Source organism: Tenrec ecaudatus, chromosome 9 (assembly GCF_050624435.1).
Source record: "Tenrec ecaudatus isolate mTenEca1 chromosome 9, mTenEca1.hap1, whole genome shotgun sequence".
NCBI classification, from domain to species: Eukaryota; Metazoa; Chordata; class Mammalia; order Afrosoricida; family Tenrecidae; genus Tenrec; species Tenrec ecaudatus.
Window position 1 is genome coordinate 100563799 of NC_134538.1, and position 288358 is coordinate 100852156.

The 288358-nt window shown below is 39.7% G+C and overlaps 3 protein-coding genes and 1 pseudogene across 6 annotated transcripts; 2 read left to right on the forward strand and 2 right to left on the reverse strand.

Annotated features, from left to right (window-relative positions):
• Nucleotides 1-7328: 7328 nt before the first annotated feature.
• UMAD1 (UBAP1-MVB12-associated (UMA) domain containing 1) lies at nucleotides 7329-216766 on the reverse strand. 3 transcript variants are annotated; one of them, XM_075558366.1, is made up of 6 exons: nucleotides 216624-216755; nucleotides 197266-197335; nucleotides 193781-193895; nucleotides 66088-66161; nucleotides 30627-30843; nucleotides 9084-9220 (listed from the first exon to the last, which is right to left on the reverse strand). In XM_075558366.1, exons 3-5 carry the CDS (start codon nucleotides 193860-193862, stop codon nucleotides 30667-30669), a joined length of 333 nt encoding a protein of 110 aa, XP_075414481.1. In that variant the 5' UTR covers nucleotides 193863-193895; nucleotides 197266-197335; nucleotides 216624-216755; the 3' UTR covers nucleotides 9084-9220; nucleotides 30627-30666. The 3 variants fall into 3 exon arrangements, with proteins under 3 accessions (XP_075414479.1, XP_075414480.1, XP_075414481.1); XM_075558364.1 differs by lacking the exon at nucleotides 30627-30843 and having other exon boundaries at nucleotides 7329-9220; nucleotides 216624-216749; XM_075558365.1 differs by lacking the exons at nucleotides 30627-30843; nucleotides 197266-197335 and having other exon boundaries at nucleotides 7329-9220; nucleotides 216624-216766.
• LOC142456063 (large ribosomal subunit protein uL3 pseudogene) lies at nucleotides 194319-196293 on the forward strand (annotated as a pseudogene).
• Nucleotides 216767-216845: 79 nt separating the features above from the next.
• On the forward strand, nucleotides 216846-220973 carry RPA3 (replication protein A3). Its single transcript, XM_075558368.1, has 4 exons — nucleotides 216846-217122; nucleotides 219152-219226; nucleotides 219952-220060; nucleotides 220567-220973. Exons 1-4 carry the CDS (start codon nucleotides 217024-217026, stop codon nucleotides 220647-220649), a joined length of 366 nt encoding a protein of 121 aa, XP_075414483.1. The 5' UTR covers nucleotides 216846-217023; the 3' UTR covers nucleotides 220650-220973.
• An 18026-nt stretch (nucleotides 220974-238999) lies between these two features.
• On the reverse strand, nucleotides 239000-265043 carry MIOS (meiosis regulator for oocyte development). 2 transcript variants are annotated; one of them, XM_075558370.1, is made up of 11 exons: nucleotides 264876-265043; nucleotides 259865-261206; nucleotides 259462-259560; nucleotides 255848-256102; nucleotides 253197-253366; nucleotides 249939-250004; nucleotides 248469-248627; nucleotides 246725-246877; nucleotides 243931-244135; nucleotides 240006-240182; nucleotides 239000-239225 (listed from the first exon to the last, which is right to left on the reverse strand). In XM_075558370.1, exons 2-10 carry the CDS (start codon nucleotides 261156-261158, stop codon nucleotides 240049-240051), a joined length of 2535 nt encoding a protein of 844 aa, XP_075414485.1. In that variant the 5' UTR covers nucleotides 261159-261206; nucleotides 264876-265043; the 3' UTR covers nucleotides 239000-239225; nucleotides 240006-240048. The 2 variants fall into 2 exon arrangements, with proteins under 2 accessions (XP_075414485.1, XP_075414484.1); XM_075558369.1 differs by having other exon boundaries at nucleotides 240053-240182; nucleotides 264876-265042.
• Between the last annotated feature and the right edge of the window lie 23315 nt (nucleotides 265044-288358).

Sequence of the window (288358 nt, forward strand, 5' to 3'; positions counted from 1 at the left end):
AACCTCAAATGAGTTAATCCACAGCGCCAAAATACACTGTATTGTCTAGAATCAGGGCTTACTCATCATGAAGATCTACATAGTCATTATGGGCAGAAAAAGACATAACCCAAAAAACATGGAGTAGTCCCAAAATGGACAAAAGGGACATTTTGTAGAGTCTCGGTCAACGAAGCATTATTTTCAGCTATGAAAACACAGCAGGGTAATTTGGGGACTCTTACTGGGGGTCAGAGAGGCCACAGAAGTTTTGGAATTCTACTTCTTTTCTTTTGGGAAATCCTATTTATACACAATTTAACGGTTTCTTTCACTGATTCCCTGATGGAGTACGAATTCAGTAGAGCACCAAGGAGAGAGCAGAGATGCTTAAAGGAAAAGGGTGGAGGTTGTAGTTTCTTAAAGTATTTTCAAGTGATCCGCTGTCTTTCCACTGGAAACACAAAGAATACAGTAACTCTAAATTTTTCTTTGATGCTCAACTATAGGAAATACAGCGAGAAAGCACCGTAGGGCTTACTGGTTGAAAAAAAGTTTATGAGATACTGGCCTAAAGGTTGAAGCATTTCTCCTTCAGAGAAATTCAATAAGAAGATATAATTCGAAGGTTCCTTTCTCCTCCATTAGATTCAACTTCTAATTTCAGGACACGGAGTAGACAAAACAAGAAGATGTGTACTTAGTAAGACATGCATAAGTATATATTTTTTATAAGTGCCATTCTCTTAATCATATTTAAAAAACTTTTTATCTTTAGGGTCAGGAAATTCAATTACCTACCTGAAAGTAGAAAACGTAAGACTTTTCTCATAACGAAAGAGTGGATTTTCCTGCAAGGGGAAGAGGAGGGCTTGGAGTTCCTGTTTTAAGCGCGTTCATTGTTGGCTACAGCTGGTGTAGTGTAAGGGAGAGGGCTACATGCAGTCTGTTCCAGGCTAAAATATATCCATTGTGTTGGTCTGGATACTTTAGAGAAACAAATCCACAGAAACTCATTTATGAGAGAGTTTTATATAAAGGGTAAGTGCGCAGCAAGAAAACATCCCAACCCAGTGCTGTCCAAGCCCACAAGTCCAACATTAACCCGTTAACCCATATGTCCAACACCAATCCACAGTCTTCCTCAATCTCACAAAACAGACGCAATGATGCCGACTGCAGGAGGAAAGTCAAGTCAGTGAAATGTGTAAGCATATCAGTGCTAGCAGGGGTCTGCATATGGGTGCTCCAGCACCCAGGGCTGCATCAGGGTAGGTCCATGTGGCTTCTCCTCAGGGATGTCTTGCAGGAAGTGGGTCTTGCCAGCTGAAGCAGGGAACTGGCTAAGGCAGCTGCACCCTGGTCCGACCATCACAAAGCAAGAGATCAGAGAACTAGAAAGGCGAGGCTCACTGAGCCATTTATCCCTCCATCCTTCAATTAACACCATGTGTTTATTGGCACAATAAACTAACTCCCTCATCCATAAACCCAATTCTTGTGAAAATCTGAAAGAAGGATGAGGGAGGAGGCAATAGGGAAGGGAACATTAGCTTTATCAAGGACCAACTGCCTGCTTTCTTTTTTTGGTATTCATTCATTCCCTTTTTGGCTTGAGAAGGCCTCTGAAAATGACTAAGTAACCACTAACACCACAGACAGCATGCTAGTGCACAGTGTACCCTGTAGGTGTAAGAACTCTGCTTTGTTGTGCCCTTTTTTTTTTTTTTTTCTATTAAAAGATCATTTTATTGGGGCTCTTACAACTCTTATCACAATCCAAACTTCAATTTTATCAAGCATATTTGTATATGTTGCCATAATTAACTTCTAGACATTTACTTTCTATTGAGCCCTTGGTATCAGCTCCTCTTTTCCCCACTCCCTCTCCCCAACCTGTTGACCCCTTGATAAATTATAAATTATTGTTGTTTTCATATCTCACACTGACCACTATCTCCCTCCCCCCATGGTTTCTGTCGTTCACCCCCCTGGAGCGGTGTGTGTGGTTAGGGGCCCATCATTGGGATCGGTTTCCAACTTCCTCTCCTCCTCTCCCCACCTTTCCCCTAACCCTCCTGATATTGCTACCCTCATTCCTGTTTCTGGATTCCGTGTGTCGTGAGCTCTTCTTATCTCTTTTTTCCCTTTATGAATTAAAAAAAATAATTTTATTAGGGGCTCATACAACTCTTATCACAATCCATACATACATCAATTGTGTAAAGCACATCTGTACATTCGTTACCCTCATCATTCTCCAAATACCCGCTTCTCCACATTGTTCTTGAATAAAGGCTTCTTGTTAGCTTCCCAAATGTTCCTAGACATTATGTAGAAATACATCAATTTTAAAACAAAATAAAGTATGCACCTTTTGAGGAGCAAAATTAAAATAAAAACCACACAAGCACACAGACACATACAATGAACTTGGCATTATCCTATTTCTTCTCCCATCCACCTCAGAATTATAGTCGACACCTGTGGCCACACGGGGCTGACTTGGCCGCTGCAAAACCCAGATGTCAGACACTGAATTGTACGTCTCTGGCAGCAGTCGTAAGTCGCAGGCCCTCTCCTCAGCTGACCTCTGAAATGGCCTATTTATTGTCTGACTCCCTTTCCAATTGTGAAGCAACTACGAAGCTACCTTTGGGGGGCTGGCTCAGGGCTAATCTACCAATTGGTGTTCTGGATGCAATTATCCTTTGCCTTACCTTTGATTGTAAGGAACTGATATACTTTGTAGGGGCGAAATTTGGATGGGGCAGAGACTTGACAAAGAACTATATTCCGGGTTTTTTCCAGGATAAAATAGGTTGGGGTTTTTTTCCACTTTGACTCCTACTCCCTGCCCTTGGATGAAGTGAACCTTATATATCTTAGCATACAGTCAATGAGCTTAATCTAAAATCAAATTGAGTTCCTTCATTCACCCTCCCCTCAACAAAACAAGACAAAACTCTGAATTTCCTTATAATGCTCCATGAAACAAATTCTTAAACTCTGAAAACGAAACCTTTCTTTCTCAAGGAGCTACGACTTCGTTTTGCCATTGTTAAAAAACATGAGTTCTTTTGATTTATTAGAGTGAGGAAAGATTATACTACATCTGCATTTCCACATCACTTGTTGCAGAATGAAATGACATTTCAGAGACAGTCATTTGCAGGAGGCAGTACGAAAGGGCCAACTGTCAACGCACAATCCGCCGAGCAGCCCTCCAGTAAGGATCCATTGTGTCAGCAGGCTGAGGAGAAGCATGCTTGAAGCAACTATGGAATACATCAGTACCACCGCCAGCAGGAAAGTGGTAGTCATTTGCAACATGTAATATGTTCCAATTTTTCTTTCATACTAATTAAAGAAATACAAATGTTTATTGATCCCCACAGATGTAGCTTTCCAAAAGAGAGATGATTAAATATCTGAGTCCATACTGACATAAATAAAATAATTGAACAAGGTGGGGAGAAATGACAAATCTTCCATACAGAACATTTACAAATAGTTTACATGGCTACTCCTCCCCCAAACAAATGGAGTTTAATTCCCAACCACTTGCATATAGGCTTTGATTAGCAGCTTGATTCTGAAGAGCACACTACGGAAAGGGGAAAAGGCTAGAGAGCTGTACAGGGTCGAGAGCTACTAGCAAAAACCATCCTGGCCAGTTGATGAAAGTTAAGCATCCTCCGTGCATCCATGTTGAGGGAGTGATTTAAGAAGAAGGGCACTCTCTTTTGTAGTCTTCTAAAAGTTCAAGATACCCACTGTAACCAGCTGAGGGACATACAAAATAGATGACCTCGAGGCCTCAAGAAGCTGTCCAGGCCATAAAAAGACATGACAATTAAATGTAATTTAGAATGCAGGATAGGAGTCTGGACCAGAAAAAAAGAAGACATCAGGGTAAAAATATGGTGAAATCCAAATAAAGTGTGAGGCTTAATTAGCAGTAAAGTACCAAGGTAGAGGTTTTAGTTATGACGAAGAGACCATGGAGCACCGGGGCAGCAGTGGCTAACGTGTTCAGCTTGCTAACGGAAAACCGGTGGTTCCAGCCCACTAGCTCCTCTGCAGGAAGATAGCGTGGTCCTCGGCTTCCATAAAGATCACATCCTTGAAAGCCCACGGGCCAGTCCTCTTCTCCCTGCAGGATTGCTGTCAGTTACAATGAACCAAATGACAGCAGCATAAACAAATGGGGGAGGGGCATGGGAATTCTCTGCAACTTTTGTGCAAATCTAAAAATAATTGTAAAATTCAACATGTATTTGATGTCAAAAATGGTTAACATACCACTGTATTTACTAACAAAATTCCTATGTGTCAATCAATATATTTCTTTCTTTCTCACTCGCACACCCAACTATAAACCAAACCATATGGCATAGAGAGTCCTTTTTCTAATAGGTAAGAATACTTCACCTTTCAAGCCAATAAAGTATGAATGGAGGCAGGACTATCCAGAGAGTTTTATGTTGCCAATAATTTTAGGTAATGCCCTTGGCAATATGGCATGGGTACTCACAAGATAATGTCCATAGGCCCTCACGTTTCTCAATAGCTTTCGAAGATTTAATGCCTCTAAGCCACCTATCAAATCTACTGACATTTCATGTGAATGCTATTCATGACACAGAAGATAAGACGGCATTAATCTATGAAAGTAACATATTCTTTGTTAGATCACGAGGACAATGTTTATTTATCAACTAGTTGTTATCAGGGGAGGTCAGATCTGCTGCATTACTGGATTAAAACATGAGGAGACTAGCTCCTTGCTACTCCACACCAGTACATTAGTCATAGAAAAACTCATGAAAGCTGGTCTTTGAGGATCTCAAAAGTTTTCTGCCTTTGACCAGGTGCAGTTTGACTACTTTTCTATCATTCTCTATTAGTAGAAAATATTGGAATTTCCTGGTAAATCCTGACAGATTTCCAACTTAACGTGCTACTGGCTGTAAGAGGAGCCCTGGTGGTGTAGTGGTTCTGTGTTGGGCTGAAATCCACGTGGTTGGCAGTTCAAAACCAGTGTCAGCAGCAGCTCCGTGGGAGAAAGACTGGGCTTTCTACTCCTATGAACACAGTCTTGGAGACCCACAGGGGGTCGCTATGGATCAGCACGGACCTGATGGCAGCGACTTTTGGTTCTTGGTTATAAGAACTTAGGTCTCTGGGAATTTTAGAGGAGATTTCTCTCATGACATTTTCAGCTTACCATTTTACTTTGAAAAAAAAATGTTGGTGCTAATAATAAATGTTTACTTAAAATAGTGTGGTTTTCTAGAATCGTTAACAAGAATTGTGCCATGGTCAACATTTTTAGCGGTGCAACTTTTAAAACTTTAATAAAAATGTGATTAAGAAAAATAATACACTGATCAGGATTTTCTCTCTAATTCTATTTTTAGGAAAGGATGAACATCTTAAGACAGTTAAAAATAAAAGAAAAAATACATGCAACATCCTTGATATATTTCATGCTTAAAGGTAAAATTCAGTAAAATCACTTGCATATTATATGTCTTCAGTCCTTATGATAAATAATTATGTTCACAATAAGGAAACAGACTATGAGCCTCCGTTAACAAAAGTGTTCCTCATTTAAGTAAGGTAGGAAAGTCAGCTCATAGATTTTGTAAATGTTTTCCACGGTGAGCTACAATTATATGAAGACATATACTCAGGGGGATCAATAATAAATGTGGGTCACTATTTTTATAACATTGTACCTTTTTAGCAATTCTGTTAGTATGCACTTCGTATTTTGTTAGACTTTATGGTGTATGGTTATTTATTAAGGAGAATGAAAGTAGCAGTCCCTTTCTGAACACCTTTGGTGTATCAGCTCAGTGTAGTCAGGCATTTAACATATGCTACCGATAACTTGAACACAGCCCTGCAAAGTACATGCAATTACCACTTCACAAGCCAGGAAACAGAGAACACCGGGAGCTAGGGTACCGACTCAAAGCCGGCAAGGGAGCCTTTACAAGCTGTCTAGCTGCCTCCAGTCCCTTCAGTCTTTCTCACCAAATCACTTAGTTTTGTCATCTTCCTCTTTGAATTACAAATGCTATCGAAATAAAAGTGTACGTACCCTTAACTAGATAGTGATCCGAAATATCTAACCTTTTTAGACCTCAACTGTTACCTCACGGAAAATTATGGAGTTGGCTGATTGATTTCTAATGTCTCTTTCAGTTTTAAAATAGGAAGAATGACTAATCTCACTGCCATTTAGCCCATTCCGACTCCTAGCAACCCCATAGAGCAGAGTAGAATTGGCTGTGGGTTTCTGAGGCTGTAACTAGACGGGGGTAGAAAGCCTCATCTTTCACCCAGGCAGCAGCTGGTGGTCTCAAAGTGCTGACTTTAACAGCCCAAAGAATAACCACTGCGCCACCAGGGCTCCTGCGCTGACTCAGACACAAAGAAAAGTTTTACTGGCATTTCCACAGTGCTTTTGTTACAAGTTGGTTTAGTAACGTTGGCTCTTAAGTTTTGTGAGGCTGGGGCGCTGTCTGGAGATGCTGGGGGAAGTCCCTCAGTTCTCGCCAGTTCCACAAAGGCAGGGCCAGTGACCTTATCATTTTTTTATTAATAAATCTTTTTATTGGGGCTCATACAACTCTTATCACAATCCATACATACATCAATTGAGCAAAGCACCCTTATACATTCGTTGCACTCGTCATTCTCAAAATTCACCTTCCACTTGGGTTCCTGGAATCAGCTCGGTTTCCCTTTTTGTTCCCCTCCCTCTCCCTCCCCGCTCACCCCTTCCCCCTGGTCCCTTAATAGTTTATAAATAATTATTATATCTTATCTTACACTGCCCGGCGTCTCCCCTCACCCACCTTCCCATCGCCCATCTCCCAGAGAGGAGGTTACACATAGATCTCCAAGATCGGTTCTCCCTTTCTACACCCCCTTCCCTCCTGGTGTCGCCACTCCCACCGCGGGTGTTGAGGGGTTCATCCGTCCTAGATTCCCTGTGTTTCCAGATCCCTCCTGCACCGCTGTACATCCTCTGGTATAACCAGGTCCGCAAGTTAGAATTGGGGTCATGATAATTGGAAGGGGAGGAAGCATTCAGGAACTAGAGGAAGGTTTTGAGTTTCACTGTTGCTACACTGAACCCTGAGTGACTCGAGACCTTATCATTTTCAATGTCATTCCTTAAAAATGTATATATAATGGAAATGTTATACTCTTCTTCTGTGCTATTTAAAAAGTACACATTTAACTCTTGTCCAAAGATTCAGTATCTTTCACTGAGATAGGAATGGGAAAAAAAGAACCACATTTTTATGAATCTATAAATAATCAAAATATTTATTTATGTTCATTTCCATTTATTTAAACATAACAATTTTTTAGACAAATGAAGAAATAAAAATATTTATAACATGGTAGACATAAATACAAATGAAATGCGTAAGTATTTTAGACAAAAGTTAACACATATATTAGACAAATTGACCACATTCTTGCATTGAACTTCATAGGCACATTAACATAGATATTTTAAAAGGATGTACTTTTACAACATCTTCTTTAAAATGTTCACATATGCATCAGTAATAAGACATATTTCCCAGACTGCTGTTTTATAAAAGCTGTAAGAATCTAACCATTAAGCTCAGAGAGTAACGTTTCTTAATAAATGAAGCATATTTTTGTAAACAGCAATTTTCCTTTAACTTCTAACAAATAAAGCATTTTTCAAGCATTTTCACCAAGATCACACCACATTTATTTCTTAAATAAGCATGCATGACAGATTAAAACTTGGATAATTCATGTACCTTTATGCAGTGTTTAATTTTGTTATGGCACTCTTATTTTTTGTGAAAAACATCCTTACAATTTGGCACAGAATTTACATATAGTAGTGCTATTAATCAAGCCAAATGTTACTTAAATTTCCCATAGCGTAGAAAACTCTATCAGAATCTACCTTTTCCCTTTGCAGTTGTGACCCACTCGCAGTTTCCTTTTGTACTGGTTGGAAGAAGTACTAGACACTCAAGCATTAAGGTACTTCCCATCTAGGTGTCCTGCTGCAGTCCAATAGGAAATGAGTTGATGGCAGTGTTTCTAACAGGAAAACATTTCCATCTGTATTGTGGCCAACACATTTCTAAGTAGGGGTGGTGTCTGCAGTCATAAGTATCACCATGAGATGTTTCTCTCTGGGAGGCAGAGAGGTTGAAAGGAAACGTGGGTCTCATCGTAAACTGGGAACACATGTGCCATGGAGGGAAAGTGCCAAGTGAGAGAGAGGTAGCAGAGAGGTCCCTGGGGAAGCTAGTGAGAGAGGGCTCGCTGAAGTAGCAAAGGGCAGAGAACAAAACAGGCAGGGACAGAGGCTCAGTTAAGGGGGAGCGGCAGGCCGGCCACCAGTTTAAGACAAGGAAATTTCTCACTCGAATCGGACAGCAGTCTCCTATTCTCAAACTACAGCTGCTTTTTCAGTAGCATTCTCTATTTCTTCATCCATCTGTCCATATCAGACTGAAGAAATCAAGGCAACTCTTTCTCAATTCAATCTTAACATCTCAGAAGGAGGATGGACAGAACATTAATTCAAGGCTTCTCCAAATCAGCAAAGAGAATTCCCGCTCCTTTAACTGCGGGAAACACCAGTCCCTCACCGTGCTTCCCAGATAAATTGAGGTGTTAGGTTTGGGGCGGATCGCTGAGGTCATCCTCTTCATCAAAGCTGGGTAGCCACATTGCCATTCTCTCTTACTTGAGGGGAAAGGATCATTTAATTTTCACACAAATGAATTTTATTGAAAATAATAATAATAATAAGACACAACAGTGGATGTACAGTTACTTTTTGTTGTTGTTTTGAGATACTAGGGGGCTTTTGTACAGTGAAATGGCAAAGAACATCCACAGGTTAACCAGGAAAGGCAAATCTTCTTTAAAGCTCGTAGGGTGCGGATAGACACAGAGATTATGAATCACAGAGCACCGAATTCTCCAGGGTAAAATCATACCAAAAGCGTGACAGCTTCTCGCCGACATCGGAGGAGAGTATGTGGTCTGGGAGGTCACTGAAGGTAGGCTGCACTAGCAGCACATGCGGTGCCAGCGTGAAGGGGATGTCGTTCAGGAGCTCGGCCAGTACGCAGCTGCTTTCCAGTGACTGGCCTGCTTTAGTTCCTGCCTCAGAGTCTGCCAAAGTCACACTGGATGAGGTTTCTTTGCCGGTCTACAAACACATATACATTAAAAGCATTTAGACCTTGTGGACTTAGAGGGTTGCTAATGGTAAGCGTGACATCAATACATCAAAACGGCTGGGAAATGTGGCATGCACAAATATTCCCAGGTGGGAATGCAGTTTGGACCTTACTGGAGAGATTCACTCATCCAAACTTCGGCAAGGCTTTACAGTGAGTTCTCAATTCGACCCTTACTCAGACCCTTATACCCCCATTAAATCAAACAAGCATGCTTCCTAGGCCTTTTATTCCCAGGTATTCCCTGCCAGTCTGGCTCTGCTTTTCCAAACCCTATGTATGCGCTGAGGCTCTGCTGAACCATGAACTAGCTTCTCCATGAAGCGTCTATCAACGGAGCCCACGGTGAACATGTAAAGGGCAAACTGCCCAGGATATTGTTAGTGCTTCCTCTAGGTGTCCTGACTAGTTGTCTTATGGGCACATGTTTTACCTCCGAGACTCAAGGCAATGAATCTTAATTAACATGCTGTGTTACATAAGGTATTAAAATATAAAGGACTCATAATATATCATTTGATTTCTTTAAGATGAGCACCCCTAGAGTACATTAGTTTGCGAAAGGACCCTAATGCAGACCAAATGCTGGAAACAAACAAACAAACAAACGTCAAGAGTACAATGGGTAATGCCCTATAAGGGATGTTTACAGCAATGAGAATGATCAGCCACTGCAAGCATCTGAACTTAAAAGTCAAACCGAATTAGGCACACACACACACACACAGAATCCCTCTCTCATGCAGAATGACTTCCATCTCATTCTTAGAGAGGCTGCAAGGCCCTTCATGATCTGCTCTGCATTTCCACTGGTGGTTGCTAGTACACACCGGAACTGCTTCTACCTTGGGCCCTTTGCAGTTTCTACTTTCCCTCCCAGAAGGTACTTTCCCTAGGTAGACACAACGTTCCTACCTTCTGCCCCTTCCAAGTGCTGACCCAAACACTACCTTCTCAGCAGGCCTTTCCTGGCCAGGCTACTTAAAACTGAATACTATTACTTCCCACCTACTGCTCAATCCAGATGCCTCCCTCTGCTGATTTTTTTCCCTTTCTGTAGCCCTTGGTACTTTGTAATATACTCTGTGTTGATTATGATTATTGTCCCTCAAAAGCTTAATCAGAATGTGTCTCTCGTGTTCATTTCCATCTATCAAATGCTTAGATCAGTGCCTAAAACCAGCTGCCATTCAGTTGATTCCAACCCTTGGCGATACCAGGTCTGCCAAAGTTGAATGGTACTTCAATGGCTGGTTTTTAAAAAGTCACTGTCAGCCTGTATACCTAGTCCATCTGGTTGCACATGAGGTGCATCTTACCAACAAACTGCCACTGCCCCCAAATTCATGCCTAAAAACCAAACCAAACTCACTGCCATTAAGTCAATTCCGACTCACAGCAACACTAGCGGACAGGGTAGAACTGCCCCTGTAGGTTTCCCAGATTGTAACTCTTTCTGGGAGTGGAAAGTCTCATCTTTCTCTTGTGGAGAGGCTGGTGGTTTCGACCCGCTGACCTTGTGGCCAGCATCCCAACACATAAACGCTATACCACCAGAGTGATGCTTAGTGTTTGATAAATATTTATCTAATAAATAAAAGTAGACAAGAGTTTACATGCATGGAGATTATATTCTAATGCTAACGAGAACTGATAGAGTGCTTGTCTCTCAGCCTAGAGAATGATTTTCTGTGTGAAAGATATCAGAGTTGTAAAAGTTTTATTGAAGCACAAATATATACAGGAGAGTGCATTCTGAGTGCATAGTTTGTTAAATTTCTAATCACTGCACACATGTGAGTGTAACCAACACCCAGACCACGAAACCGAAATGACCAACTCCCCCAGGAGTCCTCCGGATGTTCTCTGCCAGTCAAACGCCGCTCCCGGCCCCCAAAGCAATCACCATTCTGACTGTAAGGGCAGAGCCTGGGGTTATCTCTTTTTGTGATGTAAGTGAATACAATCACACAGTATGAGCTTTCAGATTCTCGTTTCTTTCACTAAATATGATACACATGAGGCTCATCCATAGTGATGTGTATCAGATTTTAAAATCTTGAGAGAGAGAGAGAGAGAGAGAGAGAGAGAGAGAGTTGCAAGGGAGACAGACATTCTGATATCTGAAAGGGACCACTCTGGTCACTCTTGCCGAGAGGAGGCATTGGGGAGGGGGAAAGGAGCAAACCTAGTTGGGAGTGAGAGATGATTTGATGTATGTCTGTGTGGGTGCAAAGAATAAAGAAGAAATTGTTAGATTTTGGATAGATTTGAGGGCACAGTTAATAGGATTATCTGATGAAATCAGTGTGGCTGTAAGAGAACAATAGTCCAGGGTGAAGCCAGTTTGGAGCACAAGCCATTGAACTGTGGCACCACGGCTTGCAAGGACAGGACAGGGTGCCAAAGCAGCATCGTTGGGCAGGAGCTCCAAAGCTCAGTTTTAGACATGTGAGGCCCCTGCCAGCGCTGCTCAGTCGGCAAGGGGACATCACGTAAGTCTGGAGCTGAGTGAGGCATGATGAAAGGTCTGCTTGCTGCATGCAAGAGAGCGAGTGACCAGAGGGACAGGGAAAGGAGGTATGAGCACAGACAATTCTTCCACGGAATTACGTTTTAAAGGGGACAGGGACCGTGCGTTTGACAATTCTTCCACGAGATTACGTGTTAAAGGGGACAGGGACCGTGTGTTTGACAATTCTTCCACGAGATTACGTTTTAAAGGGGACAGGGACTGTGCGTTTGGCAGATGGAGAGGAACTGGCAGGGTGGGAGGGTCTCTTCTTAAAGGCAATGTAAAGGCAAAAGAGACACATCCTCTAATAAAGAAAAAACCAGGGTGAATCTGTAAGAAGACACTGCTCTGTTCACAAGTCATGCTACTATTTACACCTGGGCCCCTCTAGAAAGATTTGTTACACGAATCACCTCACATTAACAAACTACCAGACATCCCAGTCAAAAGTGGTCCTGTGACTTAACCGAAATGAAATCGCCAAAACTACACCACTGTTTCTACTGCTGTCCGTTATGTTTAATAGCTTTTTCATTTAAAAGAAGCTCAAAAAACTAAGCTAATTAACAAATCGCATTGGGTAAAGTGTCCCACCAAATCCCTCCTAGAATGATCTGAATTTCAGCTGTGCTGCTTGTGTTGTTCCAGCCTCTATGTCTAAGCTGGCTATCCCACACCTGCAATTAAAGCCCCGAGTCCTTCCGCAAGATTCCTGTAGATGCAACTTAGTACAGAGATCCATGTATACAGTAGACAGATGTTGTCTCCTGAAACTTAACAGGAGCTTTAAAATTCAAAGTATCCTAGGGTCAGCCAAGAGGGCAGGTAATCAGTGAGGATTGAGTCCACAATTGTAGTTGCTGTAAAGGGATTTACCACATGGATGGAAAACCTAGAAAGGAAGCTAAGGATGGATGGGCAATAAAACCTCAAGTTTTCATATGCACCAGGGCCTGGATTGCTAGTGGGCAGCACTGGGGAGTGATTAGGAGCACAGGCTCTTGAGCCAAATTGCTTGAATGCAAATCCCAGGCTCCCTGCTTACTAACGAGCACATGACTGGGTGCCTTATTGAACTTCTTTGGGCTGTTTGCTTAGCTGTATTATGAGATCAAGAGTGTACCTATTTCATAGGTATTGTTAGAAAGATTAAATGAAGTGATGTTTATAAGTAACTAGAACAATGTTCAGTATGTTTTAACTTAATTAATTAAAAATATAGGCATGATGGGTCCCACTTGGCTATAGATAAAATTCACGACCCAGCTATTCCCTTTGCTTGCTCTTCATTGGCAATTCATTCAGATCATTGTGCCTTCCTCTTTTATCTTGTATTCTCTCAACCTCAGTTGACAATAGTGGAAACTAAGGGATAGGGAAGTGCAGAGGAATGTATCACACTATTCTTTCTACGCTTTGTTTCACAACTTTTCATAATAAAAAGTTCAAAGATTAATTTCATTTACAAAATACATTGGGCAAAGTGTTTCACCAACTATGTCCTAGGATAATCTGAATTTCAGCTGTGTTCTCTGGGTTGCTCCAGCCCCTATCTCCTAACCGTTGGCTACCGTGCAATGTTACAGTCTCCATGGAGGCTGTCTGCCCTCTTGGCAGCAGGGTGAGTGCCACGATGCAGCTGCCGTTGGCATGCTGAGAGCTGGAAGGGGAGAAATTATAAAGCAAAATGAGAGAAAAAATCACAAAGAGAATGTGAGACAAAATCCAAGGACCATGCACCCAATAAACCTGATCACTGAGTTTCCAGTTTAGCAGCCCACGGAAGCAGCGGGGATGGGAGGAGGGGACCTGAGGGCTGACACAGGTGCATGAATTCCCCTGCAAAAAGCAGCTCGCTCACTCCCTCTTAGACACAAAGTCTTGTGCTTTTTCATTTGCATAATAAAATGAATCTTGAGAGAGAAGAATCAGTATGTTAACCACAATGGAGCAAGAAGAAATGAATCAATTAACCTTTTACTTAGTAGCCAAATTAAAAAAATTACTTCAAATATAATGTTCACAAAACATGTTCATTATTTTTGTGTTTAATCCTTCAAAGAAATGAAGCTATGATGACATGCTTGAAGATATGTTCCCTTATGTTGTCTGGCATTAATACTTTTTCAGAGTGTTCGGCCTTATAAGGTTTAAATATAAGTACTCTAGGTCAGATGTTTATTCTAATCTTACTGACAAAGTAAATATCCTTATCTATAGCATCACAATAAATAGAGTAAAAATTATCTTGCTGTTTTGATATGTACATATAAAATAATTTATTCTTCACCAGTTAGCTGATTAAAAAGTGGACTGGCCTCATTTTATCTTCTGTTCCTCACCTGCTAGTATCTTCCTTTCCAATAATTCAGAGGTTTATAGGCACTATTCTGCCCTTTCTTGCAGAGGGGCTGTAAAGATTCATGAGGTTCAAGCTGTAATATCTTCTAAGAGCTCGGGGCACGTAACACTTTTCAGCAAAGCCTTGGAAACATGAGGTCACTTTCGCAGAGCATCAGGGTAGTGTCATCCCTGTGAACCTCATTCTTGGCTGTTTGAACGTAAGAAAATGTAGGTATCAGAGTGGACAACTATATTTTCCCTGGCACATAAGCCCAACAACCTCTATGAAGTCTATGAGAAGGGCCAACTTTGCAATCTGGCAACAATTGGAGACCTCATCCATTTAGCCTCATCAGACTAAATTATGAAGATTTTATTAATATGGAAATCATCTGTTTATGACATCGTAAAAAAAAACCCAACATTTTTTTCTGCTTTTACCCCTTACAACCTGGCCTCCAATCATTGAGAGAGAAAATAGTATCCTATAAAAGCAAACTAGGTATACAAATGTAGACTCCAGTCTTAACCAAGGTAGCAATGAAACCTGCTACGAGAACCTGAAACTACATCTAAAACGCCCATCTAACACATTCAATTTACATGCAAAGAAGGTAGCAATATTAAGCATATTTCAGGAAAATGAGTTATACTAAGAAGCAGTAGTATCAAGCTCTGGCTGTCTATGCTTTTAAATTCTGTCTATAAATAAAAGACATGTTCCTTTGAACAATAGCCTGAACAAGCAATGCTGTCACTTTATCTCCCAAGATAACTATCCATTCTATGCCGGCTTCAGCTGGTTTCTGCTTGCATTACATCAGCCTCTTGATAGGAGGTGGGGTGGGGGGGCAAATCTGAGTCAGAAGCATCAAAGGACAGAGGTTAGGAGAAGGTGATACAAGCAAATGACCCAGTGAATATAAGACTCAAGCATTTGTTTTTGTTGCTATTATGGCCGTTTTTCCGAAGAAATTGATTGCTAATGAATTTCTGGCAGGCTGGTAAGCACCAGAGGATTCGTTCCTTGTACCTGCAGAAATCCTATGCATCCAGGCGCTACTTTCACTTGGAAGAAATGATATTTCAAAGGTAGAGACTATTCCCTATTTTTCTACAAAGTCCCAAGGCCTAGGAAAGTGCCCGCACAAAGTGAGTGCTCAGTAAGTATTTTTTGAATGGCACGGAAGTTGGGCTCTTTGTTTTCTGATACTTCCTCCCTCTGACTCCAGACAAACTAGGCATTTGATTTTAAAATCGAGGGATTAGGAAAAAGAAATAAGCACAAACCCAGAACACTCTACCACTGGTACAGATAAATTATTCTGTATTCAGCGGAATTCAGTGTGACATCTTTGTGACAGCTAACACCCTCAAAAAGCTCTTTTCCCCTCCCTCCCACTTCGTGACCCCTTGGTAAATTATAGATTATTATTTTTTTCATATCTTACGCCGTTCGCTGTCTCTCTTCACCCACGTTTCTGTTGTTCGTCCCCCTGGGTGGGGGGACCCAATGGTTTATTTTAATATGGTGTTTTCACAATGTCCAAACTATATACCATCCCATCTCCCAGAAGGTACTGTGGAAGGTATGGGCCCAGGTTCGCGTGTTCTCTCGCCTGTTCCCCTCAGTGTTTCCACCTGCCTGAGTAGTCTTCCTGTTTCTCCTCTGTCTCCCTAAAAAGAAAAACAAAAAGCTCTCCGACTTCCTCTTTTCAGAGCAGCAGCTGACTGTACACAAGTGAAGAAGGGAAGTAAGCAGACTGTCACTTGCTTCTGTAATCTGTTCCATATATTCTTGGAAAAATGGCTTGTCTCAAGCTGGAAAATCTTGCTGTCTCACCAAGTACAGTGTGGGCGCAATGGAAAGGGAAGCATTTTAGGAAAGGAACCAGGAAAGGAAACCGTGTCTTCAATATGGGACCCAGTTTAATTCTGCCTTTGAAAACTCAATTATTGCAGTAATATATATACATACATATGTATATATATATATACATATATATGTGGTTTTTAAATCGGTTTATAGAAAGTCACAATCTCTAACCTTCCGTGCAGGCCCCCACTTCCACTTTTCACAGCAGTTTTCAAACTTTCCCTTCTGTCTTTCAGCAGCCCTGGTGATATTAACCATTAAGCGCCCAGCTGCTAACCAAGTTTGGTGGCTTGAAACCAGTCAGCAGCTTCATGAGAGAAAGGCCTTGTAACCGGGGAGACCCAAGGGAGTGGCACTCTGTCCCTTGAGGTTGCTAGGAGTTGGAATAGACGCTACCACACCTCTCAGCCACCACAACGCCTCTCCTGGCATCTGACCGCACCGTCTTCCTCCTCATGGCTGGCAGGGAGGAAGGGCAGACTCCTACTTCACAGGGACTTGCCTGCTCCACCCCAAAAATGAATCTGCATGTCTCCCTATCTGTGCTTCCCTCCTGCCCAAACGGGCACACTGTCCTCTTCAGGAGCAAACCTTATTTTCCACTGAGGCTCCTGGGCCACTGTCAACCCCCCTCCTCATCCTGTTAAAGAATGAGGCTTCATTAGTTATGAAGTGTCTCTCTCTCTCTCTCTGCACTTCGTCTTCACTGCTGCTGGCTCTTGCCTATCAGCAATTAGTTGAAATTGAATTGTATCTCTCCCCAGCACACCCCCTCGGAAAAAGAAAAGATTGAAGCACTCTCGAATATGACCGTGTTTAGAGCGCTAAGAGTTCTACTTGCAGATGTTATCTGTTGAATTAATGAGGTCAAACTGGAGTAGGGTAGGTCCTAATCCTAATCTTTTTGAGTGGTGTCTTAAAGATGGGGACACTCAAGCAGAAACAGGGTCCCACCGGGGAGAACACCACACGAGAACCCATCTACCAGCCAGGGGATGGTCAGAAAAGCCACGGCCAGCATTACAGAGGCAGATTAGAGACATGAAAGGACCTTCCATTGGAGCTGACTCCCTGAAGGCAAATTTCTGTCTCCAGAACTGCGAAACAATACATTTCTTTAAGCCACCCACTTTGTGGTGTTTTGTAATGGCAGCCCTGGGAACAAACTAAGACAGCAATTAATCATTAACAAGCAAAAACAACAAAAATCTGCACAAACCTCTATCACCCATTGGCCTATCGCTCCCTAACCCCCACATGGTGTTTCCACTTGGTGCACAGGCAGGCTTTCAGACCGAGGCACGGCAATCCGCTTCCCTCGCTGCCCTCCCGGGGCCTGCTTTCACAAACGTCCCCAGCGACCGCTCTTCTGCTGCACCCGGAAGACGTCCTGAAGTGGTCTTCTTATGGAGCCTCTATACCACTTAAGACTGCTGACTCCCTCTCTGAGGTTTTGTTCTCAGTTTCTTGGCTTCTGTGTCACTTCCTACCTCACTCTCCTACCTGACCAGCTGGTTCTGGCTATCCTTTGGGACGCTCTACGGTTACTCCTCCTACTTTTAACTTGCATCTTTGAATGAGCTTCTCCACGTCCCGCATGCCTGTTGTTCTGTTTCTTCATTCGTCACAAAGTGTGTACATGGGTACATTCTGATCACACACCTCCTTTTGAGTATTCCACAGGCATCTTAAATTCAACGGGTTTAAAACCAGGCTCCCACCTCCCTTGCTGTCCCCCACACTATCCATGCGTAATGATCTTCTAATATGTGCTGCTTATCCATGGCTGCCCAATACAGAAGCCAGCATGGCCCCTGAGTTCTCTTCCTTTTCCACGCCCGCAAGGAGGCCTGCTGGCATAGTGGTTTATGTGTTGGGCTGATAACCGCAGGGTTAGCGATTCAAATTCACCAGTCATTGGGGGGGGGGGGGTGAAATATGAGACTTCCTACTCTTGTAAAGTGTTACAATCTCAGAAATCCATAAGGACGGGTCTATCCTGTCCTATAGGGTCACCAAGGGTCTGAAACGACTCGCTGGCAGTGAGCTTGTTTGCATGTTTGTCTGTTTGGGGACGGCGGTCACTTTCTCTTCCCAGTAAATAGCCAATCCCAACTGACTGTGATGTTTTTAATACATCCCCAAATTCATCCATTCTTTTCCACTCCACTGCCATGCTGTTAGAGTTGGGTACTGTGATTAGATCCATCATTTGCCTGGAGCATCACAAGGGTTTCCTGCATGTAGCCTTGCTCTCCTTTCACTCGGTCACCCGATGGCAGGGCGCTATGTTCTCTAAAGCCAATTCTGAGAAAAGTCCAAATTTCTTCTCATGGTACAAAAGGCCTGATCCACCTATGATTGCCCCACTGATTTAAATTTATTTTACTAGTAGTCCCTAAAGCCTATACCCCACTCATACCAACTGCTTGCTGTTATTTAAATGTGTGAGTGTCTCTTTTTAGCTTCGAGTCTTGGCTCATTCAATTACTTTTCCCTAAATTAGAACATCTCTCTCTCTTTCTATGCTTGTATATCTTGCCAATTTCAATTTGCCTTCAAGATGCACATCAGACCTTTTTAAAAAGGATTCCCCAAACCTGGGCCAAGTGCTCACTCATGTGTCCTCACATAGCCTGTGCAGACGTCTCCCACAGCAAGCATCCTGCTGGGCGCCGATTCTCCCTCCCACTCAGAGACCCATGGACAGCTCAGGACTGGGAGTGGGGCTTCCACCCCATTTTCTTCACAATGTCAGCCTCTTAGTAGGTGATCAGTGCATGTACATTTATCTAGAATAAGCTAGAAATTATCATGTAGAAACTTGATTCCTATTTTCTTTTCCCCCTTTGTAATAGTTTACCAACGGTTTTTCACATGATCACCCACAGAGTAAAAGTAGTGTAAATACAAATTTAGCTTAAACTAGTTTGAAACCCCAGCTACATGGATTTCTGGAAGAGTAAGATGGGTTGCTCTTTGACTTGCCAAATAAACCACTGCCCAACTATATCCAGTCAGCCCAGTTAATTCCACCTGGCCAGGATGACAAATTTCTTCCTTTATTTTTTAGAACACTGAATCAGCCGTATTTCAATTTTACATGATACATTATAATTTCATGATGATTATTGAAAAAGTATGATTATTTCCTTCATGGGTCTCAGTGAGCTGCAATGGTTAAATATACCCTTCCAATGAAAGTTATCAAGGAGAATGGCCATATCTACCTCAAATTCCCCATAACCAATCTGCCTTATGACCCTTCTCCTTCAGAAACCAGTATGTCCCCATAAATAAGCAGTCTAATCGTACATGGCGAAAGCATAGGCCATGCTCGGGAATGGAGCATGCGGGAGACAAGACTAAGTCAGCACTGTAAGGGAGAGAAAGCCTCAGGGATGAGAGCTACATAGAAGGGTTGGGAAATTACATTTAGCTCCTGCTCATGATTGTTAGAGGCACAAATCTTTTTCCTACCTCTCAGGTTTCAATCACAAGGGATTTTTCCCCCTCTCCAAGCAACTCTCACCGTCTGCTCTACTTCTTATTAGTCCCCTATGAGGAGGCCTGAATTACCTAGTGGATAGGTGACAGGTCCATGTTTCTAAATGGGAAAAGCTAAACCATCCAAGGTCCTGAATCCTGGGGAGAGTCGCTGTCTCCTTTTCTTTCTACCAGGACTAGCAAGACTGGTGCCTGGGGTAAAAATGCGGACTTAAATGTTCTCCCAGATCTAGATGTGGGGTGTTGAGAGTGTAGATGCCTATTTCAGTCATTACACCGGCTAACCTGAATTGCTAGCCCAAAGAGGCTATCTTGTTTCTCTGCCCACAATTTGGTTTTAGTTTTTCACTGGCTCCAGGTGCAAGTGAGAAAGAGGAGTGTCATTCATTAAGTTCTCAAGACTCCACCAATCCCCCAAAGCAACTCTGTTTGCACCCCAAAATGAGACATATTAACCACCCCCACAGGAATTGCAAAAAGTAAATGATCTGGGGATTAAAAATAGAACAAACTGAAGGTTGTGAAAACTTTCATGCCCTATAATATTTGATGAAAAAACATACTGGTATGACTTTTTCAACATTTCATCACAATTTAGTTAGATTTAGGGGATTAGAAAGTTTTAATCAGAACTTGGTAAAAATCACAATTAACATTTATATATTGCCTCACACAAGTTCCAAAGTACTTTCTCATTTGTTCCTTTACTTGAGCCTCGCAACCAACTAAGTTTGGTGGGGTTGCAGCTGTGCGTAGCCCTTTCTTCCTAGTCTCAGAGTGTCTCAGCAACAGAATATCCATCCAATCTGGCTAAGATGATCTTTAAAAGAAAAACACTTTAAATCAGCCATTTATCAACTTTGTACACATTATAACTTCATGCTGATTATCTCTAAATTATGCTTGTATTCTTTATGGATCTCAGTGAGCTGATCTGGTTAAATAAACCTTTCTAGTACAGGTTATCATCAAGGGGGTTGGTTTTAGAACTTTATGTTTTGTTTTTTTTAAGCACTGAGTTTAGTAATTTCTCTGTGGGCAATTGTCATCTGAATCCAGGAATACACACTGTGCCACTGTAGAAGCACAGTTGAAAGTAACAGTTCAACTAAGCATCTTATTACTAGGTTATCTCCATCAATCTAGCTAGACCATGTAGCAGCTTCAAAAACTGTAACACCAACTCACAGCCAAGGTTACTGAATGGCTGAGGTGTTTTGGTGCATGAATACTTCAAGCTTATTACAAATATCACAAGTCTGAAGAACTTGGTATCTCTTATTAGTCACTCTGGATTCTACTTAACTTCCAACTTTGATAGCCTTATGCATTTTAAATATTCAGCTTCTCCAGAATGGAGTGTAACAAAATAATAATTTCCCCAGATAATTTCAAAGTAAAACAATGAAAATGATCTTACACATCACCTCTGCAAGGTGAATATTTATTTCATGCAAATGAATGATTTTCATCTTGTAAAACAAAAAAGTACTTCAACCATCTACATTTATAACAAAGAAAAGAGAACAGTTTCTAGTTTTGAAGCTGGTAGAGAAACATAAATTAGTTACCCATGTGTCTATGTAGCTTTGGTTATTATAGATTCAGCTACATAGACACATATAAATTATACCAGTAATATTGTGTGAATAGAAATAAATAGCATATAATACTAACAGGAAAGAAAAAGGAAATGTAAAAATATTAACAGCTACATTCTGGTTTCTTTGTGCTGTGCATTGATGGAATGAACATGCAACATCTTTATAACCTGAGTGTGATACATATTTTAAGAACAAACATTTGAATGGTGTTACAAATCATAATGGATGTGGCTATCCATACTAAGGCTGTTGGTTGAAGGCAGAAAGCTAAGGAGTTTTGCTGTACTTAATTTAAACTGAAAAGCTTACACGTTGTCATTGTTTCTACCCCTACTGTGTAAAAACATAGTCATAATTTTTAGTTTGTACTTTAAATTGTTATGTCCATAACCAGAATTCAGAGACAATTATCAATAGTTCACCTTGCCTACAAAACACCTGTAATTCCTGAAAGCAAGACAATTTTCTTTTTTAAGAAATGGGAAATTGTAGAGTAAAAAAAGCCATATTTTCTTAGTATTCTGAATTTGATGCAAACAGTGTTGTTGGTGAGTACAAAGATGCACCTTGGTCTGTGTGTTTTGAGGCACAGATGAAAGTGAAAGGGAGTGTGTCACACCAAATCAAGGGCGAAAATTACAAAGGTGGGCTAATTCAATTCCCCACACAGGGTATACGAGTGATGGTATTACTCACACTTGCTGGGCCTAGCCCAGAATTCCACTAGAAAAACAGTTTGGCCAACTGAAAAGGTGAGCAGAAAGCTGTGTCACTTGACCTTGGCTCCCATTGGCCAAAAGGTTGTATTTCAAGATAGAAGATGGGGTAGGAAAAGTAAATACAGCTGTGTTTTCTCCACTCCCATGCGAGAATGCAAGGAACCATTTGACGTGGCAGGAGCCTAAGTCCTTTCGCGGCGTTCACACAGGGCCCCAAAGAGTATGCTATTAAATTCACGGCTGACTCAGTGAAATCAATGAGGTGGAGGGGCAGGGAGGTAACTATTCCAGGACTCTGGGGATCCCGTGAGTCCAAGAGTGCAGCGTACTCAAGTCCAAGAGCCTCAAAGGATGGTCAGTTCTAAATTCGTTTGGCTGTGGGGCGTTTGTATACCTTTGAAATATGCATTGTGCTTGGCTTAAAAATTATAATTAAAATAAGGCTTAGAAAATTAACATTTTCTGAATTAACATTTGAAGTATATTGTATACAATTTCAACCTTATTTGCAATAGCTTCAGAATCTCTAAGACAAGTCAGCCACACTGGAAATCAATGCCAGAATCTTGCATGCTATTAAACCAGTAACAAAATGCCATTGCTTGCTTTTAGGAAAAGCCTACCTAAAACACAGAAAGGAAATAATAATTAATAATAGGAAACAGTGATTAAAATGAAAACCAAAGTAGTGCCCTCAAAATCATGACAGAAAAATGTAAATGTTTACATAGCTTAGAAAATTTTAAATAGTAGACTGTCTCAACAAGGTAATAAAAATGTAAGTGACCTTGGGCTTTACATGGTATCACGGAAAAATGTTTTCAGATCAACACAAAACATTACTGTGTAATTCATTCTTAGAGTCCCTTTCCAGGTCCCTATTTTTAGAAAGAAAAGCAATGATCAAAATATGTACTGTTACTTATGCATCGACTAGTCTCCAGTCCCAATAGCCCTACCTCTATCTAAACTGTGTTACCTCAAGCAAACCATGCAACCTCTCTGGGATTCAATTTCTCCCTTGGAAACATGAAGGAACTACATCAGAGGCTCTGGTGCTAATGTGTCATGATTGCAAGTTGGCTCAGAATCCAAATTTTCTGCGCTAATAAAAATTATTAGGGAAATAGCACTTGTATCATTATACATGACAGTAATAGAACTAAGATAGCAACCTAGGAAAACACACACACACACACACACACACACACACACACTTTGAGAAAATATTCTTAACTCAAAAGGAGACTCCAAAGGTTAGTGAAAGGATTCCTATCATGAGCAAATGTCTAACCTCAAACTGCTCTTGACTATGAACAGAAACATACACAATACAAACAAGGGTCAAGCAATATAAATACAAGCAGGTATAGCCTAACAGCAGATGAGATTAAAACTAGTTATAGCCTAAATTTTTATTAAAGACTCAGAATGCATTTTCTTAGGCTAATGAGTCCATTATATAGATGAAATCATATACATTTGCAATAAATGTAGATGTAGAAAACATTCTAGGACTTGTACTGAAAACACAATAAGTTTTCAAATATGTTGAAAATTTTAATTTCAAATATTTTGAAATTTTCTTAAATGTTAGTGCTTGGAAACGTGAATTTAATTGGAAGAGCTGGACTTCTGGAAATTTGGAGCACTTTCCAAATAGCTAGCCTGAATTCTTTGTGATGATATTTCCACTAAAAATACCTTAGTGGACAGTCAGGACATTGTGTTCATCAATTTCCATAGGTCAGTGGCAAAACATGGGAGAAGGGGATTAAGGCATCAAAGAACAAAAAATCATATTGTGTCCTCACCTCCTCTATATGATCGCTGAAGACAAATAGGTACATAAGCAAATGTGGTGAAGAAAGCTGACGGTGCCCGGCAATCAAAAGATATAGCGCCTGGGGTCTTAAAGGTAAACAAACGGCTATCTAGCTCAGAAGCAACAAAGCCCATATGGAAGAAGTACACCATCTTGTGTGACCATGAGGTATAGAAGGGACCAATTATCAGACATCAAAGAGCCAAAAATCATATCATTGTGAATGAGAGGGAGTGGGGACCCAAAGCCCATCTGTAGGCAACTGGACATCCCCTAATGGAAGTGTCTCAGGGAGGAGATGAGCCAGTCAGGTGCAGGGTCGTGGGAGGAGATAAGTCAGTCAGGTGCAGGGAAGCAACGATGAATCATACAGCATTCTTCTAGTTCTTAAATGCTTCCTCCCCGCACTATCATGATCCCAATTCTACCTTACAAATCCAGCTAGACCAGAGGATGTACACTGGTACCGGTCAGAGCTGAAAACACAGGGAATCCAGGACAGAGGAGTCCTTCAGGACCCGTGGTGAGAGTGGTGATACCAGGAGGGTGGAATGGAAAGGGGGAACCGATGACACGGATCTACATATAACCTCTTTGGTGGATGGACAACAGAAAAGTGGGTGAAGGGAGACGTCAAACAGTATTAGACATGACAAAATAATAATTTACAAATTATCAAGGGATCATGAGGGAGGGGGATGTGGAGAGGGAGGGGGGGAAATGAGGAGCCGATGCCAAGGTCTTAAATGGAGAGCAAATGTTTTGAGAATAATGAGGGCAATGAATGTACACATGTGCTTTACACAGTTGATGTATGTATGGATTGTGATAAAAGTTGTATGAACCCTAATAAAATGATTAAAAAGAAGATGTATGTGTATGAAAACAGAAAATCGCTGGAGATGAGAATAACGAGTGCTTGAGGATGAAAAGGCGTACAGTGCCCATGTGTGCTAGGTAAAGCAGAGGAGAGGGGAGAGGAAGGCCCTGGACCAGATGGGCTGACACAGTGACTGCCACCATGGCGCAAACAAGAACAATTGTGATGGAGCCCAGGTTGGCGAGCTGTGTCGTCTTGTTGTAACATCGAGTTGTGAGGAAACAGCGCCCACATGAGGGCACCTAATAACAAGCCATCTGCTAACTGACAGCAAACAAAAGCAGCTACAAGAGAGTAGACTTCCCCTTAGCCCTCCAGGGGACTTCACCATGGTCCGCTTGGTTTACAGGTTGGCTGAAGCAGGAACAGGCGTCTCAAGACGGGTTGGAGGAAGAAGTAGCATTGTGCAGTTTCTGTAGGGCTAGATACTCCGATGGCAGTTCTTGGTAACATATGGCGTGGTTGCTCTTAAACCGGCTGCCATTTCACTAAAGTTTCCAGATAGGCGATTGTCAGAATCTAACAAGGATTTTCCTTTGCTCTTCCTTCCACTGTCAGGGAATCTTAATAAACATCTGAAAGCTCTACTGTCATTAAATGTACAGAAACGACACTTAAAAGTCAAGCAGAACTTCTACTGTTCATTTCATTTCATTCCTTTCCTACAGGAAGTTGTGCTAGTGACTTTCAGGAGCCACTCTATCTGCAGATTGAGTTGATAAGAGGAATTCTCTGAAGAAACAAAATATGTGCTATTTCCTAAATCTCATACTGTCTAAGGAATTGTTACTTCAAACCTTTAAAATATATACTGTATATACTTGAATATAAGCCAACCCGAGTATAAGCCAAGGTACCTAATTATTACCTGGGAAACCAGAAAAACTGATTGACTCGAGTATACACCTAGGGTGGAAAATGCAGAAGCTATTGGTGAGTTTCAATAATCAAAACAAATAAAAATAAAATTATTAAAAATGGAGATATCAGTGGGGTAATGTATTTAAATATTTATTTTAAATAAAAAACATAAACAAAAGGACAAGAAGTCATTTAACATTAGTAAACCAGCACAGTAAGTGGAAAATAGGTTCAACAAAAACAATATCATATGACAAAATAATAATTTATAAATTATCAAGGTCTCATGAGGGAGGGGGAAGTGGGGAGGGAGGGGAAAAAAGAGGACGTGATGCAAAGGGTTCAAGTGGAAAGCAAATGCTTTGAAAATGATGAGGGCAAAGAATGTACAAATGTGCTTTATACAATTGATGTATGTATGGATTGTGATAAGAGTTGTATGAGTCCCTAATAAAAATGTTTTAAAAAAAGAAAATAGATAAAAAATAAATAAAAATTAAATTAATTTTATTAAAAAACAAAACAATAAGGTATCAACAATGATACCTTAAGAGTACTATTCCCTGAACTCAATCAGCAACCAAGCTAAAATGTAGAGTTAAAATCCTTCAAAACTGGATTCCTCATCATCATCCGTATCCCAATGCAGAGCTTCAGCTGGTGTGAGGTCATCATAGACGCTGTCCTCACTGAGATCGCCGTCATCACCATCACTGCTGTCATTTTCATACAAAGCGCAGTCTTCACTGCCATCCATAGCATTACTAATACTACATTTCTGGAAGGCATGTCACACCATGTCTTCTTGAATGTCTTCCCATGCATCTCAGGCCTACTTTGCTATTAACTCTATGTCAGGCTTCTTGAGATTTCCTCCTTTTGTTAGTCGGGCTTGACCAGATGACATCCATTCATGCCACATCCTTTGTACACGGTCTTTAAAAGGCTTATTCAAAGATGCACATCATAGGACGACTCTGATTGTTTAGATGTGAGTAAACAAACATGCAAAGCCCTGCAGTGTCAGCGGGGCTTTGAATGAACAGCGGAGAAACAGCAATCACCCACGAGATAATGGGCGCTCATCCCTTTACCTCCGGGGGGCCCTAGTGAGATGTTATACCTCGCTGGGGTACCACTGACCCATGTATAAGCCGAACCCCAGTTTTTCAGCACACTTTTTGTGCTAAAAACTCAGCTTATACACAAGTATATATGGTAAGTTTGACAGGGGAAATTTGTATATATCTATTTACCTTTGCTGCAAATATACCCATGAATGGCATAGATCATATAAGACGCAAGGTTTCAAAAACTTCACATAACCACATATCTTGAGGAAGTGAGTTGCTGGGACTGGGGTATTAGGACCACAGTCTTGGGGGACAGCAAAGTCAATTGGTAGAACACAGTCCACAATGATAATGTTCTACATCCTCTTTAATGAATGACAACTAGGGTCTTAAAAGTTAAGATGCAACTATTAGTCTCTCCTCATCCAGAAGAAAGATCAAACAACCCCCAAACTCACTGCCATTGAGTTAATGATGATTCATAGCAACCTCCCGCTGGGTTTCTGAGACTGTTTACAGAGTAACTGTTGCTGGGAGTAGAAAGCCCAGTCTTTCTACAGCAGAACTGCTGGTGATTTTGAGCTGCTGACCCGGCGGGGATCGCACCCCAATGCATAACCACTACGCAACCAGGACTCCTCCAGATGAAAGAAGAGTAGTGAAAAATGAATGGGAGAGGGAAGCAATTAGCCTAGTGATCTAGTGAATCCTACCAGCATTAGTCTCCACAAACTTGAGACCAGAAGAACAAGAGGGCACCAGCTACCTCTACCAAAGGATCACACGAAGTGGTCCTGGATAGAGTGGAAGAAAACTGTGAAACAAAACTCAACATCATAAAAGACTTACTGGTTGAACTGAGAGTGGTGGAACCACAAGATCATGGACCCGAGCCACCTGCAGGCTTAGAACTGACCACACTCCATGTTGGGACAATCAGCTATTTACAACCGAGAGGGCAGCGGCGTTCACCTCAGGACCAAGTTCAGAGGGTGATAGAAGAAGGAGGCATGGAAACAGGAAGCACAAGGAGGTAGTGGGATGATTAACTGGGGGTATATAGAGGGGTTTGCAATGGATGAGTTGATACAAAATATCTAAGAATAGTTGGATATAAAACTGATCTTCTGCTCTGTAAATCTTCACCCAATTCACAAATAAATTTTTTTTAAAAAATTCACTGAATTTTTTCCATAGGTCCATCACTATTTTCTCCTTCAGGAAGGGTTGCATAATAATTTTCTATTGACCATATGTGCTCTTTCTCATGAACAAACAAGAGCACATGGAATATGGAAGGCAACACTTCCAGGGGAGAGAATTGTAGTATGTGTTATTTTTATATCCCCCTAGATATGCTAGTTCTATGCAAATCTTAGAAATCTGAAATTACGGACTGTTTAGACTATTTTAGGCCCCTAAAACACTATTGTCATTCCTGAATAATAGATTTTCAAAATAACTATTTGGCTTAACTGAATATATTCCAGTGGAACTTAAAGGGACAATAAATAGACTGTCCTTTGTTCGTGGAGATGGTATCGTAGACTCTGCCTGAGACAAGCCCTCTGTGGTCAACTGTCCAGTAAGAAGGCATAGTTACACCCGACTGCTCACTTTCTCTAGCCCACAGCACTCAGTAACTGTGGACAGGCAGTGCCAGAGGGCTGGGACCTGGGCTACAAGCTGCTCTCAGGAAACGGAGATGATGCTTACCTTTGACAGACTGAACCTAATGACCTGGGCCCATTCAGTGCCATCTTTGAGCCAATTATGCTAAGTGACAAGCTCGATCACAGGCTAGAAGAGGACGAGAGCACGTCCAGGACACAGTATGGCTGCCAGCTTCTGGGCGGTGCCTTAAATGTGGAACAGAAAGGGAAGCGCAGCATCACAATTTGTGCCCAGAGCAGCACAAGTGGAGGTGCTGCTCGCGGCCCACAAAGCACAGTTCAGAGACCCACTTATTTACTTACTTTGACGCAAAACCTAAACAAGCACGTGACAGCAATGTAGCTGGTCGGAAATCTCATAGTAATGATGTGAAGAGACCAACATTTAGGTACACTAGAAGTTAAGGAAAAAAAGGTTATGAAGACATATCTGGGATCATCAAATAAAAGCAGGAAAGCAAATCTCAAGTTTAAAAACAACGAAAAAATTCTGAGTTGCTATCCACTGAGGGGGAAACAGACACGCACACACTATTTTCATGTAGGGAAGTTGACTCAATAGACTTTTCACAACCCAACCAACCAAATTACTCTGATTTCAAAAAGATATCTGGACAATATACGTATAAATGGTTGGTTGGTTGGTTTTGATGTGTGTGCTACTTACTGTCTCCTTGAATGATTGAAAAGAATTTAACAGAACAAGAACATGAATAGCACCGAAGTGTGCACTTACTGCTTTTGCTAACAGGATGAACAGAGAAATACTGGATCTCTCCAGAAACACTGGGTATGGAATCATATACTAAACAATGGATGGAAAGAGAGAAGCAGACCCCGAACCAGGAAAAAAACATCAAAACAGAGAGGTGCACATTGACAGGCAAATGCAGGGATTCAGAAAAGAATAGGAAAACAGTCTCAGAGAATCTTCTACTGGTCAGAGCAGAGATAGTATCTAAATCCGGACTCCAGTTTGTCCCTATTTACCAATGGATTACGTAAGTAACCTCCTAGCAACAATGAGGTCAGCTAAACGCATGATGTAGCCAACCCATATTCCTGTTCCTGCTTACTTTTCAACCCATCCCAATCTAGTTGCCACCACTACTAATGCTCCTTTGGGTCAGAAATAACCATTACATTGCCAAATCTAATGGGCATTTTGACGTCAGTTTACTTTCTTTCTCAACAGCCCTCGATCCGCCCTCCTTCCTAAACCTCCAATCCTGGTGCTTGAGACACCACACATTCCTGCATCTCTCTCGGGTTTTCCCGCTATATCCTTGCCAAACTCCCTTTTACTAATAAATTTCTAATCTAGGATTTCTTATCTCATCCTATATCCTCTTCTATTTTTACCTCTCCACCCACTCTCTCTGGGCAATCAAATTAATTTCTTAGGATTTAACTATAATCTTCATGCTGATGGAACCCCTAAATACCTTCTAAATCTGGACTCCTAGAAACTCCAAACTTACATACCGATAGCCTCTGGAAAGAGCCCCAATCCAAAATGCAATTTATTTCCTTCTCAGTCGTAACACATGGCACTACATGGAGTTCAAATAAGAAACCCAGAGGCATGCTTTTGGTTCTTTGGGGCTTTCCTGCTCACCGATCATATTTTAATGGAAGACACTGCTTTTTCTGTGTTAAAATAGATGCCGAATATCTCCACTTGTGCATTTCAGTTACCAACACCTCAACCTTTCTACCTGTTTTTTCTCCTGGACTTCTTTAAAAGCCTCCTAACTGGCATTTCTACTTTTAATCTTGTTCTCCTCAATTTTATTATCCATATAATGTCTTCATATATTATATATTATGGTATGTTCTATAAAATCCTTAAAAGATTGATGGTCTTTGAGCCAGTGGATCTTCATGCAATGCACTTTTGCTGTGGTTGTTTGCTGGCATCCTAATGAGATTAAAACAAGGGCATTACTGAGAGACCTTGGCTGCAGCCAGCTACTGACAGCAGAGACATGTTTAAACACAGCTTGTGTGGAATGAACTGAAACGTTATTACCAAAACCAAATTCACTGCCATGGAGTCAATGCTGACTCTAGCGACCCCTGTGGGTTTCCGAGACTCTAACTGTTCACGGCAGTAGAAGGCCCAGTCTTTCTCCTGAGGAGGAGCTGGTGGTTTCAATCTGCAGACCATGAAGACCGCAGGCCAATGCGTGATAAAAATGCCTTTTTATTTATCCTCTCAAAATGCCCCCCAAATTATCCAATATGCCTTTTAAAGCACTGCTCCACCCCTTACAATACCCTTTCTTTATTTTATTATTAACTTTATTCTAGAAAGAATAATCCTCAAACAATCTAATTGAAGAAAAAAATAGTCAAGCTTTCCAGTCTCACTGAGATACACGGCTAATAGAATTTACTTTTTATAATTAAGAGTGATTACAAATATGCATTTACATTTAAACAGTTTTACAGCATTAATCATGATAATGGAGGCCTGGTGGTGTATTGGTTACATACTCAACTGGCAGCCAGTGGGTCCGAGGTTTAGGCTCCCCAGCTATTCCCCAGGAGAAAGACGTGCCAGTCTGTTTCCACGAAGCTTCGGCGCCTTGGAAACCCAATGGGGCAGTTCCAGTCTGTCCTGTAGGCTTGCTGTGAGCCACAAGGGACTTAACCACACTGGGAAGCAATCGGCACAATGGCGAGTAGAGAAGAAACATCCTAACATACAGTCCTGTAATCACAATATTAAAAAACTTAATTTAGGCTAACATTTTGTTACTAAGAAATAGTGGTCCACAAAACAAGATAAACAAAAGTGATCAACGAAACAAGAGAAAGGACAAAATTCTTTGGGTGAAGTGGATGGAAATCTGAGTTCCAGGAGACAAAAGAATGTAAACTTCCGGTTCATAACGAGTCTGTGCTCATGCAGAAAACAGCCTGTGCATATATGGAAACTCCCTTTCGTGTGGAAGAATGCACTACTTAGTCCATAATGCCCGAAAACTGTCTGTGAAGAAAAACGCTCCGCATAATAAAAACACTAAGTTTAGATGGAAATAATTTTACCATAAGAAAGAAAATAAGTAAATAAATAAATAAAATGGATGATGACATAGCAAGCTGCTATGGGATTTTAACTTTATTAAGTACATCTGAAAGAACAGTATCAGTTTTATTTTAAATATCACTATTTACAGTGTGTGGGGAATTCTACCTTTTGCAATTAGTAGAGTTATGAGCTCTGGCAGTGTAGTGGTTGTGCACTGGGGTTCAATCTGCAAGGCTGGCATTTCAAAACCACCAGCCCCGTCATGGGAGAGAGAAGGGGCTTTCTACTCCTGGGAACGGTCATAGTCTCAGAAACCCAATGGGGATTGCTCAGTTGGCCTCGATGCGAGGGCAGGGAGTTTGTTGTTTTAAAGTTATGCTGGGAAGTTTTATGATAGTTTAAAAATGTGTAAAGGAGTACACAGGACTTCTATGAGGAATTATTAGTCAAATGTGTATTTCCACAAGCATATTTTCACATTGACTAGATATTGCCAACTTGCTCTGTAGAATAGTTATATAGATTTCCCTTTCCTTATACCTCCACTGAAAGCTGGTGCTTTTAGACTTTTAATCTTTGCCAATTTGAGTATGAATTGGTCTGTTCTCATTTAAATTTGCCCCCTAGTTCTATTATAAACACTGTGCCTCATTCTTAGAATGACATCCTAACTCTGCAAGTCTCACCTTAAGTACTACTGCTTCAGAAAGGCCTTCTCATTCCATAATGCACACCTTCCTGACACGATCACTGAAGACAAATGTGTGCATAAGCAAATGTGGTGAAGAAAGCTGATGGTGCCTGGCTATCAAAAGATACAGCATCTGTGGTCATAAAGGCTTGCAGATAAACAAGCAGACATCTAGCTCAGAAGCAACAAAGCCTCCATGGAAGAAGCACACCAGCCTGTGTGACCACGAGGTGTAGAAGGGACCAGGTATTAGGCATCAAAGAACAAAAAATCATATAATTGTAAATGAGGGGGAGTGCAGTGTGGAGACCCAAAGCCTATCTGTAGGCAACTGGATATCTGCTTACAGAAGTGTCGCACGGAGGAGACGAGCCAGTCAGGGTTCAGGGTAGCAATGATGACATATACAACCTTCCTCTAGTTCCTAAATGCTTCCTCCCCCTCCACTACCATGATCCCAATTCTACTTTACAAATTCGACTAGACCAGAGGATGTACACTGGTACAGATAGGAACTGGAAACACAGGGAATCCAGGACAGATGATCCCTTCAGGACCAGTGGTGAAATTGGTGATACCAGGAGGGTGGAGAGAGCGGGGTGGAAAGGGAGAACCAATTACAACGATCTATATATAATCTCCTCCCTGGGGGATGGACAACAGAAAAGTGGGTGGAGGGAGACGTCGGACCATGTAAGATATGACAAAATAATAAAGACTTGTAAATTATCAAGGGTTCATGAGGGAGGATGGAGCAGGGAGGGAGGGGGGAAATGAGAAGCTGATATCAGGGGTTCAAGTAGAAAGCAAATGTTTTCAGAATGATGATGACAACAAATGTACAAATGTGCTTGACACAATGTATGCATGTATAGATTGTGATGGGAGTTGCACAAGCCCCAATAAAATGATTTATAAAAAAGAAGAAGAAAGGCCTTCTCTGTTTCTTCATCCCATTTTAAATTAAAGCCCAGCCCCCCCCCCAGCTACCTATCACACACCATAGGCTATTTACTTCCTTCTATTAACCAGAGTCAGATGCCACCTCATTTGTTTGCCTATTTTTATTTAAAATAATTTGGGGTTTCTCCCTTACTAAAATGTAAACCAGTGAAGCCAAGTTCCAGCCTAGTCCACTGTGCAGACAGTACATAGCAGAGTACCTGGCATGCGATAGACACCAAACAAACACAGGCGGAACGAATTACTGATGCAGGATTGAGGAAAGGAGTAATGTTCTCATCTACTTTTCCTTCAAAAGACTTCCCATACTGACAGCACAGCTCACAGCACCTGACTCATGGTCACGGCCATCCTCTTGGGCACACTCCTTAACTCTGGCTATACTTCCGTGTACACACTCCCACAAATACTTTCACAGTGAATTGTCAGATTGTAGGAAAAACAAAACAAAACCATCCAAATGAGCTGGCTCCCCAACTATGTGACCTTGGAAAAGTTTCCTAAGTTTCTCTAACTTGGTTACTTAATCCTCACATGCCTACATTTTCTCATCTGTAACAAAGGAATGAGCAAACTTACTCCATGTTTTGAGGCCTGAATGAGATAACTTTTGTAATTGCGGTTGTTAGAAACCATCCCATGGCTTCTAGCTCATGGGCCACAGAACAAGCAACTGCCTGGCTTGCACCACCCTCCCAAACTTTACTGCGTGTGAGCTCACTGCTGTAGCCGCTGTGTCGATTCACCTTGTTTAAGATTGTCTTCGTTTTCTCACTGAGCCTCTGCTTCATTCAGCCTAATATTCTTTTCCAGGGACTAGTCCTTCCTGATAACAGGTAAGATAAATTCTCCCCAGTCTTCTTCTCTGGAGTATTCTGGCTACAATCTTTCCAGATTTGGTTGTTCTTCTGGAAGTCAATAAACCCCAAACCAAACTCACTGCTACTGAGTCAGTCCTGAGCCCTAGCAACCCTGTGGAGCAGAGTAGCACTGCCCCTGGGCGTTTCTGAGACTGCAACTAGGACTGGAAAGCGCTGCCTTTCTCTGGAGGCTGTAAACTGCTGACCTTGCAGTTAGCAGCCCAAGGGGTACCCACAACACCCTCGGGGCTCCTCCGGAAGTTTATAGTGTTTCCAAGATTCTTCACCAACACCATAATTCAAAGGTATCAGTTCTTCTTTGGCATTTCTTATTCACCATATGTATATGAGCTTTTGTATGGTATGAGGAGCTTACAAATCCCACGGCCTGGGTCAGGTGCACCCTAACTTTCAAAGTAACGTCATTGAATTTACATAAAACAACATGGTATTCCTCATTCCATATCCTCTTTTGATTCCAATGGGATTTCTGGCAGTTTCCTGTCCATGGATTTTTTATTTATTTTTTTGTCCATGGATTTTTGTGGCCATTTTTGAATTCTTTTCAACAAAATTTTAGTTGTATTTGATGTCAGTGATATCGTCTGATAATTCCCACATTCTGTTGGATCACCTTTCTTTGTAAGGGGCCTGGCATGGGTGAGGATCTCTTGCTGTTGGGTGGCTAGGGAGACAAGTGAGAGCTGGCCTGTTGCACATTTCATTTGGTATTCTGTCAGTCCCCGAGCCTTGTTTTTACCAGTGCTTCAGTGCAGTTCGGATTTATTTCTTCCACACCACTGGTTCTTATTCACAAGTTACTTTCTGCAATGGCTGAACATCAACTAATTCTCTCTGATATAGGGACTCTATATTTCTCAGTTTTCCTGTGATGCTTCCTGGGTCAGTATATGTTTTGCCCATATATATTGCCAATTATCCTTGATAAGCTATTATACCGATTATTATCTCTATACATCTACCACAAGGGAAATATGTTATCTTAAAATGCTATGTAGTTTAAAATCTGATCATAATTCAACATCTATATTAATATGACTGAACTTGACATACATTGTTTTTCAAAGAACAAGAGAAATTATTTTATTATTATAGAGAAAAGAGCTCCCGCAGTGGAGTGGTTACACACTGGACTGCTAACCACCGAGCAGCGTTCAAAACCACCATTCATTACAGCCGAGAAAGATGAGTCTTTTTGACCCTGTAAGCTGTTACAGACTCTGAAACCCACAGGGACGGTCCTATCCTGTCCTAACAGGTAGCTATGGATCAGAATTGACTGCATGGCAATGATTTTTCCTGGGTTTTTTTTCTCAGTTTTTTAAAAAGAGAAATCCATTTTAAATAAAGCTGGCAATAAAATGTGACAGAATTACCAAGGTACATACAGCATTAAAATCAACAACAACAAAAACACCTTTCTCCAGAAATACTGATAGTTTACTTATTAATTCTAAAACGACTTTTCATATTCTTGTTCTTGTTCTTTAAATGTGATGACTACGTAATAAAAGAGCCGATCATACTTTTCATAATGATTTTTTGGCTTCCCAATTCAGGAGATCTGGATCATGGTAGCATTCTAGCCAGCATTTCATGAATCTCTCTCCTCCTGACATGGCTAAAAAAGACGTTTGCAAGAGTTAAAGGCAACAGAGGTAAATAATGTTATACCTGAAACGCTGCAACAGTGGGACAGATGCTGGAGTAGACATGCCCACGGGGGAGGCGGGAGAGTAGGAATGGACCTCCACATGTACACAGTTTGACAGATCATCTCTGTATATGTGTATTTACTTTTGCTGCAAATATATCCATGAGTAGAGTGGAGCATTGAGGGAGGCAAGGTTATGAAAACTTCTTAGCTACAAGTAACCAACACCTTTAGGGAAAAAGTAACTGGCCCTGGGAGTCAAGGCCATCGTCTCTGGGGACCCCAAGGCTGGCTGGCATAACATAGTTCAGAAAGACAACTTTCTTCATCCTAATTTAACGAATAGTGACCGGGGTCTAAGATGCTTGTGAGCATGCAACTAAGATGCAACTATTGGTCTCGCATCACACACCTGAAAGAAGAGTGATGAGAATGGAAAGCCATATGGAAGCAATTATCTGAATGGACTGACGGATCATATAAATAGTCTCCACAACCCTGAGACCTGAAGAACTAGAGCAGCAGTTCTCAACCTGTGGGTCACGACCCCTTTGGGGGTCGAACAACCCTGTCACAGGGGTTTCCCGATTCATAACAGTAGCAAAATTACAGTGATGAAGTAGCAACAAAAAATAATGTTATGGTTGGGGGGTCACCACCACATGAGGAACTGTATTCCAGGGTCTCAGCATGAGGAGGGTTAAGAGCTATTGAACTAGAGGGTGCCAACTGCTCTGAAAAGGTCACATTAGAAGGTCTCCCACGGGGGGAGGGGGTGCAGAACACAGCTCAAGATGGTGAGAGAGACCTGCCTTCACTGCCACATAGAGACTGGGGATCCCTGGGGCACTGGTGGCATTCCCAGAGCACTCACTCATCAGGTCTGGAGTGGAATTCAACTCATCATTAGAATAATCCACCATTGAAGACCAAAAGGGCAGCATTTCTCCAAGGACTCAGTTCAGAGTGTTATGGAGAAAGAAGGAATGAAAATCAGAAACACAGGAAGCAGTGGAACGCGCGGCGGTACCCTGATGGAGTTACACTGGATGAGGTAAATCAGAATGCGCACCGATGGTTGACTCTACAACTAACCTGGCTCCTAAACCTTCACCCAATTCACAATAACAAGTTGAAAAAGAAGAGACCTAAAAGTATTGGTCTAAAAGTATAGCACCACTATATTGACAGGTGGAATTCTTCAGTCCATCTCAATAAATTCATACCTAAGATACACTTATTAACACAATAACAAACAACCAAAAATAAGATTTGCATTTTTTTCCCTAACAAACATTTTAGTAGCAGTTGGCTTTTGTGGCATGTCTTCTCCTGTCACTTTTCAGAGCACCAGAAGAGACGTTTAAGAGTAAACTCCTCGATGGAAGGGCTGCATTTGGTACTGAGAATAATTTGCACCAAACTGTGAACATTTTAAACATCAGACCAACTGTTGATGTAGGAACTGGGAACTTCCTGCAATGAAACCACGCATTTGTGGAACTTCAAACCAATCACCAAATTTCACTGCAATGCAGTGAAAGCTGCTAAAATATATTCCCATTCTGAAAATTTTAATCGTATGTCATTTTATTTTGAAATGCCAAACTGGAGCACAGATTGACCATGATGCATAACTTGACACATCAATTAACATAGCACATTGTTAAAATACGTTGAAGTTATTAAGTCAAAAAAACCAAAGACACAGAGATTAGTCAATTTGATAGATTTCAGTTTAATCAATAAATTAATTACTTGCCATTGGTATAAAGAGCTTCTAGTGTTATCTAAAACATAATAATTAGCCTCTTTATTTAGTAATATGTAAAAGTTCCTGATTTGGCTACTTAATATTAGCTCGCATATATCACGAGATGATTGTTGTATGATCCCACTTATGAGGACCAGCTAGAAAGGCTACGCTTATTAGTGGTGAGAGGACGAGAGCAAACAGGAGCAGTCATGTCTTAGGCATCACTGAATTTCTGTCAGGCATGACAGGAAAGAAGGAAAGCGAACTCTGGTACGAGTTGGAAGACATGATAAGAAAAACACTCGTGTCACTAAATTGAGCAGGTGAAAATTGTTTACATGACAAATATTTGTTATATACATTTCTATCACAAAATGGTTATCGACTGAAAATATTTTAAGAACTGTGCTATCACATGCAAAGAAACCAAATGGCTTTAAGAAATTTGATCAGATGGGTCTAAGTAATGGGTCTAAATATGAGGATTTAAAGATTTGCATCTTACTATAAAATGGAGAAGGTAGCATAACGCTGAAGAAGGAACGGCTTAGAAACGAGATTGCATTCATTTAGTCCAAAATTAAGCATGTGTGTCCCTGTCATGTATATGACACATGGCGTGGTGCCAGACAGACTGAAGAATACAGTCATGCTGCCGCTTTGGTGAAGATGATGGTCAAGTGGGGAAGTTGAGCAAAGAGCAAGGAAACCAGCATGGGAGGCGTTCGAAGGAAGAAGCCGTGCGCAGTGAGATGACATGGGTGGTGGGGGAGCAGGAGGAAGAGAAGCAAGGCAACTCTCTGTGACTGTGTGTTCAGAGAAGGCCTCGTGGGGCACGTGCATAAAAAGGTAGCGCGTGTCCTAAATAATGAGACTTGCATTCCTGACACCAGCAGCGTGACACAGGTAACCCATTCACTTGAGTGTGATCTCATGCCACTGAAATGGTGGAGACAATACTCTCATTCTTGCTTCACTGAGTGGTTGTGAGAGCAGAGATGGAAAAGACGCTGCATAATACACTCTGAGGCAGTGGCTAGAGTGAGAACCCTTGTGGTTGTCTGGAACTACAGGGTTTCCCATGATGCAAGACTTCCAGAGCCAAACACAGTCCAGCCCCTCGAGAGCAGAATGGCTGCTGCTTACTCTAGGCTGTGTCACATTGGAGCAATTGCTCTGGTTTTATATATATATATATATATATATATATATATATATATATATATATATATATACATATTTTTTTTTTAAAGCCAAACTTTAAAAGTAACCTTCTGTGACTCTACTCCCATATGTACATATTACCCGATTTGAAACCTAGGAAGTTATTATTAAAAATTATTTGTTTTAAAATTGTTTTACTAATCTAAGACTTAATGCATAGCAAGTTTTAAAATCCAGCTCAATATAATGAAATTAGTACTTGGAATAATTATCAAAGTTAAACCAAAGATTATCAAAATTCCACCATTTCAAAATGCCAACTGAAGGAAAGTGTATATGCACACCCACACTTTCAGATGAGCATTTTATCTAGTCTTGTTTGTTTATAGTTTATTTCATAAATGTGATAGTAACAATTGTTACAGAGTATTTCCAGCTATGAATACTGTATTGTTGTATATTACTAAGATAATAATTAGGAATGTTTGATCCTCTATTAAAAATGAGAAGCTTTTAAACCAGATTTCACCAAGAACATTTCCTTCTAGGATGGAAGATTTCTGGGGAATTTAGAAAGAAGTCTAAATAGATTTTAAAGATAAAGAAAAATGCTTGTTCTTTACCCTTTTCTTTGAACTATAGTAAAAAGAGTACCGAGATGCCATGAGATATTATGACATATATCCATACTTTACATATGTACCCCAACAAACGTATGGGTACGTCATTTTATTATTATCCTCAACTTACAGAGAAGACAAATGAACCACAGTGACATTCCAAAACTGGCCCAAAGTCACGGTCAGTATACTCCAGAACACTGCTCTGTGAACAATGCTCTATTGAAGAACTGAACTCTGGAGTACCTTTCTACACTTGAACAAATATTTGTTAGACTCAACTTCGGCTGCTCTCCAAGTACTAACAAAGTATGTTGAAACTTAGCAAGAGAATAAAGCTAGCTTCTAGTAATGTACCACGGAAATTGATCCTCTGGAGATCTCACTGTTATTAGTGTTACTTTCCATGTACATGCTAACATGACTGTCATAACTAGTACACACTCCATAAGGATCGGCAGCTTATGCTTACCTGTCTCACTAGGGTGCGCCAAGATTGAACACTTGCACCATGATCACTGGATCTGCGTTTAAAGTCTCCCATGGTGGAACGGGCTCCACATACAGTCTGCGGGTGTGTCACACTGTGGTAGCTTACGTGCTGCTGGAAGCGATGTCGCCCGGATTCTAAATGCCAGCACGGTCGCTCAAGGTGACCAGTCACAGAGGCTGCACCAATGGGCTCCAGTAATTATTGTGAAGATGGTGCAGGACCAGGCAATATTTTGTGCGGTTGTACAAAAGGTTGCTATGAGTTAGAACGGACTGGACAGCACCTAACATCAACATGTACAAGAAGGGCAAACCGAAAAAAACACCTTTGAAGTAGTCTCCTGAGTTAAGCGCAGTGCTGCCGTGAAATATTTATTTATCGGTTAATTAATTTTGTTTCCTGTGAAATATTTAATAAGGCTCTGTGGTCACTGTCTTTGTTACTCTCTCTAAATGACTTTTTTCTGATAGGTCTGGGTAAGAAGGTGCAGGAAGAGGCTGATGAAATTATGTGATTTAGCTGTGGATGGCTGTCAGAAGGTTAATTATGATTGCTATCCTGCTGGCTATAAAACGAGCTATTTCAGAAACATGAAGGGGGGGGGGAGACTATCAAAACAGGAGAAAAGCCAGGAGGGGCGTGGGTTTTTGGATGTCAGGATCCTTGCTCATTGAACCTCTTTGAGCTAGGAGACAGCTGTGCACCAGAGGAACAAAAGGGGAGCAGCAGCAGACCCAAGAGCCAGAGGGTAGCACAGAGCAGGGGATTTCCGAACACACACAGCACGGGAAGCTGAGGGCCTCTGGGCCAGGAGGCTGGCTTGTGGAGTGGGTGATTCCAGGCATTTAATTACAAGAGCTGGGTTTAATGACCCACGTAGCTAGAGCTGAATGCCTCCGGGCTGAAGCTTATGGATAAGTAGGATGCCCTTTGGGCATTTATTGGCAATGCTCTGCAACACTGCCAAAACAGGGCAGAGATCAGTCCAGGAGGCTGAGGACACAGGGAGGCTTGTCTGCAGACAGAAGAGACTGTCTTGACTGCACAACTGTGTCTTGAGTCTTTCTAATCCAGATTATAACCCGTAAACGTCCCTAGTAAAGCCCATCATTGTGTCTATGTGGGGCTGTGCAGCCCCTGCAAGGAATGAGCAAGCACAGCTGAGAATAGAGAATAGACGGGAGGGAGGGCTGGTGTTAGAACTGACAAAGGAAGGTTGCACGGTAGGGACAGACCTGACCTTAGCTTCATAGGAATCAGACTTGGGCAGTTGATGCTGATGATTTTTCTTCCCTCTTGTTAAGTTTGAGGAGATCAGACACTATCTCCATGTCAATCCTTTTTACAGCTGCTAGTGACAAGGTCAGAGGTTTGAACCCACCAGCCACTCCCAGTGGGTGAATGATGGGGCTGGCTGTTTCCATACAGATTTTTAATCTCAGAAATCCAAAAGGGTTGTTCGATTTTGTCTTCTAGGGCCAGGAGGAGTCAGAATTGAATTGGTGGCAGAGGGTATGGTTTTGGGTTTGGAATAAATAGAAATTTCCAAATTTGTAATACAAACAAAAAAGAATACTTACTTGCATTATCAGGGAAATCTGCTTCAACTAAAGGATTCCAGGAAGAATTATAAAGGACATTTCCTCCTATAATTTTTTTAAAAAAATTAGAGTCACAAAAAACTAGCATCGTGGAGTAGGGTACTAGTCTTAAGTTTTGAGCATTAGTCTCAAGCTTTATTACTACACTAACATGCTGTATGACCTTAAACCAATTAATTTATCTTAACTGCCTTAATTTAACTTAATTCCTGAGTTTCTTTATCTTTAAAATTAAGGAGTTGGATTGGATAATCTTTAACCTTAAAGAACAGACATGCTAATTAAAAATCACAAAAAACACCTGAATAATTAAAAAAAAATTTCCCAACAGTCCCAGTAACAAAAACAAAACCAACCCGCATAGGGTTTCCAAGACTGTAAGTCTTTATGGGAGAAGGCAACCTCATCTTTCTCCCAAGGAATGCCTGTTGGTTTGAACCACTGACCTTATGGTTGGCAGTCCAGCGCTTACCCCATAGTACAGCCAGGGCTCCTAATAGAATCAGGTGAAATTCCAACCTTGAACTCTACCTTCAAAGAGGAAATGGTAAAACTATGGCATGGGCCCCTTGAGGCAAAAATAAAATTCGGGACCACGTATAATTAGTACTCGGATATCAACCATTTCAGGACTAAGGTGCGCCTGACGCGAGCCACAGTATTTTCGATGGTCTCATATGCAAGTGAAAGTTGGACATTAAAGAAGGAAGGCCAAAGAAGACAATGTATTTGAATTGTGGTATTATGGTACTGGTGAAGATTACTGAAAGTACCATGGACTGTCAGAAGCACAAACGAATTGGTCTTAGAAGTACAGCCAGAATGCTCCTTAAAAGTGAGGGTGGCCATATGATCAGGAGAGACCAGTCCTGAGATAAGGACATCATAATTGGTAAATTAGCAGTGAAAAAAGGGAAGACATTCAATGAGAGAGAATGTTACAGGGGCTGCGACAATGGGCTCAAACGTAACGGTTGTGAGGCTGGCACAGGGCTCGGCAGTGTTTCCTTCTCTCGTACATGGCATCTCTATGAGGCAGAACGGATTCGATGGCACCCAACAAACAATATCGATCAATTCTTACTTTGAGACTCAGATGAAGTTGTACTCTGTAACTATGTGGAAAGGGCTGTACCAGAATCTTTGGAAGGAAAAGAACAAGCTAGATGCCAGTCTGGTTAAAGTGGGTTTTATAGTACTGAAGATAAGGATTCAGGCATTGCTAAGCATGGGGCTGCTAACCACCAGGTCAGCAGGTCAAGCCCACCAGCTGCTCAGTGAAAGAAAGATGGGGATGTCTGCGCCCTTAAGGATCTAGGATCTCAGAAATGCTATGGATGCTAGGGGAACCCTGTTGGCTTTTGAGATTTGATATGGAGAGATTACCGACTTTATATTACTCAAACAGCTGAGATGTTCAGAACCAGTGTCAATTGCTTTTTAGTTATAAACAACAAAATGGGAGGCAGTTATTTATATTTCTGGTTTAGAAATGAAGACACTGGGGCCGAGAGAAACATAATCAGACATCAGTTCAGTGAACTGTGCAAGTGGGATTATAACCTATGTAAATCTATTTCTAAAACTAGAACTTTTTTAAGGTTGGAAAGACTTTATCAGAGAATCACAAGATGACAAAGGCTCCAAAAAACCTAAAAACTCACTGCAGTCGAGTCACTCGCAGCTCACAGCCACGCTCTCGGACAGAGGAGGAGTGCCCCCTCTGCTTTCTGAGACTGCAGGCCTTTCTGGGGGCCTGGCTTTTTGCAGTGGAGAGGCTGGGGCACTGGCAGCCCCAGGCCTAAACCGCAGTGCCACCAGGGGCCTCTGCAACAAACACAGGACTTTTCATTGATATGAAAACAAACCAAGACTCAACGCCAACTCATAGCAACCCTGTAGATCAGGGCAGAATTGCCTCTCGGGGTTTGAGAGACTGTAACTCTTTACTGGAGTAGAAAGCCCTGTCTCTCTCCCTGAGAGGGGCTGGTGGTTTTGAATGGCTAACCTTGCAATTAGCAGCCAATTATATAATTACTATATTATTAATATAGCCATGAAAAAACATGTAGCAATCTCTGGTTTGCAAAGCACTCCCACATTCATAAACTCATGTGCTTTTAAATAACACCCGTTAGTGGACAGTTTAGGCCGAACTGGAGCTCAGGGAGCTAAGTCACACAATTAGTAAACAAATACTTGGTGATTTCAAGTGCGAAATGCGGACAAAGAAGACACAGCTGCAGGCATTTGAAAGATAACTTCTCTACAAAACAAACTTTATTGGTTTTGTTTACCTATAGGATATTCAGTAGAGACACTGTACGGGAAATTCCATTCCTTACTGTGAAGTATTATTATCCTGCTTTGACATCATTATTTTTGTTTTATAAAGGGCTATGGAGAAAAGGGTATGCCTTACAGTTTAAGATGGTACAGTTTAAAATTAGTTCCTTTATTTATTTATAATACAGTCTGACAAGAGCTATTATGGAAGACAGAGAATTTGGAATAAAATATAGGTGGTTATGTCTCTTCAGAGCAAATTAAAGTCTAGTTGAATGTAAAGAGAGAGGTGAAGCTCATTCTTCAAGTTAGAATACAACTAACTATTCTGGCCTGTTCCAGATGAGATCATTTCCCCTGTCTGTGTTTGGCATATGGCGTGCTGGTGGCATAGTGGTTACACATCGGGATGTTAACGGCAAAGTCAGCAGTTTGTAACCACTTGCTGCTCCTTGGCAGAAAAAGGCGTCTTTCTACACCCTCACAGGGGCAGTCTACACTGTCCTCTGGGGTCACTATAAGTCGGCATTGACTTGATGATAGTGAAAATTTCATTATCTTTTCTCAGTGGCGTGCTTACTAGCCCTTCCAGTGGTTAACTGATACAAAATTGGGTTTTTGTTTTTAATGTAAAAACATAAAAAATAAGTTCATTCACATTAAGAGAAGTTGTGCCATCATCACAATCGGTGTTAGAATATTTCTTCATTCTTCTAACCATCGTTATTTGTTCCCCATTTCCCTCCAACCTCCCTCACCGTACCCCCAAGGAACCGCTAATCCAGTGACTGTTTCTATAGTTTCTATAGTTTACCTATCCTGGATCTCACAAACAAACAAATAAAAATGAAGGGAAAAAACTAACAACAATTACAAAAATGAAACAGATTAAAATCTCAAAGAAAAGAAAGCAGAAAATATTTTTTAAAAAGCTAGAACAAATGCAAATGGATCAAAAGGGAGATCAAATGATTAGGGTGCTAAATTTTAATTAACCTGCATCTTCCAGAATAAACTTTTCAATGCATGCGGCCTGTCCTCCAGGCTATCCACATCCCGAGCCTATGGCCAGAGGGGATTCACCAGGGACTTAGTCCACGGCAGATGCAGTTACCCTTCACTCTAACAAAAACCGAAACAGCTTCTAAATGGGTCAAAAGGGTGAGCACATGGCAAGACACTGCATTTTGACCTGACTGCATCTGCCACAATCAACTTTCCAACGTTCTCTGTCTGACAGCAGGGCCATCCACCTTCCTGTTCTACGGGTCAGAGGGGCTTCACCAGAGGCTTACTCCAGGTGGGGACCCTGCACATGGATTTTGGGCTTCCACTGTCATCCGTAGCCTTCTAAAAACAGGATGTTGTCAATTTAAGCAATGATACCACCCCCTTCTTTAGATTTGGATTATATTCTTTCAATTGACTCATGTACATGTGAAAATTGGACATTGAATAAGAAAGACCAAAGAAATATCTATGCATTTGAACTGTGCTGGGATAAACATTGAAAGTAACATAGACTGCCAAAAGAACAAACAATTGTGATTTAGAAGAATGTTTGTCCTTACAAGTATAGCTAGAATGCTCCTTAGAGGCATTCTTCGTCTCACATACTTTGGATGTGTTATTAGAAGAGACCAGTCCCTGGAGAAGGGCACCATGCTTGATAAAGTAGAGGAGTAGCGATAAAGAGGAAGGCAAGATGGATTAACACTAGAAGGCTGCAACAATGGGCGGAACCATAACAACTGTGAGGCTGGCACAGGCCCAGGCAGTGCTTCCTTCTGTTGCACTCAGGGTTGCTCAGAGTCAGAACTGACTCGACAGCAGCTAACAACAACAACATGCTACTTAAAACAGGTCAACATGAAAACAAACTCTGCCATTGAGTCAGTTCTAACTTCTAGACCTGAGACTTCCAATCTTTATCAGAGTAGAAAGCCTCATTTTTCTCCCAGGAAGCAGTGGGTGGTTTCAAACTGTTGACCTTTTGCAATTAAGAGCCCGATGCGATTACAACTAGAAATAAAAGTAGTCGGGAAAGACCTGTTTGAGAAGGTGGTATCTGCACAACACTTGAAGGCAATGAGGGCAGGGAGTTCTAGACCAGAGCAACAGGGAAAGACTCTGAGGCAACAGTACGGCTGCCAGGCAGTCAGCAAGGCTGGCACAGTGTGAACAGAAAGCATGAAGAAGAGCCCTGAGCGGCCAGAATATGTAGGGTCCTGAGGTTATAATCAAATAATTTGGCTTTCACTTGAAGTCAAGGTGGCTTTTCGATGAAGAAATTATATGACTTGCTTTATATTGAAAGGAAAAAAGAATCACCATGTTCTTTGTGTGAATGAAAACAGACCGAGGACAGCAAGGGTGGAAGAAGAACTCCCCTGTACAATCCAGGCAAGCCAAAATGGTGGTTTAGACATGGAAGGCAGAGAAGAGGGCAAGGAGTGCTGGAGGCCAGGTACACCTGAAGGGGCAGTCAATATGGTCCACAGGTGGATTGTTTACCGGTAGGAGAGGGAAAGAGAAGTCAATATAACTCCAAAACTTTGGGCTGAGCTAGAAGGAAAATGGTTATTATTCCCATTTTATCAGAAGGGAGTGGATGCGGTCAAGTTGAGCCCAACTCACTGTGACCCCATGTGACAGAGTACAAATGCCAAGTAGGGTGTTCTTGGCTGTGATCTTTATGGAAGCCAGTGGCCAAGGTTTGTGGCCTTAGAGCCACCAGATGGGTTCGTTTGAACGTGAACCTGCTGTTAGAAGCTGGACGGAGCAATGGAACCACTGGGGATCCTTCTACAGAAAGGTAACTAGATATGGTTCCAAAGTTTTTTTTACAGTGCCACACTAGAATGCCACAAAGAATTTATATACATGGGCATCTTCCATTCAGATTTCCATGTTCTCGTTATAGAAAGATGAAAACTAAGAGATTAAAAAAGGTGATAATCACCCTACATTATGAGATTTATCATTTAATGACAGTATAACCTGAAATGTATAAAAAAACCTGGGGAAGGGATAAAAAATGTATGATGGCAGAATCATAGTGTGTTATCTCGAAGTGTGAGAACTACTTGGGTAGATAGATAGCTCTACATTCTCGTCACTGATGACAGGAGACATTGTCCTAGAACCTGTCTGACAAAATGGGATCAAGAACACACTTGCCTAAAATTAGATATGAGAATTCTATTTTGCTCTGACTTCTTCATTTCAAATGTTTCCAAGAGAGAATCAGAAAATTAACCACCAAAGTTCTCGCTAGTGTGCAGTGATGAAAGATATTTTTAAGCATATTCACAGGGCCATGCTTTTGCACATTGAGCAGTTGGTTTTCCTTGCCTAAATGTGAATAGTCTCCACAACGTGCATATGTCTAATTCCTTCCAACTTTCTGTTTATATTTTCTAGTTTGGAACCTCGATTGGAGGATCCACCTAATACAAGTTGATTTTTTTTAATACAAGTTGATTTTGTTGTTGAAATAAAATAGGATTTCTTCTCTGTCACCTTTCTTAGAAATGCTGCATTGGACGATAAGTAAACATCAAGCATCCTGCTATTTTGGTCTATTTGTGTAATGTGCTATACTGGTGGTGTAGCAGGTATGTGTTGGGCTGGGGTCTGCATGGCTGGCAGTGTGAAACCACCAGCAGCTCCTCAGGAGAGACTGTGCTTTTTACTCGAGTAAACAGTTACAGTCTTGAGATGGCAGTGAGTTTGTTCTTTGTTGTGTATTGGAATTTCCAAAAGTGGGCTCTTGGAAATCTTCCTCCTTCAGGGAGCACCCACTCAGCCATCTTGACCCAACTTCTTCCGGATCTTCATCTCTGGGTCAAATGGCATGTGTCAATTCCAAAAACTACTCTTCAATGTGCCTTAGGTTAGTGCTGTAGTGGGTTATAAATTGGGCTCCGAATCACAAGGTCAGCAGTTCAAAACCATCAGCCGCTGCACAGGAGAAAAATGAGGCTTTCTACTCCCAAGAAGATTCACAGTCTCAGAAACCCACAGGGGCAGTTCTATTCTGCCTTATAGGGTTGCTGTGAGTCAGAATGGACTTGATGGCCATGAATTTGAGTTTCATGCTGTCTGGAGACATCTCTGGCTCTGATTTCCACAGCATCTTGGATGCATCTCCTCTTTTCTGGCCTGTCCCCACTGTGGTTCATCTGATATGCTGGGGCCAGCCTGCTTGTACAACATCATTCTGATCAGGACACTCTCTCCCCCAAACACACCAGACCTTCTTGCTGAGAGCTGTTAGCAGCATCCTCCATGATGTAGCTCCAAGCTGTCTTTCTGAACCTATCTTGTACCACTTCCTTTTCCCAGGTGGGTGAAACTACTCACTCTTCACCGCACTGGCTAATGCTGATGTCTATCCGTACCTTTATACACAAAAGTGCAGTTCCTTTTGTTGATGAGGTGTTCCCTCTTGTTTATCGAAAGCTGACCCCTTTTCTCAGCCTAACACAAATACAGCTTCTAAGAAGCATCTCCTGATGGCCCACACAGTGGGATCACTAACACCACACGAGAAATTTCGATGGCATCCCTCTAGCGCTTTCATCAGCACGGCTGCAGTGTGCAGATGTGGGCACGCTCGTTCATGTCTTAGCTCCTAGCAGGTTACAACTATGCTTTGTGTACCTTTGAGTCCCCCACGGAGGTAGCGTGACACCTTACACAAAGTAGAACTTAATGACTATTAGTGAAGAGAATTGTGAAAAAAGCAAACATCTCTTAAAGGTTGCTTTTAAACTTACTACTAAAAGCTTTAACTTTCTTCTTACACGTAATAATATGATATCAGTGGGCACAAATGTACCGTATATAGTCGTGTATTAGCTGAGTTTTTATGCAGTTTTGTGGCAAAATTAGGTTTCTTGGCTGATGTTTGGGTCAGCTTATACTTTAGTATATATGATATCTAATAATTGAACAAAGAGTCTTCAAAAGACCATGGGGAAAATTCTATTATCTTTCAGTTCCATGTTTCCATGAACTCTATGAAGCTCCTTCATATAAACAGAAGGACCATTAGCAACTAAAATCTTCTCTAAAAACTGTGTCACAAGGTCTTATCTGGGAAGAGATGACCATACAGATATACCCTACTCATTACTTAGTGAGTAAGGGGAATAAGAGATGATGTGTTTGAATTCGAGGCAGCAAAGAAATGAGTTCAAGAAAAAAAATTACAAAAGAAAATGCTATTTCACAAAATTCAGGCTGTGGAAATCTTTCAGCTGAATATCAAGATTAGGAAAATCAATAAAACCTTTGAAACTAGAGCCATGTGAAAGGCTTTTTAGGCTTGATGTCAAAATGCAAAACTATGGCTTCAAGAAAAGTAAAATCTTTCGCGAGTAACCACAAAAGCCATTCTTCAATATTCAGGAGCCTCTGAGGTCTTGCAATGTGCTTAGCACAAACTGCTTATTACACAGATAGGGACAGTCATGATTCAAAGGGCCAATGCTTTCAAAAGGACTTGGACCAAGGCTGTAATTAGTTGTTCTGGCAAAAACTGCATACATGTCTAATTGCACACACAATTGGCTAATTGTGTCTTCAAAATAAAGGGTAAAGGGTTAATTGTATCCACATCTGGCCACAAAGAAAGAGGTTGTTCTGTGAAAATATGACACTACACTTAGAAGAAAATTTGCATTAAACAACCATCCCTATTACTACTAATAATTATAATAATACCACATGCTTACAAATTCATACCTTTCATGGTGATCCTGAAAACACTTTACAAACATTAATTAATCTCACAATACTCCTATGAGGTATGAAAGGCTATTATCCCAACAGCGTCAATGAGGAAAGAGAGCAAAGTTAGGTAATTGTCAAAAAGCTACAAAGAGACTCGAAGCTCCCAGACCCTGGCACTGAACACTGGCCTCAGTCACCAGGAAGGCTCCACTGGAGGCTTGGCTCTCACAAAACCAGTGAAAGGGAGCAGAAAACACGATGCAGCAAAAGTGTAGCGAACAGGTAGAACATTGCTGCTCCTGGTGCAATTTTTATTAGAGAAAATTTCAGAACATCAAAAAGTACAGAGAATCATATGATGCACTGCCAATGAGTAATACTTTCCAAAACATATATGAGAAACACTTCTATTTTTTGCAAGAGATAGCTATTCAGGATGCCCCGTGGCACTTCCATCCGGCTGCAGCAGCTGGCGGGAAGGACACGCGAAAGGCTCAGACGCAGGGACACTGTACTGAGCTGGGTTCCAACTGGGGTGGACTTGAATTTTAACTGGTAATGTTTTAAATTTAATGCTTTCAACAAGAGCATCTAATTTGACATACTAGTTAAAATATCTAAATGACAGAAAACAATTTTCATTATAAATGAATGCATGGATTACACTAAAATTTATTATAAATTCAGTATCATTAAGAATCATAAAGGCATGAAGGGTCATTTTTGATATGAAATTGTTCACTTTAAGAATGGATTTATTTTTTACAATTTAATAAAATATGTAATCACATAAATGTTTAGGAAATTTGCTTATTAAGCAAAACACTAAATTCTTTATGCAGATATTCGTCATGTCATTGAGATGAAAACACACCCTGGCTTCATTCATTCAATTCACCTATGTGTTAAAACTCTGCACCTATTCTGGAAGACATACTGATAAGCAAGATAAAGTTCCTATTTTCATGGACCTTATGATCTATGTATTTCACTTATATCTATTCAGGCCCAAGCCATATCTCTTCCTGGAGAGGTTTTGAGGCAATGTCAGATAGCAGAAGGAGAAAAGCACTGACCTATAAAGGCAGGGACTAGCAAAGCCACCTACACGTGCTAACGAGAAGGATCACAACTCTGGTGTTTATGCTTCAGATTCGGGTCTATGTTACTGGGCACCCAGAGCCAAAAAGGCAGACACACAAGTGAAAAACGAAGAAGGCACTGGAGCACATAGCTGAATTTTTAAAACATGCCTAAATAGATGTAAAAATCAATATAGTAAGGGAGTGCCTAAAATGGAGGACTGGTTCCATTTTGTGGAACCTGAGAAGACTCTGAAATAGGTACGTTCTGGGCTCGGCTGCAAGAACCGAGCTGACTGGGTAGCAGCTACTGCAGAAAGGTCCCCCCAGATTCAACACGCAGGCTGAGCGAAGGCAGGGAACTGTGCCGCCACGGGACATGTGGGTGTTAGCACAGAGTGCGAGGTAGGATTTGGTCCTAGAGGGCCTCGTCAGAGCCAGATGACCACTCACAAAGGATACACTCCGTTATGGGGATGAGTCTTAGGAAATTGTAAATATCTGTGGGAGGGACATAAGACAACTTGCTTCTGTTTTACTTTTTTTAATGAAGAAAATGCTGGCACCTGCGTGAAGAATAGACCCAGGAGACAAAAGTCAGGAGGTGAACAATCAGCCAGGAGTCTCCACAGCAAACCAGATGGAGACAAAGGCTTGCTTTCTGGGCCTGACAGAGGAGAGGTTAAAGAGAGGACAAATAAGACCAACTCTATAAGGCAGAACTGCCAGGATCTCGTGAATAATTAAATGTGACGAAGAGGGTCACACGGGACTCCAAGGTGCCTACCCTGGAAACACTATGTTCACAGATCCAGACAGATGGTGCTGTGTCCTTTCTCTAATTCTGCACGGAAGCTACCACCAACGAACATAACAGGTACCCTCATAGCCGAGTGCTTTTAATTCATGACAAGTGTACACATGTATATTAGTAAATGCTCATGGGTTTAAAATATCAGAACGCGACATGTATCTTTCCTTAAGATAAAAATTAACTTTCCTGTGTCAACTAGACCCCCAAGACAGGAACTCTAAAGTATGGGGGTTATATTTCTAGCTCTGGTTTCAGCCTTTTCTTTTCCCTCTGTTCATTTATATTTACAAAGAGTAAAATGAGATTGATTTCCTGCTCCCCACCCCAAACTCAAACTATTTGTGAGAACATACCATGCATTCTCTGGGTAGGTCTCAGTATATTGCCAGGGATAACACAAACTATGCTCAAAGTAGACAGTTTGAAATTACGTGCATTTGCGGAACTCAGTGATTCACAATTGCAACCAAACAGAAACCACCTGTAGCAAATGAGTGCAGTCGGCATTAAGATCTACCTTGATGCTAGATGTGTGAATGCTGCTGTTCATTAAACAACAATTTAAACTTTTTAGCAGGAAAAAATTACTTCCTAAATCATTTATCCTTATCTATAACAAATTAATTGTTTTGAAAGACTGCCAGATACCCTACCCTCAGGCTAATGGCCAGAACTGGGCGACAATGCGGCAAGCAGAATTTCCTCAGAAAGTGACCTAACCCTGCGGTCAATATTCTATTAGAAACTATGCCCCTCAGACCAGTGTTTCATCTCTGTGTTTCAAATATTACAATAAAGCACAGCACTTATTCTTCTCTATCTGAATTTAAAACAGAATGTCATTAGGGTGACCTCCTAATTATACTTATAGTGGAGCTCAGGCTTTTAAATTTCCCACGAAAGCCCCGGTTGGTCTGGAACATGGATTGTCTCTGGGCGGCATCTGACCAGTTCTCCGAGGTGTGACTGGCATCTTCAGTAGCCCCAAAGACAAAGTGAAACTGCCGCATAGGGTTTCCCAGGGCTCTACAGCTTTGTGAACGTGCACTGCTCAATGTTTTGCAGAGTGACTGGTGGGCTCAAGCCCCCAACCTTTCAATTAGCAGCCAGGCAAGGCACTGGGACCACTGTCCCAAGGGGTCCTTTCTTCATTGTTCAGAACAAAACAAGTGTTGCCTTCAGGCTCAGTCCAACTGATGGCAGCCCACAGGGCAGTGGAGAACTGTCCCACTGGGTTCTGAAGGCTATCATTTTTCCAGAAGCAGAGTGCCACATGGCTCTCCCTGGAGTGGCTGGTGGTTCCAAGACAGTGAACTTTCAGTTACTAGCTGAACTCATCACCACTGCACCCGGGGCTCCTTCTTCTTTGGTGCCCCCACAAAAGACCAGAACACACTGGTCAAAGCGCTTGGCTGCTAACTGAAACATCACATGGCTTGAATGTATCAACCACTCTACTGCATACAGGAGCAACATGATCTGCTTCCATCGCTGTACAGCCTGGAAATCCTATGGGGTAGCTTTATGCTGTCCTCTAGGGTAGCTTTGATTCACACTTGACAGAGATAGATAGATAGATAGATAGATAGATAGATAGATAGATCCTTTTGGGGTGGGATGGGGAGGAAGGTGATTGATGTCACAGTTCTCAGACATAGATATATTTTTCATGTCTTGAACCTGGGTAGTGGTCTTGTTAGGTGTGGCCAGGTCAGTTGTGACTCTCATGGACCCTGTGTACCATAGAACAAAACCCTGGCTAGTCCTGGGCCATGCTTACACTCGTTGTTATGTTTGAGCCCATTGTTGCAGTCACGCTGTCAATCCATGTCATTAAGTTCTTCTTTTCACTGATTCTCTACGTTACCAAGTGTGATATCCTTTTCCAGGGACTGGTCTCTTCCGATACACATGTCCAAAGTACGTAAAATAAAATCTTGCCACCATCACTTCTAGAGCGGATTCTGGCTATACTTTTTCTAAGACAAATTTGTTCCAATATTTTTCCTCAACATCATAATTAAAAAGCATGAATTCTTCTACAGTCTCCCTTATTCATTGACATACACATTCAAAGTGACTGAAAATAACATGGCTTGCGGCAAATGCACCTTAGTTATCAAAGGCATACCTCCGCTCTTCAAAACTCTAAAGAGGTTCTGTGCAGCAGATTTGCCCATGTGATATGTCATTTGTTTTCTTGACTACTGTTCCCATGAGCATTGACTGGTGATCCAAGCAAAATCAAATAACTGATAACTTTAATTTTTCTCCATTTATTAGGATACCATTTACTGCTGTTATCTCAGACTCTGGTTCCAGGGTTGACAATGTCAAAGAACAGCTGTTTCAACCTGCACCCCTCGAAGAGGGGATAATAATAATAATTGGGCTTCTCGGGCTTCCATAATGGAAATCAAATATGCTATTAATAATAAAGATGTACTACACATATTAAGGATGTTTAAAAACCTATTATACCATCATTTTCCAATCAAACTATAATGTGTGTTTGAAATGCAATGTAAAATTTTCTGGTACTCATATTAATAAAGCTTTTTTAGTAAATGTTTAATATATGATATGAAATATTTTAAGGAACACTGGAGATGCAGCGACTAGAATCCAACCATAGGTCGATGATTTTAACCCATTGGCTGCTCCCTGCAAAAAGACACAGCAGTGTGCTTCTGTGAACATTTGGAGACCTGGAGGGGTGGCTCAGGAGGCCTAGCGGCATTGTAGTTATGTATTGGGGCGAGCCTCCAGTTGTTCTATGGGGAACGCCTTGGCTTTCTACTCCCATGAGAGTTAGTCTTAAAGACAGATAGGGGCAGTTCCATTGTCTTATCGGATCACTGCGAGTCAGAAATAACTCGATGGCAGTGAGTTTGGATTTGGAAGGGACAGTTGTTTTGTCTATAGGAGTCTGTTTACATAAGTCAGAATTGACCAGAGAGCAATGGGTAGTGGGGTATGCAATATTTTAATATTCCTAATGGGTTCAGTATTTTATTTAACCTACTATATAAAAAACAACATCGCGTCCATGTGTAATTAGCATAAGGTATTAGGGGGCTGTTTCACAGCCTTTTCTTCACAGGCTTTCAAAATGAGTATGCATTTTTTGTTTCCAGCATATTTGAATTCTGACTAGCCACATGTCAAGTGCACAGCTGTCATAGCTACTGGTACTGGGAAGTGCAGTCAAAATTCCCAAAATATGGATACATAATTTTAAAAAGTCTTGTTCGTACAGAGAAATCACAGTGGCATAGTGGATTACACATTGGGCCGCTAAGCACAAGGGCAGTTGAAACCCACCCGCGGCTCCATGGGTGAAAGCCTAGGCTTTCTGCTTCACTAAAGACATGCAGCTTCAGAAACCCAGCAGCACTCTCCTCTGCCCCGTGGAGCCACTCTGTGTGAGAACCGATACCATGGCAGTGAGTGAGAGCGAGTGTGGACTAAACTCAAGGGCAGTGGATTGCACAAGAGGCATTCAAGAAGTATTTGTTGAAATAAATGGAATGGTCTGATATTTCAAAATCATATTAGAGAAAATGTTTAGAGAATTGTACTTTATTAACCAAGTTCAACAGATTTAGTTTACACAGTGATAAAAATGTTGACTAAATAAACACCAATTCTGAATCCATTTTCCTTTCAAGGAAATACTCCAATGATTTAAAAAGTTGAAACAAAAACGGTGGTTTTGGCTTCATTGTCAACAGGTAGGAATTTTAAAATTTTTAAAAGAAAAATCTAACACTAATGAAGCCCAACAAAATGTCCCACGTCTTTCTGATCCAGCTCAGTGACCCTTTTGTGCAGTCTTGTGAGGGCCACCCAAGTGGATTTCAACTCCTGTGTACTCGAGTGTCGTGGGTGACAGAGTTTCTGGGCTGCAATCTTGCTGAGAGCAGACGGCCAAGTCTTGCTCCCTCGGAGTGGCTAGGGGGCTTCACACCATCAGCAGGCAAGTGTGTAAACACTGTGAGCTGCCTCCCGGTGATTTCTGCCAGGCCTGTGTCTGTGCTGGGGGGTTGGCACTGGCATTCTCCCTCTCCAAACTATTAGCCAACTGAAACCCACTAGAGAAGGAAGGTTGTGCGAGAGTCTACTGACTTTCAGTTAAAGTGTTCTGAGAGAGCTTTCATGAGCTCTCTCCAGTTATGCAGCTGGTACTTCAGCCCTCTGTCAATTGTACTCAGCTCTTACATACAGTATAGTATATGGCGTTCTTTTTCTCCTTGCTATGTAGAATAAAAAGGTAGAGAAACTGGAAGTTGATATTACTTAAATGATTTATATATATATATATACATGGGTATTAACTTTTACATTGGGAAGTTCTAATACATATAGCTGTCTATAAATGGCATGATGAAAAATTAATGAATTAATATATACAATGACTTTTTTACTTTAAAATGTTATGTGCAAAAGGCTTGTTTCTAAGAACACAACATTCCTAAACCAAGTATTAAATAGTTCTTGCATGGGGGAAAAATTGAGCTTAGTTCTTCACAGAGTAAGGAAAAACAAAATCTCTGCATTAAAAATAATAAAAAAATATTGATAAGCAGCAAGGAATGGGACCTGTTAGTTCTGGAAAGAAATATAAACTCTATGTAAATTTTCTACGTAGCCCTGCCGGTGTCCTCCTGTAAGTGTGAGTACACACAGAGAGACACGAATCCTCAGTAAAGGCCATGTGAAATATTCAGATAGCACCAGCTACACCAAGTACATACCTGCATGCTACTTTTCCATTACCTGAAGATTCCGGTGAAATGTATCCTTCAAGAAAGAATCTTTAGGTGTGTGGATACAGCGCAAATATGGCTATGCTTTTAGGTATTTCTACAGTCTCAAGAAATTGTGACAGTAAAAACGAACAAAAGAAAATATAAGGACCATTTGCTACAAATTCTCTATCTATACACACACACACACACACACACACACACACACACACACTCGCACACACACAGATTGGAGCGAGGATGGCTATGGGAAACAGGGAACAGTTGTCCTCCCAGCATGCACTGCTCACCCTGCTGACTGTGTAGTATTAAAAATCTATGGCAGTGAAAACAATGACAACTAGGTCACTATCAGAATATAAATAAAAAATAATTTCTAAATTAGATATGGAAAACTACATTTTGTAAGCAAAAGAGGCTCATATTTTCAAAATTTGCTTTTTCTTTCTAAACATACACAAATTTGGTAAGACCTACATATTAAATCTAGGGGAGCTCAGTACAAAGCTCCAGTCCTTGCATTCTAATTGCAACATAACTCTAAAAAACAAAGTTGCTAAAGTTAAATGTCACTGTGGTCATTTCAAGCTACTTCGCTTCATCAGGCAGTGCCACAAAAGCAGCAGGGTAGCTGGGCTTCTGGCAGAGAAGACCTGGTGCTGAGCAACAGACTGTGTACGTGAACAGAAACATTGCGTAAACTCACATTACTGGCTTACCCACACCATATGTGCATTTTGGATGAAAATATGGGTAGCTCTCGTACGGATCTCAAGGCTTGGCCTCCCTGGCTAACATGAACGAACATTATATTTCACTGTGCCAACTGACCTCACTGGGGGCCAGAGGAAAGCATCAGAATTGTAATTTCTTCAGCAAAACTAAAAATAGGACACAAATGTAGAAGTAACAAAAATATTCAAATCTGATGTGACAGGAATTTTTTTTTTACAAACTTAGATATGTAATACTTAGGTTCATCCATCTTGGCAATGTTTAGGGCATTTTCAAATTCTCAGACTGCAGGCTTTCTGGAGCTATAGAAGGATGAATCCCTGGAATGCTTGTCCTGAGATAATCGCTAAACCTTAAACCAGATACATCCCTGATGTCTTCTGAAAACCAAACAGTAGTTTAGCTTCACCTAGTAAAAAAGGTCACCTGAGATTTATGCTCTTTAAGATGTATCGACATGGGATCAACTTGATAGCAGCAACTCGACAGGTTAGATGAGAACCGCAGAGGACAGTGAGTTGATGTTAATGAGAGAGAAACAATGCAGAAAAGAAGTGTGGGAATGGCTACACACTTAAAGCAGTCACTACCTTGTGCATGGAGACAGGGAGAAATTGGCACATGATTTGCTGTGTAAATTCTTAACAGCAAAAAAAAATCAATTAAAAAAGAGGGGAGCTGATACCAAGAGCTCAAATAGAAAGTAAATGTTTAGAAAACAATGATGGCAACGTATATATAAATATGCTTGACACAATTGATGTGTGAATTGTTATAAGAGCTGTAAGAACCCCCAATGATCTTTTAATTTAAAAAACAGTAGAAAAATCTACCATATATACTCGAGTATAAACTGAGTCTTAAAGCACATTTTTTTAATGAGGTTTTTGTGGTAAAATTAGGTGCCTTGGCTGATATTCGTGTCGGCTTACACTCGAGTATATATGTTATGGTAATCTGACTGTTAAATTTAAAAGTCAGCATTTATAAATATATAAATAATAATAAGGTATTTTAATAGTTTTGTTTTTGTTGACCAGTGGTCTAAAGATCATTTCCAAGGGCAGACTTTTCTATCAAGGGTAAGGATCTTTGAAGTGGTGCATAAAGTATGACAATTTACCTACCAGGACTATTGGACTATTTCTTCCCAACCATCATGAAAACCAGATTAATCAGTGTCTAAAGTGCCTTCATTATGCAATAGATGCCCCTAAGTCTCCATCAGAGTAGTAGTTTAAAGGTTGACATTTGGTGGCAAAAATCCCAATTCAGTTTTTAAAGAGACAGGCATGACTCCTGACACTAGAAAAAAATCTCAGACATCCCTGTAATCACATAGCAATCGACAAAGGATCAAAGTTGGCAAGTCACAACTTGCCCTAGATCATAAACTCACGGAGCATGGGAGAGAATACAAGCGTGCTTGGTACTGTGTTATGTGGCCAGCACTTCAAATGAAAATAAAGGTTGGTGGAGAAAACTTTCCACAAAACCTTTTTCCCAAGAGGCACCTTGTATGAGAAAGGAAGCACATCACAGAATTCATATCACTGTTTGAATCATGTAAACAGTGCAAGGAGATGTACTTCACATCTCAGCGATTTTGGAAATCTGAAAGGGTTTTATATTAGTAGAACCCAAAAAGGATCAAAGCTCCTAGCAAAATCGGACCTCATAAACCAATTATTTATCAGGTTACAGATGAAGCTCTTCAAATCAAGAGCGTTTTCACAGAAAAAAAGGAAGTGAAGTGTTCAGACAAATAAGTACTCTAACTAGCAGCTCACAACATTTTGGTGGGAGAGTGGGATATGATTTTAAGTGATGGAATGACACTGGCAGTTAGGAGGATCTGCGATAAAAGTTTGAGTCAGGCAATTTCCAATGCCATGTGGAAAATGACCTCCAGGTCATTCTATAGGGGTCTCTCCTCCCATACAAGGAGCCCTGCTCATGGTGCTGTTGGACTGCTAGCCACAGACGATGTTTGGTTCCAACCCCCCAGCTGTTCAATGGAAGAAAGATGAGGCTGTCTGCTCCTAGTAGGGTTCACAGCCTTGGAAACCCAACGTCGGTGGCTATACATTGGAATCGGCTCCAGGGCAGTGGGCTGGGTTGGGTTGGGTTCCTTATATACACTGAGGGTGGATTCAAATCGCCTTTCCCTCTGTTGAAAATGTTCTGGGTTACAAAGAACAGGTTTTTTGAAAAATCATGATCAGATGTGGTACTCTGTGATCAACTAACTATAGCTTTTAAGCCTGAGTGTGCCAACACCTCTCCTAAATATCCTCCTCAATAGATCTTATTCTCACCATAGTTTGTCTAGTAAGTAAAAACTATTCTTAAGTGAATTTAGTGCTTACTCAGGAAAAACATGCGCTATCCAGGGACTCCAGGGCAGACGGTACCTTCAGGACCAGGGGTGTGAGGGGCGATGCTGGGAGGGTAGAGGGAGAGTGGGTTGGAAAGAGGGAACTGATTACAAGGATCTACATGTGACCTCCTCCCTGGGGGGCGGACAACAGAGAAGGGGGTGAAGGGAGATGCCGGATAGGGCAAAATATGACAAAATAATAATCTATAAACTATCAAGGGCTCATGAGAGAGGGGGAAGCAGGGAGGGAGGGGAAAAAAGAGGACCTGATGCAAAGGGCTTAAGTGGAGAGCAAATGCTTAGAAAATTATTAGAGCAAAGAATGTACAGATGTGCTTTATACAATTGATGTATGTATATGTATGGATTGTGATAAGAGTTGTATGAGCCCCTAATAAAATGTTAAAAAAACAAAACAAAACAAAACAAAAACATGTGCAATCATTGAAAATATACAGTACTCATTATTGCCTAATCAGAAACTTAGAAAACCAGAAATAATGAAGTAACCCATACATCTTCCTTAGCAAACCTCATCTTTTTCTAGATTTTTTTATTTAGCAGTGATCATACTGCATATACAATTCTGTATCTTATATTTTTAACTTAAGTTATAAAGTGAAGAAACTATATTTTTCTAACTCAATCATACATTTATGGAAACTGAAAAGTATTCCACTGAGTAGATATTCCATCTCTTTGCACACAAAATTTCTTGTACAGAGATTATTTCCTTAGAATAGAATCCTAAAATGGAATTACTGTCAAAATAGATTAACATCTTTGTGGATCTTGATACTTATTGCCAAAATGCTTTCCAAAATTAGCTGTACCAATTTAAACTGTCTTCATTGTCAATAATCATTATACCTGCATTTGGGCTATGAATATCTTTTGGGAGAATAAACTATCGTTTTTCTATCTCTGACACTTTTTTTTTTTCCCACAAGAGAAAAGCTTGTAGTTAGTTCAGGGATCGTTTGCTGGCCCTTAGGAGCGTTTTCCAGTCCAGTCTGTTGGGGCACCACGCCCTGGCCCCAAAGTCCACTTTCAGCATTCCCTGGGGACCTTGCCACTCCATTCCCTTGCTGTTCCGCTGCACTCCCCCAGTGATTTGCCTCGGTGTGATGGGATCAGGTCAGGTGCAATTCCCACACTGTGTCTCCGGTGCAGTCCCCTGTATCGCCCTTAGTCACTGAGGGGCATCATGTCTCATAGTGGGGCCAGCCATGTTGTTCTCTCTGTGGACTGGCTGCTCTACTCAGGAACATCATCATCACGGCCTGGTAGGCCAGGCTGTGCTCCACTCTCTCCTCCTGCCCCTTCATCTGCGCCCGTGTGCTCTGATCAGATATGTTCATCTCCCGGAGCTGCAGAGTCAATGTCGTCCTTTGGAACAAAGTCTTTTCGGGGGAGGGGCAGGAATCCACTTAATTTATGGTGCTGGGGCCAGCCTCTCAGACCTCTCCACTGGTTCCCTACTCCACGCCGGGATATTGCACTTTTAACAAGTATAAAGGGGAACTTCAAAAAGTTCCTGGAAATTTTCCATTATCTTTTTGTTCCATTTTCCCATGAATTTCTTGAAGCTCTCTTGTATACCACATTATATTTAACCCAATATCTTAGCACCCAATAGATGGTGAATGAAAGCTTGCTATTCTTAAATTATTCCTGAGAATCTAACTCCTATATCTGCTTTTTTCTTACACCAAGAAACCCAATTCTTTTCCATACAGAATTTAGGTTTTCATGGCCTTGTCTTATTCTTCTCTTTAAGGGGGTTGTAGGTATGTCTACAGCATATGAAATACACAAAGATTAGGGATATTTTAATGTGTTGCCTAACTGAAGTAATAGCAACAACTAGCCCCTGTACATTCTAGAGGCTCCAAGGAGATTAGTTATAAGAATGATAGTATCTTCCTGTCATCCTGTTAAAGACTATAACGGGAAATATCACAACCTATTAGAAGAAAAAGTAAGCATGTTGCATTACAGTGTGCACACCATGTCTTTCTACAACTTCAAATAGCTCCCTTAGATCACTGCCCCACGCAGTCCGCATGTAGCTCATGTCCAAATACACAAGGCAACTCTCACTTCAAGCTTAAACAAACTAAAGATTTTGTTTCAAATTATATTCAAAAGTGACAAATCTATAAAATGAAAAAAAGGAAAGAAAAAGGAAACCAAAAACAAACCAAAATTCTCACATTAGTTCCAAGGGATCCTGACATGCACTGACCAATTTTAGCAAATCTTTTTGTAATGCTGTTGCTACTCCCTTAATTATTGTTTTTGCAACTGCTGTCTATTAAATTTCCAAATGCATGCTGGCCATGAGATTATTTTAGATCTTCATTAAGAAATTTATATTAAATAAGCAATAAGCTCCTTTGAGGGATTAACAGAACTTGGAGGGGGAGGTTGTTGTGCCACGGTTTATTATTCTAAGTAATTTTTGTGTCTGCTGTCAGCGTCACCACAGGAGTATCTCAATAAACCAGCTGATAATAATCTTATAAATCCTGCTTTGCAGTGATACCATCTGTTAGATATTATTTTGTGTCCCCATATGTATATGTGAACTAGTTGTCACTCAAGACCAATTCACAATAGAAATCATGTTGGTTTTTTTGTGAGGAGGTGGATTGTTGACTTGCTTTGGTATTTTGTTATTATTAGGCCAGTGAACTAGAGAAGTAAGACAAATTCCTGTCATAAGGACTAAGAAGAAGTACAAAATGGAAAACATAATGCTTGCAGTTATAAATGGATAGAATGAGATTTTTCCATGAATTTTTTGACATCTCTTAGTATGAAGTATTGTAAATGATGAAAAATATCTGCTAAAATTAAATTAAAATGAATGGTCATCAAGATTGGATATAATCATTTGAAAACTCAAACTTACCATATTCATATCTCCCCAAATACCTTTACAAACCCAAAATAACACATCCCCTCATAAATTAGTAGCTAATATGGTTCCAGTTTTCGTACTACAAAACACTAAGATTTTTCTAAGACGGTAAGAAAATAATAGCTAATTACTTACTTGTTTGGAATACTTAGTCCCTAAGACACAGGTCAGAAAGGTAAAACCCCCAAGCCAGGTCCCTCAAAGATTGATGATGAGCAAAAGGCAATACACAGTTGAAACACCATTTCAAATCACTATTCAAGTTTAGCCACAAGATCAACCGAAGAGAGAGAGAAGGGAGAAAGAGAGAGAGACGGCAGATGTTTATAATCTTCCAACTAGGCAAATTTTTCCCAAATTACAACTTCCCCTTAAGTACTACAGTCTAACGACTTTAATTTTCATAAGCCCCTAACATGGAATTTTAAAAACTTATACCCCACACATCAAAAACATGGTGAACAAAGCCGGCTGGCATAACGTAGTGCACAAGGATAATGTGTAACATCTTACTTTTGAGGAGTGGTGGGGCTTAAAAGCTTGAAGAAAATCATCTAAAGTACAACTATTGATCTCTCGTGATCCTGAGCCAAAAAATTAGGGTGGGGGGTGAAAGATACTGGGAAACAATTAGGTCAATGGACGAATCTAGCTTGCATGATCCAGAGACCAGAACTACATGACACTGGATTACCACTGCTGACCATTCCAAAGGGAGCTCTATTGAAGGTCATGGATAGAGTAAAAATATATATGGTATGTAACAAAACTCAACATCATAAAAAATTAGCAAGGCTATTGGTTTTATGTAGACTAGTGGACCTGCTAAGATTATGTCCCTCAAATACCTTACAGGCATGAAACTGAACTCACCTCTACGACTCAAATTTCATTAAACAATAGCCAGATCTATAGAGTAAACATTTCTTAGGATAATCAACTGCAATGACATCAAAGGTGGCAGTATTTGTGCAGGAATAAAGCATAGAAGGCAGAGAGAAATAGGAAAGAAAGAGGAATAGAAACGGTAAACAAATAGAGGGAGGGGAAGTGTGCTGTTACCTCATGGGGTTTACAACCAAGGCCACCAAACAAAATGTGTGCATTTGAATAGAAAACCCATTTGCTCTGAAACTTTCATTTAAGTCACAATAAAAGATTAGGAAATAGAAACAATATGGTGAATTCTGTTAAGACTCACCAATAGTTCCTAAATTGCAAAAAAAAAAACCCCACAATTTTGAGAAACATCTCATTTCATGACTAGATAGTTCAAGGATGCTTCCTTAAGTTACTCTATTCTTGAGGATTATAACTTAGGATCATAACAAAGGAACGATAAGAAATAGTAGTAGCTAATTTAAGCCATCACTGAAAACACCCTAAAATATTTAGAAGTGGTTGATGAGAAATGGGCAACCAACCCTTCAAGAAGCACTGAGAAATTGGAATTTTCTGGAGTGACCATGATATTATATTCAATTTCACAAGATAAAAAAGTTCTAGTTAATACAAGTAAATATGCTACTTTATAGACAATCTTTTGTATAGATGCATTAAAATACATCATTATCCAACTCTAGGAAACTTATTTGATAAATGAGATTTCTTTTTTTTGTAACTTCCATTCCCTGTAGATGGGCATTGAGCAAAGTGGGTGATGCTGCTTCCTGGGGACACTGGGACACCCCAGAGGGGCCTTAGAAAGCAAATGCCTGCACTTTTCCTGCAGAATGGGGTATAGTACAACTTTTACTTGTCATGTTGGTGCTCAGTAATTTATTTTCTGAAAAGGTGGAAGCAGGTCAAACAAGTTCGTGAACATTTGCTATATACATTAGAATTTCCATGATGTCAGTGCGAAAACGATACCTGGATGAAGAGCACATGCTAGAAGGAAACATAGGCCACAGAGTGTATGGGGAATATCACAGACCACTTAACAAAATATTTCATGACCATTAAAATGACACTATGCTACCAGCCAAGTTATACTACCCTTTATTTTATTACCCATGATTATCTTGCACTAAGAGTGACGTGCGTAATATCATACCATGGCGTGCTTCTGTTGTTCCTAAAACCCGTCTAATGAAGCATTTCATTTCCCAGAAACCTTCTTTAAGAACAGAACTGTTCATTGTAAAATTAGTAAGAAAAATTACTCTACATTTGCTTAAGGATCTCTGATGGCTGTAAGACTGCTAACTGAAAGGTTGGCCATGGGAATCCACGCAGTGGTTTCCCGAGAGAAAGAGCTGGTGTTGGCTTCACTAACAAGTACAGACAAGAACATCTGAGGGGTATTTCTACAATGTCACAGGGAGGCATTTTGATTAGCAATTGACGCGACAGCATCCAACGACAACCCAAGGCCACTTGCTGCTTGATGCCGCCCTGATTCCCCCTAAATGGCGCCTCTTCTGTTAAAACCCTGTAGCTATCGTTGGAGTGATGGAACTTAACAAGTCTATTTTATTCTACTTATTATGTAAGAGTGTCTTGTAGAGTTTTCTAAGTTTCCACACATACACTGAAAATTGCTACTTCTCTAAGTCACACTCGTGGAGTCATGTATCTTTAAATTGTTCCCCTCATTGGTGTACCACACACTTCCTTTGAAATAGTACACCACGTGTATGTTGCTTTGAATTCACCAAAATTTTGATATATTAAAAGCTCCCTTCTCCGCATTATGACTTTACCCTGTGGTCTTGCTCTAGAAGCTCTGTTTCTTTCTTTCTTTTTGCTACACTAGTGGGCTCTCTGATGGCTAATACTGGCCTCCTACTGTCTACCAGCTATTCATATAGAAGGGACTTTTGACACACTTGTTATGAGTTTATCAATCTAGCTTCTATTATTGAAAAGGTTATGATATAGCACAATAATGAACTACTTTCCAGTTTTTGAGGATTACAGTTGCAAAAACAGCTTTCTCACGATGGATGCATGTATGGATTGTGATAAGAGCCGTAAGAGCTCCCAATAAAATAATTTTTTAAAAGTCTCTCTTCAGAATTTTTAAACTCTATCAATGAATCAATTCGGGAAAATAATTCAGTTCTGAAGACATGTCCAACGAGTCATAGAGCCAAGCCATGGATATTCTGAAACATGCTGGTGGTTCCCCTCATGCCCAATAGAGAAGGCCATTCAAAAAGTTCTTGGGAAATTGAATTAAAATATAATATAACTTTCCGTGAAGTTTTTGAAGCACCCTCACATACCAAACTTTTTTTTTCCAATCAAAGACACTATTCTTGGTCAGCACTCACTAAATGGTGAATTAATGAAAGAGACTAAGTTGCTTCACATACAAGCTAGACATATTGCTTTCACTACTATCTTCTCAGCTAGTTGAGCCTGGAAGGCAGCAGGTGCGTAATAAATACTCGTTGTATGCTTAAAAAATTGTACAGTTTTATGGCAAAGATTTTACTTTCCTCTTCATGCATCTACTTCATACTTCACTTATTTCAAAGCACTTAGTATTGTTTATAAAATGTATGCTCAATGTGAAAAATCTGAACATCCAAAATTAAACAATCTCCCTCCTTATATTAAGTATTACTCTCGGTTTTCAGGTTATAGTTGCATTAATTCATTCATTTAACAAATATGTTTGATAAGCATCTCTGTGCTAGACATGGAGGAAGCAGTAAGGGACAAACATCCAGGCTCCTGGCCTCATTTGCTACACGTAGAACACCAGCAGGTGTAGGGGGAAAGGTTCACATATGTGGACACTCCTTCCACTCGAGTAATTGACATTTATTCCTGAGTGGAATTAAAGTTAGTACGTAGACATAAAAGTGTCCTGATTTCATTTTTAAGTACCCCTAAAGAACAAATAGATTTGTAATGTAGTATGGAACAAAGACCTATCTCTCTTTGTACAGAGCACTACCTGAGAATGAACTCTGATGTCGAAAATGGTAAACCAATATAGTTCTGAAGAATTTATTTTCTATTTTTTCCCTATAGGTGCAAGTAAATTTCTATAATTTACTTAGTAAGGTTCTATACTTTTCTAATAATTTTACTTATAATTATTACACATTTATTCATATATATTATAAAGTAATCCAAGATAGCTACTTGTGATCTTTAAATTAGGTGCTCTATACTTTCTTTTTCAACAGAAAGATTTTATTTCCCACTAGAAAATGTGTAGCCTGTGGGAAACCACGGCCTATACTTTCCATTGACCTTCAGCAGATCACCTGTTTTGTTAGAAGAAACTCAATGGTATCTGGGCACTTGTCTCCATAGCAAGAGTAAATGTTACTATTTATCCTCGGAGGAATATGCAATCATTCTGATGTGCTCAGTGAAACTCCAAAAGGACTCATCGTATTTCACTTACCTCCAAAGGTTGGCTGCCTTCGACTTCTGAACTTGTACCTCTTGCTTCCTTTTCTTGCTCATTTGCTGTATCTCCTATGATGCAAAAGAAAAAAAAATGCTTTAAAAGCTTACTATCCTGTTGCTATCAAATTGTCTTCTATTTATTTTAAATACCATTTTATATTAAATGGTATGTTTCACAGTGTGAAAAAAGCACTATTAGTGTTTTGGTTACAAAGTTCACAAGTTAATTTTTAAAATCATTTTATTGGGAGCTCATACAACTCTTATCACAATCCATACATACATCCATTGTGTCAAGCACATTTGTACATTCATTGCCCTCATCATTCTCAAAACATTTGCTCTCCACTTAAGCCCCTGGTATCAGCTCCTCATTTCCCCCCCTCCCTCCCCATTTCCCCTCCCTCATGAACCCTTGATAATTTATAAATTATTATCTTATCATATCTTACACTGCCCGATGTTTCCCTTCACCCACTTTTCTGTTGTCCACCCCCCAGGGAGGGGGTGATATGTAGTTGGTTATATATATTGTAATCGGTTCCCCCTTGCTACCCTCTCCTCCCTTCCAGAATCACCACTCTCACCACTGGTCCTGAGGAGTTCATCTGTCCTGGATTCCCTGTGTTTCCAGTTTCTATCTGCACCACTGTACATCCTCTGGTCTAACCAGGTTTGTAAGGTAGAATTGGGATCATGACAGTGGGTGGGGAGAAAACATTTAAGAACTAGAGAAAAGTTGTGTGTTTCATCTATGCTACACTGCACCCTGTGTGACTCATCTCCCCATTACCCCTCTGCAAGGGGTGTCCAGTTGTCTACAGATGAGCATTGGGTCTCCATCATGCACTCCCCCTCATTCAAGATGATATATATATTTTTTTCCTTCGGTGCTTGGTACCTGGTCCCTTTGGACCAGGCTCGTGATCACACATGCTGGTGTGCTTCTTCCATGTGGGCTTTGTTGCTTCTGGGCTAGATTGGCGCTTGTTTATCTTTAAGCCTTTAAGACCCCAAACGCTGTATCTCTCAATAGCCAAGTACCATCAGCCTTCTTCACCACACTTACTTATGCACACATTTGTCTTCAGTGTTAATATGGGGAAGGTGAGCACACAATGATGGTTTTTGTTCTTTGGTGTCTGCTACCTGATCCCTTCAACACCTTGTGGTCACACAGGCTGGTGTGCTTCTTCCCTGTGGGCTTTGTTGCTTCTGAGCTAGATGGCCGCTTGCTTACTACCTTCAAGCCTCTAAGACCCCAAATGCTATATCTTTTGATAGCTGGGCACCATCAGTTTTCTTCACCACATTTGCTTATGCACATGTTTGTCTTCACCGATTGTGTCAGGAAGGTGGGTATCATGGAATAACCATTTAGTTAAGCAAAGTGTTCTTGTATTAAGGGAGTGCATGACTGGAGGCCCAATGTCCATCTGCTACCCTACTACTAAACCTATAAATATATGCACATAGATCTATTTCCCCCATAATCATATATTTACATATGAACATGCCTGTATTTAGGCCTCTATGTATGCCCTTTGACTCTTACTTCTTTCCTCTATTTCCTTTTGCTTTCCTCTTGTCCCACTACCATGCTCAGCCTTCATTTGGGTTTCAGTAATTCCTCTCGGTTAAATTGATAATTCCCTACCAGTCCTCCCACCACTGACAATTTTTAAGAACAGTAATTATTAAGGGTCTCATAAATCATTCATAAAATATATAGATGCATACCCCAAATCAGGAATATATTCTGTTTTACATAAATGTAGTCATATAAATTTAAATTTTGTAAATAAAGTTCTATTTAAAATTAACTAGGAAAGCTTATGACATAATGATGGTAAAGTACATTATTTTAAAGTAAAAACTCTATATTATCAATAATACTCTTAATTTTTGAAATAAGGTTCGCTTTTTATGTGTTTTTATCTGGGTTGATTTGCTTTGGAGTAGGCACATGTGTTTATGTATAATAACTAACAACCAAATGGTATGAAGTCTTTCCAATAGAGAAGAACAATGAATAAATTCATCAATTAGCCTTGGTTAATACTTTGATTCCTAAGACTGGGGTTTTGGTGGACTATAAAAAGGGAAAATGTGTATTATGAAAAAAATTTTTTGTCCCAAATAAAACATATACTAATTTGTTATAACATCCCTGAATGGGATACAATTCGAGGCACTGAGAATAAAAAATCAGTTTGAAAAACAACATCAATTCTGCTAAAATTGGAGTAAGAACAAGCATCAAATTTATGGTAACACCTGGGTGGAAGAATGGTGAAATCACTGGTGCTTTAGGGAAGGTTGACAGGGAAGATGCTTCTTCCACTCGCCAGCAGTTACAAATGGGAAACTCATTTTAAGAAGGATTGTGATTGTAGTTAAGATGAAGCCTAGAATGGCAAATCGTCCACACTGATCTGAAAGGAAAACATCAATTCTTTCCATGCCAGACTTTATGAGGCCTGGTGATTAACAGTAGAAACAATAGCCAACACCACAGACATCTCAACTGATTCACTGTACAAGAGTCAGACTGATAAATGAAGTAAACTTTCTGATTGATGAGTACCAAACTATTGTGCCTGGATCAAGCTTTCAGGAAATTTTAACCATAGGGGATCAAGATCATGAAGCCAGGGGGATGAGTGATAATGTTTTTTGCCATAAAAGGATAATAAGACCTATATATAATCCACGAACAAGTGAATGGATTCTGGGCTCCCACTTAATTCTAGCCCCAATCCAAGAACATTTTGTTTGTGTGACATGGCCCTGCTCAATACTCACCCCCATGAAGAAGTAAGCAGATTGTGCCCGGCTAGCAAACAGAATAGCATTTGGGGTTTTAAATAAATAGGGTATTCAAACAAGCAGTCATCTAAATGAAGCATCAACTAAATACACATGGAAAAGCACACTAGTCTGTATGATCCCAAGATGACAATAATGAAAATCCAAATACAATGGAGGAAAAGATATCAAAGCTTGTGAACACCCAATTTGCAGAAAGGTATGGATAACAGTGAGAGCCCAAAGCCCATCTGCAGAGTATCTAGTCAGATTCCCTCTAACCATGGTCAATGGTCATTAATAACCTTGCTGACAAGGTTATTGTAAACTTGATTATGGCAGATGGAACTACATTATAATATGCTTATCTTATCACTTGATATCCCTTTTGACTCATTTTGGATTTGTTCTAGTTTTAAATATTTCTTGGTTTTTTTTTTTAACATTTTATTAGGGGCTCATACAACTCTTATCACAATCCATATATTTCTTGTTTTTTTAGTGGATTTTACTCAGTGTTATTTTAATATTGACATGGTCTTTTCTTTTTTTCTTTTAATATATTTACTATTTCTTGATTTGTTTTTGTCTTTAGATGTGTCCCAGTTTATGAAGTACAAAAGGGGTGGATGTATTCAGAGAGGAATTGATGTTTATCAGGGATGGGGGAAAGGGAGGCGGAAAGGAATTGGGGAACAAATAATGAAAACAGAAGGGGGCAGGATGCACTAGAACTGATTGTCGTCATGTATAGACAATTCTTTTAAATACGACTGAACTATGAAAGTTCATGATATACGAATTTCATCACAATCAAATATTTTAATTTAAAAGATTGTGAAGCATTTTTTCATAGCATTGTAACAGGAGATGTAATAGCACAATCCTGAGGACAATGCAGAATAAAAGCAATGACTACCAAGAGATGGAAATAGTCCAGTCAAAGAAAAGTGACTATTAGTCAAGAATGAAGGTCATGACAACTATTTGGGGGGGGGGGGAATCAAAGCATTTTTATTGTTGACTTTGCATTTAATATGGGGAGGTTCTTAGAAAGTTAAAGGGAAAACACCTTAAGGGGAAAAACACCTAAGAAAGCTTCACCAGAGTCCTGTATCATGACAATGCTCCTGTTCATTCTTCTCATCAAACAAGAGCAATCTGGTGAGAGTTTCAAGCACCAGACATCACACCTGCCTAATGTGACCTTTGACTTCTTTTTGTTTCTGAATGTTAGGTGTAAAAATTATTATTCTCTTCAGTTAATAATGGAAAAAGGACAGAATTAACATGATTAAATTCCCAGGTTCATTAAGGGTGGACTAAATAAGGATGGTATGATTATTCACAAAAATTTCATGAACCTGATAGAGCTTATGTTGAGAAATACAATTTCTATTTTTAATTTTTACCTTTTAATTCCATTTTTGCCACAAGCTTTCATATTAGTAAATAAAGTTGGTGACTAGACTTGGTTTCATGCTTTGTAATTATGAGAACAGTACAGACACAAGCCTAGTTTAGTTTAAGTACAAGTATAATTTATTAATGATCTATTTTAATGTATTAATTATCACAAGCAGTCCATAATACATGAAATATAGAGAAACAAAACAATTTAGTTTTTCTAAGTATGATGATGTTATTGAAACTTTTACCCTATCACTAAGCCCCATTGTTTATGTAGATAGTGTCCAGTCACTTAAGAGTTAAGTCTGTATAAATCAACAATCCATGTACTGCAGTCTGACGCCAGCCTATACTTGTATACTTTCCTTTTCTCGACAGTGTTTTAATTCTATATCATTGGCTAAATTAATCACACTATCAATAGAATTACTTGATGCCCAGGGAGATGACTTATAATGTTCTCTATCATAAAATAATGATGTCTCTAAAATGAACCAGAGATACATGAATAGATTTTAGGCTCAACCTTAATTCTAGCCCCAATCTAAGAACAATTAGTTCTGATGACAATAGCCCTGCTTGATGTTCAACCTCATGATGAGATCACCGAGATCTGAGTGGTACAGCCAAGTGTGGTGAAGAGACTAGATGGTGCCCCGCTATCAGAATAAGTGGTGTCTGAAAGACTTGTCTTCAAACAAGCAGCCATCTAAGCGAGGTGTCAACTAAGTCCTCATGGAAGAAGCACACCAGCTGTATAATCGAAGAAATTGTAAATTGTACATAATAAAATCCAAACCTGAAGGAGGGAATATCGGAGCTTATCATCTGAACACCATTTTACAGAAGGGGTAATAGTGGAAGCCCAAAATCGATGTGCAGTTTCACCACATGGGTTAAGTCTCTGGTAAATCCCCTCTGACCATAGTGGAGGGCTGCGAGTAACCTTGCTTTTACATCGTGAGCATTGTAAAGTTGATTATGATAGAGGTAGTTAGGTTAAAAGGTAATAACCTATCATTTGATCTCCTTTGTGACCCATTTCAAAGCTGTTTCAGTTTCCAATACTTTCTGCTTTCTCTTTGATTGAGGTTTTTTTGTTTCTTCTTGGCCTTGTTGGTTTTTTTGCTTTTCTTTATATACTTTTGTATGACTGGGTTTGTTTTGTATGACTTTCTGCATGTGAAATCCAGGATAGGTAGATCTATAGAGACAGTAGCTGGATAGGGGTGTGGCAGGGGAAAATGGGAGCTACCAATGTGTATGAGAAGGAAAATGTTCTGAAATAGATTGTGGTAATGATTGCAAAAGTTTTAATACAAATAAAAGATAAAATTTATGATATGTCAAACATATGCCAATATAACTATTTAAAATAAAGAATGATAAAAATTTAATTTATCCATTTGTAAACTGCTCTTCCCCTCCCCACCCCACCCCCAGGTTTAGCCGGTTCAGTAATGTTGACAAAAGGGAATATTACTAAATCCCAGGATGATGGCTTGGCTAACACTAAAAGTGAGAAATTTGTTAATAAGGAAGATAGTAAAGTAAAAAATATTAGCTGAGCCTAACTCCTCCATATAAAACAGAAAATTTTAGTTTGTGAATATCAATTCCCAAGAAAAGGCCCCATAAAATGTTTATAGGCTTAAATACAATCTTGCTAATTCCTAAAATCTTGAAGCATGAATTAAATCCACAGTTTATTACCTAAGATACATTACCTTCCCCAAATAGTTACAATCCAAGCACAATACTGCTATTCCAGTGGCAGGCTTTGCTCTCAACTGTGTATGGGATTAGTTTCGCTATGAAGGGCCTGACACAGAATAGGTGTTCAATAAATGTTTGCTGAATAAATTAGTTAATGTTTCTTTGTAATTTTCCTTCTATAAAACTGTGACAAATGCAACACTCAATAACACTTAATAAAACCTGTATTTGAACACACAGTAACTCTTCTACAACATATTTGTAAAAACTTTAAAGGCATATTTATTATATGCCACATTGAAGTATAACGAGTGACCTGTAATTGTGGTTAGATTTTTAAAGTTTGCTAGATAGTGAATAGTAAGTGATCATTCCAAAACATTCCATTGAAACCAAAGCATTAGAACCTTTGGGCTTTGTCTAAATGATAATAAAGTTAATTGCTGTTAAGTGGAAAATTTTATCAACCTACTCTGTGGCCCAGGATGAAAACATCTATATATTTTGGATGATGTAAAAGTACCCACTTATTTGTACATCAAGAAGAAATCCTACTTCTTTCTGAAAGTTGGGGAAAGAGAGTCATTTCCATACCCCAATTTACATGAGGAGAAGCAAACACACAAAGGATTCTGTTTGCTTGGTTTCAGACCTGACACCATATAGCATAAGGCAAATCTCTGTACAATTAGATTAAGGCTGTGTCTAATAATGCACGTCACTGATGTTTATAAGTATGCATATATAGTCCCATATAAAAAGGCATTCACTTTAAGAAACAGTCTTTACCTTTTAAAATGGTTACTGTCTCATCCACAAGCACACAAATGCCCTGTATTCTGCTGAACTCATTCAGCCATTGTTGTTGACTTGTTTAAAGCTATGTATTTATACAAAATTTCCTCCATTTCACCTTATGACTTAAATAACCAGAAAGGTTATCAGCCAGTGCTATTGACATCACACAACATAACTGTCTGGAAGCAATTGCAGAATCACTATTTACTGACATGCCATGTCTGGTGATGAATCAGATAGGACAATAACTGATTACATAGGAAAATGCCATCTGCAAAATTTTTCTCTGTCAACAAAGGCACAAATGAAAAATTAAACCAGCAACAAGCAGAAAAACATAGGTCACAATGAGATACCATTTTTTAAAGTTTATTTTCCTCCCAATGAACTACTGTATTATAGTAAAATTTGGTTATTTTCTATAGTCCATAGAAAGCTTAGATACTTTAAATAATAAATAAAGATCAATATGATGAATGAATGAAAGGACTTTATTTTCCAATCACCTGGTATATCTAATTTACAGGCTCAAGATATTTGAATTTTTATTTTCAAGCCAGTTGTTTAGAGAGTAGAATAAAAAATTGATGTTTTACAAGGTCCCTCTTTCTTCTCACTATGGCATAGTAAGATAGATCATTTACCACAGATGAATGACCCCTGGAGGGCAGAAGAAATAGTGATTTGGCCACAGTCTGACAGGTAAAATCCAAATGCAGCATGAGTAGAACATGGTCTGGTCTCCTCTGGGGGGGAGGTGGAAGGAATAAAGTCTCTGAGGTAGGAGATAGGATGTGAAGGGAAGAGGCAGCATCTTGAGCTAGTTCAATCCATGAGCCCCCCAAAACTGACTCCACTCCTGTTTCTCATGGCTACTGGCTTTCCTCCCTTCCCACCCATGAAACAAATCACTTCAGACCAAAGCAGCCCCTTCCTTACCTTCAGGGCCGTGAGCAAATATGATGGGCCTTCAAAAAATTCATAGCATAAGAATCAAAAGGTAATGGACTTTTCCCCACTAACTTTTTAAAGCTCTCTCTCCTGCAGCGAGTACACTCAATATTTGTTCAGGGCTTTGTAAAGCTATATGGCTAGAGACAATCTGATGAGAAGAAGAGCTCCTTATATACTACAACCATGTGTTTTCTTTATTTAAAATGTACTTTCTATTTACAGTTTCTATTAAAGTTCTGAAATTCCCACTTTGCAATTTACTGTCCACACATGTCCAATATCTTTTCATAGCCAGTAGAACAGGTAAACATCTTTCTGATAAGATGGATCTGCTTTCAGTCAAGATCTACCTGACATTGGCAATGACATTCCTTGTTCCATGTCCTTTTCTGAATCCAGTTTGAACTTCTGCCAGGTCCCTGCCGATGTCTGCTGTAACCATTTATCAATATCTTCTGCAAGATTTCACACATATGTGATTTTAATGATACCATTCTATACTTTCCACATCCTGTCACCTTCTTGAGAATGGGCACAAATATGTACCACCTCCAGCTGGTTGGCCAGGTAGCTGCCTTCTAAATTTCTTGACAAAGACAAGTGAGTATGCTCCGCTTTGCTTCAATTTGTTGAAACATCTCAATTGCTATTTGGTCAGTTCTCAAAGCCTTAATTTTTGCTAATAAAATGGAAAGTATAGTCTGCCTTTCTATCCTCAAAGTTATTGTTTTTTGATAAAATATTACCTCCTGAAATCGCTGAAAATTGATCAGTTCTTTTGGGCACATAATGCTCATGTGGGACCTGAGACAGTCCTTCAAACAGAGTACAGAATAATATGAGGCTGAAACCCAGGAAAGACGTATATGTATTCAATCTGTATACTGAGCAAATATTATGATAAACTCAATTATATGCAGCCTCAGGATTAGAGGAAGGCTTATTAATAAGTGGTGATATACTGGTGATACAATTTTTCTGAGATCAAAGATGATTTGAAGCACTTACTGATGAAGATCAAGGACTGAAGCCTTCAATATGTATTATATCTCAACAAAAAGTAACAAATCTTCATAGTGGACAAGTAAGAACAGGATAAACAAGTCATGGTTTTTCAGTCACCTCAGATGTATGTGAAAGATACACAATGAATAAGGAAGCCCGAAGGATTGATGTCTTCGATTCGTGGTCTTGGCAAAGAACACTGAATATTGCATGGGCTGCTAGAAGAATGAACAAACGTGTCCTGGGGGATACCAAAAATAGACTTTGGGGTCAGGGTGTGGCACCCCATCAGAATCGATCAGAAAACACTCCTAAAGGTCGACAAACAGTGCCGGAATTATTTATAGGCTTTTCATTGTTGTTGTTTGCATTATTGTTTTCTTTTGTTGTTTGGTTTCGCTTTGTCTTGTTTTTGAACTTATTAATGTCTCTTCATGTCTATCTAGGTAAGATAGGCGGGATAAATAATCTGGAGGAGAAAGCAATGGACCGACGATTCCAGGGGGACATGAAAAAGGGGGAGGCGGGGGAAAGGGGAGTATCAGCAATCCCAGGGACAGAGGAACAACAAGCTATCTAAAATCGATGGCGAGGAGGGTATAGGATTCCTGGTGGGGCTTGATCAAGGGCAATGCAGCTGAGAGGAATTACTGAAACCCAAATGAAGGCCGAACATGAAAGTGGGATAAGAGGAAAGTAGAAGGAAATAGCGGAAAGAGCTAATAGGCAAAGGACATGTATAGAGGTCTAAATACAGGCATGTACATATGTAAATATATTTATATATAATGATAGGGAAACATGTACAAAAGTGAACACAATGGATGGGTGGATGGATTGTGAAAAGAGGTGTAAGAGCTCCCAATAAAATAATTTTTTAAAAGAGAAAGAAGTGTAGCCAGAATGCTCCTAAGGAGCAAGGATGGTGAAATTTCACCTCAAGTTTTTTGGACATATTCCCAGGGGGTATTAGTTCCTGGGAAAGGGCACTAAGCTTGGTAAATCAAGAAGATCAGAAAAAAAGAAGATTCCCAACAAGATCGATGGCTGCAACAATGACCTCAAGTATAACAACAGTTGTGAGAATGGTGTAGGATCAGGCAACGCTACATTCTGTTCTATAAAAGGCAAGGTCATTATGAACTGCCACCAACTAGGCAGCACCTAACAACAATAAATGGTGAACGTGGCGTACTCATGCTGTACTTGTCTTTTAGAACTTAGAATAAAGCAAGGTTCATCTACATTTTGGAAATAACCAAAAACCAAACAGATTAAACTCATTGCCTGAGAGTCTCTGTGGGTTTCCAAGACTGTAACTTTTTATGGAAGTAGAAATCGTCATCTTTTTCCCTTGGAAAGGCTGGTGGTTTCAAGCTGCTGACTTTGTGATAAGCAGCCCAAAGTGTAACCCACTACACCACCAGAGCTCCTGGCTTATCTTGGAATGGAAGTTGGGTCTCTTTGTTGTTGTTGTTGGTTGGTTGGTTGGTTGGTTGATTGGTCTGTCTCTCTCTAAAGGGCCTGATTGTAAATACTTTCAGTTATACAGGCCACAGGGTCTCTGCCAACATATCTTAAGCCTGTCATTGTAGCCCAAATCTGCTACAAACAATGTACAAACTAATGAGTATGGCTGTGTGCCAATAAAACTTTATTTTGCAAACCAGGTGGCAGGCTTTTGTTTTCCCATCTTTTTTGTTTTTTTCTTTCAACATGATATGCTGTTTTAGAGGAATATATGTACTCTACCTTTTCTGAGGAAAAACAGATGAATGGGACCTGAGATCGAGAGCGTGTCAAGTGGATGATCTTTAGCATATCAGCATCCTCTCAGTCTGTGAATTAAAGGTGGGTTGAAAAGAAAGATGGTTGTGCATAAGGGAAAATGGAAAGGGGTAAAATTCCTCATGCTAAAAGAGAAACTTCATTGTCTACTTGGGTTGTGCAGAGATGTGAGGAGTAGCAGGGGATAGAGCAAGACAGTGGATTCTTACTCTTGAAGCTTCCTTCCATGTGTTCTATTAACATCTAGGTCTCTGGCCACTCACATTCCTCTCCATGGATTGGTGGGTTTGGTAACAGGAATTGGAAGCACATGGTTCTGCCGTCCTCTTCGCTTCCTCTTAAGAACTAGAGACCACAGAGAACACGTATTCAACTCTGATCCTCGACCTTTCCCCCAACGTCAGAAAACCGGCCCCCAAACCAGCATATCCTGTGACTGATTGGAACTCATATTAGAAAGCCCACTTGCTCCCTGGTAAAAGTCAAATTCCTTAACACCAGCTTTATTGGCAATAAAGGTGAGAATTTGGTTTCCATCTGTTCCTTTTTACTCTCTCTGTTGTTTTTTTTCTCTCCATTGGCCAGCGCTTTTCAGAGGATGAGAGGTGCTATTACTGGCAAGCCGTAATACTCAAAGCACAAGAGGTGGGTTGGTGTGGGCTGAGTTGGGCCAGCCTGCATCCAGAAAAAGGCTGTGAATTCAGACAACAATGTTCTTTTTCTTTTCTCTAATTACGGTAGATTGATCTAAAATCCCATTTCTCATAATGTGATCTGAAAAACACTACTTTAAAAAAAATAAATCATTTTATTGGGAGCTCTTTTAGCTTTTAAAACAATGCAAACATCAATTGTATCAAATACATTTGTACATGTGTTGCTATCATTGTCTTTTAAAACATTGTCTTTCTGCTTGGGCCCTTGGTATCAGTGCCTCTTTTTTCCCTCCCACCCTTGTAACCCCCGATAAATTATAAATTATTATTATTTTCATCTCTTCCACCATCCACTGTCTCCCTTCACCACGTTTCTGTTGTTCCCCGTGTGTGTGTGTTACATGTCAATCATTGCAGTCGGTTCCACGTTTCTCCCCCTTCTCCCCCACCTTCCCCCAAACACTCATTCTAAAGGGTTCACAATTTTGTCGTCAAAAACAGGAGAAAAACTGCAGAGCACACCTATACCCCAGGAGGTGATTTCCAATACCCTTTATGAGAAAGTCTGCAATTAAAAAAACAAAACACTTGTTTAACTTTTCACAGTTATTTGATGTATCATTTTAATCCCCCTTTGACATGCATGACACATCTTGCCCTTGAACACCCTATGGAAAATGCTAACATTTCTCATGTTAAAATGATTTTATAAAATATATTTTACATGACAGGTTCTAAGAACCTCAACATTGTTAATGTTTGGTATTTAATTTTTGAACATGCATTTTACACAAGGCCAATTCACACACTTTTCCTATGGAAGCTTCTTCTCACAAGCTCCTATGAATTCATCCTACTGCTTTTGGGGCTGGCTAGCAGTATGTGACTGCATTCTATGATATAATTCCAATTCCAGCATAGTTGATCATCTACAGAGGAGAAAAGGGTAGCCCGACACCTTGAAGGCACCAGAGAAAGCTTCAGTGCTCAAAAAATATCTCCCCCACAAATCCCACTAATTAGAGATTCATTAGGGTTAATGAGCTCCTCTTTTAAAATGCAAATCCCCTCTGGGAGTGTTTGCCTATTAGTCATTCACCAAGTGAGGTAGTGGAACAAACAGTGGAAGGGTCACACCATTAACACTTTTTCATACTTCAATCACATACTCATTCCACCAGGCAGCCTGGCCTATTGGATGGAGGATGGCTTTGGAGTCTGGCAGACTCCAAATCTATAACTTTTGTCAAGTTATTTAACTTCTCTGAGTTTCAATGTGTTCACCTGGAAAAGGGGGGTAATGATAACACTATAAGGCTGTTATAAAGATTAAATGAAAAAATGCAGAGAAAGCAGAGGGGAGCAAGGGCAAGAGAAATGCTTCCTCATCAATCTCGGTGTCAACTATTTTTCTGCCTTTGTGACCTTTCTGCTGCTGTTTGGCATGGGAAAGGGTGACGGCCTTACATAACATCTCATTTAATGTTCATGGCAGTGTTGAGAGATACGGCTTTATTAGCTTCATTTATCATCTGCAGGCCTGCTGTTGGAACTAAGTCTCCCAGCAATGACAATCCATTGCAGAAATGTACAATGCCTCCCATGACTTACCAATGCTTGAGTAAGTTATGCAGCTCAGTTTCATACCAGCTTGATCTATGTCTCCTCCATTTCAGTTTTGTTTTGTTTTGAATATTTCAAAGTATGCCTATCTAATACCCATTTATTCACAAAAATGAGGAAGAAGGAAGAATGGACATATATGAAAAGATCCAAGAGCTAAAAAGATGACATGCTTGTAAGCTCTTGACAACTGTTATAACACCCCCAAAAAGTTAGGCAAGGACAGGAACAACTAAGATATATCCGGAGGACCACAGTGGGCAAACAAATGATGGGTGGGGGGGGGCATTTAAACGGGCCAGAAATGAAAGAAAAGCAAGTTAAAGCACTACTGTATTAAATCAGCATGCCCACATTATTGCACACAAATGTTGCTGAGGAGGAAACAACACTAACACACTGGCATCATTCTGATAAAGGGAATGAATGTTCAATTAAATATCTGTTTATTGGACTATATGTGGGAGAAAAGGTGAAGGCGCTCACTTGGGAACGGAAAAACCCTGCAAATCCAACTGAGGCCAAACCCATTAACTGGTCCTATAGGCCTGCTCTTGATTAACATGCCCTAGACTCTGTAGGTTTTACTTGGTCTGAGCCTTATTACTTTGCAGACACGGGTAATAATTTTTCTGGGAAATCTTGAAGCAATCCACAAATAACTAACTATTTAATAGTATATTAAAATAGTTACATGTAGGCATTTTTGCTTTGAAAGTAGAAGACCAGAAATTCAAAAGGCCAATTGATTTTTTCTTTTTATCCAGATTATATCATTTTTATAGATCTGCTTTAAAAAATCTTGTTAATATCTCTCCTAGATCAGAGTCACTTTACGCACGGAGAGAATAAGTTGGGTTGACCATGCCTGACTCTGGATCCCAAACACACACACAAAATGGCTACTGGTAACAAATGATCCTTGAACTAACTACAAGCTTTTCTTTCTTGTTGTGTTTTGTTTTGTTCTTTGTCAGTGGTTTGTTGCTGTTGTTGTTTTGTTGTATATTGTTGTTTGGTTTTGCTTGCTTGTTTTTGCTGTCTTGTTATATTGTTGTTTGGTTTTGTTGCTTGGTTTTGCTGTCTTGTTTCTGTGCAATCCTGTCTAAATAAGATAGGCTGGATGAACAAGCTAGAGGAAAAACAACGGGACCCACATTTCCGGGGGTAAATGGGATAAAGGGAGGTGGGGGGAGGTAAGGAAGTGGTGTTAACAAACTCAGGACAAGGGAACAACAAGGGATCCAAATTGGTGGTGAGGTGGGTGTGGCAGGCCTGGTAGGGCATGCTGAAGGGTAATGTAACAAAGAGGTATTGCTGAAACCCAAGTGGGGACGGAGCATGACAGTGGGACAGGAGATAAGTCAAGGGAAATAGAGGACAGAGCTGGGAGGTAAAGGACATTTATAGAGGTCTAGACAAAGACATGTACATATACAAATATGTATATGAGGATGGGAAAATAGATCTATGTGCCTATATTTATAGGTTTAATATTAAGGTGGCAGAAGGACATTGGGCCTCCACTCAAGTACTCCCTCAATGCAAGAATACTTTCTTCTATTAAATAAGCATCCTATGATGCTCACCCTCCCAACACAACCACTGAAGACAAAGAGGGTGAATAAGCAAATGTGGTGAAGAAAGCTGATGGTGCCCAGCTATCAAAAGATATAGCATCTGGGGACTTAAGGGCTTGAAGATGAAAAAGCTGCAATCTAGCTCAGAAGCAACAAAGTCCACATGGAAGAACACACCAGCCTGTGTGATCACGTGGTTCCAAAGTGATCAGTTATCAGGTATCAAAGAACAAAAAATCATATCATTGGGTGCACACCTCCATGATACAATCGCTGAAGACAAATGGGTGCATAAGCAAATGTGGTGAAAAAAGCTGATGTTGCTGGCTATCAAAAGAGATAGTGTAAGGGGTCTTAAAGGCTTGAAGGTGAACAAACGTCCATCTAGCTCAGAAGCAACAAAGCCCACATGGAAGAAGCACACCAGCCTGTGCGATCAAGAGGTGTTGAAGGGATCAGGCATAAGGCATCATCAGAACAAAAAAAGTCTTACCATAGTGAATGAAGGGGGAAGTGCAGAGTGGAGACCCAAAGCCCATTTGTCGGTCACTGGAGATCCCCTTGCAGAGGGGTCTAGGCGGGGAGATGGGTCAGTCAGGGTGTGATGTAGCACCGATGAAGAATACAGCTTTCCTCTAGTTCCTAAATGCTTCCCCCCTTGACCCCCCCCTCACAATCATGATCTGAATTCTACCTTGCAAGTCTGGATAGAACAGAGGATGTACACTGGTGCAGATAGGAGCTGGAGGCACAGGGAACCCAGGGCGGATGATACCTTCAGGACCAGGGGTGTGAGGGGCGATACTAGGAGGGTAGAGGGAGAGGGGATTGGAAAGGGGGAACCGATTATAAGGATCTACATGTAACCTCCTCCCTGGGGGATGGACAAAAAAAAGGGCGTGAAGGGAGACGTCGGACAGGGAAAGATATGACAAAATAATAATTTATAAATTATCAAGGGTTCATGAGGGAACGGGGAGTGGGGAGGGAGGGGGAGAAAAGAGGACCTGATGCAAAGGGCTTAAGTAAAGAGCAAATGCTTTGAAAATGATGAGGGCAATGAATGTATAGATGTACTTTACACAATTGATGTATGTATGGATTGTGATAAGAGTTGTATGAGCCCCTAATTAAAGTTTTAAAAAAAATGGCTACTGGGAGCAATCCAGGGACAGCCTGTGCTATTAGTCTCTCTTACAAACAGAAATGAGTCAAAAAACATTCTCATAGTGTTTACGAGAGGACTTTGAGGAATTTATGGGAAACACTGAATAAAAATATGATGGAACTTTTCCATGTACCTTCGGATGTCCCCCTCCATCCCTGTATAACACAATGCCTAAATGATGTAAACAGGAAAAATATTAGATTTCTTTCAAGTGATCTTATATCCTGAAACAAAGACTCAACTGTCCTGCCAATTCGTTTATAAGGATGATGGCATTGAGCCATCATCACCAATAATGCAAACTTTAGGGAAGATAGGTTGACATGGAGTTACTGATACACCTTTCCAACCACTTTAAGAAGCTTGAGCAATGACTGGCTAGTGTCAGCAGTTCTGCTTAAACTGAGTTTTCCATCATGAAAAAGTAATGATCCCATGAGCTCAAATGTGTTTTCTAATCTTTGGTTTCAATTGGTCAAGTCAGAAGTGATACAAACTAAGCTTCCTAATCTTTTAAAATTGAGCTCTTTAGGCTCACTAAAAGTTGCAATATAACAGAAAATACAAAGAAAAATTTAAGTATAAAAAAGCAAACAGCTTAATGTTAAATTTCATTCATTCAACCAATAAGCAATACCCACTCTCTATAGACATACAGTGTTCTCAGACCCTGCACGCTAGAGAAGCCACACGGCTGCTGCCCTCAAATGCCTTCCTCTCCAATCAAGCAAATGGGAATCTCAAAACTGGTTTAAAATGAGTCAAATACTAAAAATCACGAGAGTACCAAATAGGTAAACAAACAGAAATTCGTATGACAGACACTGATGGGGACAGCTCTAACATGAACATGCGTCCATATTAAGCATCGTTCCTTTGTGCTCCTTCATTCAAAACACATTTTTAATGTATACTGTTAGTATAATTACTTTTAACAGATGTCAAATTGTAAACACATTTTTGTTGCATCCTTTACATGAAAGTTCAAAGACAGTATTTCCTGAAAACCCACGAATAGTCTTTGAAGAAAAGCTATTTAAAAAAAATCCCTTACAAATCACAGATCTCAATTAGAAACAAAGTCACACATGGTAGTTAGTGATAAGACCATGTTATGTGGTAACTACAAGAAGACAAAGAGTTCAGTTTTAAACTGCAAAGGAAGTATATTGATTTGTCTGAAGATGTCACACTTGGGAATCTCTCAAGACGTGCGTGTGTAAAGATATTTTTTTCTGAGGGTCAAATTTAAATATTCATAATATAAAACCTGAAAGCCAAGAGGCTTGAGAAAGGAAGCTGACACCTGCTCAATGGCCTATTGATCAGAAGCAAAGAGAGCAACAGTGAATCATCACCAGTTTGAAGCCTCTGGAAAAAGGACCCTGAACAGGCACAATTAGAGTTGCAACTTAGTTCTAGACCTTTGCAATATTTATGGAGGGTTCATGGACAACACACTGAAAAAGAGTTCAGTCGTGTGAGATGGACCTGACACATTAACATCAGTTTAACCTTCTCTCCCTCCCTCACTATAGAAGTAGTGGAGAGTATCTTTACACTAAGTTTAAAGCACAAATAAGAAGGTGCTTTCCTCTATTTAAAGCAATAAAATAGTGAAAGTTAGAAACAACCTGTCAGCAAACCTATTTTTAATTTTTTTGTAGTAATTGTTTAGCTGTACATAATATAATTGGTTCTCATGTATATTCATGTTGTTATCTTAATAAATAGGCCTATTTAAAAGAAAGGGCAAAATTAAGTTGAGGAAAAATGTGTGATTGTTGTTTTGCTGCTGGAAAATTGTTAAAAAGCCTTACCATCTGCTTAGGATGCTTACCACCTGCTTAGATTTGAATATCTACCCAGGTATTATGGATTGCAATAAAAAATAATCCAATATCAGGAGGTCACATGTTGATCACTATGTACTAGTATAATAATATTTCTATTAATGTAAATCCACAAACACATTTGTATGTACAATTCAAACACAGTAACAACATGGTGTTAGTATTGCATATTACCAATACCACTGCAGAAGGAAGAATACCAGGGGAGCTTCAAAAAGTTCAGGATAAATTGAATGAAAGGGTAATGGATTTTTCCCATGACCTTTTTGAAGTTCTCTCATACGATCCAGAACATTACTGACCAGATTCAACATTGGGAGTGCTCACACATATGTGCCAAGACATTTCGAAAACACATATTGAGTGAACCAAATCCATGAGATCCGTATTTTTGCTATTCCAAAGAGAGATGACACAAACGAATGTGGAAATCTCCCAACAACGTTATTAATACCAGACTCAAGTAAAATTTTACTTAAGATAATTCACAAATTCTTGTAGCAATATATTGATGGGAACTTGTCAGAAATTCAAGCCAGACTCAGAAGAAGGTATTGAATGAGGGATATCACTGCTAATGTCATATGGTTCTTGGCTCAAAGTGGAGAATACCAGCAAGATATTCACCTGTGTTTCATTGACTATGCAGACATTCGATTGTGTGTATCACAACTTATGGGTAACATTGAGAATAATGAGAATCCCAGAAAACTTACTTGTACTCATGTGGAACCTGTACCTAGATTCCAAGAGGTAGTCATTCGCAGAGCACAAGGGGATGATGCCTGGTTTAAAGTCAGAAAAGGTGCACATCAGGGTTGTATCCTCTCCCCATACTTATTCAGTCTGTATTCTGAACAAATAACTTGAGAAGTTGGACTACACAAAGAAGAATGTGGCATCAAAATTGGAGGGAGGTTGATTAACAACCTGCAATATGCAGATGACACTATCTTGCTTGCTGAAAGCAAAGAGGACTTGAAACACTTTCTGATGAAAATCGACAACTATAGCCTTCAGTATAGGCTGTTCCAAATGAAGCACAAAGAGAGATTATGAAAAACTGAAAGGTAAACATACATATCCTTCAATGATCTAGAGACCCAGCCTTCCTTGGAGGAGAAACTGTTTTTCAATCCCCATATGTCCTCACTTCACTAGTGTGGGGAGTACTGATATGAAATCCAGTTTTTTAAGGGGTACAACATCAGCAAATTTTAACGTCCCACTGCCAGCTTGTGATCATATCCCATGGAAATCTCTGCAAATCCAAGGCCATGAGGCAACAAGGAGACAGATAACAAGGTAAGAGCAAGGGACAGATTGAGACAAGGACGTGGGAACCCTGAGCTCAGAGGAATCTCGACCTAGGTTGAGAGCATGCAATCAGAATGATGGAAAGATGGAAAGGTGGAAAGGCAAAATCTCACAAGAAAAGCAGCAGCACTTTGATAAAAGTGAGCAGGTAACATGGTTAAAAAGCATAAGAATTTGCTTGGCCACAATGTGACAAGTGATGTTGGAAAGAGCAAGACTCATTCCTTGGCTGAAAGGTTCTCCAGCCCAGACCTCAGCAACTACTGACCATTCAATCCCAGCTTCTCTACTGCCTCCTCCAGATTGCCCAAACAGACCCAGTGTCATGTCCACACGGCCAGCTTCTTCAAAGTATGTCATTTGTCAGAACTGTTTACTGCCTGTCACTCCCACTACACTACCACATGGAGAATGGCATGCTGATTTCCAAGCACCTGGTACAGTGGCAGGCACCAAGTCAGCACTCGATGTAAGACCCGAACAAAAGGGCTGTTTTCTGCAATATTACAAACTTGGCCAAGAGGAGGGTGGCAGACCTCAGAAAAGTACATTTTCTGATAAAACTGTAGGTTAAATAAAGAAAGCTGAAGAGGATGCATTATGTTTGATGAAAGGAAATAAATGTATTAATAGCACTTTGAACTGAGTGAGAGGCCGAGGCTGAACAAAAGGCTTAAAGATAAATCAATAATCATAGCTCCTAATGTAACATTTGGACCGGCTTTTGCACTAAGGGAAGGAAAGGTAGAGCAGCTGTAAGACACTTGAGAAGGTGGAAACCCTTCCCAGCAGGTTTTAAGTGTGGAGGGAAAGGGCAAGGAGTCAACAGTTACTTTGAAACTCTATTAGGAAAGTGACAAGTCTCTAAATGTGTGGGAGAAATGGAACAGAGAAGAGATTTTACAGGGTTCTATGTAGCTACAAGGAGCTTGAGATAATTATATAAAATATATGAGGTGCCTGAGTGAGGCTCCAAGAGAAATTTTATATTTATATTGTCTTACAGTGTTTCAGTTTCATACTTTAAAAAATTTTACTACCGATATATTTGACTAATATTAAAATATCTAGTAAACAACAACAACCTGTAATACTTCCATAGAAGTACACACCAACAAATGTGCAATATTTGACATTTTTATTTTGGTTTATCAAAAAAGTATCACTAATTGAAAAACTGGTTGAGCAGTAAGGCTGTTAATCATTTTAAAGTTATGAAAATCACAAATGAAAAAATCTGGATTTAAAACTCACTGGTAACAAATTTCACAGCATTGGAATTATATACTTTTGAAATTGGGCTTCTATCAAATGACCATGTGATTTTGATATTATCATGGCTCAGTGACTTCAAATAAATTCAGCAATCTCCTGGAAGGCAGGTTCAGTAAAATAAGAATTACCTGGACACCTAACTGCAGCAATTCCCATCTCTAAACATCTTCATAAAGGCTTTGGGGACTCGGATAGAAAAGGGGAAACATGAAGCAACCCGCACTTTCATGCAGAGCCGCCTCGAACAGTTGTCAGTCAAATCAACCTGGTTCAATCAAGTTTCTCTTCTTCTCCGCTCATGCACTTTTCCCACATCCAGCCTTACAGAGCAAGCAAGCATCCCTCCTACAGCAGTTAGACTCTTTCTCTTCTTTCTGTGAGAAAGCACATCAACCCTACTGAAAGCCAGACACCAGGAAAACAGTGGCAAATGCGAAAGCCTCTGTGTGTGAAGGAACACCTCATCCAGCAAGATCTCCGGAGAGGGAATGCTTACTTCTGTATAAGACTTGATCTGTAGACCACGCATCTACCTACCCATCCCATAGCAAAAGAACAACAGAGAATGTGGTGCCTTGTGAAGATGTTGATTCTAAGATGAGTAAATAGTAGTGATTAACTTTTTAAAAGGGCATTGGGGTTTTGATTGAGAGACAGAAGATAGTAGTACTGTAATGAGTAGTTCAGTTGAGTTGGGTTCGGAATTCTCAAACAGTACATGGACCCATATCCAAGTATTAGAACACAGAACATTCCAGATGTTTAAGTAAACACATTATTTTGGGTTTATTTGCAATTTCTGATTATCTAAATATGTTCCATAATAAGATTGGTCAGCTAGTCTGTTAATTTCCCAATTTCTCTGAGAAGATTATAAGTCATTCGCCTTGCCTACCTACCTACCTTCTTTATCTTCCTACCCTCTATGTCTTTCTTCCTTCACCTCTTGAATAATTCAGTCCTGAAAAGGGTAGGCAGTGGTGGAATGTTATAGGCCTGGTTCAGGCTGTTGAAGTCCAAACAAGATAAAGTTGAGCCTGAAAGATCTCAGTGTGCCAGAAAGTATGTAATGAATGATGGGGATAATTTAATGGGGCTTCTACTAGTCCAAACTGGACTATTTTAAGCATCAAAAATAAATAATATTGCTAAGAGACTGTAATACATTTAAAATACAAGAAATCATGTACCCCTAGTTAGATATATTGTATAAATAAATGAATACATGCATGGGAAGAAGAGGAAGCTTTTCTCTCCAGTGGAATGTCAAATGATGAGTGGGAAATGTATGACGGATTAGAAGATCATCATTTGGCAGCCACTGTAAAAATCAGAAGTCAAAAAACACCAGTAGATGCTAAAACTAGTGGGTGAAAGTTTGATGAAGAGCCAACCAGATATCGTAGAACTGTTGTTAGGTGCTATCAAGTTAGTGTTGACTCACAGCTGCCCTAAGTTAAACAGAATGAAACACTGCCTCGTCTAGCAAAATTCTCACAGTCATTCTTATGCTTGAGTCATTGTAGTCACTGCGGTCATACATCTAATCAAAGATCTTCTTTTTCACTGACCCACTATTGTTGCAAGGATAATATTCTCCTTCAGAAACAGATTCCTCCTGATAACATGTCCAAAGTACGTCAGATGAAGTCTCACCATCCTCCCTTCCGCATCTCTCCACTTCAGCAATCTGGCTGTACTCCATCCAACACGATTTCATTCATTTCACTGGAAGGTTATGGTACATTCAACATTCATCATTAACACCATAATTACAATGTATTAACTCTTATTTTTTGCTCTTCTTTATTCATGGTCCAGATTTTGCATATATATGAGGCAACTGGAAATACCATAAATTAGGCAAAGAAGTGCCTTAGTCTACAAGTGACATCTCTGCTTTTTTAACATTGTAAAGAGGTTTTTTGTAGATTTGTCCAATGCACTATGGCGTATGATTTCTTGACAGCTACTTCTATGGGTGTGTCAAAGTAGTATCCCTAAGAATACTGAATAAAAAGAAAATGAGTGGTTTTTTACAGTGCAACAAATCTGTCAAATATTACCTTAAGCACTGACTAATAGATCTAGAAATTGTACACAACTTGACAGGATGCAATAAAAGCATATCACTTTAGGTGATATGCCTAACAAAAACGTAGGTATCCTCAATCTAATTGCAAGAGAATGTCAGAGAAACTCAAGTGAGGGCCACTTAATAACTGGCCCGAACGCTTCAAAAATGTCTAGATCTTGAAGGTTAAGGAAAGACTGAAGAACTGTTGAAGATTAAGGAGATTCAGAGATGTAAAAAGTATAATTCATAGTCCTGAATCGAATCTTTCCACTATAAAAAACATGATTGCGAAAAAATAATAGTCCTTGGCTTTTATGGTTAATTTCCTGATTTTGATGGTTTGACTATTGAGGCAGAAGAAGGCCCTTGCTTAGGAAATACGCACTACAGCATTTGGAAGCGGTTACCCATCAAATGAGCATGGCAACTTACTCTATCTACATAGACTGAGGAAAAACAAAAAGCATTTCATATTATTTTTTGCAAATTTCTATACGTTTGAATTTATTTCTATATAAAAAGAATTAAGTAGAATTGGTAGGATTAGAATACAAATATAAATAAATATGTAGACAGATAGGTTAACCACAAGGCTCCTTTAACTCATTAACCCAACTGAACTCATCCCTGAACTCCTATACCTAGTCCTTCTTCAATGTTCCCTATCTCGAGGAAAAGTACCAGCAACCATTTGGCAGTCTTGGTTCCTTTGCTTCCTCACGTCCACACTTGGTCAGTCACCTGGAGAGTCATTCTGTGTCCTGTACTCCATTTTCAGCATCCCGTTGCCATTGGTCCTATTTGACTTCAGGTGACAATCTTTATTTGTGATTTTCACAGTTAGTCACCCATTCCGTCCTTAGTTCTAAACACTCTCCTTCGATTCATTTTTGTGATAATTCTAAACCACTGATCTTATCACATCTCTAGCTATATTATGGTCACCCAGTATGCTTAGGATAAAAGTCAAATTCCTTCACAGGAGTAGAAAGCCTTATCCTTCCCCCGTGGAACTGGCTGGTGGTTTCAAAGTGCTGACCTTGTGATTAGCAGCCCAGTGACAGTGTCATTAGTTTAACTAATGGCATAGAATTTAAAACACTGAGGGGGAAAATGAGCAGCCAATATTAAGGGCCCAAGTACAAGGCAAATGTTTTGAGAATGATGGTGGCAACAAATGTACATATGTGCTTGACACAATGCATGTATGTACGGATTGTGATAAGAATTGTACGAGCCCCCAATAAAATGATTTAAAAAAAAGAATTTAAAACACTGCTGAGAAAACGAAATTATATGAGCATAGGCCCACGGAGAACCGCTATACATGAAGTGTTGACTTGTACAGATTGAACTCTTAAGTGACTGGTCACTATTTACACAAACAAAAGGGGTTGGTAAAAGCACGAATCAGCCAATAATGTTCATTCACAGCAGCAGAACCACACCTACTAGATTAACATATGTCAAAAGGAAGCAAGGAGGGCATTAAAATAGTAAGTCTACGGTAGTTCAGGGCCACCGATCTTTAAATCGTCAAAGCAAGAGATTTGAACGGAAGTCCAATATCTATCTGCCAGCTCTATTCCCTGCAGCCAACAGTCATCTGCTTCTTCTCATACTAGGCATTTCAGCCTAAAGGTCCACAGCTACAGATGAGTCTGAGGTCAAGCCTAGTCACTTAGTCGGGTTTCAACATTGATTCCTTCTGGTGTGGTTTATGAAGGATGGTGTGTGCCTCAAAAGAACAGAATCTACAGTCCCGGTAGTCTACAGTACATAGACTGGGTCACCAAGTGCTCCATAGAAACTACTGGTAGGTCAAAGAGCCTAATATTGGGTATCTTCTCCTCTTGGATGCCTCATAAATATTGTGAAGCACTTTTTTCCCAAGGAGAGGTTGCTTCTCCCCATTTTCATACCAACAGAAATGCAATTACCTTCTTTGAGACTTACATGTCCCCTTTCCCTCCCATTTTGACTTGCATTTCCAGCAAGGTTTTCTTATCACTCTGGGGGGAGTGTCTGCTGGATTGGGCTGACTTTAGCAGAATTGTGTATGGCTGCCACTGAATAATCTCCTGCTCCCCCACATCTTGAAAAGCTGTCCCCCGCTGAGGTGAGGTCTCCTCTGTTGAAGTGACTTTGAAGATGCACACACATGGATTAAGCCTCAGGTGAATCCCCTCAGACCATAGTATAGGAATGTAAATAGTCCTATTATCAGCTAGAGAGCATTGTAAAGACCATTATGGCATGTAATAGCATATTATTTGATTTCCTTTTTTCCTCCCTTTTAAAGCAGTTTCAGTTAAAAAAGAAAGTTAAGGGAAACTGCACATGCTGTGGATTCTGCCCCTGGTGAATCCCTCTGATCAGGGAGCAGGTTTGCTAACACACAGAATGCACTGGAAAGTGGATTGTTGAAGATGCGATTAGGTTAAAATTTAATACCTATCATTTGCTCCCCCCTATGATCCATTCACATTTTTTTAGTTTTTAATATTTTCTGCTTTCTTTTTGATAAGGTTTTTTGTTTGTTTGTTTATTTTACTTTGTTGTTGTTGTTAGGTTTTTTCTTTTTTTGTATATGATGTCCAGGATAAGTAAATCTATAGAGACAGCAAGTGGATTAATGGGTTCCTTCAGGGTCTGGCAGGAGAGGTTTGGGGGCAGAGGTGGGAACTGGAGCTAATAAGTAGTGCAAGCATGAAGGAAATGTTTAAAACTGGTTGTGGTGTGATTGTACAACTCTTCTTGATATGAGTTTACTACGGAGTGGTGTGATATGTGAACTCTATCCCATAACTGTCCACCATTCCCAGGTTCAATTCTTGTGGCACATCTTACGATCAGCTCATTCTGCAGTTTCTTTTCCCTTCCCTTACTAAGTGCTGAAGGCTGAAGTGGGGTCTTCGTATGGGCTAGCCACAGGCTGTATGGAGATTAGCGGGTCAATACGGCAAAGCATTGTGCAGTTACTTAGGGATGTTCCAAAAGTACTCCAGAACTCCAATACACTGAAAGTAATCCAGGATCCCTTCTAAGAAGAAACAGTAGGAACAGACTGAAAACTATATTCAGATCACATAATCATTATAAACCAGGTTAGTTTTATTATTTCTTTATATAGCACTTTTCCACAAAATATTTTAAGCATTTTCCCCCACTTTCCAAGAAAATTTTAACAACTTCATAGCAAGCTCTTTATCAAGTGGAACTAATTTTCTCATTTAAAAAGGTGAAGAAGATAATGAAAGAGATGTTAAAAAAGGTTCTCAGCATCACAAACTCCTAAGTGTTAGACTCAGTATTTAAACTAAAGTCTGTCTAGATGTAAAACCCATATTCTTTTTCTGTCTGATGTAATTACAAAAGGAAACAGTTGATCCAAATTCTTTTCATGAACAATCTCTACCTTCAGAAATGGCTTATGTCATAGGCAAACTGGATACATTTATCATTTTAAGTGTCTTCTTTATTTTGCCTCTTATTTGTGGACCTATTGAATTAGGGTATACAAATTACAGTGTCTATTTCTGGTTTCATTTCTAACCAAAGCTACACTGATTGTTGGATAAAACCGGGCAAAACAAATCAAATACCACATGTAACAGGGTGCCTGTAGAGGCAGTTTTGTGGTTCTTGTTTGAAACACGGCACTGGTGTAGTTGTTTCTGACTCTGGTGTTTTATGTTTTTCTTTTCTCTTTAGCACATTGGACCAGGTTTTACATGTCTAAAAATGAAGGTGCACCGCTTTACCCCTGAAATTCTCAATAACTCCGTTTTAAGCTAAAACCCTTAGTAGAAGCAATCTTTGCGTTTATCTTGGCCACTGTCCGCTGTCCTGACTTCCAAATCCAAATGTCTTCTGTCCTTGCTTCTAAAACATGGTATCCTGCTTGTCTATTCTCATTCTTGTCTCCCAGCCCAAGGACACGCCCACAGAAACAAATCTTACACATCTGACTGTTTTTTTATAATAAAACTACCCTTCAACAAAAGACAAGGCTCTGCAGTCCTCACATTTAAATGCTATTGTCACTTTCAAGACAGCGCATTCTTTTCATTTTGACAAGGGAAAATGTACTTTAATAACCACCAGCCTTGGCTTACAGATCATTGAAAGCAAATTAGAACTATCTGTAATTAATCTGACCTAGTTTCATTTTATAAATTAGACAAGATAGCTGCATCTAGCTTGTCTCTTATAAGGATTAAATGAGACCTGAGATAGCTTTCTTCCTAAAAAATCAGCAAAACTACTATCTAAAAACAGAATAGATGATCTATGGATCAGACACTGCCAGTGAGTCGATGGGCCCACACAAGAGATTAAGCACCGGACACAGTGCTATTATTGCTGGTACAAGCACAGAAGGTCAATACTGTGGATTAACTAGGATTAAAGTATTATTTTCTGATTATTCTTGTGGTTCCAAGTTCTTAAAATTGTCCTTAAGATTTTTTAAAGCCCTACAAATTATATAAAAAAAGAAAAGTTACTTAAAAATTTAAAGCATCTAAAAACTTAAAGTTGTTTTACTGAGAAAAAATTCATTCACAGTTTTAATATCATAGCACGAGCCTATATATACTACTTAGGCATATTTTCTTATCTATGAGAAGAAAAGGAATATATGAAACATGTGACATAAAATGAGGGGCTTCAAAAAAAATTGTGTGTGGGAGAGAATCCATTATCTTTTTATTCCATATTACCGTGAACTCTTTGATGTCCTTCTACATATCTCACATGTGTATATGTATAAAAGTATTCAGATGTGAGTGGAGATAAATAATCATTAGAATGATCCAGAAAACAGAAAGAGAAATGAGAATACTGGCGGTGGTGGGGTTAGGCTAAAGAGAAAATTACAGATTTCTCATTATATTCAGAAGGTTTATTTCCATTAGCATGTTTAAAATTTTCTCCTAAACTACCATATTCAAAATAGAGAATAGATAAATTTTAAAATGAGATAAGGGAAAAATTAATTTAGAATAACATAAAAAGTAAATGATATCATTTTAGTATATAAGAAAATAAAATCTAATTTACTTAATGTATATTTTTGCATTTCAAAATTTTTATTAATTTCATACTAATTTTGTGAGGTATTCTATTCAGAATATAAAGCCAAAGAAAGTGGTTCGGATTTGATAAGGATTGCATGCACATCAACATATGGAAAGGGGGGGGAAAGGAATTTTGCAAATGATCATAATTCTGTTTCTTTCTTTTTAAATGTTTTTCTAAGTTATAGTTTTGCTATGTCGTTATTCTAGATATCAAGTTCACATTTTCTGAACTTAGAAATAAATTAATGCCACACCAAAAACATTATGGTAAAAGCTGTTAGTATTAAGAAGAGCTCAGTATGGACACAAAATTAATATATAAAATTCAATAGTTTTGCATAACAGTTATAAAATACAATAGAAGGAAATTATCCAATTCCCAATAGCCACAATGTATGAAGTACTCCCAGAAATAAAATTAAAGATAATATACAGGACCTTTATAAATAAAACTATAAAACTTTACTGAAGGGCATTCAATAAAAATACTTAGATAAATAAAGAATCATTCCTGGACAGGATTATAAACTTATAAATATGTCAATTCTTCCTGTGTTAACATATAGAAATACCAGTAATGGAATACCAATAAAATCCCCACTGCCTGGTTTTCTGAACTGGGAAAAGTATTTTAAATTTCTGCTGGAAAAAATATGCACAAAGCAAGCACAACCTGATCATTTTGAAAAGAGAACATGTGGGAGCCTTTGCCGATAAACCCTTACATTTTTTAATTTAAATGAATTAAAATAACGTACAACATCAAGAGCAGCACAGTCCATTAAAACTAGGTCAAACTCAGTTTAAAATAAAATTTAAAAGTTTCATCTAAAACTAAAAGTAAAATCTTCTGCTCTGTGGAAGACACAGCTGCAAGAATAAAGGGACAGGCTACAAACAGGAGAAGACATCTGCGAATTATATTACATAAAGGACTTGTATACAGGATCTAAGCACCTCTTAAAAGTCAACAACAACAAAACAACAATAAGCAACCCAATGACAAAGGGGCAGAAATTGAGCAGAAACTTTAGTAAAGACACACAGATGGCAAATAAGCACAATAATATTGCTCAACCCTTATCATTCCAACTGAAAAACTCATTGCCATTGAGTTGATTCTGACTCATTGCAACCCTATAAGACAGGATAGAACTGCCCTAGTAGTTTCTGAGACTTTCACTCTTTATAGGAATAGAAAGCCTCATCTCTCTCTTGGAGTATATGGTGGATTTGAACTGCTAACCACAATGCCAGCAAGTCTCCTTTCTTAAGTCATTCCAAAAACAATACCCATGCCATCAAGTCAATGCTGATTCATAGAGACTCTAAAATATAGGGTAAAACTGCCCCCTTTGAGTTTCCAAGGCTGTAACTGTTTACAGGAGTAGAGAGCCCGTCTTTCTCCTGTGCAGTAGCCTAGGAACTGATAGCCTTGTGGATCGCAGCTCAACTGGTAACCACTAAGCCACCAATACTTCTTTCCTTATGTCATCAGGGAATTGTAAGTTGAAACTATAAGATGCCACTACACACCGACTATTGTTATGTGTCATCAGTCAGTTCAGACCAGGGACCCCACGTACAACAAAACAAAAAACCACCGGCTCCTGCACCATCCTCACAACCATTCTTATGTTCTAGACCACCGTGGCAGCCACTGTGGACAGCAAATGTGCCACCCCTACTAGAATGATGAAAGTGCAAAATACTGACAATAGCAAATGCTGGCAAGGATGCTGAACTTTCATTTATTACTGGTAGGAATACAGGATGCTATAGGCATTTTGGAAGACAATCTGGCAGTTTCCTAAAAGCTCAGCATAGAGTGACCCTTTGATTAGGTAATCAAGCTCCTAGGGCTTCAGGCAAATGTGATAGAAGCGGATGGCCACATAAAAGCCTGCATGTGAAGGAGTATAGCAGCTTTATTCATAATTGTCACAATTGGAATTAATTATATGTCCTTCAATAGTCAACTAGGTAAACAAGCTCTGGTACAACTGTATAGTGGAGTGTTATTCATTCATAAAAATAAATCAGCTATCAAGCCATGCAAAGACACAGAAGAAGTTTACATGCATACCAAGTGAAAAAAGCTAGTCCATTAAGAGCCACATACTAACAATTCCAGCTACATGACATTCTGGAAACGGTGAAACTACAGCAGCAGGGAAACCATCACAGGCCGTGGACCAGGGGAAGGGGCAAGGTGTGACTAGGCAGAGCGCGTGGAAACTTTAGAGCAGAAAAATGCTCTCTAATGTATCTGTCCAAGCCTCCAGGACTCTGCAACATGAAGCGCGAGTCCCACTGTAGACAGTGGGTTTGAGTTAATAACAATATATCAACATTGGTTCACCCATTATAAATGTGTCACAGAAATGTAAGATGTTAGCAACAGAATAAATAATATGTGGGGAGGGGTAGATGGGAACTCCAGACTTTCTACTTGGTTTTGGATATCTTTCAGATTTATAAAACAGGATAAGAAATAAGAGTTCCAGCCACTCTTTGGAGAAGTTCAACAATGAACATGACATATACAATAATTAATTCAAACTGGGTTTCTTGGCAATGGAGAGCAACCAGCTAGAGGATCAAGATAAAAACATGAAAGTGTTTCAAAAACAAGACTTGAGATGAAGTTGTCAATGATACAGTTTGTCTTTTTTTCCAAGAAGAGAATACAAAGTGATAGGAAAATTAGGTGAGAAATATTGAGGTGGTAGCCAGGCACACTCTGGGGGTCCTACTCAAACTTCCTGGCAAAATAAGGGTGGGGATCACGACTGAATCTACAAAAGAAGTGAGAGCCTGGGATGAGTCTTGAAAGGGGACATGAATCTAATACTGCAGTGATGAAAGTGGCAGATCAAATAGTGGTAAGTCATAAGACTATCAGGGAGCTTTGAGGGCACTCATATAGAAAAAATCTGTTGGCAAACTTCAATATGCTCGTTCGTTGGCTGCCAGGTAGCTTAGTGGGTTACCCCAAAATTAGGCTGCTAACCACAAGCAGCAGTTCAAACCCACCAAGTGCTCCAATGGGAAAAAAGATGAGCTGTCTGCTCTGGTGAAGATTCACAGCCTAGAGAACAGCTCTGCCGGGCCCGATAGGGTTGCTGTGGGTTTGGGTTTGGTCCCAAATGAGCCCGTGATTCCAGAGCTGCACTGCAGGGCTTGGCTACTGAAGTACTACCCCAGACCCTTCAGGGTCCTGTTTGGCTTTGCTTTCTTTTCTTTGACCCTCACAACCTGTTTGGTATGTAGAACAGGTACTGCAGTTCTGTCTGTATATGAAGAGACCGAGGCTGAGCAAGAGTGACTTTCCCCAAATGCTTGACCAGTTGGGACTTGAACTCAGATATTTTGCAACAATTTTTCCACTGCACCACTCTGCTTTCAAAAGCACTGTCATTCCTACCTTAAAGCCTGGCCTAAGATGGCTTCTGAATTGCTCTCCTACCTTTCCAATCCATCCACACTCTTCCACATTTAGTTTCCCAAACACAACTTTGTTCCACAGACAGATCCAGGTGTTTGATGAAAAGTCACAGAAGTGGTGTGAAAGTCCACAGAGCTCCTCCCCCTCCTCAGAGGAGGAAGTGTTGTGTGTGCCCCGAGGGTTCACAGCATCTGTTTGCAAACTAAGAGAACTATCACGCTTTAGCCATGATTTGCCATTCAGAATGAACACGGGGCCTGACTCTCGTTGTTTCCTTGGGGATCTTGGTAAATAAAGACCTAAAAGGCAACAACAGTCACCAAAGATCCAGAGGGGCATGAGGACCAAGGTTGTTCCCCTAGAATAGCCAGTGTAGAATCACTCTTCATTTAGTCCCTCCCAAAGTGAGGATGGCAACCACCATCCATCGACCAGCGTGTCGTACTGTGCCAGGTTGCATGTTGCTATCGGAACTGGGAGGAGACTCAAAGTCTAAGGCTCTCCACTCCTCGGTTCTTGTCCCACTCTCAAGAAATATCTCAGGTGAGGGACAGAACTCAGACCAGGGGCAGGGGAAAGGTTTGAACAGACAGAGTGAGCTTACTGATGAACCTGCTATCATAGGCTGGCTTTCTGATGGTCTTCTGCTACTGGCTGGTCCTCTGTAGTGTTCTTCCTCTTTCCAGACAGGTGCATCCCAGCACCCCAGACTTCACGCTGTACTCTTGTCTCAGACCCCACACACACCATGAGTCTATTCAGTCATCATGGGCACACTGTGACTATCTTGTCTTTCCCTGGTCTCTTCTACTGAAAAGGAAATAGGTCTTTCTGCCCTTCACCTTTCTTTGGGCAGGAGGTATGTGCAGGGGGCATGGTGGGGGAGCTATGAGGGACCCATGTCTCCACCTTTACTTAGTGCTACAATTTCTACCAGAGCCTTGCCATCGCCACCGCGTCTCCCTTTGCCAGCCTCGTGTCTCCCTATCTAACACTGTGGGTCTGAAAACTACACTGCTGGTATTTCAAAGAGCATCAAGGTTGCCCATGGTGGACTGATTGCAGTAGAGTTTCTAGACTAAGAAAAACTAGGCAGGAGGCTTGGAAATCTACTTCCAAAAATTAGTCAAACAAAACCCAAAGGATCACAAGAGACACTTTTTGTCCAACCGAGTGCTGGAAGGTGAGCCCGTGGGCTTGGAAGGCACTCAGACTGGATCCTGATGATGTGTCTGTTCTGTTGTGCATGAGGTCGCTATGAGTCAGAGCCAACTTAGGGCTACAAACCAGGAGGGCTTCAAGAGCACCCCCAGCACTGTGTGGAAACCCCTGTCCCTACAGCTTTCATCTAGTGGTCCAAATTCCTCTTACTGAATTACAGCCAACGGGTCCCTAGAAAAGCAACAATACAACACAAAATCTTAAGGCAAACCTGAGCCTGGCACCTTTATTTTTGCCTAGGGTAAATTTTTCAGTTTTTAATGTATTGGGCTATTACTTGCAGACACAAGAGTTGGCAAAAAAAAAAAAAATCAGCTCCCTCTGATCTTGTAACAGTTATTTTGCTACTGTAGTCTGTGATGCAAATTAAGGCATTTATATTCTTTTTTCCAAGTCTGCTGCTTAAAATAAGTGTATGCTTTTCCAAGTCAATTGACAGCCTAATGTTTCACATTCAACTACAATGAATTAACACTTGCCTGGCTTATTTCATCATCATCTGACTCATTTATTTTCAAATGGATCAAGAAAGATGTCATTTTAATCTCATAGTTTATGGCCTTAAATAAGAGACAATATTCAAGTACTCAAGAAGTCCCCACAATTTTACATCTGGTGTGCAAAGTGGGTCTAAAAAGTAGCCATTCAATAACTAAAAACTTGTCCCCCCAAGTAGATCATCTATCATTTTTATGCATTAAGGTTAATGTAAATATAAATGCATGCAATTCCTTGTTTTACACATAATCTCGAAAACAGATCTCTGACAAGCTACACCACTTAAAAATCCATACTTTGTTTGCACTTGTTACAAAAAACAAGCAGTTATTCTGTAGTAGCGAACAGCTCATGTTTCTCCGCAAAATGAAGCTGGGAAATGGCTAAGCCTTGCGGAGGATATAATGATATTTCTGCTCTTAAACATGGAAGAAAAAAATGAATAAACTTTAGGTAAAACACTTTATCTCTTTCCTTTTTAAAGGCTTCTTCAGTTAAATTTAATCTACTTTCACACAGTTTTTCTTAATTGCACTACAGCTGTCTGGTAAGGCACAACTGACCACTCCCATCATGAAAACAAACTGTACCCACCATCTATGGTTTTCGATGAAAAAGCGGACGTTTTGTGTGTGTAGTGTGAGCCCAGAGAGAAGGGGTGCAGCTGCTCGTTTCAAGAGGCAGGCACCTCAGCGCCATTCAGCTGTAAAGAATGGCAATGACTGTAAATTGTTCTTCCTGATCGGTTCCACAATAACAACAAACCACACTACTTTCCATTTTTCAAAGCCAATTTTTTTAAGCCTCCAGTCCACTGGAAACAAGAGTTGTGTTCTTCTGAGTCACGGCCTTTGATTTCTACATAAACGTCCCTGTATGCCTGTAAAAACAGGTCCCTGCAGGACACTCAGAGACTGTATATATTAGCTTACCAGATGTACCAGAGATAGAAGCGCCATGAGGCTACCTTTTAAAGCAAGATAGCATTTAACAGCTTAAACTGTCTGTGACGAAAGGATGGCTGTAAAGAGCATAACCGTATGTGCACAGGCAGTAGGGCGTCCATGAGAAAATGGGGGTGTGGGCACAAAACGTGCAACAAATGGTCTTGGACTCTCTTTTGAGCCCATAGTTAAAATCCACGGTATGAAATGACCATCACGTCGCACACCTGCACTCTGCAACCAAAACACTTGACATCAGATACTAATGAAAATGGTTGACCAAATGTTGCTCCCAAAAAATAAAACAAACTTCTCAATGTTACCAATTTACTCACAGTGCAATCTGATTTAAACTTGAGGGTCTCTGACGTTTCCTTGTTTTGTTTTTTCAATCAAACAAAGCCTTCTCAGTTTTACAAACTATGTGCCTCTCTCCACACTTACATAAATCACACTTACATTGTTTATTTACAAACATGTAGTGCTGTACTAGTAGCTAATAATACTAAACAACATACACAAGACTAGGCCATTGAAAAGAATGGCATTGAAAACGATTTACACTGAAGCTTTAAGATTTCTTTTGCACCCCTTCAGTGGGTTCTCTTGCCCACCAACAGGGGGGGCACCCCTCCAGTGGGTTCTCTTGCCCACCAACAGGGGGGCACATCCCTCTGCAACTAGGCAACCCTTGACCCCAGCAAGGCAGGGCTAATGAGAGACCCAGCTAAGTCATTAGTGGGATCCGTTGGATGCTCTTCCCCTGCCCGCCAAGGTTGTTTGTGGAAACAGAAGGGTACAATCTAGTTTAGAGCAGCTTTTAAGTCTAACTCATTGCTGGGGTGCTGCAACCCAGCTTAATGTGATCATCAGGGAAATGCTCTTCTCTGCGAACCTTTATTCCAGCAGCGAAACTGCCAGTAAAAAGAAGCTTGCAATGATTCTTCTCCAACACAAGGTCATGTTGAGTTGGAACCAACTCTGTTATTGTCTGAATTAGTGGTGGGTGGGGTTGTCTTACCCTCAATGGCTTGCCCTCAATGGAAACTGGGGTACCAGACCACTTGGTTAGGAATCATAGCCACCACCCCCATTAAGTAGCCAGGTGGTTGGAAGCTCCCAGAACCCATCCTGTGAATTTTTCTAATAGGCAGGTATATATACATTCCAATCACGATCCGTCCTCCTTCTCTAATCTCCCCAAGACAAATAGGTTGATCTCTCTATTGTGATTTTGTGATTTACTCCTTTGCTTTCTATAGTTTATAATTAAGCCACATGGCTGTGACACCATTGGACACCACTATGGCCTCATTCATGTTGATGGTCTCCTGCATCCAGCTGATTTGTCTTTGTCGTATCTTTGTTCTGTTTAATATTTAACACAGGGATCTCTATATAACATCTTGATTTTGGAGGTCTTTCTCTATCAGAACAACCTGTGTCAGGTTTCAGCAGGTTTCTACTGAAAACAGTATCCTATGGCTGCTCTGATGATGCCAGCCCGCTCTCCAAGCAGGCTCGTCACCCACCTCCTCTACCTCGCCTTTCCAAGCTGTCCCACTTATAAACCATTCACTGTGAACAGATAACCTAGCTTATACCAGGGTTTTCCAAAAGTTCACGGGGGAAAAAAATCCCATTATCTTTAATTCCATTTTCCCACAAGCTTTCTGAAGTCCTCTTGTATGTGATTTCAGGTGAAGGAAAGTTATCACCTAGTGATGACAGCTTTGTCTGGGGCCTTATCAATAGTAAGTAGTAGTATATATTAAATTTGGGTTAAAACTAAAAAAGAACAAAAAAAGATTTTAAAAAAATGTTGGGTATCTATTACTTGGTCAAATTTTGGTAGAAGTTGAAAATACAACTTACTCTTGTCCTCAAGAAGTTCAAAAAGCATCTTACAAAAATGCCGCACTTACATACACACATGCCCCCTCTCTTATTTGCCTTTTTTTATCTCCGGCCATTTGTTGTCCTTCACAAGCTCCTCTGCTTCTACCTGCGTATTATTAACCAGGGTTAGTCTCTGCTCACTCCATCTCTAGGGAAACTTATCCAGACAGATTACTCCAAGTATACCCTCTGGCTTTGACTGCTAAAGCTATTTCTAAGGAGCAGATACTTTAATTACAGTCCCATACCTTCCATATTTTCAAATGCCTACTGAAAACATCGGTGGGAAGCCCCCAGGGCAGCTCACCTCAACATACCCGAAAATGAACTAATTCTCTTCTTTCTCCCAAGTCTTGTTCCTCATTTTATAGTCACCCTCCCAAACCCTGGGTGTCACCAGGGACTTTCCCCTCTCAACACTCAGTCACTTACTTATAAAGACTGCTGGATTCTACCTCCTCGACAGTTCCCATACTTGTCACCTCCTCTCCATTAGTTCAACAACTTCCTGGTTGAACAACCTTTTCTTCTAATTTCTACCTTCCTGAAATTCTTCCTCCACATCGAAGCTGGAACAATCTTTTGAAACACTTTGAGCATCTCTCCTGATTAATTAAGGTGTTTGGGAGGGAGTTTATCCTGAGAAAAATAAGTGTCAAAGAATGGAGTTTTTCAGGTTGGTGGAGCTTGGAGGAGGTTAACAAAATGAAAGGAAAGAAGAGCCCGTGGAACAGAAGAATGAAGAGAGATGACAAACAGAACGAGATCCCAGAGCAAAAGGTGGTCTACGGAGCCCTGGAGGAGAGGTCAGCTCTGGGGAAAAAACTCTGTTTTGAGACAGAAAGACTATGAGCATGGACAGAGGTGAAGGTAAATCTGGATATGGAGAGGAGGTAAGCATATGCCAGATATTAACTATTTCCTTGAAAAGAGAGGAAGCTCATTACTTTAACATGAGGGGTAGAGGTGAGTTCTTGTGAATAATGGTTCCAGTGTAGAACAGTTCACTACAGATAATGAGAAAAGCTGCTGATTAGGAAAAGCGGGAGGGGGGTAAAGGAAGAGATGCGAGCAAAGAGGAACGCCATCCTAAGTGCTGAGCTACGGCTGGCCATCACAAATCTGCAACATTATCCAACAGTACGGTGAGAGAAGATGGTTGCAGAGGCGTGGGACAAGAGAAGAGGGACGCGTGTGATTGTGGTGCTGATGGGTTTTAAATCACTAACAGCTCTCAACACCCAGCTTTCTCTTCTTCACTCAGTTTCCCCAGATCAATGCAACTTAGTTGCCCTTCCTCTCCTAGAATCTATGTTCCAACCACAAGGATCAAGCTGTATCATTTCCGGAACATGCCACCCTGTCAAGATTCAGTCTTAGTGTGCACCACTTCCTCTGCACAGAGGAGCTTCCTGTAGAAACAAAACAGAGCACTCCAAAAGAAGTTCCATTAGCCAAGGTCAGCAGGTCACCACCGCAGAGGACTGGGCATAGTAGCACTCCACAGTATTTGACTGTGACTGAGCTGAGTTCACTAAGGTTTGTGAAGATAAGGAAATAATGGGTAGCTTCACATGTGTGGTGAACGTGTGCGTTCTTCCTGAGGTTGACATTTCCATACCAATTTGATCAAAAACTTAAAATAGGAATCGCTAAGGTTCTCCACAACATAAAAAATAAAAGGCGTTGGAAGGCCTTTGGTGTGGAGATTTTTGCATAGGCTTCTGTTGCTCGGTCTTCCTCATTAGGAGAAACAGATGTATGGAGGATTCCTATTTGTAAGATTGTTCCCTTACTCTGTTACCCTGAAGGATAAATGAGTAGCGGAGACTCACTTTGCCTGCTATGCCCACATGTGCAAATAACAGACATGCAAAAGCTGAGCTTCTGGGTGAATGAGAGAGGATATCTGTCTCGGGGCTTCTGCCCCTCCTTCGTGGACGGGGAGTCCAGAAATGCACAATGCATGTGACCTTTTATAGTCACCATTCTTGCTGCCTCCTTTTAATCATCTCCATGCCAGTGCCACAGAGAGGCACTAACTAGTAACTCATTACTTAATTCAGTGAACATTTACTGAGTACTTAATATGTTCTGCACACTAGAAGAAAAAACCCACCAAAATGAACAAAACAAGAAGCTTCAGGTCTGAGGAAGAATGGAAATGTGTACAATTACAAAATACAATATAGTAAGTATATTTATTCATTCATGTGACAAATATCGAACACCTAATAAACATGTTATCAAGAGAGACATGCTATCAGGAGAGGCCTCTCTCTGTCTCTCACTGCCATCCACATAGTCTGACTCAGAGCAACCCTGGAGGGCCTGGTTGACCTGCCCAGTGGGTTTCTGGGGCTTGCAACTCTTTGGAGAAGTAGGAAGCCTCATTTTTTGCCCCGCTAGAGAGACCAGGCGTTAGAAAAGGACATTATGCTGGTAGAGGGGGAGTGACAAAAAGGAAGACCAAAAAGGAGATGGACTGACACAGTGGCTGCAACAATGAGTCACCCATATCAAGGATTTTGAGGATGGTGTAGGACTGGGCAGTGTTTCGTTCTGTTGTGCATAGGGTCACTGTCGGAATCAATTCAACAGCACCTAACAACCACCACCACAGATATCTGTAGTTCAAATCCACCAGCCACTCCACAAGGGAAAGATGAGGCTTTCTGCTCCTGTAAAGATTTACGAACTTGTAAACCCAAAGGTGCAATTCTACTCTGTCCAAAAAGGTTGTTATGACTTAGAATCAATCGATTGCCTGGAGTGAGAAGAAACACAGTCGGAAGGCCTGGTGGCCCAACTGGTAAGTACTTGCTGCTAATACAAAGGTTGGTGATTCGAACCCAGTCTGGAGCTTCTCAGGAGAAACATCTAGCAATTTATGTCTGTAAAGACTACAGTCAAGAAAATCCTATGGAGAAGTTATCCTCTGCACGTGGGTCCCTGTGAGTTGAAATCAACTAGAAGAAACCTGAGAACGATAAACAGCAAGCACTGCGCTTTAATTTTGGGAATTTAGCAGCAAAAGAACTGAGAGAAAATACAAACAAAAACAAAAATCATGGCTACAAATCTTAGATAAATGATCAATTTTGCATTGATAGGACATTATACCTTTAAATGCTTAAGCAAACGTGAATTTTAACGAAGTGCTGCATCTATCCTTAACATTAAGCAGCTACCAATAGAAAACGGAAATGGAGCACCTCAGAGTACTTGTACATTTTCTAAAAGGGGTTGTATGTTTTAAACCAAGGCAGCACCTGCACCATTTAGAGAAATAAGTTCAATTAGAAGCAGTTCTGAATATATAAATTCTAAGGCTTTGGGGGTTTTATTAAATGAGTAGCAGCAAGTACTTTCTGGGCTTACAGCTGGTGCACACTCTCTTTTTCCAACATTTTATTGTGTTTTAGGTGAAAGTTTACATAGCCAATTAGGTTCCCACTTAACAATTGTTATGTAACTTATTCCATGACATTGGTTCTATTTTTTACAAAGTATCGACATTCTCCTTATTTCCATTTTTTGTGTTATAGTTCTAGCTGCTAGCTAGCAAGCTCCCTGCCCCTACTTAGTGTATCATTTAGTTTTAATGTAAATGGTAAATATCTGATCTCATGTAGTTGATCACTTAACAGGAGCACAGTTTTCATGAATGATGCTATTTGATAAGCCAATCTATTATTATGGTGAAAACGAACATTCAATAGTATCTTTAGTTCCATGTTCAAAGAAGGTGTATCTTACAGCAATGGTCTCAGGAATTCTTCTAGTGTCTACTGCCAAAAACACTGGCCTTTTAAAGTAATGTGAGTTCTGTTGTATACTTTTCTCCCATTCTAACCGGACTTTCTATTGTGTCCCTTACCAGATTGGTCAGTACTGGTAGCCTGGAACCATGTCACTCTTCTAATCTTCTAATCTCAGACTAAAAGGCTGTGGTATCTCCTAGGTCATTTCCCTGGAAACTACTTTCTTCCTTTAGTTTTTGGTTTCTGTCACTCTGCTTTGTTACAAATAAGAAGAAATCAACAGTGGTATATTTGACAACTCTTTCCAAGCTTGTACTATGCTACATACTTCAAGATCCCACAAGATCCAAGCTTTTAAGAGTCCAGAAAACTAGGATCTTGAAAAAAACAAAAGCAAACTAGGATCTTGAACATTTATCTTTATGATCTATGTTATATCAATTGACTAAGCTATCCCATGAGACTCTGGTCCCAAGCATTCAAACCTAGGAAACCAATCAATCTCATGATGTGTTAGGTTTAGTCGTGGTAAGTAGGTGCACACTTTCTAAACTTGGAGGTGCTTGAGGTGAAGTTTTAGCTGCCAACCACAAAGTCAGTGGTTTAGGTCCATCAGCTGCTCCATGGGCGATGAAGAGATGCTTTGCTTCTGTAAAGTCTCAGAAATCTAAGAGTGGTGTCACTTTCTCCTGTGCAGGGTTTCTGTGAGTAGAAATTGACTAGATGGCAGTGAGCAATGAAAATATCTTTTTTAATACACAACAACGTGTGAAACCTGAGGCCACATCAACATATTAACCAGAAGAACTTTAATAGTAACAGTTAAAAGTTTTATTTCTTAATAGAAATTGTTGGCCTGCAGATATAAGTAACAAACAATAAGTCATGAAGCATGACTGAAGAAAAGCAATGACTTGTAAAAACCATTTTAAAAAATGATTGAGTTTAACTATATTACGGACCTTGAAGAAAACCAGACCATTTGTTGTTTAAATCACATGTTTTAGCATACTCATTCTCACAATTTTACTAGAATAAAAAAAATGCTGCATTTGAGTTCTAACTGCTATAGTTGGGTTACAAGGTAGGCATTAAAGCTGAAACACATACCAGAGCTCTCCTTCTAATTGACATTACTATTCCACTGCTAGAAATGACATGCATGGAGGGCTGTTCTAATCATTTACTATATTTTATGAGGGCTATTTCCTTGCCAGAGAATTTAATAACTAACCAGGAAAAAGTCCCTAAGATACTAACCAGGAGGAAAACAATTAATTTTAAATTATCAGGTAAGGTAGGACATTTTATTTCTAAAACTGCATGAAGACATGCGTTTATTAAAGGAGACTACTAGAATCGCAGGTCTCCCCTAGCTTCCAGGTCTCTCCCCGTTCATAGCTAAACACACCATTTACCAACCGATTCTACAGCAAGTTCACAGGAAGCTTTCAGTGGTTCTGCAAACACGGCGCGCTCGGCAGTATTCATCTCCAGTGTCACCCCAGACTTCCATCTGCTCCAAGTTCCCGCCCACTCATCTACTAGGCAAAGTGTTCCAGGGTATAGCACATCTCAACTTTGAATTTACCAACCTTTCAATGATCCATTTCCCCTGTTTTACTTATATTTCATTCCCAGACCCAAGGGTAGTGCCTAGCATAGCTAAACCCACTGCTGCCAAGTTTATTCTGATTCCCAACGACTCCACCCAAGAGAGTAAAATTGCTCCCCAGTTTCAGAGGCTGTAAATCTTTACTGAAGCGCACTGCCTCATCTTCCACCCAGGGGTGGCTGCTGTGTTTTAACCTCTAAATGTTTGGCTAGAGTTCAATGCTTAATGCACTTTTCCACCAGAGCTCCTTGTGCCTAGCCTCGAGAAAGCTTAAAACATACTTATTGATATGAATGATTTCCTCAACCAGCTAAAATGATCACCCCATAACAAAAATGTGAACTTATTAAGACAAAAGTCTGCACCTCATTCATAATCCACAGTGTAGGTCTAGCTCAACCCTTGACAAAAGTAATGGCGCTCACTAAGCGAGCAATGAATGCATAGAAGAAAACAACTGACCTAACCAATTTTCCCCTTTAAAAAGCAAAGTCTAGGGCTTTAACATCCAGGCATAACATAGTTGTATTTGTTTAATAGGATTAATGTCCTTTTCTCAAGAGTTTAAATTAAAAAGCAAAGAGCAAAAAAATTAAGAAATGTAATCTAGGTTGAGTTTTTTAAGCTGCCAACAGTTTCTAAGCAGGAGTATTATACCTTGGATTACTGTGCTGGAAGCAAAAGGAATATTCTGAGGAATTCCAGGGCTAGCTTTAGATTTTGGCTACAAGGGAAAGGGGGATATAGAAGGAACAAGAAAGTGCAGTTGAGAAACAGGATAAAGAAGGGAGGGTTAAAAGGAATTCTAGCTCATTGATCAATAAGATGTACAAAGGGGGAGCGGAATATTTGCTGGATTTACAAAGGGATGACTGAGGAAGGCCTCAGACTATGGAGTGAGTGCAAGACTCAAAGATATCATGTGATGTTATCTGTCCTTCAGAAAAGTAATAGGATATTAACGTTAGTCAAAAAGGCGTCCACAATCGTAGGCAGGGAGGGCTGAAGGCCACATATGATCAGAGGAGCACCAAGTGCAGGGAAGGAAGCCCTTTCACAAGGCAACCGGCTCAGCTGCGGAGATCAGTGGCAAGCGAGTCAGAGACATTTTAGAAGCTGAGATCAAAAAAGACCGAAGAGAAAGGGCAGGATACCCTAGCAAAGGCATCTGAATGGCCCTAGAGTATAAACACTGAACCACAGATTGTAAACAATGCAGCAGAGTAATCCAACCAGTATAGACAATAGTAGAAATATGACCTCATTGTTGAAACATGCTGTTTCAAATCAATTCTGACACTCTTACCTAAGAGAGTGCTTCATCAAGTCCAAACTTACTCAATTGAGCCAGCTCCCATCTTTGCCTTGAGATTTTATTTCACAATTTGCATAACTGGCCTAGCTCTTGCGACTTGTCTGTGAAAGAGCTCACTCTACTCCCACCTTCTAAGGTCTCAGCTTAATTCCAAACGGATTTGTACCCTACAACTAACTGGCCTGTGTCTGCCACGGGCCTTCATCCTGTTTTATTACTGAAGGAGAGAGAAAGCTTACTTATCTATTTTTTGAGAGAAAGCTTTTAAAACAAACTTTCTTAACACATCAATTCTTCTCTATTCTTGGCGCTAACAGGTTTATTTTCCAAATTACTCAAAATGATGATGGCTGCTGGTTTGAAAGTTCTTGGGGAGGTATAAGACAAGTGTAGCCCTAAAACGTGCAAGGTGTAAGAGATTTCTGCTTCTTTTCTCTCTTGTAAAGACCATGCACTATAACTCCCTAAACAGTGGAGGCTCGTCATCCTCCAGTGCAAACACGCATTTACTGTCTTCTCCTAGGGGCTTGGCTCCCGCTCAGCATTACTAAGCATTTTTTCCCATTGAATGTCTATTTCAAATACTTTGTTCTAATATGTGTTAACTTGCATTTTCTTAGGCTGGATCTCATGTCTTACTTCTTGAGGCTACTTCTAATCTTTTTTAGGTGTCTTTGTGAGAGTTCTTTCATCTCACTACAAGAGATGCTTCACAATTTACTAGCATTTGTAAAGCTGGCTGATACTGTGTTCATTTCTGATTTTAGATTTTTAATGAAAATGCCAAGGAAAACCACAGGTAAAATGTCTTCGTGATGAAATTCTATATTTAATCCTATTACAAATGTTTATCTGTCTATATTGATCTATAATTAATATATCATACAAGTCAATGGCGCAATCATATCAAGAAATGCTCTGCAGTCGTCACAATATTTTAGCTTTTTTCTTCCTTCTTTTATACATTGATGTTGACTTCCCGTTTCCCCTTCTTTCTTCCTCCATGTTCCCAAGTAATCTTTAATCCCATTATTAACTCTGTACTTCCATCAATCCCAGTTTCCCTATAAAGATAAATATACAAGGCTACGGCAGACAGCAAGCAAGGGCCCATCAACAATAGCCATTCAAAAACAACAGAGACCTCAATCTAATAAAGTGCAGAGAATGTTAAATGCGTACAGTAAATCTACATTGGGTCCCTAGCAAGAACACACTACAAGACGTGTATTCCAGCCTGAGCACAGTTGCTAAAATTCCCTTTACCGTGCTCTCCATCTGCTGTAGGGTTATTGTCATTTCCAGCCAGTGTGCACTGGGGATTCACTGGAGGCTTCTCCCATGTAGTGGGCCTATACATGGATTCTGAGTTACTGCTGTCACCCATAGTTTTCTGCAGTCCAGGTACTTAAAATTTGAGGACTGATACTGTTCACTTTTCCAGGTTTTGATCTTATTATTTGCTGTTTTTGGATAACATAGATTGGTATGCTTCTTCTATGTAGGCTTAACTGATTCCTTACTTAGATGGTTGTATGTTTTGAGACAAGCCTTCAAACCCCAGCCACTAAGAATTTTTAAATAAATGTTGTAGATTATCAAATGATTGTGATCAGCTTTAAACAAAAATCAGGGTGACTTGAGGGTATTTATTTTTATATAATTTATATGGTTTAGTTAGGTAAAGTCAAGTCACTTCTGACTCATAGTAACCCTGCACACAACAGGACAGATCCGTGCCCAGTGCTGCACCAGCCCCCAATCCATGTTACGTTTGAGCTTACTGCTGCAGTCACTCTGTCTACCCGTCTCCTTGAAGAGCTTTCTCTTTTTCGCTAACCCTTCACTTAACCAAGCACAGTATCCTTTTTTAGGAGATACTAGGTTTAACTTCACTCTTACTATTCACGTATCGAAATCGAGCTAATGTAAAAATAATGGTTATTTAAAAGAAGCAAAACCAGAATTTTAATTTACATTTCAAATCTTAAACATATTTAAATTCTGAAGCATTCAAATATCTTTGGTTCGCCAATGACTATAAAAATAGCAGGATTTAATAGAAGGCACATCAATTAATCAGCAATGATACATATTCACTATCTAAAATACTGCCTCATTGTATTTGAGATTTACATGTTTTTTCCTATTGGGTGCTTTAGATCCTTTGTTCCCTGGGCTTACACATATTTAAAAATACAATTTGGCAAGGGAACTTCAGGATATTTATTTTTCTAAACAGTAGGCTTGCATAAACAAAAAACCTTCCCTTTTATAACCTTGTTTAATATCCCCCTCATTTCCCTCACTTCTTTAGATAATGTCAGCTTAAAAGCATTTTAAAAATTAAATCTGGTAAAATTACTGCGATTATATGCAGTTTAATTAAATTCTGTTAAAATCTTAATTGTCATATAGTGCTTTTAACTCAAGAAGTTTTTGAAGAAAGGGGGTGTGGGTGGGGGGACAAAGCATCCTAATTCAACCCAGGATAGTTAACAGTTAAACACTTGCAATTTAGAAGAGAATATGGCAATTCCATATATGTGGCTCAGTCTTCGCGGGATGTTTACACAGGGAAGCCAAGCTCTGTCTGCACTGTATCATGGCCCTTGTCATCGCCTGCCCTGGTACAGTTGCATTTCTGTCTCCTTCTCCTGCTAAGCCATTCTCTTTTGAAGGGCAGAAGCCATGTGACTCGACTCATCTTTGTCTCTTCCATGGGTCTATTCTAACGCTTTGCACAGAGCAGATCCACAGTAAATGCTTGCCAAACTATAAGAGCTACATTCTTGAATTTGTCTTAATATCCAAACACCATGAAGCATTAAAGGAAAAGTGACCCAAATGAAGGAAGGTGGGGCTGGGGGATAGTTAAGAGTGTACCCTAGTAATCTCAAGTGAAAATATGTAAATTTTGTCTTACTTAACAGCCTCTCATTACACAATCAAGATTTAAAATTCAAAATAGATAACTAGCAGTGTTTTCCTCCTTCCAAAGTTAGAACGAATGCTGGGCATCTTCCTTCATTTGTTGGAAGGGCTTTTCTAGATGAGACACATCCATGTGATGCAGCCAGTGTAAATAACTTGTCCTCTTGGTGTTGTCACTAAGCTGAACAATGATGAGCAGACCAAGCGGGCAAGAGTCCCCCAAATAAAGTGACCTGCTGTGTAGGAAACAGCCTGAAATAAAAAACTGAAGTTAGAGTCATTTTCTGCATGTTGGCACACTTTCGGTCCTTGGTTGCCCGCGAGTCAGTCTCCTGGAAAATGTGAAGCTGATCTTTCACAGGCAGTGTAACTCAATTCAACAGATATTTATTGTGCCTGTAGACAAAGGCACGAGAAAAGATACCTGAGAAAGAGATTGTAGAGAAGCACTGGCGAGGAAGGGGGGAAAGCCACAGGGAAGTGGAGAATGGGATGTGAGAGAGAAGGAGGGCTGGTCAACAGTCTCAGAAGGCAGAGGGTGGAAAGCTGAGGCTCTAGAAAAAAAGAGAGCAAAATCATTTCTGAGTAAATGCAAAGTGCTGAGGTCAACCAGTAAAACAATGACCTCCTTGGAATTTCCATGTCTAGAATAATTCCGTTTTGTGAATAGGTTCCAGCTCTAGTAATGTTAACACCAACTTCCCACCCAGCCAATCTGGAAATTTCTTCCATTTCCCTCTGAGGACAAACACAACAAGTGAGTAAGTTCCATTACTCGTGCCCATACAATCCATGCCACAGGCATGGTGCTATAGCTTGTGCGCTCTGCAAAGGTGCTATACGAGGGGCAAAGAATGGGGAGAAGACCAGCATTCACCTCACAGATTGTAATCATTTATTTGAATAATGTCCCAGCAGGTAGCAGTAAGGGTCTTATTCTAATTAAAAAAAATCTATTACAATAATTTTCCAACTGTTGAAAGTGAATTGGTTTCAAGAAGGCATCTTTTATAATTCACCAAATACACTGATGAAGTTCATAGAGGCTTTGCCCACAATGTCTTCCATCTATTTCCTAATCTTCTGGCTGCCCCAACTGCAAAAAAAAAAAAAAAAGACTCGCATAACATCTTGCAATGGCTTCTAAACTGCGTCCTTCATTTCTCTATATTTCAGTCTACCCCAGAAGCTATGGTGGCACAGTCGTGATGTGTTGGGCTGCTAATGCAAAGGTCAGAAGTTTGGAACTACCAGCTGCTCCAGGGGAGAAAGACGAAGCTTTCTAATCCGGTTAACAGTTTTAGTCTTGGACAGTTCTACCCTGTCCTATAAGTTACTAGGAGTTGGCATCAACTCAATGTAGTGAGTTTGATTTTTTTTAATATGTTGTTGTTGTTTAGTCTACCCCCTAAACAGCTAATCATATTTCTTAAGAGCTCTTCTGTTATAACTTCTCTAACAAGCTCTTCTATCTCACATCAAGGCCTGTATACCATGGCCTTAACCTTCCCTTCTAATCTGGTCTTTCATTACTCCCCATCAAACCTAAATGTTCTCTGCCTTAAGCATGCCCTGTCCTTTCCTGCCTTTTCTTTGTTTGTGTTATTCTTTCTATATACAATTTCCTCCAAACTGAATTTTCTGCCAGAAGTTTTAAACTATATTTACCAATGTATTTTGGGGAAAGGTTCTCAATGATTGAATATTATCCTCATTAAACACCAAAAAGGTGCCTTGGTGGTGCTGTGCTGTAGGCATTACGTGACTTAACTGCTAGGCTGATAGTTCAAGTCCACCATCAGACCAGTCTCATAAAGATTTAGTCTCAGACATCCTAGCTAGGGCCACACTGACTCGGAAGAAGAAAAGAGAAAGAGGAGGAAGCACAAGGAGGAGAAGGAGCAGAAAGCCTATGCCCTGGTTTTGATTAGTTTACCAATTATCTATTGCTCTCTAACAACTTCAAATGCATGACTGAAGTCACAGCTATTTGTCCTATAGCTCATGGATTTGTGGCTTAGAAATTCAGGCAGAACTTAGCTGGGTGCATTCTGGTTTCTGTAGTGCTACTAGAGGTGGTTCTGTGGTACTGAACTTGGTGGTCTATCGAGTCCAAGACAAGCTCACATGCATAGCTGGCGCTTTGACAGAGTGGTTAGAAGCGTAAGCTCATCTGGGAATGTTCATTAGGTAATCTACAGCACAAAGGTCTCAAGATGATGGGTTTCCTGCAGTGGGGGCCCAGGATTCCAGTAGTGAGCCTTCCAGCAAGCAAAGCAGGAGGGTCATGGCCTCTTACGGTCTACACTTGTGAACCTCACAGTGTCTTTTCTGCCAAATTGTATTAGCCAAAGCTGTCATAAATCAGCCCTGGCTCCAGAGAAAGAACAAAGACACCACTGTTCAATAAAGGAATGTCAAAGAATATGCAACCATGTTTTAAAATGGCCACAGCCAAGGGACAGTCAGCGGAATGAGGGGAACAGGGAAGATTTTTACCTGGAAAGTTCTGACTCACGTCCCTATTACTCTGGGAATATGCCAATCTCTTATACTTTCCCTATGCCTATGTCTTTGCTCTATCTGCTCAATCTTCCTCCATTTCTCCCTCTTTCCCACAAACATATCTCAGTGTCAAAGACCTTTCAGGTCTTCATCCCTAAAGCCCAGCTTAAATTCTCTTCCTCCAAGAATCTGTTCCATGTCCTTCTAGCCAGGTTTAATGTCTAATTGCTTCAGATTCCCCAGTACTTTGTTCTTCATGACAGCAATCTTCCTATTCATAATCTTACATTAGATTTGAATTTATGCATGAAGCAAAAGATAGAAGGGAAATGTTGTGAGCTAGATGGTCATTGCTCCCTGTGGCACTGGAGGCTGTCATTAAAGTTCATGAGGACACAAAAGCTTAATGTCACTGGAACTCTTATGGATTCAAATGGAGGAACTGAATTCTGTGTCTGAGCTGATCTAGTTCATGTAAACATTTTGCTTTAAATATTTGTAAAACTATATTTAATCTCAATTACTAGCTATAGAACCTTAGAAAGGAAATGATGATTATTTTGATTTTATGTTTAATCTTTTCTAATGCTCTCAATATTTTTAGTTTAAACAATTTAGAACTTTGCCCTATAAAATTAAAGCCACATATATATTTTATACAATATACATAATATGTAGAACAAATATACTGATATCTGGAAGTTATATTACAATTAAAGTCTAATGTTGCAAACTATCCACTTTAAGTAATCAGATAAGCAGTGTAACTTGAAGCTAAAAAAGATCCAGTTTAAGCACATCATGATGAGTAAACTGAGGCTTACAAAATAAAACAAAAATGCTTGAAGACATATGAAAGCATGACATATACAAAACTGTTTGTGGCAGATTTAGCTACAATAATATTACCCTCTTCATAACAGCACTTTTCCTATTAATAATCTGGCACAAACACAAAAACAAACCAAAAGCATCTACTACTCGGAGAAGAGCTAATCTGGGATATCTTTATACAAAAGTCTCATGCAGTTAAAAAGGATCAACTACAATTACATATATCATGGATAAATCTGATAAACACATACCGAATAAGGAAAGCATACTGCGGAAGAATACATAGAAACAGACAGAATTTATGTGCAATTTTAAAACAAGCAAAGTCTTAGACTTATACGCCATGTGTTAGAAGCATAAAAGATGTCATGGAAATGAGTGGTTAATTATATGGGGCAGAAGGAGTGTACAGGCATGCTGCACAGCCTCTGTCCATAATTGTTATTTCTAAATCTACGCACATAGACACTTGCTTGTTATCCTTTATAACTTGTGTAAAGCTTGGTTTTTATACAATAAAATTCTGTTAATTGATCTGTAAGAACAGCATTTATACTTTTGCCTCTGAGATATTACTGAAAACACAGTAAAAGAGTAGAGTCAGAAGAACTGCAGCAGGTTCAAAACTACTGAGAAAGCAAGAAAAATTAGGCAAAGAAGCCCCTGGTTCTCAAAATAAGATAACAGGAAACAAACCATTTTTAAAAAATTTACCAGCTAGTTACCTAAGTTTCAAAGTTGTACAAGTAAATAATTCATGTATCATAGTCTAGTAAGATTTCCTATACATGTATAAATTCCTTATCTCAACAGTGTTTTAAATTCCATACCATTGACTAAAACAATGTTACTATCAATAGAATTACCTTATGTCCCATGGGTATGGTCTATAATGTACTCCAATAAAATATTAATGATGTCCTTAATGTGAACTAGAGACACATAGCCCATCCATAGATATACGAATGGATTTTGTATTTTCACTTCCCTGTAGCCCTAACATAAGAACAATTCGTTTCTGTGACATGTCCCTGCTCAGTACTCACCCTCATGAGGAGATCATTGGATAAATGAGTGCTATATATAAGTATGGTGAAGAAATTGGATAGTGCCTGGTTACCAGAAAAAAAATATCAACTGGAGTCTTAAAACAAGCAGTCATCTAAGTGAGGAGTCAGTTAAGTTCACACAGTGAAGCACACCAGTCTGTGTGATCGAAGGATTATAAATAATAACATCAAAACCCAGAGGAGGGAATGGTATGATTCTAAATACTTAGTTTGCAGAACAATATGGATGATAATGGAAGCCCTAAATCCATGTGCAGAGTTCATACATCAATTGAGTCTCTGGTAAATTTCCACTGACCATAATCTAAGGATGTAAATACCTTAATATCAGGCAAAAAAAATTGTAAAGTGAATTTTAGTTAGGCTGAAATATAACACTTTGTCATTAGATGTCCCTTTTGGCCCATATTGAAATTATTCTCGTTTTATAATGTTCTTTTCCAATTAATGTTTTTTTCCTGTTTTATTTGGTCATTGTTGCTGCGGTTTTCTGTTTTTTGTTTCGCATGTTTTTTGGTTTAGGGATGTCAGAAAGATAGGTCTATGAAGGCAGCAGCTGGACTAATAATTACTTAAGGGCACAGAGGGGGGGTTGGGAAGTAGAAATCTGGAATCAACAGCAATGGGTACAAAGAGGAAGAAAATGTCTCAAAGTTGATTGCAGCGATGACTAACAATCGTTCTTAAAAGGAATGAACTATTGAATTATAAAATATGTTATTATTAAAACTACTTCAAAAAACCAACCAAATCCAACACATTTTTAAAAAATTGAATATGTCACATTCTAGATTCTTCCCCCAACTTCTGTGTTTTTATGTCAAGAGTTTCTTCCCACAGCCTTTACTCAGGGTGGACCCTATTGAGAAAGGCTCCCATACAGGACTGAGCCTGCTGCAGAGACTGGAATGGAGAGCAGCAGAACCAGCAGCATCACCAGCATTTAATAAACACGTACTATGGGATAGGTATTGATAGCTTTGGGTTTTATCTACAGTCTTTGAAAAACTGACTTAAGCCACAAGATACCCCAGGTGGTAAAAATTACTATTTTGTTCACTTCAGAGAGGCTACATATTTTTGTTGAAGGAGTTCTTTAGCATTCATTACTAATAGAAAGGTAGGTGTGTCTAACCCACAGCTGACTGTAGGAGAGAGATGTAAATACCTGCCTCTGCATAACTGTTACAGCAGTTCTACCGGGCCCTACAGGTCACCATGAGTTGACTCCACACAATGGACCAACGACCAAATCCAGGATGCTAGCCAGAGTTCAATATGTAATCAGTTTAATTTTGCTTAATCTATCCAAAATCATAATTACCAAATATCTGAGTTATTTTTAAAGCTAATTTATACATGATTATAAAATGTTTCATGTGTTTAAAGGAGCTTTACTTTTTAAGTACTGCTCCTTCTGTTAACAAAGTAAAGTAAAAGTTTTTTACTTTATAAAAAAAAATTCTCTTAAAAAAAACCCACCTGAACCGTGTTCACACGGTTGTCAATGTTTAAAAACAAAGCCACAAAATAACAGAAGCAATTCCAAGGGGGAATTTTTTTCAATTTTTGTGGGACAAGATTGAATGGAAACACTCAGGAAAATGAAAAAGGTACAACATCTGGAATAATTTTATTTTCTTAAATTTTGCAATACTGTGAAAAATAAAGATCAGGGAGTCATGAAGTTGCAAGTTTTAAGATCTCAGAACTCAAGATGACACCATGGATATATAACTAGTGGTTGTTCACGAAGAGAGACTCTTTCTGGATTTTTCGCCTTTTACACGCCATGCATTTTCAGTCTCCTCATAGCGGGTGGAAGGCAGCCAATGACTAAGGAAGACCGACGAAGAATTGATGCAGCTGAACTATGGTGTGGGCATGCAATACTGCCGACATCATGGGCTGCCAAAAGAACCCATGGATCTAACGTGGAAGAAGTTTAGCCGGAATGTTTCCTCGAAGTAAGAATGGAGAAACTTTACCTCATGATTTAGACACGTTATCAGGAAGTAAAGGGTGGGCAAAAAAGGAGAACGGCCTTCAACAAGATGGACTGATGTGGTGGCTGCAACACTGACCTCCAACACAGCAATGGTTGCATGACTTTGGCAGAGGGCCACGTTTTGTTCTGGTGTGCATGGGATCCCCGTGAGTGGAAACAGACTCCCCAGCACGCAACAACAATACGTTTGTATAGCTTGTTTCTATTTGTTTAGTCAATGGTTTATACTAATGAAAATGCTGCTCATGAGTCGGTTTCACTTTGCGTGGCCTACCTGTGTCAACAGCAGAACTGCTCCATAAGCTTTTCTTGGCGGCAATCTTCACAAGGCAGACCACCAGGTCTTTCTTCCCCAGTACTCTCCGCTACATTCACATCACCAACGATGCGTTAGCAACTGAGTGTAGGGTGTGTCCTTAATTGTGGAAGACTTCATTTTTTTCTTAAAAGTAGCAACTTACCTCTTAAAGGCAAAATACCATGCATTTAAAGTAAAAAAAAAAAGTGTGTATTACGTGCTACAAAACAGATCAGCACACAAGTATTCTACTGAACTGGTAGGCAGCCCTAAAGTCCAGTTAAGCAACTGGTTTCATGATTAGTAATTGTCACTTCTTTGTAGAAAAGAATCTTCAATGATATCCAGTTCAGCCCCACTTCTACTTTAATTCTAAACTTCTCTGAACATTTTGAGGAGCTCTTTTTTGACTGGACAAATTAACAGGTGGGTAGTCATTCTAACAAGTCCACCCTATGTCCTCAATCCTGATTTCATGAAAACTCCCGTCAAAAACTACTGATAACTCGGAACTACTACTGCCTTCCGGAGTTGCTACTTCCTTGGTCTCATAGATCACAGGCTGCCTTTTCACTATCCAACAGTTAACTCGCTCTTCCTTGTCCTTGTTGCTAGGTGCCTTCGAGCCAGTCCTGACTCATAGCAAGCAACCTCACTTACCACAGAACAAAATACTGGCCAGTTCTGCAACATCCTCACTCTTTGGGGTTCTAATTCACCCCATCTTCACTTTTAGAGTTTCCTCCTTTCTTGTCACCATTCATATTCCTTTCCATTTAATTCTTCTTTGATTTCTTTAGGACCCTGCTCCCAGGACACAAAGCTCGAATAAACAATGCTTACTGAAGGCAACATGGTCCATACATTTAATCATTTGTTCAATCTGCACTTCTGCTCAGTGAGAAAAGTGTGGCAGTCATGTACTAAGAATACCACCATACAACTACATCAAAATCCCGTGGTTGTTGGTTGCCATTGGGTTGGCATCCATTCAAGGTGACCCCATGTGTCTCAGAGAGGTACGTTGCCTGGTCCTGCACAATCTTCACACTCACTGGTATGCTCCAGTCACCTGCTGCAGCCACATGCAAAGTGCCTCCAAACGCGGGGGCTCATTTTACCAGCACGATCTGGGACATGCATGGGATCCATGGAGTTTTCATTGGCTGATTCTGAGGAAGCTGCCAGGCATCTCTTCCTGCTGGTATCAGATGTGGTCAAGATGAATCCAGCACATGGCAATATTATGTTCAACAGGACGAGATATTGCATGGTGCGGTGCCATTCTCATCATAAGTTATGTTTGAGTCCACAGTTGTGGCTATCATACCAATCCATCTCAATGAAGATCTTCCCTTACTTTGGCAGGCCTTCCAATTTACCAAGCATGATGTCCTTCTCCAACAACCAGTCCCTCGTGATGACAAGTCCAAAGGAAGCCAGTGGAAGTCTTCTACAATGTTCTGTGAGCCATAGGGTTTTTATTTGGCAATTTTTAGAAGTAGATCACCAAATCTTTCCGCCTAGTCTTAGTCTAGCAGCTCAACTGAAGCTACGTGGTCCCCTTGTGGCACCATGCTGGCATCTGAAATCACTGGCATAGCTTCCAGCACCATAACAACATGCAGGTCACCACAATAGGACAAATGAACAGGCAGTAAAGAATAACCCCATTAGCAGCTGTCAATCACGAACATCTAAAATTCTAAATCCTTAAAATTTAAGTTGAAATAGATCACTGGTGTCTACCTTACACTACTGGCACTGGGCCAGTACACACACATTTAGCCAACATGTTTTTTTTCATAGTTTAGTTTTATTAATTATTTCTCATGCCACTTAGATTTTTAAAAATAGTTTTAAACTTCTGCAAATCATCCTTTACTCTTAATATGCTTGGGAAACAGCTAGGAATTTCCTTGCCAATGTAAAAGCCTTTTTTCCCTAAGCATGCGTAGGCTGGACTGTAGAAGGAGCCATGCAGGAGGCAGACTTTCCCCTTTGTGCACACAGATTTTTTTTAAGTGCCACCAGATGTGAAAGTGAAAATTTAACCTTTAAATTCTAAAATGTAATCCAGCACTACAGAAGTAAGAATTCCTAAGGTCTAGTGCGCTTCTGCTGTAGGCCATAATGCCGCTTCCTCCCTAACTGTGTTCTGGACTAGGGGCTAATATCATTTCCATGTTGAGGATCAGGTTTGTATTATTCCGGTGGAGTTAATGGTAGGAGGCATAGGATGCCTCTGCTCTGTAAGGAGCTGGTGGTGGCCAGATAAATGAGGAATTAAACAGACTGGACATTCTCTAAATGGAGAGACTTTTCTTCTATCAATATTTCTATCAATAGGTTTTATACATAACCTATACTTACTAATGCCCCACTAACTCTTGCATTACACAGTGCACGTAAATGCACACTGTACATAGATGCCCTATCCTGAAATGAAAGAGCCCTGGTTGCTCAAGGATTCCATACTTGGGGTCCACCCCAGCTGCTCAGGACAAAAGCCCTGGTAATTTTCTCTGGTAGACATTTCAGTCTAGGAAACCCTGTGGGGAAGCTCTCCTTTGTCCCTTGAGGACTAGGCTCAATGACACACAGCAACTCTGAACTGAGCAGAATAGCATTGAGGAGCTGTACCAGGGAGCTTGTGGCCACTCGGTACATGGGAGCAAAATACTGCCCTATCCTGTGCCAGCCCTAGTGTGGGGGACGGATTCACTGGTTGGGATTCATCAGGTTTTCACTGGTTGGTTTCTGAAGTAGGTCGCCAAGTCTTTCATCCTGGTCTATCTTAGTGGGAACGTTCTGCTGGAGCCAGTCAGCATCAGAGCAACAAGCATGCCTCCACTGACAAGGGGTGAAGCGATCTATGGGGTTTAAAGGCAGATAAATGGCTCCAATTTTTATCAGGAGATAGATCTGAAGCCACTGGTAGGGAGTGGGGGTGGGGGAAAATCTGAATACATGAGTGACATGCTGTCACCTATAATTAATAAAAAACAAACTAACATAAACCCTAACGGCTGAGTAAAAAAGAGACTCTAAGAATACAACAGATTATAGGTAGCTAATAACATGTTAAATGTCTGTAGAAAGATGTGTATAGAGTACAATGTGAAAGCTAAGACATAGAACAGTATCTGCGGAATATGATACTCTTTCTGGAGACAAATGTGTACATGCACACCTCAGTACTGTGCTTCAGGCTCCCTAAAACATACAGCCAAAGAAGTAAATGCGCATAACAAAGTTGCTCGACACAGACTGAAAAGCAACCCAATAGCTAGTATGTTTTTAAGGAGCCCTGGTGGTGTAGTGGTTTTCGCATTAGGCTGTTAACCATAAGGTCAATGGTCCAGCCTAGCGGCCACTCTGTAAGAAAGAGAAAAACACAAAGGCAATCTTCTCCCATAAAGATTTTCAGCCTCAGAAACCCAAAGGAGTTCTTCTCTGTTCTGCGGGGTTGCGAGCAGTCAGAACTGGCTCAATGGCAGTACGTTTCTTAGTATGCTTCAACATTTTAAGTGAACTTCAGTGTTCTTTCCTATGTCACATGAATCACATTTCAAGTTCTCCACTGCCTAATGGGTCTTGTGCCTACCTTACCGGGCAGAGCAGATCTAAACGACTGTATAAATGCACAAGGAAGGGTACGCCTGTTTTCTTCTGTGAGTTAGCAATGACGGTGGGGGGTTTCTAGTGTATGATGGGCCTTCATGGCAGGAATTTGTGTGCCATAGGAGAAATCTATTTTTACATTAAAAACTATTAACCTCAGGCTGAGGCAGATCCAAATTGTATGGAGCTTGAACTTGGAGACCCCTTTTGAAGGAAAACAATATGAAACTATCAACACAAAATTAGTGAGAAAGTAAATAGTTATTTAGAACAAGAAAAATAATAAAAAATCACATATTTTAGATAGTTGAAAAATGACCATAAAATTCAGAAAAACACCAAACTTCTTTTATTCAACTCCTGGCAAACCTCTACTATTTTTTCCTTAAAATGTGACTATAAATTTTGACAAGGAAATGTCAAAAAGCTCCTGGAAAAACTCTCTTATCTTTCCTTCCACTTGTCCCACAACTTTTTTAAGCTCCAATGGACAAAACAGGAACTATTTCATGTTTCGCCTAACTATGGTTGTAGAAATATTATATGTGCTTAGAAAAAAAATATTTTGACTTCACAACTAATCTAGCCAATTTCCAAGACATCCAGATCCTTTCATGTCTGAGTTGCAAAATGTCAGGGTATTTCAGAGTTTCTTAAGTACTGACTTATCTTAACCATGTTTTGGCTTAAAGATACTCATTATAAAGGTCATTGGAACTGTTATTTTTTTGCATGTTAGTATTTTGAAGACAAACAGCAGGAAGCATAAGTCTTTCCCTAGGTACACATATGATTCACTCTTGGCTGACTGGATTTTCAAACAAATCTGCACTTCTCTATTATTTCTATTAAAAATAGTATCACATCTTCTTAATTTATCACTGTTTTGAAGATCATTTGGATTTGTTTACAACCTAAGTATTTAAATCAGAATAATCTCCACGTATTTTATCCTTAATTACTATTGCTTTCATTTTATATTCCATTACTGTTTCATCTAACTTGAAGCTTTTAATCAATGTAAAGTGACAGAGCAAGAAATCATACCAAAAAATGCCAAACTCAATTCACTGCCGCAGAATCAAGTCTGACTGCAGTAACCCTAAACCCAAGTTAGCAGTTCAACATCAGCAGCCACTCCCGGGGAGGATGAAGCCTTCTAGTCCCACAAAGAGTTACAGTGTTAGAAACCCACAGAGGTAGTTCTGCTTGTTCCTTCAGGGGTGCTACGAGTCAGAAAAGTCCATCATATGCATCTAAATTAGAAACCTGGAATTTCTCACATCTTATTAAAATTTCCGAAACATCTTTCAAGCGGCGGTTAAAGCTGTGTATTGTTTTACTTTTAACCAGATCCTCAAAAGGCCCAATAGGTGAGGAAATCTGATGGAAGTCAAAGCTCAGGGTAGAAAAAAAAAAGACGTCTGTCTCAACTAATCCTGATTTAAATCTCTTTAATCTCTCAAATTTTACAAACAACATGCAAACACATTGCCAAAGTTGGTACCAGAGGCTCAGAGGGGCCTGTGCAAGGCAGCGGCCTTGAAAGACAAGTCCAGGAAAATTACAACCAAGCCAAGCCTGTTGCGGTCCAGGCGGTTTTGCCCCATAGTAACTGTATGGTAAAGAATGCAACGGCCTCTCAGTAGGGTCTCCGAGGCCGTCTCCTTCTGAAGCAGACTGCCGCATCTTTCTTCTGCAGGTCAGCTGGAGTGTTCCAATCACTGTCCTTTCCGGGAGCAGCAGGTCAATCTGCCCTGGTAGTACACTGGTTGAGTACTCATTCAGCTGTTGGCCTAAAGGCAGGCAGCTGGAACCCATCATTTGCTCGGGGAGAGAAAAGATGGGGCACTGCACTCTCATAAAAATTATACCCCAGGAAACCCTACGAAGCCGTTCTACTTCGGCTTGGGAGGTCATTATGAGTCAGGGCTGAATAAAGAGCACAAAACAACAGCACAAATGTTACTGACTACAGGTGTTTATTTTTCAAATGCAGCTCCTATCAAGAGACTTTATCTTTGTCACCCCCATTGCAGGCTTTGTCACCCCCATCCTCTTGGAGGATGTCTCTTGTGACTCTCCCAAATCACACTCCACAGTCAGAAATGCTTAAAGTCCGTTTTGGCCAAAATGGAGATTCACATCAGTTTGAAATCTTGATAAATCAAAACATTTCAGGCTGTTTTGCATAAATTTCTTCAGTTTCAGTTTCACCAACCCATTTTTCTCACTGGCACGCCCAGCCTCAAGTTCTCTTTCTCTAGAGTTCTGAGCACTCCAGCCTTACTTTCATCTAACAACTCTGAAAGTCTCCTTTGTCCCCAACATCCAGAAAAAAGACCGCTCACTTCTGCCATCGGGGCTCCAACCATAGATGTAATTGGCGAGGCAAATATTCATCACAGAACTCAACATTTCTTAGTAGACATACTGTAACTGTAGTGGTACAACACAGGAAACAATAAAGACAGTGTTACATCCACACTGCTGAGTTATGCAACCCAAAGGAAGCCTGCCCATCATCAAACAGATCTATCAAGTGGGGGTGTCTCTGCTGGCTTTTCATATGGCTGCCAAGCTGGTCTTCAGCTTCTCTTTACGATCCATTTCTTACTTTAACACCGACAACTTCAGGGTCTTCCTGGAGGGCCGCTGCTGCCTCCATTTACCCTCTCCCTCAACTAGATCCGGCAGCAAGTTTCATGCAATGACTGCTCTCACAAAATGCTGAAAATCCACAGATAGTTAGGAGCACTGATACTAGCATCAAAAGACTGGGTTCAAGTCCCACTCTGTCACTGCCTAATGGTCTAGAAGAAGTCACTGAACCTTTGTGTCTCAGTTTTTGTCTTTGTAAAGTAGGGGCTGTGAAGATGAAATCAATATATTTTCTTAAATATTTACAAGTCTCTGACACACACTAAGACTATCTGTTTGATAAATACAATAATATTATGTAGTTAAGTCCAACATGAGACAAGAAAACAATCAAAACTCTAAAATTAAAAAAACAGGTAATACTAATTTGAGCAGAACTTAACTATTTTCTGTTAAGTGTTATGTTATACACTCTAATTATCCAAAAATAGTTCACTGAACTTTTACAAAACAAACACCCATCTGTCAAAAAAAATTGTATATCATCAATACCATCACTATTAATCACAGAGGAAGATCATGAAGAAGTCAGATATTGACCAGCAGCCTGAGGGTTATGAAATGGACTCTAGCTAAGAGAGTTAGTCAAGTAATTAATGTCTTGGAAGCTCAGTTTCCAAATATATGTCAACAGTATAATGCTATCTAAGTTAAAGATATTTGCTAAAATTACATTACATACCTGAAGAGCTAGTATGTAGCCTGATACCTCATTCAATAAATAAGTTATTAGTTGTCAATAAATTATGACTTTTTTCCCCATTACTGTCCCTTCCTATATATCTGCCCTGATGGCGCAGTTTGTTACACAGGGGCTGCTAATCGCACTGTTTGGCAGTTCGAGCGCCCACCTCTGTGGGAAGAAAATGAAGTTTTCCTCTCCTATAAAGATGTATAGCCTCGCAGACCTAGTATAGGATGCTTTCCAGTTGGAATGGACTCGATGGCATGAATTTAGGATTTTTCCTATGTATTTGCTATGTACTATAGTTCATTACTCCACACAATTCTAGCAGTATAGTTAAGAAAATCTATCTTCTCTATTCACTTTTGTTAAGGCTGTCAAAAATAATCAATGTCTGCGCTTGTCCTGGACTAAGATTGAATAACACTGGTGAAAGAGAACCTTCATGGATATTTATGAATGCAAATGAGACACATAACCTCTTTTCATTGGTACTTACATATGTTATTAAGTTTTTAAGAGAACATATATAAACTATCATAAGAAAAATTTTGTATTAGATGATTAATAATAACAATCTAAATTTCATGACTACTTTTTGCAAGAACTTTCAAATAATCGTAATATACTATTATATGAATCTTTTCATCATGTCTGCATTTAAAACCCCTCCAGATATTCATGCCTAGTTTTATTTTAGAAAAAAATACAAGGCTAAAGATTTATGACTTGCCCTTCTAAATAAAGAATCCATATAACTTCTCACTATTTCTCAGAGGAAGACTTTGCCACTAGTACTGAGAAGGCTATAAAATTAAAATTAAAAGTTTGCATGGCTAACTATTCTATATGCTATGAAAAGAAAAATCACCAACTCCCATTCCTGGAAAATGAATGAACTAATCTCCCTCAAATATTTTCCCTGAATCAAGTGGAAACAGTTCAAACCCAAGGAGACATGCAGCTTGACTTTGGAATGCTGGCCGTGAGCATGTGCTGTGCCCTCCCGAAAGTGCATGACATCAACCCAGCAGCGTCCTTCGAGGAAGAGACGCCAAACCAAGCTAAGTTAATACACTGCATTAAATTTCACCCTACTGTGAAATTTTACAGCTTTCATTTCTAACTTTAAAAAGAAGTAATTGATAAATTGAATTTGTCTTGGACTCCTATGCAAATTTTCTTCATGTCTATTATAAAATGCCAACACTAAGTATGGAAAGGTTCAAGCTAAAAGAATTAAAATACTTTGAGGGGCCTTCATTTTTTTAAATAATAGTTTCATTGGCATATCATTCACCTATCATACAATTCAATTGTTCAGTCACATCAAGAAGAATTTTACAATCGTCACCACACTCACTTTTAAAACATTTTATTTCTTCTTACATTCATCATCATTAGCTTCCCCTTTCCCCCCAAATACCCCTGACATACTCCCAATGAACCAATAATCCACTAACCGTCTCTATAGAATTACCTGTCATGGATTTCATATACAGAAAAACATTAAAATATAAAATAACAACAATAACAACGTAAAACAAATAAAAATGAAGGGAATTTCTTGAATAAAAAAGATAAAACCCTAAAATATAGCACATCTAGAAATCAAAGCAATCACCTTGATTGATCTCGGAGAAGATGAGCATGTGTGATTTCATGTCAATAGCACCAAATAAAGGGTGTTAGAGTGCAGGAAGTTTGAGTAGTTTACAGACTTATAAATTATCATGCTGGGTTCTGGGCTGATAAGAGTTAAATCATAGAATTTCCTTCTAGAAGAATATCATCTTATTTCCCCACTTTTTTTTCCTTCTAGAAATAGTAAAATGTTTACATTTGGATCATAACAAACTATGGATAACATTCCAAAGAATATGAATTTTAGAACATGTGTATTCATGTGGAACCTAAACACAGACCAAGAAGCTGTCATTCAAACAGAACAAGGGGCTACCTCATTCTTTCAGACAGGAAAAGTGTACAATAAAGTTGTACCTGTTCACTATGCTTATTCTTTTCACACGCTAAGCAAATCATTGGAGAAGTTGGATTATATACAGAAGAAATCAGCATCAGGATTGGAGGAAGGCTCGTTCACAGCCTGAGACATGCAGATGACACAATCTTGCTTGCTAAAGGTCAAGATGACTTTTGCACTTACTGATGAAGATCACAGAATACAGCATTCAGTACAGATTACCCTATGGCAAATGAAAACAAAAGGCTTCACTGCTGGTAACATCACGATAACAAAATCCTGAAGTTGTCAAGGATTTCATTTTATTTGAACCCACAATCAATGCCCCTGGAAGTAGCATGAGAGATCAAATGACATATTAAATTGTGCAAATCTGCTGCAAAAGATTTCTGAAAAGCAGTTATTTCCTAAAGTGGATGATACTGCCCTCTAGGGGTCATTGAAATGATCCAGAGGGTCTCAGAAGCAGATGTTCACAGTTAGATAACAGCCTATAATATAGAAGTGTTTAATTGTTGTGCTGAGTAATTTTTTTTGCGGGGGGTGGGGTGGATTTTTTAAAAAGGACATCATGCTTGGCGAAAGATCATCAAAAACACAAGAAGACCCTCAATAAGATGTACTGACCCAGTGGACTCAGCCACTGGAACAATAGTAAGGTGTTGCAGCACCACCAGGTAGAGTTTCAGCCTGTCAGACACAGAGTTGCTTTAAATGAGAACCGACTAGATGGTACCTAACAACAACAGCTAGTGACACACAGGATTATCCCTCACACTGTAATATAATGTATACAGCACTTTAACTATATAACAAGGTCATTGTTGGTGGGTGCATAAATAAACATTTCATAAGATATGCTATGTAATGAATTAGCATTGTTATATTATTGATGTACCACAACTGTCTACTGTTAATTACATTGCTGTAAATATAAATACAAGGCAGAGATAAGTCCCATCTCAGGTTCTCCCACCAAAAATCTACAGTTGCTCTAACAATAAAGAATGATTAAGGTATTTGTGTTCAATTCTGGGATTAGTTGTCTGGTTCTACAGCTGTAACAATTTTTAAAATGTCATGGTTCATCTTATTTTTCAAATGGGCACTCATCTGATAACTTTGGAACCTATTCTTATAGAGTAGCATTTGTCTTAAGGAACCTGACATGCCTGAAAGCGTTCTTAGATGATTATGCATTGTCTTCCTATTTTTGGTCTTGAAATAGTATATTTTCTAAAAACTTAATATTTAGATTTAGTTTTTATAACACAAAAACTTTTCTTCTCCTTTAATTTTAAGGAAAATGGCTTCTTTAATTGAAAATAATGATGGTAGAATTCACTGTTATATAAAGAAATGGGCAACTAGGCAAATAACAATGACTTCCCACTTGGCAAAGGTTTGACCTAGTGACCACAGATGAAAGAACGAAAAACTCCATCTCTGCTATGTTTTGAGTTACTACTGTGGCAGCACTTCTGGCAGTTTCTATTAGTTAAAAGTTTAATTATTTCTTGACCAAAATGTATCTCAAAATTATTAAGTGTCACGATTATTTAAGACACCAGCCTTCTGAGTAGCACTGCAGAGTAGAAAACGCATCTTCCATTTTGTTACCACATGACCTTAATCCATCATTGAGCTTTTGCTTGCCTCATGCATAAGCTAAGATAGAAATGATTGATCCACCTACTTCTAGGGATTTCTGAATGGATCAAATGAAGTAGTGTGTATGAAATGTTCTATAGACAGAAAGTCCTAAAACAATGGAGAGGTGTTAATAATAGTAGCAGTAATAATAGTCATCTTTAATAAGAGGCATGATATGGAACCATAATTGACCCTTCTGGGTTTCTGAATTTCTAAGGATTTGAAGAATTATAAAAGGAAAAGGGAAGCATGAATTTTCTAGGAAGTCACTTAACAAAATCAAAACAAAATAAAAAGCAGTAATTCCGAGAAAAATAATGCTAAGATTTCCTCTGCTCTTAGGACAGGTAGGAAAACATGAGCGTGGAATGGGGCCTGTTCTCAAGAGTAAGTCCACAATGGCAGGACTTGTCACCTTCTTCACCCTTTCAGCTCTGTTCTTTAAGGAAAAGTCTTCCTGGCCTAATGGTTAACTAAAGTATCTGACTCTGTTTCTCACCTTGCACTTGAGGAACTCTTTGTGTCCTCAATAATCACCATTGTTTCTAATTAGATATATAAAAAACATGAAAATAAACATGGCAACGATGTTTGGCAACAATTTGCAGACACACACACACACCCTCCTTTAACATATATCCACTTAAAAATAAATATCAAGATTTAAAAATGTAATACCTGAAGACAGCAATAAAAAGAAGGGATTGTATAATTGTACCAAAATAATAAAATATTTCCAGGTTTGTGTTTGAAGTTCTTTAAACAAGGTGGCCTTTTGAGAAAGTGGAGATAAAGGTGTAAAACATTGTACGGAACGGGCATTGAGTTGGCATTCTGCCACGTTCTACACCAGATAATTTTGTCTGCTGCTCTTTCTCTCATATGTTTTTTATTCTCCCTCCTGGGAAGCCAAAGCCTTTCACTTGCAGTCAAGTTTTACTGCAGCTCTGGTAACTACTTTACAAGGTGATAAGCATTCACAAGAGGCTTTTATTAGGCTGGTAGCTAAAGCAAAAACTATATGCACATATTTAGGCAACGTGTGCGAAATGGAAAACTTTAAACATATTTGAGTCCCCCATAAGCACATCTAAAGTGTGTACCCCATGGAAAAACTGGGGGGAAGAAGGAACATTTTAATGTACCAAAAATATAATTAAGAATCTGTCTACTTTCATTGCCTTCAACCTAACGTATCAACTTGTTTAAATAACTATACCAACCTCAGTCATCCGTTAATCCATTGTTCTGACCTTGCCAGAAATGGAAATCAAAACCACAGTGAGATGCCATTTTAAATCCTCAAGGATGACGGCACTCAAAATGACAAGTATTGGCTAGACTATGGATAAACTGGAGCCCTCAGACATGGCTGGTGGGAATATGATTCAGCTGCTTTGGAAAAGTCTAGGGGGTAACCCACATCTATACAATGTTACAAGCCCAAACACAGGGGCTTCAAAATGGTCATAAAAAACAACACATTGTCTTTCTCTTCTATTGTACTACAAACTCGGAAGCACTCTGATACATGCTGGTTACATGTTTGTTTGGAGAGCCGGCAAGTCATAACCACTCTGTGTGCAAGAGAAGGAGCTGCTGCCCAGGTTTGCGCTCTCAATCACTGTCATTTCTGTGTGGTAGTCCATCTCTTTAAGGGCGTCTTCCTTTTCACAGACCTTCTACCTCTTCCAGACACTGGTCTCTCTAGATAACACATCCAAAGTACCAGGGACAAAGCTGTGCCCGCCTTGCTTCTAAGAAGCATTCTGGCTATACTTTCTCCAAGACAGACTTGTTTGCTCTTCCGGGCATCCATGATCCTTCCAATATCCTTTACCAATACCCTAATTCAAAAGCAGCAATTATGCTCCAGTCTTCCTTACTCGTCATCTAGCACTCACATGCATATGAGCCAAGAGAAAATACCAAGGTTGGGGCCAGGCTTACCTTGGCCTCCAAAGTGACAAGAAGCAGACTGTCACTGAGATGGATTCTCATAGTGGCTGTCACAATGGGCTCAAGCACAGCAAGGACTATAAAGATGGCACGGGGCTATTCTGAGTCTGGTCTTGTTTTAGCTAGTAATGCTCTGGGTCGGAATCAACTGGATGGCACTTAATAACAGCATACACATGCACCTATGGTTGTCAAGTAGAGTACAATTCATAGAGACCCTATACAGTAAACCTGCCCTGCACAGTTTCCAAGGTTGTACATCGGCAAACTGCCATCTCCTTTGCCCACAGACTGGGCCAACGGGCTCAGAACGGTCAGCTCCCCTTCAAATGTCTGAGGAGGAAAGTAGTAACGTGATTTTGGAAATTTCACTCAAATAAGTCAATCAATATAACATTAAAAAATCGGTAAAGAATGCCAAAATCAAATAGCATTGAGCATTCTAGTGTTTTCAACCTTATAGTTTACAAATGGTATACACTAAAAACTTATTTGTGGTTCTTCAGACAGCCTCCATATCAGATCTGGCAGATGATGTTTGTTAAGGCCTCCGCAATTTCCTGTGGTGAGGAAATTAATTGACTGTTACTATTCAGGTTTTAACAAATAGTTTTCACTATCATTTGCTAATTGTGCTGTGCCTGGACTTTGTGTAACATTTCACTCTACATTGATTTTCCTATTTTGCTTTTAGAGCAGCTGATTTATAACAGTGTGAATTTATATACATTTCATCTTGACCCAGCAGACCAAATTTGATTGTGCTACTTCAAGTCAATTCTAGGCACATACTAAAGCGTAAGTGCTATAATAAAAAATGAATTATCATAAAAAAGAACTTACCCAAAGCCATCTTATTGTTAGCTTATTAATTATCATATTTTGGGGGAGTCGGGATACCAACGGAAAACCAAAAAAGCATTTTCTAGGGAAAAATACACATCTAATTATAAAACTAATACAAGCTAAAGCTCAAACTATAAAAGGATGGATCCCACTCTTATTGATGCATTTTTCTCTTAGCTATCATGACATCGATTTTCCTGTTAGGTCTCAGGATGTTCTCTTTTGGTCTCTGTTTTGAGCTTCTAGACTTTGGAGCCACCAAGGTCTAGGCCATGTTATTGAACATTTTATAATCTGCTATCTTTCATTTGGACATTCCCTCTCTAGGTGACCAATTTATGCACAAAGATGTAGACACAGTCAACACGCTAACAATCTCCAAAGCTCTACTACCAACCAAAGCCCCTGCTTTATTAATTCTACAACTATATAAATGGTACTTTGCTTAAAAACTGAACACTAGCTCTTCCTCCACAAACGTTTTCTTTGTACTTCTTATACTTTCTTTATAGTTCTATATTTCCCCACAAACTTTTTCTTTATTCTTCTATATCCCCCCACACACTAGAAATCAATTCGGGGGTATCTCTTTTGTGGCTTTTTCCTTGCACTGAAATTTAAAGTTTTTTTGGTAGTGTCAACATCTGGAGAAACCTCATAAAAACTGTCCCCCAAACTACTGCACTTTATGGTATGAAAAAAGGCTCTATAACTTGAGAAGCTAATGTATTGTACATGATTGCTCAGGGATTCATATAACACTGATAAACTCTGCCACACTATTGTTGTAATTCATGCTAAATCAAATGAATTGAGAGATGGGGGAAACACCTAAAAGTCAGGGTTTAAAGAAACAATGAACTCTGCATTTCACTACTATCAGAGGAAGACATTAAAGTTATTTCTATTAGTTAATTGTCTTGAACTCTGTTATGCACATATGAAGATATAGATGATTAACAGGATGAAGGCTAAAGAAAACAAAGGGTTAAGGAACCTATTCTTTGCTGTCTGTGGTAAACTGTAACCGAGGGCTATAATTATTCATTATTATGAATTATTATGAAAGGGGTGTTCTTTTTGAACTTGGATTTTGGAATTCTAGAACAAAGAGGATATTGATCTAAATTTGAAATACTTCAGGAAAATGAGAGTGTTATTTTAAGGTATAGGTAGAAAACTTATCAATCCTTCTATATAAAAAGTAATCAAAAATCAAAATAACATTTTAAAGAAGAATTTGGGTGATTTTTATAGATTTGCTTTTGACATAAGTAATCTTGTGATATTTTAGTGGGGGCAGGAAAAAGCTAACTTTCAAGGTGCTACAGAGAATCCTAAGAAACTCCTGCAGAGTATTCTTTGAGGTGCTTTGCAAGTGGGGATTGAACCTAATACTGGAATTCCATTGCTTGGATGAGCATCTGCTACTGAGCAAAAGGAAAGAAGTGAAAAGGACGGGGAGCAGCAGCTGCAGTGGGTGATGAGAGTGAGCGGCACGTGAGAAAGGAGTCCGCAGCTGGGAATCCCATTCATCGCATGCCCTTCAGGTAGCAGTCATTTCAAGGGGGTGGGTGAGGTTGACAGGCTTGATTTGACACTTAGTCTTCACTTCTTTACCATTCTCTCCCTATTTCTCCCCATTTCACAGGGAGTAGTGACTCTAACTCAGATTTATCTTCCAGAAGTGCCTAGGTAAATTTCAAGCGCTTCTAAATAGAGGAATCGGTAGACTCTGAATAGCTTTCTCTACAAGAGAAAGCTGGGTAGTTCTTTCTATTCCTGGCAAAGTCATTTTGTTTCAAAGTAAAAATTTTTAAACTTTTGAACTTTTGATGAAATATTTAAAGAAATATTAAGTACCTTTGACACAGAGTCCCAAGTAGAGTTTGACTTGTGGGTTAATTTTAGGATCACCAATTAACTCTCTTGAGGAAAAATAAAGAATTTATTCTACAGTTTGAAAATATTTCATATTGTTTTGAGCAGTAGCAGTGCTGAGGTTAAATCTTGGTGCATGGAAGTAAATAATTATCTCTAAGAGACACTGGTAGAGCTATTGATGCTACAAAGAACTGTTTTATTTTTAAAATGGTTGAGAGGGAAGGGATGTATGCCTGCCAGTTGCAGAGAATTACTGACAACATAGTAAACTTTATAAGACCAAGAGAAGATAATGACCCCCACACAGAGAGCCATTGCCACTGAGTTGGTTAAGATTCAGAGCAAATCAATAGCACAAAATAGAACTGCCACACATGGTTTCCAACGCCGGGATCTCTACGGAAGTTGATTGCCACATCTTTCTCCCATTGAGTGACTGGTGGGCTTGGACTTGGGACCTTTCGGTTAACAGTTCAGTTCTTAACCACTGTGTCACCAGTGCTCCTTAAGATAAAGACTGTGGGAATCCACTAACTCCCCAGATACTTGCTGATGCAGCAGCCCACCACTAAACATGCTTATGTTCTCCTTTGTAGCTGGCTACATGCTAACTGTGATACCTTAACAAATTACCAGACTCCACTTTAATCATCGATAGAGGCACTGTTAGTTAAGCTACTTAAGGAGCCCTGATAGTGCTGTCCGGTAAGCATTGGATGCCTAATGGCAAGTTCAGTGGTTCAAACCTATCAGCCACTCTGTGGGAAATCTTCTACAGTAGCAGTTCTCAACCGGAGGGTATCGACTCCTTTGGGGAATTGAATGACCCTTTCACGGGGATCGCCCAATTTATAACAGTAGCAAAAGTACAGTTATGAAGTAGCAATGAAAATAATGTTATGGTTGAGGGTGGTCACTACAACATGAGGGACTGTATGTATTAGGGGTTGGGGCATTAGGAAGATTGAAAGCCACTGCTCTTCAGTGTCATTATGAGTCAGGATCAATTTGAGGGCAGGAGGTGGGCTGAGTAAGGCATACTTTGATAACAAATAAGCAATGTCTTGAAGTATCGTATTTTGAATGCTTGTCACTAGTTGAAGGACTATGCTTGAATAATAATGCTGAGAAATAGATATAAGTTTGAAACCTCTGCCCATGTTTTTTTAGGAATCCAAATAGGTTTTTACACCCTACACTTGTTATCCTTATTTTAGTTTCTTTTTACCATTCTCTATCTCCCTCGGGAACGTATCATGCCAACCTGGCAGCCACTGGCTCGCCTTTTTCCAGTTAACGCCTGCGCAGGGCAGATGTTAAGAGCGGCACCTGCACTTTCCTGACAAAGGTGAAGACAGTGGCATCTGAGAGTATCAACACCAACCCAGAGAGAGCGAGGGCTGCGAGTTCCGGCCTGCAGTACACAAGAAAGCAGAGGAACTGGCAGACACACCTGCATGCGATGCTCCTAGGCACCCACAGCCCTTAAGCGTAGGTCAGAAAAGCCACATTACAGGTAAGGCTAACACAAGAAACATTCCCTGAAATGCTGCTAGGACAAATGAAGAGAAGTTATATCCATCATTTGATGACAATGTTTTTCGACATCTGTATTATTTTTTGCAATACTTTAATATTGATGCAACAGCCTAGCATCAGTCGACCTTGAACAATAGTCCATTAGAGGTCACCAAGTCCTGCCGGAACCAGTACAGGGAGGGAATCCAACTCAAACGGAGATGGTTTCAGTTTTATGACCGGACGGATGCAGCGAGGACTTACTTTCTAGCACTAAGGGCATAAGAGAACAAGCCTCCCCATTGTTTATCTCTTTCATTTTCGGGTTCAGTGAGTCAGATCTAATACTGGACATTTTCATAAAATACACTAAATTCTTCCACGATCTACACTGCCCGTTAGTCATGTTAAAACAGCTGAAAGCTGAAATTAATTTTTCAAAACCTAAGATATTATTGTTTAATGTCATCACACACAGACCCTTTTATCAATTCAAAATAATTTTACCCATATGTATCAAAATAAGAGCCCTGGTGCTGTAACGGATTACTTGTTAACAGTTCAGATCCACCAGCCATCCCATAGGAGAAAAGCCTTTCTGCTCCTGTAGAGAGTTACAGATTGGAAACCCACAGGCCTTACCCTACCCTGTAGGGTCTGAGTCAGAACTGACTCCATCAGCGGTTCTCAACCTGTGGGTCATGATCCCTTTGGGGGTCAAACGACCCTTTCACAGGGGTTGCCCAATTCATAACAGTAGCAAAATTACAATTATGAAGTAGCAACGAAAACAATGTTATGTTTGGGGGTCACCACACATGGGAAACTGTATTCAAGGGTCGCGGCCGGAGAAAGGTTGAGAACCACTGGACTCGATGGTGGTGAGTTTGCCTGGGGCAAAATAACATTTTTCTATTAGTGTAGTTTTAGAATTCATTTTCTCAATTGGTAAGACAAAAACCTGCATTATCTTGTTGCTAAGTTTAAAGATGACTACTAGTGCTGGATTTTATTTGGTTTTTATTAACACTGGGTATTTCCCATTGCATATCAATGGCTAATCTTTACTGGAGATTTAGTGATCACAAGGCAGCTGGTGCCCACCAGGTGTTCCTTGGAAGAGAGCGAAGTTATCTGCTCCCATGAAGATTTCATCTCGGAGACCCTGCATCGGGTCATGATGCATCGGAATTGATTTTGGTTTAGTGCGTGTAGGCTGGAGTGCAAGCCCTTGACGTGCATTACGTCTTTCATCTTTACAACAACCTGAAAGGATGCACTCTGGCCTCTTAGTGAACTGCCCCCCTCCTGGGTTCTTCCAGCACAATTCACCACACATAGCTTGCAGGAAATGAATTGGTCCAATTAGCCAAGAAGATGACTCACACAAGCCCCCTTCCAAGTATGAAGTACCAGTAGGCAAGGAGAGCCTAGATAAAATTCCAAGATATGCTCCATAACCTAAGTCATGTATAGTGGGAGCATGTAAAGCAGCAACAGGCCAAGGAAATAAAAACATTAAAAAACAAACAAACGAAGCAAATGCACCAATTTTTATCTTAAACTGTAATTGTGTGCAGTCAAGTCATTACAATTCATAGCACTCTTCTATGATTGAGCAGAGAGTCTCCATAGGGTTTCCAAGGCTGGAATCTTTAGGGGAACAGAGAGTTGGGTGTTGTCTCCTACTGAGTTGTTGTGGGATTTGAATCGCTGCCGTTTCAGTTAGTTACCAACAGAGCACTTACTACCCGACCCTGCCTCCATCCTAGAGTCTATCTGAAAATGCTATGAATAAAAGGACGCTACTAAACTTCAAGGAGAACAGGGTAGCAAAAACTTTTGGGCAGATAATGCAAAAACAATCATTCTCTGATACATGAAAATGGTAATGTAATTAAAACTATACATTTCAATGTACACATAAAAATAATAGTACAGTCATTGTATCACAAAAGTGAACAAAACTGTCAGATGAAAGGAACCAATGTTGCTTTTCCTATGACTTCATTCTTCAGCCATACTGTGGTAATAAATGGGTTTCCAAGCTTTTTGATTCAACAACATAACCAAACATTATTCACTCTAGAGATTAAATTAACACGAAAGAAACCATCCCAAATTTAAGAATTGGTAGTGGGTTTGTTCAGAAACCTCAGCTTCCTGCCAAAGAGGAAAGAGTGTTTGCAGACTGTTGCTTGGTGTAGTTGAGTCTATTTCCACTGATAATGAACTCACCTGAGACAGGAGCACTGCCCTGAAGAGTGTTAGACTGTGGTCTTTAAAGAAGCACACGGTCTGAACTTGCTCCCAAGGAGCCCCTGGGTGAGTTCAAACTGCCAACCTTGATGTTATCAGTCAAGTGCTTCATTTTTCCACCTGAGCTCATGGTATATTTCTCAGAACATACTTAATGACACAGGCCATAAGGTATTGTTTTAATCACTTATAATATAAAACACAGTATTTTACAAATACAAAATCAGTGATATAAACAAATCTTTTAAGTAGTAGCCAATAAATTAGTTATTAGATGATTTGTCTGTGAAGAGTGTTTATGCTTTAATATTGCTTTGAGGTCAAAAAGAAAAATTTGACACTGGATGATTGACAGCACCCATTCTTGAGAACATAGTGTAGCTAGAAATAACCATCATCCCCACCCTCAACCCACAAGAATGCACTTCAGAGGACAGCACTGGGGCTACAGCTTGGGGAGAGAGGTGCATCGGATTAGCACATGGGATAAATGTAAAGGGGTGGAAAGGGAGGAGAGGACATCCTGGCCCACCATGCCCCAAAGACGATGTTCCTGCTCGGAGCAGACAACACACAGAGAGGACCGTAGAGCCGGCCCCACCACAGGACACGGCATCCCTCACTGAACCATGGTGCTTTGGGGACAGCACTGGGGACACAGTGCAGGGATGGTGCACGGTCTGGCCCCATCACGCTGGGGTGAGGCACTGAGGGCATGCAGCAGAGCAGCAGGGAGAGCAGAGTGATGAAACCCCAGGGGAATACAAAAAATAGACTTTGGAAACATAGTGTGGCACACCATCAGACTCAATTCGTAATGGCCAACACTCATAAAGGCCAACAAATAGACCTTGGACTATTTATAGGCTTTTCCATTTTTGTCAGTGGCTTTCTTTTTGTTATTGTCATTTTGTTTTTTGTTGTTAGTGTTTTGTTGGTTTTGACTTCCTTTGTTGTTTTATTTAGCTTTGCCTGGTTTTTGCATTTATTAATGTATCTGCATGTCTATCTAGATAAGATAGGAGGGATAAAGAATTCAGAGATAAAAAGAACAGGACCAATTGTTCTGGGAGGATATGGGACAAGGGGAGGTGGGAGAAAAGAAGGGCAGGGGGAAACAACCCAGGGACAAGGGAACAACAAGTGAATTAATATCAATGGAAGGGGGGCTGTAAGATGCCTAGTAGTGCTTAATCAAGGGCAATGTAGCAGCGAGGAATCACTAAACCCAAATGAAAGCCAAATATGATGAGACAAGAGGGAAGGAAAAGGAAATAAAGAACCAGGAGACAAAGGACATTTATGGAGGTCTAAATAAAGGAATGTACATATGTGTGTGTGTGTGTGTGTATGTTTGTGTGTGTGACAAGAGGGGAACAAGGGGAATAGAATTATGTACTCATATCTATATGCTAAGAATTAAGGTTGCAAATGGACACTGGGCCTCGACTCAAGTACTCCCTCAACACAAGAACACTTTGTTCTAACAATATGGCATTCTATGATGCTTTTTTTCAAGACACTATCACTGAAGACAAAGTGGGTGCATAAGCAAATGTAGTGAAGAAAGCTGATAGTTCCCAGCTGTCAAAAGATATAGCATCTGGGATCTTAAAGGCTTGAAGATAAACAAGCAGCCATCTAGCTCAGAAGCAACAAAGCCCACATGGAAGAAGCACACTAGCCTGTGTGATCATAAGGAATTGATGGGAAAAAGTATAAGGCATCTAAGACCCAGAACAAAATCATACCCATTGTGAATGAGGCAGGGGGGCATGGAGTGGAGACCCAATGCCCATGTGTAGACAATTGGACATCTCCTCACAGAGGGATCACAGGGAAGAGATGAGCCAGTCAGGGTGTAGTATAGCACCGATGGAACACACGACTTTCCTCTAGTTCTTTGGTGCTTCCTTTCCCCCACTATCATGACCTCCATTCTACCTTACAAATCAGATTAGACCAGAGCGTGTACACTGCTACAGATAAGAGCTGACAACACAGGGAATCCAGGACAGATGAACCCCTCAGGGCCAACAATGAGAATAGAGGTTCCAGGAGGATTAGGGGACGGTGGGGGGAGAAAGGGGAAATCGATCATGAGGATCAACCTATACCCCTCCCTCCCAGGGGGACGAACAATGGAAAAATGGGTGAGGGGCGACAGAGAATGATGTAAGATATGAAAATAATCATCTATAACTTATCAAGGGTTTGTCCGGAAGGGTGGGCTGGGGACGGAGGGGGCAGAAATGGGGAGCTGATATCAGGGGCTCAAGTGGGAAAATAATGATTTGAAAATGATGATGGCGGCATATGTGCAAATGTGCTTGGCACACTGGGTGAATGTATGGATTGTAAGAGCCCCCAATAAAAGTATTTTTTAAAAAAATAAAGAACCATCATGGTGTTAGAGTTGAAAGAAATAAATTGCAAAGGTAATTTTTGTAGTATGATATATGCAGAAAACTCTGTAAAGCTGTGATTCAACTTTGTTACACACATTTCTTGGGGAACCTCTGGGAGAAATCCCATGTCCTCATCTCCAAATGAGAATTTCTTCCTAATTAATTCTTACGAAGGCAGTTTAACTACACATATCAACCCAAATAATGCAGAGAAAGGTGGAGAGGCAGCAACCTTGTATGCTTGGTTTCCCCAAAGGCATTCTCGCTTGTTTTAGGATGATTTGGGAACACCCAGGGATGGTCTCCTGTTGAATGTCTGCCATCAGAAGCGGTGCACCTGAAGGTTTGTGCTATCTTTAGGAAAGATCTCTCATTTGTCCATGACTAGAGTCACTTCTCTCAAAACCTTTACAATTTCTGGTAAAGGGAAGCTGTCGTATTTATTAAAGAGAGGCTTGCATTTATTTGGTAACAGAGGGAATTTACTGTAAACTTTGTCAAATGCATTGTGCACTATCCTCCAGATCTTCACAGTCTTCTCTTTCCATGTAGTTGAGGCTCTCAATGTTCCTAAGGCTCAGCTTGTACTCGAGTCACAGGGGAAAATTTGTCATTTCTCTCTTCAGTTCCTGGTATGTTAGTACTTGGAAAACTTGGTCTTTGAAGCTACCTGGGGTTTCGATCCTCTTCCTGAGACTGATCGCTTTGTTTAGATTTTAGTTGCTCTAATTTGAGATCGCTTCCTTTTCTTCCTCAGAAGTTACAACTCTTTTCGGAACCCAAGATATTTTGGTCACAGATCACTTTTCCCTCCTCCTGACTGGATGACTGTGGATTTCAGTTCCTCTCCACTTGGTGACTTTTCAACGCTGTCTTAAATGTGGAGGAGCTATGCTTACTTCGATTGCAGCTGTTCATTGAAAGATTCCTAAGTGTCTTTATTAATTATCTTCCAACACACTGTTTTATTTATCCTTGAAGACCTCCTGGTGTGCATTGTAACCACCCCAGCCCACTTTTAACATGTTCTCATTCCACAGAACTTGTTTTATCATCTAATTGAATTCCTACTAACTTTCCTTCAACAAATCTTTTTCTTTTCTCGAAGAAAGTGTTCTTTCTCGGACCCTAGAATTGTTTCTTGATGTCTTAATGAGCAAGTGACAGGAGCAAAATCTGAACAGACTGGTCGGTCTCCTCCAGGTGTTGGTGTGGGGTCACCATCTCTCCTCTGAGCCTTTTCATCAGGATTTAGAAGCGGGCTGTCCTCCTCTACCCGTGCAGCCACGACACCCAGAGCCAGCAGTAGGAAACAAATGGAAAACAACCTCGGTTGCCAGAGGTCACCCAGGCCTGTGGTGTCTCCACAGGCCCTGCTCAGAGAGCAAAATGTTTCTCAAAAACATTTCCTGTGGTCTTCTTTCCTTTTTCTTAATTGTGGTAACATATACATGAAGGAGCTTAAAAAATTAATGGAAATGGAATTAAAAAATAGAAACTTTCAAAGTTCATATAAATATGTACATACATATATAAATATTGTGCTCTGTTATATATTTAATTTGGGGGAAACCTGTTGTCTAGTACATCAGATCTGGATTAGAGTCTCAACTCTGCTCCTTATCAGCTGGGGCTGAAGTGAGTTAAGGAATCTCTGTGGACTTCAGTTTTCTCAGCTATGAGAGGAGGGGGAGGCCATCGCCTTGGTAGGGCTGCGGTGAGGTTTAGTTCCAACAGCTTATTTAAAACAATCAGCCCCTTGCTGGGCAACAGTGCAAGTACTTGACATACAGGTTGGCAGCTCGAGCCCACCCCAGTCCAGGCAGGGTGCTCTACAGAGACCACAGGCTAGCACACACACCAGGGAAGTGGGAAAATAGACTGAACTACACTGAGCAACAGCAAGCGTCTACAACACTTTTTCCTCTTAAGCAAGAAGTTGAGGTTTCTGAACAAACGCACCACCACTTGCTAAATTTGGGATGGTGTCTTTTGTGTTATTTAATTTAAGCTGCTGCTGCTGCTGCTGAAGAACATGATGATGATGATGATGACTCTTCCCCACTTGTGAAGTTAGAGGTCAAATGCCAACCCCGCCCCCCCAACCCACAGTATCAATGACTTTTGTTATTATAAACAGTTAAAGAAAGGTGTGGTGGCAGAGTTCAGAATTCATATGGTATCCTATCAGAATGTCTAACTTTAATTGACCAGCTAGTAGTGTCCTGGGATTCATTCTGCAAAGTCTGGTGATATGTTAGCCTATGTACACATAATTACCACATGTTGCTAATGTTTTATGTGTACCATCTATTTCATATGATCATGTTAATCTCAAAGCATGAGCAATATCTATTTTAACAAGTAGACCACAATCCTAATTCAGAAATATAAAGCTCATGTTGGTTTCCTTTGTTTTCTAGGCTAACAGTTGCCACGGCTGGATGGAAAGAATTCCCATTCAACCCATAACATCAGCAAAGGAAATGTACCAGTAAAGTCCCCAAAAGATTGACCTTTGTGCACACCCCACTGCCTAGTCTTTGCAGAACTAAACACCAAGACCACGAGGCTTCCTGAGGTTTAACTTGGCACTCAGCTGACTGACCAGAGATTCTGGAGTTTCCTGACAAATAAAGGACAAACATGGTGTTACTTGCTGCTGTTTTAAAAACTAAAAACCAAAGAAACAATGGCAGATTGCAACACTCTATGTGTGTACACACACACACACACACACACATTTCTGGCTTTAGACCTTTAAAGTCTAATAAATAACTCCATTTTTTATGACAGAAGTTTCTTTCATTGATGGATTTATTAAATACATAGTTCATCAGTTTATAGAATGTGTTATTTCACACAATTTCATATGAAAGAACGGGCAGGTGGCACTATTGAGAGGCATCTGTAGTAAGAATTGTTTCATAGATGACCAGCTTAATCTACCTCTGGAATGCTGCCATCCTTTATACAGCTTTTCCATAGAACACATCCAGGGTTTTAGTGCCCATCTACTGGGGGTGTTTATGAAATCCTTGTGCAACTTTAAACTTGACCTATCCCACTGAACTATATTTTATGGGACCGTGTTAAAACTGCTGGGTATTCATCCAGACCACATTCTTTAAAGAAACTTCAAGCCAGGATCATGAATGCAATTTATGAAATCACTCGGCAGCAGCTGGAGAATGTTTTCAATGAGGTGGAAAATCAGAGTGAATGTTGAATCACCAAAATATGGTGGTTATGTTGAAGTCTATAAATTTAAACTGCAATGTTAAAGTCTTATGCACACTGATTTAAGTCTCTTTGTTGCACTTGAGACAGGAAAAAAATTTTTTAAAGATTAAGGTAAAGTTAATAAGGCAACTTAAAAAAACACCTAAAATGGCTATGATGTTCTATTTTTCTATTAGAAACTTTAGTACATTCCTCTTGTTAAAAGACTAATAGCAACTCGTTAGGAAAATGTTTTACAGTGACCTAAAAAGGCTAAATTATATTTGAGCTCACCAGTTCCCCAATGGTCTTGGAATATATATATTTAAACTTTAGTATTTATGAAGACACATTTTAAATTATTTCCTACTGGGTTGTGAAAGAGAAGTTAGCAGTATGAGAGAGACTGGTTTACATGTTAAAACAATGGGACTGATCCAAGAGATGCAAATCAGAACTACAATGAGATACCACTTCACCCAGCATTGAAAGCAAGGTTCAAAAGAACAGTAGCAAATGCCACAGTGGGGGTAGAATGGCACCTTTCTACACTCCTAGTACACAGTACAACCATGGTGGAAAGGGGCCAGCCGCATCTTCAGGACATGTTACTGGAAATAGAAAAGCTGTATTATCCAGCAACTGTGGTACCTGGTGTACCCTCTACAGAAATAAACAATTCAGCACAAACAGATACGTACACAACATGTTCATTGTAGCACTATTAGCAATAGCAAGATGATAGAAACAACCAAATGGAAGATGGATAAACGGTGAGTAAACACCATGGTGTACTCTGCACTGATAAAGAAGACTGAGGAAACTGGGAAGCCCCTCATGACATGGTTTGGGAGGGCCTTATGCTGAGTGAAGTAGTCGATCACAAAAAGGACAAATACTGTGGGAGACCCCTAATATCAAGAAAAACTTTTCATCCCAAAAGAAACAAGACTGATGGTCACCAAGGGATGGTGGGAAAGGGAAAGAAGGGGAAACGGGGACAGAAAGGTGTAAACTTGAGTGAAGGGGAAGATAATGTAGTATTACAAGAGGAAGATGAGAGGAAAGGAGAGAAGGAAATAGGGCAAACCATTACAAAGTTAATGAGTTACTGAATACAAACATTTAATTTAAAAAAGGTCTGATATGTAAACCCCAACCTACCTCACAATAAAAAGTTAAAAAGGAGAGGGGCTGTAATCTATTGAAAGTGCATGGAAGAAGTATTTAAAAGACTCTTAATTGAAAACTATTTCCATATGGAGTGATAATCTTAAGAACCTTTGTGCCCAGTGCTGGCCTGTAAGCCTCACATATCACAGGCCCACATGGGGAGGAAGATTGTCTCTGATGTATGGAGCTGGAAGCTGAGACTCAGGGAAGTTAGGTAACATGCCCAAGCTTGTGTAGTTTAAAAGTAGATTTATGATCCAGATCCAATTCACACTTCATGCAAACACAGCATCTTTGTATGTGATTATTACACTTATAAGTCTGCTATTCTCTTTGAAAAAAAATGTGGCTAAACGCAATGTTGGATCCTACTTTGGATCCTGTGGCAGAAAAAGAACATTAGTGAGGGGAAAAAACTGGTAAAACTATAAGTTTGTGATTTAGTTAATAGTATTGTGAAAATATGAATTTCTAAGTTCTGACAAATCTATCATAGTTATGTATGATGTTAATAGGAGAAAGCTGGTTGAAGGTATAAAGAACTTCTGTAATGTCTTTGAAACTTGACTATAAATCAAATATTTTAAAAGAAGCTTACTTTAAAAATGTAACAGGACAAGAATATTGGTAGTTTCTCTTCTCTGCTTTCCCTATACTCATTGATTGTGACAGGCTGGATTTTCCACAGCCGACCACATTTCCAATCACACACATTCTTTGCCAATTCCTCCACTGTTGCTGTATCCATTCGTTGTCAAGCTAACTCAGAGTGACGGTGGCCCCAAGCGTAGAACTGCCCCATAGGACCGGCAAGGCTGTCTCACTAGGTACCACTGTGTACATTTGAACCAACAACTTTCCAGCTATTAAGCAGTTAACCACCCAGACGCTTTCACTTCCTTCATTAAAAGCTGGTACGTCTTCATACCTTGGCATCTGGGCACCCCTGGGACAACTCTGAGTAATGAACGATAAGGTTAGTGATGCGGAGCCACTTCTGGGTGTAGGTCTCACTGGACCTGGCAGCTTCTGATTCCTATCTCTACAGGGACTCACTCTTAAAACACTCCCGTTAGAAGCCAACCACCATTTTATAAGAAATCAAGTGACACGAAGAAGCTATAGGTGTGCCTGACCACGTTAACTTGACCTTTCACCCAACAACACCTGTTAGTCATGTGCATTTTCTGATGACTTTAACCCCAGCTGACACCTGATGGCAACCACATGAAGGAGCTTTAAGAATTGCCTGGTTAAACCACGCGCCCTACAGAACTACAAGAATTTTTTTTGAGGCCACTAAGTTTGGGACAAAAGATGCCTGGAAGATGGGTAATCAATAAAAAGTCATTGCCTCAATATAGTCATAGACCATCTGGAAGTAAAAAGTCTGCAAAACAGAAGATGCAGAAAGAAGTAACTGTGCCCCTCACTTCCCTGCCCTGCCTTAGTCTCCACAAAATGGATGGTGTCTAGCAGCTGGAAACACTTAGCACATTTATGGAATCAACTGGAACCTCACAGGAGTCAACTTTCTTAGATTTATCAAGAATCAAACATTCACTAATGTTCACACAATAAATATTTTTAAAAGGAACACGAATAACTGCATTTGCTTCCCAAAATAACAAAAGCACTTTTATGAATCTCAATGGCTGGAGAAATCAACCACTTAATTTCTAAGTAGTCGCTAAAATTGTTTAACAATAATAACTAGTACTCCTCTCAGATTATCCTCATACTCCTCTGAGAGGAGTCTACATCCTGTCTCCACTTTATATAAGGAAAACGAGGCACATAAACCTTTAGCAACTTGTCTAAAGTTATCAGGTTAATTAGAATAGAAGCTAGGTTTCAGTCCATGTGTATGTCCAGGGTCTAATCTCTTCAACACCATTGTAAGGATATTTTTATCTGTACAGTTTCTCTTAAACATTTGAATAAATGGTTTGAACCACTAATCAATGAGTTTGTTTCTATATTGGTTCCAACATTACACTCTGGTGAAAGACATTTATATTCTTTTTTAAAATTCTGAAGTCTTTTATTGAGTCGGCTTAAAAATAAACCAGCAGTTTAGCAAAGAGTCTACTGGTTTGTTTAATTATGAACAAATTAAATAACTGCAAGTCTTTCATGTAATTATCCAGAGTGCAAATAATTCAATTATCTTGATTCTAACTCTAACACTATCTGTAGAAGCTATTTCTCCCTGCTAATCCCACTGCTACTACTCCAGTCTGGAACCTCACCATTAGACCCACGCACACAGCTGCCAAAGGTTCTCACCGTCTTGTTTCCTTCCAGAAACATAACCCAAATTGTTACCATAGTTCTTTCCTCAAAATCCATAGTCGGTCATTTTATGGTTGCATCACCTGAAAGGTGGGGAAAAAAACGTCCAGGTATTTAAGAATCCAACACCCGTAGTATATAATAAGTAAATCACCCACCACTACCACCACTACTAATGACACCCCTATCCAACCAGTCTTTTGGATAACACCTCTCACTACATTTCATTAAATATTTTAACATTACCCTCTTTCCATAATATTCAGCTTAATACTGGTGATGTCGACAATTTTATCCTTTAAAAACGAATGCACTATAGATGTGTGGATGCAATTAGAGTGAATTATAAAGGTAAAAGAAAACTAGATGAGCCCAGATCATCTAGTATAAAAAAGAGCTACCAGACAAGATCAGGAAGAGCATGTGTCAGCCAGCCTCGGAGGGTGCATTAACAGAGTGGTTCTCATCCTTGGCTGCACGTTAGATTCAGGCTTTGCTCTGGGCTAATTACATCACAATCTTTAGGGTGGGGCCCAGGCACTGGTTTTGAGGGGCTTCAAAAATCCCATGGCAAAATTCCATTATCTTTTATTCCATTTTCCCTGAACTTTTTGAAATCTCCAGAGGGCCCCCCACCCCCATCCCACCTCGGGTTGATTCTAATGTGCAGCCAAGGTTGAGAACCACCTTGTTAAGACAAAGCTGATGAAAAAGGAACAAAGGGAAGTGAACATCCACCTAACTGGAAAGCAACAGGCAGTGTTACCATTTTCTCCAGGACGGCTTTAGCAGCTTGGGAACAGGGGCAGAGAAAGGAAAAGATTGGATTTATCCAGATGTAGAAACTGACAGTGATCAAAACCATTCGGAGGTTTATTTATCACAACTTTGCAAAGATTCACAGAAGACTCCAGGATGAATGAGGGGAAATCAGGAAGTGGTATAGGATTAGGCAAATAGGAACTACAGTTGTCACCAAGTTGGTGAACACCAAGTGAGTGACAACTTAGCATGAGAGAGCAGGGTTTCTGAATGTGGGATGTCAGAGGTGGCCCCATTTTGAATGCTTACATAATCTAAACCAAGGACACAAAAACGATATTCGAGAGCAAAAAAGGAAAAAGTCAGTGGCAGAGGAAGTTGTTAGAGAACTAGGGCTAAAGTCAGGGCACTTAATTGGAACATCACCATGGATGTTCGAGTTTCTCAAGCTGACTAAAGGAAGTAGAAGATGAGCCTGAATCAAGGGGCCCTGTGAAGCCTGGGCACAATGTGAATCAAGCAGCTGACAGCACTGGGCAAAGTTAGGCTGAGTACGCTCAGACATGGGTGGTGGAAAATGACTGAACTGGCACAATGGCACCAAGAGACTGACCAGCGTAACCACAGAAGCTAAATCTCAAATGAGTAGCATCTGTGTGAAGGGACTGAGTTCTCCAAATTAAAGGGGGGTTAAGGGAACATGTTTTCAACCCACATTTGTTCAAGTCCACGTCTAGCTCTAAAGATAAAAATGGCACCATGGTCCACAATATTTAGTATGATCTGAATGTGCCTAAGCCTCCAACCACTGAGTACCCTCTATACAAGAGGATGAAACCATGCCCAGCCCTGTGCCATCCAAACGCGGTCCCAATGTTGGGGATAATCCTTGCAGCCACTCTCACTCCGTCTTGTTGGAGGTCTGCCTCTCTCTCTTACTGACCATCTACTTTATCAGGCATGCTAGGATGTCCTTCTCCAGTTCTCCAGACACTGTTCCTCCTGGACATGGCATGTTCAAAGTACACGAGTCTCTCCATTCCTGCTTCTAAGACACATTCTGGATGTATGTCTTCGGAGACAGATTTATCCATTGTTCTGGCGGTCCGTGGTATATTCAATATTCTTCAACACCATAATTCAAAGCCACCAATTCCTCTTTGGCCTTCCTTAGTGTCTAGTTTTTGCATGTGAATGCCGTGGGTCAGACTTAAGTGAGGGGAACCTCAGTTTGCTTTTTAACATTTTGTTTACCACTTTTCCCCAGTCCCTACCAGAGTGCCTGCACTCCTCTTAGAATGCTGTTGATCATACGCATGAGGAAACAGGAAAAAACAAAGTGAAAGGCTGAGGGGGCATTGATTTCTTTTTTTTAAAATCTTTTTATTGGGGCTCATAAGGCTCTTATCACAATCTGTACATACATCAATTGAGCAAAGCACCCTTATACATTCGTTGCACTCATCACTCTCATAATTCACCTTCCACTTGGGTTCCTTATAACAAAGGATTTCTTATAACAGAATATTTTTGAATATTGCCTATGTGCCGTATATGGCACATACATGCATCAGCCTCTTACATAAGACTCACTCCAGTTTTAACAGGGAAATTGATATGGAAAATGTTAACTGTCTCTTGTACTCCATTTGAGAAGTTCCTGGAATCACTCCAAACCCACGGAGTCAGGGCGACCAGGATAAGGCCCAGGCAGATGCACTCTGACAAGCATCCGAAGTGATCCCAATGCACACTTACACTGAGTTCCAAAAGGCATGGGTTTGTTTGTTTGGGTTTTTTTTTTTTTTTTAGTAATTCCCTTCCAATTTCTTCTCAGTGGTCTACAACTTGAGATTTTTATTTAAATGGTGTGAAGCAGATGCCCTTAAATGCAAGCTACGTGTTATTTTGGAAGCTAGTAGAGTATAAATTTGGGGTTAACAAGTAATTTCTAAGTATTCTTTCTACTTCTGAGTTAATATTTGATACAATGCCTGTGAATATGTTAGGCTCCTGTAGTGCCTTTTCTCCAATAATGACAAACAACCCCAAGCATATGGCCTTATTCATCCTCTGCAGTGCACTAGAAAAGGAAACTATTATCCTAGTTCAAAGATAAAAAAATAGGGCTTAAAGGTTCAAATCCAAGTCAAACTGAGTAGTTATTACATACCTGCAATGTTCAAGACACTTAAATATCACCTCCTCAGGACATTTAAAATGTCAGTGAGGTACATCTCTGAATACGGAAAGATGAGTGCACCACTAAGGAGCCCTGTGGTGCAGTCCTGTCAAGCACTTAGCTGCTAACCAAAAGGTCATCGGTTCAAACCCACCAGCTTCTCCCAGGGAGAAAAAGTACAGCCTTGGAGTTCTCTGGGACACTTTGGCTGTCTTATAGGGTTGCTACGCATTGGAGTCTACTCAATAGCAACTGTTTTGGTTTTTACTGTACCACTGAAAACACTTCATAGCACACCAAGACACCCTCTTGTTTATACAGAATTAAACAACCTGGACAGCTTAACATTTAAAAAATTAGTGTAAGCAGTTGTGAACTACTGAGAGTAAGAACTCAAAAGCTAGGTACTTCATTCGTTCCACATTATTTTTCTTGCCTTCATTTCACACATGAAAACTAATTCAGGATCCAAAATGTAAGATAATAAAATATTATGAATTATTATAGTTACGGAGGCGAGTAAGAAAATCCTAATTTCCATGGCTTGCTAACGTAGAAACTATCTCAGAAAGTATACAGTCAGTTTTCAGGTCTTTTGTGAGAAATCCCTTGTGAGATTCAACTGTTGACTGTGGTTAGAATGCATTCAAAAGTATAATCAGCTTGCATCATCCCCATCACCTGCTCGGAGGCGAGTTGAAGAAACATGTGCCCATGGGGCTGAAGCCAGCTCATTGTACTACACTCTCATGTGGGCTTGCCAGAGATTAGTCACCATTTTGCAGCTGGTTTCAAATTCAGTTGCTGCGATACAAGTGCAGATGCAATGGCTTACACTAATTATATTGCTCCAGTTTAATCTCTCCATTTGTAGCATACTGCATACTGGATCAAATGCAAGACCCTGGAGTGGTTTCAAATAGAAGAGATTTCCAAATCACACATTCGTGACCCTTCCATACCGCTTGCTGATCATATTTCATCACTATATCTTTTGGATCTTCTGAGTCCACCCCAAAGGTGATTTTAATTCTCTAAGCCTTCATTTAATCCTATTGATAAGAAGCAGGGAAAACTGTGGGTTTTTTAAAATAAATCATCGAAGAAGTTCTGTATCTCTGAAAACATTGTTTTATGTTTAAAATTCTTCCATTTTCTCCGACCTTGGAATTAAACATTCTAATAAATCCCACAGAAATTAATTTTAATCAGTAGTTTCTAAACTTAGCTGAACATCAAAATCACCTGGGAGGCTTTACACACACACACACACACACACACACACACCCCACCCCACCCCTACCTTCACCCTCAAACTACCCAGTCATAATTTGAGCATATTTTAAAATAAATATTTTAAAATAAATTTACAAGAAAATTAGGAGAGGAAAGAACACCCTTCTGCTTCTCTCAGCAGGTGTTTGGCTGCCTGTTGCCCAGGTTTAACCAATGACTTGCCTCAGAATGACATCTATGCAATGAGATAAAATAAATGAGAACAACTGCTAAGACAAAAAAAAAAGAAATAAAATCTTCACATATTCACAAAAATGACAAAGGCTATCACACATAATCTCCAAACACTTAATTTGTGACTCCTGTTTCCATTTGTTGAGTGCTTTTTTCTTTGGGGGAAAAAATAGAAGTATTATTTTGAAAGTATATATTTTAAAATGTAGACCATTTCTACTGCCTCGTCTCTTAATGATTTATCCCACTCTAGGTGCTGGGAGTACAGTCATGTACAAAAGCTGACAACTCGTGACAATCACATGCCACATGATAAAAGGTCTTTATAAAGAGCTCTATGCCCTGGTGTCACAGTGGCTATGGAATTGACTGCCAAATGCAAGGTCAGTAGTTCTGGACCATAAGTCACTCCTCAGGGGAAATCTCGGGCTTCTGCTCTTGTCAACAGTTACAGTCTCAGAAATCCACAGGGGCAGTTCTACCCTGTCCCATAGGGTTGCTATGAGTCAGCATCAACTCAATGGCAATGGGTATGGTTTGGGGATTATTAAAATAGAGTGACGTATAAGAAATTAACATTGATATTTCCTTGAGAACAAAGAGATCATTCAATTTATAAATTGAAAAATTCATTATCAAGCTCGGTAATATTCCGTCTTCCAAATAAATGATAAATTTCTATAGCATAACCCAATCTACAGTACTTTCAATCACTTCACTAAATATTCTTTTTAAAAAAATAATTAAATAATTTTATTGGGGGCTTGTACAACTCTTATCACAATCCACACATATATCCATTGTGTCAAGCACTAAATAGTCTTTAACAATGAGCAAACAGCAAGTTTAAGTAAAAGGCATTTTTACTAGTCTTTCATATGACAGAATATAAGTTGTTCATTACTTAATTGAGGCCAGCTTTTAACTTAGAAGGAAGAAGCTGTAGTGAGTTTAAACAAAATCTTGAAAATAAGACTTCAAACTCACAGTCTAACCAGGCCACAGATCCTCAAACGGCACAATTCCATATTAACTTATTTAAAATTTGTTAAAAAATACAATATAATCTGTTTTAAACACAAACCCTCCATGGTGCTGATACCTTCAACAGGCACATTAATCAATCAAATAAAAGAACTGTGTCCCCAGCCTGCTGCAGGAGCCTGGAGGGAGGTAAGCAAGCACCAGGCATGTGCCCCTACCAGAGGGTGACAAGGCCGCAGCGGTACAGGCCCACGTTCATGTAATGGAACATTAAATTGGATGTTCTAGAAGTCCAACGAATTTCTGATGCACAAACTTCCCTTCCAGAATTTCATGCGAGAAATTGCTCAGGACTTCGAAACAGATCTGCGCTTCCAGAGTGGGAAGCCGGTGAAGCCTAGCTGGTCATTTCGAAGACCCCAACCTTAACCGGTGCGCTATGCACGCCAGATGATAACGATGATGCCAAAAGACACCCACCTAGGACGCTGGTTAGATGGAGAAGGTGCAGAATGCACGCGTGAAGAGTCCATACATGGGGAACATCATGTTTCCCATCAGGAAGGGAAACCTTGCATTCTTCGGGGGAAAATGAAAGTTCTCTTCTTCCTGTTATTGGTAGTCCAAAACGTGGGATTCTCCTCCCGCCTCCCCACCCCCCAAAATGGGGTCAAGTGAATAAAACCCACTGGCATCAAACTGATTAAGTAAATGATAATGAATTAAATGGGGCGGGGGAGGCAGACAGAAATCAAGTATTGGCAATTTTTCCATTTTGTGTGAATTTTTAACACAAATGTGGGGCATGACATATTACTGCAAGTCAAAATGTTTCAGGGAACACATATAAGCCATTCAACTTTATAACAATTATAAACTAACATGTTAAGTTTTTTAAATAAGCAGATTTCCTATTGAGGTAATAAAAACAACACAGTAGAGGCCATCTTATCCAATGGAACTGGAAACAGTTCACTTAATTTTAAAAGTTAGTTCAAAGCAAGAAATCATAATTATATATGCACCCTTTAAACACATTACTATACTTTAAAACAAACTATGACAGAGTAATTTCATGTTGTTTTGTAAGAAATTCAATTCTCCCTATTGTTCCTTCATATTTTACTTTGTGACTCAACGTTGATTCAGTCTATTCAAACAAAATAAAATTATTTTTAAGGCATCTGAAAGTAAAGCATAAGTAATTTTTGCATAAGGTTTGCTCATTTCTTTTTGCTCATCCTTTCTGTCACAAAGGAACCGGGGTAGCACTGTTGCATAAGCATTGTACTGCTAACTGAAAGGTCAGAGGCTCAAACTCACCAACTGCTCCTCGGGAGAAAGTTAAGGCTACCTGCTCTCAGAAAGATTTACAGCCTCAGAAGTAACTCAGTGGAAGTGGGCTTTCTTCCATAACCCAAACAATTTCTATAATGTCATTTCAAAATAAATGTGTCCATTGGTTTATCATACATTAAACCAAAACTAAGCCCAATGTCATTAATTTGATTCCAACTCATAGCACCCCTATTGTACAGGGTCTGTGGGTTTCTGAGACTGACTCTACAAAAGTAGAAAGCCTCACCTTTCTTCCTAGCATACATGACTTACTTATCAATTAATTTTCAAAATAGCTTCTATTTGAATGTGATTCATTAAGAACATACAAATAACAAACTAAATCATGTCCTTGTGTTTGTAAGTTCTTGGTTACAAACCTCTTATGAACAACTTACACTTGCTCTTTGTACTATGTAATTTTCCCTTACTTTTAAGAGATTGCGCCAATCCCTACTTGGAACAATTTCTTCATCACAATCATCTTCATTTGCTGCATGTGTAGCTTTAAAATCATTGAAAAAATTCTAACTTTTCCCTGCATTAGAACTGTATACACCTATGGTAGTTACATAATCTTGGGACTTGAGAGGATTAAGAGTAAAGGGGTGAAGTCTAGTCTGTCAATCGGGTTCCAGTCAACAAGGTTTCTGTGTGGGCATGGCTTTCCCCTGAGGATTCTGGGAATTCTTGTATTTCCTCCTTGGAGGTGAGAGTCTCTCTCTGTTCACTCCCTGAAACACCCTCTACTGACAGGACACGTGGAACTACTAGTGCCCTGAGCTGGAGAAGCCACGTGGAGAACCTGCCAGCGCTGAGATGCTTACAATGCCACTGGATCCATAAGACTTACCTGTGATCTTCCTGGATTCGGCATGATTGTATGTGTTTTGTGAGTCATAAGAGGGCTTTATAGATTGGTATAGGACATATGGGCTAATATTGGACTTATGGACTTGATCTGGACTAGGCTGGGATGTTTTCTCAATAATCAATTGCTCTTATATATAAACCTCTTTCTTATACACATATGCGTGCTTATGAATTTGTTTTTCTGGTCTATCCAGACTAACATAGCACCTGTTTCAACTTATCTACTTAAAGATTATTTAGACTTAAAGTTAAATTGTGGAATAGATAGAAGTCATAAATCAGGGTCTATCTGTAATTCATGATTTTATAATTTCATGAAGTTATAATTTCACCATGGTTTAATAAAGGCTGAAATTGGAATTTGGTTCGAGGCTAATGCTATATTATTTTTTAAATTCTTTTGGTAAATGTTATCCTTCAAATGATCACTAGTTAGACCTACAATCATTTCAGGAAGGTTTGTTTTCTTCAAGTGCTTCCTTATTTAAGTAAGATGTACATGTTAATGGGGGGAGGTTCCATGAGTAATTCAGAGTCCATCTGGTAAAAAACAAACAAAATTGTCTAATGTAGACGTGTTAAAGCCCCAGGTCTGTGACTTAGTCTACAACAAAAAGCTGTAGCTTGTTCGTTCTAGTTGCTGCTGCAACTATTGTGATTCCTGTGGATATTTTTAAGATCTCTTTCACATGCAATGCTTTTCTATGTCACCCCTTTGGAGTTCTACTCTGTCCTATAGGGTCACTATAGTGTATAGGGACACTGCTTCAACTAATATGGCACACAACTGATTTGTACTAAAACTTGTTTCATATAAAATAAAAATCGTTTGTAAATTTTTAAATGGTAGGATGATAAAAAGATATTTTCAGCCTATGAATTCCTAGCACTGCCCACCCACAAAAGGCCATACTTGGGCGGTCAAATTCATTCCAGCTTATGCCGTCCCTGTTTCACAAAGTGGAAATGTCCCATAGGGTTTGCTTGGCTGTGACCCTGATAGAAACAGATCAGACATTTCTTCCACTGCACTGGCTCCATTGGGTGTGTTCAAATTAACAGTTTCGGTGAGTAGACAAGCACAGACTTTCCCCCACCTTCCAACCCTTCACTAATTCCCACATGGGAAGATGCCCTTTTTGTCAAAAGGACCCACCACTTAGAGTTCTGCATCATTCTTAGGGAAGTCCAATATAGAACACTTTGTGTGTACTCTCCAATTGTTTTTAAGCAGAATGAGAACTGGAAAACATTTGCAAATCAATCTGGCTCAGTCATCAATCATCTCACCCACAACTGTTGACAGCTCTTTTTTTTAAGGCAATTAACCTGGATAGGTTATTTCCAAAGCATTTAAATAAGTTTTCATAGAAATAATTATCAGCCTCCATATTCACATTGTATTAGTTGTTAAGAAGCAAGTCACAGTAACACGCATGAACGTTTTAGAGCAAGGCAACTCTTGGAAAGGACACAAGTTGGCTGGAAGGAGCGGAAGCATGAAGGCTCACCAGTGAATAACTTATATGCTTCCAACAGGCAGGGCTTTATAGAAAATTGAAGACTATTGTTCAATCTGCAAAGTCATTTAAGTGGAGGTTGGTTCAGACTTCTCTTATATACTTTTCTTTGTAGGAGGTAGGCTCCTTCTTTGCCAAATAAATGGATAAAAGAAGTACTCAAAAAATAGAAGAAAAGAGAAAAGGTGTTTGAGAATTATTAAATAAAATTTGGCAACCTAAATCTTTGCAAAGAACCAATTCTATTAGTTCAAGGCCTACCTCAAAAATATATGAATGCCATTGTATTTCTTAATACATTTCCAAAGAAATTAGATGTACACCTAATTAAAGAACCAAAGTCAATCACAGAGTGTTTTACATTATTTACTTAGTGAAACGAAACACATTTTTAAAATAAGCTGTGTCATGGATATATTCCTTGTCTCTATTGATAGAGTGTTTTTCATTAATTATGAAGTCGGACAGAATTCTTAACAGTCAAACTAAATATACTAGAGTTGGCTGTAAAGCTATAAACAGTGGAGAAGCGCCTCCAAATGCTAACACAAATGGGCCAAAAGCTCTCCATTTCAATTGAACCGCATTGCTGCACTTCAAGATCTTTAACAAAAAAGGCATGGAGAGCTTCATCCAACATGTCACTTCAATGACGATGGAAAGAATTTCAGCAGCCAAAGTTAGCTGCCCTGAACAGAATTACTAGCAGATTTTACAGAACAGACATGTTTAACTTAAAGTTTTAATGATTCCAGAAGGACTCATGTGGACAGCCCACAACACTAAAGACCTGTTAAAAAGAAGGGCTGAAATCAGACACATCAGAGTCCTCTTGGGACCGTATTAGACATCTTGCATTTTAGTTATTTTCAATGATGTGAAAGTTTTAATGAAGCCTCTCAAAATTTTATTAGTTCAAGGATTTTCTGGCAATTTAACAATTAACATTAGCTTTCCAAAAATTATTGTCTCAAATTTATGATATGCCTCAAAGACACTACTTTGTAAGATCTTCCATTTTTTTTAAAAAAAAGGGTTTTTAATATAGTTTGAAAGATGCTGAATACTCTCAACCCAACTTAGAGAATTTCAAAATGCATTAACATATGAAATACTAAAAATATCTTGTGAACATCATTAGCCACTTCAAACCAAGCATTTACTAAACTTACTTAAATGTGACTCTTGTTTTTTCAATCTACTTATATCCCCAAACCAAATAATCCAAGTTCGTTGCCTTTGCGTTGATGCTGACTCATAGAAAGCTTACAGGACAGGGTAGTACTGCCCCAGTGGGCTTCCGTGACTGTCACTCTTTGAGGGACTAGAAAGCTTTGTCTTTCTCCCACAGAGCACTTCAGGTTTCTACTATTGACCTTGCAGTTAGTAGCCCAACATGTAATCTCTACACCAGGGTTCCTAGTAAATGTTGATGTTTCCAACTGAGCAAATATTGCAAAATTATCTCTTTTCTGCCCAAATGTATAAGATTTAAAATCAATTTTACATTCTTTTTAAGCCTGACACTGTTTATCATCCACAATGCCACCTGCAGCATATTCTCATCACCAGTCCTAAGGAAACCCCATTAGATACACTGAAGTTCCCTGAAAAGCAGGAAATATACATAATCATGTTATAAAAACGCAAGAAACAAAAATTCAGCCATGAGGAATTAATAGGGTGCATAGCAAAGAAAAGGCTTCTTACAAAACAATAAATATTTGAGATCTATCACATATGTCCAATCAGAAGATTATGCAACTAAAACAGAACAATTCTGAACTACCTAGTCCTTGTTTGAAAAACAGTAACTCTCATCTTGAGATGGAAGTCTAAAAGGCCACAAACCAACCCAGGGCTACAAAGCTGCAGGCAATGATGAGAATTCGTTTGTGTCTTCAATCTAAGCTGCCCAGACTCCAAGAAGTATGCCAGATTAAATGTCTACCAAGATATAATTCTCCAGTAAAAATAATAACCTGTTCCTTCCCCTCAAAATTTGATGTGTAAAACATCAAACTAATGGAAATAATACAAATAAAAACTTGAATGCAGGTTGGAGGAAATGTTAGCAGTGTCCGTAGTTGCTTTCAATCCACGGCAATCCCTGTCCATCAGAGCAGAACTGTGTGCTCCACGGGGTTTCCATGGCCCCTTTTCAGAAGGAGATCGCCAGGCCCTTCTTCTGAAGTACCACCTAGAGGATCACACCCTCAATTTGGCTACTTGGGTTAGGAGTTAAGGTATTAATGACTGTATTAGAATATTTTCCAAAGATAAAAATGGATGAGCCAAAGTACTCAATATAATAAGCTCAAATAAATTAGTTCTGTATTTTAAAGTTAAGTCAATGGTTCATTTTGAGTTACCATTTAGAAAACTTGGTGGGCCTTTTGGCCTATGGATATCCAAAAACTTCTTAATAGTAAAAATTGTAAAATCTAAAAATTGTGGTATATCCATATAATGGAATGCCAAATGAAAATGGAAATACCATAGGTACATGCACTAAGACAAGAATCCCAGGTGCATGCTGGTGATGAAAAAGGCAAATTGTCATCCTATTTATATTTGGACTTTAAGTCTATAAAACTACATTAGGGAAAGAAATGTAACACTTTTTTACAAAAAGGAACTGAACTCTCCACCCCACTGTGACCACCCTCGTGAAAAATGATCAACTATTTAAGATGAAAAGGGATAAAGAGTTGGGGAAGAAGGAGGAAAGGGGAGAAGCAATGGTGGGAGGAGGAGTAGGATAGGCTTTGGGAAAGAGAGGATGGAAATAGATGACTTGAAACGAAATGTATTTAAACAGTTGAATGTAAACTCATGATCTACTCTGTAAGCCTTCACCGAAATCGTAATAAAAAGCTTTAAAAGGGAGCAAGGGATGAGGAACAAAACACCCGAAAACATACAAGGCCAGGAGAGAGCTATTGTTTTAAGGGCCTTACTTTTGTTTGGGATAGCTGTCTTCTGAGAAAGCTGTACTTTGTCTTCAAGCCTCCACCTTGCAGGCTCAGTCCCCAGGATGTATTCTGCTCCCAGTCTCCAATGGCACCACCTTTGCAAACAGTCCCTTGCCCGTGACAGGAATTTGCCCACCACAGGTGGCACTGATTAATGAGGCGCACACCTTCATTAAGTGATGGAGAGCTGGCCAAAGCTCAGCCTTTCCTGCTTCTAGGTGGTGGAGACCCACCATTGAACGTGTTCTGACATGTATATCCATAAACACTACAGTCTGTGGCACAAAAACATAGTTTTTATAAAATGATACTAAGTAAATCTATATTGAAAGTTACCCTACGTGCTATTAATTATTTATACATATATAATCAAGGTATTTTGATAATGTAAGTAGAAAAACAAAGAGATGAAAATTCATTTCAAAGAGGAAACAAAATCCTTTTGATTGTGACAGGAAACATGTAAAACATAAGAAAATGTGTAAGGCACCAGGAAAAGTAGGTACTGAATAGTTAACAAGCATTTTTTAAGCTTGGGGCTCTTTCGCACACGCGCGCACACATGCACACACACACACACACATCCTCACATTGCTGGTTAAGAAATTCTGCTGCAATGCATGCCATTGAACAGCCCATATAGTTATATATGCACACGCGTGCTTGCCACTGGACACTGCCTTCCCTTTAAAGCAGCACATGTGGCTAAGGGAAGCTGCTCTCGAGGTCACACCCGTTGCCCATCCATCGTATCAGTGGACACTGTTTCCTCCAGAAACCCTGGTGCTTGTTGTCGCCTAACCAGTTTAGTTTTTAGGAAGTATAAAACATAAGTTAGAGGCAACGGAAACAAAGTCCTCAGAAAAATATATTGCTCTTTTAAAAGTAGAATTTGCTTCTATCTTAGAGATGTCCTTCAAATGACAAACATAGTGACACGTCGTTAGCAGTTTCCTTTGATGTTTCAAGTTGTAAAGCACTGCCGTTTTTGGACACGAGCCTGTTAATTTCTTAATAGAGTGGTAAACTTGGTCCTGTTCCATTATACCCAAAATGGTAAAGATGGTCTAACAAAGGAACATGGGTGACTGAAGCAGTCACTGTGCCGTGGGTGCTGTGTACTATATTTTATATTTGATGTGTGTGCATGCTATATACATGCATGCGTGTGTAATCTCTACAAGACGAACTCTGAGCATTCAGTCATTTCATCTTCCATCCTGTACAAGTAGCTCATTCAGCATCAACTAGTAAAGCAGGGATGAAAGGGAGAGTTGTAAATCACAAAGAAAAGATTCTTTTTACTCTTAATTCTCACTTGAATTTATGTAAAATGTTAAGTTACAGACAGTTAAGGAGCCGCTGTTGTTTTGAATATGTAATTGCTATTTAGATGATAATGGCATGGATGTCGACGTTAGAACCATGATCCAAATTTGAATACGGTCTTAATGACGGAGGCTTACAGAAGAATGAGGGATGAAATACAACAGTGTCAGCAACAGACCTTAATGAAGCAAATTACTTTCAGTACCTTTGTAATTCAGGAGGAGCTGCATTTTTTTTAAAAAGTGACAACTAAAGGATCAAAAGCAGGACCTTTGTAAACTAAACATGCTTAAAACATGACATCACTGTCTGGGCAGCAAGGCATTGTGGAAAGCAGCCTCAATGTTTGGGTTTTACAGCTCCCATCACCAAAAAACGACATTCAAAGATCTGGCTTTGCAAACTCAATTCCGTAGAAAGCATCGTTATATTTCAAGTTAATGACATTTCTGAACCAAAGAGGAATTTAGATGTCCAAAGATAGGTTGGCCAATTTGAAAAAAAAAAAAGATATTAACACTAAGAATCGTTCTAAGACAAAATGACAGATTCTGGATTTGGAAAAAAAAAAAAAGGCAAGTTTTTGTTTGTTTTATGTTCCAAGTAGTATCTATTTGTTTATGATGTTAGGTTTATAAGGTATATAATATATATACTTAATAAATGTTGGAATCACTCTACACTTGTCATTTAAAATCAACTTCACTTTCTGCAATATCTGAGGTAATATGAGAGCAGGTGGCATTCCTATTGCCAAATGAAACATCCATTTACCATGTATAAATGATTCGCCTTGGGTAACATTGATGATGGTGCTAGAAACTGAACACAAGGCTTGCTGGTTGCCAAAGAAGTTATTCGAAACAAGTAAGAAGTGCTATAGCTAGCTACAAAGAGAATTTGATACCCAGATGCTACCTCTCCAGGCTTCTCAGGTACGATAATTTCACTCCACATTAATTATCTAGACCAGTCAGGGAGTTTACTGCCACATCACTTACAGCCATTGCTCTCCTGAGCAGGAGCCACCGAATATCAGGTGTGGAAAGTGGTATTACCTATGATGTCCATGCTACTCAACTATGTGGACAAACAGCGGTCTCACTAACTAATTAAAGGTGTTAGTTACATATTTATAATCAGAAAAGAACTCCTTGGTATTAATTAAAATTCCTTGGTATTAATTAACATGCTGATGGTCACATTACTGTTTCAAAAATTGACTGAAAATGTTTTGACTTCAAAGATGAAGATAGAAACATGAGAAAAATGTTACCCTTCATTGTCATCTGCTGGGTGCTGACAGGATCGTAGACACCACTGCAAATATTTCAAAGGCTATGCTGAATATTTTCGATAATTTAAGTATCGATAAGTCAAAATGGTCGATCCCAAAACTGACCTCAGCGAGGACACTGGCTGTTATCGGTTCACATGCGTGATGTACAACAATACAGTTCTGTCAGTATTAAGATGGCATTTTATAACATTCAATAACTGCTCTCCATTTTCAAATAGTCATAATAGCGGCTTCAATTATCCAAGTGTCTTGCAGTGTGTTTACATTTCACATGTTCTAAGAAATTACCAGCTTAAGTAATGATGTAAGCATAAAAAAAGAACTATGTGGGATTAAGTAAATCAAATCGATTTGGGTCACATGTTCTGCACAACCTATGCCCAATGTAGTGTACACAGAGGTATTAACTTATACTCTGGGATTTGTGCAAATCTCCTTTAATATCTGGCTTACCAGAAGAAGACTACAGTCTCCCATCTGCTTCTGCATTCCGGCTGTGGCGACATATTGTTTGGCTGAAGTGCACTGAACAAAGCCCGCCTCCTACACATAATTGGGAAAAAGGAAGATGCGGAGAGCCCCAGGAGAACTCTGTGAGAACTGCTGCTCTGGATCTGTGTGTGTTACACAGTTCACCCAACTTACTGGCCAGAGAAGAAAGGAGTGAACTTTCTCTGGGATTGAACCTCAGCCCCTGAACTGATGAGCACAAATTGCTGGCAACACCTGTGTTGTAGCAAAGTGTATTGTGAACTTTTTTACCGCCTGAGTCAGAACCCATGGAACTTGACATAGGTTAAGAAAACGGCCTGCTTTCTTAAGAGTACATCTTGCCGGGTGTGTGCTCTTAATCCATACTAGGGACTAAGTTTATTTTTCTTTTCTAAGCCATAAGAAATTTGATTATTATAATAAAATGGCACTCTCCATTTAAAAGTCATATATGCTATCGCTAATGCATGTTGGAGTGATACTCTTTATTGTAAACTTTGATTTTTTTTAAATAAAAAGGCTGTCTTAAATACTCGCCTTAAACAAGCACATCCAGATGGAAGAATTCAAATAAATGACATGGCTCTGATTGCAGAAATCACAGGCACCTTTCCCACACCTCAGGAAAGCATCACAGAGCATGGAGATTTTCTTCGTAATGAGATAAAGTGTAAGAATCATTTGCCAATTCAACGATTTCCTACAGTGAATTTTAACCCCCACTTTAGTGCGCCGGAATACTTGCGGTCAGGTGGGGCGAGCGGTCCAGCAGCTTGACTAAGATCAATTTTACTCATGGGAACTCAGCCAGAGATTATAATTGAGGTCACTAGGGAAATAAGTTTCAATTTAAACAAAATCCCTTAAAGTAGAACTGCCGAATAATTTAAGAAACATTTTCCTTTTATTTTTATTTGGAAATGAAAACAAAAATGTTTTAAACACCAGGGAAAGTACAGGCAAGGTTTAAATGGAATACCCACTTAAAGGATTAAAAGAGATCCAAACCTGAGTCTTAGACTACTGAAAAAGCCAGTTGAATACGAGGGTTAGGTGTTCTAACTCCCAGACCAGAACTCATATCCCATTGTCTCCCACATAAAATAGCAATTAAAAAATCAAATCTAATAAAATATATGGCATCAAAATGGTGCCGAGTATAGTCTTATCGCACTTTGAAAGTCAGTTGAGAAAACATGGGAACTCTAGACTCCAAAGAAGAATAACAAGTACTAACACAGTCAAAGAGCTACTTAATAAAGAAATTTTAAAAGAAAATTTAAAAGTGAAATAGCCCATCATTGTACTGTCATTATCAAATACCCTATCTGCAAAGCCAAACTGTGAACAATTTGCCCTAGAAAATCAAGCTTTCAATTGCAGAATTATACAGGGGCCCTTACCTGAGAACCTGACAGAAACTTTAACTTCATGTGGACTTGTAAACCTTCTCTGCCTGGGCTTCAATATGAATCTTAGTTCTACTCTTGACCACCTTGATTTCCTTTGGTTGAGTAAAATTCATTTTCAAAAAGTATACGGTCAAAAATGAATTTTTAACTATTAGGAGACATGATGGGGCTTCCGGAAGTTCATGGAAAAATTCTGTTATCTTTTAATTCCCCATTTCCCCAAACTTTGGAACGCCCTCTTACATGACTGATGCTCAGGAAACAGCAGAAGTGTCGACTGAGAAATCTTGAGAGAGACAATGGGGGAGAGGAGAAAGTCCACAAGTCCAGGTACTCTCAGGGAAGGGTGGGGACGAAGCCCATGGGAAACAGTGAAGGGCTTGACAAGAAAGAAGCATGGAAGGCCTAAGAGGGCAGACACATGCTGCTTCTGGAGAAGAGCCGAGACGAAGGTGGCAGCTAACAAAGAGCCTGCGCTTTTCCCATCTTCCTCACCGTAGCCAGCCTCTAAAGAGCACCACCAGGCTGGGCCTATGGCAGGAGGCCAAGGTCAACTCTGTATCAGGAACGCAGGAAGAAGGCACGGACTATTTAACAGAAAGGAGAGACACAGACACAAAAAAATGCTACTTTATTACATATATTTTATCTTCCACAGAGCAACACAAATTTACAAGTATGGGAGCAAGTCTCTAGCAAACAAGAGGTGTAAGTGGGATTCAACCTTTTCCAATATGACTCAGTGTAGATGTGCAAAATCACACGCAGATTATCTTTCGTGTGCTTCATTCTTTATTTTCGCAAAGCCTGTCACAGATACTCATGAGGTCTTAGGTTGCTCAGGCACAAATTCATCCATGTGTGAGTTCTTGGGGTGCGAGGTCCCCCAGAGGAAGAGTCCTGGGGACCTCGTGGGTACATGCTGGGCTGCTAACTAACTGCAATGTCCGCGATTCAAAATGACCAGCGGGACAAAGAGGCAGCTCTCTGCTCTGCCAGACTTGACAGTTCAGTTCTACACTGTCCTGTTGAATCTCCATGAGTAAGAATTGACTTGATGGCAGTGAGTTTCCATTTTATTTTTTTGAAGTCCCACAGAAGGAGCCCTGATGGCACAATGATTAAATACTTCATTGAGAACTCAAGTTCAAAACCCGTTCGCTCCTCATGATAAAGAAACGGCAAGGTGCCCCTGGAAAGATGACAGTCTAGGAAATACTTGTGAGGCAGTTCTAGTGTTGTAAACAGCTACTAAGAGTTGAAACTGAATCAGTGGCATACAACCACAAACATTCCACGGTTAGGGAAGAAACACTATAAAGCATCACATGACTTGGCTAAGACACTGGATACTCACTGCCATCAAGCCGATTCCGTCTTTTCCATTGAGCAGGGTAGAACTGCCCCTGTGGGTTTTCCAAACTGTAACTCTTTATAGGACTGTGTTAGTCTGGGTAGACTAGATAAAGAAATTCATAGACACATATATGTGTGTAAGAAAAAGGTTTATATACAAGAGCCAATGAATGTCTAGAAAAATTCCAGCCCACTCAGGATCAAGTCCATAAGTCCGATATTAGGCCATATATCTGATACCATTGTATAAAATACTCTTCAAATTCACAAAACACATGCAATGATGCTGAATGCAGGAAGATCACAGGCCAGTGGGTGGGAAAGCATCTCATCAGTGGTGATCCAGGGGTGTTGTAAGCGTCTCAGCACTTGCAGGGCTCTCCACGTAGCTTCTCCAGCTCAGGGAACTCGTATAGTTCCATGTTCCTTGTCAGCTGCTATGTCTCCCAGGGTATGAGCAGACAGAGGGTATGTATGTCTCCTGCCTCCAAGGAGGAATACTGGAATTCCCAGAATCATCAGGAGAAGGCCATGACCACACAGAGGTCTCATTGGCTATGACCTGATTGACAGCCTAGACTTCACCCCTTCACGCTGAATCCTCAAATTGACAACAGATTACGTGACTTCCACAAGGACTAGAAAGCTTCATCTTTCTCCCTCAGAGCAGTAGCTGCTTTCAAACTGCTCTCCTTGCAGTTAGCAGCCTAGTATGCAATCACTATGGCGTCAGGGTTCCTCTCTAAGAAGATACTGAACCTAAACTAAACCCCTGACCAGCAAGTTGATTCTGATTCATAGCAACCCAACCCTAGAGAAGGCTTCCAAGGCAGTAAAACTTCATATGAGCAATGAAATGTAGTCCATTAATAGTCTTTCCAAACATTATCCATCTGTGATGTAGTATATATTCTGGCTTCTATATCTGTGGCTATAATCCTATTTTGAAGGGATTGTATCCTAATGAACAGGACGAAGGTGGAATTAGGTCTCCACCATAATAGAAAGTGGAGAACCAAGCTACCTAACTCCCTTTGTTTCATTGTAGAATATGATCTGCTTAAAGACAAAATCCACACCTCCACCAAAGCCACTCCTCTGTGTAGAAGAGCAATCTCTGAAACAGAGAGAAATCCCATGACCGTCGGAAGTGGAACATGGGGTGGAGGCTGAGACCAGAGACTGCTGCACAGAGACCATAGGATAGATGAAAGGAGTCAAGCCAGGACAGAGGCTGAGGCAAGGAAACCAAGAGCTACAACAGAAGAGTTGTGCTGAGACTATGAGACTGTGAGGCAGAGAGAGTGGCTTCCTGACCCAAGGAGACAAAGGCCAAGGGACCACGTGGCTGAGAGGCTGAGGACCAGAGAGACTCGGCTGCTGGTTGAGAAGAGGTGCTGCTGTGGACCAATGACTGTATCCTTCATATTTACTGACCCTCACTTGTGGTAACCTATTAACATCCCTAGTAAACAACCTTAACTGTGAGTATTGCTTGTGAGTTTTGTGTGGTCGCTGTAACAGAGCCCAGCAGAAAAGCAGAGCCATATGGGAGAAATGGATGGTGTGGAAATAGAGTAAAGAAAGATCGAGGGGCAGGGGGGAGATGTCTGACCCCTGCCGCTTGGCAATAGGGAAGTCAGAAGAAGTATATGGCTCCCTCCTCTGCAGAGAGCTTCGTCTTTCTCCAGCGGAGTGTCCGGTGGTGGGTTTGAACCACCAAGCCTGTGATCAGTAGTCCAACACTTATCAGACAGCAGTACCAGGGCTCCTTCTGAAAGGATACATGCAGTACATGCTTATTAAATATCTGATACAACACTAAAATATTAACAAAATCTCTGTAAAAATCAATGTGTGAATTATGTTTGTGTACCTCCTGACTATACATTTTTGGATTTTAGGGCTTCCCCATCCTCAAGGAAGCAATTACTCGAGTGAGCATCTCTAAGTATACAAAGCACTTATAAACTGAGGGGGGGGAGGGGACACACCACAAAAGGCATAACCATTTCTTCCACTTCAGAGCTTTTTCTTTAAAAAAAAGAAAAAGAAAGACCTTTATTAGGGGCCCAGATATCCTCAAGCAGACCGAGGGCACTGAAGTATACAAGCTGATTCTGGCAGACATGGCAGCTCACAGGAGAACCACGCTGCAGCCAGCTATAGCTTCTGAGAGCTGGGGTGCCCAAGGTAGGCATGGAAAGTACCCCTGATCCACGAGCAATGTAATGACCTCACATAGGTCCATAAAGGGCGAAGAGAAAACAAAACGAGGTCAAAGAAGAAACCAAAGAACCTTAGGGGTTGATTAGCAGTAGCATCTCATTGTCTTCAATCTCTTCCTTCCGCTCAGAGATGGATGTAATCTGAGGGATGGAACCGATGCTGGTGGTTGGTTTCTTCTTTATCCCAGCCCTGTCCATCTCCACAGTGGTCTAAGCTTCGGCAAGGGAAGAAGGCTCCAGGGACCCAGCCAGGGTCATAACCAGAATCTGAGGCAGGCAAGGGCTGGGACAAGGGGAAGGGCTTTCACTATTTTTAAAGGTAGTTTTCCGAATATAATCTGAATACAAATAAACAAAGGCTTATTTCCACCTCGGTAAATAGTATTGTCTATAATACAGAGTTAATTTAGAGTTTCTACCATGTAAATTGATCCATTCACTTTCACTCCACAAATATTTACTGAACACCTAATATTTGGAAGGCACTACATGAGACACTAAAATTACAGAGCTTCAGGTGTGGTTCCCCATGGAACTGAAAAATAAGTCTGCCCTGACTCAATATAGCTTTGAGGCTAAATGTAAAATGCCTGAAGGAAGGAAGTAGTCTTTTTCTGCTCCTAAACTTAGAACTAAATCCACTTCCAAAATGGCCTTACAGAATGGAATATCACATGAAAGGACCACCCTAGGGATTTACTTCTTTAGCAGAGTATCTGAACTGAAACTTCCCAGCTCCATCAGTCTGCTGCCACTATTTTTAAACAGTCTAATGGGCTTCCTATTTTGATGTACGTGAAAACAGAACAAATCTGGGCTCCAAATTCACAAGTCCTTTTGAAATTCGAAGGAAATCAGAAGTTTAACTTGAGGTTCAAGTTTATAACTGAGAAGAGTGTAAGCATGTTTAACTTTTAAATTAGCTGGACACAGAAATGATTCATTTCACCACAATCGAATGCATTTTTATTTATGTTATCTTTCACAAAACAAGTCTGATAAGAAAGAGAAATATATTTATTCTAAGAAAGGTCCAACATTTCCATAATCAGTGAATTCAATGGCCCTGAGAGTAGGGGACAAGACTGTTGTCACAATGGTTAAGTGCACAGCTGCTAATTGGAAACTCGGTGGTTCAAATCTCTGCGCTACTCTGTAAAGAAAAGCTGTGGCTCCCACTGCCACAAAGACTTAGTCTGCGACAGCTATGGGGCAGTTCTACTTGACCCTGGAGAGTCGCTAGGAGTCAGAATCAACTCACCAGCAATGGGCTGGGGTGTGCTCCAAAGTTGGAGAGTCCATTTCCATGAAATCGATCCTTTATATTACGGGAAGGAAAATCAGTACAGTTTTAAGCTCCAAATTGCTTTAAGATGAGCTCTTTGTGTAAGACAAGAGTCCCACTGGCTCTATCATTAAGTAATCAGGAATGAAATGGGATGGATAAGAATAGCTAGCAAAGAGAAGCTCAAAGAGGTCACTACATACAAGACTCGAGTCACTGAAGCTGCAGCACTCACAGTAAAATTAGATCCTTGATAGTCAAAAGTTTGCACAGAACTTCCTAAATGGGTATTAGGCTACACATGTACAGGAAAGAAAGAAAAACTCCTCAAACATGCAAAATACGCAACCCCTGAGGCAGAACACAGCACATCTTCCTTTGATGCTACTTAATGTACGGCATGTATGCCAAAAATAAAACACACAAAGGTACAGCTATATTATGAACCATGAGCAAAACTCACAAAAAAATTCAAAATAACACTGACATATCCTTGAAATCTATTTATCTCCTTGAAACCAGGTGCCTTGTTGTTGCTGGATTCTGTTGCATCAATGCCGATGCAGAGCGACAGACACCATAGAACACAGTAGAACTTCCCCATAGGGGGTTTCCTAGACTGTAATCCTTATAGGAACACATGGACTGGCTGGTAGGTTCAAATTGTCAACCTTTTGGTTAAGAGCCGAATGTGTAACCACTGCTACACCAGGGCTCTATCCAAGGACTTTCTCCAACCTCGTTGCTATGAACTCAGTTCCAACTTACAATGACAACTACAGGACAAAAAAAGAATGTCCCAAAGGGTTTCTAAGACATCATCTTTATAGAAGCAGATTGCCACATCTTTCTGCCACAGAGCAGCAACTGCATTCAAACCACCATCCTTCCAGTTTAGCAGTTCAGTGCTTGAGTGGCATCACCAAGACTCCATTCAAGGCCCTTCCTAAGCAAACTAAACTCACTGCCATTCAATCGATTCCGACTGATAGCAATGCAGTAGGAGAGGGTAGCACTGCCCTTGTGACTTTCTGAGACTGCAATTCTTTATGGGAGGAGAAAGCCCTGTCTTTCCCCCAAAGAGCAGCTGGTGGTTCCGAACTGCTGACTTTGTGATTAGGAGCCCAACTTGTAAATGCAACACCACCAGGGATCCCTCCAAGGGCCTTAGCGCATGCATATCCATCCTTTTCTCATTGGGAGACTTTAGAAGAAAAGGTTTGCCGCAGAAAGAGATCACAATATTTTTTTCAAATAAGATTTTACATTAGTCTTTTTTTTTTTGTCTCCAAAAGGGACTAGCACTACTTTAAGCAATACCAAATGGAAAACCCTGCAAGATGAGATGGATATGTGACCTGCTTCAGAGATCTCCTAAAACTATGCAAATTAAGTATTGCAACTTCCCTGGCAAGTTCTGATATTAAAACAATAAATATTAAGCAGTTATTTTGGACAATTAGACAACTGAGAAAAACCCTACCCTACACCATCAGTATTATTATCAAAGAATAATCTCTATTCCAGCAAAGTACAATGATACAATTTATTGAAAACCAATAATTGATCATCAAGAGTTTAAAGAGTAAAAAAAAATAAGAATTTTTTAAAACAAAGAAATGAACAAAATAATCTAATTATCTGCCCTAAAAATGATCTGATCTACCACAAAGCTAAGCCTCCTACACCCACTTGGAGTGTGCAGTCAGACAGAGGTTCTGTAGAGGGGTCACTCGTCTAGAGCAAGAAGAGGGTGTATATGGAGTTCACAGGCTGAGCTCATAGCTGGTTACACTGCACATAGTCCAATGCCCAGGAAAAATCAATAAATAAGTGACCAGTCTTATGTTGTTCTTAACAGATTTCAGATGGAAGGTCTGAAAAGGGCAGTCTTGCGGGGAAAGGGGGCAGTGTCTACATCTGAGTCTGTCTGTCTGACAGTGCCCAACCCATGGAGTTAATAAGGGTGAACCAGTTGGCAAGGATCAGAACCCACTATTCAGAGAGGCCTTTGAGCAGTAGTCGGGGCAGAAAGACTTTACAGAGGACTTTATTTAGTTTGAGCGTGTGAGTCATTTGTTCTGTATGAGGGAGTTACTGGCAACAAATGAGCAAGAGCCTTGAGATCGATAAATTTCAGGCCCTTGACATGGGTTAATAGGAGGGAGTAATAAGCTTCCCCAAGATTTAAATTTCCACAATTTCATTTACTAAATTCATCTAATAGGTTATTCTGTTCCTCCGTTCCCAAATCAGGGCTCATAGCCTGTACCAGTGGCTAAATTCAGGTCTTCTAAAAAGTATCTTATCTATCTTTTTTCTGGAAAACTAGAGTTTTATGATAAAACATATCTAGTAGGATTTCATGTAGTTCTCACAAATGATTTCTATTATGTTACTTCATACAGAATTTTGGGTTTGTTTGGAAACTACCTAATAACCACAAAATCCCACTACCATCTAGCCAATTCTGATTCAAAGTGACCCTCTATAGGGTTTCCAAGACTGTAAATCTTTATAGGAGCAGACAGCCTCAACTTTCTTCCACAGAGCAGGTGGTGGGTTTGAGCCATTGATCTTGTGCTTAGCAGCCCAAAATCTAACCTATAATATCACCCACCAGGGCTCTGAATCTACCTAACAGCCCTTATTAAATTCAATTCTAAATGGCTGAGTCTCATATAATCTCAGGAAGAAAATAAATTTTACTGACAAGAGATTGTCAGAAACACATGGAGAGGCAGTAGAATTTAAGCAAGCCTCACATAAATAAAGGTCACCACTTTCACACTCTTGCACTACTAAATCCAACCCCGTACATCAACATTAGCAAGTAGAATGCTGCTTAACAATATATATGCTAATCAATGACATATATGATCATGTGAGAAGACAGATAAAGAAGAAGGGGGAAAAAAGGGGGGGCACTAATCTTGATCCATGTCCCAGAAATACAGATACAAAAGAAGCTGGGTCTACTTAAAAGCAGAGTTGGCGAGGGAACCTTTTGACAAACTGCACGCCCACAGAAGCAAAGTTTCTTTATTCCCCTGGTAAAAGGGATCTGATTCTATCAGATCCTCACTGCCAGAAATGTGATGTGCTACGGCCGCTAATGCCAAAGAACATGAAAAGCCTGAGTGTTCTGCTCTGAGTCCAGTGAACATTAGGAAGTTCTAGTTCTGAAAGTGACAAGAGCAAAGCCCACGCATGGTGAAACAGCATGGAACATAAAATTAAGTAGACAGAATCAGAGTAATAGCGATGTCTAGAAAAAGACGGAAGAGACAGGGTAGCATCTTTTTCTCTCCCACACCCTTTCTTATCTTACAGCACAATCATTTGATGTTAGAAATTAAATCCTAAAGTTGTCTGGGCTTGATAACTTGAAATGAGATATGCTGTGGTGGGGGTGGGTGGGACATTGGTGGGAAAGACACAAACGATTGCAAACATATGTGATGGGGAGGGAGGGCACTTTCCTCTCCTTGGAGAACAAATAGTTTTCATTTCAGAGTGTTCTAATGAGATGCACAGAGATAAACGTTCAACTACATAATGATGGAGATGCGGGTGACATCCCTGAGTGTCACAACTGACTCCCGCACTTAACTGCTAACCAAAAGGTTGACAGTTTGAGTCTGCCCTGGGGCACCTAGGAAGAAAAGGCCTGTGACGACACAGAACAGGAGCCCCTTCTGACCTCCCTGAAACACAGAAAGAAAGAAAAGCCAATTCCAAATCTACGCCACAACGAGTCCCACAAGGCAGAGGCCAGCCATACTTCCACCCTCCAACTTTCCTCACCCTATTCCGACACCAGTTGTCCTTCCACTGAACTCCACTCCTCTGCCAGTTCCAGAATCTACTGCAATGGCCATGCAAAACACACAATGGGTGGTACAATTATGGAGTTTTATGAGGGAAGTTAAAAGATTACAAGTCACGATCAGAAAACATTAAGGATACAGTCCTCTTGTCCACTGCAGCACCTCTTCTCAGCCATGCCAGAAAGCACGCCTCTCAATGGTTCTCAGCCTCTCATCCATGTGGCCCCTAGGCCTCTGTCCCACTCAGGAAAGGGATACCAAGATCTTTAGCTATGATGAATGCCCAGTATTGCACTCTGCAAGCCAACTTTTTGACCAAAGGCACTCAGCTTTTATGGGCCGGGAAGCCCATGGCCTCTGCTGTCTCTGCCACTTCAGGCAGGTTTCTCACACACATTCTGCTGGTGGCTCTTCCTTCTTGATAGTCCTGGGATTCTCTGGTCATGCTCCTGAGAAAGCTCAGCAGAGTGACAAAATGAACCAATCCCCAATTTAGAGACCACCACACCTAGTTGCAAGATCCTGCATTCCGTACAGTCATGTGGTAGGAGTTACAATGACTAGAAATAGAAGAACCGTATCAAGTAGTTACACTTCACCACAGAGTGGTGATCTACTTCTAAAATACCAGCTACTGAAAACACTATGGAGTATTGTTCTGTTCGCCAGCACATGAGGTGCCACGAGTCAGAGTCAACTCTGTAGCAACTGGTTTACCAGCAATACCAAAGCAACCCCACTGCTGGTGAGTAGATGCCAATGCAGAGCAACTCTAGAAATGTAGCTCTCAGAGGTAGTTTCCAAGGCTATAAGTCTTTGTGGAAGCAGATTATCATATCATCCCCTTGCTTACGAGATATAGGTATAGGGCAAAATAAGTTTTGTTTAATTAAAGTATCTGATATACATACTACAGCTATCTAGAAAAAACTGAAATGTAGGTTGCCTTCAATCAATAAAGCTCTAACAGGCAATCCAGATCAAGAGACAATAATAATGATAAAAAGAGTGGTCAGAATCCCCTTACAGAAGGGTCGTGGGGAGAAGATGGGCCAGTCAGGGTACAGTATAGCACCAGTGAAACATATAGCTTTCCTCTGGTTCTTTAATGCTTCCTCCCCCGCTACCCCCCACTATCATGACCCTAACTCTACCTTAAATATCTGGCTAGACCAGAGCATGTATATGGGTACAGATAAGAGCTGGAGACACAGGGAATACAGGACAGATAAACTCCTCGGGACCAATATTGAGAGTAGCCATACCAGGAGGGTAAGGGGAAAGTGGGGGGAAAAAGAAGGAACTCATCACAATGACCTATGTATAAGCCCCTCCCCGGGGGAGAGACAACAGAGAAGGAGGTGAAGGGAGACATCGGACAGTGCAAGAAATGAAAAAATAATAATTTAAAATTATCAAGGGTTCATGAGGGAGGGAGGGAGGGAGGGAGGGAGGAAGTTAGGGAGGGAGGGGAGGGAAAGGAAAAAAATGAGGAGCTAATACCAAGGGCTCAAGTAGGAAGAAAATGCTTTGAAAATGATGATGGCAACATATGTACAAATGTGCTTGAGACAATGAATGTATGTATGGATTGTGATAAGAGATGTACGAGCTCCCAATAAAATGATTAAGAGAGAGAGATAGGTCAGAAAGATCTCCTTTTTAATCATTGTTATTTAAAAATAAAATATGGTTTTAACCTTGTTAATTAAACAAACAATTAAAAACTTAAAAAGGGTGTTATATACAGTCAGAGTAGGATACAAATGTTTAAACCTATGATTTCAGAGAAATATCTTACAAAATAATTTAGTAAAGGGAATACATTTCACATTCATATTACCAAATGTGCTGAGAAGTAGACTCTTTTAGAATAAACAGAACAGGATACAATACAGTTTGTGTAATCTATTAAAATGATATTTTACATAATTTTTAAAATATAGTGAAGTGTCAATTTAAAAATTATCTTAATACTTAAATGTTTCTGATAACTCCAGATACAATGGAAGTTTGGGTCCCATAATGTATTTAAAGACTAAAAGGATTGTCAACATCTAGTAGAACAAGTAAGAGAAATCCAAATAAAGGCTTTTCCTCAAGAAGCCCTAGTGGCATGATGGGTTAGGCACTGGCCTGCTAACCCTAAGGTCAGCAGTTTGAATCCACCCACATGAGGCTTTCTGCTCCTGTAACTATTACAGCCTCGGGAAGCTAGAGGGGTAGCTCTACCCTGTCTGTAGAGTTGCTCTGAATCCGATGAGTTTGGGAAGGCCTTTCCTAAAAATACAGTTCCCCTTGGAAAGGTTTTAAAATATTAAATTATTGAAGAATAGATGAAAAGTTCAAGATGAGATTTTGCTAAATTATAATATGACCATGACACCACCATAGTATTATATCTATCAATAAGAAACCGTTTTAAGTAAGTAACACACACATTTACTAAAAAAAAAAAAGTTTGGTGAGCCCAGTTTCATTCTGAGAATGCAAAGCACAGTGTAATTTTTAAGCATTATAAAACAGAACTATTGTATTGTTTTATTGTCAACTGAGTAGGAGGGTTTACATTTCAGACCATCAACTCAGCATTCAACTGCATTCAATAATTCAAACCACTCATCAACACCCCCTTCCCCATATCCTATCATGTCTTCCCAACCCTCATGCAATTTTAAAATTGTGGTTAAGTGTACAAAATGTAAAATTTACCATTTCATTATTTTAAATTTGTAACTCTGGAGTATTTAATATTTCAAAATATTGTGCACGCACCACCACTAACACAATGCACCTTTAGAAGTCAGAATAAAATTGATTCATTCAGGAGTACTATACTTTTCATGAGTCAAAGATTCAAGAGTATTTTTTTTACTTTACACATGTAATAGAAGCTCATGACAGAATTACATTAAAAACAAGTATTCAAGATAAAGAAAAAAATTAAATTCACTGTAATCATAAAGTCCATAGGTAAATATTTTTCCTTCCAGATATTTTTAGGCAAATAAAGTATATATAACAAAAAGGTTCACATTAAACTTCACATTTTATAAATTGAACTTATTTTGTAATAAGTTACTAACAGCAGAATTGCTAGGGAAAAGAAAATCTACTACTTAAATATTTCTGATATATTTTGCCAAAATGTCTTCCATAAAGATTGTACACATATGAACTCCCACAATCTGAAGTGGTACATGTGGCATTCAGTTCATTTGCCTGCTTTTTCTAGACTGTTACCCAGTATAACTCTGTTCTCTTGGGATGACTTTTTCCTCCTATTCCCACCATCTGACTAGAAGGAGTTCATGAAAAAATCACAAACCCGCCCATTTGATCAGTTCCTGCTTGCATTGTTTTACTGGTGACAATCCCAGCTCCCTGTGTCTGTACCACCATAAGTCCGTCCCTCTGTTTGCTGACCAGCCGTTTTCCAGAATGAAGAAGGATAGCAATACAGAGAAGGAAATGCAAGAATAAAGAGCAAGAACCCTGCTTTCTTCGAACACAGAACTCCAAGAGGAAAAAGGAATTGCCAATTTTTTGCTTTGTTTTGCTTCATGCCGTTCTCCATATAGCATGTGTAGAAGTTTGGATACTTTTCCCTTCAATCTCACTCCATCCCAGCTTCTGGCATTACACGGTCATTATATTAAGGCTCTCATTTCCAAGGGATGCTATGACCAAGGTCCAGAGGTGCAGGCCCATAAAATAGAAATGTGCCTGCTCTCTCGCAGCTCAGGGAGCTAGAATTCTGAAATCAAGATGCTGGCAGGGCCCTGCAGTCTCTACAAGTTCTATGGGAGGATCTTCCTTTGTCAGCCTCTAGCTTCAAGGGGTTGCTAGCAACTTGTAGCATCCGCTGGCTTGTGGACACATCACTCTTAGCTCTGCTCATGTAACAGCACTGGTCACACTGGCTTTGGGCTCCCTCCAGCCACTGTGACCTCAATTTATTGGTTACATCTGCAAAACTTCTATTTCCTAGGAAGGTCACATTCACAGATATAGACTATAAGGATTTTAGTCTTTTGGCAGGCCACAATCAACCCATAAGAGTCACCCCTAAATTTTGGTATGTTTATGAGATCACTGTCTCTATATTTTTATAAGTATTTTAATAAAGGTTGAGGCTAAGTTAAAGTGGCACAGTTATTAACGCACTCAGCTGCTACCCAGAAGATCAATGGTTTGAATCCACTAAACGTCCCATGGGAGAAAGATGTGGATGCTCACTTCCATAAAAATGATACCCCCTGGAAACCCTAAAGGGGGATTCTAGTCTATTCTATAAGGTTGCTAAGTTGGAATCAATTTAACTGTAGTGGAGTCGGTCTTTTAAGTTTAAGGCTTAACTAAGCACTACTAGACAGGTAAAACTTGAAAGGTTCTTCCTAACAACTTTGACCAATTCTTGCCCTGGTGAAAAAGAACCCAATGCATCAGAAACACAATTCCATCAATTTATTTCACAGAGAAGAGAATACAATGAGGGATTTGTCAGTTTATTTAAATACTTAAGGAGCCCTGTTGGCAGGTTGGGTTAAGGGTCTGGCTCTGAATTAAAACGTCAGCGGTTCAAACCCACCAGCTGCTGTGTGGCGGAAAGATGAGGCAATCTGCCTCTGTAAAGATGCACGACTGTGGAAACTCGATGTGGCAATTCTACTTTGCCCCACAGGGTCACTATGATGTGGAAGTGCCTAGAAGGCAGTCAGCTTGATTTCAGGACTGTTTTTAAATACACAGAACAGCAAGGTAACAGTAACCTGTTACCATTTAACAGGGTAAACTTTTTTTTTAATTTTTAAAGATAAAAAATATAATTTACTCCCTTATTCACCAGATGAAGAATCTGTACCCTAGAAGAGTTACCGACATTACATACGTGAGGCAGAAAATAGAGTTTTCCATCTTTTCCCTCTAAGCACAATCTCTTCAGACAACAAAAGCCATAAAATGCCTCAAAGTCAAAATGCTCTTTCCAAAGCAGTAGCAATACTGATTGAAATGTTATATTCTGTCACACAAACTATTGCTTTAGATGATCTGGTGAGACAGAGTAGCAAGCCTGGTAGGGAGTGGGCTTTGAAGGCATGGTGCCCCCGAGGGGCTGGGCGGTCCAAGCCCTGGGCTTCAGTGCTTAGTGGCAGTGCACTTGACCCCTGCTCCCTCAGAGGTCCTTTCTGTTATGTAAAATACAGAACAATTATACAATAAGGTGGTTCTTTTAAGTTCAAATGGTTCTGTATGCTCCATTTATGTGCTATCATACACAATATAAAATCATGATTGTGAAGACAATATTCCAAGAGCCAGACAGCAACAGGAGTGAATACAACTGACTGACTGCTTTTCCTTTCATAACCAGCTGCTCCTTTTGCAGACATTTTATCTGCCTAAGACTTCTTTGTAAATTACGCTTTGCTAGCTCTAGAATTTAAGAACATTTTCCAAGAGAAAAACCTGAAATTTCATCAACTTGTTTTTTCCTACCAACTGTGAAAAGACACTCATTCTTCACTGTTGGCAGCGTAACACCTCTGCCCAGTTCCTGGAAGGGCACTGGGAGCACAACCTGAGAGAAATGCAGGTTTGTCCCAAGCTGAGCTCGACATGCCTCCAGGCTCTGTAACCTTGGAGACCTAAAGGGAGCTGAAAGAAAGTGCTCTCCTTTAGGGAATGGAAAACCTTTAAATATATCTGGATGGAGAACATGAAAATATATTTGGCTATATTAGCATATTTTCATAACAGGTATAAATTAACATTGAATTTCTGAAGGGTAAATTTAACTCAACTTTAGCAATAAATACATGCCCACAGGCTGCAAAGGCATTTATATTTCACTCTGAAGGAAATGCTTTTATTGTGATTCACTCACACTTTAATTGAATTTTTGGTGTAAGCTAACTTTTACTTGCTATTTGGGAGCCCTGGTGGCACTCGGGATCAGGCACTGGGTTGCCACTGGCAAGGTCAGTAGTTAAAATACACTAGCCACTCTGAGAGAGGAAGATAAGGCTGCCTGCTCCCCTACAGGTTCACAGCCTCAGAAACCTGGAGTTGGAAGCAAGCGGGTGGCAATGGGGTTTTTTTTGCGGGGGTTGGGGGTGGGGAGGATGGTATTGGGGTTAGCACTTGGTTGCTAGCTGGAAGATTGCAGGTTGGAAACCACCCGCTGGCCCTCAGGAGAGAGATGTGACAGTCTGCTTCTGTAAAGATCAGTATTAGAAACTGTACAGCGGTCGGAGAGGGAGGGGAAAACACGAGGAGCTGATACCAAGGTCTCAAGTAAAAAGAAAATGTTTTGAGAATGATGATGGCAACAAATGTATACATGTGCTTCACACAATGGATGGATGGATGGATGGATTTTGATAAGAGCTGAATAATCCCCCAATAAAATGATTTTTTAAAAAAGAAACTGTATAGGATAATTCTCAGTTCTATGAGGTTGCTATGAGCAGGAATTGAATCAACGGGTACAGTTTGGTTTTGGGGTACCTGATACTTACCTCCCTCTCTCTAACAAACAAAGGAATTTACCATATATACTTTAAAACACTCTGAATACATAACTGGCAGAAATATTTATAAATAATGCTATTAGAATTAATCCTAAAATTTCCTTCCAACCCTCAAAAGCATGCTCCCCACCTTTTAGTAGCAAAGTGCTATAAATTATACCTCAATTTATAATATAAAAACTAAACCATTTGATAGTTAGATACATAAAATCTTTATTACTGACTTTAAAATATCTTCTTTAAAATTTGATATGCTGAGCATAGTTAATGCATGATTCAAGGGAAAACATAATATATGCATGTTTGGTTTTAAATTTTTTAAAGCGCCAGAACTTTAGAAATAATGCACTAAAAATATACATACACATATTTGATTGTTTTGCCAAATTTTTATGTTTAAATAAAGGGTTACAATTTTATATATCAAACAGCATTTTTTTGAAAAGGCACACAACATCGTTAGTAATCTATTCCTGAATATCAGATGCTGTTTGGGAAAATGATCCCAGGGAGGAAATTTCCCTTTACTTTCAATGGGAAAAAAAATGCAATGTGTTCCATATCAGTCCCAAACCACCAACCAATTTCTTAAAACAAACAAATGTGTGTTGAAAGCAGTAGAGAATGCTCAATGGGAGCGAGGGTGGCAAGGCTTCGTCCCACATACTTTGGATGTGTTATCAGGAGAGACTCCTTCCTTGAAAGGGCGTCACGCTTAGTAAGTAGGTCAGTGAAGACAGGGAAGACTCTCCAGCAGATGATTGACACAGTAGCCTCAACATACAGAAGACTTCGTGAGGATGGCACCAGACCAAGCCATTCCGAGTTCTGTTGTGCAAAGGGTTGCTATGAGTCAGACTACTCAAAGGCACCTAAACAGCGTGTTGTGGTTGTTCGCTGCCATCCAGTGGGCCCCTGGCTCATAGCAGACTCACAAGTTCCCCAGGAGAACTGCCTCACGGGTTTTTCTTGGCTGTTTTTTCTCTATGAAGCCACTGTGTGGGTCTGAATTTCTGTTAACATACGATCACGAGCCAATTGTGCTGCCCAGGTTCCATTAAAACACAATAGATCTAAACTCCTGGTAGCACAGTGAGTTAAGCACTGGGGTGCTCAGAGGGGCATTTCTACTCTGTCCCATGGGATCAGTATGAATCAGAATGGACTTGACAGTGAGTTTGAGACAGTGCTACCATCAAGTCCATTCCAACCCATAGAAGTAACCAAATATGTTCATATCTTAAACTGATTACCAATTAATATGGTTGTTCATGACACGGTCTCGCCTGGTGCCAGAATCCCCTAGAAATATTGTAAAATGCATGCCACATGTTATCAAAGGGGGTTTGCATCTTACCTGTCTTACCTCTGCTTCAGTGTCACTCTCATAAGCAAAGAGCAATAAAGAAGGCAATTCCATTAGGTATTTCATCTAAATAAAACAGCTACCAGCAGAAGTGCTATCTATCTATCTGCCTACGGATCCTTCAGTAGCAACGAAAATTATTTTATGGTTGGGGGCTCACCACAACATGAGGAACTGTATTAAAGGGTCACGGCACAAGGAAGGCTGAAAACCACTGGCCTAGAGCCAGAGAATTTTGCCTGGGGTCTGAAGGCTGAGCAGGGCACACAAACGAAGCAACCCAGCACTGAGCACAAGGGGACAGCCCTGGGAGCAGACAGCAAGCACTCTGGATTAGAGTACTGAGAGGGAAGTGCACAAGCAAACCATGAGCAAGAACCCCAGGACTAATTGTAATAACTAAGCCTTCTTTTTCATATACAAAACAAGGTAAAAAAAAGTTCCCAATTGCAGTTTGGGATTTGCACTTCTCCATTGTCCTTTGGTGTAAACAGTTAAGGGCTCAGTTGCTAACTGCAAGTTTGGTGGCTGAAACCCACTCAGCAGGATTGCGGCAGACAGACCTGGTGATCTGCTTCTGCAAAGAGTATAGTTAGGAAATCCCTATGAGGCTGTTCTATTTACCTGTGACTCAAAACCAACTCAGCAGTACCCAACAACAAGAATTTTTATTCGGCTGCTCAAACGTCATTCCATTCTCTGATGCAAAACTAGTAAGAATGGCCAAAGAGACCTATGCCACTTCTGATAAATGGCCACTCCACCTTGTACATCAAAGATTTTAAACTCTATGATACTAGCCCAATTTGCTAACCCAAACCCAAGTAGCTAGTAAGCCAATGCAAACTCTAGAATGTAGAGACTCTTCCATCCAGAATAAGATGTAACCAAATGTTACATATAATATGAAGAGATTTTTATACCCTTCCACCCAGTCCTCTAAACTCATCACGAGCTAAGAACTCCTAAGAGAGACAACTAATTGCTGGTTATCAGTTATCAAAACTCCTTCAAGCAATCCATCAACAAACTATTTTAAGGGTTGCAATTTTCCTTCGGTGCTGCCAAGCATAGTTTCAGCTGGTGCCTCAGGAAATAATGGGTGCCAGAAATAAAAATAAGTAGTTCCATAAGTTTCGAGCTGAGCTGATGGACTTAGAATATTGGAAAATGCCAAAACAATGACTCTTTTAAGTCACTGGGACTAGAATATAAGCCCTTAGTATACTTCAAACTTACCATTAGAAATATACCACAAGGTACATAGCATTTTCATGAAAATTGCAGGAAATTAATAAGCTTCAAATTCAACTGAGAAACGGGGTAGAGCAATAACTCTCAATTCTTTAGTAACATTCCACTAGTACAGCTTAACTTTAAACACTTCGGCTTTCAGTGGGTGCTAACGGTCTTCCTAAGGAGTCCCTGATGGTGCATTGGTTAAGTGCTCAGCTGCTAACCAAAAGACTGGTAATGTGAACCCACCAAGGCACTGTCCCTGTCACCTTTCACAAGGATCTCTGCCTTGCAAACTCTATGGGGCAGTTCTGTTCAGTCCCACGGTCACCGGGAGTCAGAATAAACTCGACGGCAAGGGTGTGGTTTGGGTGATACAAGCACAGGGCGGCCTTCCAGTCTTAGGTCAAGCTTGGCCTCCAAGTGGCCCTGGGGGGGGGGGGGGCGCTTACCCTTTACTTTGCCTGCAGCATATATCATTAAGGACAACATTCTTTCCTGAGAATTTCACAGAACCTCTGCCAAACTGATGAAAATTAGCAAGTGAATTAAAACTTCTTTGTACTGATTTTACTCAATAAAGCAGTCTGTGTACAGGGTCCTCTTTCTGTATCTCCTCAGTGTAGCCAAGAAACCACGATATTACTAACATCTCATATGTGCAGAAAACAGGCGGAAAGGATACGTGATTTGCTCAAATATCATACAGCAAGGACATGAAAGACTTCCAGTTCAATCCCTATATTAGCAAGGTTTTGATTCATCCAATGTGGCAGTGTAATGGCTCAAACCGCCTGGAGGTTTATCCCTGTTGGAGTCTCACATAAAGGAAATCAGAGGGGAAGCATCACAGGGCTGGCAGGCAGTTCCAGAGTTGTCCAGGGCCCAGATACTTCTCAGCTTCTTCTGCTACTGTCCTCATAAGGTGCTCTCATTCTTATGGTCGCAAATACTGACTACACTGCTACCAAATCATCATATCCACATTCCAAGAAACAAGAAGGTGGGGGGGGGGAGATACACCCCAGCTGTGTTTCTGAAGATTTGCTAGAAGTTACAACACAACATTTCTTCTATCCCATCGTCAAAAATTTATCACAATTCCTTAGAACTGTTATTCTGAACTGCACAATGGGCACAGTGGGAACAAGATGAAAATGCTGTTATGAAAAAAATGACTATAGACATTAGCGGTAGTTTCCACCTCTACATTATATTGACGCTTAAGGAATTGGAAAAAGTTAAAGACCTTAAAAGTATGTCCTAGAACAATATGCAGCCTGATGGTATGTATAGTCAAGGTGATTCATTTTTGTTGTTGCTGTTGTGGGGTTTGTTTTTTTCTTACTTATCATATCAAAGTATATTTGCATATTTCATGAATGATGCTGCAGTCCATTTTTAAAGTAAAAACAATTTTCAATCTCAAAACTGTAAAAAATTACTTCCATTTTTAAAATGGTTAATACATTTCTGGTTAAACACAAGGACCCAAAAAACCCCACTACGACTTCACTGCTTTTGAAGGGCCAATGGTGTCATGCTGCCAAAGGGATTCAACACTAACATCTCAAAATGGCATACAAGGCCCTTCACCTTCCCAGGCTCACTTTGATCATCGGTCCTTACTGCACCATCTCCACTCAGCCAAAGAGAACTTCCTACTGGCTCTAAAAACCCTCCATTCTTTTAACTCCACACCTCTTGACAGTCAGTGCCACCACCTAGAGTGGCCTGTTCCCTCGACAACTTCTTAAAATTATTCCAATAATTCTCAATGCATATCAAATTCACTCGTTACTTTTTCTCAATGCTGCTTCTTAAATTACTGCTCCACACCTGTTTCAGGAGATGTGTGTTAAGTCCAGTAATATGCAGCAGCCTTAACAAGCAGCAAAATACCTGGGATAGTGACCCAAGAATATTCACTTAATGCTGATTGCAATGAGAAAAGGCTGCCGCATACCAATACAAGGTGCTATCCCTCTGGCTTAGTTTATTGGATAACATTATTCTGTAACACCATTAATCTGTCATGGTACAACGAGGAAAGCAAATGCAATTTTTAAAAGGGAATGGATACTTGTCCAGGCTCAAACAACAATTCTTTCCAACAAAATAAACTCTGGTTGGATCCAATGGAAAAAAACCAAACAGATATTATATTAAATAACACATAGAAAAGACTATTGTAGTGTTACTAAGATCTCAATAAGCATTGTTTTTAAAATCATGAGAAAGACAACATCTAAGTTTCCCAACTTATAACAATCTCACGTGTTACAGAATAGAACTTCTTTGTAGGGTTTTCTCCACTGTAATCTCTATGGAAGTAGAGATCGTCCTTCCGTGGGGCCGCTGGGTAGGTTGAGGTCAGCAGTTAAGGTCACACCATCTGTGCTCTCCAGTTAAAAAGTATAAGAATCCTTAAAGTGTACACTTTACTGAGATTTTCAGTCTTTACATTCTCAACAGAATCAAATAATACTCAACTTTTAGAAAAACATATAAAAATACTCATCATAATCTTTCAGTTAAACCTCAGATGCAGAACCTTTAAGAAACTATGAGGAGAATCCATCTACTTACTATGGTGTGCATACTTAATGTGTTTCCCCTGCTGACACTGTGGAGCACTGTTACATAGACAGATAGGGGGAGTTGTCCCTCTCTATGCCGAAGCGCCCCTACAGGAGATTGCTGCAGAGAATCAGATGAGCCTGGCCAGTCATAGGGGTTTGGAGTGCAGGCTTACATTCAGGATCCCAGCCAGGAAGAGGTGGTACACCTAGGTGGGTGGTACACCTGGATAGGCCAGGTGAATTTGATTCAGCCCATGGGGTACACCAGTACCGTTGACCAGGCCTCCCAGTGGGTCCCTGAAAATCCAGAATTTGGCTATGGCACTTTCCCTCCCAGCGGCTCCTACACACAGTTCAGAGCGGTCAGCTGCACAACCCAACACAACCATGCTGCGCATTCTGTCTGGTTTGTGTTCCATTTATGTTGAAACTGCTTCTAACCTTTATAACACTCACCTGGGGAGGGGCGGGGGAGTGGGGAGAGAAAGGGAGAATCATCGCAAGAATCAACTGAGAACTCCCTCCCAGAGGACAAACAACGGAAAAGTGGGTGAGAGGTGATGGAGGAGGATGTAAGATATGAAAATAATAATCTATAACTTATCAAGGGTTTGATGGGAGGGTGGGCAGGGGAAGGAGGGGGAAGAAATGCAGAGCTGATATCAGGGCCTTAAGTGTAAGACCAGACGTCCGCTTTGGACAGGACAGTCCCGATTCTTAAAGTTTGTCCCGTGTCCCGCAGCATTTTTAAAAACTCCCGATTTTTGGAAAGAATGCACGACAAGCTAGGGAACGGCGAGAGAACGGGAAGGGAATATACGGTTTTTGGCTGCCAGTGGCTATTTTGCCAGAATATGAGTTTTATATTTTTGTTAATTTTATAATGTTAAACGCTAATAATAACAAATAATTACTGAGAACAGATTATCGAGAACTGCTTATCAAAGTTCGCACTGATGATCAGTTGTTAGAATTCGACCACCAATGTTTGGACTTAATGAACTATGGCATTTTTTGGCATTAGCAACGTAAACAAGTGATGTCAACAAATCAGCTGTTCATATAATTTAAGTAAGTAATTTATTTATTTCATAAATACATAAATTTTCTTGAATTTAGCAGACAGTACTCGTAATATCTATATTTTATAGCTGCGGCAAAAAGTCTAGCACTAGCCTTGAAAGTAACAGGACTTACGTTACCACAAATCAAGAGAAAAAAGAATACAAGTTAGTATTATTATTATTTAGAAAGAAATATAGGATTAAAATTAAAATAGTTTAAAAAATATAATTACTTTATAACAATCAAATTAATTTAATTTATAAACTAACAATAAGATATGCTCATGTAATTATGTACCTACTTGCTGTGTTTTTAAGCAATATGTATATAATCATTTATTATATAATTTTTCATTTTTTTTAGATTTTTAACATAATGAGTAAGAAAAGAGGATGCAAATTCAACGATGATCTAAGAAGTGAATTTCCTTTATTAAAATAAAACAAAAGTGATTACATGGTAAAGTGTGAGAAATGTAATGGTGAATTTTCTATTTTGCATGGCGAGAAGAGTAATATTTCAAAGCACTTGGAGACACAGAAACATAAAAGATATTTAAATACTGCTGCATCTTCCTCCAAAATACAGCAATTTTTTTGGAAAAACAACTTATGGAGACAAAGAAAAGAAATTAGCATTAGCAGAAGGACATATCTTTTCATGCTATTAATCACAATCATTCCTTCAGCTCTATGGATTGTACATACATCACAAGTTGTCAAAAGTTATTCAACCAAAAATTTTCCTGTGCTGGAACAAAATCTGAGGCTATTGTGTATAAAGTGCTTTCACCATATGCATTTTCAGAATTAAACAAAAATCTAGGAAATATTAATTTTATATCCATTTATTCTGACACATCTAATCATAGGTTATAAAGTTATTTCCAACCATTATTAGATTTTTTTGTTTCGGAAATTGGAATAAATATTCGAATTTTAGATTTCGTTTCTATGGATGACGAAACTTCTGAAATAATTTTCAATTCCATTATTAATATTTTGGGAAAAAACAATTTAAAACAAAATGTATATTGTGCAGAAAACACGAATGCAAATTTTGGAGTAAAAGTGAGAAGAGGTACAAATAATATGTTTTATAAATTAAACAAAAACCTTAATCAAAACATTACTGGTGTTGATTGTGCAGCGCACATAATACATAACACCATTCAAACAGCTGCTGATTTGTTGCCGTAGATGTGGAAATATTGTTATTAAAATATATTCTTATTTCTATGTATACACTGTGCTCATTGAAATGCTTAAAGAAGTTTGTGAAACTGCGGAAGTCGAATATCAGAAAATACTTGGATACAGTAAAACGTGCTGGTTAGCTCTTTTGCCAGCTGTTGAAAGAATTTTGAAAATATACAGTCCTTTGAAATCGTACTTTCTATTACAGGATAAATGTCCTAGAATTTTAGAAGTTTTTTGAAAAAGAATCTCCAAAAATTTGGCTAGAGTTTGTACACAATCAAGCAGCTCTTTATTGAAATGCTATAAAACTTATTGAAGGTGACAAAATTTCAGTAATCAAAGTAGCAAATGAAGTTAAAAATTTTAAATTTCAGTGTCAAGAGTGGTTAGAAAATAATTTTTCTTCCGTTAACTATCCATAATAGTATAAGCCTGCTAGAAGAACAAGGTGCAATAAATCGTGCACATATCATGAATCACGTTAGAAAGTTCTATAGTAACTGCATAGATTATTTAGAAGAGTGGACGGTACATTACAATGATATTGAACATTTTCATTGGATTACATTAAAACAAGAACTTAATTGGAATGATATGCAAAAATCATTCAATCATATTACTCAAAATTTCCCATATAGTAATATTTCTGAAAATGATCTTTTTAATGAGGTATCATTATTAAAAATATATTGATAAGAAAAAGGTTCAATCTTGGGCATCACAATAGAGAACAAATGGTTAGAAATATTTCATCATTTTGAAACAAACCATGTTCCATACAATAATGCACTAAAAATTGTGGAATACGCACTGTCCTTAGCAGGAACTAATGCTGCGACTAAACACGTTTTTTTTATGGTAAATAAAGTGTGGACATCAGAAAAATCACAATTAAGTACTGAGACTTTGAAAGCCATTTTATGAGTGAAAATATAATTTAACAAATTCTTGTGAAAAATTTCATGACCTTTTAAACAATGACAGCAATCTACTAAAAAAATTCACTCAAATGAGAAAAATGCCAAAGAATAAAATGATACTTATTTTTAAATGTATTATGTTTGTAAATTGTACTTATGTTGAAATTTAAAAATATATATTACAATACTATTTTTGCATTCTATGAAAATTTTTGTTGCTCCTCATAGACCAAATTTTTAATCAAGAACCTCCCCTCCACCCTGGTCAATGGTGTCCCACTTTACCAATGTTAAAATCTGGTCACCTTACTCAAGTGGGAGGAGAATGCTTTGGAAATGATGATTGCAGTATATGTGCCAATGTTCTTGACACACTGGATGAATGTATGGATTGTGATAAGAGATGTAAGGACCCCCAATAAAAGTATTGTTGTTTAATAAACAAACAAAAATTTAAAAAACCTTACTTGGATCACAAACCAGGCTTGGCATGAATTTTTCTCGCGCGAAGCCAAGGACCGAGGTACGAGGGATGTCTCTCCCAGAGCGAGACCGAACAGAACCAGTGCTCCTGAGAGACGAGTTCCACACCAGGTGACGGCTGCCAAATAACTACACTAAAAAGATGGTGGCCGGGAGGTTTCAGTTAAAAATTAAAAGTGATCCCAGCCATTACTTTTGAAAGTTTACAAGAATTAAACTGTCAAATAATTTCCCTCAAAGTCAATCTAAATTAAACATGATGGAAGTCAATAAGACTCATAGTCCATTAGGAATTCACATTTGTATAATTAACCAAATGACAGCCAACCTGGGAACTGGTATTTGAAAAATTTCAGATTCCAAACACATGATTCTTAGGAATCGTTCATGTTTCAGAATTTGGAAGTTTTCTACTTTTTTAATCAATTTACTGTTTTCATGAAAGTATATTCATCCATAAATTTCTGGCTTGACTTGCTTTCTACTTGTGCATAGTTTAGCTACAGTAAAAGAACCTGTAACTTTATATTTTATGACGTTTTCTTCAAAACCTTTTAACACATTATTTGATGGTGTAAAATTACTAAATTACAGTGAATTTCAATAGTTCTCAACCCTGGATGCACATTAGAATCATCTGGAAACACACACACACTCTCTCTTAAAAACTCAGCCCAGTTTAATCAGAATAGAATCACGGGATCGTGCCCAGCAGCAGTTCTACCCCTTGCCCCCTGAAGTACAGATGACCTCGAAGCTGGGAGTTATGGAGATAAAAGGCCGAATTGCACACGAGTCAATCTAGTCCCCTGACGCTCAGACGAACGGTATTTCATCAGTGCTCCCTGGAGCCTTGTTTTGTGCCAATGCCTTCAGTACAGCTTTCACTTGTTCCTTCACTGCCATCGCTTGATCATGTGCACCTCCGGAAGGGGTGGGATATTAACCAGCTCTTTTGCATACACTGACTCTATGAATTCCTCCCATTACTATTTTTTTGGATGCTTCCATCATCATTATTTTCCCCATAGAATCTTTCGATATTGAAACATAAGGCTTGAATTTTTTCCTTTAGTTCATCCAAGTCTGAGAAATGCTAAGCATGGTATTCCCTTCCGGCTTCCTAACTCCAGGCTTTGCACATTTCATTAGATTTTTGTCTTCTGTTGCTGCTCTTTGATGTTTTCCATTCAACTCTTTTAACTCACCTCACAATACATGGGCAAAAAGATATTAATAGGAGAAATTGTTTTTTTAATGCACTGTTTTTTTTTAAGCTTTGGCACACTTTTATTGTAGGAACAAGGAGTAAAAATAAGAAACTGAAGTTGAAGACTAATTTAGTTCTTGCTGTTGTCCTAAGTGAGGTCTTAAGCCAGTGGTTCTCAACCTTCCTCATGCCGTGACTCTTTTTAATACAGTTCTTCATGTTGTGGTAACTCCCAACCATACAATTATTTTCGTTGCTACTTCGTAACTGCAATTTTGCTACTGTTATGAATCAGGTGACCCCTGTGAAAGGATCATTTGACCCCCAAAGGGGTTGAGACCCACAGGTTGAGAACCACTGCCTTAAGCAGACTTAAACAGTGTTTTGCTGTTGCTCAGTCCCTGGAAAGGGAGTCTTGATTATGTCCACTCTTAAGACGGCAGAAATGGAAAGATTACCTATAAATTCAATATAAAAAAACAAGAGCTTTTTTGAAGTGTTTATGCATGGTTTGACTGATTTTCAGAATGATAAATTCAGTAGAATGCCGCCTTTAAAACAATCCATGATTTTTTCAAAGTGCAACTTATCATTTATACTAAAAAATAAGTGAATTATTATTTATTTACACTAGAAAATAGGTGAGACTAAAAATTTCAACATCAATACTTAAAAGATGAAATCCAAGTTGCTGTGAGTCATGACATAATCAATCCAAATCCTACACCATTTTTTATAATTAACTTAATGGAAACCAGACATGCTCATGCCCTACTTTAAACAGTACCTGCAGAGTCGGAACACACGATTAACTTTAGTTATACTCTAACCCCGTTCCTTTCATCTCTGTAAGAGTGCTTGCCCAATTTCATTGTCAGCTCCAAATTAATATTCAGCATCTAGTCAACAATGGTAATGGTCACAGGATAACAGTAATCAACATTGTCCCTTTTTATTTTATACCCTATAGTTCTTTCTTTGTTCTTATTTCCCCCCTCTTTCTGCCATGAAATAATAAGCTAATTCATGCCTTCCTCTTAGTTCTGGAAGGAATTATAAGCCAAATCCAGACAATCGGGGTCTTTTTTCCTGATTCAAAATAACTATGAGGCTGCACACTACAGTAGTAAATTTGTAATCAACTTAAGGATAATGTCTTAAAAGTACAATTACGCATGTCATAACAGAAGAAAACCCCGGTAATTACAAATAGTACCATGCTTGCTGGGTTTTCAAGCAAAGGAATAAGACTAAGAAAAATCGCCACCCAGTGATGCAAACGAAAACTGCAATTTGTTTTCATGTAAATTAAGAACCATGGAAGATTCCTTCAACTTCATTACTGAATGAAGGAATTGTTTTTTTACCTTCTTCTGTGAATAGGTTGGGAAAGGATGCTTTCCTAGTAGGTCTTTTGGGGTTTTCTTTAGCCCTAGTCTTTTTCAGCACACTCAGTGTCTTAACAAAGACTAAAGTACTTTGGAAACCTTAAAGAGGAAAAGCATTCCATCGGAAACTGTACACAGATTATTCAGATACTCCTACTGTCAAGAGACCTAGCTCTGCCTGGACCCTGAAGAGGGCTTGTAATGTATGTTCACTTATCAACTCAGTCCCAACACCTGATAATTCTGACCTGTAACTTATCGGTTAAGGAGGAAAGCTTGCTTCAGGAGGGAAAAGTATTCTCAACTGGGGAAAAAATTGATAATTTATACTGTGAACAACATAATTAACTCTGACCTTTTAAAACAGGTTATAAAGGCCACATACGGTGAAAATCTAGCAAATTCTTTAGTGTCTGTATTGATAAGCTGTTGTTACACATAAAATCATATCTCTAAGTTTTTATTTAGTTGTAGCTATTTAAAAATATCAATGTAGCTGTGAGCTATCAGGTTGAGTAGTGACCCTGTGGATCATTGGAGTGGAACTGGCTCCATGGCATTTCTAGACTGTAAATCTTTATGGGACCAGTTCGCCAGGGCTTCTCTTGGTGCACCAGCTGCTGAGTTCAAACCACCACCATTCTAGTGTGCACCCAAGCACTTAACCACTGCACCATTAGGTTCCTTCAGTAAATACAACAAACAAAAGGTTAAAGCTATTATATATATTTATTTACATCTAATGCACTTTTGGTACATGAGGACAAAAATTAAGTAAATATACATGTGTGATAGAAATAAGTATAGAATCAAATGATAATAAAAACTTTTAACAAATCAGCCAAAGGGAAAAAAGAAGCTAGTATCTTATTTTTTTAAAATTAATTACATCCCTAATAATTTGTCAGGGCCTTTCCTTGTCTTTTCAGTTAAGTCCTTCACTATGTGAGGTCTTTCCAAAAAAAAACCAACTAAACAATGTATACCATTTTTTTTCAGATCAAGGAGATTGCAGTTTTCAGCAAGTTTAAAAAATATATCAGTATATTGTGATTTTTAAGAAAGATTTCAGTAAATGATGGTTGGGTAGCCCCATCATTTCTTAAGAATCCAACAACCAGCTGTGGTCAAATAACATTTTTTAAAGGATAAAGGACAAATTTAAAAGATAAAATATCAAGAGCCTGAAATAGCACTAAGATCTTAAAGTCAAACTGAGAGGGCATTAAAAAGAAAACAAATGACTTTCATGGTGAAGAGGACAGGCTCTTGAAGTCAGATTGCTCTGGCTAATTCCAGATCAGCAAAACACTCACTGGGTGAACTTGGAAAAGCCCTCATCTGTAAACAGGGCTGTAATACTACCACTGCAGATAGATGGTTGTTCTGATCATCTCATTTTATACGTAGGCTAACTGATACCCCTCAAGGTTAAGTAACATGCCCACGGTGGGAAGTCTAATGGGTTGTAGGTCCACGAAACAGACCCAAGCCAAGCTGTCTGGCTCCAGAGACAGCACTCTCTTCTATACTTGATGGGTGGTGGTGCCTCAAAGTATTTCTGAGAAAGATGAGAGACAGGTGCGACAAAAAAACAAAACGGAAATGAGAGCCAGGGGATCATGCTGACTGATCACATCAATGCTGCAGCCCCATCAGTCAGCACAAGGTGTGCATAGATTTTTCATGAAAAAAAAACAACAAAAAAACAGTGAAAGGGCGGAGCTTTGCACCTGGAGAAAATGAGGCTAAACTTAAATAAGCATCAGCAGATGGCAGAAGCAAAGAGGCAGGGCTGCCGTAGCTGACATTGGTGGGGGCCTCTCGTGGATCCTTTGAAGAGGGCGTAGCACCAGCTGCACTTCATATTAAATCGCCATCCTTGAATACGATGGAGGGGATTCCTCACCAAGACTGGCCAAATGCTAGACATATGGTGCAAGAAACAGTACTGACCCCGCTCAGTCCAGAATGATCCTGGGAAAACTTCAAAATCTAGCATGTCAGCCTTTGGGAAAATCCACTGGTGGAGCCTAGACACATTAGATGCGGCAGCTGTTGCCTGAGCGCATACAAGAATAATTAAGTCTTGGAAATTCCCTCAGGAAATAGCAAGTTCAGAAGTGTGTGCATCTTCTGAGGCTAGATGAAACAACACGTTTAAACTAGAGTCTTTCCTGGAGGAGGTACACAGCAGATAAGCTTCACCCACGGAGTCAGAACACTCTAGAAACGGTACCCCTCTGTACTACCTGTGAGGCAGGCACTCTTCTCAAGAATTCATGCTACCAAAAATGAGAGGAGATCTCAGAAGGAGCACCATCAGAGTTAAAACCATAAAACCACTCTGAAATGCTGCATTGCATCAGCCCACACACACAAGGAGAGAGGTGAAGAAAATATACAAAATATTCTGAGGTTCAAGCATGAGCAATTACGTGTACTTTCAAAATGCCAGTGCACACACACAACGCACAAAGTTCAAGTGGCTATTTGATAATAAATAGGATGTCCACTGCTGATCACAGAACAACAGAAGGGTGCATACGCGTGCCAAGACCACAGAGATATTTTAAAATAAAGAATATAGAAAAGAGTTTGCAAACTCAGGCTTCACTGAAACAAATTTCTGACAGAAGAATTAGTAGTGAAAATCCGAGAGAAACAGAAACTTCACAGGAGACCAGAAGCCTCCTGAGGCATTTCTGTTGGTGAAGCTAACTCAGGAAATGAGAGTGAAGCAACACTGGTGACCTTCAAAGACCAAGATTTGGGGTTGGCAGAGCTAGTCCTGACTTGGAAAACAAGCACAAAATCCTGACACAGGGACAACGATTAGCAAGGCAGCTGTGTCCATGGCCCCTCAACTTTATCCCTCAAACCAACAGGCCCGACTCAGAAAGAGAATTCTGACCGCCCTAACGATGCTGCTGTCCATGCCTTGGGAGGCCAATTCCGAAACGAAACAGACAGGACTGCCAGAATTAGGCTGTAGAAAAAGATAGGGGATTTGCTATGGTAAAGGCTAGTCATGAGAAAAACTCCATTCTAGTCTCCCCGAGAAAAGGAAGGTCAGAGGTAAAACTCCCAGTGGAATTAAGAGACCACATCTGAAAAAGATGGGTTAAAGAAACTTCTAAAATGGATGGGGTCAGAGGCTTTGAGTGAGCCCTGGTTCTGAGAGGCAAGAAAGCGTGACAAAATTCAGGGTCACCCTTAAATCCAAATGAAGCTATTCCCCTCTTCCCAGGGCATACAGAGGATTTGCTGAGGCATGAGGACACCTGACTGGGCCAAAATAAAGGAAGTCAGAGGTAGGAAACAATTGTTTGGAAAGGCAGCAACCTGAGAAACATTCCAGAAAGCAAACACCCCAAGATGAACCTTCCAATCCTCTCAGAGGACAAGAAGGGATTACCCAAGGGGAGGTCCACTGGGACTGGGAAGGGTAAGTGCCACTGGGAACAGGTTTGGGCTTCACAGCCCACCAGAGAGAGAATGGGGGTCAGCTACACAAAGAGCTCTTCTTGAGGGAAAAGATACGGTGACATGGAAGAACTTTGGGGAAGAGAATTATGTTTAGTAGAAAAAAAATTTTAGGCACTAAATCTTGTTTACAATTAACATGCAGTTGCATGATGGAAAATAATCTAATTAACATTTAGGCAACATTATTTAACACATTTAGATTTTAAAGTGCACTTATATTTAATTAAGCAAAAATATGTACTAGATGGCTAATTAAATTTCAGATGCTAATTTAAGAAGCACAATTTGAGTTGTTTCTACAGCTGAACTTGATCTTCTCTAGATCTTCAAGATTTTTGTTTTTTAGCAGTTAAAAAAAATCCTTTATTGGTTAGAAAAAAAGAGTGATTCTATAAATTTAGTGTAAACAGTCAAAGCAAGATATGAGTGCCTATCTAACATAGCTTCCATTTGGCCTATATATTTTTGCACTGTTCCCCTCTGAAAGTACTGTTTCCCTCTCTCTATTTCCCCAAAGAATTCTGCACTCTTCAATTTACAGCACGTCAAATCGGCAGCTTGTGCATCCTCAAAGGGCTCAAATCTTATGTCTTCTGTATGTTGAGTTGTGGGAACAACAAGATGGCTGAAGGGGCAAGACCAAGGCTGTAAGGTGAACGGAATTAGGTTTCCCACAAAACTCTTAGGACCCCCCTCGCTACCCTTGATGAACGAGCACGGTAATGATGGGGGAAATTCAACAGAGGAATTTTCCTTGTCTTTTTACACTCACCAGTGCAGTTTCCAACTTCCTGAAAACTTTCTCCTGAGAAGCGCCTATGATCATCGTGAGCCCTCCAAGAAAACGGACCAAGATTATCCCTTTGGAATCTCCAAAAACTGTAGTCATAACCTGCTGGACTGACCTCTCAGCCTGCAATTTAACTGCCTAAACAGATCCCCCCAGAACTGTTTTGACTGGACTTCCTTTTGCCAGGCACCCTAAAAGCTGAAGCCAAGTATATAACTGAGAAAATTCGTCTGCCGCCACTCACTATTCACAGCCACGTTTCAACATGCCATTTGGAATAAATTTTACAGGAACGTTTAAACTAGAACTGCTAGCAGCAACACTTTTTGACTTACTCTTATAAAGCAATTCTAAAATTAAAAAATAACTTAAAAATTAGTCATATAACTGTCAAGTCATTTTGAAAGGAAAAATCAACTCATGTAATTATGATACTGTTTCTTAAAAAGACTCACCTAAAAGGACAAATCCATCTGTCTCTTTCTCTGGTACAGGGGGCTTTTTAGGCTCTGGAGGCTTTCTGAAGAAGTGAAACATGTCTGTTCTTGCTATTGCTGCTGCTGTTTATTTCTGAAACAAAAATACCACATAATATCAAATCCAGATGAAATGGTAACAATGCTACTCTTTTTAGTAAGAAAAAGTCTAACAATGATAGGGCTGGCAGGTAGACATGGTTTTAAGTGTTAGACTACTAACCAAGAAGTTAGAAGTTCAAACACACTCAATGAATGCTTGGAAATCTGCTTCAAAAAGGTTGCTGCCTTGAAACGCCCCTAAGGTACAGTTCTGAAATATGTACCACAAATAGAAGCAGTAATAAGATCCTGAATCTGCTTCCCCATTTCATACCATCAGTCACTGCTCCTCCCCCACCTAGGAGGAATCTAGATGTTTACTTGCTGGAGATGCCAAACCTAGGCAACCACGTACACCAATGGGCAGACGCCGCATTGAAAATGAGGAATACAGAAAGTTTACAGCAGATGCAAAATGTGGATGCAAGCTCCCCTAATCTCCTCCATTTCTGGGCTGCTGCTGCTGTCGACAGCCGCTGACTCGGTTCCCCCTCAGCGATCCTATGCACAGCAGAGCGGAACACTGCCGGTCCTGCGCATCCTCACAGGAAGTCATCTGCTGGGGCTCCTGGTGGCAGCCACTGTATTAGTCCATCTTGGGGAGGGTTTTCCTCTTCTTCACTGCCACTCTACCAACCCTCACGTCCTTCTCCAAGGCCTGCTCTCTCTTCACAATAATCCAAACATAACCAAAGTGGCATAAAGTCTCGTCCTCCTTGTCTCTAAGGGCTTTGTGGCCATACTTCTTCCAAGCCAGGCTTGTTTGTTCTTTTGGCAGTTCATGGCACTTTCGATATTCTTCATCAGCGCCATAATGCAAAGGCATGGATTCTTCTTCAGTCTTCCTTATTCACTGTCTTGACCTCAAAGCAAAAACAAACTCATTGCCATCAAGTTGATTCCGACTCTACAGGGCAAAGTAGAGCTGCCCCTGTGGGTTTCTGAGACGGGTTTCTCCCTTTATAGGAGTAGAAAGTCTTACCTTTCACCCATGGAGCGGCAGGTAATTTCAAACTGCTGATCTTGTGGTTAGCGGCCCAACATAACCACTCCTCCACCTGAGCTCCCTTATTCAATGTCCCAGAACACCTCGAAGCTACATAATTAACTCTGTCTTTGCAGAGGTAGGTAGTAATCATCATTCAATATTTTGATCAAAGTTGATAAGATAGTAATTTTAATCAAAAGAGATAAAATCAGCGGGGATCAAGGACGTAATGTGGCAAAGGAAGTTCTCGGCCCCCAGCACGCGTCTCTGGGCTTCCAGCCTGGGAAGCACAGCAGCCAGCCCCGCGGGAAGGTGAAGAGCTTCCCCGAGGATGACGCTGCCAAGCAGGTCGGCCTTATGGCCTTCCTCGGCTCAGGGCCGGCTGGACCCACACTGTGCACGAGGTCACAGGCCAGGGTCCAAGGTGAACAAGAAGGAAGTGGTGGAGGCAGTGACCATCGAGGAGACCTCTCTGGTGGTGGCGGTGGGCATCGCAGGCTGCGTGGAAATGACTCGCGGCCTCCGTCAGACCTTCAGGCGGTCTTTGCGACCAGTGCGAGCGGCAGTTCTACAAGCACTGGCTCAAGTCGAAGAAGGCGGCTTCACCAAGCGGCCAGATGACCACGGCCAGAGGCAGCCGGGGAAGGACGTCAGCAGTTGAAGAGACCCTGCCCGCTCATCCGCGTCATCACCCACACCCGGGTGAGCCGGCTCCCCCTGCGCCAGAAGAAGGCGCACCTGATGCACATCCAGGAGACGGGAGCTCCGTGGCTGAGCAGCTGATCTGGGCCCGCGAGAAGCTGGAGCAGCAGGTGCTGGGGAACCAGGTGTTCGGGCAGGAAGAGATGATGGACGTCACTGGGTGACTAAGGGCAAGGCTACAAAGGGGTCACCAGCCGCTGGCACACCAAGAAGCTGCCCTTAAAGACCCACCGAGCGCTGCGCAAGGTGGCTTGTATCCGGGCCTGGCATCCCGACTGTGCGGTCTTCTTGGTGGTCCCTGCAGGGCAGAAGAGCTACCATTCCCGCATGGTGTTCAACAAGAAGATCTACATGATTGGCCAGGGCTACCTCATCAAGGGCAGCAAACGGATCAAGAACAAAGCCTCACCCACCACGATCTCTCTGACAGGAGCATCACCCCGCTGGTGAAGTAACCCATGACTTTGTTATGCTGAAGGGCTGCGTGGTGGGGACCAAGAAGTGAGTGCTCACTCTGTGCAAGTCCTTGCTGGTGCAGACAAAGCGCCATGTCCTTGAAATTGACCTCAAGTTCATGGACAGCACCTCCAAGTTTGGCCATGGCCACTTCCAGACCATGGAAGAGAAGAAAGCTCTCAGGGGACCAAATTGCCAAGGAAGAAGGTGCATAATGGATGGTGCGGCTGGTGGGATGCAATAAAGACTTCTTTTCCAGTGAAAATTCCAATTGTCACAGACCCCAGAACAGAATTCCAATGGTCACGGACCCCAGAACAGAATTCCAATTGTCATGGGCCCCATGTATAAAGGTTATATGAACCCCAAAAACTACTGCCCTGAGATAACCTTTAAATTTAAACAAAAATAGCCATGGACGTCTTTTTTAAAACAAAGAATAGTTCGGTTTTAATAGTAAAGTCTGCCTTGAGCACTGTGCCTCCTACAATTTTGTATGCTAACCCAGAGTTGTCAGTGACTAATGCCTATGAAGTGGACAGCCTATTCCTTCTTTATAGTCTGCTCTTAAGATAGAAGCTCCTTGGAAACCTGCTCACTCTGGGTGACCCTGCTGGTATTTGAAAGTACTAGTACATCACTTCCAGCATCACAGCCACCACGGGAAGACAAAGTGACGGACGAGTAGTGCAATAACTTAAATGATTACTAGCAACTGAAACTAGGAATATAAAAGTAAGAATCTAGGAAAGTTGGAAATGTGAAATGCATAAAGATACAGATCCTAGACATTAGTAAACTGAAATAAACTTTGGTCATTTTAAACCAGGTAGTCATATGGTTTATGCTGGGAACAACTGATTCAAGAGGAATGACCTTGCACTCATCGTCAAAAGGGACATTTGAAGACCTTTATTGAAGTACTGTGCTTCTGTGATAGGATAATATCTATCTGAATACAAGAAAATCCAGTCAATACAACTACATTGCAAACTTGGGCATCGACCACTAAAGCTGGTGGTGAAGAATTTTACCAATGTCTTCAGTCTCAAGTTGACCAAACATGCAAACAAGATGCACTAATAATTACTGGTGAATGAAATGCAGAAGTTGGAAACAAAGAGGAAAGAACAGTAGTTAGAAATGATGAAGTAAAAGAGCTGAACTGAAAATTTCAAAGAGCAGCTTGAGAAGACAAAGTAAAATATAACAGTACCTTCAAAATTATAAAAAGAATTCTTTTTCTTCCCAGTCAAGCTGTTAAAAGATCTGGACAGGTATTTCACCTAAGAAGATGGATGGGAAACAACCACATGAAAAGATGTTCAACAACATTAGTCAATTACCCACCCACTGCCATCTAGTTCAGAGGTTCTCAACCTTCCTCATGCCGCGACCCTTTAACACAGTTCCTCATGTTGTAGTGACCCCCAACCATAAAATGATTTTCATTGCCACTTCATAACTGTAATTTTGCTACTGTTAAGAATATGGTGGCCCCTGTGAAAGAGTCGCTCGGCCCCGAAAGGGGTCACAACCCACAGGTTGCGAACCGCTGATGTAGTTAGTTCGAACATATAGTTCGCTACAGGCATAGAACCATTCCTGCGGGTTTCTGAGGCTGTAAATCTTTAAGGGATTAGAAAGCCTGGTCTTTTGCCTGAGGACCAGGGCTGGTAGGTTTGAACTGCTGAACTGCAGTTAGCAACCCAAAGTGTAAGCAACCCACTACACCACCAGGTCTCCTCCATTGGTCAATCCCCCAAACCAAACCCAATATTATCAAGTTGATTTCAACTTATAGTGACCCTATAAGGTTCCCAAGACTGTAAATCTTTATGGAAGCATATAGACCCATCTTTCACCCACAGAGCAGCTGGTGGGTTTAAAAGACCAACCTGTGTTTAGCAATGCAACACTTTACCCCACAGCACAACCTGGACTCAAAAACCTTAGTCAAAAGGGAAACATAAATTAAAACCTCAATCACAGTTACATTAAAAAGGCTAACCATATCAAGTATTGGTAAAGATGGGCAGCAACTACAACACTGCCTACTGCTGGCAGGAGTGTAAAACAGTACAAATACTTTGGACAATAGGTTGACAGTCTCACAAAATGTAAATGACTTACATATGACCCAACTCCTCTGTTTCTAGATATTTACCCAAGTAAACTAAAAACATATGTCCAAGCATTGTACACAAAAGTTAACAGATTTATTTGTAAGAGTTAAACGCTGAAAGCAACTCAAAGGCCCCCAAACAGGAAACTGGATAAACTAATCTTGGCATGTCCATATTACCTCTCAGCAATGACAAGCAATGGTTATGTATGAATCTCAAAGAATTTTAGCTGAATGAAAGCAGCTTATACTGTAAGGTTCCATTTACACACGTAAACTTCTAGAACATGCAAGCCAACGTCTGCAGGAAGCAGACTAGAAGCTGCTGCAGGGGAGGGAGACAGGTGAGAGAGTGGGGGAGTAATTAATTACAAAGGGGCACAAGGAAACTTTTGGGGGTGACATGTTCATTATCTTGATTCTGGTAACAGTTGTATGGATATAAACATGAAAACCTCATCCAATTTTATGCATTCAATATGTGCAATATGTATATATCGATTATTCCTCAATAAACCTATTAATACTCGGTATACGTATGACAATCTAGATAACAGAGAAAAGTTTTAGTCCACAATTATTCAGAAAATTGTCTCAAATCACTTAGACCATTGTATGTGTAACATATTCTCTGTACAAAATTTTTAAAATTTATTTTCTCTATGTATTCATATGAAACTAAAAAATTAAAGGACAGGGCATTCATTTTTCATTGTCTACACAGACTGCCTATCCAGAGGGTAGCCTGATGAGCTAGATTTTATTGTTCTGAAAGGGTCAGGGAGTAATACATTTCAATTTTTTCTATTATTCCAGGACTTAGCTTTTAAAGATTATTCATAGCTAAAAGGATTAAGGCAACCTAATTTTCTCAATTTGATCATTTTCCTTCAATTTCAGCAGACTACTAGTGAATGTAAATACATCGAGCTGGTTAAAATTCATAAAGTGATAAGCAGCATTCACTCATGACAGTGAGAATTATATGTGTGTGTATTTATATATATTCCCACATATACATATTTCCTTCCAATTTCTGCCACAATCGAATAAATATGTAAATTTCACACACACTGCCAAAAGATTAAATTCTGAACAATGTCTCACTTGTTTTCTCTATGTGTTATTGTGAATTGTTTGATTTTGGAAAAAGAATATAAATCTGGATAACAAATTTACCAAATTCTTCTGAGGGATACCCCCTAAATTAGATGATAGCCCATGAATTCGGTAGCATTACTCTTGAGAAATAAGATTACACTACATAAAACAGCATTAGGCAGTATATAACATTCCGGAAGAGTCTATGAGAATTAAAAGATCCGGGGTCGGCTTGAGAGCATCATCATCAAATGAGCAGGGTACAAATAGAAACAAAGATGAGAAGGAAGCCAGCTAGGGAGACTGTAAGAAAAATCAATACAAACAAAGAGTACAACCTAGGGATTAACTTCATTGGAGCCATGTAGATTCGCTACAGAAAATAAGAGTGCAGAGAAAAGGTAGAAACAAATTATTCAGGGAGGTGAAGTTTCAGGAAAAGTATTCTTCAGAGTGGTACACTAGGAATTGTCGAATAGTAGTGTGTAATCAAGGATTCTGAGCAAAGTGATGTTTAAGAAGATTACATTTAAAATAGTTCTCGGGACAGTAATTGAAGAGAACAGGAGATCCAGAAAAGAAAGGAAAATTATAGCAATAAAGGTTTGGGTTAAGGTGCAAGAAGTTGGAATTGGAAATAAAGGATACACAGAAATAACATGTATTTGGTCATAGTGATGACTCAGTGTCTAAGCCTGGAATGGGACGAGGAAAGTGACATTACACATAAGCATACGGAAGAAAAGGGCAGTTTGTGTGAGAGAAGAGAATTGAAGCTCCCATTTCAAACAGACTGGAACTAGGGAACTAACTATTGGCACGATTGGAAATATGGAAAATACAGATAGAAACATATTCAGTGAAAAGAATAAAATGAGATTTGGGATTTGTTAACATAAAAATAGTAGCTAAAGTCATGACCAACAAAAAGAAAAATTTTAAGTTCCGAAGTGGAGATTACAATGCTCAGATCTCAAATTACATTACGAAAAGCCAACCTCTTCATTATCTCCAGATTGATGTGTGCTGTCATTAGGTGCCATGGAGTTGATTCAGACCTTATGCACAATACAACGAAACACTGCTTGGTCCTCCACCATCCTCACAATTGTTTTATGCTCAAGTCCATGGCTGCAGCTACTGTGTCAGACCATTTTGTTGGAGGCTTTATTTTTAAATGGTTTTATTAGGGGCTCATACAACTCATCACAATCCATACATACATCAATTATATAAGACACATTTGTGCATTCATACCCTCATTATTCTCAAAAGATCCGCTCTCCACCCAAGCCCCTGGCATCAGCTCATTTTTTCCTCTCCCTCCCCATCCCCCCTCCCTCATAGACCCTTGATAATTTATATTCTTTTGTCATATCTTGCACTGTCTGATGTCTCCCTTCACCCACTGTTCTGTTGTCTGTCCCCCAGAGAGGAGGTTATATATAGAACCATGTATTCGGTACCCCCTTTCCAACCCACTCTCCCTCTGCCCTCCCAGTATCGACACTCATATCACTGGTCCTGAAGGGATCACCGGCCCTGGATTCCCTGTGTTTCCAGTTCCTACCTGTACCAGTGTACATCCTCTGGTCTAGCCAGATCTGTTAGGTAGAATTGGATTCATTATAGTGGGGAAGGAGGAAGGATATAAAAACATAGAGGAAAGTTATATGTTTCATCGTTGCTACATCGCACCCTGACTGGCTCGTCTCCTCCCCGACACCTTTCTGTAAGGGGATGTCCAGTGGCCTACAAATGGGCTTTGGGTCTCCACTCCACAATCCCCACCTCATTCACAATGATGATCTTTTGTTCTGATGATGCCTGATTTGATACCTGTTCCCTTCGACACCCTGTGATCTCACAGGCTGGTGTGCTTCTTCCATGTGGGCTTTGTTGCTTCTGAGCTAGATGGACGCTTGTTTACCATCAAGCCTTTAAGACCCCAGACACTATATCGATTGATAGCCAGGCACCATCAGCTTTCTTTGCCACATTTGCTTATATACCCATTTGTCTCCAGCGATCGTATCAGGGAGGTGAGCACACAATATGATATTTTGTTCTTTGATGCTTTATAACTGATCCCTTCGGCACCTCATGATCACGCAGGCTGGTGTGCTTCTTCCATGTGGGCTTTGTTGCTTCTGAGCTAGATGGCCACTTGTCTACCTTTAAGCCTTTAAGACCCCAGATGCCATATCTTTAGATAGCTGGGCACCACCAGCTTTCTTCACATTTGCTGATTCACCCACTTTGTCTTCAGCGATTGTGTCAGGAAGGTGAATGCCAGTTTAATAGAACAAAGTATTCTTGCATTGAGGGAGTACTTGGGTGGAGACCCAATATCCATTTTCTACCTTAATATTAAACCTATAAATATATGCACATAGATCTATTTCCCGATCCTCATATATTTACATATTTAGACCTCTATAATTCCCTTTGCCTCCTAGCTCTTTCCTCTATTTCCTTTGACTTTCCTCTTGTCCCACTATCATGCTCAGTCTTCATTTGGGTTTCAGTAATTCTTCTTGGTTACATTACCCTTGATCACACCCTACCAAGACTCCTACACCCTCCTCACCACTGATTTGGATCACTTGTTGTTCCCTTGTCCCTGGGTTTGTTAACACCACTACTACCTATACCCCCACCCTTCCCTTCTCCCATGTCCCCCCGGAACTGTCGGTCCTGCTATTTTCTCCTCCAGATGGTTCATCCAGCCTATCTTATTTAGAGAGACCTGTGGAGATAATACCATGCACAAAAACAAAATAGAGCAAAACCAAGCAAAAATATACAACAAAACAACAACAACAAGCCAATGACAGAAAAAAAAAAACACCCACAAGAAAGAAAAGCTTATAGTTAGTTCAAGGACTGTTTGTTGGCCTTTAGGAGTGTTTTCCAGTCCTGTCTGTTGGGGCACCAAGTCCTGGCCCCAAAGTCTACCTTCGGCATTCCCTGGGGACCTCGCTGCTCCGTTCCCTTGCTGTTCTGTTGCACCCCTTAGTGTTTTGCCTTGGTGTGGCGGGATAAGATCGGATGCAATTCCCACACTGTGTCTCCAGAGTTGTCCCCTGTAGGGCTTTGGGTCAGTGAGGGACGTCGTGTCTCAGGCTGCTCTGAGTGGGAACAACGTCCTCAAGGCCTGGTGGGCCAGGATGTGCTCCACTCTCTCCTCCCCCTTCATCTGCTCGCATGTGCTCCAATCCAATATGTCTCTCTCCCAGTGCTGCAGATTCAGTGCCGTCCTCTGAAATAAATTCTTCTGGGGGGAGGGGCATGTGTGCACGTAGTTGGAATTGGGGTGGCCCCTTAGACCTTGCCACTGGTTCCCTATTCCACACTGGCATATTGCACTCACATCTTGGAACACTGGGTTGAAGTCTGGTCCCTCTTTCCCTGTTGAGATATAAACAACACCCTCCCCTTGGGTAGGTTAGTGCCCTCTGTCCCCGCTACCCATTTCTTTTTTATTCTTATTTTTTTCAATTTCCCAAACTCCTTTTTAGTTGGCTGCCATATGTATCCCTATATTTGGCCTGGTCCCTGCCATACTGCCTGGTCCTCAGCCCAGGAATGTTTCTATATAGTAGCGTTTTCCCTATGGGGGGCTTTCTTCTTTATCTCTATTTAATCAAGCATGATGTCCTCCAGGAACTGGTTTCTCCTGACAACATGTCCACAATATGTAAGACAGGTCTTGCGATCCCTGTCCCTAAGGAGCAATCTGGCTGTATGTACTTCTTTGAAGACAGATGTTTGTCCGTTTAGAGGTCCATGATACTGTCAATGATCTTCTTCAGCAGCACAATTCACATGCATCAATTCAGCGCAATTCAAATGGATCACTTCAGCACAATTCACATATATCAATTCTTCAGAGTTCTTATTCACTGTCCAACTTTCACATGCATATAAGGCGATTTATATAATAATAGTATAATTGATGCCTACTAATAATAGTGTAATACTTTTTGCAATTTGATTAGTGCCACTTTTCCCCCATTTTATTCAATGCACAGGTTTACTCCAAATATAGTTAAACATATGTCTCTGTTATCAGTAGATTATTACAGTAACACACTTCTCTTAGTCTCATTAAGGTACCTGCAGAAAACAGGGGTACTTTCCATGGAATAAAATGATTTTGAAGTCAGGGGCAATATCAATTTTTTAAGTGATAAGGATAAAATAATAATACAGAGATAGAAATATAAATAATGAGTAAGAAAGAAAATGCCACCATGAATATTTAAAAGGCCAGGGGATAATAGATTTTTGTCATGGAACAAGCAAAAAATACTTGTGCGTAGAACAAATTCAGTTTGGGCCAAGAGGGAGGTCAACTGACCAAATATCGAGATTGATCCAGTATAATCACGATTACAATGATCTGTGGTAGTAAAACTGTTGTAGACCCTTGCCTGTGATTAAAGGGGAATCTGTCAGTGGCTTAATCTGACTATATACTCTGCAGATGAGTTGTAATAATACATTTTCTTCTAAATTGCACAAACACTTTATACTTGGCTTCCATATCAGGATAAAAACATAAACCCTGTTACATTATTTCACATTTCAAAACTGTAGGAACTGCCTTCTTTGATCTAAGGGTGATTGATTCAAGGTCAGGCAGATGAAGCATATGTATGAGTGAAAAGGCCAAATAAAAGTAGGAGTGGGTGGAAAAGTACAGGCCTCCTCTAAAGAGGTGGTACCTCTATGGAGCTCCAAGCAGGAATGTGGGCCCAGTATCACTAAAATCTGCTTTTTTTAAAAAAGACAAACTAGAATTCCAACTATATAAAAATGTCCTAGTTTTTAGAGAATAGCTAATCCCTCTACTTTATGTGAGCAGCCAGCCTCAACTGTCTTACACAGAGAGACCAGTGGGTTTGAACTACCCGACCTTGTAGTTAGCAGTCTAATGCTTACTTGACAACACCACCAGGGCTCATTTTGTCTTACAGTTGGTTACTTTTTACTTATTTGTCTCACCAATAGACTGATGTAAAATCAAACTCAAAGACCAAACTTTGATCTGCTTTAAACTTACATAAGCCAACCTACTGCCTGGAATGCAGTAGGCCCCAGCCGATGAGTGAACCAATGAACGTGTCAGGGTGGATCACACGCCAGTCTCAGTGGATGTGTTAATGTAATGAGCAATGGTAGTGGCCAACCAAACACCCTTTTCCATCCTTATAACAAGATGACCAATGCCACAACATTTTAATGCTTACCATCATAGGAAAACATGCATCCCTAACAATTGGTAATCTTTTTATTTTTTTTTAAATCCCTCGAACTCCTACTTTCATTCTACTTCCATGGGTTTGGAGTAACTCCAAGATGCCCTCAGAATATCTCCGTATGAATACAAAGTAGCGGCAACAATTTCATTTTTAAGAGAGCCTATACTCTAATTTAACAAAACTTTTCACTTGTCACTTAAATGGAAAATGACATCATGCATATACTTAACAGTCATTAAGCATGGAAGTTATATGATGTAATAAAACTTATTTCCTTAACACGACTATAGAGATGCTTTTAGGAAATTGAGAATTTAATATTTTTCTCCATAACAGAACATCTGAAACACTTAGAAAGTTAGGAGGTACGGAACTACAAATTGACGGTCATAAAGCATCAGGCAATACAGGTTCCTGGAAGAAATAAGGAGCTCCCAAGGCCTTCACAATGGTACGCTGAGTAGTCTAGATTCAGAACGAAAAATACGGGTGAAATACTCTAGCCAGGATCTTTTGGGCACAATTAATTGGCCACTTTAAACCAACCTAAACTTTTAATTCAAAAGGGATCTGACACCATTCTGGGTTAACTTAATTAGCCCCAGGGAACTGGGCCCATGAATGAGAAAGCTTTCAGAATCCAAATACTCCTCTGGCACTTTGCAACCCCTTTTTCTACAGACAAGCCAGCACTTCATGTATTATTGTGTACTTAGGTCTACATGGTTATTTCAGGCTTTGCAGCCAGCTCTTGGGAGAACACAATTGCTAGCTTCAGGCAGTTGACCCCATTCAGCCCATACAATATGGTGGGGCAAGAAGCTTGGGGAGGATTGAGGACAAACCTGGCTGCTGGGGACATTCAATATGTTGGAATGATATTTAGAGGTTGCAGTACCTATGCTGGCGTTGGTGATGCAGAAACAGTGATGACAGTAGAAAGTGAGGAAACTCAATAGCCTCAGAAGGTATTATGGATTTTACTGTGTGGTGGGGATAGGGTGTATGAGGATGGAATCAAGGCGATGCTTCTGGCAGCTGGTTGTGTTGATCCATGACATCTCAAGATGAATTTATCATATGTCTATAAGAAACAAATCTGACAGTGTATTCCAGAAAATTAGTTCATTCCAGATTATGTAATACTTTCCAGGATGACAATATTTATTATTAAAGTGACAAATAATGATGTGAAGCTATCCCTGGTGGTAAGCATAAGCAAATGAAGCCTAGCCTAACAAATCATATGTATTATCTTGCTCCCCATGTAATAATCCTCTCCAGCAAGCCTACGAAAACCGAGCTCTGTAGCATGGTATATAAGGAACACACCACCAAATCTATTTTCTATTGATCTTGACCCTTAAGTCTTGCCACTCCCCAAAGCCCAACACCTTTACAAAAGTCTCAGAAACTAGCAGCATATCCACATGGCCTCTTTAGAGCAAGAGCATTTATGGTTCAAGAGGTGCAAGATCCTTGTGTAATTCCTCCCTTAAAAGTAGGAATATAAAAAATAAATAATTAATTAAAAGTAGGAATATAACAAGTTTTTATAGAAAATAATGGCAACTCGATCTTTAATAGTTCATTGTTACAATGAATACAAAGTCATTCCTCTACAATTTATCATTCCCAGCTGATTGTTGAATTCAAAACACCAATGCCAATTCATTTCAACTTGTTTTATATACTCGAGTATAAGCCGACCTGAATATCAGTCAAGGCACCTAATTTTACCACAAAAACTGCATTAAAAATGTGCTGAAAAACTTGACTTATACATGAGTATATATGGTAATAATGCCTACAGTATTGATCTTCAAGTGTTCTCTTTCATGTTTCACAACTTCCAGTTTTCCTAGTTTCTTACTTTGCATATTCTATCTTCTGATTATTAATGGATGCTTGCAGTTGTTTCTTCTCATTTTGAGTCACACTGTATTAGCAAATGAAGGTCCCAAATAGCTTTGCTTCCTCCATGTCATGAAGGTCAACTCTACTTTGAGGAGGCAGCTCTCCCCTAGTTGTATTTTAAATGCCTTCCAAACTGAGGGCTCGTCTTCTAGCACTACATCAGACAGCATTCTACTATTCATTAACTCCTCCATGAGAAGTTTACTCAGAAGACTGCCCGGGCCTTCTCCCTAGTCTATCTTAGCCTAAATGTTCCACTGTAGCCGGCCCACTATGGGGGCACTGCTGGGTTTGAAAAGCTGGTGGCACAGATTCCAGCATCACAACACCACATGAATCAGCGTAGTACAACATACTGACAGATGAGAGGTGGATCTATCTTGAAACAAAAGAGGTTAACACAATTATTAATTCAATGTATATACCAACCACTAATGCTCAAAATAAAGACTTTGAAGATTCCTACCAATTTCTGCTGTGTGAAACTGCTCAAGCATGCAATCAAGCATGCAACATATTGATAATTGCTGATTGGATGACAAAGGTTAAAAACAAAGAAGGACTTATATCAGAAAATACATGGTGTCTGAGGAAGCAGAAGACAGATGTAGCAAATCTGCTGAACTGTTGGTAGGCAGACAAGTAAGGTCTTGCTACACCAATGCCCTATATGTTGTATTAAGATATGTATTATTCTGGAACACCTGGCACAGTCACTCTGCTTTATTTGGTTTTTGTTTGTCCACATTAAGGTGTATCACACAGGTACGAGGTCATCGGGGATTACCCTTTTGAAGTTGTGTTATAAGTTTTCCTATTTCTCGGTATATGAAACCCAGGCTAGATGAACCTATAAGGATACTGAGTAGAACAAAGTTGTGTGGGGTTTTTTTGGGGGGGGGAGGATAAGAAAAGGAGGGAAGAAAGAGCCAATGTCAAGGGAAGAGAAAAAGTATGTTTGCAAACTAATTATAAAAGCAAGGGTACAATTCTGTTTGACATGACTGAACTATGGAATGGCATGACATTTGTATTAACTCCAAAGTAATAATAAAAGAACAAACAAACAAAAAAAAACATAGATCCAGGAATGGTTTGGGGGCTTCCACTAAATCCTAGCTCCAACGTAAGAATACCTAGTTCTTACATCATGTCCCTGCTCAATACCCACCTCAGAAAGAGAACACAGAAGAGACAGTGTTATAGCAAAATGTGGTGAAGAAATTGATGGTGCCCGGCTATTAGGTAAAATAGTGTCTGGGGCCTTAAAGATATATCCCCAAACAAGCAGCCATCTAAGTGAGATGTCAACTAAGTCTACATGGAAAAACCACACCATCTCAGCCACTGAAGGATTCTGAATCATATAATATGAAGTCAAAGGAGGGATTAGTATCAGAGCCCAATGTTAGAGAATCTGGTTTGCAGAAGGCTATGGATGACAGTAGGAGATCCATTTGTGGAACTACATAGGAAATATCTGCCTCCGGTGAATTCCCTCTATTCACAATTGAGAGATAGAAGGGAAGTGGTTACTACACAGAGTATATTAGAGTGCTGATTATAGAGGATAAAGGCATAAATCTGATTTGAACAGTTAAAACTTTGTCAGGAGATCCCCCTATGATGCATGTGGACCTGATCTGGTCCCCAAATTTTTCTGTATGTTTGGTTGGTCTTGTTTTGTTTGATTTTTGTTTGTTTATATTAGGGTGTATCTTTGAGGTGTTATGTCATTGGGGATCACACTCTTGAAGTTGTATTATGTTTTTCAGTACATGAAATCAAGGACTGGTGAAGCTATGTAGATAGCAAGTAGAATAAGGGCTACTGGGAGGGGGTACAGGGTGGTGGTAGCGTTAAGGGGAGACGAGGTCAAGGAGTCCATGTGAAAAATGAAGGTTTGGAAACTGATTGTGGTAGCAATTGCACAGTTCTGCTGGATGTGATTGAACTGCGGAATGGTATATATATGAAATCCCAATTAATAGAAAAAATAAGAATCAATATATGAAAATTATGGACTTGGTAATAGAAATAACAGGGGAAATCATATGACAGAATTTTGCTAAACCAATGACTTTTTCATTACAAGTGCCCTTTTTCAAAAACAGAAACAGAAACTGTACACATGGACTTTGCTGTGGAATCCACAAGAAACAAACGGACTGCATCTGTGGAAATAGATGCTAAAGAAGGAGGCCATCAATCAGGAGAAGGCCAGGAGCCAACAATGGGAGAGACAATCAATTGCTGATATGCAAGTTCAGGCGGAAGCTGTAGAAAAGGAAAACAACGCTCTAAGAACCAAAGGGAGACGTCTGACAGGGCAAGACATGACAAAATAATAATTTATAAACTATCAAGGGTTCGTGAGGGAGGGGGACCTGGTGCAAAGGGCTTAAGTGGAGAGCAAATGCTTTGAAAATGATGAGAACAATGAATGTACAGATGTGCTTTACACAATTGCTGTATGTATGGATTGTGATAAGAGTTGTATGAGCCCCTAATAAACCGTTGTTGGTTTTTTTTTAAAGAACCAAAGTGTAACCTTCAGATGTGTAGACCCCATCTGAATTTACAGGCCATCTTAAGAACAGATTTGACACAGTGAACACTGATGATAAGTTGTGGCATGATGTCAAGGGCATCATGCACGAAAACAAACAGTTCTCATTAAAGAGACAAGGGGAAAAAAAGAAAAAACACAAAAAGAATGTCAGAAGAGACTCTGAAATTACTACTCATGTACAGTGAGTGACTAAGGTGAATGAACAAATGACCAAAAATTTAAAAAAAATAAAAAGTGTTATAATGAAATGTGTAGACCTGGAGTTAGAAAGCCAAAATTGAAGAACAAATTTGACATTTCTCAAGCTGAAAGACTGAAGAACATATTCAACCTTTGGGTTAAAATATTAAATAATTCAAGGGGAAAAATATTGAATGATGCTGGAAGCATCAAAAGAAGATGGAAGGAATGCACAGAATTCATTGTACCATAAAAATAATTGGTTGGCATTCAATCATTTCAGGAGACAGTGTATGACCACGAATCGATGATACTGAAGGAAAAGCACCAAGCTACCCTGAAGGCCTCAGTGAAAAATATAGCTCCAGGAGTTGACAGACGACAAGCTAAAGTGTTTCAACAATCGTGTAAAACCGGAAATGCTCACTCATCTATGGCAAGAAATTTGGAAGACGGCCGCCTGACCAACTGGCTGAAAGTGACATACAATTGTGCCATTCCAAAGAGAGGTAATCCAATGGAACCCAGACTATATTGAATATCATTAATATCAAATGCAAGAAGTATTTTTGCTAACAATAATTTATAAATGGTTGCAGCAGTACCTCAACAGAGTGTGGCCAGAAATTCAAGAAAGATTCAGGAGAGGACATAGAATGAAGGCTATCACTCCTAATGTCAGATGGATCTTGGCTGGAACCAGATGAGACCAGAAAGAAGTATATCTGTGTTTTATTGACAATGCAAAAGCATTCGACTATGTGGATCATAACAAAAGATGGGTAAAACTGCAGAAAACGGGAATTCTAGAATGCTAATTGTGCTCATGTGACCCTGTACATAGATCACGAGACAATCTTTAAAAAGAGTAAAAGACTATTGCATGGTTTAAAGTCAGGAAAGGTGTGTGCAGGGTAATATCCTTTCACCATGCCTATTCAATGTGTATGTTAAGCAAATAATCTGAGATGTGGGACTCTATAAACGAGAATGTGGCACAAGGGTTGGAGGATGACTCAGTAACAACCTGTGATATGCAATGACACAATCTGGTAGCTGAAAGGGAAGAAGACTTGAAGCACTTACTGATAAAGATTAAAAACTATATACCGCCTTCACTATGGATTACACTTAAACATAAAATTTTTTAAAACCCACAACATTCTAACAACGGGATCAGTAAATAACATCATGATAAATGGAGAAAAAATGCTTGATGTTAAAGACTTCATTATACTTTGATCCAGAATCAACCCACAAGCAAGCAACAGTCAAGAAATCTAACAAAGTATCTACTGTGTTGGGCGAATTTGCTGCAAAAGACCTCTTTATAAAGTCTTAAAAGAAAAGATGTTATGCCCAGCCCAAGCCATGGTCCAACTGCCTCAGACACACGCTAAAATGATAAAGGAAGGCTGAAGAAAAATCGATGCATTTGAAATATAGGATGATGTCGGTGAAGAATATTGAATATACCATCGCCTGTCAGAAGTATAAACAAATCAGTTTTAGAAGAAGTGCAGCCAGTATACTTCCTGGAAGCAAAGATGTCAAGACTTTGTCTCATGTACTTTTGAACATATGACCAAGAAGGACCAAATCCTGGTGGACAGCACGCTTGGTAGAGGTTCAGAGAATAAGAGGAAGCCCCTATAGACGGATTGACGAAGTGGCTGCTGGTGGGAGAAAGATGTAGCAACCTACTTCCACAACGACGGCGGCCTAGAAAACCATGTGGGGCAGTTCTACTCTGTCATATTAAGTAGCTATGAGTCAAAACTCAACTCAATGACACCTAACAACAACACGACAAATATTAACTAGACAAACAATATCAATGTCTAATCTGTGGGTTTCAAATGAAGCACAATAAAACAGCATGCAAACTGGAAAAGAAAACAGAATTAAAGGTTTTTGTCTTGATACAGAGTAAAGTAAGTTTAGACTTTAAGTTGATATGCATGTTATACCACAACAATTATAGGGTAGTTACAAAAATTATGACATTCAAACTAATAAAGGAAGACAACTTGGAATGATGGAAGAAAACAGTCAAATGTCAACCCCCCCAAAAAGCAAGTAAACAGCACAACAGCAACAAAAAGTCACAAAAGTACAGGAAGCACAAAATAACTGAAAAATCCCAAAATATCAGTAACCATAATCAATGTAAATGAGCTACATCTTTTTATTAAATGACAACTAAAAGTCAGAGAAACCAAACCTCTACCTGTGCACTATTCACAAAGATACATGTTGTGGTAGATATATAATCATTCGTCAATTTGAGGATTAAGAGTGTAGGGGTGGAAGCTAGCTATTCAATCAGATCATAGTCAATGAGGCTTCTGTGTGGGCGTGGCCTTCTCCTGAGGATCTGGGAAATCCGGTACTTCCTCCTTGGAGGAAGAAGACAATTCTCTCTCTGCTCACACCCTGGGAAACATATCAGGTGACAAGACACATGGACCCACCCTATGCAGAGACCTCTGCCAGCGCTGAGATGTTTCCAATGATTGGACCCAAAGACTTTCTACCCACTGGCCTGTGATCTTCAACATTCGGCATCATTGCATGTGTTTCGTGAGTCTGAAAAGGACTTTATAGATTGGTATTGGACACATGGGCTAATATCAGACTTATGGACTTGATCTGGACTGGGCTTGGATGTTTTCTCAATGTTCAATTGCTCTTATACAGACATCTCTTTCTTATACACATATGTATGCCCATGGATTTCTCTAGTCTACCCAGACTAGCACACATGTAAAGCATAATGTAGTAGTCTGTGTACTTTAAAGAAACAAATCCACAGAAACTCATGTATAAGAGAGAGTTTTATATAAAGGGTAAGTGCGCATCAAGAAAACATCCCAACCAGTGCTACCCAAACCCACAAGTCCAATATTAACCCATGTATCCAACACCAATCCACAAAGTCCTCCTCCATCTCACAAAACAGACACAATGATGCTGACTGCAGGAGGAATGTCGAGTCAGTGAATGTGTAAGCATCTCAGTCAGTGCTGACAGGGGTCTCCACACAGCTGCGCCAGTACCCAGAGGTGCATCAGGGTAGGTCCTTGTAGCTTCTCCTCAGGGATGTCGTGCAGGAAGTGAGCCTTGCCAGCTGAAGCAGGGAACTGGCTAAGGTAACTGCACCCTAGTCCGACCATCAGAAAGCAAGAGACCCGAGAACCAGAAAGGCAAGGCTCACTGAGCCATTTATTCCTCTGCCCTTCAATTAACCCCACATGTGTTTATCGGCCAGGTTAGCACAAAAAACTACCTCATGTAACGAAAGAAAGAAAACTCTTTTGCCAGTGAGCCCATTTGGAAGCAGACTATCACCTTTCTCCTGTGGAGTAGCTGGAGATTAACCACTACACCACCAGAGCTCCTCTACCTAACACATATGGACATGGAACACTGATAATTGCCAGACCAACACAAACGCAAATACCACAAGGACTACACGGTATACATTACCAAGTGAGTTTTACTATTATTATTTTCAAACCTTCAAGATCCGTGATATACCAACGTTCCTACTCAAAGGGACCTGGTCCCTAGCATCCAGACAACTGTGTCAACATGAAAGCCTCCTGGTTAAAGCAATGACCATGTGTGGTAGTTACATAATCTGGAGTCAATTGGGCACTTGAAAGGATTAAGAGTGAAGGGGTGGAGTCTAGTCTGTCAATCAGGTCATAGCTAATGAGGCCTTTGTCTGGGTATGGTCTTCTCCTGAGAATTCTGGGAACTCCTGTATTTTCCTCCTTGGAGACGGGAGACACATCTCTCTCTCTCTGCTCACTCCCTGAGAGTCACTCTACTGACAAGACATATGTCACTACACTGATAGAACGCGTGCCCTGCTTTACGCCATATCAAATATACAGGCATAGCAAATACTTAACCTCAAAACAAAAACCTCAAACTCACTGCTATCCTGTCGATTCTCACTCAGAGCAACCCTATCAGACAGTATAAAACTGCCTCTGTGGGTTTCCAAGATTGTAACTTTTTATAGAAGTAGAAAGCTTCATCTTTCTCCTAAGTAGCAGCTGGTGGTTTCAAACTACTGACCCTGTGATTAGTAGCTCAACAAGTAACCAATAATTGGAAAACAATGTTTTGTTTACACACACATGAAACACTTAGAGAAACTGTCCATGTATTTGATATACCTTAATTCTCATACCCTTTCAAAAAATTATTGTAAGATAGATCACACCCTTTGATCATAATGGAATTGCATTAGATAGTAATAACAGAACTGTAATAAAACCTATACATTTGGAAATAAATACAAAAACCCATGTGTCAAAGAAAAAATATACTGGAAAATAACAAAACTCCATAGGATAAAGAATTTGCATAAGTTATGCTCCAGGAAATACATTTCTACTGATAAACTTTTGCATCAGGAAATATATACCAGAATACTCATTGCAATAATAGGAAAAAGGTAGAAAACTGCAATCAATATCTCAATTAAGCAAACACCAAAATTAAGCAAATACCATTTATATAAAGGTCAGAAAGAGGCAACATTAAAACATGTCATTTAGAAATGCCTACATGTGTGATAACACAACATAGACTACATTAAGAAATTTAATACAATAGTCAAGATAAGGTGACTTTGCAATGGAGCTGATGCCGACTTATGGTAACCCCATGGGCATCAGAGTAGAACTGTGTGTCATAGGGTTTCAAGTAGCTGATTTTTTTTTTTTTTCAGAAATCTGAAGGAGCCCTGGTAGCCTGGTGGTTGTGCATTGTGGGGCTAACTGCAAGGTCTGCAGTTTGAAACCACCAGTCACTCCAAGGGAGAAGGATGGGGCTTTCCACACCCTCAAAGAGTTATAGACTCGGAAACGCACAGGGACAGTTCTACTCTTTCCTATTAGGTGAGTCAGTATTGACTCGATGGCAGTAGTTTTGCCTTTGGTTTTGGTCAAAAATTCACAGAAAATTTTCATGATTTTTTTAATCCCATTTTTCCAAGAACTTTTGGAAGTGCTTCTTAGGCATTGCTTTGTGGACTAGAACCTTCAACCTTTCTATTCACAAATGAATATCTTAACCCTTTGCACCCCTCCACACATTCCAGTATGCCGCATTTAGGAACTTCTCTGGCTGGTAGGAAGGAGGATTTGATGGGAAAGAAGCAAACTACTCAATGATAAATCAGTTCCACTTACACTGCTATCAAGTTAATACTGACTTGCATAACCCTTTAGGGCCCACAAGAACCATCCCTTTGGGTTTCCAACACTGTCAGTCTTCTCAGGAACACAATCCTTCTTTCCCCCTGCACATCTTCAGGCTGGTGGGCTCCAATGACGGACTCAGTGGTCAGTAGCCCCACTGGTGATGCACTCCTCCACCAGGGCTCCTTAGAAATCTGCCTGTCCATTTAGTTTCTCTCAACATTGTGCATAGGCCTTTATATAGATAATCTTCTCTGGGAATGCTCACAACATATTTTAAGGAACTCAAAAATATGCAAAAAGTTGTTCGCCTTACTTCATTGTTAAAAAAGAAAGCTTTTGCTTAAAAATGGTCTCCCCCTCCGCCAAAAAAAAAAAAAAAAGAGTCTTCTAACCAAGCCCTACGAGAAAGGTAGGCCTTTCTACTCCCATAAAGAGTTGCAGTCTCGGAAATCCACAGAGGCCATTGTACCCTGACCTAGAGGGTCCCTGTGAGTTGATATGGACTGAAGGGCAGTTCATTTGGAGTTTGGGGAAGTGTGTCCTGGTGGCATAGGGGGTTACATATGGGGCTGCTAACCACCATGTGCTCCACAGGAGGAAGATGAGACTTTCTACTCCTGTAAATATTTATATTCTTGGAAACCCACAGGAGCCATCTTACTTTGTCCCATAGAGTTGCTCTGAGTTGAAATCAACTCCATAACAGTGAGATAAAGAGAACTTTAAGACAATAAGTAAAGTTTAATTATGGTACATCAGATTTCAATCTTAAATGATTACCTGGGGCCTCAAAGAAAAACTTTGTTAAAAGCAAAAACCACAAGAGGAAATTGAGAGACTCCGGGTGATTATGTGAATCTCAACAATGACACCCTTGTAGTTCCTGCAAAATCCCAGGTTCAGGACCCTCATCCACAAATAATACTTCCAGACTTTAAAATCCACCCCCACCCCCAATTTCTGTAGCACTGTTGGTAGACATAATAAACATTTATTCTAGAATATTCCTAGCAAGACAGCAGATAAAATAAGTAGCCACTGACTTCTTGCACCACACAGTGAACAGCAACAGACAAACAAACGAATCCCATCCAAAAGTTGCAGGAATGGGTTCTCTGCCCCAGAGAGAGTACTGGGCTCTGCGGTATGGTGCAAGGGTGCTGGGCATATGAAGAATCTGTTAAGTCAGATACCCCAAAATGGCCAAACCCAGAGCCATCTAGTGATTCTGACTCACAGTGACCCTGGGGGGGGGGGAGGACCTCCTAAGCTGTAGATCAATATGACATAAGGCGGGATCATGCAAACCATTCGGTTCAACCCCTTCGCTTTGTGAATAAAAAATTCTGCTTCTGCGAGAAAACACTCGCGCGCGCCAAACAGCTGTGTACGCTTGTGTTCTCTCTCCCTGCTGTTGTCTTCCCCCAAAAATGGTCTATATTCAATCAGCGGTTCTCAGCCTGTGGGTCGCGACCATCGGAAAACACATAAGTAGTTCACAATATAGAATTATATGATTAATCACTATGATTAATATTATGATTAACCACTATGCTTTATGTTTAATTATGTTTAATGAGGTTCAATTTGTAACGTGAAAATACATCCTGCATAGCAGACATTTACATTACGATTCATGACAGTTATGAAGTAGCAACGAAAATAATATTATGGTTGGAGGTCACCACAACATAAGAAACTGTATTAAAGGGCCGCGGCATGAGGAAGGTTGAGAACCACTGGTCTATTCGATGCTGACGAAGATGGGTTAGGACAAGCGGCACCGATGGTCCTGACGTCAAGAAAACCATAGAGGTCATGGGATCAACCCCTTTTCTTACTGCTGGGGAAACTGAGTCTGTTAAGTGACGCAGCTGGGGCGGTAAATCGGCAATACTGCCTCTGCGAAGGAAAGCCCGATGGGATGAAGGTCGTCGGAGACCCCCCTGCTGCCATCTCCAGGAGGACGGCGTCAAAAAGCCTCGGGCTCTACATTTTATTCCGCAAGACGCAAGCACAAACGACACGTAATCCCGAGGGAAAGGCAATGGGGTAAACGGAACTGCAGGTACGCAGAACCTAGAACCCGCGGCGGGACCAGCGCCCAACCCTTGCCGGGCGCTCTGCCTAAGTGCCCGCGGGGACAAGGGACGGCAGGGCAGCAGCGGCGCCTTCCACAAGAAGAGGTACCTGTGGCTCCCGCCGCAGTCCCCCGCCGCCTCCGCGCCGCAGCTGACCCCTTACTTCCGGGGTCACGTCGCGGCCGGGAGACCCGCGTTCCCGGCCGGGGCCTCGGAGGCTCCACCCCTCCCGAAGGTCCGCCCCTACGTCCACGCAGGTCTCACCAGGCCAACTTCCGGGACGCCGCGCGTCACTTAGCAGCCGCGCTCTACTTCCGGGCGCGGGCTTCCGCTGGCCCAGCCGTCAGGAGTCCCGCCGGCGCGCGGCAGCGCGTTCTGCGCGTTTGATTGGCGCGTCCGGAAGCCTGGGCTTCGCCGATTGGCGCCGAGGCTCGGTCCCCACAGTCAACCGCGGGCTCCCGGCTGCCGGCGCCGCGCTTCCCGCCGGCTGCCGCTGTGGGACCGCGGTCATGGCGGACGTGCTGGAGGTGCCGAGGGCGCGCGTGAACGCCAGCATGTTAGCTCAGTTCATCGACCAGCCCGTCTGCTTCGTAGGGAAGCTGGAAAAGGTGCGCTGCTCCTGCCCTGGGCTGCGGGTTCCGTCACTGAGGCAAAGGCCCGGGGCTGGCTGGGTGGTTAACGGAGAGGGGACGGCGCCGTGGCAGCGCACCCTCGTGCTGCCTCGTTTTACTTTGCACAAGAGGAGGCTGCTCGGGGCGCCTCTTCACGGCAGGTCTACGAGTCCACGCCGTTCGCACTCACTAACGTCTGAAAGGAAACTAGACGAGACCACCGCGACTCCCTTTTGGATTTTTATTTTGCCCAAATTCATGTTGACTCCAACCTGAATTAGTTGCTTCTGTTCGTCTGGAATTTTCTCGCGTAAACTTCTTTGGAAGTCGCTTCTCTATAAATTATTCCTTGATTATCTGTCCAGATCCTGGCGCCCAACCCCGTAGCAGTCTTGTTTATTTGACCCCCACAGTGTCACCCAGTAATCAGTAAAGCCCAAGGGACTGGAAAGAGTCCAGAGGCCTACAGGTGAGAAACAGGCCCCAAGTCTCAGGATCGGTGACCCAAGAAAGCAGAGGAGGGCGGGGAGGGACTGTTACATAAAGCTTATTTAGTATTTCAGTTCACACATCAACTGAGTGAGATCCGCGCTACTCCAACTTCACACACACACACACATACACACACACGCGCGCGCGCTCACGCACTCACAAAACCCCACTAGGATGGTCGTTGTTGATTTAAAGTGGCCGCTGCCCCTGAAGTGGTTGCAAGGCATGGAAATTAACTTGATGGCAGTGAGTTTGTTTGGGTTTGGGGTCAGGAAGTAGAAGCAGTCATTCCAACGAGATTTGTATGCACTCAAAACACACCCCACTGGCCTATTCATAGGCTAGCAGATCTCACTTTTTGTTGCCACACACACATACCCTCCCCACTCCCAAACCCACTGCCATTCGGGTTCCTAGTGACTACAGGACAGAACTGGAGCCTTGGGCATCATCCTAAACTGAATCTGCAGGAGCAGAAAGCTTCACCTTTCTCATGCGGGGAAGCTGATGGGTTAATAATCCGGGCTCACTTCAATCTGTAGTGGTCCTACACCTTGGGCTGCTAACCACAGGGTCAGCAGTTTGAAACCACCAGCCTCTCCAGGGAGACAGCCTCGGCCTTCTACTCCATACATTTTTAAAAGAGAAGGAAATATTGTGGATTAAGCGTCCAGTGGACTAACCTTGTGACCATAGGTGAGAGATGTGACTAGCTTTGCTTTCGTGAAGAGTGCATTGGAAAGCGGATTATTGCAGGTTAAAATCTAACACTTGATCATTTGATCTCCCTTTACCCCATTATAAGTTTGTTCCAGTTTTTAATATTTTCCTTTGAGGTTTTTCTCAGTTTTGCTTTATAATTGTTAGTTTTGTTGTTGTGTTATATGTTTGTCTGTATATGCAATCCAAGATAAGTAAATCTATAGAGAAAGTAACTGGATTAGTGGTTTCTCCAGGGTATGGGAGAGGAGGTTGGGGAAAAGTAGAGAGCTAGTAACATGGGTACAAGAAACAAATGTTCTAAAAATTGATTGTGGTAATGATTGTACAACTCTTCTTGATGTGATTGAAATATTGAACTGTATGATACGTGGATTATAATAAAACTTTTTAAAAAGAATACTGCCATAAACAGCTTTACACATGAAAAAAGGAGTTATAGTCTCAAAACCCAGAGAACCCTTTCTATGGGGTCACTATGAGTCATAATCAACTTGCTGACAGGGAGTTTGGTTTGGAGTTTTAATTCGTACTTAGCATAGTGTTCCCAGATTTAATAAATGAAAACACTTCATTATACTTAAAAAGTAATCATTGCTTATCTGAAACTCAAATTTAACTGGGTGCCTTCTGGCTATATTTGGTATAATTTGAATGAAATAAACGTATTTACAAAATTGTTTCGTGCTTATTGACTAGTTTGGTATTAGTCTTTTCGTCTTTTGTGAAAGTCTCAATTTTTTATTTTAATGAGATGTGAAAGGTTTGGTTTTTGTGCTCTTAAAAATTTGAGGGATGTATTTTTGTCTTTCAGATCCATCCCACTGGAAAAATGTTTATTCTTGCAGATGGAGAAGGAAAAAATGGAACCATTGAGTTATTGGAGCCTGTATGTTTTAAGTATTAATTCTGTGTCTGTTATTGTTAATTCTTCATCTTGCTTTGCTTTGTTTCTGATTCTTCGGGTGGCTGTATAAAGGGAAAGTTTGTAAAACTTCCTGCCTTTGTAGTGAACATCAGTCCCCCTTTTCACTTTATATTATGTATTCCATTTTATATTTTCATCCAGTGATTCTTTGAACTTCTTGATTTCTTGAATATGTCCTGTTAATGCTGGATAGCAATTCTTATTCTAAAGCGAAACTATAAAATCACTCTTTTATTTTAGTTTGCATGTATTTTCAGATGTTGATTATTCATTTTATATTTTATCTTTAATATACTCATAATTTCTTTGTCGTTCTTGTTTTTTAAGACAGATCCATGTAGTGTTTGGTTAATGTATACATTAACTGTGCTGATGATATCGATAATAAAATGGTTCTGCCCAGTGGGTCATTTTTAACAAACTAATACTAATAGAAATGCTAGCAATTCTGAGTATGTCTTTTCTTTGCATGATTTTGCTTTTACATTAAATCTTTAACTAGATTTTGGACTTTAAGCTATGCTAATGAGATTTGCAACTTGCTGACAGTAAATACTCAACATTTTGTAGTAAATTGTAGTTTAGTTTTTTCATTGATAAATTTAAATCTTGTTTCATAAGCTGGAAGATTAATAAGCTGTGCATCAGTTTTCCAAGAAATAATGCTTTTTGTTCTTTGTTGTTAGCTTGATGAAGAAATTTCTGGAATTGTGGAAGTTGTTGGAAGAGTAACAGCCAAGGCAACTATAATGTGTGCATCCTATGTCCAATTTAAAGAAGATAGCCATCCTTTTGGTAAATAAAGCATCCCAACATTTAGCACTTTTGTAAAGCGGGAAAACAACTTTAGACTTAACTAGCTATATCTTAAGTCTCAGCCCTGCCACATTTTTAAATTTGCTTGCTTCTAAATAGTACTTATACATGTAGGAAGTTCAATAAAGATTCAATGATAGAGGAGAAGAAAATTTTTCTAAAATGGTAATCAAAAATAATGTTAGAATTTTTAAAATAAATATGGATTAACATTTCAAGCATTACCAGGCAGGCACTGTGCCCGCAGAATGGAAGTCACCATGAATATTTTCCTTTAAAACAGGATGGTTTCCTGCCCCTCCTGCCTTTCCTTTTTTTTTTTTTTAAAGCTATAGTTAACTAAATGTTACGATCCACATCTTAGCTTTAGAAATTGGATCACAAAAGTAAGTTGGCCAATGAGAAAGATGGCTAGAATGATTGCAGGTGATAGTTAATGAACTTTCCCACTGTAGACTAAGTGCTTGCTAAAATGTTTCTTTCAGATCTTGGACTCTACAATGAAGCTATAAAAATTACCCATGAGTTCCCTCAGTTTTTTCCTTTGGGGATTGTAAAGTATGATTGAGTTTGACGGACGGACTCTTAGGACTGAATTTGATGGTGGAGAACTAAAGGAGGCCTCCCTCTATTGTTGGAAGAAGAGACCCCTGTGGTTTCTATAGGTAATTTGCTCCGTTTTCACTTCCTTTTCCTTAACCAGATCTTTCACTGACAGTTCTTGCTAGAACGGGTATGCCAACCTTTTTTCACATAACGGTGTGCAGTCTTCATATAAAAAAGATCTACTGCTCATGTCCTTTGTATAATAAAATTAGGTGTAAAAGCACATTAGTTACCTTGAATTTTGTTTTCTATTTTAATAAATATTGATACATGCTGTTGTTCATTTCATTTTTTTTTAATCATTTTATTGGGGACTCGTACAAATCTTATCACTATCCATACATACATCCATTGTGTCAAGCGCATATGTACATTTATTGCCATCACCATTCTCTCATTTCATTCTTTTATTCATATATTCAAATACAAACCTAGAACTTTGTCATTATGATGTCAGAGCTTAGATCTACTAATATAAAATGCTGGATCAAACCCCTTAAGGCTGCATCCCTACCTTCTATACTAGCTTTTCTTAATTATTCATGTATAAACCAAGTTTTTCAGCACATTTTTGATGCAGTTTTTGTGGTTAAAATTAGGTGCCTCAGCTGATGTGTAGGGTGGCTTATACTCGAGAATATACGGTACTTTCTTAGCAATTAGAAGAGGCAGAGCCCTACAATTTGTTAAGTAGCTGTCTTTCAGGATTTTAAAACAGCTTTAACTGAGACCAAACAAGGGATACATGATCAGTAATAACACAATTGGTAGAATCCTTGCATTTTTTAAAAAACTTTCTTTCCTCATTTCCTTTTACCTTCATTGTTCTTATAGAATTCTTGTTAACCACCAAGAATTTGTAGTACTGAGATAGGCAGAAAGGAATTTGGCAAGAGTAGGGTAAGAAGGTAATGCAGAATAACTACAGACCATTGGGTTTTATGGCTTAATCCACTTTGTTCAGTGAGGGAGTAAGCAAAGTTCAAATTAATTTAGATTGTAAGCTAATGAAAATACTGATCTACTAGATAAAATCCTCATTTTCAACTTTCCTCCCTCAAATCCGCTGCTGTTTATTTAAGGCATTGCCATCACATGTAAAGAATTTTAAGAGTTGGAGGCAATTGTAGTTAAAACATAAGCCAGTCTCAATAGCACAGTGTGGGTTAGATGGTGAAAGTGCCCTGCTTGAATCTCCCTCGAGCTAAATTGAAATAAATAAATGAGCATGGTCTCTTGTTTTCTGTATTTAAGCATACTCAAAACACTTGCGCAGTCACCTTCATAATTTTAGACCATCACCCAGAAGAGAAATGCAACACCCTTTAGCCATCATTACTCAATTCCCCCACACGCCTAGATGTCAGTTGTCCTGTCAGTGTGTTGGGCTGTTAACCACAGGTGAGTTCAAAACCACCAGCCACTCTGGAGAAAGACAAAACTTTCCACTCCCATTAAGAGTTACAGTCTGAGAACCCTGCCGGGCACTTCTACCCTCCCCTGCGGGGTGACCAGGAATCCGTGTCCGGATGACATGAGAGCAAGCCCGGGGTAGAGCAGAACAGCTCCACAGGGCTTTCTTGGCAGTCTGCCAGGCCTTTTCCGCCACAGTGCTATGGAGTAGACTCAACAAACCATTTGTACCAACCCCCCAAAAAACCATAAATTTGCCCATTCTGCATATTACACAGGCATGTAATATATGGTTTCCTTGGATTGACTTCTTAGCATGTTTTCAAGGATTACCTGATTCATAACATGGGTCCTTTTTATGGCTGAAAAGTATTTCATTATATGGCTTTACTACATTCTTTTGTATTCATGAGTTGATGGACATTTCAGTGGTTCCTACCATGTGGGTATTACGAATGATTCTGCAGTGAGCATTCAGATGGAATTTTTGTGGGACATGATTTCATTTCTCTTTGGGTATAAAGATGGGATACTGAAAGCCAGATCAAACTCACTGCCATCAAGTCTCATGACTCAGTGACATTACTGGACAAAGTAGAACTGCCTCTTGGATTACTGAGGCTGTAAATCACAGAAGCACAACACCTCCTGTCTTCTGAGGAGTGACCTTTAGATTCAAACTGCTGTCTATGCGGCAGGCAGTCTATTAATTACCTGATATCACCACTCGGACTCCGTGGAAGTGTTGCTAGCTCAAACGATAGCTCTAGGTGTAGCTTTTTGAGAAATTGCCAGATCTCCGTGTGGCTACGCCATTTTACATTCCCATCAGCAGAGGACTCTAATTTCTCCACACCCTTACCACCACATGTTCTGGCTTTGATTGTAGCCATCCCATTGTGTGAAAGCAGGTATGTCGTACTTTTGAGGTGACTCATTTCTCAAAGCTACCGTAATCCACCCAGTTGCCTAGAAACACTTGGATTCCTCCGGTCCTTTTCACTGCCATTGCCACTGTTGAGTTCAGGCCATTGCCATCTCACTTGGACTATTGTAATGCCTTCTTGTTCTGGTCTCATACTATCACCCAGTCAATAGTCACATGAAACATCAATTGTAATTATATCTGAAATTGTGGTGGTTATACAACTTTTCAATATGTTTAAATTATTGGACTGTATATTATGTGAATTGCATGTCAAAACTATTGATTGGTTTTATTGTAATCATAGTGTAAAACTCAAAAATGACCTAGGACATACCTAAAGGAGAAGGCTTTGTACAACTTTACAGAGGAGACGCCTAGTAAACATCTTACCCAAGTGATCCAGGTTACTGTCTCCAGTTATGTCATGTGTATCATGGGAAGGGCACTTCACCTCTGCTATTTTATCCAAACCCCTCACTTCAAACGAGAGAAAACATTGGGCAAACCCAAACCAAGGGACATACTAGAAATTATATGACCAGCACCCTCAATACGGCTTAGGTCGTGGAAAACAAAGGCAGCGTAACTTACAGAGCAGACTATGGAGTCCAGACAACTTCGTAGATGTAGAATCCTGGGTTGATTTCTGGAACAAAATGGGTGTTGGAGAACCTCATGAAACCTGAACCAAGTCTAGAGCTTAGTAAATACTAATGTTCCTGTGTGGGGTTTTGAGTTTTGAAAAATAGACCCTGGTAATGTAAGGTGATGGTGTTAGTGGAGACTGAAACCAAACGTGGGAAGTATAAAAGAACAGGTTTCTGTCACTTCCCTGTAACAAAAATTATTCCAAAGTAAATTTTCTTAATGTAGAAATCAGTTACCTCCAGATGTTCTCTGACTACATCAGGTCCCTTTTTCTAACTAGTTTTTTTAAGGCTTTTACAATTGGACCACCTCTCAACTCAGTCTCAAGTCCTGTTTTTCCCTTCAGGAACAGGGTGCCACTCAATTTGCTATTCAGACTTGAAATGTCCATCTCTGCCGAAGGAAAGCCTCCCTAACTTAGCAGGCAAAGCTGGTCAATCTGTTCTCACATTTCCATACCTCTCATTACACAACTTAATGATAATCTTTTTGTTATAGGTCAAAATACTGTTGGGTTGCTTTGGTTTGGTTTGTTTTAATTCAAACACTACAAAAATCAGAACAAAGATCCCAGTGGTCTCTTCAGACATACTGATATGGTTTGGTGTATAACTTGATAGACATACGTTACCTAACTCTAGGCTTTGATACATTGGTAGGTGCTGTTGAGTCCGTTCTGAAATGGACAATAGTAGGAAATACCATGGCTTTTGATAGCTATTTCCTCAAAGTGCCATCATTGGTCTGCAACACTAAAGAAGTCTTGTGCAGCACATGTGCCCAATACAATACATCTTTTGATGTTTTGACTGCTGCTTCCATGAGCACTGATTGTGGATACAAGCAAGATGAAATCCTTGAAGACATTAGCATTTTCTCCATTTAACGTGATGTCGACTGGTCCAGTGTGAGGATTTGGGTTTTCTTTGCATCGGGTTGTCATCCACTCTGAAGGCTGCCATCCTTGATCTTCATCAGCAACTGCTTACATTTTCTCCTGTTCAACAAGAAAGGTTGTATCACCTGCCCGTCTTGGGCTCTAATAAGCTTTCCTCCAATGCTGATGCCATGTTCTCCACATATAGTGCACCTTCTTGGATTAATTGCTGCACATACAGATTGAACAAGTATGGTGAAATGATATAATGCTGATGCACACCCTTCCTGATTTTAAACATGCGTCATTCTGTTATTGTGACTATTCCACATACAGGTTCTGCATGAGCACAATGAACTGTTCTAGCATTCCCATTCCTCGCAAGGCCTTCCATAATTTGTTATGACACGCCTAGTTGAATGCTTTTGCATGGTCAATAAAACACAAGTCAACAGCTTTCTGAAATGATCTGTTTTAACTGAGATCCATCTGCTATGCAGTGAATTCATCTGAATCCATCTTGAAGATACTGTAATATATTACCCTTTAATATTTGGCAGCACAGTTACTCTTTCTAAAGTTTACAAAATAGCCTATTGTACATCTATGCCCACAGCCATTTCATCAATTCCTATGCACAGTGACCCTATACGGCAGAGTGGAACAGCTCTCTAAGGGTTCCAATGTTTGTCTTTACTGGAGCAGAAAGCCTCTTCTTTCTCCCTGGAAGAGGTTATTGCAGTCAAACTGCTGCCATTTGCAGTTAGCAGACAATTAACCGACTATGCCACCAGAGCTCGAATCCACCGGATAAATGATCCCTAATTTACTTAATCAGTCTTATTAATCATTCCCACTAAGCTGAAGTTCTTAAAAATGAACAGTCTATAGAAATCGATCTTAATGATAGTCCCATTGCCTGGAATAATACATGAATGAATTATTAGTCTGTGTAGCCTTTTTGGAAAGCCCAAAATGTGGAAGGAGAGTTTGGAGTTAGGATCCATAATGAGGATAATAGCAATGGGTAAGAGAAAAGGATTTCAGGATATCATGTAATGAATTCCATAGGACTAAGTAATGATATGAGGAGTTAGAATAAGAACTAGGGGTGAAATCAGCTAATAAGAATAAATAGCTTCAACACAATTTAAGTAAAGAGGCTTTTTGGTGAAGATATCCAGAATGCATTTGGAAATGTAGAGCATTTGGATATGAGAGATCATCAACCTAAAAAATATTTAAAGTAGGGTTTTAGAAATCTATCAGTTACGATGTCAAATTGTAAAATTAATTGAAAATTAAACACTTTCTCCGAAATTTATGACAAAACTCATTTGACAAAACCTATTCATAATTGACAATGTTATTTAAAGTCTTTCTTTTTCTACTTAGGATAAATATTTGTGTTTCATTGCAGAAGTATTAATGTTTGGTGACAGGGTGCTGCCCCCTCTCTATGGAGATGGGGGTTTGCACATGATACAAAGTAGATAGACCCTCTACCAAAAAACAAATCCTGCTATTCAGTCAATTCCAATGCCGAGTGACCCAAAACACTGTTTCCTAGGTGGCAGTAAATCTTTACAAGACCAGACCACCTCATCTTTCTCCCATGCAGCAACGAGGAAGTTTGAAATCCTTACCTTGCAGTTAGCAGCCCAGCACCTAAACAACTCAGTAGTATGACTAAATGTATAGAACTTGAGGTTATCCTTTTGTAAAAAAAAAAAAAAAAAAAAACTAAGGTAAAATCCACATAGTTTACAAGTCATCATTTTTAAATGCCCAATTCTGTGACAATTGTATTCCCAATGATGTGCGGACAATGCCCTCCTACATTTTTCAAAACATTTTCCTGACCCCAGAGAAAGACCCTGCATCCATTAAGTAATCACTTTCCATTCCTCACTCCCCTCTCGTTAGTTAATCTGCCTTTGGTCTCTGGATCTGCCTACACAATACGTCACATGAAAGAAATTTTGCCATATGTGATATTTTGTTCCAATGTTCCTCTAAGCTGCAGCACATATCACTGTTTCATTTCTTTTGAGGCTGCATCGGATTCCATTGTACATCACAATTTGTTGATTAACTCTTTCATTGGTGGTGGCACAATTGTCTTTTTAAGGTATTAGTACTTATTATGTTAAAAGAATTTTATCATGTCCCTAGATAATTAGTTGGATATAGATGAAGCATAGTCCCAAGACTTTTGAGATCTAGATCTGACATAATCTAGATATTTTTCAACTCTTACTTTTTATTATTTACCTGGTCTAAATTGTCGAAGAGATCCACCATGGTGCAGAAAAGTCCAATTCCGTGGGCTTTCTCCACGAAAACTCTGAATTTGGTTTCTTAAGTCACGTGGAATTTGAATTGAACCTGTTGCTGAAAGAAAAAATATAATCCTGGGAATACAGGTTATTTTCTATAAGAAGATGATGCTAAATCTAGAGTGCTAATGTAGCATATGTTTTAAATTACTGCTAATAGTGATATTGGTTTGAGGTAAATCATTTATGTTTTTTATGACCCCATTTGACCTACAGCAGGGGGTTATGAGATGCTAATCAAGACCAGCAGTGTAGTCTATGAGCAATTTATAGTGTAAAGCACTCATTCTGATTTCAAGGATTAAAATTGGAGTTAGTGTACCATCATTTCTCCTTTCGTATCACAGAATCTCAGCAGGGCACATGTTCTGCTGTATTTCCCCAGCCTTTTTAAAGTTTTGGACTGAAATACAGTAACTTTTGCATGTATGAAATGCCTTTCCAGCATGATAATTTGTGTCGGTGGGCAAGCAAAGAACAGCTGTCTCCTGAGACTTTACCCAATGCAGTCATCATACCCCAAAATTCAGACAATTTCAAAATGGTCCCTTAAAACAGGGAATACAATTAAGTTGGGGAAAGAAAACACACGCAGGGGCTTAAAAAAGTTATTGCAAAATTGAATGGATTAACAATGGAATTTCCAAGAAACTTCTTGAAATCATTTTGTATCCAGGCACTGTAATCATTTAGGGCAACTTCACAGATGATGACATTGCAACTGAATTTGCCACTTCTTCAAAGCAATTTTGCTTTCCACAGGATCGAATGAGCACTGAGCAAAATAAGTCTATAATCACTGGTCTAATCACTGACTTAAATAAATGACTTCATGGAAAGATCTAGATATGTTGTCACTGCATGTGGAAAGTTAACCAGCACAGAGAAACTCTTCTGTTAAGTAATTATGAATTAAAAGTTTGATAATAAATTATTTATTTAAGTAATAAGTATTACTTAGACCTTAATAGATGATTTGTTAATTTTAGTCTACTTAACACTCAATGATCACTTAAAGCCAAATCATGCCAAATAGCTAGCATACTCAAGTAAAAATTAGAAACAGTGCTATGTTTTACATAAAATATTTAAGACTTTGGGGAGTGGGCCAGAGGAAAGGAAAATCTCTGAAAATGATGAAAACATTGGGCCTGATTGGAGAATAAACATGTTTTTTAAAAAAGGATATGTCTAGTCTTTTAAAAAAATCAAGATTCTATTTAGTCACTTATTTCTTCCATCTGGATTCAGAAATGTTAGGTCTTAGTTGGTCGTGAATTTGACCTTTTATGAGATTCAGACAGTGGACCAAGGGTTGCCTCATTCTGGAGTCTCCTTCAGAAATGACTAAATGTTTTCCAGATGAACATACTGTGGACCCAGAGAGGAGCTGGAAGTAGAAATCACTGCCTCCACACTAGGGAATTCTGTAGACTTCACTTTCTGCAGGAACCCAGTGACCTAGAGAAATTGACCCACTGGGCAATTTCCTTCACTCTTCGCTCTCTGATCAAGTCATGGAAATAGCTCTGGGTGAGGCCTGATATTTATTTCTACCTCCACTTAATTCCAAAAACGAATTTAAGACAGCTGCAAAGGCTTCTACCCGCTTTCCCTACTATTTTCTCATCATAAATTCATATTAAATGACTTTCAGAAATGTAAACTTGAGTCACCACTAAGGTTGAATGGGAGAGTCATTTGATGACGCTCGTTTGTCACGGAAATACTCATCTGCTCAAATTGACACCAATATCCTGCTTTATCCATTTTGTAAGAAAAAGAAAAAATAGCATCCAAGACAAAATATATACTACCTGACTTTTAGCAATCTTTTTTTTTATCTTTTAGACTACACATTCTTGAGTTATTACCTTATAACCGAAATCTATTTAAGAATGCATACATTTGAAGCAGCACAGGGGGAAATGCATTATCAGTCTATATGCACTATGTAGTGAAGCCTACCATAATTGAGACAAAAAGAATGCCTCTCTATTTAGTACTTTTACAAAGAAATATAGGCAAAAAATTTAGGCAAATTTCATTTTAAATAATTGGTAAAAAGCACCCATACATTTGCAATTCCTTAGTCAAGGGCTGGAAGGGATTAAAAGGCACCATATGCTTCTAGGTATGACCCCCTAAACAGTCTGGAATACATGAATTTGGCTTCTATAATTTTTAAAAATAGGATCTAGAGATAAGTCATCTGATGATTTATCTCATTGGAAATGAGGTTAGCAAACTGGGCATGGATTTTGGGAACTATTACCATGCACAGAGAAAGCCATTACCAACAACAGAACACTTTGAGTTATTTATCTAAAGTACATTTCAGAAATGAATGATCTGCATTGATGCATTTGAACTTTAAAAATTTTTCTGAGTTAAAATCATTAAGTCAATGACATTTAGCAATAGGAATGCTGCCTTCTGTGTTCTTAGCAGATTCTAAATTCAGTTACATGTGTCTTGTGATCACAAGATATGGTTACAAATAGCAATAATTGTTGCAAAGCAAATTACATGGTAGCCCAGGAAAACATCTCCGGACCAACAGAGGGGAGAGTGCATTACCTCACTCTCATGTAGCCTGCAGGTTATGCAATAAAGATTACAGACTTTAAAATGGAAAGGTAGTGTAAGCTAAAACAGAAAAATGGTTTCATGAAAATAAAAAGACAGAGTTCTTTGTTTAACTAGGGAAAAATCTAAATCACTGAAGAGAAACTTTAAGTAAAAATATATCAGTGTTTATCAACTATGGAAAACTGTTGTAACCTAAAGAGAGAGAGAGAGAGAGAGAGAGACTCTAATTTATTCATTTCATAACTATTCATAAGGCGGCAGTCATGCAAATAAAAGTTTTATTCATATGGGATTGAATATATTACAACTTAGAAATGGGTAATGTCTAGTTAGCTGGATTCAGTAAAGAGTAAGCATGCATAAATTCATGCCAAGTTTCCCTCTGTCCCCTAGGATATAATCGTAGAGTGAACTCTGTACCTAGACAAAAGTATTACTGTGAGCTTTAAAACACAAAATTGTAAATAAAAAGTGGCCAGATCATACCAAATTCAAACTAAATTTAGGATACATTTTTATAAGTAAAACACACATGGGTGGTTAATACAACAGAGATTCCCAGAAGTAGGTCAAGGAATCATTTTATCTATGGCAGATTACTTTTTTAACTCAGTGTTCCTTGATCTTTTCTTTCATACCTTTCATATGCATAATATTAAAATCTCATGGATGAAACGTCTCAGTCCATGATCCCGAAGCTTCTTTCCCTCTGTAATCCCACCAAGAGACACTGGGCCTAAGATCGGATTTACTATCACACTTTATTGGATTTCTTGTCTGTCTGTCTGCAATATATTGAAACCTCCATGCTGGCTGTGGTCGGGTGGGGGAAGCTCAAACATGGTAGACTTAGGTAAAAGGAAGACTTTCACCTTGCTACTTTTCCTCTTAATTATGTAGTGCTGCTATCACAGAAATATCACTAGTGGCTGGTTTAAAGAAACAGAAATGTATTTTCTCACCGTTTAGGAGGAAGTCCAAGTTCAGAGTGCTGAGACTAGGGTGAGGCTTTCTCTTACTTTGAGCCCTGGAGGAAGGTCTCTTCCATTTCTGCTTCCTGGACCCTTGAAGACCTCCATGTGTCTTGACACCTGTCTTATCACCTCTCTGCTTGCTGTTTTTTATTTCTTATAAAAAGACACAAAGAAACTGACACAGAGGGAAATAGGTCATGTGAAAAAGGAGGCAGAGATTCGAGTGATGCTGCCCCAGCCAAGGATGGCCTATGTCTACCAGAAGCTAGAAAGGGCACGGAGCCTCTTCTTGTAGTCTTTGTCCTGAACAGTGGATTTGGACATCTAGTTGTTAGAAATGCAAGAAAAGTAATGGTTGTTGCTTTAAGAAGCCCAGTTTCAGTCATTTTGTTATGCTGAACCCAGGGAGTTCATGCAAGCTTTTTCCAGCTTCGTGATAAAATAAAGTTAGACATAAGGACAGAAAAAGATGCAAGCTCACACAACACCATCACCTGCAAACTAAACAACAGAGTCTGGAAGGAATCTTAATCAAGTAGAAGGCAGGAGCAGCTACACTGAGAAAACAAACTTCATTATACAACTAGAGTCAACTGGTCAAAGGAAATGCACACAAGTGGTGCCCTTATAAAAGGATACCCGGGACCAGATGATGAAGTGGTTTGTCTTATGAAATTCAGAGGAAAGCAGAAATAAAAAACAAGGAAGCACGAACTTGTCGTGGGAGAAGAAAGAAGTAGATGAAAACGGAGTTGAAAGAAATCCAGCCTCACAGTGGTCTCTAGGCGTGGGCTCACTGGTGCAGTCACTGCGTCAACTCATCTCCTTGACGGCCTTCCTCTTTGGGCATCCTTTACTTCATGTCCAAAGTATGTAAGACAAAGTCTCACCATCCTGCTTTCCCAGCCAGGAGCACTCTGGGTGTACGTCTTCCAAGACAAATTGGTTTGTCCTTTCAGCAGCCCATGGTAATTTCAATATTCTTCTCCAGCACCACAATTCAAATGCATAGATTCTTCTTTGGTTTTCTTTATTTGCTGTCCAACTTTCACATGCATGTTAGGCAATTGAAAATACCATGGTTTAGGTCAGGCACACCTTAGTCCTCAAAGTAACATCTTTGCTTTTCAATATTCTAAAGAGAACTTGTGCAGATTTACCTAATGCAACACGTCTTTTAAGCTCTTGACCGCTGTTTCCATGACACAAAAGGCAACTATCCACATGGACTTCTCTAGTTGGAATACAAAGAAATAAAATTGACTACATCTGTGGGAAGGCACAATGGAGAATCTCAGTATCAGCTCGAAACCAGGCCAGGGCCTGACTATGGAATAGATCGTCAATTGCTCATATGTAAGTTCCGTATAATGCCAAAGAAAAATAAAACAAGTCCCCTCGAGCCAACATACATTCTTGAGTCTCTCCCGCCTGAATTTTGAGAACATCTCAAGTACAGATTTGGCGCCTTGAACACGGATGAGAGAAGAGCTGCGGAGCCGTGGGAGGACATGGGAACATCATTCGTGAAGCAAAAGGTCATTAAAAAGACAGGAAAGAAAGAAATCAAAGTGGATGTCAGAAGAGCCTCTGAAACTTGCTCTAAATCAGAGAAAAGGGAGATATTTAAAATAGAAGCTCTAAACTTAATTTCTCCAGCGTTACTTTGCCAGAACTAAAAAAACAAAAACAAAACAAAACCTTGTAGGCCTATGCTGCCGTTCCTACTCTGCCCTCTGCATCTGAGTAATGTTCTGTCTTCTCATTTTCACATCGGCTTGCTGAAATGCAAGTTTCCATCTCATACCTTTGAGCATCGAGTGCCAGTCAAGATCCACTACCTTCCCTCCTTCCCAGATTAATGCTGACCCTTCAGTAAGAGCTGACTCAATCCTTTTCTTTTTCTCTAAAGAAAATAACTTGGATACTTTACTGTCTATATTATTTCATGCAGGTTGTGTCATTTCCTACATGACGCCGATCGATAAAACGAATGGGAAGCTTGAGAATTGTAGTGGTTGTTCTGGAAAAAAGAACAACTTGAATTCCAGGCTTCCTCTGCTTCCTCCCTCAGTCTAAGGCTTTATGAGGCCTGCTAATAATAAGTAAACTTTTTTAAAAAGAGATTTTTAATTTTAGCAGCTGTGACAGTGACTCAGAAGAGGTTATTTTTGTTTTATTTTAAATGTCATAACTTATTTTGTTTAAATGTGAATCGATAGTCCTAGTGCAACCCACGAATGACAGAGCCAGTTTCAGTAACGATGCTGGATGGCTGCAATGGGATCATCTGAAGCCTCGCCACTAGGTACAGTAAGAGGGGGAAATGATAGGCAGCTCATTAATCATTTATCCCAGAGATGAATGTGTTCAGTGGCTGATAGGGGGCTGTAGGTGAACGCTGCCAAAATGAGAAATGTCAATTGTCAGACCTCATGCATAACTGTGGAGCTATTTTTAAGCTTCTTTGAAGATTAAAGTTATGCCCTTTTCCTTAGAGTTCCATCACATATGCTTGGCAATTTTGTTCTACGAGCATTCATTTTCACTCTGTTCAGATGTCTCTGCTTGAGAAAATATATCCAGTTCATAGTCTAGCATCAGATACTTGAAAACTTAGTTAGAAACCTGCAGAGCTCCACATATTGGGGAAGGGGAACCCTAAAAAAACAGGGGGAAAGAGGCAGCCCAGGAAAGGTAGCACTCAGGGTATATTTTCTCACAGGCTGTTTTAGCACAAGTGATATGTTGCTAATCCCTCAGGTTCCCCAGAGGGTAAAGTCTATATTGTTAATAACTTAATTAAAAATACTTTTATAATAATTATTAGTTGTCCCAAATGCTCAAGAATCTGTCTCATACATATTTATTTTGAATTTTTGAGACCAATTCTTCCCTTGGAAAATAATGTGTCCTGCCTAGAGTATTCTTTTGGAAGGTAGCAGCATTGTAACATTCACTGCAAGAGTTACATTCACTTTCCCCCAAGGATTTTTCATGTATTTAGGAAAATAAATAATATTAAAATATAACTTGTCCTGAGTCACCACCGTTCAATTATACATTCCATTTTTGAGGAACAGAGAGATCAGATTTAAAATGAGAAAAATGCATTACTTCTGTAAGAAACACTATTTTTACACTTAAGTTGAACAGTCTAGCTTCATAAGTGATACACCGTCATTGATGTACAGTAGACAGACTTGTAGAAATACTAACTATACCTGCTAATCACATAAAATGTTGGAATTGAAAGTAAGGATGTTCTCATACACAACTCAAATATGTGAAGCACACAAAAGTGAAAATTCCAAAAATTTGAAAACTGTAGCACAAGAATGCTGTACCATCCAATTTTTTTAAAGCCGACATGTTATCGTGTTACTAAGCTTTGCTATGTTTGCCAGCAGATAACTTCATATTTCACTGTTATCAGCAAGATGCATGGCTGCCAGGTGCCATGAATCTGCATAAGTATAATGTTGACACTTGCTATTTCAAGCCCAGGCTCTCTTGCACACATGTATAGTACATTCTTTAATGAAAAAAGATGAACAATTTTCATGGAAAGTATGTTTATGCGCTGCCCGCTTCTGGCCCTTTACTCTGTGGTCCATCTTCCTTGGGCCCCAACATGGGGGTGGCCGCGGCTGCGAGGACGGCCTACCGCCCCCTTTGTGGCCGCCATCTCTGGAAAGCTTAGAGCCGGGGTTCGAGGAAGACGCCTGACCAAAGCCCCTGTGGGAGTTTCCCAGACAGAAAGATCAGCAGTTGAAACCGGCTAGTTTAGTCAACGGGAGAAAGATGAGACCGACTGATCCTATAAAGATGGAGAGCCTCGGAAACTATGCACGGTCACCGAGTCAGAATCCACTCTGATGAAGAGACCAATTGTCATGCCTTGGATGGCTGCTGGCAAGCTCGGAGGACTGCACTTCTGCCTCCCACTTCGTGTGGCCATCTGCATCCTGTATGTTCGCCTCAGGATCCAACCTGGTCCACTATGACTTCACCTTAAATAAGTTTTGAGGAGGATTCCATTTCACCTAGCATAATTAGCTAAAAAAAAAAAACACCCCAAAGTTATTACCGTATATCCTCAAATATAAGCTGACTTGAATCAGCCAAGGCACCTAATTTTAACACAAAAACTGCATTAAAATGTGCTGAAAAACTTGGCTTTTACATGAATATATACAGTATTTTAAAGGACTTAACTAAGAACAATAAAAACAATAGTTAAAAAATGTTTATGCAATGAAAAGCCTGCTTCAAGTGTGAGACATTGATGCCTTCCACTGCTCTTCCAGGGCACCTTTTGTGAGTTTATACTTAAGAGCCCAAGCGATTAGATTCCTGTCTCTGAATTTCCGGTTAAGAAAGTACGGCAAGGCAACATGTTTATAAATTGAATGATGCAAGTCCATATGCACTGAATTATTATTGTTGCTACTTCTGACATTGCACAAATATCCTTTAATCCTAAAGTTATCTTCTTAGTTAAGTGTTTTAAAACACTGTTCTACTAGCAGATCAGTAAGAAAATGAGGGTTCTGAAAAATGTTACAGGCAGCTTCCATTTCTCAAGATATTCTAATTAAAAATAAGTTTTTGAACTTCAAAGATAGAAAAATTAAATCAACCTTGTTGGAAAAATAAGACAGTATTAAATAATTTTTCCAGCAGTTAAAAGTGTCAGTCTGAAAAGGTTTGCATATGCTGAAAATGATGCTTATGTAGGTCTACCTCTTCCAGGAGACCCAAAGCTGCCAGCGAGGCTGCTATCATCTGTCATTTAAAACCAGGACCATTAGCATACTGTCTGGCCCACTTAGATATGCCAAAGTGGTATTTTTTAGCAGCATGGACAAATATGTTCAGAATCCAAAACTTAAAAAAGACAAATAACACGTCGTTATTAGCAATGAGTTAAGTGATATGAAACCCCCTCAAAAGGGGGTTTGGACAATAATCAAATAAATCCGATAGGGGAAGTTCTTGCTACAGGCCTAAAGCCAAGACAGGAGTCAGAAAATCAATAACCCAGAGGAGAGAAGACCGAACTAGATTAATTATGTACCACTAACCTCAGGGAGACTACTTATTTTATGCATTCATTCTCCAATGGGCTTCTACACATGGATTCACTACCTATTTCCCAAAATAATCACCTCACGAGGACCACATTTTGTGTTATTCCTAGTGTGAAATATGAAAATTAGTAAAATGATTTCTAAGCAATTAATCTCAAAGTTATAATTTCTTGTAGCAAGTTTCTTCAACTCACAATTCCCGACATTTAACTGTTCATTATGTAATTCAGGAGCCCACATCCTGGATACTTTTTATTAAGGCCAGAGATTTATATATGGGTATATAATATGCATGTAAGTTTATTATGCAAAAAATACATCACAGAAAAACTAGAAGACACAAACAAGAATGAAGCTACTTGGAATTTCACTCCTTAAAGATAATCCTTTAAAAACCTTTACAGACATTCAGGTTTCGGATGCAAACGTTTGTCCTACCTACAATTCTTTCATTTTCCTTTCCTTCTACAGACCTATATAGCACAAATCCTCCTTGTCAATACATGTTTTTATAATAGCTTCTTGCTTTTCCATTTTATGAAGCATCATTTATTTACTCACTCTTCCATTAGTATTCATTTAAGTACTCAAGCTGTAATAAGCAAATAATAAGCAATTTAACTACCTCATAGAAACAAACATCTTCATGAACTCATCCAATTATTTCACCAGAAAACATTTTCAAGGTCCCCACTCAACTGTACAGATCACCAGAACATTGACTTTTATCTGACGACACACACACAAATGTAATATTCAAAATACGGGGAAACATCAGCCAGGTCCTATGTCAAAAGAAAATGCTGTAAGTTTTCTAGATTTATGAAAACAATTTTGGGGGAAATTTTCATTCCTGAAAAAAAATGTAGATTCTTTATTTAAATTATTCCATATTCATTTACAAAATTCTGACACAAGAACACCCAGTGAATAGGATGGTAGCAATAACTAACTTACAACTTCACAAAATACTGTTAGGATCATGGCACTTCTGGGGTGCAGATGGCTTAGCGCTCAGAACCACCAGAAAGGCCTGGAGGTGCACTTCTGAAATGCCCAGCCTTCCCAGTCAATGGAGTGCAGGGCTGCACTGCAACCTCATGGCAATTTAGGGGGAGGATAAAAGCATATCTACCTTGGATATTACTGTATCCTTCTTTTAAGATTTGAAGCTCAAAAAAGCCACCAGTTGCCCAATATACTGGGGCTAGAATTAGAATTTAGGTTTACAAGCCCCTCCTTTTAATGTCAGAACGGATGAGTGATTGAATTACAGATTAAAAAACAGATAGTGTCTGGCATTAAATTCAGACATCCAGTTAAGTGCAAAGCTGTATTCTTCTTTCCCATTTACTCACCCCTGAAGGAAGCACTGATGAAGGAATGTTACTTTTAAGATACTCCACTTTCAATAATACTTTGGAAAAAACACTCCACAGAAAAATAGCTTACAAGGTAGGTTTCTTCTAAGAATAAGCATCAACTCTGACATCAAAATGAGTACTAATATTTTATGCAGATTTTTACAATTCTTAAGATAACTTTTAGAACAGACATGTTGATGTCAATTTAGATTCTATCGTTTAAAAATAAAAACACTTTTATTATTCTTTTATTTAATATACTTAGGTACAGTAGCCCAAATTTCAGTAACCTCATAATAAAAAAGAGGATTATTTGAATCTATTTTCATGGCTGACACACATGGAAATGCAAAACAAATGTAATAGCATCTTATGAATTGCATGTCTGAGCTTCACAGGAAATGCTAGGTTGACAAAATTGAATTTTAAAATGTCACCCTACATACCATAATTACAAAAAAGCAGATTTACAAAAAACTTCATTTCATTATAATGTATTTCAAAAAATTATAAATATTTCACATTTAACCCTACTCTATATATAAACTATATTTTCATGTCCTGGTTCAGCTAAGAAGAAATAGAAATGTGTTTGACATTACCTAAATGTGACATTTCATATTTAGAACACAGTGAATTTGAAAGGAGCAAGCCTACAGAAGTCATGTTACTGACTTAAAGTGAAATCAGTAAGATGTACTTAGAAAACTGGAGTGCTCCCTTCAAAAGCAACCTGTAAAAATTATAAATATTCCCCACTCTTTCAAAAGAAGATTGTCATCAAGGTAAAATCTTTAGGGTAGATAGGCAATGCATGCACTGTTTTCTTGAAAAGGGAGCTTTTGTATCAGAACTCAGGGTTAAAAAAACAAAACCACTTTTGTTAACCTTTAGGTGGCACCTCAAATAAACATCTTATTTTTCATCAGTGGAAAACGGGAAAGTTCTTAAAATTCCTGTTTAACATTATTTTTCTTCTAAAATCTAAAAAAACCTTTAAAGTTTTAGGTTTACTTTCTATTTTACTTATGAACACAATTTCAACTATAAAATCCAGTTCATCTGTGTATCAGAGAAGGAAGCATGCTAGAAATCACTTGTACCACAAGTCTCCTAGTCAGTGTACTTTGGAATAAAGCGGGCTATTCAAAATAGGCGGGAGTTTGACAGGATAACGGACTGTGCTGAATAACTGGTTACATATAATCTTGCATAGCTTTTTTTTCCAATAAATGTACCCAGATAATAAAGATAAGAGATAATTAATACAAAGTGAAACTGTGAAAGTCAGGACACTGGAGGGAAAATGTTGAAATAGCACATGCTATACAGCGCGTTCTCATGAAGCGGTATATCCTCTTTGGAAGAGAAAAAGTCACAAGCTACATTCTCCATTTTGGCTTTTGCCCTAAATTAAAACAAACGCACTGCCATGAAGCAGATTCTGACTCATATCAATCCTACAGGGGAGAGTGGAGCGACCCCTAGGGGTTTTTCTAGAGACTTTAACCCTTTCAGGGAGTTGAAAGTCTCATCTTTCTCCCATGGAGCAGCTGGTGGCTTCGAACTGCTGCCCCCAAAGTGTGCCCTGCTAGGGCCCCAGGGCTTTCTTGGAAGACAATAGTGGTCTGTGGGAAAAGCTCTATCACCTTAAGTACGCGTGTAGGCAGGAAGGAAGGCAGGAAACAAACATACAACTGTACACTGATAAAATGTATTCTCTAGTTTGGGACAGGGACTCTTCAATTCTAAATCCTTAATTTTACCTTAAAGGAAGCTAAGCATGGATGAATTTAATGTATGTATGGCCTGAGTCACTGAATTGGTTATTTTCTTCTATTTTAAAAGGACACAGACTTTATTGAAAGATCTCTAACTTTAGCTCTGAAGATACGGGCTCAAGGTCTGTTCATGCTTATTCTAAAAATTCTGCTGGTAGAACCTCATTTCAACAAATCATATAAAGTTCTTCCAAAATTAACTTTTCAAGCTACTGAGGAATATATGTCCTCCATTTAATATTCATTTCAGCAGCATCACATTGTCTCTGAGAAATACATGAAAACCACTCAAACATCAAATCGTTGATCTGATAGAATGATTTATTTCCCATTACAGGAGAGTCATGAGTGACTTGTTCTGAGGTATGTTTCGAGCTATGAAGGATTTCTACTAGCTCCACACTCGAAGGTTTCTCTGTAGGTGATAACATTTTATGGCTGGACAGTCTCTGCAGGTACGAGATTCCCTGTTGTATCCAACTGCATACATTTACATGTACAAGCCGACACAGGGCACTCTGCGTGGTCCCTGAAAAAATAAGTAACAGTAAGAAGGACACATTAAAAATATACACACAACAAATGCACAATTTGGGAACACACATGAATTAATTTAGTCCAGAGACAAAAAGCATAGCCATTAATAACTACCAAACTAAAACCAGCTTTGCTTTCTAAATATTAGAAACATTAACAATATATTTCATGTACAACTACGGTGACAAGGTGATTGGGATGTGTTCAGTTAAAGTAAAGGCTGACCTGAAAGACTGGGGATGAAATTTATTGAGGTAAGGAACACTGGGTCACTGGGATGATTCACAATAAAGTTTACTGTATATACTTGTGTATAAGCCCAGTTTTTCAGCACATTTTCAATGCAGTTTTTGTGGTAAAATTAGGTGCGCTGGCTGACACTCGGGTTGGCTGAGACTTGAGTATATGTGGTAAATATGATCTTGAGACTCTTCATTGCATGCACGCTGCCTAACTAGCACAAAACTGATGAAGGAGTAGTATATGTGCCCTATCATTTCTTTCTATTTCAATTTAATGACAGATTTTAAACTTTCGATCAGCTGTAAAAAAGATACATCTATTCCCAAAATAAAGCTAAGTCACACAAACATTTAACTCATCCAAAATAGTTAAACCATTTTTTAGATAACTATCAATTATTGAGTATACATTTACACATAATATCTATTGAAGGAAATATTGACACTGCTTTTGTTAATACCAGTGACAGTAAAAAAGAAATCCATCCTTTGGTTACATGTGATTACATAATCTTTAAAAGGCCACCGACCTCTGCCCGAAGACGCCAAGCCCACAGGAGAAGGCGGGGTGGGTTACCTGAACCAGCTCCGCATGTGGCCCGCATGCCCGCCATGCCTGCAGTTGTGACACCACGTAAACCAGTTGTTAAACTGAGCGAGCTTTTTGTCCTTGCTCAAGTCCACTTTTTCATCTGATTTGGATCCACCTATGGGGAACAAATTTATTCAATGTTTACTGAAAGGCATTTCTAAAGCCATGTCTCAAATATTAATTATTCACCATCTAGAAATAGCAAACCTGATTCTAGTATCGAGTTTGGACTGAATTTTAAATAACCAATAAAAATAAAAACTATCAAAGTCCACTAAGAAATAGTATGAATTACAAAATTTAGGGAAACAGAATCATTTTCTTCTTGTAAAGAAATTTTCCTAAATAAAACCCTCCCCTAGAGAAGATACCAGACCCATTTATAGGTGAATCAATTCAACACAGACAAGTAATTGTCATCTACACAAGCTCTTTACAATACTGGGTTTTCTAATATCTTTCACGGAGGTGGTATAACTTAGCTAACAAACCCAACAAAAAATATTAGGAGAAAAGAAAATTATAAGTCAATCACCTTCCTGATCTCAGGTAAAAAATAATCCTAATTGAAACATTAAGCAGAATCTTAGAATGTCATAAAAAGAACAGTTCTATTTGATACACTACAGAAATGACTGTACAGCTGAAAGACATGTAAAAATGTTCATAGAAGCACTGTCATTTTAGCACTGTCTGAAAACCAAAATGTCTATCATTAATAGTTAGAGCTGTACTAGTCATTAATAGAAGATTAACTACAATAATAAACCTATATCTACATTCATCATAATTAAGAAAATAAGGCAATGCTGGCGAAAAAGGCAAGTCTAAGACTATATTATATGAGTTGTTGAAACAGAATTAAGAACAGAGGCAACACTAAACATACAGTGATGATGCCATACAGGGAAGCAAGAAATAAATAGTTATTAGTGTAATTCTGAGTGCTCAAAAAGTTCATTTTATTAATTCTGACTACATCACGTATGTTATTAAACAATCGTGTATTTATTAAAATTTATTCACTGATGTTGTTATTTACCATGGAGCCCGCTGCAACTTCAAGCAACCCAATGCACAAGACAGTGACACATTGCGTGACCCTGAGCATCCTAATAGCTGTTGCTATGCTTGACACCTTGGGGACAATCACTGGGGCAACCCATCTCTTTGAGGGCTTGCTTTCCCCTTTTGTGCTGACCTACTCCACCGTGCACGATGTGCTTCTCTCCTGGCAACAGAGCCAAAGGATGTGAAACAAGGTTCCGGCCTCCTTGCTTCTAAGGACCATCTGATCCGACTCTACTTCTTCCAAGACAGATTTGTTTGTTCTTCCAGCAGTCTACAATACAGTCAATATTTTTCACTAACGCCATAATTCATATGCATCAATTCTTCTGCAATCTTCTTTATTTATTGTTCAATTTTCACATACATGAGGTGATCCAAAACTTGAGGCAAATGAAATTACCATGACATGGGTCTGGCACACCTTAGTCCTCAAACTGAGACCTCTGTTCTCTCACTTTTCAGAGATCTTGTGCAGTTTTGTCCAGTGCAGATCATTTGCTTCCTGACTGCTCCTTCCCTGAGTAAAATGAAATCCCTAACTACTTTAATCTTTTCTCCATTTATCATGATTTTGTCTTATTAGTCCAGTTGTGAAGATTTTTGTTTTCTTTACATTAAGTTGCAGTGGGTATAGCCTTTGAATTTCATCAGTAAATGCTTTGAATCCTCTTCACCTTCAGCAGGAAGGGTGTATCATCTGCCTATCATTGCTTTCACTAACCTGTGTTCAAAATTTCACCTTGGACATTTTTTTGGTAAGAGACAGACTTCCAAATATGTAAAAATGATTCGACCTGTTTTTGCGAATAATATGAAAGTGAAAAGGTGAGTAGAAGGTTTAAGATTTAAGATGGTTTTGGAAATAGTGGTGATTAGTTGCATAAAATTATAACTGGAATGTCATTAAATTATACACATGAAAATGATTAAAATGGCAAATTTTGTTATGGTACCATACTAAAAATTTTTAAAGCAACAAACACACACACACACAAATATAAATTTAAGATATAAAACATACCTTCTTCGAAAAGGATCCACCAAAAATAATGAATAAAAGCCCAACCAAACTCACTACCATAAGTTGATTCTGACTCATAAGAGGGTAAAAATAAAATACATTAAATTTCTTCAGGATTTTATCTAGACACTATTTTGTCTCTGTGGAAAACCCTTGTTAGAAGAGGTTAATCCTTAGGTTTCTCTGATGACCTAAACCCTGTTGCCATTGAGGAGATTCTGATCGACTGGGCCCTACAGGGAAGAGTTAAATGGTCCATAGCGACTAGAACTTTACAGGAGCAGATAGTCTCATTGTTCTCCTACAGAGAAGCTGATGGGTTTGAACCACGTACCTTGCAATATCACTCTAATACTGAAATAACTCTGCCACTGGGGTTCCTTTTGTCAGATGAAACTGAACATGTTAGTCTCCTTATTACCAGATGAAAAGGCTTTCTTTAAAAGCTCAAAAGACTTTGAAAATAAAAATATTTAGAGTGACTTATGAAGACTATAGGATCCTTTAGAAAAACTATAGCTTCATTTATGCCCTTATTAATAATAATAAGGTACCTTGGTGGGGCAATGGTTATGCACATGTTATCCAAAAGGCTGGGGGTTGGATTCCACCAGCCAGGCTTGGGAGAAAGATGCAGCACTCTGTTTCTGTAAAGCGCTATCACCTTGGGGTCCCTATGGACCCTCTGTCCTATAGGACAGTGATGTCTGAAACATTCAACTCAACAGCAATGAGTCAACGATAATAGAATAGCAAGATGGAAAGCAGTAGATAATCTAACTATGAAAAACATTTCACCACTCATTAGCTCCCCTAGCTGGAATTTTTGCTCACAGCTGCCATTTTTAGCACTTTGAACAATGAATGTTAAATAAATATTTGTTGAATAAACAATGCTTATAATTTACAATGTTAATCATAACTGTTTCTATAGAGTTCTGATGTTCCAAGTTGGAATCGAGTAAATTTCTGTTAAACAGGCTAATCTGGTCACCTGGATCTGAAAGATGATGGGTGGATACAGCCCCAGACCACAGGCAAGGCACAGGAGTGGCACTGCACACCTGAACTTTTAAAATGCCACAGGACAGCATGTGCTTTCTATTAGGATCTGCTTCATTTTGGAAAGCTAAGAGCTCAGGTATCTGCTCTATTCTTTCCCCAACTCCTTTCTTAAAAATGATCATTGACTTTCATCATATAGAATGTCCTTAATGTCATCACACAATTTGTCTGGTCTTTAGTCATTTGTGTTCAGTGAGTCAAATCTACTTTTAAGATGGTCTAAATTCAGGGAGTCTTACTTTGGCTCTCATGGACTTGTTTTAATTTTCGACAACTTCAATTTGAACTTGCTTATGTGCAATAATTTTGTCTTCCACAGTTAGCTTCAGCCTTCTTTTGGTAATGACATTGAGCTTTTCCAATATCAATTTCTACAAAAGTCGATTGCTGCCTGTGTATTCTATAGAGGGAGCTCCACGGGTAGAGTCATCATTTATGTTGTTGATCACATGTCAAAAATAACCCTAGCACTAACATTAAAACACACATGCACACACACACACACACACACACACACACGTGTATATACACTATGACCTGAAAAATACCAGAAGAGGCAATTAAATCTAAAAGTCAAAGGATTTGGCATCCAGAGTAATATTTTCCTTTGAAAGAACACAAACTAAAGCTAGTATGTATTACTTTACATCGTATTATACAGGAACAAGTTGAGCTCAGTAAAAGGCATCTTAGAATTAAGTCATACCAGGACAACTGGACACAGGGGTTCCCATATTAATGAGACAAAGTGCACAGCGAGGAAGGGGTTTCCGACAGCCCGGACAACTTGTGACCTTAGATTTTGTTGGTGAGCCACTGACTCCATACTGACTAAAACCTCGACCCTGATGCGGCACGGTTGAACAACTGTAGGAGATAGACTTGCCACAGAAATTGCAGCTAACAAACACCTACCAAAAAAAAAAAAGCAGTTAAATGGGGCAGAGTAAGACATGAAAAAGATAATAATCTATAAATGATCAAGGGTTCGTGAGGGAGGGAGGTAGAGGAGAGAGGGGAAATGAGGAGCTGATACCAAGGGCTCAAGTAGAAAGAAAATGTTTTGAGAATGATGATGGCAACAAACGCACAAATGTGCTCGACACAATGAATGTTTATGTATAGATTGTCATAAGAGTTGTACAAGCCCCCAATAAAATTATTTTTTAAAGGCAAAAATAAACAGCACCAAAAAAATGTTTAAATAAACTTTAGATTTTAAATAATTTATTATATAGCATAAAAGATTTATAACAGCTTTCATTTAATCTCTCCTGTTAGTAGTGATAGTATTTAAGTAGTGCCTTTCAGTTACAGTCATTTAGTTATATTAATCCTAACATTGCTAACAGAATCAGGAAAAGATGGGAACCTTTGGATTCCAAAACTATACAGATAACACAAATTTGAGAGTTTACACTGACATAGTATAAAATACCACTTCTGTGAGATAGGAATTGGACTGTAAATTGCATGCATGAAGTTCAAACCTACTAGCCGCTCTGCAGGAGAGATGAGGCTTCCTGCTCTCCTAAGTATTTATTTATAGCCTCAGAAACACACAGGGGCCATTCTACTCTGCCTGTAGGGTCATTCTAAGTCAAAACGGACTCCATGGCCGTGGGTGGGTGAGGGTGGTGGCATCCAAAACTCAGTGACAGAATTTTCTTAGCCAAAAAATGTTTGGTAAAGAAACCATTCTTTTCTTAAGATAAAAGAGGATCAGGAATTCTGTAATTAAAATTTTAAAATAATGGCAGTCAAAAGCTGTTTGTTTTGTTTTTAGAGGGGGCTTCCTATCAGTCAGTTTACAAGATAGCCATTTATCAAGTCGATTAGAATAATATATCCTGTAAGGCTATTTTATTAATATTAGTTTTCCTAAAACAAGAGAATAGCACCATCCAGTGCTCATACTGAGCATATACCCAAGATGTACTGTCTTCCCTAAGATGCACAGCTCTCATGCCATGTGCCTGGTGCGTGTGTGTGTGTGTTTTAAACTAACGCAGTCACTAGTGCAAACTGAACCTGGTGTGTGTGTGTGTGTGTATGTGTTTTTACATTTTATTAAGGGCTCATACAACTCTTATAACAGTCCATACATATACATACATCAATTGTATAAAGCACATCCGTACATTCTTTGCCCTAATCATTTTCTTTTTTTTTTTCTCCTCTTTTCTTTTTTTACATTTTATTAGGGGCTCATACAACTCTTATCACAATCTACAATATACATACATCAATTGTATAAAGCACATCCATACATTCCCTGCCCCAATCATTCTCAAAGCATATGCTCTCCATCATGTGTGTGTTTTAAACTAACGCCAAGTCACCAGTGCAAACTGAACCACTGCTCCATAAGGAAAAGATGAGGCTTTCTGCTCCCATAAACATTTACAATCTTGAAAACTCAAAGGGGTAGTTCTACTCTGTCCTACTAGTGGGTTAAAGTTAATGTCAAAATTAAATTTAATTTAAAATTGCATGTGTAGAGGAAACCAATCACAATGATCAATGTATAACCCCCACCCCGATGCCCCTGGGGGACAGACAGCAGAAACATGGTTGAAGGGAGACAGTAGACAGTGTAAGATATGAAAATAAAATAATTTATAAATTATCAAGGGCTCACAAGGGGAGATGGAAGGTGTGGGAGGGAGGGGAAAAATGAGCTGATACCAAGGGCTCAAGGGCTCAAGTACAAGAGCCCCAATAAAATGATTTATTAAAGCAATAAATAAATTTTAAATCCACATGTAATTAGATATAGATACTTGCATAGAATGTTAAACAACAAAAAGCCTTTTTATAATTAAAGACATAGAATAACTTTATATGTGGGTACAAATGAGTACTTTAGAAAGGAATATATTGGATATTGGACACCCTCATGCCCAAGTGGGAACTTAATATAAACAACAGAAGCCTCATAAAATCTCATTGCCATCAATTCTAACTCACAGTGACTGTTTAGGACAGAGAACTGCCCCAAATGGTTTCAAGGCTTTAATCTTTGTGGAAGCAGGTATGCTTAAACCTTCCAGAGAGCAGAAGAGCACTTAACTTACTAAGCAGAATACACCATGGTGTCACCAAAAGAATGAGTTATAGCCACTTGTTAAACTCAACTCTAAACATGTTCCCAGCTGTCTGAGGACATACCAGGTTTGCTAGCTTTTACAGAGTTTGCGCAGTCCCACCAGCAGTGCAAGAGGGTTCCGAGCTCTTTGTACCTTCTCCAGCACGTATGGCTTTCTTTTGCAACTTTGCTGGCAATGTCAGGCAAGGTGGTATTGCCCTGTCTGATTTTTATCTCTAGGATGGCTAGCGATGGTGAACCATTCCTCGTATCTTTGTTGGCCACTGTGTGTCTTTTCTTTGGTGAACTGCTGCTCCTATCCTCTGCCTGTTTGAAAAATTTCTTCTGCTTCTTTGGCTGGAATACTAGTGATATATTACAATTAAGATTTTCTGCAAATGAATCTGCTTACCTGTGCTAGAGGCTTGGAACTGGGATCCAACTTACTCCTATGAATATCGAATTCTGCCCTCTTGTGCCAAAACCTCCAAGCATCTAATAAATTTCTATAATTCTCAATCCAGTATTGAACTCTTTCATCTTTAAGAACATCTAAAGGAGAACCCTAAAAAGAAAACATGAATTATTTCAACTGTCTTTGCTTAACATCAATGCACATGGAAGAAATAAGTCCTCTTTTTGCCAAAAGTGGGCTCTCAATGAATATATATATATTTGTTTGAATTACTACTATTAATTTAAAGTTGGTCTAACAATAATGTAATATCTCTCTATAGATAATACCTATAGATCTCCACCTCTATCTAAAAACTAGACTGAAATGCCTTAAAACATTAATCACCACTCCTTAGAAAAGGTGAAAGAAACCCAGATTTCTGTAACATACTGTCTACAACATCCAATATTTAATGAAAACAAGTAAATGTGGTTCAAAGTCAAGGGGAAAAAGGCAATCACCAGTATCTAAGTTAAGAGCTGGCAAACGCCGACTGTTCAAAGCATTTATTAGAAATATACTCAACGAATTACAAGAAAATGGGTTCAAAGACCTATATGAAAATATTTAAATTAGTAAATTCACAAGGAATTAGAAGTTGGGAAAAGTAAACTAAAATGTAAACAAAAAAAATTAAAAAGAAATTCTAGAATTACGAGGAAGCTGCAAAGAGTTTATGGGAAAAGTGAATGAAAAGATAATGGAATTTCTCCCACAAACTTCTTAAAGTACCCTTGTAGCAAGCAACGGCGAAGAACATGAAAAATTCCTTTGAAAGCATAACAGCAGATAGGAAGTAGCAGAAGAGTCAATGAATAAATTAATAGAAAATATCTAATTTGTAGATTAAAAAAATAAAAGATCGAAGGAAAGAGCAGAGCCTCTGGGACTTGTGGCACAATATCAGAGGTTATAATCTTTGTGTAATAAAAGTACAAGACAGAATGAGATTAGGTAGGGTAAGGCGAGTGTAAAATTTGCTTTCCCGACACATAGCATGCCATTATATCGCATGAGAAGGAGATAGGCAAGAAAGAGGGAGATGATCAGAACAAGTAAATGTGTTTGGGGGGAGTGCTGGGGGGGGAGTGCTGGGGGGGAGTGCTGGGGGGGAGTGTTGGGGGGGGAGTGCTGGGGGAGGAGTGTTGTTGGGGGAGTGCTGGGGGGGGGGAGTGGGGAGACAAGGAGGTAATTTCAGCTGGAATCTCAGAGAAACACCCTGAATTTTCACCCTATTTTTAACATAGGTAATGTAGATGGTTATTTTTGAATCTTTGTCAGGAATCTATCTTTGACCACAGTACAAACGGAGAGAAGTAGATTACCTGGTTACCCCAAATCATGCCTATTGAATATGAAAAGGGGACTTAGGAGAGCTGTGGCCCAATTTGTCTTCTGTATGTGTAATGAAACTATATGTAAGTTGGATCAGAGAAAAGGGGACCTCTTGTGCCAACACTGAAGAGAGTTGTGTTCCATGGGCACTTCATATCTATTCAGACACAGCTAAGGCTGATCCCTCCTAGAGTGAAAGGAGTCACTGTAGAATGTACTGCTGGCAACTGAGGGGCAGTCAAATGAAACTCAAGAACTTTGTAGACCAAGAAATCAGGCTACAGCTAAATGCCTTCTGAATAGCCTTAGCAAGCAAAAGTAAATACATGCTATTTTTTCAAAGTTGTTGCCACACAGCACTAACCTGTAACATGCAGTAACTTGCTGTTTGGACATCTCCAGTTCTATCTACATAACTCTCCATTAAGTCCACTCCGTCTTTAGTAAGGCCTGTCAGCAGAATTCCTTCCAAATTTCCAGCCTCTTTCATTTCATTGGTTAATTTTTCGATGTATCTATTTAACTGGAAGATTCAAAGTGATTTCCTGAAGCCATCAGCTTAATTACATATATGTACTTTAAAGTCACTAAATTTAGAAAAATTTTATTCCTAATGAAAAACATTAAACCAAATGCACTTACTGGAAATAAAATCTAGATGTGCCCTATCTAAAAAGTCTAGATCTATTACCAATTAAAATGCAGCATCTATGATCATTAAAAATATTTTTAAAAGGTAAGGCATTTATCATATTTTGATAGCTATTGTATAAAAAATTTATAAATTTAAGGAAAATTATTCACTTCATTCTACAAGGTTCTTTGCTATCTATTATACCAGAATGAAAAGGAGCAAAAACATCTGAGATGGAGGGGAACTTTGAAATCATCAAGAATGACTAGCTCCCTGATTTGATCCTCCCCCAAACTCTGCTCAAGATTTCTTTATATTCTCCTAGCATCTCATCATTAACAGAGTACTCAGCATATTTACTACTAGTTGGTTATGTGCATTTTTTCCAAAGGGTCACTATGAATCAGAATCAACTTGATGGCAGTGAATTCGGTTTTTTGGGTCAATATATTAAATGCTTTTGCATCTCTTGCAATTAGCCTTCCGTGTAACTGGTAAGCACAGCCATTCAGTAACTGTGAAAATGGAGGATTTATTTTATAGCCTTACTAAAAGGATATTTTAATATCTCTATATGCTGACCAATCTCACCCCCAAAAGCAGGTAAGAAATATAATAAGCACTCTACAAGATTTAGTTATTATAGGCATGTTCACAGTACCCGATTAAATAAAGGAATGATTACTTTATTTCCCTGCGTGGTGCAAACTACCAACTAAAATGGTATAAACTCATTGCATCCAGGGGTACAACAGAAGAAAGGCCTTATGTTCCACTTGCAAAAACCCAATGGAGTGCAACTCTACTGTGAAATGTGCGGGGTCACCATGAGTTACAATCGACTCAATGGCAATGTGCGTTTTAAAATAACGTACATATAAATCTCACACATATATGCTTTCAAAGAACAGTGTCCTAATATAATTGGACCACCCCCAAAAAAAGCCCCCCAAAACTAAACCCTGCTGCTGTGGTGTCAATCTGACTCACAGCGACCCTGCAGGACAAAGCACAACTGTCCCCTAGTTTCTAAAACTGTAGATCTTGAGACAGACTGCCACGTTTTTTCCCATAGACCAGCTGGAAAGTTTGAAACGCCAACCTTTTGGCTTGCAGCTAAGTACTTTAATCACTTCATAACTGGGGCACTCAATTCAGTGGTTGTAATCATGTTAAACAAAGAATTAAATAATTTCTCACCTGAGCATCATTAAGAAATTTACAAGCAAATGCCACTCTGTCACGTACTGCAACTTTGTTTTCATACTAGAAAGAGAAAAAGCAAGAGGTCACTTACAGGTGCTGTAACATCCATAGCTTTACAAAGAGTAAGTATTTTTTATATATAACAAGTAAGTTTATTTTAGATGCATAACGTTATTGTGTACAATGCTTGGCACACAATATTAGTGGCCTAAGATATTTTCCTCAGTAGAGCTCTCAGGAATCTCAGTGCTGAGGTCCTTGACCAGGTAAATTTAGTGAAGAATTGCTATTAGGTACCAAATCAGTATGTGCAACCAAAATTTACAAGCAAATGCTGGCAATAGTTTTGGTGCTGGCAATATTCTTTGCCAGCACTAAAGTTCAAATATGTCAACTTTTCTTTGACATATTTTCTTTCTTTTTCATTGTCCAGTTTTTGCATACATAAGAGGCAAATGAAAACTTCGACTCAAAGTGAAATCTTTATTTTTTTAACTTTAAAAAGGTTCTTGCAGATTTTCCCAACATAATTCATCATTTGATATCTTGATGGTTCTTTCCAAGAGTACTGATTGTAGATCCAAGTAAAATTAAATCCTTCACACTTCAATTTTTGCTTTGTTTATTGTGATGTTGCTTATTGGTCAAGTTGTGAAGATTTTTATTTTATGTTGGGGTATAATGCATACTTAAATCTTTGATCTTCATCAGTAAATGCTTCCAACTTTTATCAAATCAGGCTGAGTCATCTACATATTGCAGGTTATTAATGAGTTCCTCCAATCCTGATGTTATGTTCTTCTTCACAGAGCACAGCCTCTCAGATTACTTGCTCAGCATACAAATTTTTACTTTTATTTTTTTAATTAAGAAATATTTTTTACAAATTAAATTAAGTATGGTGAGAGGATATAATTCTAATGCACAACTTTTCTGATTTTAAACGCTGCAGTATTTTCGTGTTCTGTTCACACAACTGCCTCTTGACATACATATATATATATACATATACACACACATACCTATGTATGTATGTATATATACACACAGGTGTATATATATATACATATACTATAAGTCTTTCAACTTACCAATACATGTGGGCTGCCAGGTTTAAGGTCAAGGAAGAAGACAGTGGAGTCCTCCCTCGAGCAAGGCTGACAGAGTCTGCCCACAAGCAGCAAGCAGAAGAGTGGGTCAGCAACAGTAAGTAGATAGGGAACTTAGTGAAGCAGGCCCAGATGGGATATTGAACTCAAGCAATGCAAGGCGATGCAACAATAGCTTGGCAAAGCAGGTCTTGAAGGAGCTTCAAGCTCTAGCAACATGATCCATGGGTTGGCTTGGCCCATAGGTAGTGTAGCTCACAGGTTGAGGCAGAGAACTAGCCAAAGCAGCTGCATGCTGGTCTGACCACCAGAGAGCAAGAGAGAGGTGGGTGGGTCTTGCAGAGCCACTTATCTCTTTGCCCTCCGGTCAAACTGCAACCTGCTTAATCCCACATGTTTCTATGGGCCAGGTTGCCACAATAAACCTATCACAGGTATTCTCGCTTTCAGTCTAGATTCATCTGACATTAGCAACTATATCCTTGGTCTTATGCCCTCTGCTGAATGCAGCCTGAATCTCTGGCAGCTCCCTGTCAATGTAATGCTGCAACCATTTTTGAATGATTTTCATCAAAAATATTTCTTACACATTTCAATGGCATTGTTCTATAATTTGAGCTGTCTACTGGGTCTCTTTGTAATCGGTACAAATAGGATCTGTTCCAGTCAGTGGGCCAGGTTTTTGTATTCCAAATTTCTTGGCATAGACAAGAGGGTGCTTCCATTGCTTCACTAGTTTGTTGAAATATTTCCATCGGCATCCCCATCAATTCTAGAAGCCATGTGTGGCAGTTACATAATCTCCTGTCAACTTGAGCGAAGGGGAGGAGGCTATCTTGTCAATTAGGTTGCAGCTTTAGAAGCATTACAGAGATAAATAGCTCACTGAAGGCCAGACTCACTCTCTCTGCCTTCCCATTCCTGTGGTTGAAACACTCAAGAGAGCTGGAGGAGACATGTGGAGACCTGTGCCAGAGTTGAGATGCCTCCACTGTCACTGGATCCACAAGACCTTCTACCCACTGGCCTGTGATATTCCTGCATTTGGCATCATTGCATGTGCTGCATGAATCTAAACAGGAATTTATCAACTAGTAACAGACATATGGGCTAATATCGGACTTATGGACTTGAGCTGGACTGGGCTGGCATGTTTTCTCAATATAAAATTGCTCTTTTTAAAAAAGCTCTTTCTTTTACATGAGGGTCTATGAATTTGTTTCCTAAGTCAACCCGGACTATTCAATGTATTCCAAATGATCCCTGTTGAATTCCAACAAACAGTCTCCATAATCTTCTGAACTGACTCTCTGCCTTGAATTTTTTCAGCACAATAGATCCCTTCAGAAGCCACTCTTGATCAGACCTTGCTTTCTGTATCATATTGGTAAATCATAGATTTGTCTCTGGTTACAATTCCTTCCACAACATAATTTTCATTGGCTTTCATTTACCTTAAAAGACTGATGGAAAGATCAGGTCTTTGAGCAAGCTGATCTTTACACATTGCTTTTGGCACCCTTCAAGCAGAAAGCTTGCCAAGGCCAAGATGTTCCCCTAAAATTGGAAATAAGGAATCATGTGAGATTCCAAATTCAGTAGAATTAACGTCAGTGGTACCACTATCAACTATGTAGACAGCTTCTTCATTTATTGAGGCTGACAGTTTTGTCTCTTGATTCATCTTTTAGGTCTTCCCAACCTTCCGTATAAAACTTGATCCATCTAAAAAGTGGTGTTTTATGTGGGACTGCGAGCCTCAAAACACTTCATTGACTTAGGAAGATGTGCACTTGAGTGCTGTTGAAAATTTGGTATTAACCATGGCTTCAAATTAATTTTTTTACCAAGGCACAATGAAGCATCCTTATTTTGAAGGCATGATGATAGCATCAGTATCGTACTAAGAGGATTTGTCTGCAGCTGTTCACTGAGCACAAAGACACGGTAACACACTTTATTTGGCATGAGCTCTGGCATATATGCGTGAACTGGAATCCTGGTCACATTATTGTTTTTACTCACTCTCATAGAATGCAGCCAAGATACTTTATGCAACAGAGATTTTTTAAATTTTATAAAATTAGAAAAAAATGCCTGTCCTAATTTTAAAAAGGGTCTTGTAAAACAAAGCCTAGCTTACCAAAACTCCATCATATGATCCTGTTTCGCTTGTCAGAAAAGCAAACATGACACACAGATACGGATTGTTCAGCTGTAATCGCAGAGTGCTGCACATTTCTCTCCACAGGGAATTCTTCTCATCCGTATAGCCTGATAATGCCATGGCTACCACATTGAGATTCAGATCTCCTGCATATTAGTGACAGTTAATCAGAATGATCAAATACTTAAATTCCCTTGTCCACATTTCTTAAACCATAAACAAGTAATGATCAAAGAGTGATTTTCACTCCCAGAAAAATTGCCCACTAGGCTAAGAGTTTTGATTCAGACTGGGAAATGTGGTAAGGTCCAACACAAATATTTCCATTCTCACAAAATTCATGCCCATACTTGTAAATCTTGTGCAGAATGAGTTCATCTGTTAATTTTCAAGGTCTCATTCCAATTAGGTCCCATACTCTAAGATACCTGCTTAATATATAAAGGAAGAAAAATGAAGCCAGCTTACCAGAATAATTGTCAATTTTATCAATAAATGCAATTATCCTAAAACAGTAAATTTAATTGCATCTTAGGATTCCAACTTACAAAATAATTGTTTCCCTATTCTTAAATGTGTAAGGCACATAACTTATGTGTCAATCACAAAGCGCAGAAAGCCACATTTCAACATTTTTATTCTAGTTTTAATTTTTAAACCCAAACTTATGAGAATTACCATTGAATAACATTTAAACACATTTGCAAGAGTATTTATTACCAATCATCTATTAAACATTTGTCTTCTTTGTAGTTTATATAGTTGTTGATTAACCACTAACCAGCTTTCTATGGCTCCCCAAGCTCCAAAGATTAAGTTTAACCTCAAAAGAGAAAATTAAATTTACTTTGAACCTTTACTCCTAAGCATTTTTATATTTACATAAAAGCTTTTATTTTTTGCTAAAATCTAGTACTTTTTAGAATTCAACTTTCATTCCTTAGTCCTAATCTTTTTTTTTTTCTCTTGGAAATAAAACTGCCTTCCTAACTTTGTTCTTGACAGCACTGTTTTTCATTTCTGTGCACATTTCCGCTCACTTATTTGACATGTTTCTTTTGCCTACTCTAAATTATATGTAAAGTCTTTGAAATAATTGTAACAAAATTACTTCCAACTAAAAATAAACTGATTCAAAAATGTATTTTCTTTTTGAATATGTAAAAGTGTCTTTTCAGTCATTAGCCAAGTTATTAAAATTATTGGAACACTACTTTGCCCCTATTACTAGCATGGATATTTAAATCTGTTTCTTCCAGATACAACTGACACAAAAATATTAATAAAAGATTCTGAAAACTCACATGATTTGCTGGGTATATTAAATATAGGTATCTAATCTACATTTAAGTACTTTTAAATGAAATATTTCTGACAAAAGCAAAAAAGAAATAAACAAAAAACCAGGGACATACAAAAACACAGCAAACAAAAAAATCCCTTAAATTTTTAAACAAAGAGGTTTTTCTGAATAGTGGCAAAATGTTAGAATAAAACCATTATTGCTTTTCATTGTTTCTCTTTATAAAAAAATAAATTGAATGCCTTTTCATTATAAATCGCTCTAACTGGGTATTCACATTAAAGGTGGCATAGTGGGTTATGCAGCAAGCTGTTAACCAGGTCAGCAGTTCTAAACTGCCAGCAGCTCTACAGGAGAAAGATGAGGCTGTCTGCTTTGGTAGAGATTTAAAGTCTCAGCAATCCATCGGGGCAGTTCTTCTCTGGCCTGTAGGGTCACTATTATTTGGAGTTGACTTGATGGTGGTGGATATAACTGAATATTTATAATAATTTTTAAATTCTTTATGTGTAATATCATTTTTATAGATCTATTTTAATAAATACAATTTTCTCTAATTACATTAAAGGCGTATTCATAGACAGAACCTTGTCTTGTTAATAGGAGTAAAACTTAATTTGTATTGGAAAAAGAATTTCAACCAGACTTAAGTAGAAGCATTTTTTCATATCAAAATATGCTTAAAAAATATGTTAGTCTGTCAATCCACTTATTAATGATTAGCAAATAACCATTCAAAAGAGAAAGTACAACTGTCTAAATCAGTGGCTAATGCTGCGGGTCTTTTAATATAGTTCCTCATATTGTAGTGACCCCCCAACCATAAAATTATTTTCATTGCTACTTCAAAACTGTAATTTTGCTATTGTTATGAATCGGGCGACCCCTGTGAAAGGGTCCTTCTATCCCCAAAGAGGTCACGACCCACAGGTTGAGAACCACTGGGCTAAATTATTCTCAATGTTTTACCAGAAAAAATATTTGTAAACTAACAGCTTTGATTTCCAAAGAAATACATCTTTGGATGTATCCGGAGTGAGCTAATTAATAATTTGAAATCAAACCAGCTAAGCACTGCTGAGAATGTTACCAAAATAACATTTAAGAGATATATAGTCTTTTTGCAAACCTAAACTGAAATATAAACAAAAGGGATGGGACAGTATTTACTTTTGATTTGTACTGTGGAATTTATCTTTTAAGAAAGATCCAGATAAAAACATTTGATTAAGAGTTGGAAAATATCATTAGTGTTTGAAAATATCAACACGCTTTCTTTAAATGATTCTATAAACTACCAATACCTTAGAATATAACCTAGTACCTTTTTCTGAAGACGCCCCTTCGTTCAAAATTTGAATTGCTCGTCGAATATCTAAGTTGAACAATGCCACGGCAGCAGCTCTCTCCCACTCCCCTTCCTGGACCAGGGAGTTCAAGAATGGTCCCACATCAACATCTGTTCCTTTCTTTATCCACCCGCACAGCTGTAAAACTAAGATCCTCTCTTCACTTAAATTCTGAATATCAGTTTGCTTATCTAATCCACTCCAGTTATGTCTGCTGCTTTCCACCATTCCTAAAAAGGAAAAACATTCTTATATTAATTGCTTTGTTATTTTGAAATATATTTAGAAATATATAAGCCAATGTACTGAGAAATATTAAACAATTTTGAACATTAAACACATGTCACTCTTTTTTTCATCTCCTTTAAATTTTGTCCTACTCTCTAATTTGTCCATATGAGGCAGTACCCCCCCAAAAATGTAATTATTTTTCAAAGCTATGTTATTTAATTTTTGTTTACAAAACAACCTATCATCTTCAAAGTACTCTCCATTACACTTAATACATTTAACAATGCTGCAATTCCATTCTTGGAAACATTTTTCAAATTCATCTGTTTGGATGACTAACAGCATCTCCCTCGTTTTTTTCTTCACTTCTTCTAAGTCATCAGATGGCTGTCCTTTTATGTCCCTCTTCATTCACAGTAACAAAAAGAGGTTCACACAAGTGAGGTCAGCTGAGCTAAGTGTGTGGGGCAAGAGAGGCATGCTGTTATTTCCCACAAGCTGGCACACTGAGATGACTGTATTAGCAGGTACATTGTCGTTGGTGGCAAAACCAGTCCCCCATCTTCCACAAATCAGGCCTTTTTGGGTAGCATATTGTTACTCAATCTTTTCAGAACCTCTAAATAGAAAGCTTGATTAACAGTCTGACCTGGTGTTATGAATCCAAATGCACCATTCCCCTCATATCTAAAAAAATATCAGCTTTTTTGGGGTAGTACCCTCTCGTATTTCTCCAGCCCCATTGTCACTACCCTTGGAAAGAAAATAATCTTTTTGCCTACTATGGGCTCCTACCTGATAGTCCTCCAAGTCATTCCAGAGAATGACAGTTTTAAAATGCAAATCTAAAGCTTAACACCCTTTAAAATCCTTTCTTGGTTCCCTCTTATTACAGAATGATGATGATAACCCATACCAAAGCCAGCTCACTGCCATCAAATCAATTCTGACTTCCAGTGACCTAACTGTAGGTTTCCGAAGATATAAATCTTTATAGGAACAGGTACCCTCCTTTATCCCATGGAGGAGCTGGTGGGTGTGAACCACTGACCCTGATGTTAGTAATCCGACACTTATCTGACAGTTTTACCAGTTTTATCCTTGAGAATAATGAATCTCCCTAAATCTCTAACATGATTTCTAATTTCTTCTTGACTTGGTCCAATCTTTAGCTCTCTAGTCCTCATTCATTCCTCACTTGCCCCATACTTTGAGCCAATTCATACTAGGTGTGCTGCCCTAGGAACATTATCTGTGCTGCTCCCTGTATGAACTTATCATCTCTATGTAGTCCCAGGGAACGCTCTAATTATTAAATACAAAATAATTGTCTGTTCTTTCTTATATTACAACTCCATGTTTACTTTTCCATGTTTTGAACTAGAAACTAAACTACCCAGGATTAAGAATATCTAGGCTGTTTTACCTCTATGAGGGAAGAGACATGTCTCCTTTGTTGGCAGACATGTCTCTAGTTCCTAGCATGATTCCTGGTACACCAGGAGCAGGTATTAACTCTCTACTGAATGAATGAATGAACAAACTCATGCATCCTGCAGTTATAAGAATAAAATACAGTTACATGGAGGAAACAGCAAGCCTCGTGTCTAATGCACAAGAAGCACTCATCATGTACTGTCACCAAAGTAAAAACATCTGTGTGCTCCTATTGATTTGTGCACTAGATTACCATGAGCAAGATGGTGCAATGTGTTTAAGTATTAGAGACAGATAAAAAATAAAATTCAGGAGTGCTATCTTTGACATTAGTTTCTCCATGTTTTGTCTTTGAGTAATGGAAACAAAAATTTCTAAACAAGAAGCTATGAACAGTCTAGGAAATTTACGTAAAAATATGTGTTTCAGAAATTTACGTAAAAATACATCTAGACTCAGGGGTGGGAGATTCAAGTTTATCTTATTGTACTAGTAATTACATAAAGCTATTTCAATTTCCCTTTTGCTTTTCCTCAGAGGCTGTTTGTTGGTTTTTCTCAAAAATATCCCCAAAAATAACAAAATCGACCTCATAATAATTAAGGATGCCATGTAGTCTGACCTGCTAAAAAATTCACAAGTTTCACACACTTGGTTCTTAGTTATTTGTAGCATATGTGCAGCAACCGCTCTACAATCATGAATCATTGTATTCAGGTTCATTTAAAGGCTATTGTAGTATATCTGTACTTGTATCTCACTTAATAAAGACATTAGCCCCAAGGTTTCTATTAAACCTATTGAACTTTCTGCTGATAACAAAGAGCACTTTTTGGTGGAGGGTTAGTTAATAGGAGGACAGCAAAATAAGGTTGATAAGTAGCTTACTGCAGCATCCAGACATGTGGACCAAAGTAATTTGAAAGACCTTAAAAAAATAAAAAGTATAAGAAGAATGCATACAGCCCTTTCATTTAAATATGTAACCAAGTCATGCTAAAAATATAGCATATTATTTTGTTTTGATGAAAGTGCTATTAAAGTCATTCCTACTGCTCTTCAACTAGATAATGAAAATGATTTTTCTAGTAGCTTAACCTAAGTCTAAATTTGACTGCTATCCAAAGCTAGAGGCCAAATGTTGGTCAGTGAGATATTTATGATCCACAGTTCAAGTTCAGTAAGCAAACAGAACAACTGCCTACACACTCGTTGAAACAATAATGTTGGAGTGATGTCACCTTTAGTTTATTTCTAAAATAGTTGATTACTTTACAGCCTACAGTAATTCACACTATCAAAGATTATTTCAGGCATAGCTTCTTCAGATAAGGCTCGTTTGTCTTCAAGTCATTACTTTTTGTCATTACATGACTAAATGAAAGTGCTCAAGTAACAAAAGGGTCTCCTTTGAATAGAGATTACTTAGTTTCTGAAAAACAAAATGCTACGACAATATGAAAACTACTATGATCAATCCAAACAAAACTCACTGCCATCAAATCAATGCTGACTCAAAGTAACACTACAGGACAGAGAAGTGTTCCTTGGGTTTCTGAGATTGTAAATACAGGAACATAAAGGCTTATCTTTTTTTCCTCAGAGTGGCGGGTGGCTTTGGACTGCAAACCGTGTGTTTAGCATGTCAACACGTAAGCACACCACCACCAAGGTCTTAACAAACTATATATATCACCTAACCCAATGTCTCTCAAAACAAATCTTCAAAAAATAACACAGAATAAATCAGGAAAGACAAAGAGCCAATATTCCTTCTCAAAGGGATTTTGAATATAATTATTCATCTAACCAAACAAGCAAGTCACTAAACATGGAATCAGAAAACAAAACAAAACCACCACACACAAAAAAGTATTTGTAACAAGTATAGAGTGCAGAAAATGACATTGGATTTTCTTACCCAATGAAGATTTTACAATGGATTTAATTCCAGCATAAACCATCGCTCCTTTGTTGCCTGGAGATTTCTGATCCATATCTTCTGTATACTGCTTCATAAGTATTTAAATGCATAGGAAATACTAGTGACTATGTATAATAAAAATATTTCAAAGCTAAATTTGTTTTTATTTGGAGCCAATTCATAATAGGCACCAGTGCAAGTAAGGTGGCTCTACAGTAAAGTAGCTTTTCTTCCTCCTACACAATCTGCAAAGCAGTATTTCAAGTCCAGGAGTTTTAAACAATCTTACTTTGAAATTTTAGTATTATGCACTTGCATGTAAAACATTTTGCATGATACTTAGAAATTTAAAAACAGGTCTACCCGATTCATGTGACAACATTCCCCATGTAAAGGATATAGTGGAGAGTGTACCAGAGTGACTTTAGCTGTGGATCTTCATTTCCAGCCAAAATGTGATTTCTCCAAACCTGTTCTGTATCAAGTCCATACCGTGATAAAGCCCGAAGCCGCATCTTTGTGGCTATATCTTTTTCTAAAGAGCTTTCATTTTCTTCTTCTGCACATTCATACAAATGGCGACCACAAGCCCACATTAAAGATGTAATTGGGCTCCAGGCAAGAGAAATCCTTTCAAAAACAGTAAAGTCAGACATGGTTCGGTTGGGAGTTACCACTATCATCCGATTTTGACTTGTTGGGTGCCAGGCAAAGGATGCAATGTAATTATCACAAGGCTGCACACTTCTTTCAATTATGGTGGGTTCGGTTTCATCCCCAATAGGAGTGGGGGTGTGCTGCATATCATACAATCTAATTATATTACTATCCCTTGTTAAAGTGGCCAGCAGACCAGTCCTTGTTGGACACCATGCTACTTTTGTTAATGGCTTTGGCTGCTCAGTCAAAGTCAAAACTGGCTTCTCAAATTTTCTAAGATCCCATATTGCAACTTGGCCTTCATAGAAGGACGCAACACGGTCGTGGAAGTATGGGTCTACTGTCACTCCCTGAACAGCTTTTGTATTCACAAACATCTTTTGGCTTGTATTCCGAAGATCGAATATGGCTAGGTTACGATGCATGCCAGCCAGCAGAAGTTTCTGGTCTCGTGGAAGCCAACAGAGAGAGAGACAAGCATCATTCTGCCCTAGTTCATAGAGCGGTTTCGTTACTAACAACGTGGTTTCCGTTTCACCTGCTGACAGCCTCACTTTCTCCATGGGAACTATATCTGGGCTATATTTACTACAGATATCCCATATTAGCACTGAAAAATCAGCTCTGTGCTTATCTAGACCAGCGGCAAGCCAGTTACTGTCCAGTGGATTCCAAGCAAGAGTATTGCATTGCCGGGCATGTTTGGGAACAAATTCCTTTCCGATTAAATCTTTGAACTTTGAGTTATGATCTTGACCAAGACTTGTAAGAACAACGCGACCATTTGCTTGTCCAACTGCCAGAAGACATTCAGGATCATAATTGAGATACCAGGCAACACATTTCATATAGGGAGTATCTGAATTTATCGACAGTAAGGTAGCGGCAGAGTCTTCTGATAAACGTAACGATCCAGCTTTGAGTTCTGAATTCACATTAGATTCCACGTGATACAGGCTCAGTTCGGAGTCACATACAACGAATCTGTCAACCTGATGGGGTGCCCACAGAATATCAGGTTTGGTGCCACTCATGTTTATTCATTTGTTCAAAGGGTCCAGTCAGGTCCATTCATTGAAAGTCTGTGTATGAACAAAAAGAGTTTTAAGACACTGACAAAATACAATTCTTAAACTATTTAAGAAGCCATGCAATTCTACACAGATAATCTGTTTCTCAGGCAGTTCTCTTCTCTCCATGGGTTTTGTATTAAAAAAAAGGGAAAAACAAACACCTCCACTTCATGCAGATGAACTGGTAGGGATCTGAGAACCCCATCTGGCTTCATTTCCCATGATCAATTATCTTAATTGCACAGCTACTTGTACCTTCATTTCAACATTAGGGTAAAAATAACTTCCATGTGGTAAGCAGATTAATAAGCAGTATCCCTTTGAAGGAGAAAAAAGTTTAAAGGGCTATGAATCACGTTCCTAAGCAATAGTTTAGGGTAGTACTGGCCAAAGAGCTGTCTACAGTAGTAGAAATGTTCTATATCTGTGATGTACATATGCTAGCCACTAGCCATATTAGGCTAGTGAGTACCCTATGTGGGTCGTGCACCTTTCAAATTTAAATATCACAAACGACCATGATAATTGACAGCGCAGATTTGAAGTACAATGCCACCAGTAAAACATAGGCTTCCCCGAGTCAATAATACAGAGCAGCCCGACACAACCGCATAAATAGTGGGGTGCATGGAACATAGTTGAGCTCTGTGACCCGCTCTGAGCTACACTGGCCAGCTGACCTTGGAAAGATCACTGAATGACTGGGAGGGCTCCTTTTTTTCCACACCTATTTTTCATCTATTCCGAGTAAGAGGAAGAATCTAACTCCTCAGACATTGACATACCACTTTGTTATATCCATATACCTACCACATGTCATGTTATTTTATCATTTTTCTTTAAATTAAATCATTTAAAAATTTTATTTAATCTCATCATAAAGCCTTTAAATGGCTAGGCATGCTAATTATTTATTTATAACATGAAAAGAAATAGATAACTATTAAAAATGGTTGGTTGTGTTTTACCTAAACATTCTAACTCATAGTCACACACTGAGCTTTGGGAAATTAAGTGATGTGATCAGTAGTATTCAATTTCATAAACTCTGTATAAATGTCAAAACTGGGTATCTGAAAAAAGAAACATTCTAGCAGATTAAGCAAAAACCAAATAATGATATCTAAAAGCAGTGTTTTAATAGCACAAGCCAACTACAACCATTTCATTGCCTATTTCAAACAGACTGGTTAGAGGTTACGTTTCGGTTCAAGGTGAACTGAAGGCCTTCCAATCTTCATAACTAAATGGCTGTCAGTTCTCAGAGGGCAAAGAAAACTATGTCCACCTTAACTCTTTAACCTCACTCAGTACCAGATATAGATCCTGGCACTGAGCTCTAACTAAGACATATCAAATAAATTCAACTAAAACACGGCTTTCCTTAAAGATCACGCAAAAGTTTCAGTCAGGAATTAGTAGTCTATAATTTTATAGACTCAGACAACTTAGGTGATTGGGAAAACCCTCTAGGAATTCTTATAGTGACTTTACTTCCTTCCTTAACAGTCCTGGAGCCCAGGGTGACTAATTTTAATTATTTTTTCATTAATATCTTCAATATCATCATTTCTTCCCTCCTTGTCCTTCCTAATTCCCAACACTACATCAACCCAATTATTTACATCTTCACTCCTCCAACCAAGGCTAACTGTTACTATCTGAGGATGGTCTTGTGATTCTGCAAACTGACGTCACAGAGACGGGACCAGTAATATAACTGACGGGGCCCAGAGCAAAATCAAAATGCTGGTTCTTTCTTCAAAGATCAATAATTTCAAGATAGTGACTGACCAAACCAAAACCAAAATCTCACTACACCTGGGTTAATTTTCACTGGTAGCAAAATCTTTACTGGAGCAGCTAACCTCATCTTTCTCCCTCAGAGTGGTTAGTGGGCTTGAACCCCTGACCTTATGGTTAGTAACCCAATGCTTCCCACAGCGCTACTTTGGTCTTTTGATGGTGACAGCAGAGCATAAAAAAGAAAAGTATTTGTTCATGATCCAAAACTCAATAGAGGTGGGTCCTCATTCATGAACACGGCTCTTTAGGATTCTGGTTTACAGGAAAGAAAATTAAACCTGTAGTGAGAAGACCTCGAGCTGCTCATTAGCTAAAAAACAAAACAAACATAACCAAACTTACTGCCATCAAGTCAAGACCTGCCTTTGTTGGCATGCAAAACTGTAAATCTTACCACAAATAGAAAGACTAATTTTTCTCCTATAAAGCAGCTAGTGGTTTCGAACTACTAACCTTAAGGTTGGCAGCCAAGCATGCAACACTATTCCACCAGGGTTCCAGACACTAACCAGCCCCTCAAGCAAATATTCGTTTCACTTTCACTACCAATGTTAAAGACATTGGTAAATTGTGGGTGGAGAAGGGACAAGTTTGCAAAACTTGGGGCTTGTATTTATTTCAACTTCAAGTTTAACAAACGGCCTTCCTGTCAATGCTTTCTGTGCAAGGAGTCATGTTAATTTGTGCTCAGTACAGACCTAGAACAGCACTGGTCAACAGAAACTTAGTGTCAGTCATATAAGTAAGCATTTTCTAGGAGCCACATTAAGGCTTCTCAGTAGCCCTGCAGATTAGGCCCTGAATCTGCTCACTGTAAGGTTGGGAGCTCAATTTCAAACCCACTAGCTGCCCTGGGGGAAGGACAGGAAAGGCCATGTAGACAGAACCCACTCAAGAGCAGTAGAGCTTGGTGGTAAGCCACCTTTAAAACGTAAACAGAAATCGATGAACTTAATTTTATAGGCTTAGTACAATATATAAAAGACATTATTACATCAACACGCAGTCAACGTAAAAATCATTGGGGATTTTAACCCAGTTTTGTGCGCAGTGAGTTTGGAATCCTGTGTGACATTTCAATGCATACATTCCCATCTCGGGTGCTCAGTGGCCCATGTGCTAGTGCTTTTACAGCGAAGATCTCAAAAACCGGGTATACAAAGTATCCAATCACACTTTCACACCCTTTTTTGGGTAGCTGTAGTCTTTTACTTTTCTTACTACGGCAAATTACAACCGGAGCAGTTTTAAGAAATTCCCACCATCCCCATCTTGCAGCAGATGAACTGACTTATACCAACATTTCCCTTAAAAGTCCTACAAAAGGCCCGCAAATGCAGGGGTGTTGCAAAGTAAGCCACTTAGCAATGCCCACAGCGTCCACGACCGGCGGCGCGCGCCTTGCGCTCCTCAAGAGCCTCACACGAGACCCTGAGGTGCAGAGGACGGGGCCAACCGTCCGCGAGGGCCGCCCTTGAAGAGGTCCAGAAGGCTGGGTGCTATTCCGGGTAAGCCAGGACCCGGAGGCGACTCCACGCGGCAGCCCACGGCCGGCGCCTCTTCCCCAAGGCGGGGAGCCGGGCCCAACGAGCCCGCACACACCCGCGGCGGCGGAGGGCGCCCCGCGCCGGGAGGCTGCCCGCGGCCCCGGGGCTCCAGCGCAGGCCCGCGGACCTCGGGCGCGGCGGCGCCGGAGAGCCGAACGCGGCGCTTCGCACGCCGGGCCTCGGCCCCGGGCCGTCCCCGCCCACGCCGCTCGAGTGGGGCTGCCGCACCCGCTCGACGACCCCGTGCTCCCGAGCCCTCGCGGGCGGGCGGGCGGCCGGCCGGCCTCCCCGGTGCGGCGAGGCGGCCCGGGCCGCACCGACTGACCTGAGGAGGCAGCGCGGCCACTGCACAGCCGCTTCCGGCCTGCTCGCCGCGCCGCCCGCCGGGGAGTCCCGACGCGGCCAAGATGGCGGCTGCGAAGAGCCGTCCAGGGACCTGGGCCACCCGGCCCGGGTCCGCGACCCCACTTCCGAGGTTCCGGGACGTGCCGACGGCGCCACGGCCCCGAAAGGGGTGTCCCTGGCCCGTGAGCCCCGCCCCGCCTCCCCTCGCACCGGCGGTCGCTCCGCCTCGGGGCGGGACCATGCCCTGGGAAGCCACGCCCTCATCTACCTTGCAGGCCCCGCCCCTTTTGGAGCCTGGCTCCAGGGGCTCAAACTTGCATTGTGTCCTAGATCCAACTCAGCGTTTGCACAGTAAGTTCATATAACTTTGGTTTTGTTAACGAGGAAGAAGCTCTAGTCTTCTGCCTAAAAGTAAAAGCAAAGAGCTTATTACGGCTTCATGTGATTCCACCTGGGGAAACAAGAAGAGAAAGACGCCAAGGAATTCCAGGCAGTACTGCTACAAGCGCTGTCTGGAACTGTAGTTTACAATGTTTTGATTGAAGAATATAGATGCAAACGTGGGACAGCTCCAAGCGGGGCTTTTGCTAGGATTGATATACAAGTGTATATAGGTTTCAGGGCTTGATACCAGTATGTAACTCCAAAGATTTGTGCTCTGGGGGGGGCTTCAGGGTAGTCATTAGAGGAGTCCCTGGCAGTGAAGTGGTTGTGCCTTGGGGTGTGATCTGCATGATCGGCAGTTCGAAGCCAACACCTCCGTGGGAGGAAGCCTGGACTTTCTATTCCCATAAGCAGTTATAGTCTCAGAAACCACGTGGAGTGGCTGTGAGCCGGCATTGACTGATGGCAGTGAATTTGGTTTAGGTTCAGGGTAGTCATTAGGAGCCCTGTTGACTAGTGGGTTACTTATTGGGTTACCAACCTCAAGTTCAGTAGTTCAAATCCATCAGCCTCTCCTGTGTGAATGAGACGGCTTTCTGCTCCTTGGAAATCACGGAGGATTTACAGTCTTGGAAACCTGAAGGGGCGTTTCTGTTCTGTCTTATAGGGTTGCTATGAGTCAGATTGAGTCGATCGCAGTGGGTTTGGTTTTGGGGTTGTCAGGGTAATCATTAGGATGTCACAAAATGTCTTTCACAAATCACAAGATGTTAAGATTGCCCTTAAGTACACATGTTCCTGGCATCTGTTTGTGAAGGATATTTCTGATAAGCGTTTTGCACTCTTTCCACTTCTGTGTCTGAACACAAAGGTCAGGAAAGCATTCCTTTAGCTGCATGGTTAAGTTTCAATCCACCTGGGCCAGGATTCTCAATATCTTGGCAGTTAACAGCTACTAATCCACCATGATGAGGTCTCCTGAGGGTAGAATGAGGGGTGGGGACTGTTTCTTGTATAAGTGGATGATGTGTAAAATAATGACTTTCTTTCCAATCTTCCCAAGGTTTTGCCCTTGCTACAAAATCACTACACAAAATCTTGGACCAGTACAAGTCTCTTTCTTATTCCCTCCTACCACACGAGGCTGAGCAATCCCTTACCCCTCTGCTTGGGAGATAAAGTAACATTCTATTGGAGAAAAGAAACCAAGATAAAACCCAGACCAACCTCACTGCCATTCAGTGGATCTCAATTCATCGCGGCCCTGTAGGACGAAGTAGAGCTGCTTTCTAAGTATTCTGAGAAGGTGAATCTTTTTGGGAGTTGATTGTCTCAACTCTCCACTTGGAGCAGCTGGTGAGTTTGAAGTGCTGACCTTGAGATTAGCAATTTAACACCTCACCTAACCCATGATGCTGTCAGGGCTTCCAAATCAAGACTGTTAGAAAGGAATTTTCACAGCCTCCTACGACTTCCTGTTTCCCTCTGGCAGTTTTCATCTTTGAGGCAGTGTCATGAGGGCCATGGCTGACCTCCTCTGGAGGAGGCAGCGTCATCCCACTCCATCCCAGTTCAAGGGTGATTCCCAGAGGCGGAGGTCAGACAGGCCTCCGCCATCCATCATTATTTATCCCATTCTGATACCAACCCTTCTTCTCCAGGCACTCTGCTTTAGTGGGTTTGATAATTTGTTGCAAGGCCCACATAGAACTCCTGCACACTACTCACCATTATGGCGTTTATTAGGGGGCTAATACCTTTTTTAACAGCACAGAAGGGAACTATACAGGTGGACACAGAAATAAAATAAACTCCATCTGTGAAAAGAGACAACGAAGAAGTGCAATATCAGCAGCTAACACTAGGCCAGGGGCCAGTGGTGGAAGAGAACATCAATTGTTCATATTTTAAATCAAAGAAAATTAATACAAGTTCATGAGAGCCGAAATATGACCTTGAGTCTATCCCACCTGAATTTTTAGAGCATCTGAAGAACAGATTTGATGCATTGAACTCTAATGACAGACAACTTGAGTTGTGGGTTGACATCAAGAACATCATACATAGAGAAAGCAAAGGTCCTTAAGAAGGCAGGAAAGAAATAAAAGATGGGAGTGGGTGTCAGAAGACACTAAAACTTGCGCTTAATCATAGAGTAGCTAAGGCAAATGGAAGAAATCATGAAGTAAAGGAGTTGAACAAAATTTTAATGGGTAGCTTGAGAAGACAAAGCATTACAATGAAATGTGGAAAGATCTAGAGTTCAAAAACCAAAAAATGAGATCACGCTCATCACATATTAATCTGAAAGAACTGAAGAAAAAAATGCATGCTTAGAGTTCCAATACTGAAAGATTCTGTGGGCAAAATACAGAAGACAGAGAAAATACACAGAGTCACTGTACCAAGAAAGAATTAGTCAACATTCAACAATTTCAAGATGTAACATGTGGAGCCAGTGGTACTAAAGGAAGTTCAAACTGCCCTGAAAGCATTAGCCAAAAACAAGACTCCAGGAATTGAAGTCGTTCAACAAGTTGATGAAGCACTTGAAGCACTCACTTGTCTATGCTAAAAGATTTGGAAGACAGCTTCTTTGTCAGATTACTGGAAGAGATCCATATATGTGTACCCATTCCAAAGAAAGGTCACCCAACAGAGTGCTTTAATTATAGAACAATATCATTGATAGCACATGCAGGTAAATTTTTGCTGAGGATCATTCAACAATGGTAATAGCAATACATGGACAAATAGCTGCCAGAATTTCAAGCCAGATTCACAAGAAGACATGGAATAATATCACTACTGAGGTCAGAACGGTCTTAACCGAAGGCAGAAAATACCAGAAAGATGTTTATTTGTGTTTTCTTGACTATGCCAAGGCATTTGATTGTGTAGACAGACCATGGATACCGTTGGGGGGAAAATGGGAATTCCAGAACACTTCATTGTGCTCATGCAACACCTATACGTGGATCAAGGGAAAGTTTTGAGAAGAGGACAAAGGAATACATACGACATGGTTTACGACTAGGAAAGGTGTGTGATAGGGCTATATCCTCTGACTGTACTTATTCAATCTGTATGCTAAGCAAGTCAACAGAGAAGCTGGCTTATATAAGTATGTGGCATCAGGTTTGGAGGAAGGCTTAGCAACAGCCTGCAATAGACAGATGGAACAATCTTGCTTGCTGAAAGTGAGGAGGATTTGAAGCCCTCGCTGATGAAGATCAAGGACTGTAGCCCTCAATCCGGGTTACGACTCAATGTGAATGTATGAACATCCTCACAACCCATAGGTGACATCATCATAAACAGGGAGAAGATTGAAGTTGCCAAGGATTTCTTCTTGCTTGGATCCACAATCAATGCTCATGAAAGCAGAAATCAATAGATCAAATGATGCATTGCATTGGGTAAATTTGCTGTACGAGGCCTCTTTAAAGTGTTGAAGAATAAAGATGTTACTTTGAAGACTAAGGTGCGCTTGACCCAAACCATGCTATTTTCAATGGCCTCGTCTGTGATAGGCAGTTGAAACAACCTGGCTTGCTGAAAGTGAGGAGGACTTAAAGCACTGTGAAGTTGGATACTGAATAAGGAAGACCCAGGAAGAATGAATGCATTTGAATTGTGGTGCTGGTAAAGAATACTGAAAGGACCATGGACCACCAGAAGTACAAACAAACCAGTCTTAGAAGACCTATAGCCTGAATCCTCCTTAGCATCAAGGATGACAAGACTTTGTCTCATTGACTTGGGACATGTTATCAAGAGAAACCAGTTCCTAGGAAATTATATTATACTTTTAACGTGGAAGGTCCTGGGAAAAGGACTTGCTGGCTAAAGTAGAGAAGCCACACAAAAGAAGGTCCTCAACAAGATGGATTGGCGTGGTGTCTGCACCAATGGGCTCAAACATAACCACAATTGTGAAGAAAGTGCAAGACCGGGCGGTGTTTCATTCTATTGTACAAAGGGTTGTTATGAATTGGAATGGACTCAACGGCCCCTAGCAACAACAGGTTAAAAAGATGAAGGATATATGTTGTTCTTTTACCACAATAGCTCCTCTTTTCAGCCATGGTGGCAAGCATGTCTCTCTCTAGCCCTCAGCCTCATAGCCACGTAGTCTCTTGACCTCTGTCCTGCAATGACAAGTATAAAAAAGCTACTTTAGTGCTGATAATGCCCAAAGAGTACCCCCCTCTGCAAGCCAGCCTCTTGTCCAAAAGCCCTCAGTTTTGCTCATCTGTGGGCCAGTCGGCCACATTTCTCTATGCTTCCCCTCTGCTCTGTCTCATGGTCTCAGTACAGCAGCCTCTGTTTCCTCTACCACTTCAAACAGGAATCTTGCATGTACTCTGGTAGTCACTTATCTTTCTTGGTGGTCATTGGTGTCCTATGTCTGTTACTGAAATGACTAGTTCTTATACCCAGCAGAGTAGTAAAACTGACCAATCCCTCAGAGTTCTCTATACCTTATTTGCATGCTCCCATCCAGTCACTGGTAATTTTCCTTCACAATCATTCACTTTTATTCTTAACTTCTAGATGACACATAGGCCTTGGAAGTGTCCCCTACTGTTCCCTCTTCTGGGAACTTGGGCCATCAATTTTCCTCTCTTCCGTGTGCCTCAGCATCTTCCTATTCATTGGTTATGTTCCTTTAATATTAAAAGCATAATCAAATCACTCCCATTTTGTCCTCAAAAGAGAAGACCATATTGGGTCTCATTTTAAACTTACTCTTTTTCTATCTTTCTTTTTTTTTCTTCTTTTTTTTTTCCCTAACCCTAACCCTATTTTCTATCTTTCTTGAACTCATTCAGCTCAGAATTTCATTTCTACCACTCCATCCAAACTACTCTTGTCAAGGTCCTTGACATCTATGTTGCCAGTTTCATTGGTCAAGGCTTTGCCCTTGCAGCCTTGAACTTAACTATGGTCTTGCTCTTAAATACTTTCTTTGTGTGGTTTTATGTCAGCACACTTCTTCTTTTGTCTCTATGACTTGGCTGTTCCAGGAACAGGGAAGGCTGCTGCCCTGGTGCTCCCTCTGCCTGGACTGCTCTTCCAACAGAAATACACATGAGTCCTTCTCACTCCCAAGACTGCTCAGTCATCACTGACTACATCTGCGGTAGCTCCTCTGCCTTGGTTTTCTTCAGAACACTAACTACAACATCACACACATATTGAATTCTTAATTTGCCTCGAACTGTTTTCTCCTCCTAGAACATAGGTTCTGTATCTCTAGGCTCCATTATGTTCTTTTCATTTCAGTAATGGGACATATCTCTGCCACCCATTTTCAGCAGAAAGCACTGATGACCCAGTTAGAGACTATTCCACAACCTCCCTTTCAGCTGAGTGTGGCTGAGTCAAAACATTAGAACCAGTCATTTGGGTAGAACTTCTGGCCAGTGCCCCTTAAAGGAGAAGCTGCTTGTTATTTGTCTCCTCCTTTCTCTTCCTGCTCTCTGGAAAATGGCACACACACACACACACACACACGCACAGATGGCATCCATGTATTGAGGGAGGCGAATCTGCCCTATGAGCCTAATTTTGAAGAGATGAGGTACATCTTTCTTTGAACCTTATGAAAAATCATTCTATTTGATAACTTATCAAAGTTTTATATGTTTTGGTTATTAGAGTCTTATGGATATGTAGATACTGAAGATATTACCTCAATCAACTGTCTATGTAGTTTTATCATAGTCTTTCTATAACAAAACATTTAAAATTTTTGAGTTCTCATTCATTTATTTTGTCTTTTGCTGTTTGTAATTTTATTATTTGTTAAACCGTGGTTAAATGCTAGGCCTAACAGTCATGCCCCTACATTTTCTTCTTCTTTTTTTTTAAATTAAAAAATCATTTTATTGGGGGCTTTTACAACAATCCATACATCATTTGTATCAATCATATTTGTACATACCATTATGTTGCCATCATTCTTTTCTAGACATTTGTTTACTATTGAGCCCTTGCTATCAGTTTTCCTTCCCCCCACCCATGACCCCTTGATAAATTATAAATTATTATTATTTTCATATGTTATACCGACCACTGTCTCCCTTCCCCCATGCTTCTGTTGTTTGTCCCCAAACTTTTCTCCATTGATCATGACATTGCCTAGTGGTCCAGTTGTAAGGATGCTGCATCTTTACAGAGAGTTGTAATCCATACTGAAGGCTGCAGTCCTTGATCTTCAGCAACAACGGTTTCAAGTCCTCCCCACTTTCAGCGAGCAAGCGTGTATCATCTGCCTAGTACAGGTTGTTAGTAAGTCTTCCTCCAATCCTGATACACATTCTTCTTCATGTAAGCCAGCTTCTCTAATGATTTTCTCAGCGTACAGATTGAGTAAGTATGGTGAGAGGATACAACCCCGATGGACAGCTTTCCTGATTTTACCCTTGTTCCATTCACACAACTGCTTCTATGTGCATCAAGATCCATGTACAAGTGACTCATGAGCACAAGGAAGCGTTCTAGAATTGCTGTTCGTCTCAAGGTGATTCGGCGTTTGTTATGATCCACATAATAGAATGCCTTGGCATAGTGAATAAAACACGAGGAAGCATCTTTCTGATGTTCTCTGCTTTGAGGTAAGATCTGTCTGACATAAGCAGTGATATCTTTTGTTCCATGGATGATCTTCAACAAAAATGTACTTGCTTGTGTTATGGGACAAATATGCATCTCTTTCAGTCAGTTGACCAAATAGCTGTCTTCCACATTTCCTGGCATGGACTAGTGAGTGCTTCCAGTGCTTGTGCAGCTTGCTGAAGCATTTCAATGGGTACTCCATCAATTTCTGGAGCCTTATTTTTGGCTAGTGCTTTCAGTGAAATTTGAACTTCTTCCTTCGGTACCATTGGTCTTGTTCATATGCTACCTCCTTCAATGGTCGAATGTTGACTAGTTCTTTTAGGTACTGTGACTCTGTGTGTTCTTTCCATCTTCTCTCCATGCTTCCTGCATCATTTGATATTTTTCCCATAGAATCTTTCAGTATTGCAATTGGAAGTTTGCAGTTTTTTCTTGAGTTCTTTAAGTGTAATGTATGCTGAGCATGTTGTTCTCTTTTGGTTTTCTGATTCTAGATCTTGGCACATTTCATTATAATATTTGATTCTGTCTTTTTGAGCTGACCTTTAAAATTTCCTATTCAGTTCTTGGACTTCATTATGCCTTCCATTTATTTTAGCTGCTTTATGATTAAGAACAAATTTCAGAGTTTCTTCTGGCGTCCACTTTGATTTTTTTCTTTCTTTCCTGTTTTTTAATGAACGTTTGCTTTCTTCATAAATAATATTCTGGATGTCCTCCCACAGCTCATCAGGTTTTCTGTTATTAGTGTTCAATGTATCAAATCTGTTTTTGAGATATTCTTGAAATTAATGTGGGATACTCAAGGTTATATTTTGGCCTTTGTCAGTTGCTTTAATTTTCTCAGCTTTATCCTTAACTTACATATGAGCAATTGATGGTCTGACCCACAGTCAGCCCCTCGCCTAGTTTTAGTTGCTAATACTGAGCTTCTCTGCTTTTCCGCCACCTCTTCTCACAGATCACAGTCAACTTTATGTCAGTGGATCCCATACGGAGAAGTCCATGTGTGAAGTTGCATTTTGTGTTGTTGAAAAAAGGTATTTGCCATTAACAGGTCATTAGTTGTGCAAAATTCGATCATGCCATCTCCAAGTTTGTTCTGACGCCAAGTCTATATTTTCCAACTACCGTTCCTTCCTCTTTGTCTCCAACTTTTGTATTCCAATCCCCCCAAATTATCAATGTATCTTGATTGCATGTTTGATCAGTTTCAGACTGGAGATATTTGTAGATATCACTAGCTTTTGTGATTGGTGCATATATTTGAATAATAGTAATATTGATTGGATTTCCTTAAAGAGAGGTATTTATAATCCTGTCAGCGACTGCAGTGTACTTCATCACTCATTTTGCAATGTCCTTTTGACAGAGTGCCATTCCATTCCTTTTAATTGTGTCATCCCCTGCATAGTAACTCATATGATTTTCTGACTCAGAATGGCCAATACCTGTCCATTTCAGCTCACAAATGCCTTGGATATCAATCTTTATACAATCCATTTCATTTTCGAACTCTTGCAATTTTCCTAGATTCATACTTTGCACATGCCAAGGTCTGATCATTAGCAGACTTTTGCAGCTGTTTCTCCTTACCTGGAGTCATACCTCATCAGCAAATGAAGAACATGAAGCCTCCACTCCCACAGGCTTTACTAGACTCAAATCACCATGGTAGACTCCACTCTGAGAAATCACCTTGTCTTCGGTCACATTTTGAGTGGCCTTGGACCTGAGAAACCCATCCTCCAATACTGTCTCTGACAGTGTCTGCTTTCATTCATTAGCCCTTCAGTATCTAATTGTGTTTTGAAACTATGCATAAAGTTTTCAGTGGCTCCTTCCTCTAAAGTGGGTAGCTGGGTGCTGCTTCATTGTCTGTTCTTAGCCTGGAATCTCCCTTGAAACCTGTTCGCTTTGGGTGACTGCTGGCATTTGAAATACCAGTGACATAGCTTCCAGCATCACAGCAACACATAAGCCACACAAACTGGCAAACAGGTGGTGGTTAAATTTCTACGTGGGCATAAATAAAAACCACACTTACTGGCACCCAGTTGACTCTGACTCTTAGTGGCTCTATAACAGCCTAGAATGGCCCCTATGGGTTTCGGAGACTGCAACACTTTATGAGAACAGAAAGCCTCCTCTTGCCCCAGAAGAGTTTTGACCTGCTGACCTGTGGTTAGCAGCCCAATGTGAAGTGCCACCAGGCCCTCTACATGGGTGTAGATATTGTCATGATTGGAAGGAGATCATTTTTTATCCCTACTTGTGAAAAAGTGACCTTGTCTCAAAGGCTGAATCCCAAATTTGTGATGGCCACCTGAAATTTCACTATCTATGCAACAAAGAAAAATCCTGCCCTACTCAAATAGATGTGAACGGACAGAAAATAAACTTTTTTTATGTTGCATCTTCTGGAGCTTAGCTCTGTCAGGGTGGTCATGGCCTTTGACCAAATTCAGAATGTGAAACCAACTAAATTTTAAAAAATTAATAGTTAGCAAAATAATTACAAGAGACTTTTTAAATTGTATACACATACTCTAAGATATCATATATTTAAACAGTGCAACATTGTACAGGACAGAGGTCTGTGGCTCTGCATGATGTCCATTGAATGTCTCTAGGATTGCTATTTACATGGCCTGTTTTCACAGTCAGCAAGCATCAAGGGTCTTGAAGAAGGGATACTTTTCTCATAAGGAGTAATAAGGAACATGCTACTGCTTATCGTGGGGATTTTTCACAAATTATGCTCAACCTATTAAAAATATTATGTCATCAATGCTTATCCAGCAGGTTCAAAGATAATCTGCTCTCCAGTACACAGCTTAGTTTTTAAAGACATCCTTACAGCTGTTTATTTAATGGTTTAAAAGTTAACATTTCACTTTCTTAACACACTAGCCAAAGAAACACATCTGTTATTTTCACTTCTTTGCAAGTGTGCCAAAAATAAATATTGGGTGTGAAGAGTTGCAATGAACAGAATTTAACAGAAAGAGCCTGTTTTAAATAGGAGTATAGTTGATTATCTTTTATAAGCAAATTAAGATCCCCTTTTCTTATTGTACTGTTATATAAATTCAGCCCTAGAAAATGAAGATTGTTATTGTCCTTTTGTTTGTCTGGGGTTTGGGTACACGATTACACGAGATAACTGCTGTAACACATTATACAAGCCGCTGTTGCCTCAGGTGCTGTGCAGTCAGTTTCAGCTCAGAATGCAGCCGTGCTCGACAGGAGGAAGCACTGCGAGTGTCTAGTGTGGGCCCATTGTTGCAGGTACTATATGGATCCACCTTGTTGGAGATCTTCTTCTGTCACACTGACCTGTACTTTACCAAACACGATGTCTTCTCCAGGAGCTAGTCCCTCCAGATGACAAGTGCAAAGTACCATATATACTATTGTATAAGCCGAGTTTTTCAGCACATGTCTAATGCAATTGTTGTGGTAATACTTGCGTATTCTTCTGACAGTACATGGTACATTCAGTATTTCTCACCAACATAATAATTCATATGCATCAATACTTTGATTTTCTTTATCCTGGTCCAACTTTCACATAATATATGAGATAGTGGAATTATGACGGCTTGGATCAGGTGCACCTTAGTCCTCACAGTGACTTCTTTCTTTTTTCAGCACTTTCGAGAGGTCTTTTGCCACAGATTTTCCCAATGAAATATGTCATTTGATTTCTTCAATGCTCCTCTTGGTGTTGATTGTGGATCCAAATAAGTGAAATTCTTGCTGACTTTAATCCTTGCTCCATTTATCATGATACTTACTGGTCCCATTGTGAAGATTAAAAAAAAATTTTTATGTTGAGGTGTAATCCACACTGAAGGCTGTCGTTTTGATCTTCATCAGTAAGTGTTTCAAGTCTTCATAGCTTTCAGAAAACAGGGATTTTTTTCATTTGCATATCTCAGGTTTTTAATGGCTCTGCCTTCAAACTTGAATTTCAAACTTCAAACTTCCATATTCTGCAATACGCTTTCTCAGATTATTTGCTCAGCACACATTTTAAATCAGTATGGTGAAAGGATATTACCCTAATACTTGGCTTTCCTGATTTTAAACCCTATATTATCCTCTTGTTCTATTGGGATAGGTGCTTCTTGGCCTGCGCACTGGTTTCCCATGGGCATAATAAAATGTCTTGGAATTCTCATTCTTTGCAATATTGAAAAACAAAAAACTCAGCCATCCAGTTGATTCCAACTCATGGTAACCTATAGGGTAGGGTAGAACTATCGGTGTAGGTTTCTGAGACTGTAACTCTTTTCTGGAATAGAAAGCCCCATCTTTATTCCATGGAGCTGCGGGTGGTTTTAAACTGCTGACCTTGTGGATTGTAGTCCAATGTGTAGCCACTATGCCACCAGGGCTCCTTTTTCAATCATACATAATTTATTATGATCCACACAACTTATTTCTCTTGCATAGTCAATGAAATACAAGTAAACATCTTTCTGATATTCTCTACTTCCAGTCAAGATCTTTCTTGTAGCAATAACATCCCTAGTTCTACCTCCTCTTCTGAATCCTCTTCTAACCACACACTGGGCAGCTTAAAACAGAAGACATTGCTATTAGCTCACAGTTCTGGAGACTAGAAGTCTTAAATCAAGTTGTTTTTTTCAGGACTACACTTCCTGTGAAGATGTTGGGAAAGACTTTTGCTCCATATCTTTTTGTTAGCTTCTGATGATTACAGGAATACTTGGTATTCCTTGATTTGTAGATAGATCACTCTGATCGCTGCCTCCATCAGCATAGGATATTCTTTCTCTTTGTTTCTTCTCTTCTTATAAGGGTGCCAATTATATTGGATTAGGCCCTATATTACTCAAGTATGACCTCATGCTAATATATATATGTATATATATAATTTATATCAAGAAAGTGGCTCACCCAGTTGTAAAGTGGGTAAATCCAGTTGAAATTCATGGGTCAGATATTAAGCTGAGGCTTTTCCTGACTTATGTATGTGTGACTGAGAAACAAGGGAGCAAGGAAGTGAACCAGGAAGCCGGTACATAGAACACAGTTTGGTGGAGGCAGAGTTGAATGAATTCAAGTTTAGTAAGCACTATGGCAGGCCACTGATAGCTCCCATGGTTGGCATGCAATATGACAGGCTGCTGGCTCAAGTATAAAGAATCAGAAGATTATGAGATAGATGCAGAATCCAGCAAGAAGGGAATGAAGCCTTTACATAGAAACTACTTAAATAGGAATAGGCCATACCACTGGTGAAACTGTCTTTCAACTTCATCAGTGCTGTGGCTTGAGCAAGGAGGCTGCAATCCTCACTAACTCTTTTAAAACTGCTCAGAAATGATCCCATCATGGAGTTGTTTATATTACATTATATCACATTATGGAATAGACCTTACCTGCCAAACTCCTGAGAGTCCTGCCCCAGCCACATTGACACCAAACCTAAGTATCAATTGTATTTTGATGGAACACAATTCAATTCATAACAATTAGTTTTAATGTGTAGATTTTGATAATGCCACTTCCTTAGCGCTAATACAAGTAAACTCTGTATTTCTGATAAAATATCTAAGCCAATCTCTGTTTATATAAATATACTTATTTATATTAACTCCTGCAAATTTTACATTATATTTATTAAATACATATCTTATTGCTTAACTTTAATATAAATATTTCAGAAATAATATAGCCTAAAAAGAATGCTTTCGAATCACCATTGTCTTGACAAAATTAGATGCAAGTAAAACCTACTTTGGCTAGTAAGTAGAATCAGATGCTATTACTCATTCTAATAAAAGCATTGATACTGCATGACTTTTCTTGTGGTTGAAATTAACATGTACTCTCAGCAGCTCTTTAAAATTTTTGTTTCTGAAAATATTCCTTTTAACTTGAATTCTTCTTTCCTTTGCATTTATTTTACAAGGTAGAAATTAAAGGGTAGAAAGTATCTAAACAATGAAATAAACTGTAACCACTTTTAATTATGGCCAGTATGCCAACACAGGGAAGTAGAGGTAATGAGTAATAATTAGTAACAACATTTGTCCTCTGAGTTCTGGTTAACCAAGAACAATATGCACCAGTTGAGTCATAGAGATAAAAATGTCAGCATTATTGCCACTAAAGCTAGATGTGACTTGATCCTGCAACCTACCATCTCGGCATGTATGCCAGTTCTGGACTTTGGCCTTTCCCACCTAAGAATCATCTAACCGCAAAGGATGTCAATTATTGCCTTGCATCCTTGGAGTTGGGACAGTAAGTATGGATAGGACAAGGTCACAAAGGCATAGTGTTTTTAACACATTAACTCCACCCATTCAAATCACATGGACCAATCAAAGTTAGACTAGCATGCCTTCTTAATGATGAAGCGAATTCCTCCTCTGTAGGGAGGAGTGATGAAAGTGCAGAAAGAGATGCTGAAAAGGATACACTGGAAGAAGTCTCCTAGAAGTATGAAGACCAGGGAATAGGATTTCTCTGGCTTACTTTGGGCGGGAGAGACTGGGCTTTCTGCTTCCGTACACAGTGACAGTCTTGGGAATGTATGGGGGTTGTTGCAAATTAGCAAGGACTAGATGGCAGTCAGTTTGGTTTTGTTTTGGAAATACTCTGTGGAGATTTGCAAGTTTGAGTCATCAAATTCTTTGGAAAGAAATATACTTAAAAGATAGTCATTGAATGCTACAATAACGTAAAATGGTTACTCATTACACAAGTATTATTGAAGAATGTCCGTAAGTATGTCATTGTGAGGGTTACAAATAAGTAAAAGACAAGAGAGCATTGCTAAGTGATGAACAGAGCGAGTGCTGATCAAATTAAGTAAGCACTTTATCCAGTTATGCAAGGCTTTGTTGCTCAAAGTGTGGACCTGGGATTGCATAGAGCTGAGCTAGATATGTCGAATATTAGACCATACCTCAGACTCTCCCAATAAAATCCACATTTAACATTTAAATGCACACACTGAAACTTGAGAAGCACTAGCCTAGACTTTCATTCTGTTTTATCCAATTATCAAACTGAATAATCTTAAACTCTTTTAAAAAAAATTCAATCTAGTTTGAGTTGAATACCAGAAAGATGTTTATACAAAGATATTTTACTGTAGGTATCATAATAAACTATCCCTGACATTGAGAAAAATGGGAATTCCAGAATACTTCACTGTGCTCATGGAGGACCTGTACATGGACCAAGAGGCAGTTGTTTGAATGGAACAATGAAATACCTTTTCTTTTAAAATCAGGAAAAATGTATATCAGTATTGTATTATTTTACTATATTTATTCAATCTGTATATTGAGTAATTAATCCAAGTAGCTAAATTATATGAAAAAGTTTGTGGCATCAGGCTTCAAGGAGGGCTTTTTGGCAACCTGCAATATACGTTTGGTACAATCTTGCTTACTGAAAGTGAGGAGGTCTTGAAGCAGTTACTGATAAAGAGCAAGCACTACAGCCATCAGTATGGATTACAGTTCAATTTGTTTTTTATTGTTTATTTTTACAATTCAATTGAAAGAAACCAAAATCTTCACAACTGGACCATTAAGGCAACCATAAAAAAGATGGAAATTATCAAGGATTTCATTTTACTTGAATCCACAATCAATGAATGTTCATAGAAGTAGTATTGAGAAATCAAAGGGTATATTTTATTGGGCAAATCTATGACACAGACCTCTTTAAAGTGTTAAAGAGTGATGATTTCACTTTGAGGACTAAATTATGCCAAATCCAAGTGATGGTGTTTTCAGTGGCTTTATATGTATGTGAAATTTGGACAATGAACAAAGGAGACTGGAAGAGAATTGTGCAGAGATTGAGATGAAGAAAGACTTGGGACAAAATTCATTTAAGAAGCATGATACTCTAATTTGAGCCTAGAACCTAAATTGTACCCTTTGCTGAGTTTTCTGTTTGGTTAGGATAAGAATGTCTAAGGAGTTGGTTGATTGATTTTAACAGAAACCTGTTTACTTTCTTTCAGTAAAAATTTTATAAATATTTTATAGTACATCCACTGTACTAATTGTTAATGATCTAGATTAAAGACCAATAAATTATAGTCTGAAATATCTGACCTGCCTCCTGTTTTTGTAAATAAAGGTTTATTGGAACATAGCCAGGCTCATTTGTTTACATATGGTTTATAACTACTTTTATGCTACAGCGGAAGAGTTTCGAGAAGGAAGACTTCATTGAGGATGTGAGATCTGAAGAAGGAGGTCAACATACAAGGATCTGTAGGCTGAGCATTCTGGCCACAGGGTAAGTAATAAACTGCGAATAAACTTTAAAACGAACATGTCCAAGTAGAGAGAAAAAGGGTGAGTGGCTGGAGGGAAGGCAGATCATTGGAAGCCTTGTATTCCATGGCTGGGGAATTAGAGAAAGAGAAGAGGGCCGGCCTTGGGATTTCATGCTATAGTGTCCCAAATCCATCAGTACCATTGGTTCTGACCATATGATACTTCTGGAAATAACTGAGTATTGAAAAATGCTTTCTGATAAAGTGACTGTATGTTCCTGCCATAATCGTTTGATGTTACTTGCACCAGTCAATATGTTGTCCACAGGAAACTTCAGCATTGCAACTTGAAGCTTGAATTTGGCTTCCATTCTTTCAACTTGAGATATGCTGAGTGTGCTTTTCCTTTGGTGTTCTACTGCCAGGTCTTTGCACATTTCACCCTAGTACTTTACTGCGTGTTCTCAAGCTGCCTGCTGACATTTTCTTTTTGAGCGCTTTCACTTCATTATTTCTTCAGTTTATTTTAGCTACTCTACTTTCAAGAGCAAGGTTCAGAGTCTCTTCTGACATCCACTTTGATCTCTTATTTCTTTCCTGTCTTTTAATGATCTCTTGCTTTCTTCTTACATGCTCTTCTTGACAGGTCTTCTTTCATTCGTGTTCAATGCAGCAAATTTGTACTTGAGATGTTCTTTTAATTCCAGATAGGATATACTCAAAGTTATATTTTGGCTCTTGTGGACTCAACTAAAATTTGAAATTGCATATGAGTAATTAATGGTCTAGTCCACAGGCAGCCCCTTGCATTGGTTTGACTATTCGTCTTCAAGAGGAATCATTGGCATTCATTGTCAAAAAGAACATTTCAATATCTATCTTGAAGTACAAAGCTGTGTGTAATAGGATAAGATCTATAGGCATATAAGAAAATCCCGTTAATTATAATTATTATTCAAATTTATGCTTAAACCAGTAAAGCTCATGATGAAGTAATTGAAGGAGTCTACCAACTTCTTCAGTCTGAAATTGATCAAACATGCAATCAAACAGATTAATAATTATGGGAATGTAAAAGTGGAAAGAAAAATGGAGGATCGGTAGTTGGAAATTACAGCCTTGGGGGTAGAAATGAAGCCGGAGATCACATGATAGGATTTTGCAAGACCAATGACTTCTTCATTGCAAATGCCTTTTTTCAACTACATAAATGAAAACTATACTCCTGGACTTCCCCAGGTGGAATATACAGAGGTCAAATTGACTCCATCTGTGGTAATTGATAATGGACAAGTTCAGTATCATCATTACTAGATGATACTACATATCAGTTTAGTGTAGTTTTACCAAATCATGTTCCCACTGTACATGTCTTGTTTCCTGATACCACTGTTACTCTTGCTATAGCTACTCTTACACGTTTTCAACCTGATGGGATAAATACGACATCTTACTAAGTACTGTGTACTTCGTATGTATGGTACTAATGAGATAAGATCACGTTTCTGATTGGCTATTTCACGTTTTATTCTTTCACTTGTCTTTTCATATCCTTGGTCTTTTTTTCCCCCCCTTTTGATTTTTTCTTAGTAGACAGTCTTCATATATTCTGGATACAGATCCTTTGCTTGTTCCACATGTTATAGCTATTTTCTGCATTGTTTGTTATTAAATTTGTTTTGGATACTAGGGAGCATCTGTAGATTTTTATCACTTACAAAGTTCTTTAGATGCCACCCACTATTAGATTGGTGTTATTTTTGTTAACGCTTTTGTTGAAGTTGCTATTGTTATTATTTTTATTCAGATCTTTTATATAATCTTCACTTTGCAGGTATGGAAACTGAGGCATAAGTAAATAAGTGGCAGTACCAATTCTCTATGTAGAATTTAATTATAGTCACAGTCTAATTTAGTTATACTTATAGTCACTGGCATGCCACTTCATAACAGCCAGATGTTAAATTTTCAAGGATTTTGTGAGCCAATTGTTAAGGATATATTATTATTAAACTTTATGTTGTATAAAATTTAAATTAAAGAGATATTTTAAAACAAGTAACATTTAATTTTTTCTTGTCTATTTAACTGAATATTTACCATTATATATGCTTTTGAAGTTATTCATTTTTATTCTGAATGGTTAAAATACAGCATTATTATGTGTTACCATGCAATGATACATCTCTTCTCTATCCAGTTTAGTAATGTCATTCTGGTTGTTTGAAGTTGCCCAGTAGAGTAGTATACAAACAATAGGCATTTGATATGAATTAGGATTTAAAGTAATGTTTTGTTGATGTCTATATTTTTTAAAGTGATGGAAAAAATGTTAGGAATGCCATTTAAATTTGTAAGTGTTTTGTATCTGTAACAATTGAATAAAACAGAAAATTGAGGAAATAGCCTAGTATTTGAAAATAATTATCCCACTCAGCAATAACATTGCTCATATTATTGACATGTAAGTGAAGTCTGAACACACAGACTTTTTTCCCTGTTGTTTTACTTTTATCTCACTCATTAAAATAGCAATCAATGTTCCTGTTGGAACTATACTCATTTGTCATTTGTAACCATAGACTAACTAAAGATGCAAGTTAGGCTAAAATAAATAAAAACATTCTATTAGACCTTCTTCTTCTTCTTCTTCTTCGCATATTAGGTTAAGTTATATTGACCATAAATCTCATTTCTACCATTCAATACTTAAATAGACATACTCTATCAAAGATATATCTATATTATTTGGACTCAAATTCCCAATAGTTTTATGACACTGGGTAAATTCCTAAAAAGAATGACTCTCAAATGATATATTTAGAGCTGAAGCTAATATATTCAACTTGAAAATGAATATAAGCTTCTGAAACTGGCAGATAATCCTTTGAGGGAAATCTGGCTTCCAAGCTAATACTCAAATGATAGAACGTAGCAACTGCATGTATGACAAAGAGTTCCAACCAGGATTGTCAACAGAGCTGTGCTGGTGCCCTTGTCTCAGTTATCAACAGCTGCATAACAGAATATGAATTATCTCCCACAATTCAGTGTGGTTGCTGGTGGGGTGCCATCGAATTATTTCCCGACTTGTATTGACTCTGTGGAAAACAGGATGAAGCAGCACCTTGGTCCCATACCATCCTCACAATTCTCTAAAGTTGAGTCCATTGTTGCAGCCTCTACACCAATGCATCGTGTTGCGGGCCTTCCTCTTTTGTGCTGCCCCTCCCCCCCCCCTTATCCAGCACTGTGTGTGCTTCTCCAGGGACCGGTCTCTCCTCATAACTTGTCCAAAGTATGTGGCATGAAGTCTTGCCATCCTTGCCTCTGAGGAGAATCCTGGCAGTACTTCTTTCGTGAAAGACCTGTTTGCTCTTGGCAGTCGATGGTGCTTCCAGTATGATTTGTCACCGTAGTTCAAATGCTTCAGTTTTTCTTCAGTCTTCCTTATTCAATGTCCAGCTTTTACATGCACATAAGGCAACTGAAAACACCAGGATTTGAGTCAGGCATACCTTCGTCCTTAAAGAAACATCTTTGCTTTTACACACTAAAGAGGCCTTGTGCAGCAGCAGATTTACTTAGTGTGATGTGTCAACTTAGAGAAGGTGAAAAATTCTGAAAAAGCTCAGTTGACTGATTTTGGTTTGGAGTATTGCAAAAGACTTAGTTAGATATTGGCCAGGGCTACAGAAATGTTAAGGCTCATCTTGGACTGGAACATAGGTTCCCAAACTTATTTGGCATACTGCCCCCATTACAATGAGAATTGTTTATACTATTTATGTAGCACATATTGCCTGCAGCGCCCCTCCTCACTGTAAAGTTTCAGCACCCCTAAGGGGTGGTGCGGGGTCTGTTCATGCCCATAAGGGCTCTGCTCTTGGTTTAGTGCTCTGCTGTCATCATGTGGGAAAGTTTTACTAACTTGTTATCTTTAAACTTTATTTTTATAAATTCCATTTAGTGGGCAAGGGAGTATGCCTGTGTGACAATAGATGTGCACGGTGCATGCCTGCTGTTCCTCGCTGTCCCACGTGACTACAGGGTTTGCTGTGCTCCATGAGCATAGATTCCTTTGTGGTCCACGATGTATGGGGGTTTAGCGAGACATCAAAATGTGTGAAGGAGTCAGTATGTTATATCTATACTTGACTAATAGCAGTTCTAATAGTCTTGAAAGGCCACAGTTTTAAAAAAATCTTCAAAATTATGATTTAGGCAAAACTTTACAGGGCAAGTTTGTTTTCCATTCAACAATTTATATATATTTTGTTTTATGACACTGATTACAATCTCTGTAATGTAACAGCACTCTTTCTACCTCCTCCTTTTACTTATTATCATATATACTTGAGTATTAGCTGACCTGAATATCAGCTAAGGTACCTAATTTTACCACAAAACTGCATTAAATATATGCTGAATCAGGAAATGCACAGGCTATCAGAAATAGGGAAGGATACAAATACAGAGGCATCACAAATTGATAAGTGAGATATACTGAAGTTAAAACCACTGTATACATCAAAAGAATTCATCAAGAGAGTAATAAGAGATCCCACAGACTGGAAAAATATCTTTAGCAATGACACATCAGACAAAGGCCTTATTACTAAAATCTACAATACTTTGCAAGCTTACAAAAAGAGAAAAACTAACTGCCCACTGAGGAGGTGGGCAAAGGACCTGAACAGAAGTTTCACAAGGGCAGAAATCTGAATGGCCAATAAACATATGAGAAAATGTTCCCAATCATTAGCCATAAGAGAAATGCAAATTAAAACAACTGAAATACCACCTAACACCCTCAAAGATAGCCTAATTAAAAAAATCAGAAAGCAACAAGTGTTGTCTGGGCTGTGGTGAGATAGGAACTCTCATCCACTGCTGGTGGACCAGTAGGTATGTACAGCTACTATGGAAATCAACTTGGCAATATCTAAAACAGATGGGAATTGAGCTACCATAAGACCCAGCAATACCCCTACTGGGCATATACCCAGAAGAGGCAAGAAACAAACCACGGCCAGACATCTGTGCTCCAATGTTCATCATGGCACAGTTCACAATTGCAAGGAGTGGGAAACAACACAAATTTCTATCAACAGATGAATGGATTAAAAAATGTAGTACACTCGTATAATGGAGTACTATGCATACCTAAAAAGCAGTGATGAACGCATTAAGCATGTCGCCACATGTGAAGAAATAGTGGAAATTATGCTAAGTGAAATAAGCACAAAAGGAAGTACAACATGAGCCCACCGAGGTAAGCTTAATTAAAAAAAAAAGCCCGGGGCATAGGGAAAGGTACTACGTACATACATCCCTGGGATGATGTCCAGCAACTATAGCAGGGGCAAACCCATTCCAGGGATACATATGGCAGCCAACTAAATAAGAGGGGAAATGAAAGAGAGAGAGTCATGGGTAGGTGGGGAGCAGGTCACAAACCCACCCAAGGGGAGGGTATTGTTTATATCTCCACAGGAGAGGGAGAGAGAGACCAGGTTTCAACCCTATGTGCCAAGATATAAATTCAACACACCGACATGTGTCAGGGAAACAATAGTGAGGTGTGTGGGGCCGGCCCCAATCCCAACTATGTGGACACACCCCCTTCCTCCCCACCCCTGCTCAGACGAATGCACTTCAGAGGACAGCACTGGGGCTACAGCTTCGGGAGAGGGGACATCGGATTAGAGGAGCACATGGGACAAATGAAAAGGGATGGAGAGGGCAGGGAGGACATCCTGGCCCACCAAGCCTTGAGGATAATATTATTGCTCAGAGCAGACAACACACAGAGAGGACCATAGGGCTGGCTCCACCAGAGACACGATGTCCCTCACTAAACCTGAGTGTTGCTGGGGACAACACTGGAAACACAGTGCAGGAATTGTGCACAATCTGACCCCATCACACTGGGGTGAAACACTAAGGGCATGAAACGGAACAGGAAGGGGAGCAAAGTGATGAAATCTCTGGGGAATACCAAACACAGACCTTGAACTATTTATAGGCTTTTCCATTTTTGTCAGTGGCTTTGTTTTTGTTGTTGGTGGTGGTTGTTATTGTTTTGTTGGTTTTGACGTTCTTTGTTGCTTTATTTGGGTTTGCCTGTTTTTCACGCTTATTAATGTATCAACATGTCTATCTAGATAAGATAGGCAGGATAAATAATTGGGAGATAAAAAGAATGGGAACAATGATTCTGGTGGGATACGTGAGAAGGGGAACTGGGAGAAAGGAAGGGTGGGGGGAACCGACTCATGGACAAGGGAACAAGTGAACTAAAATTGAAAGAGAGAAGGACATAGGATGCCAAGGGGTTTAATCAAGAGCGATGTAGCAGCAAGGAATTACTAAACCAGAATGGAGGCCAAACATGATGGTGGGACAAGAGGAAAGTAAAGGGAAATAGAGGAAAGAACCAGGAGGAAAAGGACATTTATAGAGGTCTAAATACAGGCATGTACATATGTATATATATATATATATATATATATATATATATATATATATATGGAAAAAAGAGGAATAGAACTATGTACTCATACCTATATATTAAGAATTAAGGTTGCAGGTGGACCTTGGACTTCAACTCGAGTACTCCCTCAACACAAGAACACTTAGTTCTAACAATCCGATATTCTGTGGTGCTCACCTTCTTGACAAGATTGCTGAAGACAAAATGGATGCATAAGCAAATGTGGTGAAGAAAGCTGATGGTGCCTGGCTATCAAAAGATGTAGCATCTGGGGTCTTAAAGGCTTGAAGATAAACAAATGGCCATCTAGCTTAGAAGCAACAAAGCCCACATGGAAGAAGCACACCAGCCTGTGTGATCATGAGGTGTCGATGGGATCAGGTGTCAGGCATCTAAGACCCAGAACAAAATCATACCCAATATGAATGGGGTGGGGCTGGGGGCATGGAGTGGAGACCCAATGCCCATCTGTAGACAATTGGGCATCCCCTCAGAGAGGGGTCACAGGGAAGAGATAAGCCAGTCAGGGTGCAGTATAGCACCAATGAAAACCACAACTTTTCTCTAGTTTTTTCATGCTTTCTTCACCCCACTGACCTCAGTTCTACCTTACAAATTAGATTAGCACGCACACTGCTACAGATAAGAGGCCCAAACACAAGGAATCCAGGGCCAACAGTGAGAGTAGAGATTCCAGGAGGATTAGGGGAGGATGGGGGGAGAAAGGGGAAATCCATCATGAGGATCAACCTATAACCCTCCCTCCCAGGGGGACGAACAATGGAAAATGGGTGATGGGCGACAGAGAATGATGTAAGATATGAAAATAATAGTCTATAACTTATCATGGGTTTGTCAGGGAGGGTGGGCTGGGGAGGGAGAGGGAAGAAATGGGGAGCTGATATCAGGGGCTCAAATGGGAAGAGAATGCTTTGAAAATAATGGCAACATATTGCAAATGTGCTTGACACGCTGGATGAATGTATGTCTTGTGATAAGAGATGTAAGAGCCCTCAATAAAAGTATTTAGTAAAAAATGTGCTGAAAAACTCGGCTTATACACGAGTATATTTGGTATTTTCGTTTGTCATTTCCTACCCTCTTGCCTTCTGAGCTCTCTCCCTGGGTAAATTTGCCCTTGTGATATAATTTGGTTGATTTTTCTAAGAAGTGAGTACCTCCCTACTGGTATTGTTCACTTTATAGACTTGGCTATGGCTATAGTTTATTGAACGCCTCACCATGGGCCACCGAGTCACCATGAGGCCTGAACTATCTATCATGAACTGGGTATTGTCTGACCCACGGAATCATAAAGTTGGACGTGCGCAGCAACACTCCATTGTTAAATGGAAGTGGTATATACGAGATCGGGGAAAGCAGGACCTGAAGGAACAAGTAAGCTGCATGAAGAAGTGGCCCAAATTCCCAGTCTCCACTCCTGTCACATTACCTTCTTTCTCCTATGGCCTCCTGGGGAGTTCCTTACCATACTTTAACGGAAGACCAAAAAAGTCATGCTTGGTTTGAGGATGGCTCTGCACGATATGCAGGTGCCACTCGTAAGTGGACAGCAGCAGCACTACAGCCCCTTTCTGGGATCTCCCTAAAGGACAGTGTGAAGGGAAATCCTCCCAATGGGCAGAACTTTGAGCAGTGCACCTGGCCGTTC

Coding starts and splice junctions, on each gene's coding strand:
- RPA3 (XM_075558368.1), top strand. CDS start 217,024: ATGGCGGACGTGCTGGAGGTGCCGAGGGCGCGCGTGAACGCCAGCATG. Junction 219,227..219,951: donor CCATTGAGTTATTGGAGCCT/GTATGTTTTAAG, acceptor CTTTGTTGTTAG/CTTGATGAAGAAATTTCTGG. Junction 220,061..220,566: donor AGAAGATAGCCATCCTTTTG/GTAAATAAAGCA, acceptor TGTTTCTTTCAG/ATCTTGGACTCTACAATGAA.
- UMAD1 (XM_075558365.1), bottom strand. CDS start 193,862: ATGTTTCACTTCTTCAGAAAGCCTCCAGAGCCTAAAAAGCCCCCTGTA. Junction 66,162..193,780: donor AGATGGATTTGTCCTTTTAG/GTGAGTCTTTTT, acceptor TTTGCATCATAG/GAGATACAGCAAATGAGCAA. Junction 9,221..66,087: donor AAGGCAGCCAACCTTTGGAG/GTAAGTGAAATA, acceptor ATGTGTTTGTAG/ACCGGCAAAGAAACCTCATC.
- MIOS (XM_075558369.1), bottom strand. CDS start 261,158: ATGAGTGGCACCAAACCTGATATTCTGTGGGCACCCCATCAGGTTGAC. Junction 256,103..259,461: donor CATTGTAAAATCTTCATTGG/GTAAGAAAATCC, acceptor TTTCCTTTTTAG/GAATGGTGGAAAGCAGCAGA. Junction 248,628..249,938: donor AATTTCTTAATGATGCTCAG/GTGAGAAATTAT, acceptor TGAATCTTCCAG/TTAAATAGATACATCGAAAA.